The following is a 288,358-nucleotide window of genomic DNA, read 5'->3' as shown; positions in this document are numbered from 1 at the left end:
TATACCATAATTATTACTAAACTTTCTATTTTTATTAAATCACCAGCAAGTTTAGAATAGGCATAGCTCCTGTCTTTTTTTAATATTACAGGGGTAATGGGTTGAGTTGGCTATTAATTGGCATACACATACCTCTAATCTGTATATTCTTTTTAGGCAGGGATTGATTCTTCCCACTCTACTATGTAGTACTCTCCCAAGCACTTAGTATAGTGCTCTTCATACAACAACCATTCAGTAAATACTCTTGAGTGATACTTTCACTTTAAAAGAAAACAAAGTTCACAGTGTGTTGGAACTAACTGTAGTTCTATATTTTCATTCCCCATAGTCAAGAGAAGGCTTTGTGGAGGAAATGGGAATTGAACTGAACTCCCTCTGGCCTGGAATGCCCTCCCTCTTCATAAGTGACAGATCATTACCCTCCCTACCTTCAAAGCCTTATGGAAGGCATATCTCCAAGAGGCTTTCCCTGATTAAGCCCTCCCTTGTGTCACTCTGATTTACTCCCTTTATTCACGCCTCAGCCGCACAGTATTTATGTACAGATCTGTAATGTATATTAATGTCTGCCTTCCTCTCAAAACTGTAAGCTCATTGTGGGCATATGTCTACCAACTGCTATATTGTACTCTCCCAACTGATTTGCACCCAGCAAGTAAGTGCTTTGCACCCAGTATGTGCTCAGTAAATACAATAGACTGATTGATGAGTAGAGAGGGAGGATGGATAAAAGATAAGTGGGATGGTGGAGTGAAAGCTCAGGAAAGGAAGACAAATCTCTCAATCAAATTTCTGCCACTTATTTGCCATGGAACCTTATGAAAGTTGTTTCTAATTGAAAGAGTACAGAACTGGGAGACAGAAAACCTGGTTCTAATGCTGGTTCTGCCTTTTCCCTGCTATGTGATCTTAGGCGACTCATTTAACTTCTCTGTGCCTCACTTTCTTCAACTGTAAAATGGGGAATACCTTTTCTTCTTCCATTAGACTGTCAACGATTGTGGAACAAGATCTATCTACTTCAGCAGTTGGCACACAGTAAGCACTTGTTTCCTCTGCTCCCCCCTTCCATCACCCCAACTCACTCCTTTTGCTCTACCCCCTTTTGTCCCCCACAGTACTTGTGTATATATGTACATATTTATCATTCTATTTATATTAATGATGTGTACATATCTATAATGCTATTTATTTATATTGATGACTGTTTACTTGTTTTGATGCCTGTCTCCCCCTGTGATCCCATTGTGGACAGAAACTGTCTCTATTTGTTGCTGAATAGAACTTTCCAAGCACTAGTACAGTGCTCTGCACACAGTAAGTGCTCAGTAAATACAAATGAATGAACTACAATTAACCATCTTTCAGAACCTGTTCCTTAAACATGCAGAAAAGCAATGATCCCATGCTTTCCTTCCATATCTCATGGAGACGTTGGACAGATTATATATTGAATAAAATCTGAAATTATAAAAATACTGAGTAAGTTTTTATTATCATTCTTGTGTTTAAATATAAGTTTAAAAACAATGAAAAAACCATTCTCAAAACAAACTGGTATTTCCCAATGTCCAGTTATTAAGTTGCTTGTAAAAACTGCATCATTCTACCATGTTTTTCAATGGGTGATATTACAATTTATCTTGAGGTTGGCTAGTAAAACCAAATTTTGGAGTAATAGAAGCCAGTAAACTTCAGCTTTGCTACACTCAGCTACAGTATGATATTTCTTGAACAGTTCTATTAATTTTTTTTCCTACATTGTATTTTCCATAGTCTATGCCCTAAAGCTTCCTAATATTTTGAAACTGTTGCACAGCTGGGCGATTCTTCCTTTGTTCGAATTAGGGTAATCCCTAATGAATTTATGTAAATCTGGGAAAATCATCTTACAACATACACCCTCATTAAGAAATCAATTATATACATAAACAAATAAAAATCTTCATGTTGCACAATGAAACAACTTTTCAATCAGTGGCATCTGTTGACCATTGACCATTTGACAGTGCTCAAAAATACAATTGATTGTTTGCACAAGCCGGCATTAAAGGAGTGAAGTGTGTGGGTGGGGCTTTAGTTGGAAAATCAGGAAGGTAAGGAAGGAGGGGGAAAATGATTCAGTGCTTAAAGCCAATGGTTTATTTCCATCAAGGAAACAAAATTTTCAACTTTCACATTTGACACTTCTCTTAATTTCTCAAAAATAATTCTGCAAAAGCATTTTATAAAATCAAAGAAGAAGAGGAAAAAAGGTAGCTTGGCTCTGAACAGGACAATTTAGTACAGTTGCAAAAAGTCCTTTGTTTCCTTAAAAATGTAATATCTCCTTTCCTTCTTTGCAATTCCCTTGACAACTTTCAACAGGATCCGTGGTTGAATGTCTTGAAAGTACATAGCTCTCACCCAGGACTGGTTGTAATGCAGCAGAGTTTAAAAAATAGTAGAAAGGAAGCCACTGTTATCACATCTCCTGCCCCATCCATCCTCCCGTGCTCAGAACGCACTCCCTCTTCATTCATTAGGGAGGGTAGTCCTATTATTGGCCCATCAAGTTTAAGGCAAGTGGCACCAAGTAGGTAAGGCAGGAAGACATTTCCTTTCCAAGCCCCTACATACCCTTCCCCTCACTACCCCGCCCCACCATTACGATGGAGCATAAATATAGAGAAGTTTTCTTGGGCTTGAATGTGAGCTAAAACCCAGGAACTTACTCTTTTCAGTCGAAATTACTTCATTAGTATACTCAGAGAAAACCTTCAGTCAACTGAATGCTTTGATTAATATCTGGAAAAAGTTTAAATTGAAAGCACCCAATTCTAGATTCTAAACATCTGGCCCGAGCTTTAAGAAGGTTAAAGTATTTGGAAGGGGATTTCTGGGTTAGAAGGGCTACAAATTGGAGACTCATCAAAAGAAAGTCTCTGCCACATTGTTTAAATCCACCAGTAATGGAAGTTTATAATGATGCTGAGTTTATCAAAATCCCAAACCATGGGAAGGCACAGTTGGATGAATTTATCAAAGAGGTGGTAGTGAATGACAAACTCCTCAGATATCTTCTGCAAAATCTCTATCAAAAGTTTTCAGTATGAATTGGGAATAATTCCAAGAAAAGGAAACACTAAGGCAGAAGCCTTCTTGAAGTTAATTCTTCAATAATTCTTAACTAGAAAGAGCAGTAATAATAGTTGTGGTATTTCATTAATTCAATTCATTAAATCGTATTTATTGAGCACTTACTGTGTGCAGAGCACTGTACTAAGTGCTTGGAAAGTACAATTCGGCAACAATTTGTTAAGTGTTTACTATGTGCCAGGCACTATTCTAAATACTGGGGTAGATACAAGCAAATAGGGTTGGAAAAAGTCCCTGTCCCACATAGGACTTACAGTCAATCTCTATTTTGCAGATGAGGAAACTGAGGCACAGAGAAGTTAAATGACTTGCCCAAAGTCAATCAGCAGACAAGTGGTGAAGCAGGAACTATTAACAGTATTGCCAGGTGGGTAAAGCACAAGCCTGAGAATCAGAAGAACCTGGCTTCTAATCCAGGCTCTGCTACTTGTCTTCTGTGTTACCTTGGGCAAATCATTTAACTTCTCTGTGCCTCAGTTACCTCATTTGCAAAATGGACATTAAGACTAAGCACCCCATGTGGGACATGGACTGTATCTACAGCAGTGCTTAGTATAGACCCTAGCATATAGTAAGAACTTAAATACCAAAATAAAAAAAGACTTAAGAAAGGATTTAAGAATAGATGGAAACCTAAGGGAAATGGATATTCAGGATCCTAAGGATAGAAAAGAGAGTCTGTTCAGGATGTGATTGTATTGGATTCTCCCAAGTTCTTAGAACAGTGCTCTATACACAAGAAGCAGTGTGGTTTAGTGGAAAGAGCCCGGGCTTGGGAGTCAGAGGACAACGGGTTCTAATCCCGGCTCTGCCACTTGTCTGCTGTGTAACCTTGGCCAAGCCATTTAAGTTCTCTGTGCCTGTTACCTCATCTGTAAAATGGAAATTAAGACTATGAGCCCCATGTGGGACAACCTGATTACCTTGTATCCACTCCAGCTTTTAGAACAATGCTAGGCACATAGTAAGCACTTAAATACCATAATTATTACTAAATACCATTAATAATAAAAAAATACCTACATAGGCAGACCTCAAGTTTAAATCATGAACAGGAGCCCATGGAAAGAAAGTCTACAACTGACTGAATACTCAGCAGCCCAGAAATGTTTGGGAAAGAAAATAACTGGGGTCCAGGAACTGATATTACTTCCTTCATGTGAAAAACCAATTCTGCCCCACAAAAATCTCACTCATTGTAAAAATTATTACAGACCTCAGAGCCAGTTTTAGGTCATGTGAGACTGGAGGGGAAGGCAAAGGAATAGTGCAAGGTGAGAACTTACCTTGGCAAAAGGGCTACTAAACTCCTTTTGTCATGCTCATACTGGTGGTGACAGAAGGAGTGAGAGGAGAGAGAATGCCAAACTTAGGCCAATGAAGTTCAGCCTTTCTCCCCACTCCTCCCTGCCACATGTGGTTAGCCCCTATATGGTTCAGAGCCAACCAGGAATACCATACACTTAATAGCATGTCAGGAGGCCACTCACTATACCCACAGTTAACAGAGGGATCTGTCTGGGCCGAAGCGGCTTCTCTGAATTCAGGCCAGATTAAACTCCTGGAGTGCTGAGCCAGTTGCAGCCTGAAGGCTGAGCTCTGCTCACCCATAGGATAAAGAGAGGACTGCTGGAAAACAGGTGAGGCCCAAACTAGAATCCCAGGTTATATGTGAACTGCCTATTCCAACAGAGCCTTGCAGTCTTCGATCCTACAAGTGCAGAACCCATAGCTCATGTCAAGTGGGGTCAAAAGATGACAAAGTATGCCCTGCCTAGAACACTTAACCTGAGCCAAAAAGAAACAACAGTCTGGGGCCCTCACTGGAATCTTAATCAATCAATGGTGGAGTTGGAGAAAACTAGTCTTTCCAAATCTAAATTGCTGGAAAATGCTTACTCTACGCTGAGCCCTGGTGGAGATCAGAAGTAGGCTTCGTTCCATAGCCTAAGAGGGAGAGAAACCAGATATCTTTACAAATGAAGGAATGGAGGCCCAGAGAGACAATGGGCCTTAACCCATAGCAGGTCTGAACAGGGCTGGGCCTAGGACCTGTGTCTCCTGACTCCCAGGTCATTGCTCTAAGAGAAAAATCAATGGGAGGCTGCAGGCTAAGCCTCAGGAATTGTAGATCCAGACAGAATAGTCAGTGGCACTGACACTCTGCCTTTTTTCCAGCCATTTCATCATGAGTTCCTGGCCTTTCCCCGACATCCTCCACAAGAGGCCCTGTGATAGGGGATATCAGGACAACTTTGCTGATCCCATGAATGTGCTCAAACACACCAGCAGGACCCTGAATCCTGTACTTCAGCATGCTCACAACCACCAGGCCTCATCATTCAAGGTAGGTAATGATAATAATAATGATGGCATTTGTTAAGCACTTACTATGTGCCAAGCACTGCTCTAAGTGCTGAGGGAGATACAAGGTAATCAGGTTGTCCCAAGTGGGGCTCACATTCTTAACCCCCATTTTACAGATGAGGTAACTGAGGCACAGAGAAGTAAGCAGCTTGCCCAAAGTCACACTGCTGACAAGTGCTGGAGCCGGGATTAGAACCCACGACTTCTGACTCCCAAGCCCGTGCTCTTTCCACTAAGCCATGCTGCTTCTCTGTATCATATTCAGAAATTCATTCATTCAATAGTATTTATTGAGCGCTTACTATGTGCAGAGCACTGTACTAAGTGCTTGGGATGAACAAGTCGGCAACAGATAGAGACAGTCCCTGCCGTCTGACGGGCTTACAGTCTAATCGGGGGAGACGGACAGACAAGAACAATGACAATAAATAGAGTCAAGGGGAAGAACATCTCGAAAAAACATGGTTTACCATCCAGCAGAGGCCTGTGTCCCCTGTTATCTCATCCTGAACATGTGTAACTAGTGAAGATTCTCAGGATTAGGAATTATAAATCCTAGAATGTTTCATAGGGCTGTCAAATCCTCAATTTCGGCATTTGGGCTTAGTTGAGATGCCAGAAAACTAAGGAATTCTGGAGCTCAACTGAGGTTTTCTAGCTCAGTTTACTAGGTGGGATGATATACTAAAATCTTCCTTTAGGTGCTTCTCCCCCATCCCCCGCATCACCCCACATGAGCCAGAATCCAATAAGTCTCCTCTTCCCAGCCATCTCCCAAATCAACCAGCCAATGTTGAACCCCATCCTGTTCTCCTGTACCTCTTATCTCTACCTCTCCCAATGTTAGGACCTTTTCAACCACTTTCTCTCTAGTACTTCAGGCTGCTCCATTAACTTCCTCCCTCCTAGCATTCACATTTTGTCAGCCTGGTGTCTGAGAATTTGCAAACTCTGAATCCCCAACTTCTTAGTCTCAGGTACACAAAGATATATAGAAGGAGATGAAGAGTTGGGGCAAATGGAGAAAAAGATATAGGGACCACATCAAATAGGGAATCATGGAAGTGGGGTGGGGGGCAGGGCATCATGAGTCTGGTTGTAATAAGTCATTTGCCCTCTGCAACATATCTTTAGAGCAGAAAGATCTGGGTCAGCGGCAAAGCAAGACACTAATTTTCTCTTCTTCAAATTGGTCAGGTCAATCCAAAAAGCCATCAACCATTTGTCCAGATTTTTAACCCCCACCTACTCTCTGTACCTCAACCTCATCCTTCTCATCAACCCTCACCCACTTCCTACCTCTGGTCTGGAACTCCCCCCATCCCTTAATATCCAAAAGACTATCGATTCTCCCCGTTTCAAAGCCTTATTAAAATCACATCTCCTCAAAGAGACCTTCCCCAACTAAGCCTTCTGCTGATGAGTGGCATTTAAGCACTTACTTTGTGCCAAGCACTAAACACTGGTATAGATATAAGATAAGCTAATCAGGTCAGACCATCCCTTCCTATATGGGGCTTACAGTTTAAGGGGGAGAGAGAATAGGTATTGAATCACCATTTTAAAGATGAGGAAACAGACTCAGAGAAATTAAACGATTTGCCCAAGACCACACAGCAGGCAAGGGGTGGGTCCAAGATTAGAATCTTTCCATTAGGCCATGCTGTGGGCAGGGACTGTCTATACCTACTGTTTCATATTGTACTCTGCCAAGGTCTTAGTACAGTTTCCTGCCCACAGTAAGTACTCAAAACAAATTTTTAAAAAACCACTAATTGATATTTTGGGAGCCTTGATTTCAAGTCAGTTCTTCAAAATCAGGCACCACCTCAGCACTATCACAGTTCATATAATTATGGCATGCATTGGCTCCTAAGGATTGACAAAAAACTTCATACATTTCAGAGGATTATTTATCCTAGAACTGCATCATCATGGAGAATAGTAGTTACATTTCTCCTCTGTGAAGCGTTTTTTGATCATTTAAATTCTCCGTGGTAATTTCAAGTAGCCAAGGCTTAAGAATAGAAAACAAACAGAACTTAATTTCTGCCTACCAGAAGAATTAGACTTGTTTTCCCTTGAATATATAATACATTGGACAGCCATGGAATATTTTTTACTCTGGTGAATTTCAAGCAGGTAGTTGTAGCTAGTTGAGTGGAATATAAATAAGAATAATTTCAATAGGGTAATTTAATGTGCTAATGACATCTGAGTTACTAAAATTGGAAAACAATGACTCCTCTACCACAACAAGTGGAAGGCCTTTCTGGTTAAACTAGATTTGATAAATTTGGTAATGATTCCACTTCTCTTGGGTCACTTATTTTCTAACTTATCCTACACCTCCTTATATCCCTATCTGCAGTCTCGCATTTCAAGACATTTATGGAGAGTATTTTCCTTAAGGAATTTAATTACTATTTATAAAATGAGCAGATTTTCTGAAATTTAAAGCAGCTTCATTGCATTCTCTCCTGCCTCACAGTTTTCCTACCAAGCATTTCTACAAATTAGGTGCTCAATAAATACAATTAATTGGAGGTGGAGATTCTCAGGCAGGAGACTGTAAGCCCGTCAAAGGGCAGGAACTGTCTCTGTTACCGATTTTTATACTCCAAGCTCATAGTACAGTGCTCTGCACATAGTAAGCGCTTAATAAATACTATTGAATGAATCCTTGACTCCATCACTGAACCCACATATCAATTCATCACTAAATCCTTTCAATTCCACCTCCACAACATCACTAAAATCTGCCCTTTCCTCTCCAAACTGCTACCATGTTAATACAATTACTAATCCTATTTTACATTGATTACTATATCAGCCTCTTTGCTAACCTCCCAGCCTTCTGTCTCTCTCCACCCCATACATCACTCTGATGACTGGATCATTTTTCTACAGAAACATTCAGGACATGTTTTCCCACTCCTCAAGAAACTCCAATGGTTGTCCATCCACCTCCTCAAATACGAATTCCTCACCATTAGCTTTAAAGCACTGAGTCATCTTACCCCCACCTACATCACCTCACTACTGTCCTACTACATCCCAGCCCACACACAACTCCTCTAATGCTAACCTTCTCTGCTCCCCTTTCAACTCCTCTCAGCTAAGCCCCCTTCCCCTCTGCTCCTCCCCCTCTCCCTTCCCCTCCCCTCAGCACTGTGCTCATTTGTATATATTTTTATTACCCTATTTATTTTGTTAATGAGGTGTACATCCCCTTGATTCTATTTACTGTGATTAAGTTGTCTTGTTCTTTGTCCGTCTGTCTCTACCTATTAGACTGTAAGCCCGTCAATAGGCAGGGATTGTCTCTATCTGTTGCCGAATTGTACATTTCAAGTGCTTAGTACAGTGCTCTGCACATAGTAAGCACTCTACTAGTGGATGAATGAATAATACCTCACTATCTCACTGCCAACGCTTCATCCACATCCTGCCTCTGTCATTGAATGCCTTCCCTCCTCAAATCTGACAGACAATTACTCTCCCTCCATTCAAAGCCTTATTCAAGGCTCAACTACTCCTAGAGGCCTTCCCTGATTAAGGCCCCCTTTCCTCTTTGCCCACTCCCTTTTGCGTTGTCCTAACTTGCTCCCTTTATTCACCCCCCCATCCCAGCCCCATGGAATTTATGCACATATCTGTAATTTATTTATATTAATGTCCGTCTCCCCTCTAGACTTCAAGCTCACTGTGGGCAGGTAATGTGTCTGACTGTTATACTGTACTCTCCCAATTAGTATAGTTCTTTGCACACAATAAATGCTCAATAAATACTATTGAAATGAACTTCCAGATGAAGCTGGTAGTTAAAGTTTCATCAGTGGCCACCTTACCGGGAGGAACATCAGGAAAAGCCCTGCTTCAGGCCTCGTGTCCCCTCAAATGATCTCTCAATGTTGAGCTCCTTTACCTTACCGTGACCAAGTGTCCCTCACTGGAAAGAAAGCCACAAATTCTAGACTTTTGCTTTTCTCTCAGTGGTATCTATTGAACACTTATGTAGAATCCTGCATTAATCACTTGAAGAATGAAGAAGAGTAGATATAATCTCTGGTCACAGGAAGCTTACAGACTAAAGGGGGAGTCAGACATTAAAATAGTTTACAGATTGATATGTACATAAATGTCATGAGGCTGGAGAAGGGGTGAAGTCCTTAAAGGGAAACAGGCCCAAGTGAGACAGACAACATAGAAGGGACAGGCAAGTGAAGGTTTAATTGGTGAAGGCCTCTTGGAGATGTGATTCTAGGAGGGTTTAAAAGATGGGAGAAGAGATAGTACATCATATATGAAGGGGAAGAGAGTTCCAAGTCAGTGGGGGAATGTGGGCAAAGGGAGAAAGGTGAAGTCAAGGTACAGTGAAAAGTTTGGTGGTAGAGAACTGGAGTGTGCAAGTTGGGTGTTAGTATGAGGTCAGCGAGGTAAGGTAGGAGAGGGAGGAGATTATTGAATGCTTTTAGCTGGGGAGATGAGAGGAAGCCTGACAGTTAAGCTCCAATGGTCCTTCAGAGCTGCTTCCTGGAGGATTCCAGTCTGGCCACTAAGATAGTACTTGCACCAGTACCACAAGTCCCTGCTTGTAGAGCTCAGGTGGAAATGGCAAGTGATCCATCCTGAGCTCCAATCGGTGTAAGCCCTTGCAAAGGAGGCAAAGAGAAGTAGTGCCCACACCTGTGTGTACAGTCAGGTGTGTGTTGGTTCTCTCTCTCCCCATCCTTCCCAGAGAGGTCACTCACCTTGTCATACTTTGAACTCCCCAAAATACAGTCCTCTTAAATTATCTAACAGTCACTAGTCAATAAGAGTCAGATCCATAAGTTTTAAAATACTTCATGATTTCTAAATCCTTTATTCTTGCTCTGAAATCCTTTACCTTCCAAGTTGCTCTGGATTAGTCAGTCCATGAAAATAATTCCTCTCTTTCTGTTGTGATTTGGGTTTGCTTTCTGTTTGGGGATTATTGGCTAGTCCATTGAATAGAGAAACAGACAATTATGGCATTACACATCCTGAACCTTCCCTGCTTTGTTTACTCCTCAGAGCCCAAGCTCCTTGCTACAATTCTCATTTTACACATGATGACACAGACATAAAATTAAATGAAATTATTTAAGACTTTGTTACTATGGGTTCCATGAACCCTGACCATGTCCTTTTCTTTATTCTCTATTATAAATGGAGAGTCATTTGTTTTTTAAATGCTGAACTTTTCCACCACAGTCCAGTTGAGACTGCATTATGCAATGAAGTCAGAATCCTGAGGCTGTGACATCAGTACGGGTTTCCATAGTAACCATAGTCATGGGTATTACAGGTTTGCCAAAGGCTCAGAAAAGAATAGAGATGCAAAGAACAAGGCACCTAAGCATAAGTAACCACAAAAATTTGAAAATGTGAGAAGTGTAGATGTATTTTCATTTTCCATAATGGACATATTTTCCATATTCATAATTTTGACCTAATTAAAAGTTGGTTTTTCAGGTATACTGTCTAAGAAAATAAAAATGAAAAGTCACTAGATGAGATAGCATTTTTCCTACACTTCTATCATACCTGATGCCCATAACTCCAGAATTTTCATTCTGAATTTATTCACTGTATGTTCTAGTACAAGGGATTGAAATCCTTGAGCCAAGAGCCATTCCATATGTTATCCGCCATGGGATATATGACATCACTATGCAATACTGCACATGGCTAATGTAAGATGTCAGTTCACCATGTTGCTGTTTCACAGCTACAACTGTTTCTGCTAGTGGGGATAGGTAGGGGAAGGTGTTGGAAAAGGAAGGGAGGAGGAGGAGAAGGAGAGAAAGGGAAGGCAAGAGAAAGGGGAGAGAGTAGAGGGAGAGAAGGGTGCAGAGGATGACAGGAGAATAGTTAGCTAAAGCCAGCAATTGTTAGGCCCCATAGAATGCCTGTCTGCAAGAGGAAGCTTTTCAGGAGACCTCCTGGGTGGGTTGGCATTACTCGCCAAAAGGTCACAGACCTAGTTTCTCAGGAAGTTAGCAAGATACTGGGGACCATATTTAAGTGGCTCTAACTAGGACTCCTCTCTACAATGTGCCCAGGAGTGGGAGGTTTCTGCTCCTCACATCAGTTGGGGAGTGAGGGGGAGAGAAGAGAAGGGATTCCCCAACCACTGGGATAATCCAGCTGGTTTGGCAGGTCTGCAGCAGCTACAGACCCTCTCTCGTCTTCGGCCCACAGTCATCCTCCCTGGCTCTGTAAAGCTGCCACATAGGAAGGGAAGGATACAGTGGGATGGGGGAGGTGTAGTTCCCTACTTCTGGTCCCACCCCACCTCCCAGTCCTGCCTGGTGGGTAGTCCCCATTCAAGGGAAATCTTCCCCCAGCATTAGCACTAGCAGGAGAGGTTAGTTCAGGAGGGGGAAGGGAGATCTAGTAGCAAGGTTTTACACAGCAAACCAAGGGGTAAACAGGGAGAGAAAGACTGCAGAAAAGGTGAGAGAATGAATGAGCAAAGGAGTGAAGTTTCAATTTTGAGTGAGGGAATTTCAGTGGAAGGATGGGGACTGAAATAGGTTTCAGTAACTAAAAGGCCACAAAGCCCCTTTTGGGGGTCTTTTCAAATCTGAAAAAGGATCCCACAGTAAGAGTTCCCTGTGCTTAACACAGCAACTGAACACACTCCCTATCCCTGTGCTTTTCTGCCCCAGGTTTAGCCCATCTGCAGTTGCTATTAATTTTCTTGGTGATCAGTATCCAACATGGGTTTCCCCTTGGCCCCTGCACATGTCAAGAGTAATGGTTTCCTCCTCAGCCTAGCCTCACTGGTCCTCACTGGTCCCACTGCTGCTTGTTGAGAAGAGGCATGGGGCCACCATCTTGGTTTTTCTTCAGTTCTTGTCCAGCTTAAAAGGAAGGGGTAATGAGGCCTTGTTAACTCCTGCCCACCTTCCTGCATATCTAATGGGGATTCATTCAGTCCTATCTGAGTGCTTACTGTGGGCAGAGCACTGTACTAAGTGCTTGAGACGGTACAGTACAACAGTAAAATAGTCAGATTCACATTCCCTGAAAACAGAGAGCTTAGGGTCTATAGGGAGAGTGAGTTAGAGATAAAACTATAAGGCTGATAAAGCTTCGGCCTGTCCCTTATGATATGCTGCAAGGAGAGCCTATGCTCAAGAGCCACATTTGATTTCAAGAAGATTGATGGGCTCATGACCTCTGGTCTCATTTTACCTCCAACATTTTCTCTTCTTCATATTTATTGAGCACTTACTGCATACAAAGCACTTGGGAGAGTACAAAATAACAATAAAGATACACTTTTCAGGAAAATCTCATGAACTGCCTTTTACTACTGTGAGTACTCCCTCGCCTTTGCAAGTTTCCTGGCAAAACCACTTTCAAATTATTAAGTCTGGTCTCATTTCTAGGACAAACAGTGCTTAGGAAGATATTTTAATGTTACAGAATTATTTATGTTCAACTCATCTTGTACTGTGCTGCTTGTGCAGTGGCAAAGAAAGGTCAGATCAGAAATACTGGCAAGAATCATTATTTTTTAAAAGATTGTCAGTTTTTATTATTGACAAGTATTGTTCCAGCAAAAATTTCTAAGCACCTGAAACTGAGCTCAAAATCAGTCAATACCATTTATTCACTGCTACTCTGTGAAGAATACTGTACTAAGCTCTTGAGAGTACATTGGAATTTATTGTTTTTAATGTTAAACACTTAATCTGTGCCAAGCACTGTTCTAAACACTGGGGTTAATTAGGTTACTCAGGTTAACAAGTTAATCAGATCAGATGCCATCCCTGTCCCTAAGGGAATCAAAGTTTAAGTAGACATAATCCCTACCATCAAGGAGTTTGCAATCTACCAGTAGAGATAAATACTAAAATAAATGACACTTAGGGAGAAGGAACAGAATTTAATGGTATTGTACATAAGTGCTATAAGGGAAGTATTTCAAAATGCTTAGGTGATGATGCAAAGTGAAGTGACAGCAGTGGTTGGAAATTAGGGTGAGCATATGAGAGATTAATCAGGAAAGATCCCTTGGAGATGTGATTTCAGAAGGACTTTGAAGATAGGAAGAGCAATGGGCTGCTGGATGGCAAGGATGATGGAGATCTAGGCAGAAGGGAGGGCATTAGCCACAAGAAAAATAAGAATAAGGCAAAATGAGTGTATTAACTAAAGCGGAACGTAGCACATAAGCTGGGCTGCAGTGGGAGAGGAGTAAACTAAGAGTGTCTTAAAGTCAGTGGTTAGAAGTTTCTGCTTGTTACAGAGAGGAATGGGAAACCATTGTAGAGTAGAGAGATTTCATCAGGAAGAACTGATAGGATTTGGAGATTGCCTCCATGGAGTGGTGCAGGGGAAGGAGGGGGTGGTTGATAGAAAGGACTCCAGTTCAAAAGCATTAGAGCTAGAAGAAATGGAACACTATACAGGCATACTCCCAGGTTCAAGTCACCTTGTGAGAAGCAATGTTTCCTAGAGGAGAGAGTATGTCTATGAGTCAGAAGAACCTAGGTTCTAATCCTGGCTTTGACAGTTGTCTGCTGTGTGACCTTGGACAAGTTGCTTCACTTCTCTGTGCCTCAGTTTCCTCATCTGTAAAGTGGAGATTAAGACTGTGAGCCTCATGTGGAATAGGGACTGTGTCCAACCCAATTTGCTTCTATCCACCCCAGTGCTTCATATGATTCTTGGCATATAGTAAGCACTTATATGCCACAGTCATTGTCATCAGTATTATTATAAATACAGTTTTATCCCTAGGTTGTAACTGCTTATACCTCAAAAATTCAATGCATAATTTACAGAGAGCAAAACATATGAAGGGGTTATAGTTTCAATAGCTATAGTTTGGGGTTTAAAAAAACCAAAATCAATGGTACTTATTGAGCACTCACTGGATTCTGAGTACTGCAAGAGCATGGGAGAGTGCAGTTGACAGTTTTAAAGAAAGTACATTAATTTCTAAAAATGACTGAAGTCCCTGATGGAGAATTAAGCTAAAATGTGTGAAGAGGTTCTCAGAATGAGTTGGACTATAAACAGGTATTTTATGAAGACAAGAGAAGAAACCACTACCACAGTCAACAGAACAAGCTTCTAATTTTGTAAGCACCTGCCAAGATTCATATTCAGATGACAAGTCATTTAGCTGATGTTGTGCTCTCAATAATGTAACCATATGTAGCACATAAGGGAATTTTATGCTATTTTTTCCACAGGTTTTAGAACAGATCCAATTTATAACATGAATATCTATGGGAAAGGTGTACCTTGTACAGAGCCATTCATGATATTGCCACATTTTCAAGAACATAGCACTGCTTTATTTTAAGGCATGGCTGCTGGAGCATTAACATACAGGAGAGTAGGGCCTGAATTGGGGCGGGGCAGTGGAGGTGTCAAAGGAAGCAGGGAAAACAGAACAAGAGGAGGAATAAGTGAGAGGGGGAAGAGGGAGCAAAGAGATGTTCTTTCCAGGGCCAGTTCTAAAGTCTAACAACAAATTCCATACAAAATTTGGGAAAACATATCCCATAATGGCCAATCATAATATATCTGTGTATTGGAACACCTCACAGCTGAATTATGAATTATGACTGTTTTTCATTTCATGACTAACCAACAATGAGTACTAGAGCTCTTAGGATTCCCTTCAAAAGTCTATAATCTAAGTTTGCTTTATCTTTTCCCAGTATTTTCATCACAAATTCTATTTGAAATTAAATTAGACATTTCTGTACTTGTTTATGGGTGTTTTAGCAATAAACTCCCCCACAAAAACCTATATTAGCATCTTTTCCATTCCCTTCTCTGCCTCCAAGTATTTGCAGGTACATCAACATATGAGGCCAGGGTTAGTGTAAGCAAATGCCTATTGTATGAGTCCATAATTAGTCTGGGCAAGAAAACAGCTCTGCCTATTCAAATGAGAGCACAAGCCTGCTTATAGTCTTGTTACATCTTATGTAGCCAATCCCAGCAAGCAAGTAAGAGACAGCTGGTAAATTACAATTCATTTTCTCCTGTGGCCTTACTGAAAATCTGGTCTGCACTTAACTAGATTAGGCATCAATAATAAAAGTGGTGATTCTATCACTTTATAGTGAAATTTCATTCAAAATGAAAATTTGTGTATTTTCAATTTAACTTGGAAGGCAGTGCAGAAGATGATGAGATTTTTGATCAAATGATAAAGTATTACACATAAGTAAATGATTTATTCATTTGCTTTCCATAAAATTGGAATCTTAGGCTTTTTTTAGTGTATTTTGAAAATGTTGCTTGAGGGTTCTATCACAAACCTTTTACTAGATTTTTTTGCTGATATCCTCTATTATTTCAGCTTTCATGGAACACAAGTGAATTAGAACAAATGTAGAATAATTCCCTCATCTATTTAATATAGCTATAGCTTAGTCAAATCTGAAGAAATAATTTCCTCTCAAGAATCCATAATTCATTTAATGGCTAATTTACAGGATTTGCTAGAAAGAGAATTAGAAGTGTTATAGTTATCAAAAAAAAAAGTATGATTTTCAAACAAGCAATCACTGGCCTCTTAGCTGAAAACAGCTCAAAAATGTACCTTATATACAAACTTTATCCATCACTAGTTTTTACTGAGTACATACTCTGTTCAGAACACTGTATTAAGCAGTTGGGACATTCCGACAGAATTAGGATCTTAAAATCTAGCAGGAAAGACAGTAAATTACCATTCAATCATATTTGAGCACTGACTGTGTGCAGAGCACTGTACTAAGCACTTAGAATGTACAGTTCAGCAACAGAAGGGGGAAGTAATAGCATCGTTAAGATACGTCTGCAAATGTTACTGGAGGTTGTGCATACATAAGTGTTCAGGTAGTGCAATTGTGCTGACATGAAAATTGAAAAATATAAAGTAGAGTAATTCAAAAATCAAATCAGGGAAGCTCTCTTGGGAAGTGTAGAGATTTTTCTGGATAAAACCCACACAGGGAAGAAATCTTACCACCAGTTATGTTGTCTTTGAATATTTATATTGTATGAAATTATTCACTGGAAATGCATAAAAGCTTTTTCTGATTCCATATGTTCTTGAATTCGGAATATTACCAATATGATTTAGGATTCAGACATAAATCTGGCAAGGAAGTCAATTAACTACCCTGTGGATAAAGGTTAGCTGAAGATAAAGTGGACAGAATTATGTGGTTAGAAGTCAGAGATTTATTAAATCTCTGGATATTAGTTAAAATTTGACTATAGAGTATGCTTTTTGAAAGCATTTGATATTTTATCAGATGTAATTCTTTACTAGAAGTTTCAAAAATTGGTTAATAATAATAATGTTGGTATTTGTTAACTGCATACTATGTGACAAGCACTAAGTGCTGGGGTAGGTACAAGGTAATCAGGTTGTCCCACGTAGGGCTCACAATCTTCATCCTCATTTTACAGATGAGGTAACAGGCATAGAGAAGCTAAGTGACTTGCCCAAGGTCACACAGCTGACAAGCGGCAGAGTGGGATTAGAACCCATGACCTCTGACTCCTAAGCCTGTGCTCTTTGCACTAAGCCACCTTAACCCTTATCAATGTAAAATGTATATGCTGAAACTATTAAAAAATGAATTACAGATTGATAATCAAGTTTATACATAGCTCCAATTATTTAAATCACTGAACAGGAGAAGAATTGATATTTAATAATTTTGGTATTTGTTAAGCGCTTACAATGTGCAGAGCACTGTTCTAAGCACTGGGGTAGATACAGGGTAATCAGGTTGTCCCACGTGAGGTTCAAAGTTAATCCCCATTTTACAGATGAGGTAACTGAGGCACAGAGAAGTTAAGTGACTTGCCCAAAGTCACACAGCTGACAAGTGGCAGAGCCAGGAGTAGAACCCATGACCCCTAACTCCGAAGCCCAGGCTCTTTCCACTGGGCCGCGATATTTAGCATCAGTACTAATGACCAGGTCTGCTGAAAAGTGAGGTCACAACCAAAATGATGTGCTTTAAAACCTTTCAAATGGGGTTTTTCCAAAAGCCTGGTAGAAGAATTGCCAGGAAGAAAGAATAATTAAAATTACAGAGTCCATGGTACAAAGGGCCTGTTTTCACCTACCCTTCCCAGAAGATATGGGAACTTACTCACTGTACTTTGATCTCGTTTATCTCACTGTCAACCTGCCCCGGCCTAGAATGCGCTCCCTCTTCATATCTGACAAAACACTCTTCCTACCTTCAAAGCTTTATTAAAAGCATATATTTTCTAAGAGACCTTCACTGACTAGGCCTTCATTTCCACTTCTCTCATTCCCTTCTGTGTCACCCTTGCTCCTGCATTTACTCCTTTATTCACCCTGCCCTCACTACCACAGCACTTAAGGACCTATCCGTAATTTGTTTGTATTAATGTCTACCTCCCCCTCTAGACTATAAACTCACTGTGGGTAGGGAATGTCTACCAACTCAGTAGTACCATATTCTCCCAAGCGCTTAGTACAGTGCTCTGCATACAGTAAGCATTCAAATATATTGATTCAGGCTCCTCAACCAACAGTGTAATAGTGCCATCCACTTCTCAGTGGGACAGAACTTTCCTCAGAGAGATTTGGGGGGAAAAGTCTTCAGTTTTCATCTGGTGTGCTGGTTTGAATTCTTGTTCTTGACTTCTGCTCCCCTGGAACCCAGCTAGAAGAAGTATTCCATGTAGCTATATATTTCCCTCTCAAGCTTTTTCCTGGAGGAAAAAGAAATCTTGGGTGACCTAAGTGGGGTTTAGTTCAAGATTTTTTCTAGCCAATTCCTCCAAACAAAACCTTAGGTGGTGAGGGGCTTCTGGTTAACAGGCCATCAAGCTTGTCTGATCTTTAAAGCTTGCATTTCCAGCTTTTAAGATCATATAATAAACTTCAGGCTTGGTATCTACTGTCTCTATTTTCATTTTTTTAAATATTGATTCAATCAATTTTGGGTCATTACTCTGTTTGGGCATCCATTTTGGCCATTAACTGGGGCATTCACAGAGCTATCAATTGTAACCCAACTGGGATAATCTCTAATTTCCCTTAGATTTCTCTGAAAACACGACAGTTAACTTTAGTCCTGGCATGGTATTATACATCTCAATCTCACAAAGCAAAACTTCCAAGTGTAATAATACTCTTAACTAAGTTAAGAAACTCTATTCACTTGTACAGGAAATCTCTCCTTCAGTGAATGGCAAATCATTGACAAGATAATGGACTAATTTTAAAGTTGAATCCCAAAGCTAAAATATTACTTTGGTAAACTGCAGCCTGCAAGAAATGTTGATTTCTCTTATAGTTTCTCTAAGGCCTCAATAAGGGTTCTGAGCAGGGCTTAATTTGTACCACAGCTCATCCTAGAAAACTGGCTGGACTTCTAACACCTCTAAAATAACACCTACATAAAAAGGGAACAAAATAATCACAATCTATGGGAGTTTATCGCACTTTATTACTCAGCTTTACTCCAGCTGAGCAGAAACAAGGTCTGGGGTTCCAGCACCTGATCCCAGAAGTAGGGACTTTTCTGCTCCTCAGTCACCCTCTTCCCTCATCCATAGATTGCAGTTGAGAGAGTTCATTTGGAGGTGAAGAAAGAGAGAGGGGCAGATCTCCTTCTCTCTGGTCTCTCAGAGCTTAATCTGAACCATGGCTTTCCAGGCCTGGGCCCCAGCATCCCAGAATTCTGGCATTTCTAGGCTTTCTATTCATATTAAGTGCTAGACTGCAACTCCTCCATTAGGTTATAAACTTCTGTGGACTGGGGGGGCGGGGAGGGCTTCCTTCAGTTATAGCCTTTTTTATATCATTTGTTAATCCATCAGTGGTATTTCATTTAATCATATTTATTGAGCACTTACTGTGTGCAGAGCACTGTATTGAGCACTTGGAAAGTACAATTTGTATTTGAGTGCTTACTATAGTCAGAGAACCCTTTTAAGGTCTTGGAAGAGTACAATACAACAATTGGCAGACAAGTTCCCTGGCTATAATGAATTTACAGTGATTATTCCAGCATTTACAACAGTGCCTAGCACATAGTAGATTCAAGGTAAACCAAGTTGGACATAGTCATCCCTGTCCCACATGGGGTTCACAGTCTTAATCCCCATTTTTCACAGATGAGGTAACAGGCACAAAGAAGTAAAGTGACTTGCCCAAGGTCACACAGCAGACAAATGGCAGATCCAGGACTAGAACCCAAATTCTGACTCCCAGGCCCATGCTGTATCCACTTGGCCACTCTGCTTCCTAACAACAATAATAATAGTGATAATAATAATGTGATATTTAAGCACTTATTAAGAGCTAAGCACTGATTTAAGCACTGGGGTGGATACAAGCAAATCAGTTTAGAGACAGTCTCTGACCCACATGGGGCTGAGTCTTAATCCCCATTTTACAGTTACCTCATCTGTAAAATGGGGATTAAGACTGTGAGCCTTATGTGGGACAGGGACTTTGTCCAACCTGATGATCTAGTATACACCCCTGTGTTTATAACAGTGCTTGACACATAGTAAGTGCTTAATTACTATTATTATTATTATAGATGATAGCTGAAGCACAGAGAAGTTAAGTGACTTGCCCAAAGTCCTACAGCAGACAAGTGGTAAAGCCAGGAATAGAACCCAGGTTCTTCTGACTCCCAAGCCTGTGCTCTATCCACTAGGCAGTGAGATTTACAAAGAGCTTACTATGCTAAGCACAATACCTAAGTGCTGGGATAGATACAAAGTAGTCAGGTCCCACATGAGATAGTTTAAGTAAGTGGAAGAGCAGATGTTGAATCTCAATTTTGCAGATGAGAGAACTGAGGCACAGAGAAGTAAAGTGACTTGCTCAAGGCCACACAGCAGACAAGTGGCACAGCCAGAATTAGAACCTAGGTCCTCTGGCTCCCAGGCCTATGTGCTTTGCACTAAGCAATGTTACTTCCCCATGATTGCTTTGCCTAGACACTCCACTGATGAATGGATTGTTGGATGGATCACTTTCATTGTAAATTAACTACCACTCTCCCAGAAAAAAGTAAGGGCTGATTTCAACAATAGGTTGTCCATTTCAATAGAGTCAAGATTCCAAGTCCTATTCATTCATTCAATAGTATTTATTGAGCGCTTACTATGTGCAGAGCACTGTACTAAGCGCTTGGGATGAACAAGTCGGCAACAGATAGAGACAGTCCCTGCCGTTTGACGGGCTTACAGTCTAATCGGGGGAGACGGACAGACAAGAACAATGGCAATAAACAGAGTCAAGGGGAAGAACATCTCGTAAGAACAATGGCAACTAAATAGAATCAAGGCGATGTACAATTCATTAACAAAATAAATAGGGTAACGAAAATATATACAGTTGAGCCGACGAGTACAGTGCTGTGGGGATGGGAAGGGAGAGGTGGAGGAGCAGAGGGAAAAGGGGAAAATGAGAGTTTAGCTGCGGAGAGGTAAAGGGGGGATGGCAGAGGGAGTAGAGGGAGAAGAGGAGCTCAGTCTGGGAAGGCCTCTTGGAGGAGGTGAGTTTTAAGTAGGGTTTTGAAGAGGGAAAGAGAATCAGTTTGGCGGAGGTGAGGAGGGAGGGCGTTCCGGGACTGCGGGAGGACGTGACCCAGGGGTCGACGGTGGGATAGGCGAGACCAAGGGACGGTGAGGAGGTGGGCGGCAGAGGAGCGGAGCGTGCGGGGTGGGCGGTAGAAAGAGAGAAGAGAGGAGAGGTAGGAAGGGGCAAGGTGATGGAGAGCCTTGAAGCCTAGAGTGAGGAGTTTTGGTTTGGAGCGGAGGTTGATAGGCAACCACTGGAGTTGTTTAAGAAGGGGAGTGACATGCCCAGATCGTTTCTGCAGGAAGATGAGCCAGGCAGCAGAGTGAAGAATAGACCGGAGCGGGGCGAGAGAGGAGGAAGGGAGGTCAGAGAGAAGGCTGACACAGTAGTCTAGCCGGGATATAACGAGAGCCCCTAACAGTAAGGTAGCCGTTTGGGTGGAGAGGAAAGGGCGGATCTTGGCGATATTGTAGAGGTGAAACCGGCAGGTCTTGGTAACGGATAGGATGTGTGGGGTGAACGAGAGAGACGAGTCAAGGATGACACCGAGACTGCGGGCCTGAGAGACGGGAAGGATGGTCGTGCCATCAACGGTGATAGAGAAGTCTGGGAGAGGACCGGGTTTGGGAGGGAAGATGAGGAGCTCAGTCTTGCTCATGTTGAGTTTTAGGTGGCGGGCCGACATCCAGGTGGAGACGTCCTGGAGGCGGGAGGAGATGCGAGCCTGAAGGGAGGGGGAGAGGACAGGGGCGGAGATGTAGATCTGCGTGTCATCTGCGTAGAGATGGTAGTCAAAGCCATGAGAGCGAATGAGTTCAGCGAGGGAGTGAGTGTAAATGGAGAACAGAAGAGGGCCAAGAACTGACCCTTGAGGAACTCCAACAGTTAAAGGATGGGAGGGGGAGGAGGCTCCAGCGAAGGAGACCGAGAATGACCGGCCAGAGAGGTAAGAGGAGAACCAGGAGAGGACAGAGTCCATGAAGCCAAGGTGAGATAAGGTATGGAGGAGGAGGGGATGGTCGACAGTGTCAAAGGCAGCAGAGAGGTCAAGGAGGATTAGAATGGAGTAGGAGCCATTCTAAGAAAGTCTAAGCCATTCTAAGTCCTAAGAAATGATAGGAAAAAAAATCCATGAAAGCGCTCTTTTTGAACACTATCCCATTGTGGTTCTAATCAGTACAATGATAGGAAGGACTAGGAGGTGAAATATAGACTCAAGGAGTTAGAGTCAAATTTATAAAGGTAAGAATAAAGTGATGAGTTGATATTAGCACGGCTCAGTGGAAAGAGCCCGGGCTTGGGAGTCAGAGGTCATGGATTCTAATCCCTACTCTGCCACTTATCAGCTGTGTGACCTAGGGCAAGTCACAACTTCTCTGTGCCCCAGTTACCTCATCTGTAAAATGGGGATTAAAACTGAGCCCCACGTGGGACATCCTGATCACCTTGTATCCCCCCAGCACTTAGAACAGTGCTTTGAACATAGTAAGCGTTTAACAAATACCACCATCATCATTATATTAGGCCAGTTTCTCCCTTTGCTAGGCTCAGTGTGCCTCCCGAAGCCTGGGGCCAAAATGGAATTCAGGGAGGGAAACAGTTATTGTCCCTTCTCCATCCTGGAGCCTAGACTGGTCTCCCACCAGTTCCAACAATGCAGGGACAGCTTTGGGGAATGGGGAGGATGGGTTCAGCAGGAGAAAACTCTGATTGTGTGGGGAGGGGTCGTGGGGGGGTTGGGGCAGGGGGAGATGCAGGTTGGTGAAAGCAAGATTTCTTGGCAAGAACTGAGATTCCTGTGATTAGGACTAAGCCTCAGGTACAAAATACTTTTGTCCAGCTTTGGGTCCAAGCCAGAGCAGCTTCTGGGAGTGAGAGCTTGGCAGATGGGTCAGCAACTATTTGCCTAGCTGCACTACATTCTATGTTTGATTACCATGAAGTTGGAAACCAAAGAAAGATTAACAACAGTGCCTTCTTAGCACCAGTCTAACCAGCATAATTACCAGTTTACCAGAAGCACCCCACTGCAGTTTTACTTTAACTTGTTAATTATTCCACAGAGAAGTTGCATAACATGGTTGTGCACTGTTAAACAGCTGCTAAGTCTCACCCCACAGAATGCTGCATTTCTCCAATGGGTCATGCAATCCCACTATATTTTGTCAACTTGGATCTCGTGCTAGACAACTGGAACATGAGGATCCAGTGGAACAATTTGTATGCATTTTCCTTTAAATGCTCTGGACTTCAAATTTCAAAATTGCTTGGGATTTTTAAATGGTTTATTTTTGAGTGAGACAAACAGAAATTACCAGTTTATGCCTTGTCCCTATCCTAATATTATCCTTGTTCCATCCTGTTCGTACTCTTGCTCCCAATTGTAAGCTCACTCTGGATAGGGAATGTGTCTCCTATATTGTTGTGTTGTACTCTCCCAAACACTTAGTACAGTGTTCTGCACACAGTAAGCACTCAAATATGATTGATTGATTCCTGGATCCTCCCTTCTTGTCTCTGTAGAAAGATTCCCTCATTTATTCAATAATATTTATTGAGTAGTTATTGTGTGCAGAGTACTCTGTAAGCACTTGGGACAGTATCATACAACAATAAACAGACACATTCCCTGCGCAAAACAAGCTTACAATCTAGAGGGGGAGACAGACATTAACATAAATTACAGATATGTACATAAATGTTGTGGAGCTGTGAGTGGGGGATGAATAAAGGGAGCAAGTCAAGGTGACACAGAAGAGAATGGGAGAAGAGGAAAGGAGGGCTTAGTCAGGGAAGACCTCTTGGAGGAGTTGTGCCTTCAATAAGACTTTGAAGGAGGTGAAAGAAGTTGTTTGTTGGAATAGCCACTCACAGTGGCTAGTCCTGCTCAGCCATGCATTTCAATCGCTAGAAAATATTGAGCACTTCCTGAGTGCAGAGCCTTGAAACACTTGAGAGAATACAGTACAATGAAATTGGTTGAGACAGCCCCTACTGACAAAGAGTTTATGGTCTTGAGGAGGAGGCAAAGATTAAAATAAATTACAGATGGGGGAAGGAGTATAAGGATATGCATTATGGGGCTGAAAGTGGGTGAATATCAAATATTCAGTGGGTACAGATCCAAGTGCGTAGGTGACACAAAGGGGGGATAGTAGGGGAAATGGTGGTTTAGTCAGGGAAGGCCTCTTGGAGGAGATGTGATTTTAGCAGGGTTTTGAAGGGAGAAAATAGTGTCTGTCAGATATGGAATAGAGAGAATTTCAGACCAGAGAGGGGATTTGGACAAGGGATTGGCCATGAGATAGTTGTTTTTTTTTAAAAAAATGGCATATGCAAAGTGCTTACTATGTTTCAAATACTGTTCTAAGCACTGGGGTAGCTACATGTCAATCAGGTCAGACAGTCCCTGTCCCACATGGGGATCACAGTCTAAGTAGGAAAGAGAACAGGTATTCAATCCCCATTTTACAGTTATGGAAACTGAGGAATAGTTATTTGCCTAAGGTCACACAGTAAGCAATTGGCAGAGAAATTGGCAGAGTCTGGATTAGAACCCAGGTCCTCTAATTTCCAGGCCCGTGCACTTTCCACTGGGCCATTCTGCTTCTTAAGATTAAAGTACAGTGAGTAGGTTTGGGATTATGGTAGTGAAGTGTGCAGGCTGGATTTTAGAGGAGATCAGTAAGGTAAAATAGGAAGGGGAGAGCTGATTGAGTGCCTAAAAGCAGATGGTAGGAGTTTTTGATGCAGAGGTGGATGGGCAAGCAATGAAGGCTTCTGAAGAGTAGAGAGGAATGGACTGAATTTTTTCTTTTGAAAAATGGCAGTGGCAGCAGAGTTAAGCATGGACTGGAATGGGACAAGACAGGAGGCTGATACTGAAGTCAAGGTGGCAAATACTAAGGGCTTGGATCGTGGTAGCAGTTTGGATAGAGAAGAAAGGGCAGAATCTGGACACGTGACAGTAGAACTGACAGGATTTGGTGATGGACTGAGTATGTGAGTTGAATGAGAGGAGTTGAGGTAATGACATAATCACAAGCTTTGGGAAACAGAGAGAGAATAGTGGTGGTGCCCACAATAATGGGAAGGTAACTCCAAGCCCTCATGTTCTGACCCTACTATCTTTCCAGCTAGCTCTTGTTCTTCCTCACTGTTCCTTTATAATATTAACAGCAGGTCCATTATTATTATTAATAGCAACTTCTTTTTCCACTTTTCCTCTCTCCTTTCTCCCTTTTCTATTTCTATCTCCTGTTCATGCCTCTCGATGGTTCAGCCCTCCAATCTAATCACTTTCTAGAAGTCATCTCTGAGTCAGGAGTCACAGTGACCCAGAAAGAAACTATTTGATATACATAATCCTTACAAGTTAAAAAAGGACATTCCCAATAGTTTATTTTTTGTTTTCCTAGCAGTCTGAGTATAGCTAAGGTCAATTTGTATTGACAATTTCTACCCCAAAGTGTGTAGGAATAGATTTTTTTCCCTTGCTGTAAGTTTGCCTTTAACATCAGTGACTTGACCCCTCTTTCATTTCTCCCTCTTGTAGTTCCAGGCTTCCAAAAGCCTCTGCTTGAGGACAGTCACTTATTTCTGATTGCCACAACTCAGGCTAATCTGTGCACTACTGGCATGACTCCATGTTTTAGATTTTGCTTCACTGAGTTCAGAGTGCAGAGATGGGGCCAGAAAAGCCACAGATATTACAGGAACTGGGTCAGAGCATTAGTGGGACAAGGGAAGTGTTACTTCCCTGGAAAATTCAGAGTCCCAAACTGCAGTTGATTTAAGGGGAATTTATGTCTGACTACCACGAAACTGTTAGTAGAACTGTTCCAAAAAACCAACAACAACAACAAAACCCAGAAGGTTACACATGGTCTTAAAGATCTTCAGTTTGTGGTACAATTTCTTGGGAGTGGAAGTGTGTCAGGAATAATGTTCACCTGATTTATGTTCACCAGTGCCAACGGAAATGGCAGCCACAGTTGCTTCAATTAAAACTATAATTCATTCATTCAATTGTATTTATTGAGCACTTACTGTGTGCAGACCACTGTACTAATTGCTTGGAATGTACAATTCGATGACAAAAGCCTTCTCTCTGGGAATGAAGGGAGAAGATAGTTCTGTGGGCAAGATTCTTCCTGTGCTGGAATAAAGTTGCAGAAGGCTTAGTGGGGCCTGGATTTAGTGGTTCAAGGATTACAAATAACCAAGTGATATCTTCCACACCATAAAACTGTTGTACCAGAATCTGCGTCATTTTGGAGGAGACAAGAACGTGAAGCAGGGTAGCCTAGTGGAAGAAGTATGGGTCTAGGAGTTAGAGAACCTTGGTTTTAATCCTTCCTCCACTACTTGTCTGCTGTGTGACTTGGGGCAAATTGCTTAACTTCTCTGTTCTTCAGCTATGTGAAAAATGGGGATTAAATCCTCCTTTCTCCAATTTAGATTATGAGTCTCATGTGTGTTAGGGATTGTACCCAACTTCATCACAGTGCCTGGCACCTAAGTGCTTAACCATAAGTGTTTCCATATAACTATGGTTCTGTAAAATCTGAGCAGAATTCCATAACTCCTCTGGCATAATTCTTATCACTCCAGTAGCCCAGGGATCATAATATCATAGGAGAGCATTTAGAACAATATTTGACACAGTGTAAGCACTAAAATACCATTATAAAGAAGTCCACCTAGAGACATTAAGTTTGTGCACTCTATTCTTGTGTTAAAATGCCACTAGAGCATCCCAAATACTGTTTATCCCTAGGTACGGCTAAAGTTGAACTTTCATTATCTTAGTAACACTGCTTTAGCAGGGAAAATTAGATTAGCTCTTATTTGGTAGCACTAGGTTAGATTATAGCCACGACGATCTGACAGTCATATTTCAACATGGCTGGCCAATTTAACTCTCAAAAAAAAAAAAAAGGTAATCTCATGCCTTGCTAAATATTTCTTTTTAGAACCTGCCAAGGCTGAGTGCCAGGTTGGGAAAGGATTTGTACTACATAGTAGCAAATCTTTGCTTGTATTTATTTAGAGGCAACCATTTGTATTCAGTAGATTTTTATGTTATTTGGTTAAATTCTGAATATTATCCTGTGTTGGCTGTCATACTAGAGTTATTTTTTTTCAAGATGTGCATTCTTGCTAGTTACCATCTTTATGTAGCTCAGTTCAATGCTGCCAAAAATTAGTGCGTCTTACAAGCTCTTCTGCATGCATTTCCCCTTTCACTGTCCATTAGTTCTATCAAATAAGTGTTAAGCCAGAGGCAAAATTAAGGCAAAAGGTACATTTCTCTCATTATAGGCAGGGATCGTAGTTGCTAATTTTATCATACTGTATTTTCCCAAGAGCCTATTACAGTATTCTGTACTCAGTACAAACCACTGAATGATTGATTCTAAAACCAACAATTGCTAAAGGGATCATGCTGGTGAGGAGAACGTTTCTGAAGCCACATACCACTAATCCCATCCAGAGTCTATCTTGAGTATTTTGCCTCAGCATAGCCACCTCATTGAATTGTCTGCTGTGTAATCTTGGGCAAGTCACTTCATTTCCCTGGGCCTCAATTACCTCATCTGTAAAGTGGGAATTGAGACTGTGAGCCACACATAGGAAAGAGACCCAGTGCTTAGTACAGTGCCTGACACACAGTAAGTGCTTAACTCCCATAATTATTATTGAGTACCACACCTGCTAGACTGGTGACCACTTCCTTGCTCTTTATTGAATCTTACATTTATGCTTGATTTTTCTGAGTGATCATTTTATTCTTGACTATTCACTGTTACTGTGGCACAATCCAGAAAGCAGGGGTAGTGGGGGAGGGGAGGAGAGCAGAGACCGAACTCTAAGTGCTAAATCTCTTGGGGTGGGAGAATGTAAACAATTATATTGGGAAGGTTAATGCTTCTGAGGACATAATTAATCTTTAAAGTTAATAGCCCATTAAGAGGGCTATTATTTTGGTTCCTATGCTAAATCAGCTTGGTTCCTTTGATTGTCCACAGATCCCATTTGGAGAGCCATTGTCCTTTGAGTATAGAATGAACCACAGTCATTACCTTCTAAGTTTGGAAAAAAAATGAGTACCTTGAATTCTGCTATATTTTGTGATAGTTCCTTTTTCAAAGGAGGAAGTAAGACAGAGACAGAAGTGAAATGTTAGTGTTCTGAACAATCAGGAAGTACAAAAGAGAATACAGTGACATGATCAGACAGCTAATTTACAAGAAGAAAACCAATTAATTGTAGCTGTGCCAATACCAAATACTCTGGGTCATAACATTCAGTGAAATACTGCACCTCCTGGACCATTTAACCTATGACTCTTGAACCCATCAATCATTGGCATTTATTGAGTGCAGATCACTATTAGTAGTTGGAAGAGTACAATACAATAGAGTTGTTAGACTTATTACCTGCCCAGAATGAATTTACCAATCTAGAAAGGTGGTAGTTATAGAATGACTTAGAGGAAAACTGATACCAATATTTAATAAGTGGGATCGCTTCTTTCATTCACTAATGGGATCCTGTTTTTCTCTCCCTGTAGATTGTAATGTCCTTGTGGACAGGGATCCTGTCTATCAACTCTGTTGTACTGTGTTTTCCCACACAGTACAGTGCTCTGCATTCAAATACCATTGATTGATATGTAGCACCAGGAGAGATTTCTTCAATTCCCAGGGAGGAGTTCCTAATAGCTTGCTTTCCAACCCCCTATATTTGTTTTTGCTGAACTTCTAAGTCCTTAAACTGTCCAGCTCAAGAACAGATAGTATTCTAGTGAGAAATTTGGCATTTCCAAATGTGATTCCAGAATTACTCATGTGTCCTAGATGCCATGTATAGTCCCTTCATATGCCATGTAACAATGCTAACACTATATTTCAAGCAAGTTCAACTTGAGTTTCTTAACCTCAGAGCCTTTTGTTCTGGGTTTACCAAGTGCCCACATGTGTCAAGAAAATCAGTATTTATTAAATGCTTACTGTGTGCAGAGCACTAAGTGCTTGTGAGAGCATAATAATAATGGCATATGTTAAAGCACTTACTATATGCAAAGCACTGTTCTAAGCGCCGGGAGTATGATAAGAGTAGGTAGACAGTAGCTTATAGTCTAGAAGGGGAGAAATCTATGTATATGAAAGTATTACAGACTAATTTCAGGTTATAAAACATGATTCCCAGAAATGCTCACTACTTGATTACTGAGAATGATGTTCTGGAGTGTAGTCAGCTCAATAGCATAGAGAATATGCTCACAGTCTTAGAACTTTGCGGGGTGGTACAGGGAAAATAAAATGGACAACAGCTACTTGCTGCCTTAGAAATGTAATACTGCAAGGAACTGCTAAGAGACCACCAGTGTTGAAAAACTAGTCTGTGTGCCAGCAATTAGTAGTTTGCCTTAAGGAGAGGCTTTCTCAAGAGCAGAGAAACAAGAGGCACTGTAGCAAACAGCAGCAGATGCAGCGGGTGTCAAACCTCAAAACAGCAAGGGACTATCTTTGTGTGTACACAATGCAGAATCAGCTGTCAATAACATCAATCATTTCAGCTATGTTTGCATTAATATAGAGGATCTCACAATCCTTAATCATCTTGGAAAAAAGATTAGCTTTATAACTCTCCCCATCCATATGAATACCCTGAGAAATATCAGCAATCCCTCCTGTGAATTATGAAAACCTGCTTCATTCGCTCCATGCACAGCCCAGAGCCATAATTGCTTAGAATAGTTAGCCACCCATGTTTCAAGAGAAAGTTGCATTCCAACTTGCTTTAGGTGTTCATTAAGGATACAATCAAGTTTTTCTTAAGTATTTGTTAACAAATAAAGGAAAAACTGGAACACATTCATAAACAATTCTGTCTATAACCAGTAGTATTTACTGAGCCCTATCTGTTTGCAGGCACTGTATTAGGTGCTTGAGAGAGAGTATGATAGAGTAATATATACATTTACTATCTTCTTTTTCTGCTTAACTGTTTTACATCTGGACGTAAGTAAGGCTTTCATTTATTCAGGCTTCTGTTTATGACTTCTACCAACTACAGTCTCTTTGCAGATGGTTCCAAAATCTACATCTCCAGCCCTAAGCTTTCTCCTTCTATGCAGTCTCATACTTCCTCCTGCCTCAGGACAACTCCACTTGGATGTACCACCACCACCTCAAACTTAACATATCCAAAACAGAACTCATCTTCCCACCCAAAACCCTGTCCTTTGCACCACTATAGACAGCATCACCATCCTCCATTTCACAAGCCTTTGGCATTCAATGTCACTAACTCCTGTCAGTTTTTTCTTCACATCAATAAAAGCTGCCCTTTCCCTTCCAAACTATCATACTGATCCAAGCAGTTATGCTATCCCTCCTTAATTACTGCATCAGCCTTCTTGCAGACCTCCCTATTTCTATCCCCACTCCAGTCCATAGTTTCCTCTGCTAAGATATTTTTTCTACAAAAACATTCACTCCATATTTCCCCAGTCCTCAAGAACCTTCACTGGTTGCCCATCTACCTCTGCAAACAGAAACTCCTTACAATGGACTTTAAAGCACTTAATCACCTTGCCTCTTTCTATTTGCTCACTGATTTCCTACTACAATCCAAAATGACTTCTTCACTACTCTAAACAATGACCTATCCACAGAAACTCGACTAAATCTATCTTGCTACTGATCCCCTTGCCCACATCCTCCCTTTGCCTTAAATTCCCTTCCCCTTCATATATGACAGAGGATCACTCTCCCCTTCTTCAAAGGCTCATTAAAATAACATCTTTTCCAAAAGGCCTTCCCTAACTCTGCACGCATTTCCTCTATTCCCTCTCTTGTGTCACCCTTGCCGTTTAGACCTGTACCCTTTATTCACCTCACCCTCACATATAAATATCCATAATTTATTTTAATGTATTTCTCCCCCTCTAGAATGTAAGCTCACTGTGGACAAGGAACGTGTCCTGTACTCTCCCAAGCGATTACTAAATGCTCAGTAAGCGTTCACCTCCTGAGGAACAGAGAAGTTAAGTGACTTGCCCAAGGTTGCACCACAAACAAGGGGTGGAACTGGGATTAGATCCCAGGTTCCTTCTGACTTCCTGTACCAACAACCTCTTGACCTTGCAAGCTCCCTGATGCCTCAAAAGAAACTGCCATATTTCAGCAGCTGAAGAGTACTTAAGTGTTTCATCTGCTACCATGTAGTCTGGCTTTAGCTTCAGGGATCCTGACAATTCTTCCTATCTTGCTTGCCATCAACCAACTTTAGCCTCCATTGCAATCTACTCTGTCCAATAAGAATGACTTTAGCTTGCAATCTAAGCCTTGTCATACCTCTACTATTTAATTTAACCCACAGGGGATGAAACTATTCAAAGAGCTAGCTGCTGCTACTACAGGTAAAAATATCCCTTCAATCTTGGCACCCCAAAGGACATTAATTCTATACTTCCTCCAGCTCGGGTCCATAGATTAAATATGGGAAAAGGATAGAGATGAAGAATCAGTCTTTTCATCTACTTGCACATGAAAATCTTAGAAATTTAAAAAAAATCTATAAAAAAGGACAACACTATATCCTCACATGAATGTCTCTTGAGATAAACACTGTTTAGTAGTAGTTCTCCAGCCCTGAATAGATTGCAAAACACAAACCATCTAGAGTTCAGTTACCATAAAACAACCAACTAAGATTTAACTCCTCTTACAATAAGAGCCAGCCCAAAGGAGAACAAGCTTAATTCAAAGAGTAACCTTTATGGACATACTGGATAAGTATAGAAAGCTCATTTAGTACTTAAAACACTCATCAGGGATGATTGATATGAAGGCAAGGAACCTTGTGTGAAGGAGGCAATAGAGAAGAAGAAACCACACACTTGTGTTCTTGGGAATTATTACCAAATTTTCTCCTACAGGGAAAGAGGATTTTTTTTCTCCCCAAATGGAAAAGTACAGGAATGTCTGAAATTGAATTTATCCTGCATATAAAAGCAACAAAATAAAATATTAAGTGAAATGGATGCTACTTTACTGATCCATTATTTTACTTCCATTTTCTGACATATGCCTTGAGGGGTTTTTCCTGAACCCCACATAATAATGATAATATTTTTAAGCACTTGTCAAGCACTACACTGGAGTAGATACAAGGTCACCATCTCAGATTCAGTCTCTGGACTGTGAACCCCATGTAGGGCAAACAGGAGAACAGGGATTGAATCCCCATTTTCCAGGTGAGAAAACTGAAGCATAGAGAAGTTCAGTGACTTGTTCAAGGTCACACTAATGGACTCATTTTCAGTAGTTTATACGTTAGAGGAAGTTTGGGTACACATAGTATGAATGCCAACCAGTATAAAGCAAGGCATGCATCATTAAAAAAAAGTTAATGAAGGCTTGCCCATTAAATCAAAGGTCAGTTTAGTGCCTTGAAGTCACCTGTAACTTACTCTTTCCAATACCATTGATTCAGTGCATCAAATTGTATCTTTGTGAGTTAAGGGTTAATGCTCTACCCTTAATATTTAAACAAACAGGGAGTGCCTCAGATACAAGGCAGAATCCAGCTCAAGAATTTAGGTTCTGATGGTAGGCTCTTTAGACCTCCAGGGGAGAAGGAACATTAGAAATGATATTGAAATTAATATTTTGTGTTTACCTATAGAGGAAGTATATTAAGTGGCCTTTTCATTTCCAAAGCATGTTTACATAAGTTACTTTATGGTGCCCTTAAAGACTCCTGGTAGGTAGAGAGGAGAATGATAGTGTAATTCCTATTTTATAGATGAGAGAACTGAGGCAGAGACAGTACCTGAAGACAAGGACAGGGCAGAAGAGTCATTCCTCTGGCCCTGATTCCCAACTTCTTTTTTCTTTCACTGGCCTAGAAAGGCACCTTGCTTGAGAAACTAGATTTTCAAATGTCCTTTGGAAGAAGTTATGGAACAATTTAATCCTATTACATTTAATAGGATAAGATGACTCTACAGTCAAGAAGTCCTTACAAACTCTGAAAATGGATTTTTTTTTGTTAAAAGCAAAGGCTCCTGAAGGTTGGAAGTAGCAAAGAAGTAAATACTATTTATAAAATGGAGTGAGAGTCTAGTCCACAAATGGCCAGAGTACAACTTCTCTTTACCTGCTAAACAGCCCACAATGAAGAACTGGGCAATAAATGGTTTGTGGCTCACTTTGCACCTTGGTGGAGAATAGTAGTGACACACAATCCTAGCCCTCTGTATGTAGCACTGGGGACTCCCACCCAAAAGACACAGGTAAGGGAGAACAGTAGAATTCAGTCTCACCCCCAAGCCCAGTTACAATTTACTCAGCCCCACCGTTTGTTAACCTTATAATAATGAGGAGTAGAGCACCTCATCAAAATTTGTTCTATTGCTTCATTAATACCCCAATTCACTCTTGAGATAAAAACCCAAGTATCACACTATCCAAGTCTTGCAGTTAGGGAAATTAATGTCAAAAGCATACTTGTCACTTACCCAATAGGACACAGGAAAATCAGTTGCACAGCCAGGAAGGAACTCCAAATTAGTTGATACCTAACCTCAAGCATCATCCCCTAGTCCAGGCATTCTCCAGCACTTTCTTCACAGCAAGTAGCTGCACTCAGTTTTCTGGTGTAATCTACTCCCATGACTCACTGTAACCTCTTCCAACAGGTCCTTACTCTCCAAGAAGCAAATCACTAACACTGTTTTTGTTTGCTTGACCCCCTCAGCACATCTAATTGGTCATTTTTATAATAAATATTTAGCTCAATTGTATTCATTTTAGATTTTTGAGCTCTCATCTGGCTCATACCTGAAGTTAAATTATGTGGGGAAACAGTCACAAAAATAATAAAACAACCAAAGGGGGCTTTTCTCTTACAAGCTATTTTATTTCAGGTAGAACTATAGTCACTTCTTTACTCACTCCACACAATTTCCTCACTATTAATCAACAACATTTTTCAAGTACTTACTACACTTACCTACTACTGAACACTCAGGAGAGTACAATAAACTAGAATTAACAGGCATACATCCTACCTCTAACCCTCTTACACTCTAAAGAGGAAACCCTTTCTAGTGAGAATCTTTATAGTGTTCATGCCTGTGGTCTCATCAGCACAAACCTTAACACCTGGCCTTCAGAACCCACGCTCCTGACTGAATGACTCATTAGAGATCAGCTGATTGCAGTCACCTGATAGAGATCAGCTGCTGTGAGCTAGCAAATTGGTGGCTGAATTGAGGGATGATCATACCTTGGAAAAGCAGATTTGGTGGAAATAACATGGGCCTGGGAATTAGAAGATCTGGGTTCTAATGCCGGTTCTGCAATTTTGGGCAAGTCACAACTTTCTCAGTTTCTTCATCTGTGAAATCAATCAATGGTATTTAACAAGCACTACTATGTGCAGAGCCTCATACTAAGTGCATGAGAGTACAGTACACAGAATTAACAGACATAGTCCCCACCAGTAATGATTTTACAGTGAAATGGAGATTCAGTATCTGTTCTCCCACCCTCTTCGATGATGAACGCCATGTAGGATGTGGCTCAGTGGAAAGAGCACCAGTTTGGGAGTCAGAGGTCATGGGTTTGAATCCTGGCTCTGGCACTTGTCAGCTGTGTGACTGTGGGCAAGTCACTTAACTTCTCTGTGCCTTAGTTCCCTCATCTGGAAAATGGGGATTAAGACTGTGAGCCCCATGTGGGACAAACTGATTAGCCTGTATCTATCCCAGCACTTAGAACAGTGCTCTGTACATAGTAAGCTCTTAATACCAACATTATAGAGAAGCAGCGTGGCTCAGTAGAAAAAGCCCGGGCTTGGGAGTCGTAGGTCATGGGTTTGAATCCTGCATCTGCCACTTGGCAGCTGTGTGACTGTGGACAAGTCATTTCACTTCTCTGTGCCTCAGTTACCTCATCTGTAAAATGGGGATTAACTGTGAGCCTCACGTGGGACAACCTGATTACCCTCTATCTACCCCAGCACTTAGAACAGTGCTCTGCACCTAGTAAGTGCTTAACAAATACCAACATCATCATGTAGGACAGGGACTCTGTCTAATCTGATTATCCTTTAACCATGGGATTTGGCACATAGGAAGTGCTTAGCAAATACCACAATTCTTATCTTTTGAGTGAATTGCCCCTTTCCCCCTAACCTTCTTCTATTCTCCCATCATCCCTCCAAATTTCTTATTAACAAAAAAACACCTGTCATGTCATACTCTCTCTCATCCTCTCCCCGACGCCCTCCATTCTGGCTTCCATCCCATTCACTCCACAGAAACTGCCCTCTCAAAGGTCACCAATGATCTCCTTCTTACCGAATCCGAAGGTTTCTACTCCATCCTAATCCTCCTCTACCTCTCAGGTGCCTTTGACACTATCAACCACCCCTTTCTCTCCTGGAAAATTATCCAACCTTGGCTTCAGGGACACTGTCCTCTGTTTCCCTTTGGTTATTCATTCACAATCTCTTTCACATGCTCTTCCTCTGCCTCCTACTCCCCCACCTGGGGGAGTTCCTCAAGGCCCCCTTCTGTTCTCCATTTACACTAACTCCCTCAGAGAACTCCTTCACTCCCAAGGCTTCAACTACTGCTTTTATGCAGATGATTTCCAAATCTACATCTCCAGCCCTGATCACTCTCCTTTTATTTTAATGTCTGTCTCCACCTCTAGGCTGTGAGCTCCTTAGAGGCAGGGAACAAGCTCTGTTAACTTTGTAATCTGTACTTTCCCAGGCACTTAGTACAGTGCTCTGCACCCAGTAAAAATAAAAGTAAATGATGGTATTTGTTAAGCGCTTACTATGTGCCAGGCACTGTTCAGAGAGCTGAGGTAGAAACAAAGTAATCAGGTTGTCTCACATGGGACTCATAGTCATTCATTCAATAGTATTTATTGAGTGCTTACTATGTGCAGAGCACTGTACTAAGTGCTTGGAATGTACAAATCGGTAACAGTTAGAGACAGTCCCTGCCCTTTGACGAGCTTACAGTCTAGTTGAGGGAGACAGATAGACAAGAACAATGGCAATAAATAAAATCAAGGGTAAGAACATCTCATTAAAACAATAGCAAATAAATAGAATCAGGGTGATGTACATCTCATTAACAAAATAAATAGGGTAATGAAGATATATACAGTTGAGCGGATGAGTACAGTGCTGAGAGGATGGGGTGGGAGGTGGGGAGGAGCATAGGGAAAGGGGGGAGAATCCCCATTTCACAGATGAGGGAACTGAGGCACAGAGAATTTAAGTGACTTGCCCAAACTCACCCAGCTGACAAGTAGCACAGCTGGGATTAGAACCCATGACCTCTGACTCCCAAGCCTGTGCTCTCTCCATTAAGCCACACTGCTTCTAAGTAAGTGATCAGTATACACAATTGATTAATTTTAGTTTTCAATCTGTGTAAATAATCTTTGTCAGTTTTCCCCCAATAAATTGTAAGCTTCTTGAGGGCAGGGAAACTGTATCTTGCTACTGTTGAATTCTCTCAAGAATTAATCCAGTGCCTAACATTCAGTAAATACCATTGAGATTGTGTGACCAAATAAATATTCTGTCCTGTATATAACTCATAGGAATTCAAATGTCCAGAGAGTGAGGTAGTTTCTTCTGACACTCCTAATGCATCGATTATTAAGAAGCAGCATAGTTAACTGAAAAGAGTTCTAGTCTGGGGGTCAGAGGACCTGGGTTCTACTCCCAGTTTTCCCAATTCCTTGTTCCAAGTTCTTGGGCAAATCACCTTACTTCTCTTTGCCTACTTCCTCAACTGTAAAATGGGGATTCAAAATCTGTCCTCCCTCCTAATTAGACTATGAACCCCATGCTGGATAGGGACTGTGTCCAATATGATTAATTATATCTACCCCATGGTTCAGAACAATGCTTGACACAGTAAGGACTTAAATACCATAAAAAAAAATACCAGATACACAACCTGTAAATAGATTTTTGAAAAGAAAAATTGGTAAAAGAGTATGTCTTTTAGTTTACAAGCTAGAGTTTTATTAAGGATTAACCATCCACTCCCTAATTCCCAGTTAAACCCAGTTTAAAGCTGGGTTCAGTGGGTCTAGCAGCTCTGCCTTGAGCAAACCAGTCCAGCCCAGACTAGCTCAATTCAATCTTTACTCCAGTCTGCAGAAGCAGCGTGGCCCATGGAAAGAGCATGGGCTTGGGAGTCAGACAGACCTGTGTTTTAATCCCTGCTTTCACTTGCCTGCTGTGTAACCTTGGGTGAGTCACTTTATTACTTGATGCCTCAGTTTCCTCATCTGTAAAATGGAGATTAAATTACCTGATCTCCCTCTTACTTAGACTGTGAGTCTGATGTAGGACAAGGACTGCATCTGCCCTGATTATCTTGAATCTACTTAGTACAGGAAGCAGCGTGGCCTAATGGATAGAGCACAGGTCTGAGGGTCAGAAGGACCTGGGTTCTAATTCTGCTCCACCATTTGTCTGCTGTGTGACCTTGGACAAGTCACTCCACTTCTCTGTGTTTGAGTTACCTCATCTGTAAAATGGGGATTAAGACTGTGAACCACATGTGGGACATGAACTAGATCCAACCTGATTATCTTGTATTTATTCCAGTGCTCAGTACAGTATCTGGCACATAATAAGTGCTTAACAAACACCATAAAAAACCCAAAAAAACGAAAACCCCTGTGTGCTTCAGTCCCCTCATCTGAAAATTGTGGTTTCAATATCTGTTCTCCCTCCTACTTAACATGTAAACCCCAGATGGGACCTGACTATCTTGTAGTTACTCCAGTGTTTAGTACAGTGCCTGGAACATAGTAAGTGCTTAATAAATTCCATAAAAATAAAGAAGCAAATAAAATACTTATCTGGGCCTCAGTTCCTTCATCAGCAAAATGGAGATTCAATCAATCAATGATATTTATTGAGCACTTTCTATGTGCAGAACACTGTACTAACTACTTGGGAGATGATAATACAACAGTAAAATTAGTATACATCTGTTCTCCCTCCTACTTAGACTGTGAGCCCCAGCTGGGACCTGATTATCTTGTATCTACCCCAGCACTTAGTACAGTGTTTGGCAAATAGTAAGTCCTCAACAAATGCCACTGTTATTGTTATTATTAATAATAATATTGATCATTATTATTCTTTTTTTAATTGCAGTGCTTGGTACATAGTAAGCACTTACCAAATACCAAATACCAAATACCTCCAGTAGTCTGCTCCCTTTTTCCCCACTGACCCTCTAAGCTCACCAACCTAGGGGGGGAAAAGTAATATAAGGTCAAATGTGACCCATGTGGTACACTCGCTCTTTTTCAAGAAGGAAAGCGAGGTCCGTGTGGCAGGGCTGGAACAGGTCTCCAACAGAAGGGAGTGACCGTCTGGGTGAGCCAAACAACAAGAACCTTGGCGGCTGACATTTTTTTCCCAAACAGTCAGCAATGTGACAGTGTAATGAGTTTAATTATATTGGTGAAATCAAAATTTCCAGAGAAGAGAACATCCTGGATAATGTTTGAACTATTACTTAGATACTTTAATGTATGTCAAATGAGGTGAGTCAACCCTGTTTAGTCATGGCAATTATAAATAGGGCTGGTTTTTAAAGGTGTGCCCGTTTAAACATATTAACTACACACCCTCTGTATCAAGTCCCTGGCCAGGTTTGAAGTTCCGAGTTGTGCTTTCATGGTGTGTCCAGTGATACACTATCATATCTTCTAACGAATCTAATGGAAAAGAAATCTCATTTAAAATAATTTCTTCATAAATCTTTGAATGGGGCAATCAGTAATGGATCAGTTTGGAAATGTGGGTAAAAAAATAGAAGTGGGGACACAGAACCCGAAAAGGGAGAGTCAGGCTGTAACTGTAACTGCCATTCCCCATCTTCCACTTAAACTAATCTTATCCTGACACCTTTTTAAATTCAGCCTTGAAAATAGGTAAAGCATCTCCACTAGTTCTTAACAAATTTACTGATATCAGTTTTCCTGAAAATTCTCACTTTTCCACCACAACATTTATGGATTTAGGTTTACCCCAATTTATTTGGATCAAGTCTTTTGGCTAATTTAGTTTCCCAGGATAGCCTAATCAGATAGATCACCTACATATCCATCATGGGATAATTGTTATTTTTCAACATGGTGTACATTAAATGGGAAAAACAAGGTCAAATATTGCCTGCCTTCACTGAAATACTGTAAGAGGAATAAGTTATATAAGATTAGTTTTTGTGCGTGTGTACTGTCTTTGTAGTAGATCAAGAAAACATGAAAAGATGTCCATAAACAACATGACCTTGTTAATTGGAAGCTGAAGCAATATGAACCTTTAAAAAAAAAAAACTTATACCACAACAGACTCCTCAGATATAATACACAGTTCTGCCTTTGAAAGAATACTGGGTTGAAACAGAGGATAAATCGCCAGATTTGCCCCTGGCTCCAAGTGTCTACTTTGTTTTGGTTTTTTTTGCCTTAAGAACAAGAGATTAATAGTATGCTGTATTTAGTGAGACTGTAGCTATTTCACACCAGCTCTTTTCCCTCTGGCAAATTCATGGAAACCTCTAGGTCTTTATAATGTGGTATGAAGAATTCTATTGTTCACTGGGATTAGAAAGCATTCTGATGATATCAGCCACAATTTTTTGAAATGCATATGAAGTAACTCTAGCTCTCCACAACAGCTCTCTACAGCAGGAAAACCAATGTACATAACTTGCTCTTACACCATTAGCCTCAACGGTAACGGTACTCCGCAGCACACTTTTGACCAAAATAGATTAACTATGGCCACTATTTACTGATGTCTTTGCTACCTTTTCAATAAATGAAAGTTGGTGATAATTCCTAGAATCTTTGTCCACAACTTGAAAAACAAACTGTTACAAGTTACACGAAGTTCACAAACTCTAAAAGATAGTTAAAAATTCACAATACTATTTTGATGTTAATTTATCTAAAGGGTCTTTTCCGCTCTAATTTCTATGATTTTATTTTATGTGGAAAGGAAGGCATGGCATAAACTAAGACCAAACTGTCAGTTTGAATTTTGAGGATTTTATGAAAATTGCACTCATTGCCATTTAAATTTGTTCTAGAGAAGAAGAAAAGTCACCAATTCATTTACTTCCCACAGAGTATATGTCCCGGCACTGGGTATTGAGGGGACTTATTAATAGTAACAATAATAGTAATAATAATGGTATTTGTTCAGCACTTACTATGTGTCAGGCACTGTTTTCTAAGTGCTGGGGTAGATACAAGCTAATCAGGTTGGACACATTCCCTGACCCACATGAGGCTCACAGTCTTAATCCCCATTTTACAGATGAGGTAATTTAGGCACAGAGAAGTTAGGTGACTTGCCCAAGGTCACACAGTGAACAAGTGGCAAAGAGGGGATTAGAACCCAGGTAGATGGTATTAGAAAACAAAACCAAGGTTCTGTCCTACAAGAGTTTAAAATCGGGTGGAGAGACAGAATTATGCATAAAATGCAAATGACACAAAGGATACATCAATGCAAATAGCAAATAAATGTTGTGTGTATAATTAAGCTGAGGGGCCATCTGCATAAGGATTTTCAAGCGTTCAAATTTAGTAGCCACTGCCTTCCATTCTGGTATTCAGCTTGAAAACTTTTGCAGAATGGCTTTAGGTCAATAAACTATGGCCTTAGGGAGGAAGTGCTTGAAGCTGCCATTCTGTCCCCATCATACCACTACCCCAGCCCATTCCTAGGAATAATAATAATAGTAAGTGCTTGTTAAGCAATTTTTACTATGTGCCAAATACTGTACTAAGCGCTGGGGTAGATACAAGTTACTCAGATTGGACACAGTCCCTGTCCCATATGGGGCTCCCAGTCTGAATAGGAGGAAGTAGGATTTAATCCTTATTTTACACACGAAGTAACTGAGACACAGAGAAGTTAAGTGAATTGCCCAAGGACACACAGCAAGCACGTAGCAGAGTTGGGATTGAAACCCAGGTCCTCTGGTTCCCAGACCTGTGATCTTTCCACTAGACGATGCTGCTTCTCTTCTAGATGATCAGATAGATGATTGGATGATCCTACAGAAGATCACTGTCTCCACCTTCAAAGCCTTTTTATAAACACATCTCCTCCGAGAGATCTTCCCCAGCTAGGTCTTCATTTGTTTTTCTCCCACTCCCTTCTGTGTCACCCTTCCACTTGGATTTGCACCTTTTATTCACCCTTCCCTCAGCCCCACAACACTCGTGTACATATCCATAATTTATTTATATTAATATCTGTCAGCCCCTCTAGACTATAAGCTTGCTGTGGGCAGGGAATGTGTTTACCAACTCTGTTATAACGCACCCTCCCAAGTGCTTAATACAATGCTCTGCACACAGTAAATGTTCAATAAATATGATTGATTGAAATAAGATTGATTGATTCCAGCAGTCTCAGTCCAAAGGCTCCCCCTCCTGCTTCCTCACACTAAAGTGTACACAGGGCCACAGAAATCCAAGAGATGCTTTCATGTACACACATGCAAGAAAACACAGAGTAACAGGCAATCCCATCAGTGGTTAGACAGTCCCATTAAACCCAACCAAAACATTCAAGGACACACACACACACACACACACACTCTCACTCTGTCTCCCTCTCTCTCTCACAAGAAAGCAAACCCTTTTGGAAACATACATAAACATAGAGACACAAAGATATGGGACACAGAGCCAAAAATAGGATCAAAGAGAAATCTCAATTTATGGAATTAAGTGCTTGCTTAAAAATAATGGCATTTAATAAGCACTTACTAACAATAATAATAATAATGGTGGTATTTGTTAAAGCACTTACTATGTGCTGAGCACTGTTCTAAGTGCTGGGGTAGATACAGGATAGTCAGGTTGTCCCATGTGAGGCTTACAGTCTTAATCCCCATTTTACAGATGAGGTAACTGAGGCACTGAGAAGTTAACTCACTTGCCCAAAGTCACACAGCTAACAGGTGGCAGAGTCAGGATTAGAACCCATGACCTCTGACTCCTAAGCCAGTGCTCTTTCCACTGAGCCATGATGCTACTGTGTGCTAAATGTTGGGTTAGATGCAAGGCTATCAGTTTTGATACAGTCCTCAGTGCTTCTATCTCCACAGATTCAAGTGCACTCCTGGTAAGAGCAAACTGAATTTTTAGAAGCTGCATGGCTTAGTGGAAAGAGCACAGGTCTGGGAGTCAGGTGACCTAGATTCTTTAAGGCAAGTCTTTCAACTTCTCTATGGCTTACTTTCCTCATCTGTAAAATGGGGATTAAACACCTGCTCTTCCTCCCCTTAGGCTTTGAGGCCCATGTGAGGGCCAGAGAGGTTGTGACGTGTCCAATGTCACACAGGAGGCCAGTGGATGACTTGGGACTAGAACTTGGTTGCCTTGATTCCCAGGCCCATTTTTCTTCCTCCTGTCTCTTCTGCCTACAGTCAGCTTTCAAGTACTCAATCAGCTTTAGCCCTCCTACCTTACCTCCCTGATATCCTACTACAACTCAGCCCACAGACTTCACACGTTTAATGCCAATCTACTCACTGTACCTTGATCTCCCCTCCGAACTCTTACCCAAGTCCTGCCTCTGCCCTCCCTCTTCATATCTGCCAGACAATTACTCTCCCCATCTTCAAAGCCTTACTGAAGGCACATATCCTCCAAGAGGCCTCCCCATCTAAGCCCTCATTTCCTCCTCTCCTACTCTCTTTGCATCGCTCCCTTTATTCACCCCACCTCAGCCCAATAGTGCTATGTACATATCTATAATTTATTTATATTAATGTCTGTCTCCCTTTCTAGACTGTAAGCTCACTCTGGGCAGGGAATGTGTCTACCAACTCTGTTATATTGCTATATTGTATTTTCCCAAGTTCTCTGTACACAATAAGTGCTCAATAAATATGCTTGATTGATTGCTTCCATTGGGCAACATTCCCTCTCAGCTAAACAGTGAGGTATAAGGAAATGTCCTACATGGGAATCACATCTAAGAGGTGATATTCTAGCCCCATTTTATAGATGAAGAAAATAGATTCGTGCTGCCTTCCTGGAATGGCGTTTTCACGTTCTCTATGTTCCCCTTTCCCCATGTTCCCCTTTCCCCTAGTACAGTGATCTCTTCAAAGTAGACAATCAATATCATATGAATTGAATTCAATTATAGTACTTGTAAAGTGCTTACCATATGCCAAGCACTGTTCTAAGTGAGTGCTTTGGTAGATACAAGTTAATCAGGTTGGACACAGCGCCTTTCCCACATGAGGCTCACACTCTTAATCCCCATTTTACAGATGCGGTAACTGAAGTCTAGAGAAGTGAAGTGACTGGGTAAGGTCACAGAGCAGACATGTGGCAGAGTCAGCATTAGAACCCAGTTCCTTCTGATTCCCAGGCCCATACTCTATCCACTAAGCCACACTGCTTCTCACTGGTGCCTACTGAAGGAGGTCAGGGCTAACACTAGAGCTAGAGATACATTTAGGATTAGGTTTTGGGTGAAATATAGGGATAATTTTTTTTTTAATGTATGCCTTCAGACTTTTACATTCAATAATTGATATGATCAATCAATCAATCGTAATTACTGAGTGCTGTGTGCAAAGCACTATGCTAAGTGCATGGAAGAATACACTATAACCACAAATAGACACATTCTTGTCCACAATGAGCTCACAATCTAGAGGGTGAGACAGACATAATATAAATAAATAAATTAATTAAATATATACAGATACATTCATGTGTGCTGTGGATATAAATAAATAAATAAATGCATTACAGAATGAATAATTAAATAAGTTAGTAAATAAATAAATTACATATATACAGATATATAAAAGTGTGCTGTGGATATAAATAAATAAATAGGCAAATGAATTACAGAACAAACGAATAAATAAATTACAGAATAAATTACAGATCCTGCTAAGCATCACATCATAGATGGATAACATTAGAGCAGGAACTGAGTCTTTAGTTGAAGGATGACTGTAATCTTTTTTCAGAGTGATTATTAGCCAAAAGCAGTTAGCACCCAATGCAAAGCCTTCAGCAAACAATAGTATGTCTTGATGTGTGTGAACCACTAGCACATGATCATTCATAGAGAGTGGCTCAGAGATAAGAGGGCTTGTTATCTTTGTCTTTGCAACAAGTGACTGCAAATTGGAGAGTTTAGGAGAAAATGTATACACTCCATATTTGATGCCTCTGTGGATGCATCTGTCAGCCAGGTTGAGAACATCAGTGTAAAAATGAGAAGCAGCATAGCCCAGTGGATAGCACACAAGCCATGGGAGTCACAAGGACCTGGGTTCTAATTCTGATTCTGCCAGTTGTCAGCTGTTTGACCTTGAAAAGGTCACTTCACTTTGCTGTACGTCGGTTACCTCATCTGTAAAATGGGGATTAAGATTGTGAGCCCCATGAGGAACATGGACTCTGTCCAACTTGATTAGCCTGTATCTACCTCAGCGCTTAGTTCAGTGCCTGGTACATAGTAAGTGCTTAAATACCATTAAAAAAACAAAAAAACTTGATACAATTACTTTACTTTTCTTGACACTTTTTTCGATGATGAAGTTCATATTTGTGTTTTCTTAATCTACAGCTCTCCTATTTAAGACTCAGGCCTCAAAGTCTCAACCTACCCTGGCAGTAAAGTTACCAAGAATAAGGAACTTGTCCTTCCCTGGTACCACCATAATGGCACTTCCTAGACCCTTATAGAAGTGCTCCCTACTGTCATAGCTGAGACACTTGGATGTCCCCCTCCCAGCCCCACAGCACTTATGTGCTTATCTGTAATTTATTTATATTAATGTCTGTCTCCCCCTATAGACTATGTATTGGCTGTGGCTGTGGGTAGGAAATGTGTCTGTATATTGTTACATTGTAATAATGATTATAATAATGATAATAATGGTATTTGTTAAGTGGTTACTATGTGCCAACCACTGTTATAAGCACTGGAGGAGCTGCAAGTTAATCAGGTTGGACACAATCCCTGTCCCATAAGAGGCTCAGAGTCTTAACCCCCATTTTACAGATGAGGTTAGTGAAGCACAGAGAAGTAAATTGACTTGCCCAAGGTCACACAGCAGACAAGTAGAGGATCAGGATTAGGACCCAGGTCCTTCTGACTCCCAGGCGCATGTTCTATCTGCTAAGTCACATGCTTCATCGTACTCTCCCAAGCACTTAAAACAGGGCTTTGCACACAAGTACTCAATAAATATGATTAAAAGAATGAATGAATGAATGGTGTGCTGTGACTGCATTAGCATTAGAACCATTACTGATTCCTCTTGAGATTCAGCTGCATGTTTGGACCAAAGATGACTTTGTGACAAAGCCAACGCCAGCGTGAATTGGAACAAGGCGAGGCTGAAAGCTGAGAGACTGTCAAGAAAACTGGAATAGTAGTTGATTTTTGAGATGGTCAGTTCCATAAGCGTTAGTAACTGACAAAATGAAGGAAAAAAGGAAGGAACCCAGTATATTATTGAGCAAATGTCCATAAAACTTGGGGACAGGCTAATGATGGCTACAAAATTGCAACTGTTGGGGAATGAAGGGACTAATAAGGTCACTACTGGAGATGGGAACACTGGGAAAAGGTGAGAATGTGTGAGGGAAGTTAATGAGCTCTGTAATTCCTCCCTGGAAAATAAATTCCGGTTTATACTTTTAATTTCTAATAGTCTCATTACATAGTCTAAATTCATCTAGCTGTGTCCTGGTCCCAAGGAAGAGTTTCCTATTACCTGTACAATACAATTAGCAGAACGACAATAAAAATAAAATGTTGCTTCTATTTTTACCTTAAGAGCAGACCAAATCAAATTCATTTCTCATTTTGCTGGGACTAATAGCTGACATTTGTAGCTTCCAGTTTAAATTTTATGAAGCTGGATAAAAAAAATCACTAAAAATAATTGTAAACTTATAAATGATCAAGACATGTTTAGCAGAAAAAGGAAGACCTTCATAATATCAATGTTGAGATGTCTGCCTTTATATTAATTTCAAAAAAAGAATGAGCAAAATTTTCAACCCAGGATCATATCTAATATGTAGAGAGCTTATATTTGTTTGCTCTTAATACCCCTTGTATTGCGAGATGCCTCTGAATAAAGATTTATAGTAATGACCAAAGACCATTTAAAGGTATCACTTTTTCCCATGATGCCTCAACTAATTTTTTAAATGGTAAGAAAATCAGACAAACATTTCTAAGATGCTCTGTGCTAGAATTATCTTAAAGCAAGTCAAATTTGATATTCATTTTCAGTGTATGATCAATTATAAAAAATATGTGTATTTAATAAAAGAAAATATGAAATACTATTCTTTCTAAATCACCAATCACATCCACAGAAAAATGGAATCCTACAAGTGAACAGGACTTGAAAGTCACATAACCATTCTGTTGGTGTTTTAAGTCTTTACTACAAGATTTTAATCTCTACTATTACAACAAATGAGAGGAAAAAATCATACCAAAGGATAGGAGGAAGAGCAAACCATTTAAAGCTATCACTGGGACCTTCAACTATGGGGTTTGATGAGCCCAAAGGGTTACTCACCAATCAATCAATCAAACAAACATTTGTAGTTATTGAGCTCTTACTGTGTGCAAAGCCCTTACTAAGAGTTTGGAAGAGTACAATACAGCAGAATTCATGAGCCACATTTCAGCAGTGAGTGACTTTGATGGCTTTGCTGTATTCAAGGCCAGTTTGAATCAGACCATAGGTGTCCTCTAGGGCACAGATGAAACACGAAATAGCCAATGGACTTGTTTAGTGCTTCCAATGGATAAGGAAAGTTCTGGAGACCCAGACCAACTGAATTCTCCTGGAGCCTAGCAGAGTCTTGAGTGGTGCAGGACCTGCCCTAGCCACTGAGAGGTTTTCAGAACTGGGAAACCTCGAACTCTTGAATTGAGCCTCCTGGGATGTTTCATTGGTTTCTAGAACCGTCTGAATTTGATCTGCATCTCTGTATTGTTTTGGGGTAACTGAAGAGTTTTCATTCTCTTGAAAATCTGTGGCCCACAGCTTTTCTATAGTTTTGAATTTGAATATCTATAGCTTGTTTGTATTCCCATATCCGACTTCAGACTTATTTTTGCGAGCCAGTTTCACAAAACTCTTATTCTTGATTTTGACAGGCAACTAAAAGTGTTAATAATAATGATGATCATTCATTCATTCAATAGTATTTATTGAGTGCTTACTATGTGCAGAGCACTGTACTAAGCGCTTGGAATGAACAAGTCGGCAACAGATAGAGACAGTCCCTGCCGTTTGACGGGCTTACAGTCTAATTGGGGGAGACGGACAGACAAGAACAATGGCAATAAATAGAGTCAAGGGGAAGAACATCTCGTAAAAACAATGGCAACTAAATAGAATCGAGGCGATGTACATTTCATTAACAAAATAAATAGGGTAATGAAAATATATACAGTTGAGCAGACGAGTACAGTGCTGAGGGGATGGGAAGGGAGAGGGGGAGGAGCAGAGGGAAATGGGGGAAAAAGAGGGTTAAGCTGCGGAGAGGTGAAGGGGGGTGGTAGAGGGAGTAGAGGGAGAAGAGGAGCTCAGTCTGGGAAGGCCTCTTGGAGGAGGTGAGTTTTAAGTAGGGTTTTGAAGAGGGGAAGAGAATCAGTTTGGCGGAGGTGAGGAGGGAGGGCATTCCAGGACAGCGGGAAGACGTGGCCCAGGGGTCGACGGCGGGATAGGTGAGACCGAGGGACGGTGAGGAGGTGGGCGGCAGAGGAGCGGAGCGTGCGGGGTGGGCGGTAGAAAGAGAGAAGAGAGGAGAGGTAGGAAGGGGCAAGGTGATGTAGAGCCTTGACGCCTAGAGTGAGAAGTTTTTGTTTGGAGCAGAGGTTGATAGGCAACCACTGGAGGTGTTTAAGAAGGGGAGTGACATGCCCAGATCGTTTCTGCAGATAATGAATTGTGGTATCTTCTTAAGCGCTTACTAATTGTGAAGCTCTGTACTGAGCGCCGGCATAGATTCATTCATTCATTCAATAGTATTTATTGAGCGCTTACTATGTGTAGAGCACTGTACTAAGCGCTTGGAATGTACAATAATAATAATGTTGGTATTTAAGCTCTTACTATGTGCAGAGCACTGTTCAAAGCGCTGGGGTAATAATAATGTCGGTATTTGTTAAGCGCTTACTATGTGCAGAGCTCTGTTCTAAGCGCTGGAGTAGATACAGGGTAATCAGGTGGTCCCACGTGAGGCTCACAGTCTTCATCCCCATTTTACAGATGAGGTCACTGAGATACTGAGGAGTGAAGTGACTTGCCCACAGTCACACAGCAGACAAGCGGCAGAGCCAGGATTCAAACCCATGACCTCTGACTCTCCAGCCAGGGCTCTTTCCACTGAGCCAATAATAATTATGGTATTTGTTAAGCGCTTACTATATGCAGAGGACTGTTCTAAGCACTGGGGTAGATACAGGGTCATCAGGTTATCCCCCGTGAGGCTCACAGTCTTAATCCCCATTTGACAGATGAGGTCACTGAGGCCCAGAGAAGTGACTTGTCCCCAGTCACACAGCTGCCAAGTGGCGGAGCCGGGATTCGAACCCATGACCTCTGACTTCCAAGCCAGGGCTCTTTCCACTGAGCCACGATCAGTTTGTTCCACCTAATGCTCACAGTCTTCATCCCCATTTTACGGATGAGGTAACTGAGGCACAGAGAAGTTAAGTGACTTGCCCACAGTCACATAGCTGACAAGTGGCAGAGCAGGGATTCAAACCCATGTCTTCTGACTCCCAAGCCCGGGCTCTTTCCACTGAACCATGTTCAGCAACAGATAGAGACAATCCCTGCCCATTGTCCGGCTTACGGTCTAATTGGGGGAGACAGGCAGGCAAAAACAATAGCAATAAATAGAATCAAGGGGATATACATCTCATTAACAAAATAAATGGGGTAATAAAAATATATACAAATGAGCAGATGAGCACAGTACTGAGGGGAAGGGAGAGGGGGAGGAGCAGAGGGAAAGGGGGGGAAAAGGGACTTATATAACATAGTAAAGCATAGCATCATCTCTCTTCCTCCTGTGATCCACTTTCCTCTCCCACTATACTTCATCTCCTAATCTTTGCTCCTCTAAAGCCAATTTACTCACTGTGCCTCATTTTAGTCCCTTTGCCACTGTTTTCTTGCTCACATCCTCCCCCTGGGCCGTGACTCCCTTTCCCTTCACATCTAACAGATGACACAGCTCTCCCCATCTTCAAAGCCCTTCTGAGATCCCATTTCCTCCAGGAAGCCTTCCCCAAGTAATATCTAATCTCCCCAGTTTGTATCCCCACCATCTGCCTTCCACTTTAGCTCTTCTGTGCCTCCTCAGTGTGTAACCCTCATAGTACCTATGTTCATATCTGTAATTTCTTTGAGTGTCTGTCTCCCCTCCCAGACTGCAAGCTACTTTAGGGCAGAGATCATGTCTTCTGGCTTTTCATACTATCCCAGATGCTTAATACAGGGCTTGATACATAGTAGAGGCTTCATAAATGCTACTGATTGACTGATCAATTAGTTAATATGTGCTACACTGTCTTTCGTGCAGTATGGGGGTTAGGGTAACTGGTTCATTGCAGGGTCCTGCCAGGTGATTTGCAATAATGGTATATGAGAAACACCACTGTTACCAGTTCCCTAACACTACTTTCCTTTTTCTTCTAATGACAATAAGGAGAGTCCAGTGACTCTGGACATCATCAGGACAGCTGTCGCCGCAATCAGGAGGTGAGAATAGTTGTGCTCCAGAACCAAAGACACGGGTGCCCAATTCCTCTCCTTAACCCCACATTGCCTCAAAGTGACAGTTTTCTGGAGTCCTGTTTAGTGAGAAGACCAGAGATGGTCAGAAGATTTACTTTACATTTCCCCAGAGCCTCCCTTAAAATGATTTTCTAACCTCATCCTGATACCTTTGTTTTCCTCCCTTTTAATGGTTTTCTGAGGGTCAACTACAAAGGACCTTCTGCCTAATGAACCATAAATTAGAGGTCCTAGTTCACTAATGTTGTTGAATATGTTCCAGCCTTTGCAAGCCTAAAAGATGTTTCAGCTTTCTAGTTTCTGAGACACACATTATTGAGAATTTTATGAAACAATTGGAAGGAGTCAAAATTCTTCCATCTGTCATGGTAAATTCTCCAATGTCTTTCCTTTTTTTTTGGTACCACCAAATCTAATCATTGATAATTATTTATGTTAAAGATTTATCCAGAGGTTGTTTGTTTTTTCCCGACAAAACAAGGTCCTAGAGCAGTCACTTCTGTATAACATTCTAAAACTGATCTCCTTATCGTCCCTCCTAAACCCTGTTCTCTTCCTGACTTCCCTGTCACTGTGGACGGCACGACCATCCTTCCCGTCTCACAGGCCCGCAACCTTGGTGTCTTCCTTGACACAGCTCTCTCATTCACCCCACACATCCAATCTGTCACCAACACCTGCCGGTCTCCCCTTTACGATCTCGCCAAGATCCGCCCTTTCCTCTCCATCCAAACTGCTATCGTGCTGGTACAAACTCTCATAATATCCCGACTGGCTTATTGTGTCAGCCTCCTCTCTGATCTCCCTTCCTCCTGTCTCTCCCTGCTCCAGTCTATTCTTCATTCTGCTGCCCTGATTATCTTTCTACAGAAACGTCTGGGCATGTCATTCTCCTCCTCAAAAACTTCCAGTGGTTGCCTATCAACCTTCGCATGAAACAAAAACTCCTCACTCTTGGCTTCAAAGCTCTCCATCACCTTGCCCCCTCCTACCTCACCTCCCTTCTCTCTTTCTACTGCCCACCCTGTACATTCTGCTCCTCTGCCGTTCACCTCCTCACTGTCCTCTGTTCACACCTATCCCACCGTCAACCCCTGGCCCACATCCTACTGTGTCCTGGAATGCCCTCCCTCCTCACATCTGCCAAACTAATTCTCTTCCCCTCTTCAAAACCCTACTGAGAGCTCACCTCTTCCAAGAGGCCTTCCCAGACTGAGCCCCCTTTTCCCTCTACCCTCCCTCCCCTCCCCCCCACCCTTTGTTCCTCCCCCTTCCCCCTTTCCCTCCCCTCAGCACTGTGCTCATTTGTATATAATATCTATTACCCTACTCATTTTGTTAATGAGGTGTACATCCCCTTGATTCCATTTATCTTGATGATGTTATCTTGCTTTTGTTTTGTTCTGTTTTGCTTTGCTGTCTGTCTCCCCTATTTAGACTATGAGCCCATCATTGGGCAGGGATTGTCTTTATCAGTTGCCGAATTGTACATTCCAAGAGTTTAGTACAGTGCTCTGCACATAGTAAGCGCTCAATAAATACTATTGAATGAATGAATGAATGAATGAATGAATAACAGGCCTAAACCTGTTTTCAGAGATGTGAGTCTCCTTTAAGTCCTCACAGGGACTCTGATTCTTTTATTCATTCATTCATTCATTCAATCGTATTTATTAAGCACTTACTGTGTGCAAAGCACTGTACTAAGCACTTGGGATATATCAAGCAGCGTGGGATATAGAAGCAGCGTGGCTCAGTGGAAAGAGCACGGGCTTTGGAGTCAGGGCTCATGAGTTCGAATCCCAGCTCTGCCACTTGTCGGCTGTGTGACTGTGGGCAAGTCACTTAACTTCTCTGTGCCTCAGTTCCCTCATCTGTAAAATGGGGATTAAGACTGTGAGCCCCACGTGGGACAACCTAATAATAATGTTGGCATTTGTTAAGCGCTTATGTCTACCCCAGCGCTTAGAACAGTGCTCGGCACATAGTAAGCGCTTAACAAATACCAACATCATTATTATTATTATTATCAAGAAACAGACATGTTCCCTGCCCACAGTGAACTCACACTCTAGAGGGGAGGAAGACATTAATATACATAAATAAAAATGTAAATAAATAAATAAATTACAGATATATACATACGTGCCATGGGGCTGGGAAGGGAGATGACTGAAGGGAGCAAATCAGAGCAAAACATCAAGCCTTCCCTCCCTCTTCCTACCCTTTTTCAGAGTGGTCAGCTAGAATTCAGGCAGACTGGTGTCACTGGGGGAATGGGAGGGAATAAGATGAAATTAAAGGGTAAATGAGTAATCATATCAATCAATCAATTGTATTTATTGAGCACTTACTATGTGCAGGGCACTATAATGATGGCATTTGTTAAGCGCTTACTGTGTGTCAAGTAAGTACACAATATGCTAAGTGCTAGGGTGGATATAAGCAAATCCGGTTGCACAGTCCCTGTCTCATGTGGGCCTCATAGACCAAATCATGAGGTAACTGAGGGACAGAGAAGTGAAGTAAGTTGCCCAAGGTCACATAGCAGACAAGTTGTGGAGCCAGAATTAGAACTCATGACCTGACTCCCAAGGCCATCATGCTGCTGTGTACAGTATAATAGAGTTGGTAGACCTGTTCCCTACTCACTAGGAACTTACAGTCTAGAGGAGGAGATGGACTTAATATAAATAAATATTACTCTTAATATAAATAAATTGCAGATATGTACATGAGTGCAGTGGGGCTAAGGATACGGGGAATATCAAGTACTTAGAAGGATACAGATCCTCTGGAAGAGAGAAGAGGGATGGCAAAGCAAAACTTGTTCCCTTGAGGATTCTGTCCATTATGGAGCCCTAGAGAGTAAGTTATCTAAATCACAAATCATTTCACATCTTTAGCAGAGAGAAACAAAAGACTCTAACACTCTAGTTTTACCTATGCAAGGTTATCTACAGGTAAAAAAAGTCTTAGGATAACAAAATAGTTACATTCTGGATATGAAATAAAACATAGGCCATTTTTGCAATATATATATATATTTTTGCTAAAGATGGAATGGGAGGCCCAAAGACACCTGGTACAGCACCCCAGAGCAGTAGCTATTAATCCAGGACACAAAAGAACTGCAAAAGGTACAGAGAAGAGCAACAAGGAATGGAGATGTTTCTAAATGCAGATAAGCTAAAAAAGAAGTCTGTAAAGAATCGGGTTGAGAGACTGAAGTCTACAAAATCAGGAAAGATGTGCACATAGTGAACACAGAACTTTAGCTCATTAATCTTGTAAACCCAAATCTAGAGGTTATGTGTGGAAGTTTGAAGTTGGTAGGTTCAAAAGTAATGAAAAGGAAAACTCAGAAAGAGAGCAAATAAGCATGCATTACCTTAGGAAGCTGTGTGGGCTGAAAATATCATTAGCCGCAAGAGGGTTTGAATACATTCAAGGACTAGATTTTTTTAATGGTGTTCATCAAGTGCTTACTATGTGCCAGGCACTGTACTAAGAGCTGAGACAGATACAAGCTAATCAGGTTGGACACAATCCATATAATAACAACAATAATAATAATAATGATGGTATTTGTTAAGCACTTACTATATGCCAGGCACTGTTCTAAGCTCTGGGTAGATACAAGGGTATTAGGTTGTCCCACGTGGGGCTCACAGTCTTAATCCCCATTTTACGGATAAGGTAACTGAGGCACAGAGAAGTTAAGTGACTTGCCCAAAGTCACCTAGCTAACAAGTGGAGGAGCTGGAATTAGAACCCAGCGTGGCGCAGTGGAAAGAGCACGGGCTTTGGAGTCAGGGCTCATGAGTTCGAATCCCAGCTCTGCCACTTGTCAGCTGTGTGACTGTGGGCAAGTCACTTAACTTCTCTGTGCCTCAGTTCCCTCATCTGTAAAATGGGGATTAAGACTGTGAGCCCTACGTGGGACAACCTGATTCCCCTGTGTCTACCCCAGCGCTTAGAACAGTGCTCGGCACATAGTAAGCGCTTAACAAATACCAACATTATTAACCCTTGGCCTCTGACTCCCAAGCCCATGCTCTTTCCACTATGGCCACACTGCCATATCCCACATGGGGCTCACAATCTTAATCCCATTTTACAGATAAAGTCACTGAGGTACAGAGAAGTGAAGTGACTTTTCCAAAGTCGCACAGCAGAGTGGGCAAGCCAGCATTAAAACCCAGATCCTTCTGACTCTCAGGCCCATGCTCAATCCATAGACTACACTTTTTCTTACAGACTAGTTGTCTATATTGGTTTGTTAGAGGGAAAGTTAGAAATATTAAAGAAAAATCCTAGAGGTTTTATAAGGCTTAAGAGAAATTAAAGAGATAAACTAATGATGGGTCATTTCAGAAAGACGTTTGGGATATGATATGGTAAATCTTTAATCATGAAAATGGACATCAAGGAGGACAACTATCACCCAGCAACTCTGAACACCCTCTTCTGACACTATTGGGGTTCATAAATTGGGGCTTTAGTGGTCATTGATCTTATGTTCTATCTATTGCTGTCATGTAATCACATTCCCAGGCCCTTCATGGGCCATGCCCATGTTTGCCATCTCACTAAAACTAGGCAGCTCTAGATTGTAAGTTCACTGTGGGAAGGAAATGTGTCTGTTTATAGTTTTAGTGCACTCTTCCAAGTGCTTAGAACAGTGTTTTGCTTACAGTAAGTGCTCAATAAATACAACTGACTGACTGACCTCAACCTAATACACTGAGTCCTGCTTTGTGGAGGTGTGACAAGTTCCTGAAGCAAATTCCCCTTTTATTATATTTCTTCAGGTCTGTTTAGAAACCAGAGACTTCTGCATTTTCTTTCTAAACAGGCACTCATGTTTCCCCTTACAAGCTCAGTCACTGTGCATTTTTCAGTTCCTCTATTAACAGAGCTCCTGAGTGGCTTCCTATAGAAAAAAAGGTCTGGGATTCATTCAATTGTATTTACTGAGAGCTTGCTGTGTGCAGAGCACAGACTGGATATAGTCTGACAGCAAAATCTTTGAAAACAGAAATGCAAAAAAAAAAAAAACTCCCCAAATGACTAAGCTCTAGACGAAAAAGAAAATAAAACCCACAGATAGCTCCATCTAATTGCCTTCATTTTCAGCTAAGAGTCTAGGAAAGGGAATCAACTGCCACAGCCTTCACCTAATTCAATGAAGTACTCAGATGGCAGAGTTAACCTTTTCCTTCTCATTTCTTCATCATTACTTGGTTGACACAAATTTCTTCATCCTAACTTAGTTGACTCAAATTGCTTTCATTAGGATATTATCAGGCTCCTGGGCTCAAAGTCTTGAATGGAAGCTATTGCAGATACACACTGTTCCAAATACAAAAAAAACCTAGTATCAGAGAGGCATAATCAGGGAGGAAAACTCCAAGGAGGTAAATAATTTTCAACAGTCCAAATAAATGCACAATTGCCACCAGGCATTCAAGGACAACAAAGGCCCCAGATGGATTTAGAGTTGAAGACTCTTACAGACTCTTTTTTGTACGTCTGAGTATGAACCGTTACTAGTAAAGGTACTTACAAAGCTACCCCTGAGTGCATAGTACTATACTAAACACCCAGGAAAGTACAATAGAAACATGAGCCAATCTGTTATGGCTTGAGCTTCAGTCATCTTGCTCTCCTACAGCTTGTTATTTGAAGAGACTTCTGATCAAATGAAGAGAAAATTAAAAGTCAACCTCACCTCCGGTATTGGGATTCATTCATTTATTCTATTACATTTATTGAGAGCTTACAGTTTGCGGAGTACAGTATTAGAGAAGCAGCATGCTGCAGTAGATAGAGCACGGCCCTGGGAGTCAAAAGCTCATAGGTTCTAATCCTGTCTGCTGTGTGACCTTGGGTAAGTCACTTGACTGGGCCTCAGTTACCTCATGTGTAAAATGGAGATTGAGACTGTGAGCCCTAGGTGGGACAGGGACTCTATCCAATCCAACACATTTTCTTTCCTCTCGCTATCCTCTTCCCATGGCAGAACTCCTTGCCCTCCCTGGGGCTCTGGCCTATTTTCAGGGGTAGGTAGTGCATGGGAGCCACAGCCCCCTCCAACCAGAATCAGCTTTGGTAATTTGGAAAGGGGTGCAAGCCCCCAGACCTGAAGGGAGACAAGTGGGAGCACCTGTTTGCTCCTCTCTTTCTCCTGGCCCCCCAAAAAACATTGTCTGAAAGAGAAGTGATCCAGGCAGACATAGGCTGTGACTTCAAGAAAGTACCTGTCCCAGGGCTGAACCTGCTAATACCCCCATTAGTAATAGCTAAGCCACACTGATTAACAACTGCTAATGTTTAGACGATTGCCATTTGTTAATGAGAGTGAAGACTGGGGCTTGCTCTCAAGTGATCAGTCCCCACTGGGTTAGGAGAATGGCACAAGGGAGACAACATGGGATAGGAAAGGCTCCTCCACTAATCAGTTAACCTAAGAAGCTGGCTGCAATTCCATCCATCATACATTGGGAGATGTAAACTCATGTCATGTCACATGGCAGCCTCCACAAAATCCATTAGCCCTGGGTAAATGAGGGAGGTAACATGGCCAGGTTTATAAGCTCCCCAAAGCATTTTCCCTATTGTTTTGAATCTGAAGGCTGATAAACTGGAATTTGACTCCTCACAAGTAGCCAGAAAGTAGCTCTTTGGCTTGGCTTTAGATAGGAAGAGCCAGCAAACACCAACTCCCCCAATGAAGCTTGGTTAAAAGCTGATCAGAGGTGAGATCGGACAAGTACGGGCACTTTGTTTAAGGTCCAAGCACCCATCCTGTACAGTCTCGAGAAATTTCTTATGAAACTACACCAGTAGCCACTTTTACAGTGATTTGAAACTTTCCATAAAGTACATTACCTATGTAAGGTAAATAATTGATTGGACTGACTTGGATGAGATGCATTATCTAGAAAACAGAAAAGAATTAGGTTGCACTGGGTGTTAGCTCTCATTAATTTGAAATCAAGTACATAAAAAATGCCATTTCTAGGCCTTAGCATTGGTCCATCCAGGGCATTTCTGTCTCTGAGACTAGCAACAGAGCGGTCGGTAGAACTCTGGGTTGGGTGATACCCTTTCAAATGAGCCATCTAACGCCCATAACTTTTCCCATCTACATCCTGAACTTTCTCTCCTGTAGTCTATCAAGGACCATTCATCCATAAATATATCCAAAGTGCTCTTAAACCTCCACATGTTTTTGGCTTGCGCAACTTCCTATAATGTCATTTACTGATCACAAAATAAAGAAACATTTTCTTTCCTCTGCTTTGAATCTACCACCTTCAGTCTTCAATAGACATTTCCTTCTCCTGATGTTCTAGAATTTTGGTGAAGTACAAGTCAGTGTTTGCCCTGTCCAACTATTTCATGATTGAGTGTTAGTATGACCTAGTGGAAAGAATATAGCTTGGGACCTGGGTTCTCCATGTGGGACAGGGATAGTGCTCAACCTTATTATCTTGTAAACATCCCAGTGGCTACCTCAGTGTTTAACACATAGCCAGGGTCTAACAAGTACCAGAAGTATTATGGTTTTTGCTTCTCTTAGTGCCTGACCTTAGAGTGCTGAGTGTTTATAGGAATATAAATCTGCCTATTCATAGATATCTACAAAAATCAGAATGGCTCACTGATGCAAAAAGTCTGTAGATGCGGGCCAGATTTAATTGTGACATTAGTCAAAGTGAATTTTTAAAAGGCTATCAACTAAAGACTTCATGAGGCCTCTTGCAAAAAAAAATCTCTAAATTTTGGGGAAAGAAGCATAAGCATAATAATGATACTCATTTATGCATCTTTTGTCCTATGGATGCTACTAAATTGTTCTCAGTTCTGGGAGGTTGCCGTGGTTACTTTGTCTAATGGGTACTGCTGCTATGTCCCGAATGTAGACAGGAAGTAAATTTAAGATTAAGAAAATGCTTTCCTTTTTCCAGTGTTCTTTCCACTGTATTATTTTGAGAATCTCTGAAAATAATAAAACTGTATTTTATTGCATCCATTATATAATATTCATCATATCTAGACACTTGGAAATGTTTACCATTCTATTTTCTCCTTTTTTTCTTAAAATTGAGAAACTGATATTCTGACATTTTAAATGACAAGCTCAGGAACAACAGCAAATTCAGGAAAAATGAGGACTGTAACTTACAGATTTATAGATTTTACCGCACTAATCATTTCTGTATCTATTATTCTTGAGATGTTTCCCTCCCCATCTTGATTTTCTCCGGCTAGAAACCCAACAGCTACATCTGCTTTTCTAACCACAAATTCACTTACTACAGCTCCAGACAGTGCATTTCTGACAATTATCTCTTGAGAAAGCTACTGCAGTTAGATTGAGTAGTTATATTTATTTTACAAACTCCTTGCATTTTTCATGCTACATTTTAAAATATTGATTTAGGTACTCTTGGATTTTTAATCCTTAATTGACGGTACCTTGCTATATTAGCATTCAGCTCCATTAAGGCCACCACTTTAGGTGACTGTTTTTTAAGAAGGTGCAGTGGCCTAGTGGAAAGAGTACTGGGTTGAGAGAGAGGTGAATGGCGTTTCTAATCTCACTTTTTGGGCAAATCATGTAACTGCAATGTGCCTCAGTTTCCTCATCTGTAAAATGTTCTCCCTTTTCCTTAGACATTAAGTCCCATGAACTAATCTGATTATCTTGTATGTACCCCAATTTATGACATATAGTAAGTGCTTAACAGATTCTTGTTGTTGTCTTATGCTGTCAGGTCATGTCTGACTCATAGCGATGCCATGGACACACCTCTCCCAGAATGCCCCACCTCCACCTGCAATCGTTCTGGTAGTGTATCCAGAGTTTTCTTGGTAAAAATACAGAAGCGGTTTACAATTGCCTCCTTCTATGCAGTAAAACTGACTCTCCACCCTCGACTCTCTCCCATGCCGCTGCTTCCCAGCACAGGGGAGTTTTGACTTGTAGCATATTGCCATCCACTCACGAGCCCCTGCCTGTGCTAGGAATGGAATGGATATGCCTCTCCTTGACTCTCCCTCCCATAGTCAAGACTGGTGGAGTGCTGGAAACTGTCCAGATGCAATCTGGAGAGGTGGCTTAACAGATACCATACTTAAGATCATTATTACAGTACATGATTTCTTCACACTACATATGGGGTATGAACTGATTATCTTGTAGGCACTGTAAGGAAAATAGCAAAAGCTTAACAAATATCACACTTATGATTATTACAGTACATATTTTTTTCACACTACATATTCTCAATGCTCTTCCTGCAAACACTTTCCCCACTTCCTCTCCTCCAATTCTCTCTTTGACCTCCCTCAATCCAGCTTCCGACCCCTTCACTCCACAGAAACTGGCTTCTCAAAGAACAGTGATCTCCTTCTTGCCAAATCTGACAGACTCTACTTCATCCAAATTCTCCTCAACCTCTTGGTTACCTTCAGTGCTGTCGACCCATCCATTTCACCTGGAGAATTATCTAACCTTGGTTTTACTGACAGTGTCCTCTCCTGGTTCTCCTATTTCTCTGGCTGCTCATTCTCAGTATCTTTCACGGACTTCTCTTCAGCTCTTCAGCCTCCTACTCCCAAACTGTGTGAATCCTTCAAGGCTCAGTTCTGGGTCCTCTTCTATTCTCCATTTATACCCACTCCTTGGAGAACTCATTCACTCCTATGGCTTCAGCTATCATTTCTAAGCTGATGATTCTCAAATCTACATTTCCAGCTCTGATCTTTCTCCTTCTCTGAAGTCTCTTATTCTCTCCTGCCTTCATGGCATCTCTAGTGGGATGTCCCATTGGCACCTCAAACATTTCCAAAAGAGAACTCCACATATTCCCACTCAAACCCTGTCCTCCCTGTGACTTTCCCATCCCTGCAGACAACACCGTCATCCTCCTTGTCTCAAAAGCCCATAACCTTGGCATTATCCTGAACTCATTTCTCTCATTCAAGCCACATATTCAATCTGCCATCAAATCCTTTAGATTCTACCTTCACGACATTGCTAAAATCTGCCCTTACTTCTCCATACAAACTGCTACCGTATAGATCCAAGCACTAATCTTATTCTGTCTTGATTATTGCATCACCCTCTTGCTGACCTTCCCGTCTCCGTCTCTCCCCATTCCAGTCCATATATCACTCTGCTTCATGGATGATTTTTCTAAAAAAAATTCAGTCTGTTTCCCCAATCCTAAAGAACCTCCAGTCATTTCCCATGTGCCTCTGCATCAAACAGAAAACCCTTATCATTGTCTTTAAAACACTGAAATACCTTGCTTCCTCCTATCTTTCCTTGTTTATTTCCTACTACAACCTAGCATGCTCATTTTGCTCCTCCAACACCAACCTACTCACTGACCTCATCTATCTCACTGATGACTCCTTGGCCACATCCTGCCTCTGGCCTGGAACTCCCTCCCCTTTTATATAAAACTAACCACCACCTTCCCCACCTTCAAGGCCTTATTAAAATCACATCTCCAAGAGGTCTTGCCCAGCTAAGGCCTTATTTCCCCTACTCCCTCTCCTTTCTTTGTCACCCTTTGAACTTGTATTTGTATCCTTTATTTACCCCAACCTTAGCCCCACAGAACTTATATACATATCCATAATTTAATATCTGCCTCTCTTTGTAGGTTGTAATCTCTTTGTGGGCAGGGAGCATTCCTAACACTTTTGCTATATTGTACTCCCCCAAGATCTGCCCCTTGTAAGCACTCAATAAATATGATTGATTGAGTGAAACCAAGGAATGTTTTGGATTTGAATCAGAATGGGAACCCTTACTCATCCGCTCATTTAACACTACTAGTCTTCAAATTAACTGATCTATTTTATTTTTCCATCACCTCTTTTACTTTAAATGTTTTTTAGGTGCTGACATTTCTGCACTGCTTTTTTTTGCATGCATGCACACATGTGAGTAAAAGTCTTGCTTGGAGAAAACAGTGACAGGAAAGTGTGGCATGAAGTGATGAAAAGAGAGGTAACTCTTGAATAAAGGCTTGGGGACCTTCATAAGAAGAGAACTAAAAAAAAGATGCCAAGCATAACAAAGAACAAACAGTTCAACAAAATACAATCTTTACAGTTGCATGATCTGGACAGTTTTGAATATGCACTGGCCTTTTCAGCTGCATCCATACACCCAGATGATTTTGCCCATCATATCCATCATTTTCAAACTTTAGAGGTGTATATACATTTGTGTATGTTTTGGCTTCTTATTTTCAATGCATGCTTCATGCAGGTTGTACATTTTGAGCTGCCTTTCTTGATTTTTCATCTAAGTTTCACTTTATGTCAGAATATCTACTAAGACACTACTTTTTCAGCTACGAAGGTGAAACTATGAAGGTAAAAAGTAGTATGAAAGTAATATCTATGTGAATGTATGTGTGGGCTTATACACATATTGTGACAATTTAAAGGTTTTTTGTGTGTTTCATCATAGCAGAAATTAGCTACTCCAGCAGTGTCTAAGAGAGAACATCAGAGAAGCGGTAAAACCTAGCGGAAAAAGCACAGACCTGAGAGTCAGGAAACCTAAATTCTTATCCTGGCTCTTTAACTTGCCTGTTGTCTGCCCTTGGGCAAGTCACTTACCTTGTACATGTTTCAGTTTCCTCTGTAAAAATGGGGATGAGAAACCAGTTTTTTCTCATCCTTATACTATGAGTCCAATGTGGGACAGGGTCTTCATCTGATCTACTTATATTGTCTCTATCCAAATGCTTGGTACAATGCTTGGCACATAGTAAGTGTTTAAAAAATACTACAATTATTACTAACATCAGATAATTAGCATAGTTAGTGAACTAACTTACCACATCAGTCTCTTTGCTGACTTCCCAACCTCCTGTCTCTTCCCACTCCAGTCCACACTTCACTCTGCTGCCCAGATCATTTTTCTATAAAAATGTTCAGGACATGTCACCCTCCTCCTTAAAAAACTCCAGTGGTTGTCCATCCATCTCCTTAACAAATAAAAACTCCTCACCATTGGCTTTAAAGCACTCCATCACCTTGCCCCCTCCTATCTCAACTCACTTCTCTCCTTCCACAACCCTGTCCGCACACTCCACTTCTCTAGTGTTAACCTTCTCACTGTGCCTCAGTCTCACTGGCTGTCTCACCCCTGACCCCTAGTCCACGTTCTGTCTGGCCTGGAATGCCCTCCCTCCTCAACTCTGATAAGACAATTATTCTCCCCCCGCCCCCCAGCCCCAAAGCTTTATTGAAGGCACATCTACTCCAACAGGCCTTCCCAGACTAAGCCTCACTTTTTCTCATCTCCCACTCTCTTTTGCATTGTTCTGACTTGCTCCCTTTGTTCTTGCCCCACCTCCCGGCCCCACAGCATTTATGTACATATTTGTAATTTTATTTATTTTGTATTGATGTTTGCCTCCCCCTCTCTAGACTCATTGTGGGCAGGGAATGTCACCATTTATTGTTGTGTTGTACTTTTCCAAATGCTTAATACAGTACCCTATACAAAGAAAGTGCTCAATAAATACGATGGAATGAATGAACTAACGACAAGTCAAGCACTGTGATTTCTAATCCAGATTCCTTCAAGTTGCATTGTGACTATGCAACTCACTTAAAATCACTTTGGTTTCAGTTTCTGCATTCTATATCAACTCTTAAGATTATTGTGAGGTGAAATTAAATGCTATGATATGCTGTGCAAAAACATGATGTAAATAAAATTGTTATGATAATAGAAAGGGAAGCATATAATCTCATCTCTAGAATCCCATTTGTTTGATTCATTTAGCAGTTTTTGGCATGCATGAATTATTTTTATAGGAACACTGTGTTCATGGGAGATTTTTATCCTAGAACATAATCTTCTGCACATAACATAGAAATTTTTTTTCTATTGTTTCTGAAAGGATTATACTAATGAAGGAAGAATTCCATCATTTAGTAATTTACATAATTCCTCCTTTCTTCTGAACCTTTGACTATGCTAAAAGTTTCACAGATTTTTGTGTGTACTTAACATTATCTCTCAAAATAAACCAATAATACTTTTGAAAAAAATACTTTTGTTCCTTAGGTAAAAGTGGTAGATTGAGGTCCAGAGAGGTGAATGGTAATCTGAAGGTATAGAATAGACCAGAATGAAGTAAATGTATTCAATTTTTAATGGTATTTGTTAAGTGCTTACTATGTGCCAGGCACTGTATTAAACACTAGGGAAGATACAAGATAATCAGTATGGGCACAGTCCATGTCCACCATGGGGATCACAGTCCTATTCCCTATTTTACAGATGAGGTAACTGAGGCACAGACAAGTTAAGTGACTTGTTCAAGGTCACAAAGCAGAGAAGTGGCAGAGTTGTCATTAGAACTTAGGTTCTCTGATTCCTAGGCCTTTGTTCTTTCTACTAGGCTGCATGGCTTTTCAGGTCATGCTGCTTCACCTTTGATACTATTTCCCCTTTAAGCCCATGTTTATATCTTCCTAGAAGGAGAATTGCTAGACCATCTTGTGCCCTCCCAGATCCTCTTCCTCCTAGAAGAAGCACAAGGTGTTACAAATCAATCAGTCAATCAACGGTATTATTAAGCCCTTACTGTGTGCAGGAGAGTACAATATCCCAGAGTTGGTAGGCACATTTCCTGTCAACAAGGAGCTTACAGACTAGAGGAAATGGCAAATATTCAGAAAATCAGAATAATTTAAGCAATTAATAGTAATAATGATAACAGTAGTATGTTCAAGGATCTTTGCTTTGGGTATGGGACTCTTTTAAAAGTGTAATCACTTTTCATCATTGTAATCATTGTAATCATTGTAATCACTGTAATCATTTCAGAGTAAGGAGACAGAAAATCAAAGTTTTTCAATTTGTTCTTTTATGGAAAAAATAAACCTAAAACCTATTGTCAGATGTATCAGCCGAGATGCAGCCATCTTGCTGCATTTATATTCATTTCTCCATATTTCCATTTAATGATACGTGAGTTAAACTATAAGTATTATTAAATGGTTATATGAGGAAATGAACTTAAATGATATCTATCAATGTGACAAATTTTACAACTAAAGAATTAAATGGAGAAGCTGCCTGACATTTGAGGTGTTTGACTCATCATTCATTCAAATCCTCTTAGGGGCATAAATGCATGCAAAAATCGAATCACTAGGACTTTCAGGAATACTTGCACAACTTTCCTACTATTCAACTTACTCTACTGTGAATATTCCCACTGGTTTTTATACATATGAAAGGCTTGGTTCTTCCCTAAAACCCCTAGGAGCTTGGCCAGATTAATGCTGGGGATTTAGGGGCAGCAGTAAAGGGTCTTGGGCTAATGTGGGGGCCCATCACTCACTGTATAATTCCCCTCCCCACCCTTCCCCGGGTCCTGCTTCCTCTATAGAATGGGAGGGTGTGAAGAGGAGCTGCCAGGGACAAAGGTTGGGGAGAGCATTTGCAGTGTGAACAGTTTTAAGCAGCTCCGGGTGAGGAGTGGCTGCCCTATGTGTGATTTCCTTATGGGCAGAGAGCATGTCATTTTTTTGTTTGTTTTTTAGGGTGTCTGTTAAGCGCTTACTATGTTCCAGGCACTGGACTAAGCTTTGGGGTAAATACAAGTTCATCATGTTGTCCCTGTCATTAATTCAATCATATTTATTGAGCATTTACTATGTGCAGAGCACTGTACTAACCACTTGGGAAAGTACAGTTTAACAATAAACAGACACATTCCCTGCCCACAATGAGCTTACAGTCTAGAGGAATAATTGTGGTATTCGTCAAAGGCTTACTTTGTGCCAGGCACTGTACTAAACCCTCATGAGGCTCAGTCTTAATCCCTATTTTAATAATGACTGTATCTGTTAAGCACTTACTATGTCCCAAGCACTGTTCTAAGAGCAACTAACCTCATTTTACAGATGAGATTACTGAGGCACAGATGTGTCTACCTCTTTTTCCCTGGTTACATATCCCAGGGGATCAGTTTAATGCTGGAAGCATGTCTGCTTCAAGGAGGGGCCCCACAAAATCTCCTAGCCCTAATTTTACAGAAGAGTTAGGAGGTGACTAGAAGATGGTAAACAAATTGTAGGCCAAAGAAGAAAGGTAGTCTCCGACCTCATTATTTCTTATTCCTAGATCGGTGGTAAAGTGGCTTTTGTTTTGAAGCCTTCTATAATGTAAGCTCATTATGGGCAGGGAAGAGTCCACCCTCTTTCCCTAATCTAATCTGAATTATTGCATCTTGAAGTCACCTTTCGGTAGAATTACTGAAAGTTGGATGGTGAAGGCACTGGCCCTGACAGCTCGGTTAATTTTCAACCTCCAAGAGAAGCCTGGGTTAGTCAGACAGTCGTTGAACGATGAGGATTCTCCAATGCACTTGAAGCACACTTTGTAAAGAATCATTTTACAAAAAGCCACCATTTCCCTCTACGCTATACAGTGTATTACCATCAGACTGCATGATTCACACTGCTAAACATTGCAACTATCCCTGCCAAATGCATTCTGTAGTTGACAAAAAGGGATGATTGAAGGAGGTGGGAGTGAGTTTTAAAAGTGAAGTCAGACAAAAATCAAAAGAAAGATCTTGATGCTGACAGGTCTGCATTTGCATATGTCTTTTAAAATACCATATCTATTCTCACTGGGTTTCTCTAATCATAAGAACCTCCATAAAACCCCAAGATCTTTATTTTTCTTTCCCTTTGATAATAATGATATTAATGTCATTTACTAAGTGCTTCCTTTGTGATGAAGCACTCTGATCAGACACAGTCCCTGTCACATGTGGGACTCAAAATCTAAGAGATGTGGAGAGTAGGTATCTTATACTTTATCTGAGGCTCAGGGAAGTTAAGTTATTTTCCCAAGATCACACAGCAAATTGATATCAAAACTTGCCTTGACCCTCAGGTATCCTGACTCCAAGATCCATGCTCTTTCCACTTCCTGCCAGAACACCAAGTGCTAAGTCATAATAATCTTCACCACCATTACCTTAATCCCTTGCTAAATGCTCATCTAGATAGTGATTGCTCTGATTTTTCTTGAATTTCATGAAAATGAATGTAGATGAATATGGGGGCTGTATTACATGCCACACCCCTGGATTATACATACTATTGGCTAGTTGGATAAATTCCAATAAAATATTAGGTAAAATAAGTGAGGGAGATGTCTAGAAAACCTCAAGAATTAACTACAACTTTCCAGTAAGGAAGGAGGAAAATATGAGAACATAATCGCAAATGTATTTCTAATATCCTCCTGAATGCCACTGAACAGAGCAAATTGCTTTCTATTAGTTCAGAACATAAAAAGAACCTCCAAAATGTTTTTAATTTATCTCTCTACCTCCATATTTACTTTATCCCTTCAAGCTAAATAATTTCTACTTCTTTAAATTTTTCTCCTAAGTCTTTAATTTTCAAAACTTTAATTATCTTTGTGGCTTTCCTCTGACCCCCACCCAAATTGTTCCTGTCTCAGGAGTAGCTGCGGTACTACGTAAATGGGATAATTATATACCACTTTCTTCATGCCATATTCTTTTTGTGCACCCCACGCCATCATCTTTACTTTTTAAATGTGTCACTAGCACAACTATACTGTATTGAATTGAGGCTCTCAGTCATCAATCAGCAGTATTCCCACTGTGTACTGAGCACTTTACTGGGCAGAACCCCCCATTTTTCATTTTGGGGAAAGCTTGAGGGTGCAGTGTCAAGGGAGCAGATCACTGAGGGTGGGGCATTGAGTGAAGAGAGAAAGGAGAAGACAGGAAAAGACGCGAAAGAGGTAGAGCTGTGGAGAAAAGGGGAAAGAAGCAAAGGGAAGAAAGGGAGGGGAATAAAAAGGAAGGAAAAGGAAATCATGGGGCTTCACATCTTTCTCCACTACTGTTGTGGGAGTCGAGTGCGAGGACTGGGCGGAAGGGAAGATGGGCAGAGGACAGCCATCAAGGGCTGCCACATCAGAAGCAGACCCAGTTAAAAGGAAACAGTTACTATCACACCTCTCTGCCCCAAATTCCCGTGGAGAAGAAGCCTTCTCCTGCCTTGCCCTGCCTGTGAAATGAGTGCTTGGAGACTGTGCCCAGGATCTAGCCAGCCCTTTCCCTGCCCAGACCACACACAGCCTGTTCACCGTGGCTCCAGTTTTACTGGCTGCCTTCAGTGCAATGAATGTTCCTGATGGCAACAAATCCTGCAGCAAAAGTGAGAATGATAAGAAGGCCACCTAACTCCCCAGGCTGGGCTAAGGGTCACACCCACAAAAGAACAAGAATAGTACCACTTCTTGACTACACTTTCAACCCTTATTTCATAACAATAATAATAACCAACATTATTATTATTAAGTGCTTAGCATGTATAATAATAATAATGTTGGTATTTGTTAAGCGCTTACTCTGTGCAGAGCACTGTTCTAAGCGCTGGGGTAAATACAGGGTAATCAGATTGTCCCATGTGAGGCTCACAGTTAATCCCCATTTTACAGATGAGGTAACCGAGGCACAGAGAAGTTAAGTGACTTGCCCGCAGTCACACAGCTGACAAGTGTCAGAGCCGGGAGTCAAACTCATGACCTCTGACTCCAAAGCCCAGGCTCTTTTCCACTGAGCCACGCTGCTTACTATCTGCCAAGCCCTGTTCTAAGTGCTGGGGTATCTACAAGATAATCAGGTTGTCCCACAAGGGACTCACAGTCTTAATCCCCATTTTACAGATGAGGTAATTGAGGTACAGGGAAGTGAAGTGGCTTGCCCAAGGTCACACAGCTGGCAAGTGGCAGAGCTAGGCTTAGAACCTACATCCTCTGACTCCTGAGCCTGAGCCATTTCCAGTAAGCTATGCTGCTTCTTGTGTGGAAAGGGGCAGTGTGGGAAGATAGAATAGCTACAGTTATTCTTACTGAATGACCCCAGATCTCTGGGGAATCAATCAATCAATCAATAGTAATTATTCATTCATTCATTCAACCGTATTTACTGAGCACTTACTTGTGCAAAGCACAAGCACTTGGGAGAGTGCAATATAACAACAAACACAGTACCGCCCACAATGACCTCACAGTCTATTTATTGAACACCTACTGTGTTCAGAGCATTGTATTAGGTGCTACAGATGTTCTAATAGAATTATTATACATGGTCTATACTCTAATGAGGGAGACAGACACTAAAGTAAAGTACACATAGGAGGAAGTAAAAAATAATGTACATAAATACTACTGCAGCTTGTGAGTATTTAGGTGCTTAGGTTGCACAGATGTGCTGAAGTGGAAATTGGGAGGATATAAGGTAGAGATACTAGAAATTAATCAGGGAAGGCCTCCTAGAGGTGATGTGATTCTAAAGGGCTTTTGTGTCACCCTGACTTGCTCTCTTTATTCATTCCTACCACCTCCACCGCACAGCACTTATGTACATATCTGTAATATATTTATTTATAGTAATGCCCGTCTCCCCCACTAGACTGTAAGCTCATTGGGCAGGGAATGTGTCAGTTATTTGTTATATTGTACTCTCCCTCTCAAGTGGTTAATATAGTGCTCTGCACACAGTAAGCATTCAGTAAACACTGTTGACTAATTTTAAAGATAAGGAGAGCTGTAGCTGCCAGATCTGAAAAGAAACAGAGTTAGAGGGATGAGGAGGGCACTAGAATAAAGTAGATGGGAGGAGAGATGAGAAAAAGGCAATGAGTTGGTTAACTTGAGAGGAACAGAGGGTGCAAATTGAGAAGAGAGTGGATAAGTAGGCAGGAGAGAGTTGATTGTCTTCAAATCAGCTATCAGGAGTCTCTGCTTGATGTGGCGAGGGATAGGTGATCATTATAGGTTTTTGAAAAGAAGTAAGATATGTAGACTGGTATTTTAGAAAAATGAGCTGGGCAGCTTAGTGGAGTATGAACAAGAAAAGAGATAGAGGAGGCAGGGAGATCAGAAAGGAGAAGGTTGCAGTAGTCAAGCCAGGATATGACAAATGCCTTGACCAGCATGGTGGCCATTAGGATGTAAAGGAAGGAGTGGGCTCTGAAAACGTTTTGGAGGAAAAAATTCCAGGTATTATTATCCCCATTTTATAGATGGGAAAACAGATGCAGAGAAAAAATATGCAGAACAGGCTAGTGGCCAAGCTGGGACCAGCTCCCAAGTCCACTCCCAGAACCGGACTCTTCCCACTACACTAATTACTCCCACAGTGCTAAGTCGCACAGTTCTTTCACCTCCATCACCTCCATGGAGTAGACACCTATGGAACTAGGCCCTGAAACTGCGCTATCCACATAGCAAATGTTTAAAAGAAATACCAAAATAAGTTCTCAAGTGCAATGACATTTCAGAGAGGAGTCGGCGAGAGCAAATCTGCATGCCGCTAAACTTTTGTCTGCTATTTCCATAGAGGAAGAGAGTCATTATTTGATCAGGTAAAAACAATCTTGCTGAAAATAAAATTTTAAGAGGAATTATTATTTATAGATCTACTTTTCCTGTTTTAAAAAGTAGGTTCTGGAAAAATAATATAGTTTCTGTTACACTAGATCCACTGAAAACTATCATTTATAATTTAATAATAATAATGATGGTATTTGTTAAGTGCTTACTATGTTGCCAAGCACTGTTCTAAGCACTGGGGTAGATAAAAGGTACTCAGGTTGTCCCACATGGGGCTCACAGTTTTAACCCCATTTTACAGATGAGGGAACTGAGGCACAGAGAAGTGAAAGGACTTGCCCAAGGTCACACAGCAGACAAGTAGCAGAGCGGAATTAGAACCCACATCTTCTGATTCCCAAGCCCATGTTCTGTCCATTATGTGATAGGGCTGCAATAATGAAGTGTAGAGTTAAAGCCACAACAGCTCCCATCATAAACCTTTTCATTGACATATCATTTTCTCAGAATTCTCAACCTTAAAGTGAAATTTTAGTTTAATTCAGCTGGAGTTATGGAAAAAAATCCTTTGTGCATAAATAACTCACAAATGGATGCACTGTACTTTATAACTCCCAACTTGGATGATGAGACTTCCCTGAGGAATAGTTCCCTTCTAAGTAAACTTAAAATGATAGTTGCTCTGCTAAGTTAACTTAAGGTATAATGATGGCCCAAGTGATTAGAAATGCGCTCTCACACATGGAGAGTCAGTAATTTCCCGTAGAGCCAATTTCTCACCCTCCTTTGGGCCCCACTGAGCTGATCCAAATAAGGGACTCCTCAGCAGCCAGTAGCAGCCCCACACTTATATTAGCTCGACAGGGGTTTTGGAGCTAGATGAGAGATAGGCCTTCACGCTTATCTCCTCCAGAACTATGGACTGCAAACTAGCAGCCAATCCCAGAGTGTTTCGGGAAGTGTCCTGTCTTCATTTACGGTGATGGACTAAAACCTGGAGAGTTACAGTAACACAACTGAAGAACTGCACAGAATTCCCAGCGTGGCTCAGTGGAAAGAGTCCGGGCTTGGGAGTCAGAGGTCATGGGTTTGAATTCTGACTCTGCCACTTGTCAGCTGTGTGACTGTGGGCAAGTCACTTAACTTCTCTTTGCCTCAGTTACCTCACCTGTAAAATGGGGATTAAGACTGTGAGCCTCATGTGAGACAACCTGATTACCCTGTATCTACCCCAGCGCTTAGAACAGTGCTCTGCACATAGTAAGCGCTTAACAAATACCAAAATTATTATTATTATTATTACTTAGGTGGGCTGCAGCTGTTTAAAAATGGAGAACTATTCTTGGCAGTGAAAAGGCAACAAAATAATTACATTAAAAAGATATATTAATTTGAGTTATGTTAACAGAACAACTAACACAAAAGGTGAAATTCTCATAGCTTGACCAGAATAGAGAAGCGCTGTAGTCTAGGGGAAAGACCACAGGCTGGGAATCAGAAGTCCTGGAATCTAATCCCAACTCTGCACTTAATAGTAATTACAAGCACGGTATTTGCTAAGTGCTTACTACATGGCAGTCACTGTTCTAGGTACTGGGGTAGATGCCAGATAATTAGGTTAAAAACAGTCTCTCTCCCACAGTCTTTTTGTCTTTTTACAGATGAGGGAACGGAGGCCCAGAAGAGTGCAGTGACTTGCCCAAGGTCACACAGCAGACAAGTGGAGGAGCAGGGATTAGAACCCATGACCTTCTGACTCCCAGGATTGTACTCTATTCACTAGGCCATACTTGCCTGCTTTGTCACTTTGGGCAAGTCACTTAGCTTCTCAGTGCCTCAGTTTTCTCATCTGTAAAATGGGAATTCAGTACTGGTTCTCCCTTCTACTTAGACTGTGAACTCAGTGTGGGAGAGGGACTGTGTCTAACCTGGTTATTTTATATCTACCCCATTCCTAAATGCAGAGCTTGCCACAATTACTATTACTTATAGACTAGAAGCAAGTATCATTTTTAGAAATTAACCTGGGAAGAGCCATGTCAAACTAATTCCTATGGATAGGCCAGTTAGGCAATTATACATTTATACATGGGCTGTACTTCAAGGAAGCAGCATAATCTTAAAGGCTTTCTTCTGTAGCCTTCTCTTGGTTGGCTCATTAAGCATCTAATTCAGGAAGCTAGAAACTAAGGGCTCTCTGGTTGTAAATACAACACTCAAGTGAGGCCATTCTGAGGCAATTGTTCAAGAATTGCTCCATGCTGAAGACTGTGCACTTGAGGCAGATAAACAAAAAAGATATGAAAATGAGACACAGTGCTATGAATGGACAGTAAACAGAATTAAATTTTATACCATTCGACAGCCAGAAAATCCTATACAACATCAAAAATTTTAATCAGCAACACAGAACTAAATGCTACCATCAATTCTGCTACCTAGGTAGTACACTTTTCAACCACACAAGGACAGACAAAGAAATAGAAAATAGAATCAGCAGATCAGTGTGGGGTTATTTTGAAAAATTAGCAAAAGAATATGGCACCTCCAAACCAAACCTGAAGGTCTGCAAAGCAGTAGTGGTACCCAGTCTTCTAAATGTCTGGCAGAACTGGGTCTACAACAGTTCCCAATCTGTGGAAGCAGTAGCCCCTATTTATCCCTCTGGAATTGGCACTCTTGGCTAAATAAACATCTAATTTGACAACTCCAATCTGCAGTTTTAGGTAGTGAAAGTATTGTGAAAGGCAATCAGATTCTTTCTCAGAAATATCTGCAGATCGAGTCTAACTTCTTCCTCATTTATGGGGGTTTTCAAATAGTAAAATAATACTATTACTAATAATAATTGTGGTATTTGTTAAGCACTTATATGCCACACACTGGATTAGATACAAGATAATCAGGTCCCACATGGGGATTGCAGTCTAAGTAGTATGTGTTGATTCTCCATTTTGTAGATGAGGGAACTGAGGCACAGAGAAGCTAACTGACTGGCCCAAGGTCACAGAGTATGTAAATGGAAGATCAGGATTAGAACCCAGGTCCTTTGACTCCCAGGCCCTCGCTCTTTCCACTAGGCCACATTGCTCCTCATAAAATACATACTTCTTCCTGGAATGCCATAATCTTATTCTCCAGATGAAGTCACCATACAAGTGTTATTTCTTTGCAAGTCTTTGGTCATGTTCTCCCAGACTTCTCAACTTTATTCTCCCTGCTGAAACAGCAAAAGACAACAGGTGGCATATCTCTACTAAGGACTTATTTAGTTTGGAGTGGTTCTGCATTGTTCTGTCTGGTCCATTAATTTAAAAGCTGCTAATGGCTTTTCATTACAAGTTATCTTTGGAATTGAAAGATGGTAGGCTAAGTGGAACCTGCATACTTTAGGCTAGGCCTAGAGCTGATAATTTTCAGCTCCTTCAGTTATTCAGTCTTTTGTACTGTATGAAAAACAAAGAGTGAAAACAAAACAAAGTCAGTTACTAGATGTTTCATGCAGGCGTGTATTTGCTTCATGATCTGGGTCAAGTCTAATACTCAAGCCAACCAAAAGTGAGCAGAAATTTCATCACATAAGCAAGACTAATGTTTTCCAAAAACAAAGAGCCTTGAAACAGAGCGAAGTGCTTTTGTATCAAAGATCATCCACAGGATTAATCTGAATGGGATTTGCGGGGGTTCAACCCTGGCTTCCAGTAATGTCACGCTGACACTTCTGGCACATCCTCAGTACCAGGAGGCATAATCCTGGCACCCAAAGTCCTGGGGCAGAAACTAGATGTTACATAAGACTATGTCTCTGTTCTGGGACTACAGTCATTCATTCATTCATTCATTCATTCATTCATTCGTATTTATTGAGTGCTTACTATTCATTCAATAGTATTTATTGAGCACTTACTTTGTGCAGAGCACTGTACTAAGTACCTGGAAAGTACAATTTCGCAACAGATAGAGATAATCCCTACTCAACATCAGGCTCACAGTCTAGAAGGGGAGAGACAGACAACAAAACAAAACAAATAGATAGGCATCAATAACATACAAGTAGACAGGCATCAGTAGCTTCTGACAGCTCCTCTCAGGCTTCATACCTCTCTCCCACATTCCATCAAGCACTCCAGTGCAGACCTCTGTACACAGTAAACACTCAATAAATACCAATGATTCTACCATACACAAAGCAATGGCAATGGTAAATGGGATTGGTGATGGCAAATTATTGAGCTGCTTTCCTGAGAAGCTACTGAAAGCAAGGAATGGTGAGGTAGCTCAGTTTTGAGGAGGAATTCAATATGCTCCTTGTGGGCAGGGAGAGCATCTACCTAACTCTGCCGGGTTGTTCTCTTCCAAGAGCTTAGTACAATGTTCTGCATACAGTAAGCACTCAATAAATACCATAGATTGATTGATTGATTTTTAAAGCCCAAATACAAATTTAAGATATAAGATTTCAACTTGTCAGAATGCTAATTATACAAATTTAAGATATAAGATTTCAACTTGTCAGAATGTTAATTAAGAAAGATGCTTCAAAGATAAGCGGACAGTAGCACTGAACATGAAGTGATTACTTTTAATGTTTAGAAGAACATATTAAGAGAATTAAAGAACTCTTAATTTCCTCCTAAGCCTCAGGAAGCCACGAAACAGGAGGAACCTGAGAAGTCAGTTACTAGATGTTTCACGCAGGTGCATATTAACTTCATGATATGGGACAAGTCTCATACTCAAAGCAACCAAACGTGAGCAGAAATTTTACCACATAAGCAGGATGAATGTTTTCCAGTAAGCAACTCCCACTAAATTCCTCTTCAAGCCTGCCCCAGAAACGTGTCAGTAATAATAATAATAATAATGTTGGTATTTGTTAAGCACTTACTATGTGCCGAGCACTGTTCTGAGCGCTGGGGTAGACATAGGGGAATCAGGTTGTCCCACGTGGGGCTCACAGTCTTAATCCCCATTTTACAGATGAGGGAACTGAGGCACCGAGAAGTTAAGTGACTTGCCCACAGTCACACAGCCGACAAGTGGCAGAGTTGGGATTCGAACTCATGAGCCCTGAGTCCAAAGCCCGTGCTCTTTCCACTGAGCCATGCTGCTTCTCTAATCATATCAGCCCATATGCTTGAATCACTGTCAGAATTTCAGCATTCTAACTCTCCTCCCCTGCTCCCATTTTGTTCCTCCCCCCAGACTCCATCCTGGCTGACAATGGGTTGAGGGGGACAACAGACTAGGGTGAGATTAACCATATCAGCATATTCCCTCAGCTGCTTTTTCACACTGCCATCCATTAGCATTGATTCTAGTACATGGAGCCAGTAGTGCTTGCTCTTATGAGTGGCATCTTTAATCTCTACTCCCAATTCCTTCTTAGTGCAACTGGATGGAGGCACACTCAGTGTAGAGGAGGAGGGGATTACCAATGAGGGCAGGGACCTGTGACACCATTGCCTTGGATACACCTCTTTGCAACCTCAAATGCTTGATCTGTCCCTGGGGGCCACATGTTACACATCATACAATCGATAGGGCTGAAAATGTAAAGGGCCAAAGATCCCTGAGCTGTCAGCCAGCTTTCAGGCCAGCCAAAGGAGTGCACTTGGATTCAATCCAACACCAAAATTGCTAGGGTTTTTAGCTCAACCTTGCTGAACTTCAACAAAAAAATATGGTTTGAAAACTACGTATCATTGGTAGGCTCTGTCAGGTGCTTCCAGGCCCTGCGATCACCATCAAAATGCAGGTGAATTCCATGGAACTTTTTCAGCCTGCCATCAGGTTTGTCTGACGCATTCGAGAGTTATGGGTTATGAGTGTTTTATTTTCAGCCCACTAGGGTATTATCTAGGGCACCAGAGGCACTAGAGTAATGTCTTAAAAGATTTAATGCAGCTTCTGGAAGTGTATTATTTATGCACTGGAAGAATCTGGCTCAACACCTCTCTAATGACAACCTATTTTATGTTCAGTCCTTTCTGCACTGACTTATCTGATTCTCATGAACCACTGTCTTGAACAGTAGAGCTAATGCTAGGAAGAAAGAACTAGGGGGAATACAATCTCCTATAGTGCGATTTTTTTTACCAGATATCAATGAATCCCAGGCCCTAATTTAAGCTGCGGACAGACACCTTCAAGGATTTGGGCTGGATTGTGGCATTATAGGGTGGAGTACAGCCACCTTCAATAGGTGCTGAGGTGCACTTGTGTACCCAGATAGTTAAGGGTGAACATTGCAAGCTCCAGGGCCAGGAAATGGAGCAGTGGGTGGGAAGAAGCCGGCTGTGTGCAGTTTGGAACACCCCCACAATCAAGGTACCTGTGGTCTCCTTTAGGACAGGGCAGCCCATTTTTCTCCAGCCCTACGTCTAGGGCATAGCCCTCCCACTGAAGGAACTGAAGGCCTTGGTAGTGGTCCTTCCTAACATTTGTAAAGCTGGTAATTGTGGAAGGTTCAAGAAATGTTTGGCCAGACTCATGGGCAATTCAGAGGTCTAGCATGAAGTTTTAGGGAGAAAATTTAGAAGTTGAAATCCTAATCAAACTATTCGATGTCAGAGAGGGCAACTATCTAGACTGTGAGCTCATTGTGCTCAAGGAACGTGACTGCTAACTCTGTTGTATTGTACTCCTCCCAACAACCTAGTACAGGGCTCTACACATAGTCAGTGCTCATTAAAGACTGTTGATTGATTACTATCTTACTATTCTTCAAGCATCCTTTTGCCACTATCAGATACAGAATATGTGAATACTGGGCTAAGTCTAACCCCAAAATGTCTTTTCTTATATTTTCATGCCCTTAAGAAATGCTTATCACCATCCTTATAATGATAATCCAAATACTTTAAACAGAGAGGCATTCGTATTCATAACAGAATTGGCACGCCATTTAGAATGTCTGAAACCACCCAACCACTTGAAGTAGATTATTATGAGATGAGAAAAAGTTATTCTCAAGTACTAGTGTTTCAGTTTTATTTAACAAATGTTTAGTTGTTTGGCATACCTTATACTCGGTTTTGTCTGGAAAATATATTCATTTCTTTCAAACATAGCTTAGTACAGGAAGACGATGAAATACTCCTTTTATTTTGAAAAGGCACTTCATGATAACAGCAATTCTGTAATTGTTTCCTTAGAGGTATTTTAATAAATATAGAATTCACTTTATGGGTAACCACATTTGCCAAATGATATTACACTACTCTCCAAGAAACAAGTGTGAGGTCAGACCTGCACAGCCACATGTATTGACACAACATCCTCAGACATTGAGACAAAAGACCTTTCTTGTATGCTCACTTTGGTGGTAATCGTTCACCATGATAAAAATTAATAATAATCCCCTGAATCACCACAGCAATTGAAACAGTGAAGTTAAACAAATGTGTGGAATTAATAGTTTTTTAATAATAATAATGTTGGTATTTGTTAAGCGCTTACTATGTGCAGAGCATTGTTCTAAGGACTGGGTTAGATACAGGGTAATCAGGTTGTCCCATGCGAGGCTCACAGTTAATCCCCATTTTACAGATGAGGTAACTGAGGCACAGAGAAGTGACTTGCCCACAGTCACACAGCTAACAAGTGGCAGAACCGGGATTTGAACCCATGACCTCTGACTGCCAAGCCCGGGCTCTTTCCACTGAGCCACACTGCACTACCTCAGTGATGTTCTGTTAACCACACTCCATTTTCCATAAGTGATTAAGAAACATTCATTCATTCAATCGTATTTATTGAGCACTTACTGTGTGTAGAGCACTGCACTAAGCGCTTGGAAAGTACAATTCGGCAAACACATAGAGACAATCCCTACCCAACAATGGGCTCACAGTCTAGAAGCGGGGAGACAGACAACAAAACAAAACAAGTAGATGGGCATCGATTTGATACCTGTTCCCCTTTCTACTTGACTGTGAAACCCAAATGGGGCCTGATGATAATATTGTTATATATTCCAGCTCTAACTAAAGTGCTTGGCACTAGTGAGCATTTAACAAATGCCACATAGTTTACCACATAGTAACCAGAAAATGGGTAGTTCACATTTCATACCTAAGCAATAGATAGTCTGTGAATGAAGAGGCAAAGTAAATGCAAAATATGGATTCAGTCACCAACCAGGGAAAAGACTAAGCACACACCTAGTGTGTAAAGAACTGTGCTTCATACACCTTTAGCAGTTACACTTCATAACCTTAAGATTATCTTTGAATATGAAAGACAACAAGATGAACTCAATAGAAATGTAGCTATTTGTACTTCACAGATGACTGTTGCCAAAATATTCTAATTTAATACATCCTAATCATTTGTGCTGAGTATTATAAACTATCACATAACAAAACATAGGCAAAGCTAAAATTTGACTGACATGGCAAATTCATTAGGCGATCATGACAGGCCCAAGGTGCATGTTATCCCTCTAGATAGTAAACTCGTTGTGGGCAAGGAATGTGTTAATCATTAATGTTGTGCTATACTTTCCCAAGTGTTTAGCGCAGTGCTCTGCACACAATAAGCACTTAATAACTATCATAGACTGACTGGTTAAATGCCTAGTTTCAAAAGCAATCAATCAATAGTAGTTATTGAACAGTTACTGTGTGAAGAACATTGTACTAAGTACTTGGCAGAGTACATTAGATTATGGAGATTAAAATCTAACAGAAGAGACAGGCACTAAAATAAATTACAGCTAGGGAAGCAACCAATTAGAAAGATACGTCCATAAGTGCAGTGATGGAATTGTTCACCATGATAACAATTAATAATAATCCCCAGAATCACCAAAGTAACTGAAACAGTGAAGAAGTTAAACAAATGTGGGAAATTAATGGTTTTTAGATTTCACTACTTCAGTGAGGTTCTGTTCTCCACACTCCACTTTCCATCAATGATTAAGAAACATCGTAGCAGTCCATTTAGTTGAAGTTCCAGCAAGACAAAGAACTCGATTCCTGCTGTGGCTCCTGGAAGAGGGGAAAGGTTGGACGGCTACTTCTCCCAGAGAGGAGGAGGCACAGAAGTAAAGTTCTGGAAAAGGGGAAGAGGTGAGTAACTAAGTGTTCAGTGGGTATCAACTCAAGTTCACGGGTGAAGTAGGAAGGAAAATGGGACAGAGAAGATGAATTTTTAGTAGAGTTTGAAGATGTGGAAAGTAGTCATCTTTCAGATGTGAAGTAGGAAGGAGTTCCAGGCAGGAAGGAGAAAGTGAGAAAGGGGATGACGGCCGATAGATAAAAGCAGTGCACAGTGAGTAAGGTGATGGTCAGTTTTTTCCACACTGTGTGTTTTCACTACATGGTTTGGATAGATTACTACAGAAGAATTAGAATAATCACAGAAATCTGCCCTTTCTTCTCTATCTAAACTGCTACCACATTGATCCAAGCACTTATTCTCCTCTGCCTTGACTACTCTATCTGCCTTTTTGCTGATCTTCTTGCCTTCTGTTTCTCCCCTCTCCAGTCCATACTTTATTCTACCGCCTGGGTCTTTTTTCTAAAAACTCTTCAGTCCATGTTTCCCCACTCCTCAAAAACCTCCACTGGTTGCCCATCCACCTCCGAATCCAACAGAAACTCATGACCATTGGCTTTTAAGCACTCCATCACCTTGCCCTCTCCTACCTCCCCTCACTAACTCTCCTTCTACACCCAGCCTGCATGACTCGCTCCTCTAATTTCAATCTACTCACCCTTACCTCGATCTCATCTATCTCGCTGCTGATTCCTCACCCATGTCCTGACTCTGGCCTGGAATGCCCTCTCCTTTCGTATCTGACAGAACATCAGTCTCCCTACCTTCAAAACCTTATAAAAACCACATCCCCTCCAAAAGCTCTAACCATTTAAACTCTCATTTCCTCTACTCCCACTCCCTTCTGCATCCCTCTTGCACTTGGATTTGTACCCTTTATTTACCCCACCCTCAGCCCCACAGCACTTATGTATATATCCATAATTTATTTATTTATTTATATTAATGTCTGTCTCCCCCTCCAGACTATAAGCTTCTTGTGGGCATGGAATGGGTATTGTACTCTTCCGGGTGCTTAGAACAGTCCTCTGCACACAGTAAGTGCTCACTAATTCATTAAAACATATTTATTGAGTGTTTACTGTGTGCAGAGCACTGTATTAAGCACTTAAGTGATTAGTTAACTAGGACTATTAGTCCAGTAATGCCCATCTATCTGAATAGGATAGGATGTGGTGTTGGAAGCCATGATTGATCCCATGGCATTAAACACAGGGTGAATACTAAAACAAGAGCTTGTCTTCATCTGGGATTTTACAAGAATACAACCCCTCAGTTTCAGGAAAACTGACAGCATAATTCCATTTACCCATACATGCTTGGAATAAGAATTAGATTTTAAACTTCTTCCATTGGACTATAGACTCCAGGGTCATGTCTTCTACTTTTTATTGAATGTTCCCAAGCACCCAGTACAGTGCTCTGCACACAACAGGTGCCTAATAAATACTGATAATGATGATCACATATATAAATTTGTACTTTAGGTGAGAAATATCAAGAGTTAATGAATTGAAGGAACAGGAAAACTGTCTTCGGGCAGATATCCTTAGTCTCTGAAAAAGAGAGGCAAAAGTGCTGAGAACTATATTTGAATCTGTAATTTGAATCTTATATTTTAATCTGTAATTTTTCTACTAGGTAATGGTGGCTTTTTAATATTTATTCTGCTCCAGCTGCCACTGGCCCAAGAGCTATAATAGCAATTGCAAATAAAATACATTGATGTTCCAGGTTGTGATCTACCGGTTACCGCAGGGAGTCGGTGCAATATGGTATGTTACAATTCTTTTAGTCATTTCAGTGAGTATTAGAATCATTCATTTTCCAATGCACATGCCCAGAAGTCTAAATTTTAAACTTCAAAATTAAGAGGGAAATAAGGCCTTAAAGGTAAAACTGCAATGTATGCATATTCAGATCTTAAAGCCAAATGATTGCAAGTCATTTCCTTGACCTGGGTTGAGGTTGATTTATTTTCCATGTTTAGGTTTATACTATTCATGTAACCTCAAGAACTAGAAGAATTTCAGCATCTTGGGTTTCTGCTTTGTTAATACAGTTTTTATTAGTTGGCTTCTCTCGTGTGCCGGAATGCTATTCCCTGTTCAGAGAATGTAAGATTTGACATATTGCCTAAGTTCTAGTAGTGAGGGACTAAATTTTTCTTTTGTAAGACCTAGTTGAACTTTTTAAAATAAGGATTGAATTTATAAAGACCCAAGGTTTTGGTGTAGTTTCCTCAATCTTCCCTATCTCCCTCTTTGTTCCTTACTAGGTCTATGCACTTCTCAGTTTCCTTCACTCCCTGGCCTCCTTCCCTTGGTAAGAGAGAAAACCGAAGTTAGCAAATAGAGCTGAGCACATCTCCATCCTCAGAGAGCCTCCTAATAATAATAATGATAATAATAATAATTTTTGTTACACACTATGTGGCAGGCACTGCTCGAAGTGTTGCAGTAGATACAAGCAAATAGGATTGGACACAGGGCCTGTCCCACATGGGGCTCACAGTCTTCATCCCCATTTTACAGATGAGGTAACTAGTGGCATTGAGAAGTTAACTTACTAGCCCATGGTCACACAGCAGACAAGTTGAGAAGCAGCGTGGCTCAGTGGAAAGAGCCCAGGCTTGGCAGTCAGAGGTCATGGGTTCAAATCCCCACTCTGCCACTTGTCAGCTGTGTAACTGTGGGCAAGTCACTTAACTTCTCTGTGCCTCAGTTACCTCATCTGTAAAATGGGGATGAAGACTGTTAGCCTCACGTGGGACAATCTGATTACCCTGTATCTACCCCAGCACTTAGAACAGTGCTCTGCACATAGTAAGCGCTTAACAAATACCAACATTATTATTATTACAAGTGGCAGAGGCGGAATTAGAACCCAGGTTCTCCTGCCTTTCAGGCCCATGCTCTAACCACTAGGCAATGCTGTTTCAGGTGGACAGGGAATGTGTCTACCATCTCTGTTGTACTCTGCCAAGCTCTTAATACAGTGTTATGCACACAATAAGCGCTCAATGAATACCACTGTTAATTGATTGATTGATTTAGTTATAAGCAAGTAGTCAGGATATCTCTCCTTTCCACTGACTTAGCAATATCTGTAGAAGAGCAATCTAATGTCACTCACCCCCCACCTCTTGAGTCCTGCCACCAGTCCTCCGCAAACACCTATTCCTGTTGTGTTCCCCCTTTACATTCACCAAACCATGTCTCTTCAGTGCTTCAAAGCACTGAGCTCTTTTCACTGGAGACCTGTGCTCTTTCCACCAAGACCTGTGCTCTTTCCATTAGCCCATGGTCATGCTATCCTGTCAACCACATCAGCACTCCTTTTCTTAAAAAAAATTCATTTGTTATTTATTTGCTCACTTGTTTCTCTTATGTATCTTTTCTTTCACTCAACAGTACAGTATTAGTCAATTTATGTTTACCATCTCTTCCACTAGATTGAAAGCTATGCTGGAACAAGTATTGTATCTTTTATTTCTTTTGTGCCTATTCTGAGTGTCTTGTACAGTTCACTGTATAAATAAACATTTGATGAAAACTTTTGATACTGATAATAACTGAAAATCTCCCTTGACAACAAAAGAACATAGTGACTAAATAATACATTTCCCTGAAACCTCCTGCTAAGGCTCTCCTGCCTGTGTCTGACCTGATTATCTTGAATCTGGTGTTTAGTACACTGCTTGGCACATAGTAAGCACTTAACAAATACCACAATTATCATTATTATGGAACTCTCACCTATATTAAATCAACCCAGGCTGTTACTACACAAAATTAAGGATACCACCAATAGACACGATTTATAAGAAGCAATAAGGATATTGATATAAATCCATACAAAATAAAACAGCAGTAGGGAGTAACGGAGAAGTTAAGTAACTTGCCTAAGTTGACACAGCAAGAGAGTAATAGAGCTGAAGTTAGAACCCAGGTCTCCTGATTCACAATCCTGTGCTCTTTCCACTAGGTTTAACATTTCTAAAATTTGAAATGCAAATTGTGACTGATCCTTGGTATCAAGGGGTTGTTGAAGTTGGGAAATTAGGAGAAAGAATTGCATTGCATTTTCAAACATTAAAAAAATAGCTTTGTTCTAGAAACTGAAAATATAGTGTGAAAATTTTCAGAAGAAATGAATTCTTCTAAAACTTTCCATTTTTTCATAACTCATATCCCTCTATACACTGTGATGTGGAACACAGTATAGTCAGCTGCCTTTGAAATAAATTCAATTTCCCTAGAATCTGGGCTGGTGGAGGCAGGGTTCGAGAGGAGTGTAACTGTGGCACATGCCCAGGACTAAGCAGGATCCTATGCTGGTCACAGGGTTTCCTGAGGTTGTAAAACAGCAATGTCACCAGTACCCTCCATGGGGGTTACTCCAGTGGATCCCTCCAGCCTGGGTCTAGGGCCTCTTCAGGAGGCACTGCTAGGGCTGGGGGAAGTGGAAAATAATGTTGAAACCTCAGCTCAGTCTGAAATGGTTTTTGCGTGGTAGAAGCACAGAATTAGAAGCAGAGACGTGGCATCATGGGCTCTGCCCAGCTCCTGACCAGTGCTCTCCATAGTTCTGGGCTGCCACTGAATCCCCACAAACGTTTTGGGGATTGTTGGGGGGGGTCACCTGGGGTCTGACATTTTTAGTAGGAGGGCAGCCTTTGTGAAACTGCCATTCTAGGTGAGTTAGCATAGGTCCCTTCCTCCCATGCCTTCTTCAACAAGGCAGATGCTCAGCAGCCCCAGACAAGCCAGCATTTTACTGCCATAGGTAGGAAAAGAGCGTGGCCTAGTGAATAGAGCATGGGCCTGGGAGTCAGAAGGTCCTGGGTTCCCCTGCTCTGCCACTAGTCTGTTGTGTGACGTTGGGCAACTCACTTCTGTATTCCTCATTCACCTCACCTGTAAAATGGGGATAGAGATTGTGAAGCCCACAGGACAGGGACTGTCCCCAACCTGATTAGCTTGTATCCCACCCAGCAGATAATACTGTGCCTGGCATGTACTAATCATTTAACAACTATCATTAAAAAAAAAGGTGGGGAACTAGTTTCCACACCAATTGTTGGGTTCCTTAACCTATCCTCCCCTCCCAAATCCAGACTAGAACAGGGTTGAATTCTAATTCCTATGATCCTGGGCCCGATAGTTCCTGGGCTCAATAAAGTTGGGAAGCATTTATGGGGTTGACTACTGTGGCTTCAGGGAACAGTAGCCTTTGAATAGCCTCTCATCTCTGAAATGGGACAGCTGAAGTGTTAACTCTAGCCCTAGCATTTCTTCCAATCCCACCTCTTTCACTCTCAAAGCAGCACTGTTTCCCAGTAGAAATTCTCAACCAGAACACAGTGGTTTTCAGAGGCTTTAGCAGTGTAGATCCAGCAACAGATGGGGACTCTCATCTGTAAAATGGGGGTTAAGACTATGAGCCCCATGAGGGCCAGGGACGACTGTATCCAACTTCATTCGGTAGTATTTATTGAGCGTTTGCTGTGTGCAGAGCACTGTACTAAGCACTCGGAATGTAGAATTGAGCAACAGATAGAGACAATCCCTGCCCAATGATGAGCTCAGAGTCTAAACTTGATTAGCTTGTTTCTACCCCGGCAATTAGTACAGTGCCTGGCACATAATTCCAGGCTTAACAAACACCATTAAAAACAAAACAAAACACCAGAACCTGTCAGTGACTCTGCAATTCTGTTTTGTTGTAGTGTTGTGTTAACTTGATGTCACAAAACCACTCTTGCTTGCACACTGGAGTCCACCTAACCTTTAAATCTTTGTCATATTCATCCTAACCACTCTAAAAGGGGAAAAATGAAGGTGGTACTGGACAAAAAATCCAAATATTTAGAAAGCTTCTAATGAGCAATTAGTATTACATTTAGAATGTGAAGACCATATGACCCACTGTGAGGGGCAGGCATCATGGACTTTGAGACAACGGTATGGATGGGAATCATGAGGCAGGGAATGATATCTGTTATATGGTCATATTGTACTCTCCAAAGGGCTTAGTACAGTGCTCTGCATACAGTAAGCACTCAAAAGGATTGAATGATTGGCTGTAAAGATCTGCAGTGACTTATGCCAGTTCTTCTCTACTCACCCTTCTTGGAAATGTTTATACTGCATAATGGCCTATGCTACTACTTCCACTTGGTATATGCTTGAATGATTACACAAAATGAGCTGTCATGAGAAGCAGGTGGGGCAGGTGCCATATTGGCAGCAAACTAGTACTTACGTTCTAAGGATCAGCATTATTGAATTGTCTCCTTTCTAGGAAACCATCACGTTGGTGAGCCATGACCATGGAAGATATTATTCATTCATTCATTCATTCAATCGTATTTATTGAGCGCTTACTGTGGGCAGAGAACTGTACTAAGTGCTTGGAATGTACAATTCGGCAACACATAGAGACAATCCCTGCCCAACAATGGGCTCACAGTCTAAAAGGGGGAGGCAGACAACAAAACAAAACAAGTAGTCAGGCATCTATACCATCAAGATAAATAGAATCACAGATATATTCACCTCATTAATAAAATAGAGTAATAAATAATATACACAAATATACACAACTGCTGTGAGGAAGGTAAGGGAAAAGCTCAGAGGGAGGGAGTAGGGGGAATTGGGAAGGGTGGAGGGGCAGAGGGAAAGGGAGGGCTCAGTCTGGGAAGGCCTCCTGGAAGAAGTGAGCTCTCAGTAGGGCTCTGAAGAGGGGAAGAGAGTTAGTTGGGCAGATTTGAAGAGGGAGGCCATTCCAGGATAGTGGTAGGTCGTGGGCCAGGGTCGATGGCAGGACAGGCAAGAACAAGGGATCATGATGAGGTTAGAGGAGGAGGAGTGAGTGTACAGGGTGCACTGTGGAAGGAAAGAAGGGAGGTGAGGTAGGAGGGGGCCAGGTGATGGAGAGCTTTGAAGCCCAGAGTGAGGAATTTTTGTTTTGTGTGGAGGTTGATAGGCAAACCCTGGAGGTTTTTGAGGAGGGGAGTGACATGCCCAGAGCATTTCTGTAGAAAGATAATCCATGCAGCGGAATATAGACTGGAGCGGTGAGAGACAGGAGGATGGGAGATCAGAGAGGAGGCTGATGCGATAATCCAGTCGAGATATTATGAGAGCTTATTCCTTGAGTGAATGAATGCAGTCATCACGAACAATCACAGGATGCATGCAAAGCATGTAACGAATACTGTGGAGGTGGAAACGTAACTAATGAGTATTCAGTTAAGCAAATCAATCAATCGGTTGTATTTATTGAGTTCTTCCTGCGTGCAGAGCGCTATACTAAGTGGTTGGGAGAGTACAATGTAACAATATAACGGAGTTGGCAGACACATTAACTGCCTGTAATGAGCAAATTGCTAAATACATTTTCTATTCTTAGATACCTATTTGAAGGTCATCTTGCCAGACTATCTACCTGACAAGAGGGATGAACTGATGAGTAATTAAATATAGGTTCTTCAAGCACAGAATGCAACCGAAAGTACTACAGAAAAGAGGATATGACCACCAATGTACCTGCAAAGGCCCTGTAAGAGTATTCCTGCTTTTACAACTGCAATCTTCTTTGTGACTCCTTTGAGAGTTAGGTCTATCATTTCCTTCTACACCCAAAAAATCTTTGCTATCAGAGTTAGCAACAAATTAATGTAACATGAGTAGGTGGACCTGTTGAAATTCTGAGTGAAAGAAGGCATAGACGCCAGGTTTGGAGAGAGCTTCTTAGACAGTTCGGTCCCTGAGTTCATTAGGTTGCCTGAAGACAGATCTACTTTCAGTCTCCTACAGTTAGATAGTCACTACCTGTCACACCCCAACACCCATTGCTGCATCTCCAAATTTTCTCAATTAATCATCAGGGCTGACTAACTAATAATGGAATGCTGAAGCATGAAGACTCTAAACCTTTGTGATCTGACAGCTAGGGTGAAATTTTGAGAAGAAAGTTACAAGTAAAGGTAACAGAGAAATAAACCATACAGCTGAATTGTCTAGAAGCAGTAGACCTTGTACACAACCAACAGTGGAACCTCAGAGGAAAGATGATGCCACATGAGTCATCTCAGCTGACATTATCACTACACAATGCTAAGAAAACCAACAATCATCCTTTTTTGAGGGGAAAATTTTGATTTTATTTGTCTACTTGCTTCCTCTGTTTTCCAGTAAAGCACTATCTAGCAATTTATCTGAATCCTGCTTATGGTTCCTTAACTTCCAGCAGATGTAAGATAAGAAAAAGTTTTCCACTGGAAATTATGTAGCTGTTAGTGGTAGTGCGAAATGGATAATAGGAATCACTGTATGTTAAGCTGAAATGGGGTATTCAGGCATAAAGGGGGATGCGGCATAGCACTGAACAGCTGGGAGACAGCCCAAGCAGATAGACCAGCCTAGGGTGCAGCAATTAGAAGAAGGATGGCTCTCTTCAAGCAGAGGATTCAGGGAGATTCTGATGCAAGAGGTAGACTAGAAAAAAAAGCTAGGAATTGCCAAAAGCAAAGCCTGAAGAAAAGTGCAATTTCTATATTTTTCCAGTTTGAAATGACTGCCCAATGTACAGCAGTATTTTCAACCACATCCGCATAATAAAAGCTCACCACCAGCCTTCCAATGTTTGAATCCAAAGCCCAGCAATACTTAAGTGGTTGTTTATCTCAGTACCTATATAGAGAGGAAATGTCCAGAAACTATAAGATTCAGTAATGCTCTAAGAATCCACATTCCCTGAACTTAGGACTTATTCTTTGGAAATATTATAGCTAAATGATTTATTTGACTTTTTTATTTGAAATATTAGAGATTGTTAATAGTGTCCCTGTCTTTCTGTTTCTCCTTTCAAATTCAGCGCCTGATGCAACGCCTATCTTTGAGGAATAATTTCAAAGAAAAGCTGAAGGAGGCAGCTATTTTCATTGTCTTGCTATTGAATTATATTCACTATCACATTTGTCTTTCAAAATACATTTAAAAATTTTAGTAAGATTGTTTCAACATCATTTTATATTACTAGCCATCAAAATGCAAAATAAACAAAAGGAACAAATGCTTAAGCCAACTAGCTGGTAAAATTTCATCTAGCTTTCAAAATTAAAGGGGAAAGTTTTCCCTGCTTCAGTATGGCCAAATGTCTGAAATTGGTCATAGGCGTGTGTGTGTGTGTGTGTGTGTGTGTGTGTGTGTGTGTCCATTGCCCCCGCTCTCCTCTCTTTGTCTCTCTGTTCCCCTCCCCTGTTATCTTTTCTTTGCCTCTTATCATTCTCTCTATCTAACCCCTTTGGTCTCTTGTCTTATTTTTTCTTTTCATGGCTTTGCCTTTTTCTATTTCACTCATATTTTCATTCATATGCACTACTCTGTAACTTTCTTTCTGTCCCAGCCCTCTGAAGGCCCCATTCCATCCCACTTCCTAAAAATAGTCACCTCATACATTTAGCAGTGTTTTTCCCAGAGGTCATCTAGTTGATCACAATGAGCCTTCCACCAAAAGTACCAACTTTATTTTGAGTAGAGGAATAAATGGATATGGGGTTCCAAGAGTGAGATTTCCAGGGGTGAAAAAGGGCTGGAAAAAGAGGCGGCCAGAGACTCGGAGACAGAGCCACAACTACAGCCTGAGACCCAGAGACAGAGCCATAGCTATAGCCAGAGACCTGGAGATAGTTACCACCAAAGACCAAGAGACAGAACCACAGTTAAAACCAGAGACCAAGAGACAGAGGCACAAGTACAGCCTGAGATCTGAGACAGAGCCACAGCTGCAGCCAGAGACTTAGAGACAGAGTTACAGTTACAGCATGAGACTCAAAGGCAGAGCCACAGTTAAAGACAGCCAGAATCAGAGGAATGGTTACAGAGACCCAGATACAGAGGCACAGTTACAGTCAGAGATGTACAGACAGAGCCACAGACAGAGAGACAGCTACAGCCAGAGACTCAGAGATAGATAACAACAAAGAGCTGTAGTCAGACCAATCCAGGTAATCAGAAAAATCTAACCACTGAGCCTGAGACTCAGAGAAGAGAGCCACTTCCTCTGGGAGCCCAAACTGATTCCACGACTTTCTTGGTTCTGGTGAAGTCCTGGGGTATCCGGCTTCTCTCTGCCCTGAACTCCCTGGACGTGGGGAAAGGAGGTAAAACCAAGATGGTAGGTGAGGGGGGCGAAGGGAGGAAGAGAAAGGAAGCAGGCAGTGAGAGGCAAGGTTTAGGTTGCGCTGGTGGGGTGAGGCCAAATCTGGGCCAGGGCTACCTGGGTCAGGCCCACTGATGAGGAGAAGGCAGTGTGGCTATGTTTTGGGATAAGACCACTATAAGGAAACACTTGGCCTGTGTTGTGTATGGCTGTGATGCCCTGGGGATGCCTTGAGTTGCCGTTTTGACAAGATCTGGCTGTTTTCCATTAACATTTTAGAAAGGGTGGACAGCCCAGAAAGAGGTAAAGCTAGCAATGTTCCATTTGATACTTATCCATTTTGCTTTATGTTCCCTGGTAATCAGGACACCTGGGTCCAAGCCCCAGCTCTATCGGCCTGCTGTGTGACTTGGGCCAAGTCACTTAACCTCACTGGGCCTCCATTTCCACCTCTGTATAATGGGGGGGGGGTGTTGAGTGTGCTCTGCATACAGTAAGTGCTCATTATGTACGATTGAATGAATAGATGGTAAGACCCATGGGTAACAGGGAATGTGTCTGATCTGATAACTTTGAATCTCCCTCAGCAAGAGCTAAGTTGCTAACCTTAGTACATGAATACCATAATTATAATTTAACTGAGTGTACTACAAGTTTGGCCCATTTCTGACCTGCATCCACAGTTTGCCCATCTGTACCTATCTAGTATGAAAATCAGCATGGCCCAGTGGAAAGACCACAGGCCTAGAAGTCCAGAGTATCTGAATTCTAATTCAGGCTCTGTCCCTTGCTCTGTCAATTGCTCACTGTGTGACCTTGGGCAAGTCACTTCATTTCTTAGTGCCTCAATTTTCTCAACTGTAAAATGAGGATTAAATACCTGTTCTCCTTCCCACTTAGACTGTGAGCCCCATCAATCAATCACATTTATTCATTCAATCTTCCTTATTAAGCACTTACTAAGGGCTTGGGAAAGTACAATACAACAATAAACAGTGACATTCCCTGCACACAATGAGCTCACAGTCCACTCATTGAGTGCCTACTAGGTGCAGAGTACTGTACTGAGCACTTGGGAGAGTACAACAATATAACAAACACATTTAAAATAATGTAATTATTTAATAGGAGCACAAGGAAGTACAAGTCTAATAGGAATAGCATGACTGTATTAGATAGCTAAATAATTGAATATGTAAATATATAAATAAAATACACAGGCACCAAGGTTAGTATTGAATTGATTTAACTTGTATGTCAATAATTAATCAGAAAGTGCTTAGTACAGTATTCTGCACACAGTCAGTGCTCAACTACAATTGCTTGCTTGTGTGTTTGAAAGTCTTCCAGAAGGATTTGGGATTTTTGGAAAGCGTTGAAGACAGAGAGAAGTACAGGTTTGGCAAATTTTGTTTGGGGGAAGAACTGCCAGTCTGGGTAAACTGACTGAATGTGAAGTTGTAGGAAAGTTTGTTGAGAGCAGAGTATGGTTAGAAGATCAGCCTGGGGAGAGTGAAGGATGTGAGTCGAGGAGCGATGAGAGATGAGAATAAGTATTTGGCTGGTTTTTGGTTGCTAGCTTATTTTTCACTTTCTGAAATGGGTTCATCCGTGCCCTCTGTGAACCATGCCTAAAATTAGGTGGCAAAATGGGATTACAAATAAATGCATGGAACAAGAACTATTGCAGAGAAAAAGTGGCCCAGGAGTGGTACCTAAAGGCTGTCATTTTATATGCTTCTGCAGGGCTTGGAGGGGTCAGAAGTGTTGGAGGTGGTATGGGCTGGTGGTGGCTGCAGCAGCTGGTCTTCTCTGCTCCTTGCTGCTGCTAGGGTGCCCACTGGCCTGGTTTTCAGCTGGTTTGGACCCCATCCAGCAGTGTGATGAGGGGAGAGTTAGCAAAGGGCAGTCCATTATTCTCGAATGGCAGCTGTTAACAGCTGCTGCTGGGGGAGGGAAGCAATTTAGGAGCAGAATTTCTACTCTGAAATCTCCTCCACACCTGACCCTGACTGATGAATGCTCAAGGTAAGGCTTATCTGGGATGGTCCTCATCAGTGAAAGCCCTGATTGGAATACCTTCTCACTGTGCCTTGTTCTTGACTTTCCCTATCCTGGGCTTGCTTATGAGTTTACTTCTGCCTCCTGAAACCCGCCAGACCACAGCTGTTCCGGTTTTCATAGCCCTTATGAAATCACACGTCCTCCAGGAAGTTTTCCCTGATTATTTTTTGTTTTCCCGCAGGTCACGTACTCCTTGTTATCTCTGCACTAGCTCCTTGAGGTCTGGGATGGTGCCTAACAACTCTTTTGTACTGCACTCACCCACGCACTTAGTATAGTGTTCCCCACCCAGTAGAGCCTCAATAAATACCACGGATTGAATGACCACTTATCACTTTTGCTTTCACAACCTCCAGTTACACTTTTTCTGCAGTGTTTCGTCCTCTATTACCTCTTACATTATATTAAATATTATTATATTAAATACAGAGTAGGTATTTTTACAAAAATACTATTCATTCAATTGCACTTCTTGAACACTTACTGTATGCAGAACACTGTACTAAACGCTTGGAAAGTACAATGCAGCAATACAGAGAGACAATCCCTGCCCATAAACGAGTTTACAGTTTGGAAGGGGGGAGGCAACTACTAGTTTTGCATTGATCACCTAATTCATTCATTCATTCAATAGTATTTATTGCGCGCTTACTATGTGCAGAGCACTGTACTAAGTGCTTGGAATGTACAAATCGGCAACAGATAGAGACAGTTCCTGCCCTTTGACGGGCTTACAGTCTAATCGGGGTAAGAAGAAGAATGTTGGTATTTGTTAAGCCCTTAGTATGTGCAGAGCACTGTTTTAAGCGCTGGGGTAGATACAGGGTAATCAGGTTGTTCCACGTGAGGCTCACAGTAATCCCCATTTTACAGATGAGGTAACTGAGGCCCAGAGAATTTAAGTGACTTGCCCACAGTCACACAGCTGACAAGTGGCAGAGCCGGGATTCAACTACTACTTGAATACTTCACCTCATGTTTTAAAATTATTTAATGTCTGTTTCCCTCATTACACTGCAACCTTCTTGTGGTAAAGAATATCTACTAACTTCTGAGCCCTGTAGGACTCTGCACACAACAGGCGCTCAGTAAATAAGGCTGATCGACCTATTGATAACACACCTTGCTACAACACAGCTTTCTGGACCGAGGGCGTGTGGGGAAATGAATGAGTCCAAAATATCCAAGAACTAATTACTTGATGTCTTGAATGGGACAAGGGGAGTAGGCAGAAGAAATTTTGTAAGAACATCAAGGAGCACAACGTTAGATTGTGGTGTAGCAGGGGAAACGCAGCAGTGACAAACCAATCGAATGTGAAGCAATCGCAAAGAAGCTGACTCATTTTGGGAGCTCAGGCAGCCTGGAGGGGTAAGAGGGCAGAGCCTCAAGATTCAAAAGTACCTAAACAGAAACTGCAGTCACCAACCAAAAGTGTAGCCTTGCAAGGCTGCAGGGTTGGAAAGGGCTTTTCAGTCACCAGTAAGCAATAATGATTAAAAGCAAAGGTTGGGCCTGATTTTAAAGCACGGCAGCTGCATAATGAATATAACATAAGATTGACAGGCAGAGGTGGTGGGTTCCAATCCCGACTCCACCACCTGTCAGCTGTGTGACTTTGGGCAACTCACTTCACCAGCGTGGCTTAGTGGAAAGAGCCCAGGCTTGGGGGTCAGAGGTCATGGGTTCAACTCCCGGCTCTGAAACTTGTCAGCTGTGTGACTGTGGGCAATCCCTCTCTCTGACCATAACCTTCTCACCTGCCTCATCTCTCACACTCCCTCCCCCTGCAAATCTTCGCTACTGCCCCACAGAGACCTCCGCTCTCTCGATCCCATCCGTCTTTCCAATAGCATCTCTCCTCACTTTGCCGCCCTGTCCTCTCTTCCCACTCTCGACGATCAGGTCTCCGCTCTCAACTCCACCCTCTCTACTCATCTCGACTCTCTCGCCCCCCTTTCCCTCCGCCGCTCTCGCTCCACTAACCCACAGCCCTGGATCACCTCCTCCGTCCGCCTCCTACGCTCCTATGCTTGAGCTGCTGAGCGCTGCTGGCGAAAGTCCAAGCACCGAGCCGACCTCACACACTTCAAATTTATCCTTTCCTGCCTTAACTCTGCCCTCTCCTCCGCCAGGCAAAGCTTCTTCTCCTCCCTCATCGACACCCATGCCCGTCACCCCCGCCGATTGTTCCGGACCTTTAACTCTCTCCTTAGGCCCCCTGTTCCTCCCCCTCCCCCATCTCTCACCCCTAATGATCTGGCCACCTATTTCCTCACGAAAATCAACACGATCAGGTCTGAGCTCCCCAAAGTCACCCCTCCGCCTCTCCCCTCCCCCCCAACAACCCCCTCCCCTACTTTCCCATCCTTCCCTGCAGTATCCTCAGAGGAGATCTCCTCCCTCCTCGCAAGTGCCACCCCCTCCACCTGCGCCTCGGACCCCATTCCCTCTCACCTTCTTAAAACCATCGCCCCTGCCCTCCTCCCTTCCTTAACTTCTATTTTTAACCACTCAATCTCCAAGGGCTCCTTCCCCTCTGCCTTCAAACACGCCCACGTCTCCCCCATCCTAAAAAAACCCGCTCTTGACCCCACTTCCCCCTCCAGTTATCGCCCTATCTCCCTACTACCCTTCCTTTCCAAAATCTTAGAACGAGTCGTCTACAATCGATGCCTAGAATTCCTTAACTCCCATTCTCTCCTAGACCCCCTCCAATCTGGCTTCCGTCCCCTCCACTCTACCGAGACTGCTCTCTCTAAGGTCACCCATGACCTCCTTCTTGCCAAATCCAATGGCTCCTACTCCATTCTGATCCTCCTTGACCTCTCTGCTGCCTTTGACACTGTCGACCATCCCCTCCTCCTCCATACCTTATCTCACCTTGGCTTCACGGACTCTGTCCTCTCCCGGTTCTCCTCTTACCTCTCTGGCCGATCATTCTCGGTCTCCTACGCTGGAGCCTCCTCCCCCTCCCATCCTTTAACTGTTGGAGTTCCTCAAGGGTCAGTTCTTGGCCCTCTTCTGTTCTCCATTTACACTCACTCCCTCGGTGAACTCATCCGCTCTCACGGCTTTGACTACCATCTCTACGCAGATGACACGCAGATCTACATCTCCGCCCCTGTCCTCTCCCCCTCCCTTCAGGCTCGCATCTCCTCCTGCCTCCGGGACGTCTCCACCTGGATGTCTGCCCGCCACCTAAAACTCAACATGAGCAAGACTGAGCTCCTCATCTTCCCTCCCAAGCCCGGTCCGCTCCCAGACTTCTCCATCACCGTGGATGGCACGACCATCCTTCCCGTCCCGCAGGCCCGCAATCTCGGTGTCATCCTTGACTCGTCCCTCTCGTTCACCCCACACATCCTATCCGTTACCGAGAACTGCCGGTTTCACCTCTACAATATCGCCAAGATCCGCCCTTTCCTCTCCACCCAAACGGCTACCTTACTATTACGGGCTCTCGTTATATCCCGGCTAGACTACTGTGTCAGCCTTCTCTCTGACCTCCCTTCCTCCTCTCTCGCCCCGCTCCGGTCTATTCTTCACTCCGCTGCCCGGCTCATCTTCCTGCAGAAACGATCTGGGCATGTCACTCCCCCTCTTAAACAACTCCAGTGGTTGCCTATCGACCTCCGCTCCAAACAAAAACTCCTCACTCTAGGCTTCAAGGCTCTCCATCACCTTGCCCCTTCCTACCTCTCCTCCCTTCTCTCTTTCTACCGCCCACCCCGCACGCTCCGCTCCTCTGCCGCCCACCTCCTCGCCGTCCCTCGGTCTCGCCTATCCCGCCGTCGACCCCTGGGTCACGTCCTCCCGCGGTCCTGGAACGCCCTCCCTCCTCACCTCCGCCAAACTGACTCTCTTTCCCTCTTCAAAACCTTACTTAAAAATCACCTCCTCCAAGAGGCCTTCCCAGACTGAGCTCCTCTTCCCCCTCTACTCCCTCTGCCATCCCCCCTTTACCTCTCCGCAGCTAAAGCCTCATTTTCCCCTTTTCCCTCTGCTCCTCCACCTCTCCCTTCCCATCCCCACAGCACTGTACTCGTCCGCTCAACTGTATATATTTTCGTTACCCTATTTATTTTGTTAATGAATTGTACATCGCCTTGATTCTATTTAGTTGCCATTGTTTTTACGAGATGTTCTTCCCCTTGACGCTGTTTAGTGCCATTGTTCTTGTCTGTCCGTCTCCCCCGATTAGACTGTAAGCCCGTCAAACGGCAGGGACTGTCTCTATATGTTGCCGACTTGTTCATCCCAAGCGCTTAGTACAGTGCTCTGCACATAGTAAGCGCTCAATAAATACTATTGAATGAATGAATGAATGAACTTCACTGGGCCTCAGTGACCTCATCTGCAAAATGGGGATGAAGACTGTGAGCCTCACATAGGACAAACTGATGACCCTGGATCTCCCCCAGCGCTTAGAACAGTGCTCTGCACATAGTAAACGCTTAACACATACCAACATTATTATTATTATTCTCTGGGCCTCAGTGACCTCATCTGTAAAAATGGGGATTAAAAAATGTGAGCCCCACGTGGGACAATCTGATGACCCTGTATCTACCCCAGCGCTCAGAACAGTGCTGTGCACATAGTAAGCGCTTAACCAATACTATTGAATGAATTATTATTCTCTGGTCCTCAGTGACCTCATTTGTAAAAATGGGAATTAAAAAATGTGAGCCCCACGTGGGACAATCTGATGACCCTGTATCTCCCCCAGCGCTCAGAACAGTGCTCTGCACATAGTAAGCGCTTCACAAATACTATTGAATGAATTATTATTCTCTGGGCCTCAGTGACCTCATCTGTAAAAATGGGGATTAAAAAATGTGAGCCCCACGTGGGACAATCTGATGACCCTGTATCTCCCCCAGAGCTCAGAACAGTGCTGTGCACATAGTAAGCGCTTAGCAAATACTATTGAATGAATTATTATTCTCTGGGCCTCAGTGACCTCATCTGTAAAAATGGGGATTAAAAAATGTGAGCCCCACGTGGGACAATCTGATGACCCTGTATCTCCCCCAGAGCTCAGAACAGTGCTGTGCACATAGTAAGCGCTTCACCAATACTATTGAATGAATTATTATTCTTTGGGCCTCAGTGACCTCATCTGTAAAAATGGGGATTAAAAAATGTGAGCCCCACATGGGACAATCTGATGACCCTGTATCTCCCCCAGCGCTCAGAACAGTGCTGTGCACGTAATAAGCGCCTAACAGATAGGATAATTATTATTATTATTATTAATAGCCCAGGGGGCTCAATTCTTGGGGAGAACTACATTTCCCAGAAGCCCTCGGAGTAGAGGGCAAGGGCTGGGCCCTCATTTTAGAACCGATGACTCCATTGACCAATGAACTGCGCCGGTTTCCGTGACGTAGTTTCACGGGACCCAATCAGAAGGCAGACAGCGAGATACTTCCTAATGTTCTCTGCAGTCCAGCCAGGCTTTCTTTTTATTCATCTCTAGGGTTTTGAGGCCGTCGAAAAGGGTGTTAAAAAAGTGGGGCAACCCCCTCAAGAAGAGGAGATGCCCAATTGTTTTAATAATAATGATAATATTGGTCTGTGTTAACAGCTTACTATGTGCAGAGCACTGTTCTAAGCGCTGGGGGAGATCCAGGGTCATCAGGTTGTCCCACGTGAGGCTCACAGTTAATCCCCATTTTACAGATGAGGGAACTGAGGCCTAGAGAAGTTAATGTTGGTATTTGTGAAGCGCTTACTATGTGCAGAGCACTGTTCTAAGCGCTGGGGGAGACACAGGGTCATCAGGTTGTCCCACGTGAGGCTCACAGTTAATCCCCATTTTACAGATGAGGGAACTGAGGCCTAGAGAAGTTAATAATGTTGGTATTTGTGAAGCGCTTACTATGTGCAGAGCACTGTTCTAAGCGCTGGGGGAGATACAGGGTCATCAGGTTGTCCCACGTGAGGCTCACAGTTAATCCCCATTTTACAGATGAGGGAACTGAGGCCTAGAGAAGTTAACAATGTTGGTATTTGTGAAGCCCTTACTATGCGCAGAGCACTGTTCTAAGCGCTGGGGGAGATACAGGGTCATCAGGTTGTCCCACGTGAGGCTCACAGTTAATCCCCATTTTACAGATGAGGGAACTGAGGCCCAGAGAAGTGAAGTGACTTGCCCATAGTCACACAGCTGACAAGTGGCAGAGCTGGGATTCGAACTCATGACCTCTGACTCCCAAGCCCAGGCTCTTTCCACTAAGCCACGCTGCTTCTCTAATCTTCCTTAATCATCTCAAGGGTTTTGAGGCCATCGAAAAGGGTGTTAAAAAAGTGAGGCAACCCCCTCAAGAAGAGCAGATGCCCAATTATTTTAACAATAATAATAATGTTGGTATTTAAGCGCCTACTATGTGCAGAGCACTGTTCTAAGCGCTGGGGTAGTTACAGGATAATCAGGTTATCCCACCTGAGGCTCCCAGTCTTCATCCCCATTTTACAGAAGACTGAACTGAGGCACAGAGAAGGGAAGTGACTTGCCCACAGTCACACAGCTGACAAGTGGCAGAGCCGGGATTTGAACCCATGATCCCTGACTCCCAAGCCCAGGCTCTTCCCACAGCTAGGGTGATGACTTAGACTGTGAGAAGAAAGCAGGATATGCACTCTCTTTTCTCTCTAATAATACTAATGTTGGCATTTGTTAAGCGCTTACTATGTGCCAAACATTGTTCTAAGTGCTGGGGGAGATACAGGGTAATCAGGTTGTCCCACGTGAGGCAAACAGTCTTCATCCCCATTTTACAGATGAGAGAACTGAGGCACAAAGAAGTGAAGTGAGTTGCCCACAGTCACACAGCTGACAAGGGGCAGAGCCGGAATTCGAACCCATGACCTCTGACTCCCAAGCCCGGGCTCTTTCCACAGATAGGGTGATGTCTTAGACTGTCAGAAGAGAGCAGGATATGCACTCTCTTTTCTCTTCACCTCTCCGCAGCTTAATCCTCTTTTCCCCCCATTTCCCTCTGCTCCTCCCCCTCTCCCTTCCCATCCCCTCAGCACTGTACTCTTCCGCTCAACTGTATATATTTTCATTACCCTATTTATTTTGTTAATGAAATGTACATCGCCTTGATTCTATTTAGTGGCCATTGTTTTTACGAGATGTTCTTCCCCTCGACTCTATTTATTGCCATTGTTCTTGACTGTCTGTCTCCCCCGATTAGACCGTAAGACTGTCAAACGGCAGGGACTGTCTTTATCTGTTGCCGACTTGTTCATTCCAAGCGCTTAGTACAGTGCTCTGCACATAGTAAGCGCTCAATAAATACTATTGAATGAATGAATACTACTACTAATGTTGGTATTTAAGTACTTACTATGTGCCGAGCACTGTTCTAAGCGCTGGGGCAGATACAGGGTAACTGAGGCCCAGTGAAGTGACTTGCCCACAGTCACACAGCTGACAAGTGTCAGAGTCGGGATTCGAACCCATGACCTCTGACTCCCATGCTCTTTCCACTCAGCTATGCTGCTTCTGCTCTCTACCTTCCCCATTTCTGTTCTCCCCTGATCTTTCTAATCTCGTCCAAACCTTTGTGACCATTGTTGATCACGGGGGCATTTTATGTGGGACATGTACCTTAATCTGTCCCACGGTTCATGCATCGGTACCTCCCTAAATGTGTCAGACAATAGCACTTATGTACAGGGGACAACTTGATCACCTTGTATCCCCCCAGCGCTTAGAACAGTGCTTTGCACATAGTAAGCGCTTAATAATAATAATGATAATAATGTTGGTATTTCTTAAGTGCTTACTATGTGCAGAGCTCTGTTCTAAGCGCTGGGGTAGATACAGGGTCATCAGGTTGTCCCACGTGAGGCTCACAGTTAATCCCCATTTTACAGATGAGGTAACTGAGGCCCAGAGAAGTTAAGTGACTTGCCCACAGTCACACAGCTGAGAAGTGGCAGAGTTGGGATTCGAACCCATGTCCTCTGACTCCCAAGGCCAGGCTCACCATAATAATAATAATATCTGTAAGTTATTTGTATTGATGTCTATTTCTCCCCACCCCACCCTTCCCCCAGACTGTAAGCTCGTTGTGGCCAAGCCATGTGTCTGTTTATTGTACTCTCCCAAGCGCTTAGTACAGTGCTCTGCACACAGTAAGTGCACAATAAATACGACTGAATGAACGAATCCTCTTCCTATAAATGAATAATCCAGTATGTCAGGGAAAGGCACTGGTAGAATGACCCTGGTTCATAACTGCTCTTTGCCGGGGAGCCCCCAGGCCACCCATGTTCCTATCCAATCTCCCAGGACAACTCAACTAGGCCATAGACCCACTCCTACCTTAGCACCGCACCCAGGTCAGAAAAAAAATAATAATGATGGCATCTGTTAAGCGCTTACTATGTGCCAAGCATTGTTCTAAGAGCTGGGGAGGATATGAGGTCATCAAGTTGTCCTACATGGGGCTCACAGTCTTCATCCCCATTTTACAGTTGAGGGAACTGAGGCACAGGGAAGTTAAGTGACTTGCCCAAAGTCACACAGCTGATAAGCGGCGGAGCTGGGATTTGAACCCATGACCTCTGAGTCCCCAGCCCCTGCTCTTTCTACTGGCCAAGCTGCTTCTCTAAAGAGATCCAACATCTGGATATTCCCCCTGACACGGCTCCCAGGTGATTGTTTTAATTTCGAGCCAAAGGAGGGGAGCAGGGCACCTGGATGGGTGGGTGGATATTATTTGTCTTGCTCCTCCATTCCTAGTAGTCTGAATTCCTCATTCTATTCATTCAATGGTATTTATTGAGCGCTTACTATGTGCAGAGCACTGTATTAAGCGCTTGGAATGGACAAATCGGTAACAGATAGAGACAGTCCCTACCCTTTGACGGGCTTACAGTCTAATCGGGGGAGACGGACAGACCAGAACAATGGCAATAAACAGAATCAAGGGGAAGAACATCTCATTAAAACAATAGCAAATAAATAGAATCAAGGTGATGTTCATCTCATTAACAAAATAAATAGGGTAAGGAAGATATATACAGTTGAGCGGAGGAGTACAGTGCTGAGGGGATGGGACGGGAGGGGGGAAGAACAGAGGGAAAGGGGGGAGAAGAGGGTTTAGCTGCAGAGAGGTGGGGGGGGCAGAGAGGGAACAGAGGGAAAAGGGGGGAGCTCAGTCTGGGAAGGCCTCTTGGAGGAGGTGAGCTCTCAGTAGGGTTTTGAAGAGGGGAAGAGAATTAGCTTGGCGGAGGTGAGGAGCTCTATGAGGAGGTGAGGAGCTCTATGAGAAGCAGCGTGGCTCAGTGGAAAGAGCTCGGGCTTGGGAGTCAGAGGTCATGGGTTCTAATCCCCCCTCCACCGCTTGTCAGCTGGGTGACCTTGGGCAAGTCACTTCACTTTGCTGGGCCTCAGTTCTCTCATCTGTAAATGGGGATTAAGACTGTGAGCTCCACTTGGGACAACCAGATCGCCTTGTATCCCCCTTCCCACCAGCGCTTAGAACAGTGATTTGCACATAGTAAGCACTTAACAAATACCACTATTATTATTATTCTCATAAAGTGAGAAATTCAGACTACTAGGAATGGAGGAGAAAGTCAGATAATATCCATTCGGGGCGGCAAGGGGTCTCACCTTTCCTCCGGAGATGACCGCCTCCAATTTTGCTATTTTAAATGAAGTCTTCATTCCTTCATTCAATCGTATTTATTGAGCTTTTACTATGTGCAGAGCACTGTACTACACTCTTGGAATGAACAATTTCGCCACAGAGAGAGACCATCCCTGCCCAGTGACGGGCTCACAGTCTAACCAGGGGAGACAGTAAAGTAAAACAGAACAAAACAAAAAGAAGACAACATCAAGATAAATACAATCAAGGACATATACACCTCATTAACAAAGTAAATAGGGTAATAAATAATATATTCATTCAATGGTATTTACTGAGGGCTTACTCTAGAGCACTGTACTAAGCGCTTGGAATGTACAACTGGGCTACAGAGAGAGACCATCCCTGCTCCATGACGGGCTCACAGTCTAAACGGGGGAAGACAGACAGCAAAGTAAAACAGAACAAAACAAAAAGAAGACAACATCATCAAGATAAATAGAATCAGAGATATCTCGCAGGGAGGGGTGGAATTAAGTCAGTGAAAATAGGGAGGGGTGGAATAAAATCAAAATAGAGAGGGAGGGCTGGAGTAAAAAAAATCAATGAAAATAGAGGGGGAGGGGTGGTATAAAATCAGTGAAAATGGGGGGGGGAGAGGGGAAACAAAATCAATGAAAATAGAGAGGGGTGGAATAAAATCAATGAAAATAGAGGGGGAGGGATGGAATAGAATCAATGAAAATGGGGGGGAGAGGGGGAATAAAATCAATGAAAACAGAGAGGGAGGGGTGGAATAAAGTCAATGAAAATAGAGAGGGAGGGGTGGAATCAAATCAAATAAAATAGAGGGGGAGGGGTGGTATAAAATCAGTGAAAATGGGGGGGGAGGGGGGGAAGAAAATCAATGAAAATAGAGAGAGAGGGGTGTAATAAAATCAATGAAAATGGGGGGGAATAAAATCAATGAAAATAGAGAGGGAGGGGTGGAATCAAATCAATGAAAATGGGGAGAGGGAGGGGGGAATAAAATCAATGAAAATAGAGAGGGAGGGTTGGAATCAAATCGAATCAAATAGAGAGGGAGGGGTGGAACAAAATCAGTGAAAATAGAGAGGGAGGGGTGAAACAAAATCAATGAAAATGGGGGGGAGAGGGGGAATAAAATCAGTGAAAATAGAGGAGGAGGGGTGGAATAAAATGAACTAAAATGGGGAAGGAGAGAGAGGGAGAGAAAGAGAGGGAGAGAGAGAGAAAGGGGGGAGAGAGAGGGAGAGAGGGGGAGAGAAAGGGAGAGAAAGGGAGAGAGAGGGAGAGAAAATGAGAGAGAGAGAGAGAGAGGGAGAGAGAGAGGGAGAGAGAGACAGGGAGAGAGAGGGAGAAGGCGGGGGGGGGAGGGGGGTGTCGGGCGCGCATGCTCAGTAGGTTGGCTCCGCGGTGGCGGCGGCGGCGGTTCCCGCTCCTCCTTCGGGTGCGGGGGCCGAGCGGAGCCGAACGGGGCCGAGCGGAGCCGAGCGGGGGCCGAGCGGAGCCCAGCGGAGCCGAGCGGAGCCGAGCGGAGCCGAGCAGCCGGCGGGGCCATGGAAGCGGGGGCGCCGCGGGGGACGGTGGCAGGCCGTGCGGGCGCGGGGCGGGAGAAGGCCGGGCGGTAGGAGGAGGGGAGCCCCCGTCCCGCCCTCTCCCGCCTCCTCCCCAGGCCCCGCACCGCCGGGGACGCGCCCGGACCCGACCCGACCCGACCCGACCCGACCCGACCCGCGGGGGCCCCGCCGCTGCTCGTCCCCCGCCGCGGGGAGGGAGGGAGGGACTCGGGCCAGGAGCAGGAGCAGCCCCGGACCCAAAGCGGCCGGCGGTGCAGCAGCTCCCGGGCTGCGGGAACAGTCTACGGTGGTGCCAGACTAAGTCGCCGGTGGTGCCAAAGCAGCCTCGGTGGTGCGGGAGCAGCCTCCGGTGCTGCAACAGTAGCCTCGGTGGTGCAGCAGTAGCCGCCGGTGCTGCGGAACCAGCCTCCGGGGGTGCAAGAGTAGCCTCGGTGGTGCGGGAGCAGCCCCCGGGGGGGGCAACAGTAGCCGCCGGTGGTGCGGGAGCAGCCCCCCGGGGGTGCAACAGTAGCCTCGGTGGTGCGGGAGCAGCCCCCGGGGGTGCAACAGTAGCCTCGGTGGTGCGGGAGCAGCCCCCGGGGGTGCAACAGTAGCCTCGGTGGTGCGGGAGCAGCCTCTGGTGGTGCGGGAGCAGCCTCCGGTGGTGCAAGAGTAGCCTCGGTGGTGCAAGAGCCATCTCCGGTGGTGCGGGAACACTCTCCCGTGGTGCAGGAGCAGCCCCGGTGGTGCAAGTGCAGCCTCCGGTGGTGCAACAGTAACCGCCGGTGGTGCGGGAGCAGCTTACGGTGGTGCAACAGTAGCCACCGGGGGTGCGGGAGCAGCCTCCGGCGGTGCGGGAGCAGCCGCCGCCACCGACCATGAGGAAATTTAACATCAGGAAGGTGCTGGACGGTCTGACCGCCGCCTCGTCGTCGTCGTCGTCCTCCTCTTCCTCGCAGCAGCAGCAACAGCAGCAGCACCAGCCCGCCAGCCGGGAGAGCGAAGTCCCGGAGACGCTCCAGGCCGAGCACTTCCAGCTCTGCAAGGCGAGTACAGGATCCAGGGGTTCCCGGCCTGGTCAGGAAAATCCCCCCTTGCAACCCAACCTAACAGGGGACCTCGTCTGGGGGCAGGGGTCCGGGACCCTTCCAGGACTTTAGGTGGAAAATCAGGCCTGGATATCCAATCCTTCTGTTTATTGAGCCCTGACGCTGTGCAGAGCACTGTCCTGAGCGCTTGGGATGTGCAAGTCAACGTCCTTAGGGAGAAGCTATTTACTGAGCCCTGAGTGTGTGCAGAGCACTGTCCTGAGCGCTTAGGTTGTGCAATTCAGTGTCCTTAGGGAGAAGCTATTTATTGAGCCCTGACTGTGTGCAGAGCACTGTCCTGAGCGCTTAGGTTGTGCAATTCAGTGTCCTTAGGGAGAAGCTATTTATTGAGCCCTGACTGTGTGCAGAGCACTGTCCTGAGCGCTTAGGTTGTGCAATTCAGAGTCCTTAGGGAGAAGCTATTTATTGAGCCCTGACTGTGTGCAGAGCACTGTCCTGAGCTCTTGGGATGTGCAATTCAACGTCCTTAGGGAGAAGCTATTTATTGAGCCCTGACTGTGTGCAGAGCACTGTCCTGAGGGCTTGGGATGTGCAATTCAACGTCCTTAGGGAGAAGCTATTTATTGAGCCCTGACTGTGTGCAGAGCACTGTCCTGAGCGCTTGGGATGTGCAATTCAACGTCCTTGGGGAGAAGCTATTTATTGAGCCCTGACTGTGTGCAGAGCACTGTCCTGAGGGCTTGGGATGTGCAATTCAACGTCTTTAGGGAGAAGCTATTTATTGAGCCCTGACTGTGTGCAGAGTACTGTCCTGAGCGCTTGGGATGTGCAATTCAGCGTCCTTAGGGAGAAGCTATTTATTGAGCCCTGACTGTGGGCAGAGCACTGTCCTGAGCACTTGGGATGTGCAATTCAGCGTCCTTAGGGAGAAGCTATTTATTGAGCCCTGACTGTGTGCAGAGCACTGTCCTGAGCGCTTGGGATGTGCAATTCAACGTCCTTAGGGAGAAGCTATTTATTGAGCCCTGACTGTGTCCTGAGCGCTTGGGATGTGCAATTCAACGTCTTTAGGGAGAAGCTATTTATTGAGCCCTGACTGTGTGCAGAGTACTGTCCTGAGCGCTTGGGATGTGCAATTCAGCGTCCTTAGGGAGAAGCTATTTATTGAGCCCTGACTGTGGGCAGAGCACTGTCCTGAGCGCTTGGGATCTGCAGTTCAGCGTCCTTAGGGAGAAGTTATTTATTGAGCCCTGACTGTGACCTGAGCGCTTGGGATGTGCAATTCAGCGTCCTTAGGGAGAAGCTATTTATTGAGCCCTGACTGTGTGCGGAGCACTGGCCTGAGCGCTTAGGATGTGCAATTCAGCGTCCTTAGGGAGAAGCTATTTATTGAGCCCTGACTGTGCAGAGCACTGTACTGACCGTTTGGGATGTGCAATTCAACGTCCTTAGGGAGAAGCTATTTATTGAGCCCTGACTGTGTGCAGACCACTGTACTGAGCGCTTGGGATGTGCAATTCAACGGCCTTAGGGAGAAGCAACTCCCTCCTTTACCCCCTGTCTTGGACTTCCTTATTTTCCCCATCTTTATTTCCATTCAGCCTTTTTTTTCTCCCTTTGTTTCCATGCAAGGAATAGGTCGGTGTCTGTTTAGCTGGGTATATGTTGAGCCCTGACTGTGTGCAGAGCACTGTCCTGAGCGCTTGGAATGTGGAATTCTTTGTCCTTAGGGAGAAGCGTCTCCCACCTTTACCCCCTTGGCTTGGACGTCCTTATCCCCCTCCCCCCCCAATCTTTATTTCATGCAAGGAATAGCACAGTGTCAGTTTAGTTGGGTATCTATTGAGCCCTGACTGTGTGCAGAGCACTGTACAGAGTGCTAGGGATGTGCAGTTCAATGTCATTTACCCCTTGGTTTGGATGTCCCTATTCCCCCCTACCTTTATTTCCATGCAGCCTTTTTTTATTGTCCCCCTCTCCTCCCTTTATTTCCATGCAGGGAATAGCTCGATGTCTGTTTAGCTGGGTTTTTAATTCATTCAGCAGTATTTAATGAGCGCTTACTATGTGTAGAGCACTGTACTAAGCACTGTATTAAGAATGGACAATTTGGCCACAGAGAGAAACCATCCCTGCCCAATGATGGGCTCACAGTCCAAATGGGGGAGACAGACAGCAAAACAGAACAAAACAAAAACAAGACATCATCAAGATAAATAGAATCAAGGGGATGTATGCCTTATTAACAAAATAAAGAGGGTAATAATATATACAAATGAGCACAGTGCTGGGGGGAAGGGGAACACGGTGGACACGTTGCCCTGACTGAGAAGCTTTTTTCCTCCAGGAGAGGTAGTTGGGGTTTTTTTTCCCCCCCGAAGGACGGGCCATCCCCCTGGAAGCAACTTGGGAAGGTTTGCTTCCCAATGCTGAACCTACTCATCCGGAAAAAAGGATTTCACCCCACCTGAGGTTCTGTGCTTTCGGTGGGGCTGAAGATCCTTTCCCTGCCTTGCCTTGGCCTTATCCACATTGGGATGAAGTCAATATTGTGATTCCTTCTTTATCCACATTGGGATGAAGTCAATATTATGATTCCCTGCTTTATCCACATTGGGATGAAGTCAATATTATGATTCCCCCTCATTAGTGACAGGGTAATTGCAGCTGAGGTAGGGAGATTCAGAAAGGATGATGCGGCGGATTAATTCGCCTGTTGTGCCAGGAGAAATCCCGATTAAATTGCAATCGTAGGATCTAGTTTGGTGACTAAATATATCCGGGCTTTGTTAGGGTCAGGTTTCCTTGAAGGTGGAGGCTGCTTTCGTTTTATCTTGCTGCAGTCCTTGTTCACCGGACTGCATAGTTCAGAGTGATTTTTAAAAGTAGCGTTTTTAGAGAGGCCTCTTTGCAGCTCTCCTCTTGAAATGCAAAACGTTGAACCCAGGAATTTTGGATTTTTTTTCCCTTCCTTCAAGAAAGGGTGCAACCGACAAACTCCCCATTAGATAGCTCCTGCAGCTGGACAGCATCACCCTACAATAGCGGCAGAGTGTTACATTTGTAGGGGGGAATGAAGCTTTCCAAAAGTTGTTGACAATTTCGTGGTCAGAAAGTCATGTTTAAATATAAACTTTCTTCTTCATTTTGTTTATGTAAAGTCATTACACAACAGCCTGGTCCATTCAAGTACCATTGTTGTACCGAAGTGTTTATTTTGGTGAACTGATCATGCAGCTGTAGTAACTAAAATATGGTAAAAAGTAATAACACGACAGTTTGGGGGGAAGGTTGGTTAGAGAGTAAATGGCCGGGAGCCGGGGGTGAGAAATAAACATCTTTTTAATTGTGGAAGTGCACTGGGTTGTGATGGGCCTGATAGTTACCAAAGGTCCCTTTCGGTGATTTGTAATGGCTTAATTTACAGCATTTATGGGATTATCAAAATTTTCAATTAAGGAACACTCTGGAAGTTATCACACATTCTTTGTGATTTCAGAGGAGAGCCAAGGAATCTGAATCTGAGGGTTAAACTCACAGACCAATAGCCAAGATCTAAGTATTTTACAAAGGTGGCATTTTCATTTTCATGCCACCTGTGAATACATTAAGTAGTATTTTCAAGTCACATTATTTCCACTTGTTTTCTTTTTCATTTGAATGAGATTCACATTCTGATAAACCCTGTATCTTTCATTATTTTCCTCGGCCCACTGTTGCGGTGACATTAGACGGTTCGCCATGGATTCCCATATCAACCCTCAGCTCTGGCATTTGATCCTGTGCAGAAGATCCTGGCAGTGGGAACTCAGACGGGTGCTTTAAGGCTGTATCCTTTCATTTTGTTTTCAAACCATTGTTGTGTTTCTTCTGCCAAAATGCCACAATATAGAACTTGTCCTTTTATCTATCAATCAATCAGTTGTTGAGCATTTACTCCGTGCAGAACACTGTACGGAGCACTCAGGAGATCATGCTGCAGAGCACTGTACTGAGCACTCAGAAGGTGTGTTTTACTCTAGCGGTAACAATCTAGGCCTTTAGAGCTTTTGTCCCATTAGTTTGAGAGAAGTGGGGGACCAGCTCTGCCTTGGATGGGGGAAGAGAGAGTGGAGTAAGTGAAGAATATGTGATGGTGGTAGTTTTTCCCATTCACTTCTCTTGTTTTAAAATGTGCTAGTGCTGCGATGTTTGGAACACTCAGCTTCGCTGACTGGAATTGGCCTCGGAAATTGTAAGTCGGGTGAAGCCGTGCTGGCCTTTTGATTTTTTCTGTAGTGGTTTAACAGTAATCTCAACCATCAACCAAGGTTATATTACGGTTTTCTGTTTTCCTTTGAAAGATGCTTTCTGTTGAGGGCTGTATCCTTTTTATTCATATTCTATCTCAATGAAGAAAAATGAAGCCTGAGAAGCAGTGTGGCCCAGTGGTAAGGGCCTGGGCTTGGGAATCAGAGGTCATGGGTTCTAATCCTGGCCCCCGCCAATTGTCAGCTGTGTGACTTTGGGCAAGTCATTTCACTTCTATGTGCCTCAGTGACCTCATCTGTCAAATGGGGAGATGAAGACTGTGAGCCCCACGTGGGACAACGTGATCACCTTGTATCCCCCCAGCGCTTAGAACAGTGCTTTGCATATAGTAAGTGCTTAACAAGTACCATCATCATAAATTTGCATTTATTTCCATAAATATCCCTCTCCAGCCCAGACATTTGAAAACTGACCTCTTCTCTTTGTGTTATCAAAAAGCAGGACTAGTCCTCTGACTTGGGTTTGGATGAAGAGTCGTACCACCCATTCATTCATTCAGTAGTATTTATTGAGCGCTTACTATGTGCAGGGCACTGTACTAAGCGCTTGGAATGTACAATTCGGCAACAGAAAGAGACAATCCCTGCCCATTGACGGGTTTACAGTCTAATCGGGGTGTTACTCACTATGTATTCTCATTGACTGAAGGTCTGGCTGCCTTTTAGAAGCTCCAAAGTAATTGGATTGGAAAAATCTTTGAAGATACCTTTTTAGTTTGTACTTTTGTCTCAGTGAAACCTTTAGTTTAACTGAACTTTTTCATTGAGTTCCCAGATCAGAATGATTTCCCTCTTCAGCCTCCCATCCCTTTAAAGGGAAATGTTTCAGTAGCAGCATCTTTAAGGCTGCCTGTTCACATTAATTTCCTTCTTGTTTCCCTAGTTATATTTTCCAGGTGGTAGAACATTAAGGTTTTTTCCTGTTGGGGCTATCCAGGGAAAAGATATTTTCATTTTAAAATATTCTGTCTTATTGAATACAATAATGCTGTGAGCACTTATATCAGTTCTTGACTTTCATAATAAACACAAATATACTTGGTGTTTTAAATAAAACAAAATGCCCTCTGTTTATCTGTCAAAGGGGTTGAATTGCTTATCACTTCCTATCCTGGGTTTTAATCGAAGTAATGATGAGAGAGCATGGAAAAGCTCCTTGGGTAAAAGGTAATCTGGAAGGTTGTTATCCTTCTGAATATCTGCAGCATTAGGTCGTAAAAAGTATCTGATTTTAAAGAGTTATTTTGATGTTTTATAGCTCTTTTTTTCTTTTTTGGCTTAATCTTTGTGCAGTAGAACTTTAATGATTTAAATAATGTATTATACCAGTGAAACCTCAATAAAATGAGGGCAGGCTGTAACAAATGAAATCCAAGTCATCATCCAAATAACTGCCAAAGATAGGCAATAACCGCTGTTGCAGTGGAAATGGTTTCCAAGACGACTTTAACATAGCAGGGTAGTAAAAGTAAGGTTTTAAAAATTTAAAAATTTCATTCTTAACATTTGAAAAATGAGATTTCCCAGGAGTAATACCCTCCTAATTGGACCCCAAGGGTTTTTTTTTCTCTGATCTCATTAATTTGCCTTCCGCTTCTTCACCTTGCATCTTGGGGTGCTTGGCACTATGTTATCTGCTGATGTTTTTCTGAATTAGTCCCCACTTTTTAAGAGGAGTGATGATGGCGGAGCAACTGCTTTGGCCCAGACACTAGAGACCTGAGCTAACTGAGGAGAGCACAGTAGCCTGGTGGGGAGGGGTGGGAGAGGTGCCAATTCCAGAGCAGGGTGGGCCTTGCTTTGGAGATGCTCTTGCAGAGGGCTCTGGATTAGGCAAGGTTCGTCCTCGTGGCTGGGATGGAGCCTCACCTAGTCCTGGTTCAGCTCCGCCCTGGCCCAGGTTGGAGAGCCATTGGACTGGTCATTATGGGTGCCTTTGGCCTAAAGAAGGCCTCACTCAGCCCCCACCTATGGTCCAGGGCAGGGTTTTTACCTTGGCTGCCCAAGTCTTCCTGCTCCAGTCCAAGTCTCCCTTTTGACCATCTTCTGACTGATTCTGAAGTAGTCAGAGGTGGTGGCTCTCTCTCCTGCTACAACCCAGCCTGCTCACTTGGCTCCTCCGGTGCTCACCTTTTCACCGTCCCTTGATCGCGTCACTCTTGCCACCCACCCCTTACGCATGTCCTGCCCCTGGCCTGCAGCGCCCTCCCTCATCAAATCTCACAGACAATTATCTTCCCCGCTTCAAAGCCTTATTGAGGGCACATCACCTCCAAGAGGCCTTCCCTGACTAAACCCTCCTTTTCCTCTTCCTCCATTCCCTTCTGCTTTTCCCTAACTTGCTCCCCTTTTCATCACCCTCCCCCTCAACCCCGTAGCACTTATGTACATATTTGTAATTGATTCATGTGTCTTAATGTCAGTCTCCCCTTCTAGACTGTAAGCTTGTGTGGGCAGGGAAATTATATCGAGAAGCAGCGTGGCTCAGTGGAAAGAGCACGGGCTTTGGAGTCAGGGCTCATGAGTTCGAATCCCAGCTCTGCCACTTGTCAGCTGTGTGACTGTGGGCAAGTCACTTAACTTCTCTGTGCCTCAGTTCCCTCATCTGTAAAATGGGGATTAAGACTGTGAGCCCCACGTGGGACAACCTGATTCCCCTGTGTCTACCCCAGCGCTTAGAACAGTGCTCGGCACATAGTAAGCGCTTAATAAATACCAACATTATTATTACATGTTTTGTTATATTGTACTCTCCCAAGTGCTTAGTATAGTGTTCCTGCCACATTAAATGCTCAATAAATACGATTGAATGAATGAATAATACAGAACTGGGAGTTGGAGGCACTCCACTCTGGTGCATGAGGTGCTAGGTCCATTCTCAACCAATCAGTAATAATAATTATGGTATTCAGCACTTACTATGTGCGAGGCACTGTACTAAGCTCTGGAGTGGATACAAACAATTGGGGTTGGATACAGTCCGTGTCCCACGTGGGGCTCACAGTCTCAATCCCCATTTTACAGATGAGATTACTAAGGTACGGAGAAGTGAAGTGACTTGCCCAAGGTCACGCAATAGACAAGTGGCAGAGCCGGGATTAGAACCCATGACCCTCTGACTCCCAGGGGGCGTGCTCTATCCACTGTGTCATTCTGTTTCTCATAGTAGTTGCTGATTTACTCTACTGTCCTGCAGAACTCGGTCCTGAGAGTTTGGGGGACTAGAATGAGTGGACACCACCCCCATCCTTGAGGAACTTGGAGTTTAGTGGGGAAGGCAGACACTGGCACATGATTTACAGATAGGGAAAGGAAAAGGGGAGAGGTACATGAGTTAGTGCTTAAGAAGTAGGATGTGGAAGAAGTGTGTAAAACAAAAGTGCTATGAAAGTACTGTTAAAAGCCTAAGGACTTAAAGTAGAAATGGTGAAAAGGCAGTAGGGGAATATGAGTAGTGGGGATTAAAAAGTATTCGGGGATGCCTCCTGGCAGAAATGTGATTTCAGAAGGGCTTTGAAATTGTGGAGAGTGCACCAACTTGGAAAGGGAAAAGCTTTCAGGCAATGGTGGGGGAGGCAAGAATGCTGCCTGTTTCTAACTGATTCTAAGGACAAAGAAAGAGTGAAACATTCTCTTAGAAAACACTGTAGGGGCATTTGCATTTCTGGAATATTTTGAAGGAGACTGTAAGCTTGTTGTGGGCAGGGAATGTGCCACATTGTAATATTCTACTCTTCCAAGCACTTAGAGCAGTGATCTGCACATAACTGCTCAATAAATGATTCTCACACATCCATACTTGTGTGTGTGTGTGTGTGTGTGTGTGTATCTAGGGAAAGAGAGTGAGCATATGCGCTATGTGGTAGACTCCAGATGTACATACTTTGAGATCTTTTAAATGTCTTTTAAAGTGCTTTTTCCCTACATCCATGGCTGCTGCCATGGAAGGTGCGTACTGTGGTTAGGAAAGAGGCCTGAAGCAAGATCCTTGTACAGAGACTTATAAAAATGTTTCCCCTTTAGTGGCTTCAGAGTTATGCCCCAGACACAATAGCAGGTGAATAGCTGGTTGCAATCACAGTATTTTTATCAGCCCACTCAAAAATGCCCAGTGCGTGCAAATCCCATATACCAGCCATAGCCCTGCAGACCTTGCTGCCTTTCTTCTGGGTGCTCCAAAGGCACAGACACTTAGGAGGGGGTTGTGGGATGCTTCCTGCCTGCAGCTCCCGCCGTCATTCATTCATTCAATAGTATTTATTGAGCGCTTACTAAGTGCAGAGCACTGTACTAAGTGCTTGGAACGTACAGTTTGACAACAGATAGAGACAATCCCTGCTCAGTGACGGGCTCACAGTCTATTACTGCCCCATCAGTGTCCGACAGCAGTCATGACTGAGGCTGCAACCGTCCTTGAGGAACTGGCTCCTCCCATCCTCCCGGTTCCATCCTCGGCATTCCCACAGAAAGGAAGGGAGCATGTTTGGTAGCTAGGATTTAAGAGGGTGAGACTAATTGAGAGAGAGTCCCCAGTGAGAATTTTCTGCTCCAACAGCTGGGTGAGCTGTGAAACCAGAGAAGGGGCAGGACATGGCTACTACTGTAGCCTTTCCCCTGGGTGAGAAGGTGGCCCTGTCCTGGCTTCCTGTGTGGCTCTTTCTTGGGACTACAAAAGTAGCTAGCACTACACATCACATCCATATTGATACACACCGTATACTTTTTCCCCTCTCATTCCTTCTCCCTTACCAACACACACATTGCACCCAAAACTCTGACATGCAGCCGTATCCATAACTCCAAATACATTCTCCTCCAAATCCATCACATACCTAACCAAATTTGACCATGCAATTCTCTCCTTTCCAGTTTCCACTCAAAAACATAACCTTGTGCCCCCATAAACGCATCCCACATACACCCATTTATCTCCTTCTCTCTAGTGCACTTTCTCTCTCTTCCCTCTCTCTCTCCCTGTCTCTCTCTTTCTCTCTCTTCACACATACATATCCACTTGCAGAAGAAGGTATGAATATACACTAGAGCCATACTAATTTAGTGTGCAACAAAGGAATAGATACACTGAAAGGCAAAGAAGAAAACCACAATAGGAGAATGAGAAATTCATGGCCTATCAAATTTAAGTGAAATAATAATAATGTTGGTATTTGTTAAGCGCTTACTATGTGCCGAGCACTGTTCTAAGCGCTGGGGTAGACATAGGGGAATCAGGTTGTCCCACGTGAGGCTCACAGTCTTAATCCCCATTTAACAGATGAGGGAACTGAGGCCCAGAGAAGTTAAGTGACTCGCCCACAGTCACACAGCCGACAAGTGGCAGAGCTGGGATTTGAACTCATGAGCCCTGACTCCAAAGCCCGTGCTCTTTCCACTGAGCCACGCTGCTTCTCTTAGTTTTCCTAATAATCCAGAGATCGGTTGATTGATCGTCAGGCATAAAGAGGGATGGAGTACAAAGGACACCTTTGGAAATGCAACTATTATGTTTATTTAGGTTTAGCCTAGTAACTGGTGCTGATTCATACTGGATGCAGTGATATTCTTCCTTGAACCATAATTTATTTTCATTGAGGAAATTTATGCATACTGAGGTTAAATGAGTCAGTTTTTAGGACTGAACAAAAGTCAGTATCATGTTTTGAGAATTTTGCCAGTTAAAGTTTGAACGAAAACTTTATATTAAAGATGTTGACTGTTATTCTCATTTGGTCAGTTATATTCTCATTAGAATAAAATGCATTAGTGAACCATCTTTTTAAATTACCCAATGTTTTAGCATTTATGGTTTGCTTACTACTGGAATTGCTTGGTTTGCTCACTACTTGATACACTTTTGTAGGGATTTTTTTACTCTAAATACATAGTATTTGGAGAAAGGACTGTAGTGCATTATGTAGGTAGCATTGTTTATGACCAGTGAAAAGCAAAGTGAAGTTTATGCCCAGTACTTCTAGTGATAAACAATGGGAAGCAATGTAGCCTAGTGGATGAAGCACAGTCCTGGGAATCAGAGGACCTGGGTTCTAATCCCAGTTCTGCCACTTGTCTGCACAGTGAACCAGGACAATTCACTTTAACTTCTCTTTGCTTCTGTTACCTTATCTGTAAAATGGGACTAAGAACTGGAGCCATATGTGGGACATAAACTGTGTCCAACCTGATTAGCTTCTATCTACCCAGCCTTTATTAAAGAACCTGGCACATAGTAAGTGCTTAACAAATACCATTAAAAAAATTACCGAGTTTGCCATTTTGACTCTGGTATGTCAGAGAGAAGCAACTAAATAGGGAGAGGAAATAGTTTTCTTTAAAACAAGCACTTTTCCCCAATTGATTTTTCTTCTCCACTGATTATACCCCCTGAGAACTACCACCTTAGCACTTCTTCCCCAACTGTGCACTTGTGTATATTCACAACTACACCTAGCACTTATATACTTGCCTTGGAGAAGCAGCCTGGCTTAGTGGATAGAGCACAGGCCTGGGAGTTAAAAGAACCTGCGTTTTAATCCTAGCTCCGCCGCATGTCTGCTGTGTGATCTTGGCAAGTCACTTCACTTCTCTGTGCTTCAGTTACCTCATCTATAGATTGGGGATTAAGAATGCTAGCCCCATGTGGGACAGGGATGGGATCCAACCTGGTTAACTTGTATCTACCTCAGTGCTTAGAACAGTGCTTGGCCCATAGTAAGTACCATTATTATTATTATTATTACTCTGCTGCTTCAGCACAAAAAGCCAGGCAGACCCATTTTTCCTTTTATAAATTGTTATAGTGTTTGTCTCCCATTAAATGCAAGATCTTTGAGGACAGCCTATCTCTTGCTTCTGGTGTACGCCAAGTACTTTGTATAATGTTGTGCCCACAATAGGTGTGCTAGTTGTGTTCCTTCTGTCACATTAAGGGCAACAATCAATTGATCAGTGGCATTTATTAAGCGCTTACTATGTGTATAGCAGTGTACTAAGTGGTTCAGAGAGTACAGCAGAATTCAGGGACATGTTCCCTGCCCATAGCAGGCATACAGTCCAGAGGAGGAGACAGTCTAGACAAGCAAGTCATTGCTAGTTCTCCCCAAAATTTTACAGATAAAACCATTTATAGGCATTTTATTGCCACTTCTGTGCCTTAGCACCATAAACCAGCAAGCAGTCATCACAGTACGTGCCTTGGTAGCTGCTGTGGTTTTCACTGCTCATACTAGACAATTATTTTCAGGATTTTTGCCCGCCATGTAAGTTACCTGTATTAATTTTCTTGGACAGAAACCTCGACTCATCGCTTACTCTACAGGAGTTCCCCTTCTTCTGCCTGTTTCACAACCCCCACCCCAAACCTGGTGAGCTGTGCTTTGGACTTAGGAGAGGACAGTGCAGTACTGTAGTATTCTAATATGTGGCACTCCTTAAAAAGTTCACATCCTTTGTAAATGTGTCCAGCCAAGGAGAATGGATACTTAAGATGCCCCAGATTTGAGCAGTGGCATCTTACCAACTACCTAATCACTATCAGAGACCCATTTCTTCTGCTACTGGTGGCATTGATTTCTAGGCAGTGTTATATTACTCTTATCACTTGTGAACGTTGAGACCATAGGGGATATTCCATTGCATAAATATCAAAATCCTGGAGAAAAAAGACCTCTACAACAAACTTTTGTGACCACATCAGAGCAACCCCAAAGAGCAAGAATTACCATCTGCCTGTACCAGTGGGACAAGCAAGGGGATGCCTAGCAGACAGCCATTAAGACTGTGGACAATTGGCAGGCATTAGGACTGTTTTGATGTGAGTAATTCTGAGACCAAAGAGTTACTTGGCAGAGAAGCAAGCAGAGCATTGCCAACATGCTGCAGTTTTTCATATTCTGATTATTGGGAAGCTTGCTTAAGTCTCTGCCATGACATTCAGAAGAACGTTTTACAAATGTTGGAAAGAAGTTTTTGCAACTAAATAAACAATGCCCCATCAACACCAGATCTTCCCAGTCACAACTAAAGATGTGTTTATCAAAACCTACATCATGAAACACAACAAACTAAGAAGTATGTGTCCAAAGGCACGCAAGGTAACAAGACCTTACAAGTGAATGTCAAACTGAGGTTTTTTGCATATCCTTAAAGATTGTGGAATGATACACATCACTCTGTATCACCGAAGAGTAGAAATGGCTCAGTCCTCTTCAAAGACAGAGGGAATGGCAGAAAGATGTCAGGAAATGCTTCAACCACCTTCTTAACCCATCTTCCCTCATTGATGACTGTTCTCTATGGAGGATAGTTAACCCCTAACACCACCATAATTAGAAACATGAAATATGGCAAGCCTCCAGATCCAGTGGAATCTACAAGCAAATCTACATCTAAATCTACAAGCAAGAAGCACGTTTTGCTTAGCTGCCCACATAGATGCTCTGTTTGCACATTCTGGAATGCTGGAAACAGCTGGGAACTCCCAGCTGCTCCCTTTACCACTGGCCTGCCAAAGCCCGCTGTGAAGAAGAGCAGCTTTACAGCCCCCATGCCATCTGGGGCTCCCGTCAGCCTCCTTACCAGCCGGACAGGGTGAGGAAGCAGCTGCATTGTGAGGCCGTCTTAAGTTTGAAAATGTTTGGGTGACTTTTGGGCTCTCAATAGCCTTAACTGAACCACAAGGAGGCTATAACTCAGCGCTTTTAGCCACAATGCCATATTCATTCATTGAATCATATAGAGGGCTTACTGTGTGCAGAGCACTGTGCTAAGCGAATACAGTGCAGCAATAAACAGACACATTCCCTGCCCACAATGAGCTTACAGTCTAATAATAATGTTGGTATTTGAGAAGCAGCGTGGGTCAGTGGAAAGAGCACGGGCTTTGGAGTCAGAGGTCATGGGTTTGAATCCCCACTCGGCCACTTGTCAGCTGTGTGACTTTGGGCAAGTCACTTAACTTCTCGGTGCCTCAGTTACCTCATCTGTAAAATGGGGATTAAGATTGTGAGCCCCAAGTGGGACAACCTGATTCCCCTGTGTCTACCCCAGCGCTTAGAACAGTGCTCGGCACATAGTAAGCGCTTAACAAATACCAACATTATTATTTGTTAAGCGCTTACTATGTGCAGAACACTGTTCTAAGCGCTGGGGTAGGCACAGGGGAATCAGGTTGTCCCACATGGGGCTCACAGTCTCCATCCACATTTTACAGATGAGGTAACTGAGGCACAGAGAAGTGAAGTGACTTGCCCACGGTCACACAGCTGACAAGTGGCAGAGGAGTGGAGACAGACATTAATAAAAGTAAATTACAGATATGGACATAAGTGCTGTGGGGCTGAGGGGAAGCACGGAGAGAGCAAGTCAAGGTGACACCTATTGCATTTACCATTAACCTTGTCTTCTGCTATCCTTGTGCTTCATCTTTCCTTATGTGTCTGTCATTTAGCCCTTAAGTTTTTAATGGTCCAGCTTTGGTGTATAATACTTGTCAGTGTATTTTTTTACTTCAGAGTTTAGAATAATATTTTACATCAGTTAACTACTCAGTAAATGCAACGAATGATTATGAAAACGCCCCAGGATTTCATAGATGCCGCTTGGTTTTTATCATATCCAAGAAGGCAAAGAATGCTGACTCTGGAAGGTATCATGGAATTTTATTGCTGTCCATTTGCGGGCAAGATCCTAGCCAGAGCCTTGTTGGACTACTTACTGAAGAACGTGGTGAACCATGCATAGTTAGAATCAAGTTAGATATCTGTGGATAAGATTTATACCGTGTTACATACAATTTCAGGGAGCAGTATTGAGAGCTACATGGCATTGTTAGCAGACTTCATGAAAGCGTTCTAAATACTTTGTAGACTTGGGCCCTGGAAATCCCTGAAAAAGTTAGGCTGTCCCTGAGAAGTTTATCAAGATACTAAGAGTAAAATCACAATGGGAGGAGTCTTGTCAAATCCTTTTCCCATCACCCATAAATCAAATCTTTGTATTTGCTCAGCCTGTTATACACAAACACACCTTAGGCACTAGGAGAATTCTGCTCAATTTAACAACTTATTTACAAACACTAATCAGTCTTTTCAACACCCCTTTGAGATTGATAGGTATACCTGGCTCTATTTTTATAGGGAAAATACAGGCAGGATAGAAGTGTTTTGCCTGAGGTTATACAACAGTTTGCTGGGAAGCTGGATTTCAAGTTGTGATCCCAAGTTCCTTATGATTATGAAATAGGTTAATGTTACCTCCTGTGAGAGGCTACTAAGTTTAAAAAAAAAAGGGAGAGGTACAAGGAAACGGCTTGCTTTTCTCAAACATGCTTGGTGGTAAAAAGATTATATATGTTCAGTATTATTAAATGTAAATGATCCTAGTTCTCTTATTTGATGGTAAGATGACTTTTAACAAAAAAGTGCCTAAACTTGAGGTGGAAAAACCTATTTCATCTGGAAATAATTCTTTTCTATTTTTCAAGAAATGCACTGAAGTTTAGATGCCCTGTTGAGGGGCTCTGTGTTTCTAGAGCGATCTCTCCCTTTTTATGTAGTGAACATGATGTGCATTCCAAAGAACACAAGTAATGCCATTTCTTCTGGGTAGGTCAGTCACCTATCTACCTGTATCTGAAAGTGGGAGCATGTTGCTTGAAAAAACTGCATCAGAATTATCCTCTTTGATGTCAATCTAACATTTAGAGATTTATCCTGTAGCATGCCTAATTTTTTCTTCTTTGTCTAGGGAGTTCATAGTGGCTTCATTGTAGACCCCAAGAACTGAGTTATCTCACTTCCCCTTCAGCCTCTTGATATATTTAAAAACATATTTTGGTTGTCTCTAATTCACAAACCCAGCCTCCATCCTCAAGTACAAAAGCCATAATATTGGGAGTACATAATAAAAAAAAAAACCCCGAATGTATATTATTCTGAAGCTGATCTTAGCATCATGTCTAGGAATTGAGTAGTGTAGGCAATTGGAATAGCTGATGTCTAATAATAATTGTGATATTTATTAAGCACTTACTAAATGCCAACCACGAATGAAGCACTGGGGTAGATACAAGATAGGCCTCTAAGTGTAAGTAGGAGGGAGAACAGGTGCTTTGCAGATGAGAGAATTGAAGCAGAGATTAATTAAGTGACTTGCCCAGTGTCCCAGAGCAAGTAAGTGGCAGAACAGGGATTAGAACCCAGGTTCTCTGACTCCCAGGCCCAAACTCTTTCCAGTAGGCATTGCACTTTAATTAATTCATTACTTCAATTGTATTGATTGAGCACTTACTGTGTGCAGAGCACCGCATTAAGTGCTTGGAAGAATATAGTCCAATGTTAGAACAGTGCTTGGCACATAGTAAGCGCTTAACAAATACCATTGTTATTATTAGCCACACTCCCTTCCCACTCAATTGTAAGGGTTAATTAAACCATCAGTTGAAGGTTTCTGTTATGCAGAGAAGAATCCTGTTAAAACAGGGGATTCCTGGGGTGAACTAAGTGAAATATTTTTGTTTCTTTGACTACTAAAGCTAAGGATGGCTGCAGAAATGGATCAGAAATGTTAGGTCTGATCCGGATCAAGCACTGAACAGCGAAATGAGCATCTAATCCTCATAAGATCTGGATCAGACATCAATCCAGGGTGCTTCAGATGTGTCTTGGGCCTCACTTTGGTGGCGAGGAGATGGAAAAAGGGAAACTACCATACACACATGATTGGTTTTATGGGCTGCTGTGGTTTATAGTTCCAGAAGAATGAGAAGCAGTCAAGATTATTCCAAAACCCTGAAAGTTTTCCTAACCCAATCTCATATCTGGTTACCATTAATTGCAGGGCTGTGGGGCTCCATCTGGAATATCTTGATGGGGTCAGCAGAGGCAACACATTGGTATCCAAATCCAATTGGATTCACTGTTATGTGGCCCTGTGGACTCAGTATCCAAGACTAATGTGCTTGGGCCCAGCCAGATCTTAACTGGTTGATACAAGATAGACTGTATGTCATGCTCTGGATTCTGTGCAGGCAGGGTCTGTAAATAGACAAAGATGTAAATGAAACCAGGAAGTGGTTGGCACATTTTGTAATTTATGAATTTTAAAAATACATGTTCTATTAAATACTTAATATTTCAGGTTGATGGACATTAAAGCAGAAAATCAACTTCTATCTAATGATTATGTATGAGATTTAAGTATATTGTAGCTGCATCCTATACTTGTGTTTACAGTAGATCACACTTAATTTTTTTGTGTGTGCTTCTCTGTTAAAAGGATTATTGATTCCATTTCCTTTTGGGAGAAAATATAAGTGTTTAGTAACAATCAGCTCTCCCATAGTATCCCAATGGCAGTAGATTAATTTATTCAGTTGTATTTATTGAGTACTTAATGTGTGCAAAGCACTATACTAGAGGCTTGGGAGAGTACAATGTAACAATAGTTACATTCCCTCCCCACAACATGTGGATATTGTACTTAGACTTACTTTGACCTGAAGAAAAATAATCCTATTTTTTCTGTGAAGTACATCTCCTGCATGGCGGTATATTGACATGCTAGTGTACCATTAGTCTGGTTTTCAGCTGATTTAATAATTTAATATTTTTTACTATTTGTTTTTGTGGTGACTGTCAGCAATTTCCTGAATTGTGTTAGCAACACTGACTAAACTGGTTTGGCCACTCATTTTGAGAATATATCAAAGATTTAAATTTTTAAATGTTTTAATAACTTCTGTGATATTGGATCAATTTCTGAGTCATCGTATACATGGTATTTAACATAGTTTTCTCCCTTAGTTGCATTTTTCCAGAGGTTATATTATTAAGCACACATAAATTCATAATTGCTATTTTAATGTAATACCTACATTTTCAAGGTTGTATGTGGGTGTTGCAACTTGATTCAAATTAACATCAGTAGACAACAGAGCTATCCTGTTGCAGAGACAAAAATTATCAGGGTTTAATTTAAAGTAGTTCAGAGAAGTGAATTCTTACTGGGTTTTTATGTGGCTTTGCTGAAGGTATAAACATTTTTTTCATTGCCATAGTGTTATGGTTATACTTACAGCATTAAAAGAAAACACTTCTGAGTATACCTGGAGAAGAGTGCTAGAATGTCTTCTTTGCGGTGTGAAGGAGATGTGTGCTATCTTGCACTGCCAGCCTGTTCATTTTCTGTTGGTGAACTAGATTCAGCAATGGGGAAAAAGGTATTTTGTCTTCTTTACAGGGGAACAGATGAAGACAGAGAATTGCTCTATTTTGGCTATGACCAGTTTCTGTTCTCTCAAACCTGAATATGTTTCCTTTGAAGTCGGCAGTATCTCCTTCCTTTGGATGTTGAACCGGCATAGTGCAGCTATTCCTGGAAATGGAAATGAGTAAGGAGATTATAAAGGAGAACCAGCAGGGCAGTAACTTTTCCACACAGCATCCAGAGAGAATGTTGAGGACATCCTTTCATATTTCTCTAGTAGCTTGCTTTCCACTAGAAATCAACATCTTGTATGGAGGAGGGAGGAATTAAGCTATGGGTGAACCAGGTATTAATCAGTCGTATTTACTGAGCGCCTTACTGTATACAGAGCACTGTACTAACCCGTTGCAACAGTACAATAGAACAGACATGTTCCCTGCTCAGACGAAGCTTCCAGTCTAGACAGCTAAAAAGTAGTAGTAATAATAATAATAGTAGTATTTATGCACTTCTTATATAACAAGCACTGTACTAAGTGTTGGGTAGATGCAAGATAATAGGTCCCACATGGGTCTCACAGTCTAAGTAAGAGGGAGAACAGGTATTGAATCCCTGTTTGCAGATGAGGGAACTGAGGCACAGAGAGGCTAATGGATCACTCCAGGTCACATGGCAGGTGAATGGGGGAGCCGGATTTAGAACCGAAGTCCTCTGACTCGCAGGCCCATACTTTATCCACTAGGCCATGTTGCTTCCATAGACATTTAATGATTACTCACACATAATAATAATAATTGTGGTGTTTAAGTCCTTGTTTGTGCTGAGTGCTGGGGCAGATACATTACTGATATTTTACAGATGGGAAAACAGAGGCACAGAGAAGTTAAGTGACTTGCACAAGGTCACACAGTAGGCAAGTGTTGTAGCTGGGATTCGTATAAAGGTATGCAGACTCCTATTCCCAGATCCTTTCCAATCATATTAAAACATTTGCTTGGATTTAATTTATTTGTTTAAACTTGCCTGTAACATTATTTTGAGCGATTTTTCATGAGTTGCTGAATTTGTTCTCAAAAACTTAAGCATACTTTACCATTGATAAGCATTAGAAGAGTTTTATTGTACTGTGTAAAATTCCTTTGAATTTTCTTTTGAATAACAAAATGAACTCCTTTCAAGGAAAAAAAAAATAAATTGTACAAGCTTTTTTAAAAGGAGGACTTTCTAGTCTTATTTGGCACCTATTGTGTCATTAGATCATTCAGTGTCTTCATTAATACTAAAGATTAATACTACCCTGTTTTCTTTAAATCAAATCCTCCTTTGTAGTAGAATGATAAAAATAAAATGGCCTAAGTGAAAAGGGATTATTAGTCATAATATCTTTTCGTGAATGGACATTCGTTCCCCAAATTTAGCCTTTTAAAAATAACATGCTAGGATCTATATCAAGTATTATTACTTAATTTCTCATTGAACATTAAGACTTGAAAATGAATATACTTAGAATGCCTTGATAGGACAATTTTATGTGCGCATGAGACTGTGCTTGATAAGACCCATGCAAGTACAGCAACCCTTCTGTGTTTATATAAAGGTTTTCCCATATTGCAGTGATGCATTTGTGAAATGTTTGTGAAGCACTGTTTTTCATTCTGCAGTTTCTTTTAGTGCTTGTGATGACTCTGCCTTGAGTCACCTCAGTTCTATTTGCCATAAACCAAGGTTGCCTTGTTGCTGCTGACTGTCAGCTGTCTCAGCTATGCTTGAGTGTCTGATGTTTTGCTTTATGGTGGTCTTTGAAACATTTATTTTGTCTTCCAAGTTGATGGTCTTTGCTTCTTAAGTTCACAATCTACTAACTTCCTAAGTTGTCCCATTCTTTTCAATTACACTGTCCATCAAGAGTGTGGTGTTATAATCGCAAAAGCAGTGAGCTGGAAAGGATCACTAGAGCTCATTTTTTTCCAGGTAGTTTTCATTCAAACTAGGGGTGTTAAGATAAAATTTGACCTGTGAGCAGATTTAAGTTTTGGAATGCTAGTGAGGTTGAGGAAGGGACTGATGGAATAAAACACTTTTTGCTCTCTGTCCCCTTCACCAGGCCATCTCCAGTTTTGTTTTTTTTCTGTTTTTTAGAATGGAGTGGGTGGTGCACCAGAATGGGGAGGACATATGAAGCCCTGGGTTGTGTAAGCTGTGTATCTCAGTGAATGAAAATGTCTAGTTCTCTCACTTTGTCAGTACTCTTGCTAAGCTAAAGCTGTTTGAAACTGTGCCCCTGAGATAGCCTTCTGCCTGAGAGCTGACATGGCTGAATCTTCCTTAAAATCCAACATGCCTCTACTCCCCAGGAGGCATCCCAAGGAGCTGGGACAACCCACACTGCATCTACAACTCCCCCAGCTTTGTGTCTGCTGGTACCTGCCAGGGTTTAGGAAGAAAGGGCAAGTATCAGAAAGAAGTTTAGATAAAGGGGTGTGAGCCATATCCATCACCACACCCTGCTTGCTTTCCTGATTCCTCTCAAACCCAAAGTGGTCTCTGGTCAGCCCAGGTTTAATGAATCAACCCACATATGAAAGGCTATTCCCAAAGATGAGATTGCTATAGTTTTGTCAACACATCACATATGCTTTGGCGGAAAGAGAGCACATCAGTGTTGTTCACGAGGATCATTCGGTGGGTTAGCTCAGGAGGATAGGGGTTTTGTATCAAAGGAGAGTGATTCTTATGTGAGATTGGCACAGCCCTGCCTCCAAGTTCTCAGAATCAATATATGTGCAGCTTGGGCAGCAAATTATTTGAATTGCCTCTTGGTCTTGAAGCAGAGTTGGGTCTGAGAGGGCAGATGAGAGGGAGAGGAGTCTTAGCGTGGCCCTGATGTCTCCCACATAGGGTGGATGAAAAACTAATTGAGAGGAGAGAAAGATTCCAAGGTCTCTCTCTCTACTTGGTGTTCCTTCAGCCTAACTTGAAGGCTGAGTTTGTTTTCTAATTATCCCATGTAATGAAAAGAGTACAGGACTGTGAGCCAGGACCGATGGAGTCTCATCACAACTCCACAGCTTGCCTGCTGTGAGACATTGGGCCAGTCGTATAGCCTCTCTGCCTCAGTTTCCTCATCAGTAAAATGGTGATTCAACTGTTCTTCCTCCCCCTTAGACAGTGAGTCCCGTGTGAGATAGGGATATTGCCTAATCAAATTATCTTGTTTCTGTTCCAGAGCTAGACAAATAGTAAGCCCTTAACAAATATCACAATTATTATATTAAAGTTTGTCCTCCAGGAGGCCACCATCCTTGATAGTTTTTCAAATCTGGAAGTTAGGAATTGTCTCGATCAGCCTTATTCTTTTCAAGTTAAATAATTCAAATTGCTTTGAGGAAAAACAATTGGTAATATTCTGACCAATTTTATTTTGGACTTCGTGAGGTTTGTGTAGCTTGATACAGAGAGGAAACATGGAAAAGCATTGAGATGTTTTGTAAGACTTGTAGCATTTGTTTTACTAGAAAATAAAGATTGTGAAAACACAAAGGTATTGAAATTAATAAAATTAAGTAAGAAAAAAATAATTGTGGTATTTAAGTGCTTACTTTGTACCAGGCACTATACTAAGTGCTGGAGTGGTGGATTCAAGCTGATAGTGTTGGACACAGTCCCTATCCTGCATGGGGCTCACAGCCTCAATCCCCATTTTACAGATTAGGTTACTGAGGCACAGTGAAGTGACTTGCCCAAGGTCACACAATGAACAAATGGCAGAGCCAGGATTAAAACTCCTGACCTTCTGACTCCCAGCCCGTGCTTTATTCACTATGCCGTGCCACAGCAAATTGTTGTGGTAGGGATAGATTTTTGCAGGTCACACTACATTGAAGGGTAAAATTCATGGCCAATGGCATCATCTTTAACCGGAAGGGACAACTAACAAACTATAGGAACAGTCACGCTAACTTTCAAATGCTGAAAAATTGGCTTCCCATTAATCAGAAACTTGTTAAATTTTTTCCCAATAAATAGAGCTGATCATCTCAACCTTTATAACCCCTAGCATGGTCCCAAGCGATAAACACTTTTTCAGAATAAACCACTGCATTGTTTGCTGTATCCAAAGTCAAAGAGCCAGGCAGATTCCATCCTAAAAAGGATGAGATTAAATCAAGAAAGACATAATAAAGATTAAAATTTATTTTTATCTACTTTAAAAAGTATATAATTTATGTGATCATAATTTAATGTACAATTTATCATTAGAGCCTTATTTTATAGAAGAAATGGCTGAGGGGAGGGACATTGATGGCTTTTCTTAGGCTGCCAATGTAATTTTGCATTAAAAATTTTTATCACCTACCTCATAATGATTAACCATTTTAGGTATTAGAGAATGAATGAAGGAAAAAGAGAAAATGTAATGCTATAATTATGTTATGATTGTTGCTTTAGAAATTATTTCTGGCTTGGTTTGTGAAAGAGGCATCACCTCTCAATTACAGTCAGCAGATGGATAGAGGTGCTTAATTTGCTTTTGTCTTGTGTCCTACTGTAATTAGATATCATGAAGCATATGCATCAGCTTTGTGATTAGAATACATTTCATGGACGAGGTCATTTCTTTGCGACCTTGTGTTTCATCTCTTCATTGAGTAAATCTTCCCCTGACCCTTATATAGTCTAAATTGTGTGTTTGCAAAATCATTCTCATATAGATTATTTTTAACTACTGTATCTCTCTGCAGAGTGACTTTTTACATGTTAACGTTTGGTTCTATATATATATATACATATATATATGTATATATAACACCCCTGTGAAAAATCAATAAAAAGCAATGTCTTTCAAGTTTGATTTCAAGAACCTGCAACACTAGAGTGATTAGAAATATTTCTATGTAACTCCACATACAGTATTTCCTAAAAATAGTTTTGAAATCACAGCAAGCCCATACTTGTCATCTTCTGTATCATTGGCCCAAATGGTCCAGAATGATGCTCAGAGTTGGAAACGAGAGGTTTATTTGCTTATTGGAAAAATTAGCCTAACTGCTGACTTTATGCAGTTTTACTTCTTAGTTTAGCTAGTAAGTATCTGTGTTCATTTGCTTGGACTCTGATGTTTCCATCAAGTTTTCCAAATAGCAATTAACCCCACAAAAAAAGCTCTATATAGGAAAAACTAATAATATAATGGGGGTCCATTGTTTTATGAGCTATTAGTGGTTAGGAAATAGGTACTGTGGTGAAATTATTTTAGATCAGTTGAAAATATTTTTATTATGATGAAAGTACATAAGTTGAAAATGACACGGCCTTGTGGAAAGAGCAAGGACCCTGGGTGTCAGAGGACCTGGGTTCTAATGCTGGCTTTATTACCTCAATCACCTGCCTTCTATGTGACCTTGGACAAGTCACTTAACTTCTCTCTGCCTCAGATTCTTCATATGTAAAGTGGGAATTAAATACCTGTTCCCCTTCCTACTTCAAATCTGAGTCCAGTGAGGGATAGGACCTGTGTTCAATCTGATTATATTGTATCTACCCCAGTGGATTTGAATTCCTCCATGGTAAAGAACATATGTTTTTGGTATTTGAGGCTGGAACTCCCAAACATATTTGACAATCCTCTGAAAAGGATTGTTGGTAGTATAGTGGAAGGAAACTCAACTCAAGTTGTAAAAAAAAAAATGCTTCAGTGCATCAGAATCTCCATGATCTACCAGATACTTCTCCCAATGAACAAAAAAGTGATTTTATTCTAATTATTTATAACACTGCTTTTGTAAGTTTTCTAAGTGCCGAGAAGCAGCGTGGCGCAGTGGAAAGAGCACGGGCTTTGGAGTCAGGGCTCATGAGTTCGAATCCCAGCTCTGCCACTTGTCAGCTGTGTGACTGTGGGCAAGTCACTTAACTTCTCTGTGCCTCAGTTCCCTCATCTGTAAAATGGGGATTAAGACTGTGAGCCCAACGTGGGACAACCTGATTCCCTTGTGTTTACCCCAGCGCTTAGAACAGTGCTCTGCACATAGTAAGCGCTTAACAAATACCAACATAAATTGCCCTTTTTTTCAAATTCCACTATGCAAGTGAGTTAAAATGTTGCAATGAAACATTGTTTATATTAAAGAAATTTTACTCTGTCTTTTTTCACATGGATGATGAAATAGTAAGTTCAAGAGGATTTTCAGTGTCCCTATAAGTTAATTGAGAACCTGCTTCCACTGTATAGTGCTCTTTGAGTGTTTGGAGCACTGGTTCATGAGTCAGCAGTTAAAGTCTAAATAGACTCTGTCCCGAGAATTACAAACCTAAATCTCCTATGTTTTTCCATAAATAGTGTATCCTTTCTGGACTCTGCACACAGTGTACGGGAAGAGTGCCATTCTGGCAGCAGGGGAGCCATAGTTCCAGTCCGCGCTCTACCACAAGACTGCTCTGTGACTCTGGGCAAGTCACTTCACCTCTCTGGAACCTCAGTTTCCTCATTTGCAAAATGGGGATAATAGTGTGCACCTGTCTAGGTACCTCACAGGTTGCTGTGAGGACCAAAATGAGATAATTAATGTGAGAGCACTTTGGGAGTAAAAGCACTGTACAGAACCAAAACACTACTGATTGATTGCGTATCTCTGAGGAAATAAATGCTTTTTACTCTCACTTAACATCAAGAGAACTAGTACTTGGGTATTGCTTGTGGGGTTTTCTTGGAGAGTGAAGGTAAGTATTTACTAGGGTGCCAGGCACTGTACTAAGCACTAGGATAGATAAAAGATAATCAGGTTGGACACAGTCCCTGTCCCACATCAGGCTCACAGTCTTAATCCCCACTGTACAGATGAGGAAACTGAGGCACAGCCAAATTAAGCGACTTGCTGAAAATCACACAGCAGACAAATGGAGGAGCCTAGGATTAGAACCAAGGCCTGTACTCTTAACACTTGGTCACACATCTTCTTGTTGCTTGAAGATTGGTGGTTCCAAGAGGTACTATAAAAATATTCATAATTTAAGAACCAAATTTAATCAGTATTATTATAGACTTGAGTGTGCAGACCTATGTGTCCCTGTTATATATGTACACAATTGTTCTATAATGCCAGGGTGCAGTTCTCACAAAACCTCATCTGAAGGATAACTCCCACTATAGTGCTAACCTTTTCCGATGACACACATAAACAGTTACTCCGACAGTTTAGCATACAGAGCCCAAGCAGGCCTGTTTTGATTGAAAACCTATTTTTAACTGATTTCCAGCCAAAACTCCTTTTAAAAACACCTGTTTGAGCAGAACTGAATTTATATATTTATAGTTGATCAAAGTTAAGAAAGGCTTTATTGGAAGTAATGTATTTTAGATATATTTTTAGAAGCATAATGGGCAAGGTCAATTAAGTAATCCTTTTATTATATTTATTGTGGTGAGGTCTTCATTGGATTACTGTGTTCAGTTTTGAGTTTCAGATTCTTTGAGGGGTAAACTGGATAGTGTCCAGAGGAAAACAATGGGAATGATTTAAAGAAATGAAAATCATATTTAAAGGGAATGATTAAGGGAGTTTGGATTATTTTGGAGAAGATTGGGCAGTAATTTAATAGATGTGGTCTCACTGACCATCGCATTCTTCAACCAATGTGGAGTATCAAGTAGATTTGGGAATTGCATGTATAGATCATTATTTTTAATAATACTGATCCTCTACAGTCTTTGATTTACCTTGTGTGAATATAAATATGTATATGACTTCGATCAATGCAGATGTTACTGTTCAGCATAAACAATTTAATTCTCGTACCTCTGGATGTAGTTATTTGCTACAAGCAAATTTCATTCAGATTTACATACTTTTGGCTTCCAATCACTTAATCAGTGATACTTGAGCTCTTATTGTCAGAGCACTGTACTAAGTACATAGAGTACAGTACAACAGATTTGATAGACATGCTCCTTTCCCAAAAGCATCTTATAATCTAGAGGGAGAGGCAGATATTAATATAAGTAAATGACTCATATGTGCATAAGTAAAGTGGGGTGAATGCCACATGATTAAATGTCACAGATTCGAGCTCATAGGCAACACAGAAGGGAGAGGGAGTTGGGAGGAGGGCTTAAGTGGGGAAGGCCTCTTGGAGAAGTAGGGCTTCAGTAAAGTTTTTAAGGTGGGGAGAGTGGTGGTCTGGCATATATGGAGGTGGCTGGAGTTCCAGGTCTGAGGGAGGATGTGGGAATTGGGTCAGTAGAAGGATAAGTGAGATCAAAACACTGTGAGCAAGCTGATGCTAGAGGAGTAATGTGTTTGAGCTGGGCTGTAGTGAGAGAAGGTAGGGGCCAAGCTGACTGAGTGATTTCAAGCCATTGGTAAGAAGTCTGTGTTTTCAGAGGTGGATGGGTAACCACTGGATGTTCTTGAGTGGAATGATGTGAACTTAACCATATTTTAGAAAAATGATCTAGACAGCAGGGTGAAGTATGGACTGGAGTGGAAAAGGCAGGAGACAGGGAGAGTGATGCAGTTTGCCAAGGTGGCATCTGATAAGCAGTTGGATCAATGAAGGACCAGAGAAAAGAGCAGATTTTTAGCTATGTTGTGAAGGTAATAATGTTGGTATTTGTTAAGCGCTTACTATGTGCAGAGCACTGTTCTAGGCTCTGGGTTAGACACAAGGGAATCAGGTTGTCCGTGTGGGGCTCACAGTCTTAATCCCCATTTTACAGATGAGGTAACTGAGGCACCGAGAAGTTGAGTGACTTGCCCAAAGTCACACAGCTGACAAGTGGCAGAGCCGGGATTAGAACCCATGATCTCTGACTCCAAAGCCCATGCTCTTTCCACTGAGCCACGCTGCTTCTCAAACCAACAACATTCGGTGAAAGATTGCATTTGTGGGTTGAATAATAGAGATGAGTCGAGGATAATGCCAAGGTAATGGGCTTCTGAGTTAGGGAGGCTAGTGGTTATTGTCCTGGATAATGGGAAAGACAGAGGGCGGTCAGGGTTTAGGTGGGAAGATGAGGAGTTCTGTTCTGGATATGTTTAATTTGAAGTGTTGGCAGGACTTGCGGGTAGAGATGACCTGAAGGCAGGAGGAAATGTGAGACTGCAGCGAAGAAGAAGTAGTCAGGGCTGGAGAAGTAAATTTGGGAATCATTCCATAAAGGTAGTAATTGAAGCCATGGGAGTGAATGAGTTCTCCAAGGAAGGTGGTGTATATGGAAAAAAGAGGGGGTCCCAGAATTGAGCTGTGAGGGATCTCTCCTATCAGGGGGAGGGATCCAGAAGAGGAGCTTGCAAAAGAGACTGAGAAGGAGTGAGGAGTCAAGGAGGTAGGCAATAGGAAATGTTGGACAAAGACAATTGAGAGGTCTAGGAGTATTAGGATTAGGACATCTCGAAGGTAGGAGTAGAGGCTGTTGTATTTGGCAAGACGAAAATCATTAGTGACCTTAGAAGTTTCCATTGAGTGAAGAGGAGAAAACCAGATTGGAGGGAATCAAGGAGAGAATTGGAGAAGAGGAAGTGGAGACTGAATATAGACAATTCTCTCAAGGACTTAGGAAGGAATGCTAGGAAGGAGATAGGGCAATAACTGGAGGGAACAATGGCATCAAGGGAGGAGGGTTTCTTTAGGATCGGGGAGACATGAGCCTGTTTGAAAGCAGTGGGGAAGAAACCACTCAAAGGTGAATGATTGAATCAATCTATGATTTATTGAATGCTTTTTATTGGCAGAACACTGTACTAATCGGGAGAGTACAATACAACAGAGTTGGTTAACAAGTTCCCTGTCAACAACAAGCCTATAGTGTAGAGTAAGAGACAGACATTAATATAAATAATTTAAAATGTATTATCTGTGGTGGTCAGGGAAGGAAGAAGGTAGAAGGCAAATGTATTTATAAGGTATGAAGGGATGGGATCAGAGGCACAGGTGGATGGGTAGATGTTGAGAGGAGGGGAGAAATGTCCCCTTGAGATCTTCATGGGCAAGAACCCTTAGTTCCTACCTGCTCTATTAACCATTGTTTTTGTTGTCTTGAGGGGAGTATAGAGGAATGGACAGATTTGCTGCCCTTAATAAGCATTCCAGCTCATTCAAGTGGAGACCTCTTTTACCCCAGATGCTGTCAGTTTGGGGACAGGATTACCATTCCCCCAAACCCAATAATAAAGCAACCAACCTATTCACATGAAGAAAATTTGATAATCCCTTCTTTCATATGCCTGGAGAGACTTGAGCTGGAATTCCAAATTATTCTAGTGACCTTTTTCCACGTCTAGCTGTACAAATTTGGGAAGAGTCTGTAAACTCACGAGTAGAGAATGTGTCTGCTAATTCTCTTGTACTCTAAGTGCTTAGTTCAGTGCTTTGCACGTAGTAAGCACTCAAGAAATACCACTGATTTTTGTGCAAGTGAAAGGTTGAAAAGTCATGAACTACCAAGCTATTCAAAATTTATTCAGTGCCATTAGCATGATGTTTCTCAAATGTGGTCCCTGAAGGAATGCCTCTCTTCTTGGACATTTTTACCTTCAGGAGAAAGGCTGTGATGTGATGACCATTGTTTTGATGCTTATAGTTTGACTTGAGTTCCAGAATTCATTGTTTGGGATCCTGTCTTGCATTATGGAACTGCTTTAGAGGTCGAATGCAACTAAGTTCAGATTTCATAGTACTATATAAAAATCCCTGAAAGGGTCAGGCATTAAATCAGTTTGTGTTCACTTACTAAGGGAAGTAATAGAACTGCTTATATTGTAAGTCTTAGTTTTAACTGTGTATTTTATGTTAAAAATGGTGTGTAATATCCATTTTAAGAAGTACTTGTTAAAATTTAAATTATGAAAAATATGAGCTCTCAAGAACCCAAGGCCATATTCTCACTGCCTTGGTATAACCTGATTTTTATTTTCAACCGAACTATAGTTATTAGTTTTTTCAGTCTGTCCATTAACTCTTGTATAGATTTTCACAGCTGGTAGTAATTGCTTTGACTTGTTTCAGTCAATCTTTCATCTAAGGTTTTACTGATCATTATCAGACTGGCACTTTAATGCTGCTAGCTACCTGGCTCTACTTTATTACTTATGTATTCTATTAGTGCTGACCTATGTACTAAGTGCTGGGAGAGATACAAGACAATAGATCAAACAGAGGCCTTGTTCCTTATGAGGTTCATAATAACTTAAAGGTATTGTCTGATAGCTACATTTACAGAGTTTGTGTTGTCTTTTCACATTTTGGGTGTAGTTAGCTTATAATTCACCTTGATTTTAAGCTATGCAGTACAGTTTTGCCTGATTGACAGGAAACTGGTTGAGATTAGAGTTTAAGGCTGTTTATGGAACCTAGGTTATGGAGATCCTCTGACTAACATTTCTTTCAAGCAAGATGGCCAGTCATTCAATCCATTGCATTTATTCAGCATTTACTTTGTGCAGAGTACTTAACTAAGCATTTGGGAAAATACAGTATACACAGTTTGGTAGAAACCTTCCCTGCCCACAAGGGAGTTTACAGCCTAGATGGCTAGACATGCATGAAAATAAATTATGGATATGTACAAAAGTGCTGTGGGGTTGAGGGTGGGGTGAATGCTGTCTTGTGCTCTCTCCAATTTCAAAGAACTTTTGGGGTGATAGTCTAGATATATAGATAAGATAACTGGTTTAGAGGGTTGATTCTGATACCTTAGTTCCTTTTTTCTACTGTAGAAATGTGCTCTTTTTATATCTTTTGGTCCACATATCCAGCATACAAACCACACATTATACCACCGATACCTCCGTGTACTTTTATAGATAACCCATGTCTCTGCATTTAATAATATTTCAATACTGTGTGGTTTGTTTATTGCTCTACCCATACTTTTCTAAAAGTTTACTAATCCAGTCCATGAGAAGCAGCATGGTCTAGTGGATAGAGCATGGGCCGGAGTCCAAAGGACCTGAGTTCTATTTCTGGCTTCGCCACTTGTCTGCTGTGTGACCTTGGTCAAGTAACTTGACTCCTCTATGCTTCAGTTACCTTATCTGTAAAATGGGGATTAAGACTGTGAGCCCTATGTGGGTTGGGGACTGGGTCCAACCTGATTAGCTTGTTATCTACCCCAGCACTTAGAATAGTGCTTGACACATAGGAAGCGCTTAACAAATACCCTCATTATTATCATTATTAAGTGAACCTAAGAGGCTCAAGTTGTTCTGAGTCGTTCCATGTTTGCCCTGTGAAAATAGATTGGCTAGTTAATTAAACCATCAGACGAACTTTTAGAGCTATTAACTCCCAGGTTTAGAAGTTATCATCAATCACTCTCAACAGTTGTGTCTGCTTGCCACTGAACAAGTCTGGTGTAGTGGCTGATGGGATTTAACATGCAGGTATTTAGTGGTGTGGGTGGGTTCCCTGGGGGCATTGTGCCTTAGATTCAAAGTGCTTTAGATAGAAACGTTTGATTTAAAAGAAACATCAGAGAAAAAAATATATTTGCTTTTCCCAATCTCTCCAAAAGGTACTGTACTATATTAATGCACATGGACCATGGATGTTAAAGGATTTGAAAGTAGAGTTTTAACTCTTGCCTTTCTTGGAAACTTCTTAATTCTGAATGTACCCATTTTAATTAATCAGTGGTATTGATACCCACTAAATGAAGAACTCTCTGTATTAAACACTGAAACCAGTTTCTTAGGGATAATTAGGTACTTTGTTATTCTAAGTACATACATACATGCACACAGGGATATTTCATCAGTAGCAGGTCATCACTGAATTGTATCTGTGTGTATATATATGCATATATACATATATATTACACATTATTGTGTATATATACATAGTATTATGGAATATTTTAACCCAATTGAAGACTATTCAAATATGTAGGCAGTTAGTGAAGAACTTGAACATGCATACAAGTAATTAAAATTAAATTATCTGATTTAGAATAACACTGGGCAGGGAAAGGCAGTTTGGCTTGGAGAGTAAGGCCTCGAGAAGGAACTGGACAATCCAGTCCTGAAGAGAAAGCAGGGTCAGTTCCAATCCACTGTATCTGCATGATTTCAGGTCTGTGTTTTTCAGAGTGGAGGGACAGAATCTAACCTGAATTCACCAAGGGTGGAAAAAGTTGAATAAAGACAAAGATTGGTGAGAAGGAAAACATCTGCTGTGTTTTAAGCTTGAAGACCTGTATATATTTAAGAGGTTCTCTGCTAAAAAGGGATTCCTAATTGGGTTTTTGTCTTTGCAGACCTTTATACATTAACATAACATAGTACAAGATAACTTCTCTCCCAGGTTTTTCTGAATTTGGAGCTTTAGCATTTATCCTGAAATCAGCATCATCCTTGTATTAATTTTTGAAATTGGTTTGTCTTATTCTTAAATACATCCAAAAAGAAGAATCCATAAAATTCTTACAGAATTTATTTCAGAATCTAACTCCTTTTCAAGCATCACTGTTTTACACATGTAGAAATGTATAGAAAATGGTTGTCAGTTAAACAGAACCAAAATTAAAATGTAAAGCTCTTAAATTCCAATCCAGTATATTTCTGAATGCTAATTCCTCATTAATTTAGTTCAGATAACAGTCAAACTTTTAATAGTATGAACTCTTTTGAAAAGTAATTTCTCAAATATTTTGTTATGCATACCTTATGCATTTTTACTACTTTTTGTGCTATTTGCTTACTGAAGGTAGTTTTTGGCCTCAGCCCTTATAGTAAATATTAAGTCACCTGTCTGATTTTCCTAAATACATAATACACCCTGTTTTGTACAATCAGCTCTGCTATAGTATATGTTTTTATTACATGATTTGGTTACAGTGTAATGGAACAATTAAGGAATAGTCTCCTCAACACAAATCTGTTCCAGTAAAACACAGTCCACAAGTTGGAGGAAGTAAATTGGTATAGGAAGAAATTGTGTGAATATGCATAGCATGCAACAACATGTGAAGATGCAAAGCCTCCCACTTTTATTGTGCAATACTGGTATTTGTTTCTTTTTGCAACTGGAAAGTATTTAATCCAAAAATTAGAATCGAATGACAAGGCTGTGCATCATTCTGTTAGTGGTTGTTCATGTGGTGGACATAAAAATCTTGAACTAACAAGTCATGGCTATATCTTCAGATCATCTTCCCCTGACTCATAGTGTGACTTTCACATAACAAGAAGTTCTTAAATATAGCTTCCTGTGCATCCATTCTTGGCTGTTTGATCTAATATACAATTTGAGTAGACCCCACTGGAATAATAAACATATGTCTTAACATAGCTGTGAATTTGCCATAATTTGATCTCACAGCAACTTCTCAAGGCTGACTAGCTTGGTTGGTGTCATGTAGGGAACTTAATGTAATGGCTTAAAGTTTACTGTCTTCAGTAAACATATGGTGGAAGTGAACTTTAAACAGTTGCAGTTAGTTCCTTATACAGTGTCAGAAAAGCACAGTGCAATCTTCAAAGAGCAGACAGTTTGAAAAAGCCTTAGGGGTTTTTTTGTTGTTGTTTTTCAACACACCTTGAATTTTACCAGAAGCTGGGCAACTGCTATACTTGTAAATATTGTTTCAATTATTCTTGAACTGACTTTTCCACAATGCTGTTTTTCATGATGTAGGTATTTTAAAGAATAAAACTGTCATTTTGAACATGGTTACTTCCCCAGTAATGTGGAGATAACATTATTGAAAAATATCAAGGAAAAGCAGGTTATGAAAATTATACCTTGCCATCTATGTGTGCACTGCTGCTTCTTCCAGCATCTCATTTTGTTCTCACTGAACATTGCTGAAACAATGCACCGTATTCCTCTATAACATTTAGTCTGAAACAGTGAAAATATGAGTTCTGGGAAAAATAATAGTGCTCAAAGTGAGAAAGATGCTTCTGTTATTTCCTTTTTTTAACCTTATCAAGATAGCTCCTTTCTAAAGGAAGGTGTTATTAATGATATTGAATGTGAATACCAGAAGCAAAAGCCATGGTCCCTCCCTTCAGGAAGCTTAGCACTGCTAGAGTTTTCCATATTCTTCATCTTAGAATACCTTCCTAAAGGCAACTTCCCCCAATCCCTCCCATAAGTTTAAATTTATTCTTAACATGCTAGAATTATTGAATAAAGACAACAACTTGGTTTTAGCTAGAAGAACCGTGGGCTTTAAGCAAGAGCAGGCCTTGGGATGAATGAAGGTGAAATATGGATTTAGGAAGTTGAGCAAGATGATGAAGAGCAACAGGAGACATGAGGTGCATGTAGCGTGTTCAAGGAGTGAGCAGGAATGTTGGATAGATATCAGTAGTACAGACTTTTGATAATATAAATGAGAAAAGCCTATATATGAACAGTCACAAAGAGTGGATAATTGAGTATGCAAATTGTGCACTACGTAAGCAAATTAAGAAAAATGTTAGAGTTTTGCATTCTCACTACAGAAGTACAGTGCATATGGTATAACTCAAAAATAGGGTAGAACATTAAATTTGCAGTACCACAATTTTCTACTATAAATTTGAAAAACTTCAACCATCTACTGTTTTTTAACTGTTCCAAAATAGTTTTTTCATTTACACTCTCTTGTCTTTCTTTTAACTACCTAAATTATGGAAATGCATAAACACTGTTCATTTGTTTACTAGTTGAATGTTTGCCAAGAAATCTGTTATAGCAAATGATTACTGTAGTCAAACTGAAAATATATTTGAGCCTGGGAAAAATAAGTTAAAGGCATACTAATTTACCCTTATGTAATACAAGTTTTTAATGATTTTTTTGAAAGACTTGTGATTTCTAATAATTTTGACTATTAGAAGCAATCTTACTAATTAGTTTAATTTGTAATACTCTTGGCTCCAAATATCAGAGCTAATTTAACATAACATGCCCACATCAGATAATTAGAATATCTATCCTGTTTTGATGTCATCTGTCATTTTCACAACAGCAGTTCCTTAACAGGATTAATGCAGTTTTGGTCGTCCAGGAGTAGAATGTTATTGCCAACATGACAGTGGTGCTGCAGTAATCCAGCTCCAGTTCCTGATAAATGAGGTTAGTAAATAACTTTAATCTTTCCCAGCTGCTTTACAAAAATCAGGGACACATCTTATTTTCTTTCAGCTTTTCTATATTGCATTAATACTTGAATACCTCTTACTGTAAAAGCTTGGCTAGCTAGCATCTTATTAGCTCAAAAACCATAAAATCAGCATTTGTATGCTGCCTTATAGGCTAATTTGGTCATTTACCTGTTGGGGGAGAAGGAGTTGACCATGCTGAATCTTGTAGACCTATCTATAGTAGGCACCTCCTCTGGGGGCTTGCTAATTAGTAATACTTGGCTAATTAGTAAACTGCTGTAGCTCATCATTAACCTGTGGCTTAACCGACTGGCTCTCTTCTAATCTATATGGTAGAAAACCTTCTTCTGCCCTGGATGTCATTATGCACTGCCCTCTGTTAGGAAGCTCTGACTTTTAGCTTATCTGACTAACATGCTCTGCCCATTCCTCAAATATGGTAGATACAAAGCTTTTTCTTTAAACCCCACTTTTTTCTTGATCAAGGATAAAAAATAGTAGGTAGAATACATAAGCATAATTCATTCATAGAGGAAAACAGCATAAATGTAATATTTTAAAATGTATGCTTTCTTTAAACCTAAGAAAATGAAAAATATGGCAAATACTCTAAGAAGTGTGTCATACTTTAAATTCAAGAAAGGAGCACTATCTGATGCAAAAGTTAAAGATTTAGATTTTGAATGGAATCAGGGTCAGAATGCCTTGTACCCCTGGCTGAACTGGTTTCTAGCTATCAATTCATGAGGGGTAATTTCCAGAGAAAGAAGTTCTAAGAACTGAGGAGTTCTGTGTAACATAACTAGGAGCATTCATGGCTAAATATGGGAAGTTGGTGCTCATATTTTACTTGTGTGGAAAAATAGCTGGTTTGTCTATTTTTCTTTTGAAGGGAGCTCTTGTGAGTGCCTTGGCTGATGACACCTTACACCTATGGAATTTGCGTCAGAAGAGACCTGCCATTCTCCATTCTCTCAAGTTTACCAGAGAAAGGTAAAGTTTGCTTTGTTTTAGGTGATTGTTCATGAAACTGTATTGGTATAAAGTCAGAAAATAAATTTTGTGGAAGACCAGTATTTGGCCAACTATTGTATGTGAATAAAGAGAAGGAAGATAATATACATATTTTCACCCTGTGCTATTGACAAAATCACTGAGAACCTGTTCATGAATGTGTGAAGTTGGCTAGACTTCTCAAAGCAAATTGTAATTTTGGTTAAATGGCACTAGTTGATTTTTGTAAATGTTTAGCATTCCTTGCTATATTACTGTTTAAATCAGTTCTTTCTCCTTCTGCTTATCTACCCGCTTTTCCCATCACACCCCAGCTCACACTGTTTTTTTTAAGCTAACTTATTCTTTTATGACAGACTTCAGCTTTTCCCATATTCAAAGCACTTCTGAAATCACACCTCCCCAGGATTCCTTCCCCAATTAAATTTCTAATTTTCCCAGTTTATACTCAACTACCACAGCCCATCCATGACACCTAAACACTTGAATACTCACAACACCCCAGAATACTTATGAACATATAGTATATTCTCTACTCCTTCCTCCTATCTGTAAGTTATTTTAGTGTCTGTCTCCCCTGCTTGATTATAGATCTGTTGAACTCTCCCAGGTATGTAGTATAGTGCTTTGCACAAAACATCCACACAATAAATTCTACAGATTTATCTTTGGTAACTGGCCAAAGTAAAGTGGTGTGATATTTAAATACTATGTTCCAAGCATTGTACTAAGTGCTGGGGTGGATACAAGGTACCAGGTCTAACGCAGGCTTCTATTTTAGTGTGACTAATGGCTTTAGGCTGAAATTCACTGTTTTTTTTAAACATGTAGATAGAAGTCCACAGCTGTCCCTTCACTCTTCTGGCATTCAGTAAATGATTGCATACTAGAATATTTTGGTACCATTTCCACATTAGTCCTATGATTGCCACTCTTATTTTGAAAATATTAACAGTGTACTGTGTGAGTTATCTAATCACTTAACCTTTCATGGAAGGAAACAGTAGAGTGTGTTAAAAAGCTTGGGCTTGGGAATAAAGAACATTGGGTTCTACATCCCTGCTCTCAGACATTTAAGAGAATTGGCAAACCATTTAGACACAGGATTTCGGTTTCCTAGTCAAAGTTAGCACATATGCCACTATCAACAGGAATCATTTACAAAGAAGAGGATGACATTTAAGCTTATAAAATGTAAAAGGGGTTTGAAAATGTGTTGTATTATTCATTCAGTTGCATTGAGTGCTTACTGTGTGAAGAGCACTGTACTAAGTGCTTGGGAGAGAACAGTACAACAATGAACAGACACATTCCCTGCTCATAACGAGCTTAGTGTAGAGGAGGGGAGACATTCATTGATTCAGTATATTTACTGAGCACTTACTGTGTGCAGTGCACTGTACTAAGCCCTTGGAATGTACAATTCGGCAACAGGTAGAAACACAATCCCTGCCCAACAATGGGCTCACAGTGTAAATGGGGAAGACAGACAAAACAAATAGTCATCGGCACCATCAAGATAATAGAATCATAGATATATACACATCATTAATAAAATAGAGTAATAAATAATATATACAAATATACACAAATGCTGTGGGGAGGGGAAGGGGGAAGAGCAGAGGGAGAGAAGGGAAAAGGGGAGGGGAGGAGGGACAGAGGGAAAGGGAGGGCTCAGGCTGCGAAGGCTTCCTGGAGGTGAGCTGTCAGTAGGACTTTGAAGAGGAAAAGAGAGTTTGGCAGATGTGAGGAGGGAAGGCATTCCAGGTCAATGGTAGGATGTGGGCCAGGGGTCGTTGGCGGGACAGGCAAGAACGAGGCATTGTGAGGAGGTTAGCGGCATAGGAGTGGAGTGTACGGGTGGGCTGTAGAAGGAGAGAAGGGAGGTGAGATAGGAGGGGGCCAGGAGACAGCTTTGAAGCCAAGAGAGGAGTTTTGCTTGATGCGAAGGTTGATAGGCAACCATTGGAGGTTTTTGAAGAGGGGAATGACATGCCCAGAGCGTTTCTATAGAAAGATAATCCGGGCAGTGGAATGAAGTATAGACTGAAGCGGGGAGAAGGGGAGAGACAGGAGGATGGGAGGTTAGGGAGGAGGCTGATGCAATAATCCAGTTGGGATATTATGAGAGTATTGATGAGAGACATCAATACAAATAGACTACAGATATGTACAGAAGTGTTAATCGGTCAACAGTACTTAACCCGATATATTTGTATAAAGGGCTAAATAAAAGGCCCACATCCTTGACCCATCAATCCTGGTGCATAAGCTTTAAGCCTTGATATGCTGAATTATGATAATATATTGTTCTCTCCCAAGCACTTAGTACAGTGCCCTGTACACATTGTGCTCATTAAATACATTTGAACGGTGACAGAAACAAATGTTGGTTCCTTTGGCTAGCTGGCAAATGAGGTAGGCAATTTTATCATCTAACAGTGCTGTCAATCAATCAATTGCATTTAATTAGTTGCAGAGCACTATACTAAGCACTTAGAGTTGGTAGGCATATTCCCTGCCCTTCAACAAGTTTACAATCTAGAGGGACCTTATGAAATGTTTTCATTCAGTTTCAGTTCTTTCCAAGTTACAAGCACCAAGCTCATCTTTGCGTGATGCTGAGGCATTAGGAACGAGAAATTGTTGTCCCTGTCCTCGAAGATAACAATCCAAACCAGGCACTATTAATATAATCTCATCAGTAAATGCAAATCTTTGCCTGGAAACAGAATAGTTCTTACTTTTAGTTAGTGTTAAAAGTAACTTAGTTAAAAGTAACTTTTAGTTAATTTTAGTCCCATGATTTTATTAGTACTTACCCTGAAATACCTTCTGTAATGTTTCCTTATGTGGCTCTTCATAGATATCTGTAAAAAATAAGTTTAGCTAGAACTTGTCCAGATTATGATTCCTGCCACTTAAATTTGAACCCAAACCAATTCCAAGCCTTCTGAGTTGGAAAGAAAGGCTCTTGCAATTAGAATTTTTTTGGCACCTTGATTTCCAGTAGAAAGAAATTAAATTTGATTCCTTTATAATGTGTGGTTTCATTGTATGATTTGGATAGAATTAGGGAATATCCTTCGCACAGTGCACATCTGTTGTTCTCACCTAGACTGTGAGCCCCCTGTGTGGCAAGGACTGAGGCCAACCTGATTAATTTGTATTTACCCCATTGCTTAGAATAGCACTTACCACATAATAATGATAATACTAATAATATTATTATTGTAGTATTTATCACTTACTATGTGCCAAGCAGTATATTAAGCACCAGGGTAGATACAATATAATCAGGTCCCACATGGGGGGCTCAGCCTAAGTCGGAGGGATAACTGGTATTGAATCCCCATTTTGCAGATGAGGGAATTTAGGCACAGAGAAATTAAGTGCTTGTCCAAGGTCACACAGCACAAAGTAGTGGAGCTGGGATTAGGACTGGGATTAGGACCCGGGTTCTCAGACTCCTAGGTCCGTGCTCTTTCTACTAGGCCATGGTGCTTAACATATACTATAATAATAGAAATAATAATTAAAAAAGCATTAGCTGTAGAAACAAACCTGCACATCCTTGCCATCAGTCAAGGCATGAAAATTATAAGGAAAATTTTTGTGAACGCCAGGTCCTTTAGGAGCACAATCCCTGCACAACTGACTGAATTCATTTATTCATTCGTTCATTCGTATTTAGTGAGCGCTTACTATGTGCAGAGTACTGTACTAAGTGCTTGGAATGTACAGTTCGGCAGCAGAGACAATCCCTGCCCAACAATGGGACTGTACTTCAAATGCCAAGTACATTCCACTCAGACTAGGCAGGTGATCACCATAGAAACATCCATTGAGTTTTTGCTAATGCAATTAGTCTTTTTGCATAGATTTTTTTTTAGCTTCCACTTGCTCGTATATTCTCCAGACTTTCATTTGGTTTCTAATTTAATAAATTTATTTTACTTTGAAGCAGAGAGAGATTTGGATTAATACATGGCCGCAAAATAGTTTGCCCCATTTTTTTTAATGACAAAGCCCTTCTGCACTAATTGGAGGACAAAACCCTATACTATTTCACCAATTCATTAATTCATTCAGTCGTATTTATTGAGCACTTACTATGTGCACAGGACTGTACTGAGCACTTGGAAAGTACAATACAGCAATAAAGAAAGATGGTCTTGCCCACAGTGGGCTCACAGTCTAGAGGGGGGGTAGACAGACATCAATACTAGTAAAATTCAGAGGAGGGGTTCATTTTAATTATGATTGCCTTTATATTCTGCATAGAGCATTTTTCTTTTTCAAATTTTCACTTCACAAAAATTAACTTTGAACATCTTTTCCAGGGAAATATAAGTGTTTTGGTCAAATGAATTGATTGTGGCTTTTTATGTTCTCTGGGTCTAAATGTCATCTACCTTTTTAATGAACATATTTTGATAATCAAAGCTTCATATACTTAGCTTTGAATACTGGGCATCAAGATTCTGAATAGTAGTTGCGACTCAAAATCATAAGATTAAATTTCATTGGGTATTCTGGGATATAAATTGTTTTGACTTAGTCATTTCTCATATTTTTTATTCTTGACAATGAATGTCAAACCTCAGGTGACTCATGATAGCATACAAGTTGCATAATATATAACAACATTTAGTATAATCTATAATCTAGAAAGAATATTGGTAAATCTCCATTGTTAGTCCTTTTTAGAACAGTCATGGTACTGCTAGCATTTGTAGTAGAAATGCATATAATAATAATGGTGGTGTTTCTAAGCGCTTACTTTGTGACACACTGGGAAATACATGGTAGTCAGTTTTGACACAGCCCTTGTCCCTCATCAAGATCATAGTTTAAGTAGGAGGAAAAGCAAATATTGAATCCCCATTTTGCAGATGAGGAATTTGGCACAGAGAAGTTTGTGACTTTTTCTAGGTCATGTAGCTGAGCCTAGATTAGAATACAGGTCCTCTGACTTTCCAGCCCGAAGATGATAAACTGGGAAACAATGCGGGAAGGGGAAGGAGGCACAGTAAATAAGTTTCTGAGAGTGATGTGCCAAAGGTTTCAAAAAAAGATAAATCAGAAAACATAGTGTATTATAGACCCAAGAGGTTAGAACCTATGAAGAGTTTAAATAATATAATAATTAGGGTATTAAGCGCTTAATACGTACCAGGCACTGTTCTAATCACTGGGGTGGGTACGAGCAAATCGGGTTGGACACAGTACCTGTCCCATGTGGGGCTCACAGTCTCAATTCCCATTACTAATGAAGTAACTGAGGCACAGAGAAGTGAAGTGACTTGCCCAAGGTCACACAGCAGACAAGTGGTGGAGCTGGTATTAGAGCCAATGACCTTCTGACTCCCAGGCTCACTCTATCCACTATGCCATGCTGCTTCTGTTGACCCTGCTCACTGGGTCTGTTCCATTGTTTCCAGGTCTATATTATAGCACTTCACAGTTTTACATAGCATGGCTGTTTCGAAGTAATCAGGTGAGGACAGGAATAAGTAACAGAATAGGGGTCTAGTCCAAATAGTTTGTTGAGAACTTATTGTAGCCTAATATTTGCTGACCGATTTCCCATAACTAGAGAAAGCCTAGCTGCTTCTAACTGGCCACTAGTGAAAGGGAAGCCTGATGAACTTAGTCCATACCAGGGAGACATGGAAGCAAAGAGACAGAAAGAGAAGGTTGGGGAGAATTAAGTACAGGCAATTGTGATTTGGAGGATGAGAGAGAAAGGTTTGCTGGAATTTTGCTAAAAGCAGGTGGTGCTGGAGACGCTATTTGGAGGAAGTGGTACAAGGAGAGATTCATAGAAAAGTGTACAAGTGATGCATACCTTGTTGCATCCTTGGGTGCCTCACTATACTTTCAAGAAATCCCATTTAATTTTACATTCAGGGCAACTAAGAATCACCTTTCTGCTAATTAATGGAAAAAAGCCTTGGTATGATCTTCAGCAATCATATCAATCAGTCTAGTGCATTTTACTTTAGGCTGTCTAAACTTGTAATTGTATTTTTATGAGTTTGGATTACGTTTATTGCTGATCTTTAAAAAGACGAAGAAAATATTAGCCTTTTGATTGAAGTATGAAGTTAAATAAGCCATTAGCAAAAATCACTGTTTTAGTATAAGTAATTGGGTCACATTTCATTAGGGGAGGGATAGGATAGAAATAATAAACTGGTATATAGTTACCCCAAATTAAATTCAGTTGACTGTCACTTAAATCCACTATTTTCTCCCTGCAAAAATAACAATAGAATGCATTTCTTTCCCTAGCATATGGCATGACTTGAATTCTTAAGCACTCAGTTTTATATCTGGCAAAACATATAATGAACAAAATAGACCTAAATTGCTCTGTAGAGCTTTCTTCATGATGCAAGTGTTGGCCATATTTCAATCTTATTAGACTATGAATTATTTTAAATTGTGCTAATAGGGTGTCAAGCATATTGTTCTCAAGTTTTTCCACTATGGTAACATCATGCAGAGAACATTCCCTTTTTGCAATGGAAATGGCAAAGTAATCTCCAAAAAGGGAGAGGCAGTGTTTTCTTTATTTTTGGTGTAGTACTTAAGACATTGTGAATATGTAGTCAACCTTAACTGGAATTGCTAATAAACGAAAGCATCAGAAGTAGTTACTTCAAGTGTTTGATTTTACTGATAGCTATCAGGCATATTTATATTGAAATAATATTTTTAGGTATGACTCTGCTGACTTCAAATCTTTTGCAATGCATTAAATCAACCATTTTCACTAAAAAAGCTTTAAATTCTAACATCCCTTTGAATAGTTGACCTAAGGTCTTACTTTACTGCAAGAAAATCCACTGAAATTTTCTCCATATCTACATTTTGGTTTCTGAAAAAAGGATAGAAATGTATTTGCATGTGATTATATGCCCCCCCAAAATCTTTCCTCAGGTAAACCGTGGAGTTTTTCAGTTAGATTTTAGTATTAATCAATAAATGGAATTTATTTAGCTCTTGATGATGATGATCATATTTAAGTGCTTACTATGTGCTAAGCACAGTTCTAAGCATTAGGGTGGATACAAGGTAATCAGGTTGTCCCACATGGGGCTCATAGTCTTAATCCCCATTTTAGAGATGAGAAAACTGAGGCACAGAGAAGTTGTGACTTGCCCAAAGTCACACAGCTGACAAGTGGTGGAGCTAGATTTAGAACCCATGACCTTCAACTCCCAAGCCCATGCTGTATCCACTAAGCCACACTGCTTCTATATGCTTCTCTTACTATGTGCAGTCAGCAGCATAAGACAAGACAAAATGTGCAGAGTATTGTACTGAGTATTTGGATGAGTATAATACAACAGAATTAATGGAAATGTTCCCTGCCCATAAGACTTTCAAAAGTCTTAGAATTCTAGAAAGTTTTTGTCATCATATCCAATCTGGTGAATGTTTTCCTTTCAGCCATCAATTGCCACTGCTTATATGTAACTTCTTCAGGCTTTCTTCCTATGGATTTCTAGTATTCCCACAAGATATGCCCAACTGAAAATATCATGGGCTTCCCATGTACAATCAATATATCTCTTCCTCTAGTCCTGGTCCAACCCTCCCTTCTGCCGTCACATATGCACTTAGGTCTCTTCTCCTTAAACACTTTGATATTTACCCTTTCCCCAGTCTGATGGTACTTATGTACCTAGCCATCTGTAATTTATTTTAATATCTCGCTTTCTGCTCTAGTCTGTAAGCTCCTTTTAGGCAGAGATTTTCTATAATGCTCTGAACATAGTAATTGCTCAATAGTAATAGTAATGTTGGTATTTGTTAAGTGCTTACTACGTGCAGAGCACTGTTCTAAGCGCTGGGGGTAGATACAGGGGAATGAGGTTGTCCCACGTGACGCTGCCAGTCTTCATCCCCATTTTACAGATGAGGGAGCTGAGGCACAGAGAAGTTAAGTGACTTGCCCAGTCACCCAGCTGACAAGGGGCAGAGTCGGAATTCGAACCCATGATCTCTGACTCCCAAGCCCGTGCTCTTTCCACTGAGCCAAAATACAATAGTATGTGCGGAGCATTTTACTAAGGACTTGGACGAGTACAATACCACAGAGTTGGTAGACACAGTCTTTGCCCACAAGAAACTTAAAGCATAGAGGGGGAGAAGACATTAAATATACTGCAGGCATTTACATAAATCCAGAGTGGGGTGAATATCAAGTTCTTAAAGGGTATGGAAGATAGAGGGAGTAGAGGAAGGAGAACTTAATTGGCAAAGGCCTCTTGGAGGCAATATGCTTTTAATAAGACTTCGAAGGTGGGGGATTGGTGGTCTAAAGGTATGGAAGGGGAGTTATAGGTCAGAGGGAGGATTTGAGCAAATTGTTAACGGTGAGGTAGATGAGATCGAGGTACAGTGAGTAGTGTGTGAAGCTCTGCTGTAACCACTGGGGTAGGTACAAGTTAATCAGGTTGAGTACAGTCCCTGTCCCACATGAGGCTCACATTCCAAGTAGGAGGGAAAACAGGTAGTGAATCTCCATTTCAAAGATGAGGAAATTGAGGCACAGAGAAGCGAAGTGACTTGCCTACGGTCACATAGCAGCAAGTCCCAGACTGAGCTTCCCCTTTTCCCTCTACTCCCCCTGCTCCTCCTCTACCCCCACTTCACCTCCCCTCAGCTAAGCCCTCTTTTCCCCCCCTTTCCCTCTGCTCCTCCCCCTCTCCCTTCACCTCCCCTCAGCTAAGCCCTCTTTTCCCCCCCCTTTCCCTCTGCTCCTCCCCCTCTCCTTTCCCCTCCCCTCAGCACTGTGCTCCTTAGTTCAATTGTATATATTTTCATTACGCTATTTATTTTGTTAATGAGTTGTACATCACCTTGATTTTATTTATTGCTATTGTTTTAATGAGATGTTCATCCTCTTGATTCTATTTATTGTTATTGTTTTTGTCTGTCTCCCCTGATTAGACTGTAAGCCCGTCAAAGGGCAGGACTGTGTCTATCTGTTGCCGATTTGTACATTCCAAGCGCTTAGTACAGTGCTGTGCACATAGTAAGCACTTAATAAATACTATTGAATGAATGAATGAAAGTGGTAAGACCGGAATTAGAACCCAGGTCTACGACCACCCCAAGCCCACACTTTTTCCACTAGGATGCGCTTTTCCTTTATACACGCTCTTTTGTACTCCCCCCAGGTGCTTAGTATAGTGCTGTGCATACAGTAAACCCTCAGTAAGTACCAGTAATTGATTAGAAAAGCAACCCCTGCTGAATCGATATTATACACCTGTGTGCTCTTTTTTCTCTAAGTGGACAAGTATTTTAAGTGAAGTGGAAGCTAATCCCTCTAGCATCCTCCATCATACCAATCCCCATTTAATCCTTCAATTCCAAGAAGATGCTTTATCCCCAGGATAAAGAGATTACTGGACAAGGTTTGAGAAGGTCTGGAGGGAAGCTTTGGGTAGCTCCAAAGATAGCTGGAAAGAGTGAGGAAAAGTAGGAACAAGGATTGACAGAGAGAGAGAAGAAAATGAATGTGAAATCCTGAAGACTAGATGTGGGTGGAGATAGAAAATATAGTCATCTTTCTCTTCTCTCAAAACCTTTTTTTTGGTTCCTGTTGCCAGTCCCTAGACCTATTTTTAAAATCAGCTTGATCAATATACCTTTGGCCTATGTAAATTGTCCTAAGCCCAGACACTAAAAAAAGTCAGCATGTCTGAAGCTAAACATGCAGTAGTTATAGGCCTGAGCAAATGAATGTGCTTCTGAAAAGTCCATCTTCTCTATAGGGTCCATTGTAATCACTTGTCAGATCATGACTTATTTATAGTTAGTTTAACTCTGAAATATATAGCTAGTTATTGAGTCTTTATCAACCTTTATCATCAGTCCTGTTAACCTTTGACCAAGTCACAAATCTTTTGTAAGACTGCCTGTTTCTTTGTTAATTATATGTAAAATTTGAATTATTGCACAAAACTGGGCCCCTACCACTACTGAAACAGAATTTCAGATAAATTTGGTTTCGGTAGAACAGGAATGAAATAGAAGAATGCTAGGTGATAACTTCTCAGGCTTTCTGCTTAGTTGTATGTCTTCCCGAGTAATTGCTGACCCACAAGCTTGGGGAAATGAATTACATTGGTGCGTTTTAAGAAAAGGATTCCTCAAGAGCATAAAAAATAGCGTGTCCTTAATAATATTTGGGTAGATTTATTCTTTTTAGTTGAAATTCATTGGGAATTTATGCAGATTTTTTTTTTCCTCCCCACATGGACCAGGGACTAGGGGAAAAAAATTTCATTTTCCTTATTGAAAAGGATTTTTTGGCCTTGTACACATTTACTACTTTAAACTCAGTGGTGTCAGAAATTATGCCTTTTAACAAATTTTATGTAGGTTGAGAAATAGAAAGGTATTCCGGGAAGCATTTTGTGTGTTCAGGATTAGTGCCTTATTTTCCTGAGAACTACATTTTTTTGAGAGTTCTCTAGGGCTTTCTGAGAGGAAGTAGGGTGCTAGCCAATACAGGACTTTGAAAATGTCCAACCTGTCAGTGATACAAAGCTCCTTGAAAATAGTCTTTGGATTTTATAGCTTCACTTACATATGAAAACTTTGCCTAAGCCCATCATCCTAAATCCAGTGGAATTTGATATTTACTACTTGGAATTTTTTATTTTCAATAAAGCTGGCCTTATCTTTTGACTCTGTGATTGAAAATTATGGACTTGTAGTTGAGTCTCATTACAGTGAAGTAATTTAATAGTCCCTGCTGATGGATGTTGTTTATTGGTGGTTTTTGGGTGGTTTTTTGTGTAATCAATTTGTCTTCCTTAATAAGCAACTCTAAAATTCCCTTTGTTTAAGCTTACTTCTTTTTTGTAATTGATCCCAGTACCCTGTGCCTAGTTTATTCCATGGTATTGTGTTAAATTCTTAGTGAAGAGCACTAATTTACAGAATAGGCAATAATTCTCTAAGTAAGCTCCTTGGGACCAAAAAGAATGTTCTCTCTCTGTCTCTCTGTCTCTCTCTCACACACACACACCTTGATTGAGTGCTTTTAAGCTGATGGTAAAAAGTTTCTATTTGTTATGGAGGTAGATGGGCAACCACTGGAGATTCTTGAGGAGTGGGTAAACATGGACTGAGTGTTCTTGTACAAAAATGATCCAGGCAGCAGAATGAAGTACAGACTAAGGTGGGGAGAGACAGAAGTCATGGAGATCAGCCAGGAAGCTGATTCAGCAATCCAGTCTAGATGGAATAAGTGCTTGGATCAGCGTGGTAGCCGTTTGAATAGAGAGCAAAAGCCAGATTTTAGTGATGTTGTTAAGGTTGAACCAACAGGATTTAGTGATAGATTGAATACGTGGGATGAAAAAGAAAGGAGTCAAGGATAACATCAAGGTTATAGACTTGTGAGACCAGAAGGATGATAATGCTTTCTTCAGTGATGGGAGTGTCATGGGGAGGACAGGGTTTGGATGGGAAGATATGGAGTTCTGCTTTTGACATGTTAACTTCGAGGTGTTGGCGTGATGTCTAAGCAGAGATCTCCTGAAGTCAGGAAGAAATATAAGACTGCAGAGAAGAAAGCAAGAACAGCTCTGGAGCTGTAGATTTGGGAATCATCTGCATCAAGATGGTAGTTGAAGCTGTGGGAGTTAATGAGTTCTCCCAAGGAGTGGGTATAGCTGGAGAAGAGAAGGGGACCCAGAATTGAACCTTGAAGGGCACCCACTGTAGGAAGCAGAGGAGGAACCTGTGAAAGAGACTGAGAATGAGCAGCCAGAAAGTGAGAAGAGAAACAGGAGAGGATAGTGTCAGTGAAGCCAAGGTTGGATAATGTTTCCAGGAGAAGGAGGTAATCTACAGTGTCGAAGGGAGCTGAGAGGTTGAGGAAGATTAGGATAGAGAAGAAGCCGCTGTATTTGGCAAGAAGGAGATTTGAGAGAGCAGTTTCTGTGGAGTGAATGGAAAGAAGTTAGATTGGTGGAGGTCAAGGACAGAACTTGAGGCAGAGGGTAAAGGCAGCTCACTCAAGGAGTTTGGAAAGGAATGGTAGGAGGGAGATGGGTGATAACTGGATGGAGCCGTGGGGTCAAGGTTGGGTGTTTTTAGGATAGGGGAGACATGAGCATGTTTAAAAGCAATGGGAAAGAAACCATTGGAGAGCAAACGGTTGAAGGTAACAGGTCAGGGAAGGAAGAAGGAAGGGGGCAAGTGTTTTGATAAGGTGCCAGGGAATGGGTCAGATGCTCAGGTGGAGGGAGGGGATCTCCCTCTGAGATACTGCTGGCAAGGGTAGGATATTTGAAGAAGGGACAGAAAAAGGGAGGGACTGGAGAGGAGCAAGGGAGGAAGAAGCAGTAAAGGAAGAAATCCAAATAGAGCAGCCATAGGAGGAAAAGGGACGAAAGTGCTGAACTACATTTTCCATATTTCTGTTTTACCCAGGAGGTTGAGAGCCTTCTACTCATCTGCCAGACCATGAATGAATCAATTTATGAATATGTACTTTATTCATAAGTTGTAAAAGATCTGCTGCATTTATGCTTTTTTCTTTCTAAGCTCCATTTCCCCTCTCCATATTGGGCAGTAGTAAAACAATAATTTATTAAGCCTTTTGTATGTGCAAAACACTGAGTTAAGTACTGGGAATAAATACACAGAAGGCTTACAGACACATTCCCTGACGCTGAAGGTGTTTACTTTCTTAAGAATGAGGAGGTTGTCAGCAGATGTGGAAGGAAAGGCAAACAAAAATACAAAAAACAAAGGTGATGACAAACACACAAGGAGCATCAGGTTCCTCAGAGCTCAGATTGACCATCACAGCTGTTGTCACAGTGGTGACCATCTCAAAATTATAGAAGTCGAGAAAGTCCTGAGCTGGAGCAGGGGTTTATGGGAGCCCCAGTGGCTTTGAGATAGGGCAGCAGCTCTCCACACAACTGGGCCACAGATGTCAGGTGCAAGGGAAGAAGTGGCTGGCTTCCATACTGCCTCTGGTTGAGTCTTTCTCTGGGTTGTAGCCGAGGCCAATGGGCGTCCTGATGCTGTAGGGGTGAGGCAATGACTCTTCCAAAAAGGCTGGATCCTGGGGATCAGGTGGAAGGGAGACAGTGGATACGTAACGTCCCTACTTCTGTAGGCCCCCCTTGTTTGGGACAGAAGGGCCCAGAGAAGTAGCTTGGCATAGTGGAAAGAGCTTGGACCAGGGAGGTAAGAGATCCGGGTTCTAACTCTGGCTCTGCCACTTGCCTGCTGTGTGACCTTGGGCAAGTCATTCATCTTTTCTGTATCAGTTTTCTCATCTGTAAAATGGGGATGGAATGCCTGTTCTCCCTCCTTCTTAGACTCTGAGAAAATGTGGGACAGTGACTGTGTCCTACCTGGTTGTCATACATCACCCAATCTGTCCCCCTGCAGGACTCTAGAAATGCAGCCTGCCAAAGCTTGTTTGCAAGACTGGGGCAGAATCTCTTCTAACGAACCATGGAAGGTCACATTCTTTTATATTCTTGAACTTGGCAAATTCTGTAGCAGCTAATAATCCAAGATAAGTAGGACATGAACCAAAGTATAAAATAATGTAATTGAGATAGCTGGAATGGTATCCAAAATAATTAGCTCACAAAACATTTAGATTGCTTGGCAACTGCTGTAAAAGAGAAGTTGGAGTGGTGAATTCAAAATATTTTCTTGGCATTTCTCCACCATTTCAGGATTGAAGACTCATATCATATGCAAAACTGGGAGAATACACCAATTGTGCTTTCATTAGTATGTATGACACAATTGGAAAGTCTCAATATATCCAGTTGCCCATCAATTTATGACTCAAAAATCAGGGCTGACACACGCATATATCCACAATTGAGCCTGGAGATAGAGTGAAATTTCCTTATAGTTGCTTGTGAGGTTGAAAAGGACTGCCGTCTGAGGCACACCTTGTCCTTTTTAGTGTTGTCATGTTGGTTTTCTTGACCTGGCACCTGACACTATTTTCACTTTTGCCTTCTTGGCTCATGATCTTTGTGAAGTTTCGGGTCACAAAGAGCTGCTGTTTTCTTGATTAACATTGGCCATACAAGTCTGTCTGTGGTAGTTGACTCCCAGCTATCAGCTGAGATGCCCTTGAGGCTTTGTTTTACTGGTATACCTGAATCATTTCATCTATCTTCCTTGCTTTGTTTCCCAGTACTAGCAGCATTTTGGCTTTCCTACTGTTATCCATTCTCTTCATATGTCTCAAACAGGGTGGCTATGTTAGTTAACACAGTCTATACGTTAGGAAAATGACAGAAAATATCAAGCCCATAAGTAATATTGATGGGACTGCTTAAAAGTTCTTACAGCTGCAGGGGAGAGTGGATATAACAATACAGCTCCACAGACTTTTAATTTGGTCTGGAGCTCACTTGTTCTGTGCCGAGACACTCTGCTTGATAGTCCAATAAAGGCTGTGCTGGTTATCTTGATTCAATTTTTGTATTTCCTTGTATTTCGTTGCTAAGCTACAGAATTTATGTGATAGCAGTTAGCTCTCTGTAGCCAATATAGATTTTTGATTAAGCATACGACATTGTGGCTTAGTGGAAAGAGCCTGGGCCTGGGAGTCAGAGGTCGTGGGTTTTAATCCCGGCTCCGCCACTTGTCTGCTTTGACCTTGGGCAAGTCACTTAACTTCTCTGTGCCTCAGTTACCTCATCTGCAAAAATGGGGAATAAAAAATGTGAGCCCCACGTTGGACAATCTGATTATCCTGTATCTATCCCAGTGCTTAGAACAGTGCTCTGCATATAGTAAGCGCTTAACAAATACCATAATTATTCCCCCCCTTCACCTCTCCTCACCTAAGCCCCCTTCGCCCCCCCCTTTCCCTCTGCTCCTCCCCCCTCCCGTCCCTTCCCCTCAGCACTGTGCTCATCCGCTCATTTGTATATATTTTTATTACCCTATTTATTTTGTTAATGAGATGTACATCATCCTGATTCTATTTATTGTTGTTGTTTTAATGAGATGTACATCCCCTTGATTCTATTTATTGCTATTGTTTTTGTCTGTCTGTCTCCCCCAATTAGACTGTAAGCCCGTCAGGGGGCAGGGACTGTATCCATTGCCGATATGTACATTCCAAGAGCTTAGTACAGTGTTCTGCACATAGTAAGCGCTCAATAAATACTATTGAATGAATGAATAATCAGTGCAGGGAATGCAAGCTGATGCATTACCACTGTTTTCTACAGAGTAATCATCAATTCACAAAGCTTGACTGATTTGGCAAAGTGGTTTACATCATTTAAAGTTTTCTAGGGTTTGTGTGTCTAAGGTGCAGACATCTGTATTTAGTAATTCCTGACTATGGGTGATGCTTGAATTCTGTTGAGTTAAAGCAGGTTTCTGAAGAAGCTGAAATGTATTGTTATCTTTATCTGGGTCTCCTGTTGGGTCCTGTAACAGAGCCAGCTAGAGAGAAAGCTTGGGTCTGGGAGTCAGAAGGTCATGGGTTCTAATCCCTACTCTGACACTTGTCTTGTGTGTGACCTTGGGCAAGTCACTTCACTTCTCTGTGCCTCAGTTACCTCATCTCTAAAATGGGGATTAAGGCTGTGAGCCCCACGTGGGACAGTAACTGTGTCCAACCCAATTACCTTGTATCACTTAATACCACAATTATAATTATTATTATTAATAATAAATTGAACAGAACTGAGTCTGCTGTGCAACCATGCTTTACACCATTGGTGATGGGAATGATTTGGACAAGGACATTCCCAATCATTCAGTGATATAGTTAAATGCGTACTATGTGCAGAGCATTGTACTAAGCACTTGGGAGGTACAATAGAGTTGGAAGATACAATCCACCGTATCAAGAAGCTTACAATATAGTGAGGGAGAATATTAAAATAAACTCCAGCTAAGGAAAGCAACAGAGTATAAGTGCTGAGAGGATGGAGTGCTTATCAAAGTACTTGGGTAGGTGTGGGTTTATGTACTTAGATGATGTAGATGGGAAGGAGAATAGCATGAGACAGTGGGAGGTTAATCAGGGAAGACTTCCTGGAGAACAAATTGTTTTGATAAGGCTTGTAAGATGGGGAGAGTGGTGGTTTGGATTTGGAGTTCTAGGCAGGACATGAACAAAGGGTTCACAGTGAGATATTTGAAATTGAGGCACACTAAATAAGTTGGCATTAAAGGAGTAAAATATGCAGTATGGGCTGCAGTGGAAGAGGAGCAAGGATAAGTAGGGGAGAGCTATTTGAGTGGCTTAAAGTAGATGGTTAGTAGTTACTATGTGAAGTGGAGATGGATAGGCAATCACGTGAGACTTCTGAAGAGTTGGGAGTCACATGAAGAAAGACTTTAAAGAAAAATAATATGGGCAGCAGAATGAGTATGTACTGGAGAGGGGAGAGCCTGGAGGCAGGGAGTTCAATGAGGAAAATGATGGAGTAGTAGAGATGGGATGTGATAAGTGTTTAGATTAGCCTGGTGGCAGTTTGAATGAATAGGAAGGGCATATTCTAGAAAGATGAAGAAAGAACTGAATTTGATCACTGAATATGAGGGTTGAATGAGGTGCATCAAGGATAATACCAAGATTGTGGAAGGGTGAGACAGAAAAGTAGTATTGTAAAGTCACGGGAGGACAGAGTTTGGGTGGGAAAAGGAGGAATTTTGTTTTGAACATGTTCAAGATGTTGTTGGGACACCCAAATAGAGATATCCTGAAGGTAGGGAAAGTGTTGAGAAGGGGAGTGGTCAGGGGTGGAGAGGTAGATTTGTGTGTCACCTGTGTAGCGATGGTAATTGAAACTCTGAGACAGAATGAGTTTTCCATCTGAGTGGGTGTAGGTGGAGAATAGAAGAGGGGACCCAGAAGTGAATCTTGAGACCACTCCAATGCACCATTTAAGAAATGAGGCAGAGGAGGAGCTGGATAAAGAGACCAAAGGGGTAAGGGCAGGAGGAGAAACAGGAGAGGACAATGTCAGTGAAACCAAGGTTAGCTAATGTTTTGAAGAGAAGCAGAGTGGCCCACAGTGTCGAAGGCTGTTGTTGAGAGGTCTAGGAAGATTAGAATGGAATAGTGTTAATTGGATTTGGCAAAGAGTAGGTCATTGGTGGACTTGGAGATTGCAGTTTCAGTGTAACAGAGTGGGGAGAAGCCAAATTGCAGGGAATCAAGAAAAGAGTTGGAGGAGAGGAAGTTAAGGCAGTGAAAGGAAGCAACTCATTTTTGAAGGGTTTGGAAAGAAATGCTAGGAGGGAGATTGGTGTAACAAATTGGAAGATGCAGTGGGGTCAAGGGAGGATTATGTGGTCTAGAAGATTACAAGGGCGTGTTGGAAGGAGCCGTTTGAGATTGATCATTAATGTTAGCTATCAGAGAGGGACTCAAGAATTTTAATAAGGTGTGAAGCAGTTGGATCAGAAACACAGGTAGAAGGAATAGATTTTGAAAGGAGGTGGCAACTCTTAAAACCCAGGTGGGTAGGATGATTGTCGATGGTCATGAAGTAGTATCAGAATACTAATTACCACTGTAGTGAAACCAAATATGCTTTTAGATTTTCAGTGTTGAGATCTAGTTAGTGGTGGTGTTAAATGCTTTCATAAGGTTTGTGAAAACAGCATAAAGGCCTTAGTGCTACTGCCTCCACTTTTCTTGTGTCCAATGTGCTGCGAAGACCATGTTTGCTAAGATCTGAAGCCACATTTTGAGCATTTGGTTGACAATTTTCTTTAGTAGTTGATACAGGGGTATTCTGGCTAAGATCTTGCCCCAGTGGAGAGTAATAAAATCTTCTTAATTGTTGTAACGTGATATTTCACCTTTTGCCTTGAGGATGGTGGCATCTTAGAGATTCTGTTGCATTTCCTCAGTGCTCCATCTGTTGAGGAAGAGCTGTGTAAGTGCTAAAGCACGATGTCCCACGCATACTTGTAGAGTTCAGCAGGTCTGCCGTTAGCTCCGTATGCTTTGCCATTTTACTTGGCTCCCACTGCTGCGAAGACTTCAGTAGTTGGAAGAATGCCATGTCTTTGCATATTTAGAGGTTTTCTCTGTTTTGAAGGCCCTCATGTTCTTAGTAGAATACATGTTGGGAAGAATATTGAAATGCTTACTAGCAGCTATTGTATAACATTTAATTCCTTATTGCAAAGTCTACCGTGCATCTTAGAATCTTGAATAACTTTCCTTGTGCCTTAGAAATTTAGACTATATGAGTGGTGGGTGATGTCTTTCACCTTGCCTTCAGTAGTGTGAAGAAAACAGGTGTAACAAATATTGATCTGAAATATCTTTCCTATTAGTGATCTTCAAATATATTCCTGTTGGAATATCAATCAATCAGTGATATTTGAATAGTTACTGTGTGCAGAGTACTGTACTAAGGGCTTGGAATAGGGGTAGTACTCCTTCTATAGAACTTTTTCTTGCCCCATCTAGCTCCCACCATTACTCTCCAGACTTCTGGAGTAAGTTGTCTATACCCTCTGTCTCCTCTTCCTTTCCTCCAATTCTACCCTTGAATCCCTCCAATCTGGTTTCTGCTTCATTCTCTCCACAGAAACTGCCCTCTTGAAGGTCACCAACGATCTCCTTCCCTTAAGAATATTAATTGTGGTATTTAAGTATTCACTTTGTGCCAGCAACTGACCTAGGTGCCAAGGTAGATGCAGTAGCTTCAGATCAGACACAGTCCCCATCCCATAGTCTAAGAGGGAGGGAGAACAAGCTTTTAATCCCCATTATACAGATGGGCCTTTCCTATAACTCAGCTACTTGTGGTACTCAACAAATTCTTTTGTTTTTAGGTTGTTAGATTGAGATTTTTATTGACTATCAAACATGTTTGGGGAAAACTTTAACCGTACTTCTTTGGCCCATAAATAAAGGAGATCACAACTGTTAATTCCTTAGTTAATTCCTTCAAGATGCCTTCCCCGATTAAACCCTCTCTTCCCTGCCTTTCTCTACCCTCTGCATCATCTATTCACTTGAATCTGTGATCTTTGGGCATTTGCCCGCGCTAAGCCTCAAAGCACTTATATACATATCTATGAATTATATATTATAAATTATTTCTATGTCTGCCTCCCCCTCTAGACCATAAGTTCTCTGTGGGCAGTGAATGTGTCTACCAACTCTATTGTATTGTACTTTCCCAAGCACCATAGTACATTGCTCTACATACAATAATCTCAATAAATGCCATTGATGGATCAGATTGATACGTTTGCACAGTACTAACAGAAGACTCCCCTTGTGTGCTTTCTCAGGATTTTTGAAAAAAAATTCAAAATAATTTCCTGTTCTCTATCTTTCTCAGCTACTTCCTTAGTCTTTAGTAGTGCAGTATTACTCTTTCCTCTGCATATTGTTCAAATTATACTCCATGCTCCCTGCTAGTCACTTCAGAAATACTGTTGAGTTGATATGCCTCTTCATCAGTCTCTTACTCCTTCGGTTAGACCCATAGGGGCAGAGTGGTAAATCCTTGCTTAAATATTCAGCTTATGTCCATTGACAGCATACATTGTCATTGTGGTTGTTGCATGAAAAAAGAAACGTAACTAAGAAAATATATATCGTAATGGGGAACTCTTAGGGAAAGAGAGGACTTGGAGTGTGTTTAAACCCAGGATGATTACCTCACCAGATTCAGATATTTTAATTTGCCATCCTAGGTAAATTTAAAGAGAAATGGCTTCTTTTAAGAGTTTGTGAACATTTAGATGTACTGCACATGTGCAGCTGTATCAACCGAACATCTGATAAGTGATATTTTTGGTTAGTAGAAAACAAATCCAACAATGATTGGATTTAAATGGAAATTTGGGTCCAGAAAGCCAAATGATTTTTATTAGGTTGAGTCTTTTAAATGAGTTCAGTGCTTGGAAAATATAAATGTCAATAAATAAATGAGAAGCAGCATGACCTAGTTGAAAGAACACAGGCCTAGAAATCAGAGGACCTGGGTTCTAATCCCTGCTCTGCCGCCTGTATGCTGTGTGACCATGGGTAAGTCACTTCTCTGTGCCTCAGTTGCTCATTTGTAAAATGGGGATTAAGATTGTTTAACTCAAGTGATACAAGGACTGTGTCCAACTTGATATCCTATATCTATGCAGTTAGTATAGTGCCTGTCATATAGTAAGTGTTTAACAAATGCCATAAAACAACTAATTTCATAAATGAGGACTTAATAATGAAATTCTTCACCAAATATTTCAGACCAAAAATTTTACCCACATTATGAAATGTAAAATATTAACCTTTTAGATTCTGGAACAAGGATTGCCTTAAATGTACATTCATTTTACTGGAAAGTTGATTTTTATTTGAATAATTTTTAGATTTCCTGCTTCAGAAAACATTACATGAATTCTATCACACTAAAGTAAAATCCACTTACTAAATTAATGCCATGGTAATAGCCAAACAAAAATCCTCATAATACCAATTCAGAATGGCAAGATTTCAAGTTTAAATGTGTACCATACCTGATTGCTATTTTACTACTACTATAGTTTAAACGTTCCTTCTCTTTTAGCTTTTTTTTTGTACATGTGTGGAAACATTATGCTAGACTAGGTCTAGATTTGTACCAAGGGAAAACTAGGGTGAAATATGTTATGAGCGCTGCTACTTTACTCCTCCTCCAGTAGCCCGTTGGGCAGAAACTGCTAATACCTTAGAATCTGTTTCATGGTCAAAGGGCAAAAAGGTAGCAGTGAGAGCCTTTTCAATTAAGAGATTAGCACGTAAGCTTGCTATTAGTGCAGGATAATTCTTCAGAGGCTCAGTTAAGTGAATTACATATTCAATATTTTTTGACCCATTCCATACTTACTGTTTGAATAATGCTCCAATCCTTTTTCCCCTAAATGTTACCTGATATTTTATAGTTGGATTAGACCCAGTTTAGGACTAAATTTTATTCTCAGGTTCACTATAGTTCATACAGTTTACACAGGCTATTTTATCTTCTGATAGTGGTAGGGTAACATAGACAACAAGTTGGGAATAAGACATCAGAGGGATAAATTAAAATATATTAGGAACATTACTGAACTGATACCAAACCCAGAATAAAATTGACACCTGGATTCCATAGTATTTTCTCCTGATCTTATTCAGCGCCAATTCAGAAGTATAGCTTCAATCTTTGTAGGGTAACCCAGTCTATCAATCAATCAGTGAAATGTATTGAGCACTTACTATGTGCAGACCGTTGTTCTAAGAGCTCAATAAATACCATTGATTAGGTAAATACTATCCCTGCCATCAAGCAATTTGTACTTTAATGGGAATTACTTTTCACTGTAACCCTGCTTAATGAGGCCCCAGTTTAAACATCAATAAAATTGAAATATTATTACATGTATGCAGTGTTATTGGCACTCATTTCTTGAAATGTTAGAGTATATAAGCTACATCGTTTTCAGGTATTTATATATATTTGGTAAACAGATTGAATTCATTAAAGAAAATAGTTCAGGCTGCAGATGTTAACTGTCGGAAGGGCAAATTCTGGAAACCTCGTAAGTTAAGTACATGACCTCTTTCCTATCGAGCTGCGTAAAGCCAAACCTGTCTTCCCTAAGGTAATTAACTCAACCCTTTCCCTCCCTACTAGGAATCCGGTTTTTTTGTGGCTCTCCTGTCCTCTTTTTGGTAGTTACTCTTGAGAAGCAACATGTTTTAGTGAGAAGCAGCATGGCATAGTGTGTAGAACATGGGCCTGGGAGTCAGAAGGTCATGGGTTCTAATTCCGACTCCATCACTCGTCTGCAGTGTGGCCTTGAGCAAATCACTTCACTTCTCTAGGCCTCAGCTACCTCATCTGGAAAATGAGGATTAAAGCGGTGAGTCCCATATGGGACAGAGATTGTGTTCACCCGATTTGCTTGTATTCATCCTAGCACTTACCATGCCTGGCATATAGTAAGCATTTAACAAATACCACAATTTTTATTAACTTTCATTTTTCTACAGCTCCAAAGCTAGATGTCATTGCAGACCTCACTGTTGCTGCCATTTTTTGCCAACCCAGCCCGCTTCAGCTCCTGATGTCTGCCAAATCTATTGTACTTTTCCAAGTGCAGTGAGCTGTACATATTAATCAGTTAATTGTATTGAGTGCTTATTGTATGTAGAGAACTGTACTAAACATTTAGTCGAGTATACTATAATAGTATAAAATAGTTGGTAGGCATATTCCCTTCCCACAACTAGTTTACAGTCAGTCTGGAGGGGTGTTCAGTAAGTACCATTCATGGTGGTGATGATGATGATGGTCCTCCTCTTTCCAGAACTGCTAAATTGGGTGTCCTGGACTGGACCAAGGCAGTATTGAAGGAGAGCAAATGTGGTGGTGGAAAGGTAAAGGGAGCTACAGATATTCTCTCCCAGGCTCCCCTCCCCTCTTCCACTACCACCTGCCTTTTCCCATCCTGCCTCAGTTTGGCACTGAACCTCGCCAAATTTATCATCCAGGAAGGTAGAGAGGGCACCACAGGCCACTGAAGAGGGTGAGCAGCAGAAGCCAAGTCCCTGTTGGGACTGACAGTGTTGGAACTGAAGATGAAACAAAAATAGAGAGAGGGAAGCAGAAGGGGCAGATTGGGGTATAGGGATGGTGGTCAGAAAAACTATATGGGAGCCACTGTGGGGGATCTGTCTAAGAAGGAGAGTACAAGGGTAGTGAATTCCCCAAAGGGAAGACAGAAGATTTAGTCATTTCAAGAGGAAAAAATTATTCAGGCTAATATGAAACCTCAGGAAGCTCAAGAGGATATTGAATAAATTCCTTAGACAGAGTTACACATGGGAGAGAAAGTTAAAGATGTTAAATGGTATGTCTCAGAAAGGATATTGCAGTGGACATCTAGAAGAAAAGCATCATTTCTTCCACTCATTCTGTTGCTATTGTTGAAGATCAGATTGAAAGCTCCTTGTTGGCCAAGAACTATATTTTTTGGTCAATTTGTTTTTTCTCAAGCACTTAGAACAGTGTTCTGCACATAGATTCTCAAAAAATATCTATAATTGATTTAACCAGCATTCATGTCCTTTCACCCTGTAAAGCAAGTAACACTTTGAATCTTCTAAATGTATTTGAGATGATGTCGTTTGTTGAGCTTCAGTACCAAAATAGATTATCTAGAGGAATTAGGAAAAATATCTTTTAGGGTTTTATTATAATTTTAAATATCAAAAGCATTGTAAAAATTTACCTTTGACATTGAAATGCAGAGCTATTAAGATTTTGTTCAAATACTGAATTTGTGATGTCAACAAAATTTGCTCCAATATTTTGCTTTAGTTATTTTTTTGTACTGATTTTTTTATGGTATTTAAGACACTGAACTAAGTGCTAAGGTTGATACAAACTAATCAGGTTATCCACAGTCTCAGTCCCACATGGGGAGCTCAGTCTTAATCCCCATTTTACAGATGAGGTAACTGAGGTACAGAGAAGTTAAGTAACTTGCCCAAGGTCACACAGCAAACAAGGGTTGGAGTCAGAATTAGAGCCCAGGTCCTCTGACTCTCAGGCCTGTGCTCTTTCCAATAAGCCATGCTGCTTCCCCGTCATGTTATGTTTTGTTATAAATTAATCCAGAATAAGTGAATGGCAGAATTTTTCTGTGATCAATTTTGCTAGTTGATCAAATCCTGGTGCTGCTTCGAATATGCATTACATTTATGCCAAGTGGCAAGTCATTATCATTTCCTTACTGCGCAAGGCAATGGTTAAATAGTCACCTAGCCCAACATTTTTAATGGAAAGTAATTTCTGAACAGGAAAGATTACAAGAAAATCCCTCTTTTATAGAATTATGATGGACAAATTCCTTCTCTTGCATTCAAGTGCAAATTCTTTTTTGTTTTGTTTTGTTCAGTCTTCCCACCTCTAGACTGTGAGCCCATTGTTAGATAGGGATTGTCTCTGCTGCTGAATTATACTTTCCAAGTGCTTAATTCAGTGCTTTGCACTCAGTAAGCGCTCAGTTAATATGATTGAATGAGTGAATGAATGAATACTGGGCCCAATTTGAATCTGCAAAAAAATCCAGATATTTTGAAGATGGCTGATATGCAATATGTGGGGATCATCACAACAACTGCTTCTGGCAGTTCTAGTTGCCAATCCTGGCTTATAGACAAATTCAGAGATAATTATGGAGCACTCTCAAAACTGGCTCTCTTTTGTAGAAAGCAGCGGGAGTGTATTCACCCTCCCTGGTACCAATTTTTAATCATTCTGCATCTCAGACACGGGAGCCAAGGTTGGAAGCTGGGTTCTGGGGATGGAATGTAAACATCAGGCCAAAAATGAACCAAATAAACCTGAACTCAAGGGAAGGAGACCAGGTAAACAAGGCTTATTATATCTGGATTGATATAGATATGATGATTATGTAAAAGGTGGCATTAGGTGTTTCCAGTGGTAGAAATATAATTTATTTACTTTTTGTATTACCGTCAAAATATTTGTGCACTCTAAGTCTTTGCACACTGGGCTCCAGTACATCCTGGAACTGTGTCCTACTATTTCAGTTCCATTGCTCTTTGATGTCATGTATTTAACAAGGCAGAAATCTACCTTTTAATATTACAAGTCTTTCGTTTCAGAGAAGCACTTTAGCCTTAAGCTAACATTTTCCAGAATAAGCCCTAGATAGAGCAGAATTTTTATCAGTTTTTCTGAGTGGACTTGGAGAAACTCCGTATTTATGCTTGGAGGTAACAGAATAGTGGGAGAAACAGTGAACTAAATTAGGAGATATGGAATTTAATCCTATCCTTTTGACAGTCTCATATTTTAGACAAGTAAGCTGATATTTGTGTCTACTTCCCAGGTGTAAAACAAAGGTAATAATACCAATCCTGATCTGACTCACATTCAGGTAATGAGAATAAATGAGGGGCTGTGGCCAGAAAGAGTTTTGTAGAGTTCCTTGCAAGGTTTATCAAAGCTAACAAGAACTTATAAATCTATAGACAACAAGAAGCTAACTAGCTAATAGAATCATTGGATCATTCAGCCCCATACCACATATATACCTATCTATAATTTATATTAATGCCTCTCTCCCTATATACTCTTTGAGCTAGCTGTGGGCAGGGAATGTGCCTAGCCTACTTTATTGTATTGTACTCTCCCAAGCAGTTAATACAGTGCTCTGCATACAGTAAGCTCTCAGTAAATACAATTGATTGAGATTGCCAGTAGATAAGCTTGTTGTGGGAAAGGATTATGTCTATTTTAATAGTATACTCTACCAAGTGCTTAGTTCAATGCTTTGCACATAGTAAGGGCTTAATGAATACAGTTGAATGAAGTTACAATGAATTTTTTACTTTGGTATTGCTGAAAAAGGATTTTTTTAAAAAGAAAAGTCAGAAAAACTGACAATAAAGACATTTATAGACAGTGCTTTCAAAGAGGATCTCTGTACTGGAGAACTTACAAGTTGCCAGTGGGATATCTTTGAGCAGGATTTTAAAGGTCATTCTAGAATATCTCAGTATTCTATATGCATAATATAGAATAGTATTATTCTATATTAATAATATTTTATATTATACTGTGATATAAAATACCTTAATATTTAATTCCTGGGAATTTAATAAAAATTTATATTTAGTTTGGTATCAGAAATCATTTAGACATGCACATAAACTGTTTGGGAAAAGACAGTTTGGTTTCTGATGTCAAGCCTCGATCTATCAGAACTTTTGAATATAAAATAAACATGTAAGAGCTGGAAGTCAGTAAATACATAGTAAACAGTGTCTAGACTTCAAAAGACCTTTGACACAAACTCCCACCTGAAATTGCAATTTAAAGAAAAACTAAGAAATTATGGAATTGGAGATGATATTCCATGATGAACAAAAAATTGGTTTTGAGTTGAGGAAACAAGGGTAGAGATAGCTACGTTTGACAAAGTATAAATAGTAGGAAATTCCAGGTGTCAGGTATATCCTCATAAAAAAATAGTTTTACTAAAATATTGTTTCCTGTTTTCTACTATACATTTTCCAAATTGGCCGTTAAAATATTTAATACGCTAATACAAGTTTAAAATGTTTATCTTAGACAGTCATAATAGACTTTTCAGGAACAGTTGTGTATTTTGTTATCTAGTCATATGTCATGACTAAGGTTTTTTTTTAAGTAGCTCTGACAAGAACTACAGAGAAAAAAGAAATCATTTGAATGTATCTGAAAATTGCCTATGAAGTGACCCTGCTGCCACTGTTAATATAGTCCATTAAGCAATGCTATATTGCAAATTAAATTAATTGACATTATTATGTAGTATTATAATATGTGAATTATATGAATCATATAAATTGGAAATAAGTCCATAAATATAATTTATAAAGTCCTCTTCAGTCTCATTATTTTTAGTGTTTTCTGATTTTGATTGTTTTGATGCTCAAAGCAATTCAAAAGATTGAGTGCACTTTCAGTATATATAAGAGCATATGGTTTTCTAGGTCCTTTTAACATGCTGTTCTTGGAGATACCTCTTTGAATAAAAACTTAAAACTCTCAAAGCAATGCATTTTAAACTAATTCTGAAGCCAGGATGGGTGTTAGGCTCTAATCCTAGCTCCAAGCGCTTAGTACAGTGCTCTGCGCATAGTAAGCGCTCAATAAATACTATTGAATGAATAATTGCTTGTGTGATTATTTCCAGTAATTTCAACAATTCTTCATTTACAATCTGTATGTTTTATAAAATATTGAAAATATTTCAGTGCAAGGTTTGTGATCTTAACCAGGTAGAAGAAAATCTTCATTTTTCACCAAAAATTAAGAAGCGTGACCTAGTGGAAATATCATGGGCCTTGGAGTTAAGAGTACCTGAATTCTAATTCTAAACTCTTCCAATTGCATGCTTTGTGACCTTGGGCAAGTAACTTAATTTCTCTGTGCTTCAGATTCCTCATCTGCATGACAGAGGTTCCATACCTGTTTTCCCTTCTATTTAGAATGTGAGCCCCATGTGTGACAGGGACTGTCTCAAACTGCTTAGGATATATCTATCTACACAGTAGACTCTTTACTAACACTACAATTATTAAATATTAAAGTTCCATTGATTTAAATTTAACACTTGAGGAGAAGGTAATATGAATCAGTTAAACTGTTCATAGCATCCAAAAAATGAAAAGTAGTTTCAGAGCCAGCACGGTGTATAAAATTTAAGCAAATGCAACTTAAAAAGGAATCCTGAATGTAACATGCAATTAATTTTTTAAATTGTGACTTTTAAAAAAAAAAAAAAACCAAAACCCTGATAATACCAATCCTCATATTCCCTGTTGATTTAATATTTCAGAAAACAATTGAAACATAGCAGTTTTCAAGTATGCAACTATTATTTGTTGGGATTTTATAAAACATAAAGAGATTTATTTAAATGTATTATGTTTGCATGCATATTAACCCATTTGGGGAATTTTAAAAATGTCTTTCCTTTTACAATTGCATTCCAAGTTTTGGCATTGCTTTTTATTTTAAAGATTTTTCTTTTATAAAAATTATATATTTGTCCAAATATATAATCTGAGCTGTTCACCAGTATTCTATGCTTACCACTGGATCCGTTTTTGCTCAGGTTATCCAAAACTTTCTTACTGGCTGACTTTTCTTTGCACAGATTAGATGTTTCATCTTGTATCGCGTTCTAAATATGTTTTTTTAAATTCATTTTTCAGGTCTGATATATAATTTTCCTCTATAAACTAAATTTCACATTTATTTGTTTATTTTAAAATGAGTGAATGAATTTTGGATGATTTAGTAGCTTGTGTCTTTATAATAATAATATTGTAGTACTCGAAAATCTGTTAGGTAAAAATTATTTCCACTGAGGTTATGAGATGATTTTTATATTTTGTATAAAATAACACAAGAAATTATAATTGGGGTTGATATCAATTGTTGAAATGATTTTTGAAAAACAATATAAAACACTAAAATACTGATTTATTTTGAAGACTTCATTCTGAGTGCTAGAATGCTACTTGTAGGGTGGTTTTTTTTTTAAGTGCATGTGAAAATAGTGTTACATTATTTGATGGAAATATTCATGTTGCCTAGCTTATTTAGGGTTAGGTAAAATTCTCAAGGTGATGAAAGCAAGCAGTTTAATTGAAATGTGGCATATCTAAATTATACCTATGCTCCTGTGCTCATGGTGTTCAGTCACTTCAAATTCAGCCTTATTTACTCTTAACTGCCCTCACATCTGCTCAGCAATACTGCTCCTTCCTCATAGACCCCCATGCCCACTGCTTCCACCAGCTAGTTATGTAACTCCCTCCTGAGCCCTCCTTCTGTTTCTTCTAGTACCTTTGCCTCCCCCTTCACTTGCTGACCTTACTGACTATTCTGATGACAAAATCAAAGCCATCACACTCTAGGATCCCCACAAAATACCATTTATTCAGGCCCATCCCATACATATACGCTCTACCTTCTCAGCCAGCTTCAAAATGAAATCTCTTGTGTGCTTTCAAAATCTATCCTCTCTATCTGTGCAATAATTCCTCCCTTAGCACTTTCTGAAAACACTTGTGCCTAACTCTTCTTTCATCCTGTTCACAGTCATCAACCTCTCACTCCTAAGACTTCTTCCCATCTGACTTCAAAAATGCTAACTTTGACCTCCCCCCCCCCCCCCCATTCCTGTTTAAACTCCTGTTAAAACCCACAGCTTCCATTTCCTTCTATTTCCCCAACCCCTTTCTTGAACTTCTAAAGTTCAGTTTTTACTGAGACTGCACTCGCCAAGGTCACTGCCTTCATGTAAAATCTGGATTTATACTCCTCTAGACTGAAAGATTGTTGTGGTCAGGAAACATGTCTACCAACTGTGTTATGATGTACTCTCCCAAGTGCCCAGTTCAGTGCTCTGCACATAAGCACTCAATAAATAGCAGTGACTGAAAAAGTTTAATCAGTTCAACTCTATTCCAATTATACTTGATCTCTCAGCTGCTTTTGACACTTTGGACCACTCCCTATTCTTGGGAAACCATCTAAACTTTACTTTTTTTTTGTACAGTTTTCCTCTTTGCCTCTCTGACCAATCCTTCTTGGTCTCCTTTGCCAGCTCTTCTTCTGCCTCCCAACCCCTTACTGGTTGTCTCCCAAGACTCTGTTTTGTGTCCCCTTCTCTTCTCAATTTATAATCAGTCATATTTATTGAGTGCTTAATATCTGCAGAGCCCCAAACTAAGTGCTTGGGAGAGTACAATGCAACTGAATTAGCAGGCATGTTCCCTGCCCATAATGAAGCAACTTGGCATTCATCCAGTCCCGCACCTTCGGTGATCACTTCTGTGTGATTGATTACCAAATCTACCTTGTTAGTCCAGATCTGCATCCTCTGCCCTCTTGAATTTCCTCTTGCCTCCAGGTTATCACTACAAGGATATTCTGCCAAAATTCTAGCTCAGTATATCTAAAACTGAATTCCTCATTTTCAGAATGAATAAAACTGTCTTAATTTGGGGATGGAAAAAATTTTCCCCTCTACTCCCAAAGTCTCACATTTTGCTTGTTATGGAATTGAGGCCTGGGACAGCTTCCAGTTGTATTGAGCTGGGCCATATCCCACTAAAAATATTTGCTTTATGTAGATATGGATTGTTATATCACATACCAATGAGCATTTTCTGCAGGTGTCTAACTATCAATAATTGTTTTGGCGTTGACTTAAACAAGAAATTAGAGTTTTGAATTTTTTTCAACTCACGTATTGGTATCAAGTCTGGTTATTTTGTGAAACTTTTCGTGCAGTTGTTATTTTTCCTATACATAAGGAGCAGGTATCAAGCAACAGAATGCACTTTTTAAAAAGAACAAATTGGTCCTTTTAAATCCAAAACACAAATCAGAGGCTATTCTTTGCAGTGAGCATAACTTAGAAAGTATGGAAATTACTTTTATTGTTTTCATGCTTTCTGAGTTATGCTTTCTAAGTATTGATGATGGCAAATCAAAAATCACTCATGTGCAATGATTCTGTACATTAGCTTTGTACAAAGAATATCTTGTACAATTTAATTTGTAAAGTTCAAACTGGTTTATTTGATAATTACATTAGGCTGTAAAATGTAGATAAAATGTTACCTGTGTTTTTCAAACATTAATTTATATGACCTTTACAAAGTGTATTAATAGGAGTACATTGGAAAATCTCATTGGAATTTGAATGACAGCTATCAGTTGAAGAGACTATTCTTTTACTTCAGATCCCTCTACTGTTTATTTGAATTCAATTTAATTAGACACATTTTACTAGCGTGTCAGTCGGGGAATATGTCATAGTGGAGTGGAGGTTATGCATCCTAGAATCCTCCTTGAGGGGAGGAATCATCTTTACCTACTCTTTTATATTGTAGCTTATTGCTTAGCTTATTTAATGAGTGCTTATTGTGTGCAGAGCATAAGTGCTTGGAAGAGTGCAATATAACGGAAGGTATTCCCTTCCCACAATAAGCTTATAGTCTAGAGGGGGAAACAGACATTAATATAAATTACAGATATGTACTTAAGTACTGTGGACCTGGGAGGGAGGGAAGAATAAAGGGAGCAAATCAAAGTGATGCAGAAGGGAGTTGAAGGAAAGGACAAGAGGGTTTAGTCAGGGAAGGCCTCTTGGAGATGTGCCTTCACTTTACACACAGTACTTCTCAGTAATTACCACTGGGTAATTAGTCTCCTTCCAGCTAAATACTTAGTGTGTTATTATTATTCTACTAATTTAAAGGTACTAACAAATAGAGTTAACAGAAGAGAGCAGGGACAGAGGGAAAAAGGGAAGAGCTGCTATAGAGCAGGTCAACTGCAGATGAAGGAAGCAAAATGAGTGACCAGAGAGAGCTGGCTCAGACAACTTGGAGGAGGAGAAGAAGAAAGGTCAGTGAGAGACCTGCCCAGAAGGATCCTTTTTATTCTGGCCTCTTTCCTGCTTCCTAGCCATGCCGCGGACAACCAGGTCATGGGAATCATGATAATTCTTCCCATGGAGAAGCAGCATGGCCTGTGAATAGAGCACCAGCCTGGGAGTCGCAAGGACCTAGGTTCTAATCCTGGCTCTGCCACTTGTGACCTTGGCGAGTAACTAACTTCTCTGGGCCTCAATTACCTAATGTTTAAAATGAGGATTAAGACTTTGAGTCCCATGTGGGCTTCCCCATGAGAAGCAGTGTGGCTCCATGGAAAGAGCCCAGGATTGGGAGTCAGATATCATAAATTCTAATCTCTACTTAGCCACCTGTCAGCTTTGTGACTTTGGGCAAGTCACTTAACTTCTCTGGACCTCAGTTACCTTATCTGTAAAATGGGGATTCAGACTGTGAGCCCCACTTGGGACAACCTGATAACCCTGTATCTACCCCAGCGCTTAGAACAGTGCTCGGCCAATAGTAAGCACTTAACGAATACCAACATTATTATTATTATGTGGGACGTGGACTTTATCCAACCTAATTAGCTTGTATCTACCCCAGCGCTTAGTACAGTGTCTGGCACATAATAAGAGTTTAACAAATACCACTTGGGGTGGAAGGGGAGAAAGACTGACAGCCTCACTTAGGTTCCTCTGTGGCACTCCTTGCTACTTCTTTAAACTGTCAAGTGGCTTTCTGGCACTTTTTGATCAGCTGAGAATCTTTTAATTTATATAGTGTACTATTTAACATATTTACAAGACATTCATACTAACAAAAAATTATTACTTTTCCAAATTTCTATTTTGACACCTATATATGGTCAGAAAGTTGAAATATGTTATATGTTTTGTCTAGTTGAGCAAATAACCTCTGGTATTCATTTTTTTAGATTGCTTGTATTTTCTTTTTTAAAACATCCAATCTAAGATAGATGTTGATGAATCAAACTCTTCACACACAGTCTAGAGTTTGTTGCCCATTGAATGTTAGTAGCAATAGATAGGATTTAATTCTAAGCATATTTTTACTCTCTATTAAACTTTGGTACTTGGAAAACAAAGGCATGTCAGTGTGGCTCAGTGGAAAGAGCCCGGGCTTGGGAGTCAGAGGTCATGGGTTCAAATTCCGGCTCTGCCACTTGTCAGCTGTGTGACTGTGGGCAAGTCACTTAATGTCTCTGTGCCTCAGTTACCTCACCTGTAAAATGGGGATTAAGACTGTGAGCCTAACGTGGGACAACCTGATTACCCTGTATCTACCCCAGCGGTTAGAACAGTGCTCTGTATATAGTAAGCGCTTAACAAATAGCAACAGTATTATTATTATTATTGTTATTACAATATATTGGTCTTTAAATTACGTTAAAATATTTCCATATTTAACTTTTTATATATGCATATAATGTCAGTATCACATGGAGTAGAGAGTCTGGGTTTATCTGATATAAATTATTTCTTGAACTATTATCAGCTGAGTTGACCAGAGCCATCTTTGTCATCACTGCATGCTCAACTTGTTGCTAAAAAGGAAGTTCTGCAAAAGTAAAATAGTCAAAACTTAAAATCAGATCTTAAAACCACTGCCTGAATTTTTCAAATACTACTACTTTAAAATTTAGGGTATTGTTCATACTGTATGTTTATTCAGGAGGATGGGTAAGGGAAGAGTTTTGGAGTTGGTCAGATATGGTTATGGAAGATGTTGAAATATATGTACAGGGTGCGGAGGTACTTGAATTCATCAGTAGTTCTGGGTTTTGACAAATACTAGTTATAGTTGGCTACTCTGTCATGTTCATCAAAACCCTCATTGTGACGGGCTTGTGTCGAAGTTGGTGGAACCTCTGTCGAGTCTTGTTAAATGTACTCTTCAGAGATGGGCAGGAGACCACAAAAGGGACCTAGTTGTTGACATTCAAATATGTATCTGATCCTTTGAGGAACCCTTTGAATCCACTGCCCTTTCCTCTCCATCTAAACCACTACTTTGTTGGTACAATCTCTCATCATATCCCTACTGGATTACTGCATCAGCATCCTTTCTGATCTCCCAACCTCCTGTCTCTCCCCACTTCAGTCTATACTTCACTCTGCTGCCCGGATTATCTTTCTACCGAAACGCTCTGGGCATGTCACTCCCCTCCTCAAAAATCTCCAGTGGTTGCTTGTCAACCTTCACGTGAAGCAAAAACTCCTCACTGTTGGCTTCAGAGCGCTCTATTTGGCCCCCTCCTGGTCCCCTCCTACCTCACCTCCCTTCCTTCCTTCTACAGCCCACCCCGTACACTCTGCTCGTCTGCCGCTAGCCTCCTCATGGTGCCTCATTCTTGCCTGTCCCGCTGTCGACCCCTGGCCCATGTCCTACCTCTGGCCTGGAATGCCCTCCCTCCTCACATCTGCCAGACTCACTCTCTTTCCCCCTTCAAAGCCCTACTGAGAACTCACCTCCTCCAGAAAGCCTTTCCAGACCGAGCCCCCCTTTTCCTCTGCTCCTTCTCCCCCCCCATCACCCCTATTCTTTCTCTCTGCTCTACCCTCTTCCCCGCTCCACAGCACTTGTGTATATTTATACATATTTATTATTCTATTCATTTTATTAATGTGTATATGTCTATAATTACATTTATTTTGATGCTATTGATGCCTGTCTACTTGTTTTGTTTTGTTGTCTGTCTCCCCCTTCTAGACTGTGAGCATGTTGTTGGGTGGAGATTGTCTCTGTTATCAAATTGTAGTTTCCAATCGCTTAGTACAGTGCTATGCACACAGTAAGTGCTCAATAAATAAATACATTGAATGAATGAATTCACAGGCTTCAAACATTATGAAAATCCTAGAGGCGATTATTTTGAGTTCCATGCGGATGAAGGCACTGAGAGTCAAGGACCTCAGTGTAAATGGCTGTGAGGAGTAATCCTACTGTTCTGCGCTGTCCAAAAGCCAGAAGTTAAGTAAGGTGTTGGTAGTGTGAAACCTCCAACTAAAGATTTTCATTGGTAACCAGGAATTATGATGGAGAGCCCCATGTGGGATATGGACTGTGTTCAATCTCGTTAACTTGTATCTACCAGTACTTAGTAAAGTGTCTGGCACATAGTAAATGCTTAAGACACCATAAAAAATGCCATCAGGGAATTCTTGTGTCTAGGCAGCATATGGTACAACAGTACATTATAAGAAAGCCAATGTATCCTTCAGAAAATTGCCAAAGTGAAGCAGGGAGGCAGGAAGATTCAGGACCGTACACTGATAGAGCTGTTTGGCAGATTATTGTGAGATCTGCACAGTCTACAAAATCCAAATCCAATGTCTTACCTTATCTGGATCTCTTATCTGCATCATCTATGTGTCATTCAACTTTACTTGGAAAAATAATATTCCTAACGTTGACATTATCTTCCCTTCATCCATTTCCTTCATTGCTGGGATATATGAAGAGACTAGCTGACAATGGGCTATGTAAACCCCTATCTGGGTAGAGAAGCAGTATGGTCTAGTGAGTAGAGCATAGATTTGGATGTCAGAATGACCTGGGTTCTAATCCCTTCCCTACCAGTTATCTGCTCTGTAACCTTGGGCCACTCACTTAACTTTTCTCTGCCTGTTACCTCATCTGTAAAATGGGGGTTAACTGTGAGCCCCATGTGGGACTGTGTCTGGCCTAGTTAGCTTTGTATCTACCTCAGTGCTTAGTACAGTGCCTGGCACATAGTAAGTGCTTAACAAATGCCATTGGAAAAAAAACCCAAAACAATTGGATGGTGAACAAAAAGGAAGTTAAAAAATAGGGGGATGGATGAAACATTGTTAGCATGCTGAAATATCAGCATCAGACAGGGTAACATAACAAACAGATATTGAGAGGTGGACAGCTTTGGCATGCTGCAATCAAGAAAAAATAGCTGTCGTTGAACAGAAGCTTTTAGAAAATCATTCCTTTGAAGCAAAACTGAAATCATCAGTCATTCACTAACAAAACATTCACTAACCAAACAGTTTTTGTGCAAGGTGTGCTTGAGATTCTTATTCCTCCATCTTTTTGAGTCACATCTATATTTTTGAATAAACAATATGTCGGTTTGTATGTGCAAATGTCTTAGTATTCTTTCAAAATCTTCACTAGTGTTTACACTTCGTTTCTCTAATGCTAAGCTTCTCACTCTACCTCGATCTCATCTATCTCAGTGCCGACCTCTTGCCCACATCCTGCCTCTGGCCTGGAGCACCCTTCCCTTCATATCAGACAGATAATTCCTCTCCCCTCATTTCAAAGCCTTTTGAAGGCACATCTTTTCTAAGAAGCGTCCCTGATTAAACCCTCCTCTCCTCTTCTTCCACTCCCTTCTGTGTCTCCCTGACTTGCTCCCTTCATTCATACTCCCTCCCAGCCCCACAGCATATATGTGTATATGTATGTAATTTATTTATGTATATTAATGCCTCTCTTCTAGCCTGTGAGCTCATTGTGGGCAGCGAATGTGTCTATTTGTTGTTATAGTGTACTCTCCCAAGCACTTAGTACGTTGCTTTGCACACAGTAAGTAGAGAAGCAGCATAGCTTAGTGGAAAGAACCCAGCTTGGGAGTCAGAGAATGTGGGTTCTAATCCCGGCTCCCCCACTTGTCTGATGTGTGACCTTGGGCAAGCCACTTAACTTCTCTGTGCCTCACTTACCTCATTTGTAAAATGAGGATTGAGACTGTGAACCCCACATGGGACAACCTGATTACTTTGTATCTAGCCCAGCTCTTAGAACAATGCTTGGCACGTAGTAAGAGCTTAACAAATACCATTATCATCATTATTATAAATACGATTGAATGAATGAATAAAGTATTATTAAGGTCACATCTTTTCCAAGAGGCCTTCCCTAGTTAAGCCTTCTCTTCCCCAGCTTGTTCTCCCTTCTGCCTAGTCTATGCATGTGGATCTGTGACATCTGGACATTTTAGAATCACCCCACTGTCAACTGCACAGCATTTAAGTACCTATCTTTAAAATATATTTTATAAATTATTCATATTAAAGTCTGTCTCTCCCTCTAGTCTATAAGCTTGTTATGGACAGGGAATGTATCTGCTAATTCTTCTGGGCTCACCCAAAAGTTACTACAGTGGTCTGCACATAGCAAGTGCTTAATAAATACCGTTTATTGATGGATTTTTTTTATGCTAGACTGACCTTCATTTGATATATATGTTTGTGTATTGCATATACATATATAAATATGTATACTAATACCTAGATCATTTTTATATATAGCATTATTATCATAGGTATAATATACATACTATATAATAGATATTACCATTATCAGTAATAACAATTTAGGAATTTACTATGTATGAAAGAACCAGTGACTCAATTTCTGAATTTTTCCATGACAGTTTAGTGTTGCAGATAAAATTTTATATTACAATAGGTTTTTCATGACTTACCAATAACTGGGTATTACTCTGCAGTTTTTCATATGGAATTTACATTTCAATATATAGTTATGTAGTATGTGATTTATATATTCAATTTTACTTAAACCTTCAGAAAATAAAGAATAGAGGATGGTAAGAATTATTTGTTTCAGTTCTTATGCAGACCTATATAGCATTTTGATAGCTTATCAATTTTACATTGTCATTGGAAATTTATTATAAAATGAGAAACTGCTTCATTGACCTGAAAGTTTTATTTCAACACTAAGTATTTTTAAATTCATCTATTCTTTGGTTCACTTATCCTGCAGTTCTCATACATTTTAAGAGAAAATGCGCTCTGAGATTATTACTGATCCTGAAATTTTCTCATTTTCAATGCTACCATATGAAGAAGAAATTTTCAGGTATTATAAAGAGGAAATGAGCATCAATTTAGAAACTTTTTTACTTTTCCTGATTTGCTTACATCATTGTTGAATTAATGAAGCAATTATAGGATTTAGAAAAAAAATCCTAATTCTGTTAATAAATTATCTCTTGCAGAATAACATTTTGCCATCTGCCTTTCCAGAGTAAGTGGCTGTATGTGGGTACCGAAAGAGGTAACATACATATTGTCAATGTGGAGTCCTTCACTCTATCAGGCTACGTCATTATGTGGAATAAAGCCATTGAACTGTGAGTTTGATCAAATATTCAATATTTGAAAATGTTAGTGCCATATATAAAGATATCAAATAAAATTAAGTATCAAATACAGTTTTTGCTTTTAATGTTAAAATTAAGAAATGCAATTTTGTTTGCAGGAGTGATCTACTAGTAATCTGTGCAGAAGCAACTTCAAATGCTTTACGTTCTCTCAATGGTTACTAAAGCATCCCTAACTTAGAAATCTATATGAAGCTATTGTGTTTTGAAAACTGAATATTATGGGTTGTCCAAAGAATGATACATTATATGGAACAACCACTGATGGAAACACTGGGCTCATTCATTTGCTTTTGACATATGGAATGTATTGCTTTATGTGTGTGATTTAAAAACATTCCTTGGAGCCTTGGAGGCTTCCTCAAAGTAGAACTGGTCTTTATATAAAATTTTGTTGGAACAATTTTGTGTGTCTTTTCTCCAGTAGGGAAATCTGTTGAGTTGTATATTCAAATCCACATATGGGATACTTGTAGCATCTTTTATTACTATTTCTTGATCATAAATGCTCCAGTCTTTATACCTATATTCTTTAACCTACTCATGCTTTTTATAGAAGCCTAATTTCAAGAATTGCTTCTTAAATATGTGGATATTTGTCATTAATGTGAATTTTTTTCTTTTTGTGCAATATATCATATAATTCCCTAGTAGTATGGGTTCCCATTATCTTTAGTTTCAGTAAGATTACAGTGAAATGAAGGTGATCTCAATGGCAAGTGTCCATGTAATCTGAGAGAGCTCTTTAAGTGGACTTTGAAACTATATAGAGGTTTTAAGGATTGAGGCATGCTTCTTCTTTTGTAATGAACCTTAACCTATCATAATGTTTTTTTGTAGAGGCCCTAACTTCTCAGAGCAAGATGGGGTGGCATTTCTTTTGTGGATTTGTATTAACCCATTGTATTAACCAGGTGGGGTTGCTTTGCAGGACAGTATTACAGAAAAAGATATGGGGTTCTAAGGTGGTTTTTCATTTCATCTGTAGTCCTTAATAGGACAGCAGCCCTGAGTTTCATTTGCCAAGTTCCTTTTTCAGTAAAATTGCTGCTGTCTTATAGACAACCCACCTCTATGTAAAAGCCCAATAATGAAAAATGAAATAACTATTTTAATATTCATTTGTTCACATCCTTAATTTAAAACACTTTATGACATGTATCGAGCTCTAATAAACTTAATCAATATCTTTGAATGTTCTGGATATTTGTCCTCTAAGCCTATTGAAATTTTCAATTTAGAGTAACCTTATTGTATGCTTCTTAAAGTAAACTTTTTCTTCTCCAGGTCATCCAAATCTCACCCAGGACCTATTGTCCATATAAGTGACAATCCAATGGATGAGGGAAAGGTATGTCAAATATGCACATTTTATGAATAAAATTTAGACAAATTATTGTAATAATTCAGTATCTATAAAAGGATTGGAGGAATTAGAACACATTTTGACATAAAATTTGCTTCATATCTTAGAGAGAGCTATTTCTCATGTATCCACCCTCAAATTTGAATGAGAAAATTTGAATGATTTGCAATATAAGTATTTCTTCACCTACATCTTCACCTACAGTGCTCCAGATTTATTAAATAGATATTATTCAATCAATGGTAGTGGTTGAGCACTTACTGTGTTCAAAGCACTGTACCAAGAACAGGAGAAAATACAATGCAGTCAGGTTGGTCACAGTCCTTGTGTCACATGGAGCTTGCAGTTTGAGGGAGGAAGACCATGTAATTTATCCCTATTTTACAAACAGGGTAGCTGAGGCCCAGAGAAGTTCAGCAACTTAAAAATAATAATTGTCATTAGTTGCTTACTATGTGCCAAACACTGTACTAAGAGCCGGGACAGATACAAGATAATCAGGTTCCACATTGGGCTCACAGTGTAAGTAGGAATAAGAGCATGTATTGAATCTCCATTTTGCAGATGAGGGAACCGAGGCACAGAGAAGTTGAGTGACTTGCCCAAGGTCACACAGCAGGGAAGGGGACTTAGTGCGGTGCTCTGCACATAGTCAGCGCTCAGTAAATACGATTGAATGAATACTTGTTTTACTTTCTGGTCTGTCTCCCCCGTTTAGATTGTGAGCCCCTTGTTGGGCAGAGATGATCTTTATCTGTTGCCTAATTGTACATTCCAAGTGCTTAGTACAGTGCACTGCACATAGTACGTGCTCAATAAATACGATTGAATGAATGAATGAATGAATGGAGGAGCTAGGATTAGAACCTAAATCCTCCCATTCCCAAGCCTGTGCTTTTTCCACTAGGTCACGCTACTTTCCTAAAGTCACCTATCAGATGAGTGACAGAGCCAGAATTTGAACCCAGGTCCTTTAACTCCCAGGCCTGTGCTTTTCCCTGTAGGCCATGACGCTGTTCAGCATGGTATAATACAACAATAATAAAAAATATAATAGATGAATGTAATATAAATAGTATAAATAATAAGCAATCTTCTTTGTAAAGACTGTTATGGTCTTAGGAATGGGTCTTGCTGACAGTTTTTAAAATATTAATTACTCTGTATTCCTAGGCATGTATATGAAAGATTTAAAAATCAATAAACTCTTTCCAAAACAGAATCAAAAAATGAAAACTATTTCTAATATCTGTTATCCTGGTTTTAACACTTATAGCTCCGCAGCGTGGCTCAGTGGAAAGAGCCCGGGCTTGGGAATCAGAGGTTATGGGTTTGAATCCTGGCTCTGCCGCTTGTCAGCTGTGTGACCGTGGGCAAGTCACTTCACTTCTCTGTGCCTCAGTTACCTCATCTGTAAAATAGGGATTAACTGTGAGCCTCACGTGGGACAACCTGATTACCCTGTATCTCGCCCAGCGCTTAGAACAGTGCTTTGCACATAGTAAGCGCTTAACAAATACCAACATTACTTGGTCCAATAGGAAATGCATGGCTGTAGGAATCAGAGCCCATCAGTTGTATTTATCGCCTGGAACACTACTCAGCACTTGCAAGAGTACAGTGCAGTAGAAGTTGGTAAACAAATCCTTTTTGCTGTCTGGATGAGAAGATGAGTTCTAGCCTCAGCTCTTCAGGATAGGGAGGTGCCTGCTGGGAGAAAGCCATTAATGATGAAGAGGAAACAAGAATGACCCAGTGGATAGAGCAGGTCCCTGGGAGTCAGAATGTCATGGGTTCTCATCTGAGCTCTGCCCTTGTCTGCTATGTGGCCTTGAGCAAGTCACTGCACTTCTCTGTGCCTCAGTTAGCTCATCTGTAAAATGGGGACTAAGACTGTGAACCTCATGTGGGACGGAGACTGTGTCCAACCCAATTTGCTTCTGTTCATTCAATTGTATTTATTGAGCACTTGCTATGTGCAGAGCACTGTACCCACCCCAGTGCTTAGTAGATTGCTTGGCACATAATAAGTTCTTAATAAATACCACAATCATTTCTTTAGGGTGTTTCACAAGGCAGGCAAGCCCACCAGAATCCTGAAAACTAGCTGTGTAACATGGGCAGCCAAGACCACAGACACTACCAAAGCAACCGTCAGCTGGTTTGTTGAGTGTCTTAAAATCAATGACAGGAGATTCTGCTTGATGTGGAGAGGAATAGCCATCATTAGAGGGTTTTAAGGAGTTGGGAGGACATGAGCAGAATGGTGTTGTAGAAAAATAATATGGGGAACAGAGTGAAATATGGACTGGAGTGGGAAGATGTTAGAGGAAGATGAATCTGGAGACTGAAGCAGTCATCAAGCCAGGAAATGACGAGCAATTGGAAAATGATGGCTGCCATTTGCATAAGATGAGAAGCAGCGTGGCTTAGTGGAAAGAACATGGCCTTAGGAGTCAGAGGTCGTGGGTTCTAATCCCGCCTCTGCCATTTATCCCCTGCGTGACTTTACATAAGTTGCTTAACTTCTCTGTGCTTCAGTTATCTCATCTGTAAAATGGGGATTAAGACGGTGAGCCCCACATGGGACAACCTGATTACCTTGTGTCTAACCCAGTACTTAGAACAGTGCTTGGTACATAGTAAGCGCTTAACAGAAACCATCATCATCATCATAAGAAACAGGGAAGATGATATTGTCTACTGTGATGAGGAAAGTCAGGTGAAGAAGAGGATTTGTGAGAGAAGATGAAGAATTCAGCTTTAGACACATGAACTGTAAGATACTGGTAGGATTTCATGTGACTCTTTTGGAGGAAAGAGGAAATGCAGTACTGCAGAGGATATCTCTCATCTATATCTCTATCTTTGTTTCTCTGGCCATTCCTTCTCAATCTTTCATACACTCCTACTCTGCCTCCCACTCCTAACTGTGAAAGTTCCTCAAGACTCAGTTCTGCATCTCCTTCTATTCTCCTTTGAGAACTCCTTTGCTCCCTTGGTTTTAACTACTGTCTCTGTGCGAGTGATTCCAAATCTATATCTCCAGCCTTGATCTCTCTCCTCCTCTGCAATCTTGTATTCCCTTCTGCCTTTAGGGGATCTCTGCTTGGATGTCCCAACAACACCTCATACGGAATATGTCCCAAAACAGCTCTTTTTCTCCCCACTCAAACTCTGTTCTCCCCCTGATTTTCCCATTGTTGTAGACAGTACTATAATCTTCCCAGTCTCACAAGCCCGTGACCTTGGTGTCAGCCTCGATTCATCTCTCATTTAACCCACATATTCAATCTTTCACCAGATCCTTTCAGTTCAAACTACATAACAAAAGTAAAATCCTCCCTTTCCTCTATCTATACTGCTACCACTCTAATCCAGGCATTTTTCTTATCCCGCCTTGATTACTGAATCAGCCTCGTTGCTGACCTCCCTACCTCTGTCTCCAGGCCCTATTTCACTCTGCTGCCCGGATCACTGTTTCCCCACTCCTCAGCAACCTCCGGTGGTTGACCATCCACTTTTGTATCAAACAGAAATTTCTTACCATTGACTTAAAAGCACTCAATCAGCTCTCATCCTCCTGTCTTATCTCCTGATTTCCAATCACGACACAGCCCGCACACTTGGCTCCTCTAATGCCAACCTACTCACTTTACCTCGGTCTCATCTATCTCTCTGCCGTCACCTCTTCCATGTCCTGCCTCTGGCCTGGAACACCCTTCCTCTTTGTACCTGACAGACAACCACTCTTCCCACTTTCAAAACCTTATTTAAACACATCTCCTCCAAAAGACCTTCCCCATCACCCTTCATTTCCTCTTCTCCCACTGCCTTTTATGTTGCCTTTGCATGTAATTTTGCATATTTTTTTTCACTCCTCCCTTAGCGCCACAGCACTTACTTTATTGCCATTGTTCTTTTTATTGCCATTGTTCTTGTCTGTCCGTCTCCCCCGATTAGACTGTAAGCCCGTCAAACGGCAGGGACTGTCTCTATCTGTTGCCGACTTGTTCATTCCAAGCGCTTAGTCCAGTGCTCTGCACATAGTAAGCGCTCAATAAATACTATTGAATGAATGTACATCTCCGTAATCTAGTTATATTAATATCTGTCCTTCTTGAATGTAAGCTATTGTGGGCAGGGGAACTTGTGTGCAAACTCTGTTACACTGAACTCTCCCAAGTGCTTAGTCCTCTAGATTATGAGCTCACTGTGGGCAGGGAATGACACTGTTGTTGTATTGTACTTTCCCAAGCACGTAGCACACAGTAAGTGCTTAATAAATATGATTGAATGAATGAATACAATGCACTTCACACAGTGAGCGCTCAATGAGTACGATTAAACTGAGATGTTGGACCTAATGAAATAGACTTGGGAGTCATCTGCATAAAGATGATAGCTAAAAACCATAATTTACTTTCCTAAGCACTTAGTACCGTGCTCTGCATGCAGCAAGCACTCAATAAATTAAGCACAGTTTGACGATGGGATTGGGGTGAGCGAAGAGTTAAAGGTTGCAAGTCTTAAAGTATATGGTAAGGAGTCTGTGCTCTACTGGTTGTCCTTTTATGTCTCTGGTGGTTCTTTCTCAGGCTCCTTCGTGGGCTCCTCCTCCCCCTCCCGTCCTCTAACTGTAGGGGTCCCTCGAGGTTCAGTTTTTGGTCGCCATTTATTCTCCATCTACCCTCGTTCCCTTGGAGAATTCATTTACTCTCATGTCTTCAACTATCGTCTCTATGTGGATGACACCCAAATCTATATCTTCTCCCCTGTTCTCTCTCCTGCCTCAAATCTCCTGCCTTCAGGACATCTCTCCTTGGATGTCATCCTGCCACATAAAACTCAGTATGTCCAAGACAGAGCTCCTTATCTTCCCTCCCAAACCCTGTCCTCTCCTGAACATTCCCATCACTGTGGATGACACTACCATCGTCCCCATCTCACAAGCCCTCAACTGTGGTGTCACCCTTGACTTCCTTCTCTTATTCAACCCACTTATCCAATCCGTCACCACATCCTGCCGGTCTCACCTTCACAGCCTTGCCAACATTCCTCTCCATCCAAACCACTACCACATTAGTACAATAACTTATCTTTTTCTGACTGGATTACTGCATTGGCATCCTTTCTGACCTCCCAACCTCCTGCTTCTCCCCACTTCAGTCCAAACTTTACTCTGCTGCCTGTATTATTCTTCTACAGAAATGTTCAGGGCATGTGAATGGGAAGTTCAGTTTTGTACATATTTGAGGTGCTGACAAGTCATCTCAGTAGAGATATCCGGAAAGTAAGAGGAGTTATGGGATTGAATAATTGGAGAGAGGGCAAAGTAAGGGAGTTAGATATTAATAGCCTAGTTGAGGTTTGTCCATAACTTATGAAGTGAAAGAAACTCCCTGTGTTTTATTTTGGTATTTTTTTGATGGTATTAATTGAATACTTATTATGTTCCAAGCACTGTCCTAAGCACTGGAGTAGATATAAGTGGGACACAGTCCCTGTCCCTCAGCTCAAAGTCTAGGTAGGAGAGAACGAGTATTGAAACCCCATTTTTCAGTTGAGAGAACTGAGTCACAGAGAAGTGCCCAAGGTCTTGCCAAGGAGTTGCCCAAGGTCACATAGCAGATAAGTGGCATAGCTGGGGTTAGAAACCAGGCCACACTGATTCTGATTCTATTCCATTCTGTTTCCAGTGAAGATCAAGCTGTTCATGTGCTTCCTGAAATGTTCTGTGCTTCAATATATGCATAGCTGAGGAGTTGTGAATCCTTCCTTAGGGAAATAGTGTAAATTCTGCCACTTGTTATTTTGTAATATTTTGTTTTGAAAAGTTAATAAATTCATACATTATTTAAAATTATTCTTTTTCTTTATATTTTATTTGACACTATTCATTCTTTTTTCATAATGAATATTAACTTTTCCCACACAATGCATTGTAAAAGCAAGGATGAAAATGAAAATTCCTTTTACTGGCAGTTGAGCAGGCATTCCCATGACAGGTGGGAGTACCCGTGAGAACTAGTGACAAGTCAGCCAGAGCAGGGCTGGGGCAAAATCATTTTCTTAATGGAACGAACATTCTGCACAAGTTTTCTGCGACCAAATCTGAGTTCCCGTTTGTTTTAGTTTATTTTGAGTCCTATTTAAAAGACATCAATCAGTGGTATATATTGAGCACTTGCTCTGTGCAAAACACTGAACTAAGTACTTGGGAAAGTATTACAAAAGTAATCTTATGTTTAGGAACCAGCTCCTTAATTGACTATCTTTTTTATCATGTAATTTCATCTGTTTGCTTTTTGTTTGGCCATAAATTGGTAGTGACAACGCAATATGTATCTAACACTCAGGAAGTTTGTGTGGATTAGAATGGTATATTGTTAACTGAAGGTGGTGAAAATGATTATGAATGTATCCACAATTTGGGAAAATCTGTTCTGTTATAAATGGTAGAGGAGTTGAAAGTCTACTCTTTCGACTGAACAGAAATACCATTAAAAATTTTGAAGGTAGTGGCAGTTTAGGAATAAAAAAAGTACCCAAGCGTGGCGGAAGTCTAATTGGCAAAGGCAAATATACCAAGAAAAATAGACCCACATTATGTGTTCCTCATTGTGAAGAAAAATTTAATAATTTCTGAAATTTAATCACTGTAAAAGAACATTGTTCGTATCACTAAAATGTTCATTCTAAACATGTTTTATGTATGTAACTTTTCCTTTGCATTGGTAGAATGTAGTAGTAATCCTTTTCTTTCCCTCTTGCCCTTATAGCTTTTGATTGGCTTTGAGTCTGGAACAGTGGCATTATGGGACCTCAAGTCTAAGAAAGCTGACTATAGGTACACTCATGATGAGGTAATTGGAACATATCTTCTGATTTCATTATTTGAAAAAAATGAATATTGATTTTTTTTTCAAGCAATAATGTTTATATTTTTTGTATCATCTAATAAATTGGTTACTATTCCTTTCTTTATACTCAGTCCTTTATAGCCCTCTATAGCTGCGTAGTCATATTCACTGAGTTCTTTCTGGGGGCAGAGCACTGTACTAAGCATCTGGTAGAGTACAATATAACAGAATGGGTAAACACATTTCCCGCATGGGCAGGGAACATGTCTATCGATTCTGTTGCATTGTATTCTCCTAACTGCTTAGTACAGTGCTCTGCATGCAGTAATGGCACAATTAATGCCATTGATTGAATCTCTGTAAAGAGTTTAGCTTTTTAGGAGCTAAAGTTGAGCAGGGTGTTACCTCAGGATGAGCTGTGAATGTCCAGGTCCGTGGAAGGTGCATATGTTAATTTATATGTAAATGCAAATTTTTCAAATTATATTTTTCTCCCTCTCATTCTGTACTTATTTTATTGAACTTCTATGTAAACAAAGAAAAAAATTCATATAAAAAATTCCTTCAGTTCTTAAGATGGGCTTTCTAGTTTCCCAAATAATGTTTTCAAAAGATGGAGCAGCAAATAACTCTTCCATTTGTGCTAGGCTAGGTTAGCATTTTTATGAAGGTTTACTCTATAGTAGAAGATGAGTTTTCAAAACTTCTTGGTGCTGAGCATAAGTAAAAAATTTGGGTAATCCCAGTAAAGTAATGAGTTCATGTGAAAATGCAAATCATAATCACTCAGAAATTATTGTGTGTCTACTTTGTATAGAATAGTATACTGAACATTTTGTAGAGTACAGTAGAACTAGGAGATACCCTCCCTTCAAAAAGCTTGCAAATCTAATAAGAGAATCAGACATTAAAGTAAGTTCCATATAGGATGAAGTAATATTAGTAATACTAGGCACTTTGTGGAGAGTACTATACTAAGTACTTAGGGGAGTAAGTTCTGAAGGACTTTGAAGAGGGATGGAGTTGTGGTCTGTTCGATATAAAAGGGGAGGGAGTTCCAGGCATGAAAGAGGCACCGTGGCCTAGTGGATAGAGCACGGGCCTGGGAGTCAGAGGAACCTGGGTTCTAAACCTGGTTCTGCCACTTGTCTATTGTGTGACCTTGGAAAAGTCACTTAAATTCTCTGTGCCTCAGTTACTGCTTCTGGAAAACAGGGATTTACGATTGTAAGCCTCATGTGGGAGAGGGACTGTGTCCAATCCGATCACCCCAGTGCTTAGAACGGTGCCTGGCACATAGTAAGCAATAAATACCACAATTATTTTTATCATTAAGGAAGACAGGTGAGTAGTTGAGGTTGAGAAGAATGAAGAGTGTGAACTGGGGTATAGTGGAGGAAGGTAGCTTTAATTTCAGTGTTTTTTGAGGGCTCCTCCTCTGCTTCCCACCTCTTAATACTGGGAATTCCTCAGGGTTCAGTTCTGGGTCCCCTTCCATGCACTTGCCCAACTGGCTGTGACATTTTGGCTAAGTCATGGAAGGAGGTAACTGGGCAGTGCAGGAGCAGCAGGCAGGAGTAGCGAGATCTTCATGGGTAGCTAGCCAGAGGCAGCGGCATCAACTTGTAAGTAATTAAACCCATTAAAATACTAGAAGGAGATGTGGGAGATCCAGGAGACCAGGAACCTATCCAGGTGAAAGATGGGAAAGCAGGAAAGGGAGGGATTGAGGCTAGGGTTGCACTGGGTTGGTATACCTTGACAGAAAAGAGGTAATATTCGTATGTATTTCCCCCGACAACATTTTCTGAATGTCACCTAAAATTTACTGAGTTGCCAGGTAACTCTGTTCATTGCCCACAGACCTTTCTGGGATCGCTAATCATTCAATCAAGGAGCTTACAATCTAGGGGAGAGGAAGAAAGAATTGATAATAGAGGTAGGAGTAAGTCACTGAGGGTAAAGCTACATAAATAAATTCAGAAGGAGGTATTAAATTGGGGGAATGGCTCCTGGAAGGCATATAATTGTGGAAGGTCTTTGAAGATAGGGAGAGCTGTAGTCTCTCAAATATAGAGAAGGGACTTGTAGGCAGGTGGGAGGACATGAGTTAAAGCTTGTCAGCAACAACGACATGGTGAGTAGATTTGCTTGAAAGGAATGGAAAATGTGAGCTGGGGTGTAGTAGAAAAAGAGCAAATGAATAAAAGGGGCAGAGCTGATTGAGTGCTTTAGATCAATGTGCAGGAGTTTCTCTTTGTGGAGAAGAATAGGCAATTGTTGGAGGTTCATGAGAAAAATGATATGAGCAGCAGAGTGATGGTAGCTTTTAGATGGGGGAGATTGAAGGCAGGAAAATAAGCAGAGACTCATATGGCAGTAAGTCAGGATATAGCAAGTTCCTTGACCAGTGTAATGACAATTTGGGTGGAGAGGGTGGGAGGCATCCTGGAAAGTTGTTCACAAAGAACTGACATGATTTGGTAATGGACTGAATATAGGGTTTGAATGAAAAAGAGTAATCAAGGATAAGACTGTGGCTACATGGCAGTGTTGGGGACAGTGGTAACTATAATGGAAAAGTTAAGTGGATGAGAGTATTTTGGAGGGAAATGAGTTCAGTTTGGGACATATTGAGCTTGAAGTGTCAGCAGTGAATCTGTTTAGAAATATGCTGGAGGCAAGAAGAAATGCAAGATTGCAGAGTAGGTAAGAGGTTGGATATAATGAAAAAGATTTTAGAATCATTCATAGGTGGTAATTGAAGCTGTGGAAGTGGATAACCTCTCCAACAAAGTGAGTATAAACTGAAATGAGAAGGGGACTCAGATCAGAGTCTGGAGGCACACCCAGTTTGCGGTTGGGGATGCAGGGGTTGAGGTATTGAAAGATACTGAGAAGAATGTTCAGAAAGCCCAGAAGAGAACAATGTCAGGAAATCCAGGGTTTAGTTAGTGTTTCTAGGAGAGGTTGGAGGCCCACAGGTCAAAGGCAGTTAGGAGGAGGAAGATTAGGAAGGAATAGATTAAGTGTGTTTGAAGTCAGAGGAAAAGGAGCCAACAGAAAGTGAGTAATTGGATATAGCACTCAGGAAAGGGAAAAGAGTGGGTGCAACCTTTTAGGAGGTAAGCAGGAATAGGGTCAGAGGAGCAGGTGGAGTGGGCCAATTTTAAACATCTGAACTCCTCCTGAAAGATGTTAAAGAATGAAGAGTGGATATGGGTATAGAAGAGAAGTGGGGGTTGATTTGAGGGATCTGATGGCTGAACGTTTCTATTTTGTCAACAAAGTCCTTGGCAAGAGCATGGAGTCAAGGAGGAGGGACTTTACTGAAACTCTGTGTGTGAATATTCTAAGCCCCCTGCCGGGCCACTGCAACTTGAGATACACCCACATTTTTTTACTAATCAGCGTTTCCTATTTCCTCAGCTTGCTAGATAACAAAGTTCGTACAATATTGGAGGATTTTAGTTAATGTTTCCTTGAATGTCTGCATTGAAGCTGCTGTAACTAAAGATCCTGCTGTTTGTGCCTTGACCTTCACTTTAGAGTACGAATCCATCAGTAGTCATTCTTCACTACACACTCTTTGCCTGAGCTTCTGCGTAGTAGTAATTCTTTCCCAGTTATATCAGTTAAATGCATTTTAATTAGTTGAGTGTTTGGCCTGGTGAGTGCTTACCTGTCATTAGCAATCCCCTTAAAAACTGGATTTTAGCAGTCGGTTTTTCTGCTTTCATTCATTTTTTGGCCCAGTTGAACTGCAATTGGAAATTACAGAATTAGATCACAGACTTATCACATTTCAAACGTTTCAATATATACAAATTTATTTTGCTATTTAATTTGGCAATGTCATGTAAATGTCACATGATTGATAACGTGAATGGAATAGTTTTATTTCCTCCATCTTAAATTGAAGCAGCAGGCCTTAGTTGGAAACAACACAGGCTTGGGAGTCAGAGGACGTGGATTCTAATCCTGGCTCCGTAACTTGTCTGCTATGTGATCTTGGGCAAGCCACTTAACTTTCCTGTGCCTCAGTTACCTCTTCTGTAAAGTGGGGATTAAGACTGTGAGCCCCACATGGGACAACCTGATTACTTTGTACCTACACCAGCACTGAATATAGTGCGTGGCTCATAGTATGTGATTAATAAATACCATTATTATTATGATTATTATTATTTCATTGTCCTTTTTATTCTAAGGCCAATATTTAATTCAAATCAAGTACTTTCACTAACTTCTGCAGTCTTCTGTGAAGACTTTTTGGAGAATCAAAATATTCATTCATTGAATAATTTTTATTGAGCGTTTACTGTGTGCAGAGAGAGCACTGTTCTAAGTTCTTGGAATGTACAATTCAGCAACAGATAGAGACAATCCCTGCCCAGCAATGGGCTCACAGTCTAAAAGGGGGAGACAGAAAACAAAACAAAACAAGTAGTCAGGCATCAATACCATCAAGATAAATAGAATCATAGATATATACACATCATTAATAAAATAGAGTAATAAATAATATACACAAATATACACAAGAACTGTGGGGAGGGGAAGGGGGTAGAGCAGAGGGAGGGAGTCGGGGCAGAGGGAAAGGGAGGGCTCAATCTGGGAAGGCTTCCTGTAGGACATGAGCTCTCAGGAGGGCTTTGAAGAGGGAAAGAGAGTTAGTTTGGCAGATATCAGGAGGGAGGGCATTCCAGGAGAGTGGTAGGACATGGGCCAGGGGTCAACGGTGGGAGGTGAGAACATGGGACCGTGATCAGGTTAGTGGTGGAGGAGTGAGTGTACAGGGTCGGCTGTAGAAGGAGAGAAGGGAGGTGAGGTAGGAGGGGTCCAGGTAATGGAGAGCTTTGAAGCCAAGAGTGAGGACTTTTTGTTTCATGCGAAGGTTGATAGGCAACAATTGGAGGTTTTTGAGAAGGTGAGTGGCATGCCCAGAGCCTTTCTGTCGAAAAATAATCTGGGCAATGGAATGAAGTATAGATTGGAGACAAGAGGATGGGAGACAGAGAGGAGGCTGATGTAATAATCCAGTCGGGATTTGTTGAGAGCTTGTACTAGCAAGGTAGCAGTTTGGATGGAGTGGAAAAGGCGGATCTTGGTGATGTTGTGAAGGTGAGACTGGCGGGTTTGGGTGATGGATTGGATGTGTGGGGTGAATGAGAGAGGAGAGTCAAGGATAGTACCAAAGTTGCGGGCCTGTGAGATGGGAAGGATGGTCGTGCTGTCCACAGTGACGGGGAAGTCAGGGAGAGGATGGTGTGGGAAGGAAGAAAAGGAGCTCAGTCTTGGACATGTTGAGTTTTAGGTGGTGGGCCGACATCCAGATGGAGACATCCTGGAGACAGGAGGAGATATGAGTCTGGAGGGAGGAGGAGAGAACAAGGGAAGAGATGTAGATTTGGATGTCATCTACGTAGAGATGATAGTTGAAGCCGAGGGAGCGAATGAGTTCACCAAGGGAGTGAGTACAGATGGAAAACAGAAAAGGGCCAAGAACTGAACCTTGAGGAAACCCTACAATTAGAGGATGGGAGGGGGAGGAGGAGCCCGTGAAGGAGACCAAGAATGAAAATACCCTGAGGGTGAACATATGTCATATCCACATATTTGAGAGGAGTATCTGCAAGTAGTGCATGAACTGAATGCTAAACTGTGAGATTTAATTGCCAGATAATTGTTTACTTTCTGGGAGTGGAAAAACTGAAATGTGTTCCTCAGACCAGCATTAAAGCTGGTGAGCAGTTTACATGCTGTCATTATCCTATAGCAGATAAGGTGCAAGAATGTTATCAACCTTTTTTTTTTTTTTTTTGCAAAGTCACAGGAAATTGAAAATGCTAGTGTATGTACCATATTGAATATGAATGCTTTGTTTTTACATAAATCTCCCATCACTGCACAAAACACACATTTAATAATAGGAAAACAAAGGTTTATTTTGCATTAATGACCAAGATACATGTTTCTGACACTTTCCCAAATCAGCACCTCTTTAAGCATGCCATTTTCAGATGACTGGATAGACTTTCTTCATTTAGACAACCAAATTTATTTAAAGTTCCAACAGGATATAATTATAAACCAGTTCGTGAATCATCATAAAGTAAACAAATGTGAAGTGGAGGCCCTGATTTCACTCCCAGTATTTTTCTTGGAATTATCTGGCTGTGAATATTGTGTTCCACAGTTGTTTTCAAAAAGACCTTTTGAATAATTTCACTAATGAATCATTTTGCTAAAATATATGATGGCCCACAGCCATTTTAGTTTGGGAGTAGAAATCCAGGATTCTACATTGATTCTTACAAATTTTGTAGTCACTTCTGTGCTTATACTGGTGAACAATTTTGGAATATTGGAATACTCTGAAGTAATTTTTAAAACTGATGTTGTTGGACAGACTTTATATGTACAGGTGGTTTATCTACCTGAGTCCTCCCCACACCACTGCAGCCTTTCTTGGAAAAGCAGGAAGAAAGGATAATATCTTTCAAGCAATTGCATCCCCTTTGGCTTCACAGTGCTTAAACTGTGGCCAGTCCTTGCCCCATGTGCTGAAGCTGACCTCAGGTCACAGCAGCATGGCTTAGTGGAAAGAGCTCGGACTTGGGAATCAGAGGACATGGGTTCTAATTCTGACTCCACCACTTGTCTGCTGTGTGACCTTGGGCATGTCACTTAACTTCTCTGTGCCTCAGTTACCTCATCTTTAAAATTGGGGATTAAGAAATGTGAGCCCCACGTGGGACAATCTGATTACCTGTATCTACCACAGTGCTTAGAACAATGCTCTGCACATAGTAAGCGCTTAACAAATTCCATAATAATTATTATTATTATTATTGTCCATATGGTGTGGCCAGTTCTCCCATCTCTGTGCCGTGTCCTGTAGCACAAGCTACAGATAATCTGTTTTCAGTGCTTCATTCTCTGGGCAGGGGGCAGCTACCTTTTTGACAAGCTGGCACCATCATAGGACCAGTTAAAAGGGTGAGTGAATATTAGTCTTGATTTGGCCTGATTTGGGGGACAATGACCAGTTATTCTTTAGCCTTAGCCTCACATCACTCAACAGCCTACCCAAATGCTAAAATTGCAAGGTTTGTCAGCACAAATCCAGTTTGTCAAGAAACTACAACCCATTTATATGTCTGATCTGTGATTCTGGGTGACTGATAGCATTGTCCTTCTGCCTTTCTCTGCCCAAGACTGTTTAGTGAGAAATCAAATTGAAATAAGGCCAATACATATTTAGTCCTCTTCCTCCTTTATTCCCCACTATTTCCAAGATCTTAACAGTGGGCATGTAGGTCATTAAAAGGAGTTTGAGTTGAGGTTTGACTTTGCCAGTCAGATGTAACTCACCAACTGGGATTCCACAGGCTCCCAGACTGGAATCCTCCCTTAGGGGATGGTATCACCTGTTGTGTCCTTCTTGGAAAATACAGCTCACACCAGAAACACATAAGCTCATGTTTCACATTTTCACTCTCCAACCTCCCCCTCCCCCCCCACTATTCAAAAACCTCCTTTGCCACAGTGATGAAGACCCGAAAGTTCTTGTTTTTTTACAGAAGGAGACTGAATTAGAGTAGGGAGCTGGGAGAATAATAGATGTTGCTGTAAGACAGGAGCCAGAGTGGAGGGTCCCATCTTCCCCTTCCCGTGTGTCTTAAACCACGTACTCAGTTGTAATTTTGCAGCTGAAATTGTGGTTTGTGTTTCATTAACCCCATTCTCATTTGGATGGCTTTTGTCATTCATCATCCTCCACTATGCAACAGAGAGTGGTAGAGCAGTCACTGTAGAAACTTCTAGTCAGGACACCCCCTGGATGTGGACTCCTTAAGGAATTGTGGTTAGTCTTGAGGAAAGGGGAAATGATACTCAGGAGGCAAGAAGCAGCATAGCCTAGAGGTTAAAGCACAGGCCTGGGTTCTAATCCATCCTCTGGCACTTGTCTGCTTATGTGACCTTGGGCAAATCACTTCTTTGTGCCTCAGTTGCCTCATCTTTAAAATGGGGAATAAGACTGTGAGCCCTAGTGAGACATGGTCTGTCTTTCCAACCTGACTACCTTGTTGCTACCCTAATGCTTAGAAAAGTTCCTGGCACATAGTAAGCACTTAACAAATACCGTTATTAAAAAAAAAAATCCCAACAGCTGTTAAGTTGCCCAAGGTCACACTGCGTATAAGGGACGTAATTGGCAATAGAACCCATATCCTTCTTACTCCCAAGCCTGTGCTCTAAACACTAGAGCATGCTGTTTCCCAAATGGGGTTTTCTATACCCAGGGAGACAGCCCACTTCACATCCTTAAAGCCATAATCTCTGTTGAGTCAAGTACTGCAGTCACTTTGTCTCTTGGAGACCCTAATTGGACATTGGACACCGAATAGAACTGTTTTTTTTTACCTTTGTCAATTCGTGATATTCACCACTAATGTCATAATGAAGTAATGCAGTGCCTTTTTATGATATTGTTAAATGCTTACTATGTGTCAAGTACTGTTCTAAGCATTGGGGTAGGTTAAGTTTATCATGTTTGACACAATCCCTGCCCTAAATTGGGCTCACACTGTAAGCATTACTCATCCTCAAAATCAGTGCCATTGACTGATATTGCATCAGGCATTGGTGCCAATGACTGTGCATTGTCTCTATGCCAAAAATAACTGATGGTGAATCGCTGGCAGTCCCCTAAAATCTAGCCTTCACCTTGAGTTACATCGGCAAGCACGTCTCTCCAAATGCAGTAATGTTAGTATATATTAACCAAGCTCAGGATCTGTAAATGAAGAGTAATGCATTGGACTGTCGATGCCATTCTCAGGCAGGGTGGAAATTTTCAGTGATGCAATTACCAGTTTCATTATAGTTGCTAACCTTTTTTAAACAAACTGTAAGCCCATTGTGGTCAGGGATTGTCTTTTTATTGCTGTATTGTACTTTACAAGCGCTTAGTATAGTGTTCTACACAGAGTAAACTCAGTACATTTGATCTAATAAATGATTGAATGAATAAACCTAGTTATCCAGTCAGCCATGGCAAGAAGACCCCTTTATCGGGGCGAACAATTTTTAAAGATTCTTTGCTCACCCTTCCAAATGGGAAAATCAGTGCTGTTCTTAAATTATATTGCTCTGTCACTTGGAAAAGATATGAACACTGCTCTTGTGCCAGGTCAGTGATGAGCATCTGTGACTTGGAAAATACTGCCTGACAAATTTATAATGAAAGACCTCCAGTGGCAGCTTTTGCCTTTCCTCTTTGCCATTCCTTCATCACCCAAGGACTGTGCAAAAGTCAGAGATGTAAAAGAAGACTAAAAGGCCACTGTGACACACCATTGCTGCAAGTTTGATTATGGAAACCCTTGTGTAACTTGTAGACCATGTGCTCAATCATTTATATACTTATGAACTCTTTTCAGTAGTGCAATAATTTTAATAATATTGGTACTTAAGTGCTTTCTATGTTACAGCACTCTTCTAAGCACTGGAGTAGATACAAGGTAATCAGTTGGTCCCACGTGGGGTTCATAGTCTTAATCCCCATTTTACAGATGAGGTAACTGAGGTGCAGAGAAGTTAAGTGACTTGGCCAGGGTTACCTAGCAGGCATGTAATGAGCTGGGATTAGAACCTAGGACCTTCTTGCAGGCCTATGCCACATCCACCAAGGTACTCTCTGTTATGTTAAACTCTCAACATCTATATTCCTCTAAGAGTATGGCAGAAAGATATACAGAATTCACACCCACAGAAATTTATTATGGCAAATTTCTCCTAGGAAAAAATAACAATAAGGGCTCCAAGTAATTATTGTTGTTATTGTATTTAAGTGCTTATTTGTCCAACACTGTTCTAAGCACTGGGGCAGATACAAGTTTACCAGGTTGGTCAGAGTCCTCTTCCCACAGTCTAAGGAGAGAGAGCATACATTGAATCCCCTTTTGCATTTGAGGGAACTGAAGCACAGAAAAGTTAAGTGACTTGTCCAAAGTCATGCAGCAGGTAGTAGTGAAGCCAGAATTGGAACCTTGGTCCCATAACTCTCAGGGCCATGCTCCTTCTACTAGGCGCATTGCTTCTCAATAGACAAGTTATTAGAGGTACTTCCTACTTCCATATGTTGTTTGTTGTCACTTCAGGAGGTAGAATGTTGTTTGGTGGGAGGGACGAGGAGCCTTCAAAGGCAGATTAAGGGCTGGTGCAACTGCAGGAAGTCTTCCAGCCTCTGTGTCCTGGAGCCCACGCTGGGAAGATGCTCGATTGGGACACATCAAGCCAAGTGGTTCACTATAGGACATTTATTTCCCTTGTATCACTGCTCTCTAATATAGATCTGAGGCAGAGTCACAGTCCAAGCTAAATAGAATGGATCTATTAGCGATTCGGGCTCAGAATTGGGGAGGAATGTGGCACTTGGTACAAGTGAAAGAGCTTCCACTTGCAAACCTCCTCCTTCCTTCCTACCACTAGTCCGGCCCTCATCTGAGGCCCAGTACCCTTAATTCCAGCCCTATAAACCGCTGATCTGGTCCAGTATGGAATTTCTTCCATGTGCTCTGTTCTCTCCAAATACCTGGGTTCTTGATAAGGACATTCCTAGGGAATTAGGATTCCCTATTAATTATTTGTCTGATAGTTTATAGTATTCTTTGTGCGTTGCATAGCATCAGTTAATAAAATAGTTTGAATTGGAGAGTAGTTAATTGTCCGATGAAGTATGTTTTCACTCAGCATTTTTGATGGAAAGCTATTACACAGTTAGGGGAACATTCTGACAACATACTCTTGTCTGCATGGAATGAAATGTTAAGAGATGAATGTAATGTGTCTATGCATGCACTGCAAGTCAAGCCATGAGTACTATATGAGATTGCCTTCCATTTGTGACCCCTATGTGATTGTATAGACTATAAAATTTTACTAATGGTAAGGTCTATTAGACAAGACTTCTTCTTCAACTGCTCACTCTTCAATGGCTCCTTCACCACTGCTTTCAAATATACTCATGTATCTTCTATCCTAAAAGACCCTCCCTTAACTCCATGGCATCTTCCAGTTATTGTCCCATCTCCCTCCTACCATTGCTCTCCAAACTTTTCAAGCAAGTGTTTACATTCACTGCTTCCAGTTCTCTCCTTGACACTTTTGTTGTTGTTGTTGTTATTGTATTTAAGTGCTTATGTGTCAAACACTGTTCTAACAACAGTTCCCTCCAGTCTGTCTTCTGCCCCTCCACTCCAGTAAAACTGCCTCTTTAATGTTTTCAGTGATCTCCTTCTTGTAAAATCAAATGGCCTCTACTCCATTCTAATCCTACTCGACTCTAATCCTACTCGACATTTTAGCTGTCTTTGACAATATGGGCCACCCCCTTCTCCTGGAGAAACTATCTGATCTTAGTTTCTCTAACACTGTCTTCTCTTGGTTCTTATTTTATATTTCTGACTTCTCCTTATCAGTCTGTTTTTGCCAGCTCTTCTGCCTCCCACTCCCAACTGAAGAAGTCCCTTAAGACTCAGTTCTGGGCCCCTTTCTATTCTCCATCTATAGCCACACCTTTGGAGAAGTCATTCACTCCTACAGCTTCACCTAACGTCTGTAGGTGGATGATTCCCAAATCCAAGTTTCCAGCTCTGACCCCTCTCCTTCTATGCAGTTTTGCATTTCCTCTTGCCTTCATGACATCTCTATTTAGATGTTTCGCCAACATCTCAAACATGTCCCAAACTGGGCTCCTCTTCTTCTTACCCAAAACCTGTCCTCCCTCCATTTGCCCATAACTTTGTGCCCCATCCATCACCCCTGTCTCACAACCCCTTAACCTTATCACTGTCCTTGACCCCTCCACTCACATCTCTCATTCAACTCACATATTGGTCATCAATACCAAATCCTGTTGCGTATACCTTCACATAATCTCTACAATCCATTTCTTCTTTGTTTTAATAGCTGCCATGCTGATCCAGGCAGTTATTCCTAGCCTTGACTATTGCATCAGTGTCCTAGCTGATTTCCCTGCCTCCTGTCTCTCCCCTCTCTAGGCTATATTTCGATATGCTGCCCAACATTTTTCTAAAAAAAAAAAATAAAAATTCAAACCTCACTTCTTCTCAAAAACCTCCAATGGTTACCCATTCATCTCTGCATCTAAAACAAACTCTTTATGATTGGATTTAAGGCACTCTATTAACTCTCTCCCTCCTACTTTAAATCACTTATCTACCTCAACCAATACACACACTTTGCTTCTCTAGCACCAGGCTTCTCAATGTATTTTGATTTTTTCTTTCTCGCCACCAACCTCTTGCATATGCCCCTGGTTTGTGCCAGAACTCCCTCCCCCTTCAAATCTGCCAGACCACCACTCTCCCCATCTTCAAAGCTCCACTAAAGTTTTACCTCTGTCAAAAGGCATTCACATTCTCTAAGCCTTCACTTGCCTTATTCATCCTCCCTTTTGGGTTGTCTATGCACTTGAGTGTGTACCACTTTAGCACTTTGATATTCACCCTAGCCCAACAGTACTTAGGTACATATCCATATGTAATTTGTTTTAATGTCTGTCTGCCCCTTGAGTATGTATGTTCCTTGAGGACAAGGATCATGTCTACCTATTATAAATATATAGTATTCTCCCAAGCACTTAGTACAGTGGTTTGCACACAGTAAGTGCTCAGTAAATACCATTGATTCATCAATGCTAATTTCATTCAATAGTGTTTATTGAGTGCTTACTATGTGCAGAGCATTGTATGAAGCGCTTGGAATGTACAAATCGGTAACAGAGACAGTCCCTGCCCTTTGACGGGCTTACAGTCTAATCGGGGGAGACGGACAGACAAGAAGAATAGCAATAAATAGAATCAAGGGGATGAACATTTCATTAAAGCAATAGCAAATAAATGGAATCAAGGCGATGTTCATTTCATTAACAAAATAAATAGGGTAATGAAAATATATGCAGTTGAGCGGACGAGTACAGTGCTGAGGGGATGGGACGGGAGGGTGGAGGAGCAGAGGGAAATGGGGGAAAAGAGGGTTTAGCTGTGGAGAGGTGGAGGGGGTATAGAGGGAGTAGAGGGAAAAGGGGAGCACAGTCTGGGAAGACCTCTTGGAGGAGGTGAGCTTTAAGTAGGGTTTTGAAGAGGGGAAGAGAATTAGTTTGGCGGAGGTGAGGAGGGAGGCCATTCCAGGACAGCGGGAGGACATGGGCCAGGGGTCAATGGCGGGATAAGCGTGAATGGGGGACAGTGAGGAGGTGAGCGGCAGAGGAGCGGAGCCTGCGGGGTGGGCAATAGAAAGAGAGAAGGGAGGAGAGGTAGAAGGGGGCAAGGTGATGGAGACCCTTGCCTTATGGACCCTGTCTAAAATTTGTCAAGTGAAAATCATAAAGGAAAACCCATTTGAACTGCAAGTGGCATAAAACTTAGCCCAATTACTAAATAATTTTGAAGTGTGTGACCAACCTATTGTTTGGAGTGCAGTCTTATGAGAAAACATTTCTAAATTATGCTAAATGAAATTTAATATGACTTCATATTCTTCTGAGGCATAAAATAATCTAACACATTTATTGAGCAGTTTTTGTAAGCAGAGCACTATACTAAGCTGTCAGAGTTGTTTGACCTGTTCCCTGCTCACAGTGAGCAGTACAGTCTATATGGGGAGCAGTTGTTAAATAATTATTCAGTAGAAAGAAGGCATAGTAGAAATAGATTTTTCAGAATAATGACTCATTGTTGGGAAATTTACTTAAATTTTAGAGATTAATAGGTTAGGGGAAAAAAACAAATTACATGATCTTGATTTGGCTATAGATCAGGATCTATGTGATAGATATCCTTACATAGATGAAATGTAATGGAAGAGATTAGATTATAAAGTCTAAGCAGGGTCTTCTGACACCTCACTGTCCAGCTCCTCTTAAAAATAAAATCCTGAAGCATTTCAATAGCTTTGTTTGCAGAACTAACTTTTCTAAAATTGGCAAATATGACTTTGCAAAAATATTTTTTTCCAAAAAGTCTACTGAAAGATTTTAAAGTTTTGACGGATGATGGGACCAACTTTAATTGAGTTTATTGCTGAATTCATAATATAGGTTTCTTTAACAGCGAAGAAATAGAATTTGATATTTTTATGCTCTTTTTATGGCAGCACCTCATTCTGTTCTTAAATGCCATTTTTCATTTTATCATTCAAAATAATGTTTAGTTTGCAATGGACAAATTAGATTCAAACTGCTTCGGCAGCCCAAAGGAAGGGCCAATAAATGTTGGATTTGTAAATTGGGTAATTCCCGGGTTTCTGCTAAGTAGGTTTCTGCTGCATTTTGCTGCTTCAGTAAGGTTATTTATGATGATTATTGACCACTAAGTTCTAAAAGAGCAATCATATTTTACAGTTCTAATTGAGCTGTCAACATCAGATAAAATAAACAATACCTAGGGGATTTTAGATTATTGGATGTTTAAATCTGTACAAATTTAGACTTTGTTTCAGAAATTTTAGAAAATATTTTTTTATTACTAAAGCAGCAAAATTTTTATCCTTGAAGATGACTTTGCCGAAAAAGATATTGGAAGCATTTTATCTTGGCCAGAAGCAAGAAGCCTGGCGTAGTGGAAAGAGCTCAGGCCTGGGAGTCAGAAAGTCATGGGTTCTAATCCTAGTTCTGCCCACTTAACTGCTGTGTGACCGTGGACATATCACTTCTTCATGCCTCAATTACCTCATCTGTAAAATGGGGATCGACACTATGAACCCCACTTGGGACAGGGACTCCGTCCAACCTGCTTTTCTTGTATCCGCCCCAGAGCTTAGTACAGTGCCTGGCATATAGTAAGCACTTAACAAATACCATAATCATTATTAATATTAAGTCAAAGATTTAGAAGCTTCAAAGAGCCCCATCTTAGTGGGTGTTGCTAACAGTTACCCTCTCCTAGTATTCTGCTGAAATTCTGGAACAAGAACAAAACCATAGGAGTATATGCTTCCAACCCAGTCGTAAAGCTTGATGGGAGCCCGACAGACTTGGGGCAGCTCTCAGGAGCAAGCATACAGTTGGACTAAAATCCCGGGGCTTGTTCCACCCAAATCCATCGTATTTATTTGAACACGTGTACAGAGCACTATACTAAGCACTTGGGAGAGTATATTACATAATATCCCGCTTATAATCTAGAGGCTTCATTGAAAAGGGAATTGTTAGAACACGGGCCTGGGAGTCACAGCCTAGACCTAGGAGTCAGAAAGACCCCTAGGTTTTAATCCCGGCGCCTCCATTTGCCTGCTGTGTGACCTTGGGCAAATCACTTCTCTGGGCCTCAATTTTCCTCGTCTGTAAAATGGGGATTAAGACTTGTGAGGCCCATGCGGGACAGAGACTGTATCCAGACTGGTTAGTTTGTATCTACCCCAGTTCTTAGTTCAATGCCTGGCACATAGTAAGCACTTAAAAAATGCCATTTAAGTTGTTTTGTTCTGTTGTCTTTCTCTCCCCCTTTTAGACTGTGAGCCCGTTGTTGGGCAGGGATTGTCCCTATCTGTTGCCAAATTGTACATTCCAGTTGCTTAGTACAGGTCTTTGCACACAGTAAGTGCTCAGTAAATTCAATTGAATGACTGAAGATAGACATTAATATAAATAAATCACGGATATGTGCATACATGCTGTGGGGCTGGGAAAGGTGATGAATAAAGGGAGCAAGTCAGGGTGATGCAGAAGGGAGTTGAAGAAAAGTCAATCAATCATATTTCATTCATTCATTTGATCATATTTATTGAGCGTTACCTTGTGCAGAGCATTGTACTAAGTGCTTGGGAGAGTACAATATAATAGACACATTCCCTGCCTATATGATCAAAGAGGATTTAGGGAAGACCTCCTGCAGGAGATGTGCCTTCAGTAAGGTTTTGAAAGGGGAGAGGGTGATTTTGTAGGATATGAAGAGGGAGGGCATTCCAGGACATGGGTTAGAGGTTGGTGGCAAAACAGACAAGATCAAGGTACGATAAGTAGGTTGGCATTAGAGGAGTAAAGTGTGCAAGCTGGGTTATAGTAAAAGAGTCAAGTTCTGGGCAAGCCCATTGTGGCTCCATTTCATTCTCAGTTTAGGTAGATCCCGTATTGTGGGGGTGTTCTGGAGTGTGAAGTTCAGAAAATTCAGGGCTTTTGCACACTCTCCTTCCTGTGTGGTTCTGCCTGGGTTCCTGCATGTGCTGTCGGGGAAAGCCTTGGTCTCCAGGCCTCCAGGAGACTTGAAACAAGAGCGTGGGCTGCAAGCACCCTTAATGAAGCAGCATGACATAGTGAATAGAACAGGGGCCTAGGAGTCAGAAGGTCATGGGTTCTAGTGTGGGCTCTGCCTCTTGTCTGCTGGGTGACTTCGGGAAAGTCACATCACTTCTCTGTGCCTACGTTACCTCAACTGTAAATGGGGATTGAGACTATGAGCCCCACTTGGGACAGGGATGGTGTCCACTTCAATTTGATTGAATTCCCCCAGCACTTAGTATAGTGCCTGGCACATAGTAAGTGCTTAACAAATACCATCATTATTATAAAGCACATGTACAATGGCACCATGTTGTTTTTATGACTCCTTGTTACCTTACCTTTTGGGACCCACCTCTTTTCTAACTGAAGAGAGCATAAAATTGGGTAATGTGAACCAAAATCTAGGCCAAAATCCAAGATTGGTCCCAGAGAGATCTGTCATTTCCTGCTTTGCAGGTACACATTTTCTTACAAACCTCTCTTTGGATCCCTTTTGGCTGTCTTATTGAGTCTAGTTCTTCCTGTTTTTTCCTCAAGATTTTTCTTCTATCTTTAGAATCATAATAAATGGAAAAAGCTTTCTCTTCAATGAACAAATGGGGAAAGGAACAGAAATTAAAAGATTAAAAGGGAACAAAATGTTCCTTAAATAATAGAAAAGGTAGAAATTCTCTTCTTTGGTCATTGAAACTGTGTGCTCAACTTTTTTTTCTGTTCTTATTACTTCCTTTAAGTATCAAAGTTCATTATATCCATCAGAAGAGTAAATTACCACTTAGATTTTCAATATTAACATATATATTACTATGCTATGTTTTCTTCCTCATATTTCCCGACGTTTAAAAAAGCAAAAGGTATAGAACATTGTTCATTAGTTTTGAATTGTAGTCTAGTCATTGTATTATCATTTACCACTGCTATAAGGGCTTTAAAGGATATAAATATAATTATTTCTAAGGAATACTGTACTATGAAATAAATTACTATGCATAGGTCTAGTCTGGTGCCTTGTTTAAATTTTTAACCCTTTTTCTCCCATTTATTTTTCTCCTCTAAATAGGCTATCCACTCTGTTGCCTGGCACCATGAAGGAAAACAATTCATTTGCAGCCATTCAGATGGCACTTTGACTATATGGAATGTAAGATCCCCTACTAAGCCTATACAGACAATCACTCCTCATGGTAAGAATGGGTACATGTAATTTTCCATTCCTAATAGTAAGAAGATTTAATACTAGCACCACTTAAGTTACTTTTAAAATAGTCTCTTTAACATCGAATTATTATATTATAAATTAGCCAATTAAAATTACAACTAAACATATTTGAGAATCCAGAGTGTATTATTTAGTGTGTTTGGGAAATGGCTGTTTGGAAATGTAATCAATCGAGTAGGTAAAATGTTTTCAGTGAAAGATCCATCCCATGGTACTTTGAATCAAAATAGGTCCTTGAAGAAAATTTATTTTGTAAATGTAATGCATTATTTCTAAACACAGCATTTGATAGTAGCTGTTTTTGTAGATATTGTATTTTCAAAGCTTTGAAAGAATAACTGAAAATATTTTGGAAACAGAAGATTTGAAATTTATTCCTTTTACCTCTGTTGATTTTTTCTGAATAATGGTGGTAATTTTTTTAAAAGGAAAATCAATCAATCAGTGGTATTTGTTGACTGCTCACTGTGTGAAGAGCACTGTATTAAGTGCTTGGAGAGTACAACAAAATAGGTAGACACAGCCCACAGAAACAGACATTAATATGAATAAATAATTTATAATATATAATTTATAGATATGTACATAAATACTGTGAGACTGAGGGTGGAGCAAATACCAAATGTCCAAAGGTCACAGATTTAAGTAAATAGATGATGCAAAAGGTAGAGGAAGCCAGAGAAAAGAGGGCTTAATCAGGGAAAGCCTCTTAGAAGAGTTGTGACCTTAATAAGACTTTGAAGGTGGGGAGAATGGTAATCTGGAATATATGGAGTGAGAGGGAGTTCCAGGCCAGAAGCAAGAAGTGGGAAAGGGGTTGATGGCCAGTCAGATGAGTTAAGGACACAATGAGGAAGCTGACACTAGGAGTGCGAAGTGTATGGGCTGGGTTACAGTAAGAGGTCAGTGAGGTAAGGTAGGAGGGTGTGAGCTGATTCACTTGTTTTAAAGCCAGTGGTAATGGACTCCAATGGAGGTGGATAAGCAACCACTGGAGGTTCTGGAGGAATGGGGAGACATGGACTGAATGTTTTTTTAGAAAAATGATCTGTACAGAATAGTGAACTATGGACTGGAGTGGGGAAAGACAGGAGGCCGGAATGAAAGTGAGGAGGCAGATGCAGTTATCAAGGTGGGATAGGAGAAGTGTGTGTACAAGGTAGAAATAGTTTGGATGGAGAGCACAAGTTGAATTTTAGTGTAGTTATGAAGATAGAACCTACAGTGCTTGGAAACATTGAATAATAACAATAGTGGTATTTGTTAAGCGCTTACTATGGGCCAAGCACTGTACTAAACACTGGGGTGGATATAAGCAAATCAGGTTGGACACTGTTCCTGTCCCACGTGGGGCTCACAGTCTCAATCCCCATTTTCCAGATGAGGTAACTGAGGCCCAGAGAAGTGAAGTAACTTTTTTAACATCACCCAGCAGATAATGTTGATATTTGTTAAGCACTTACTTTGTGCAGAGCACTGTTCTGAGCGTTGGGATAGATACAGGGGAATGAGGTTGTCCCACGTGAGGCTCACAGTCTTCATCCCCATTTTACAGATGAGGTAATTGAGGCGCAGAGAAGTGAAGTAACTTGCCCACAGTCACAGAGCTGACAAGGGGTGGAGCTGGGATTAGAACTCATGACATTCTGACTCCTTGGCCCGTGCTCGATCCACTATGCCAATAATAATTATGGTATTTGTGGTATGAGAGAGATGTTATGGGCAATGCCAAGGATATGGGCTTGTGAGGATAGGAAGGATGTTGGGTATTAAGTACAAATATGGGAAAGTGAGAGGGAGGGCATGGTTTGGTTGGAAAGATAAAGAGTTATGCATAACAAGGAAGATATTGCATTATAATAGTATCTTTGTAGTAGAGGAATAAATTTATAAAATAGGTGTATTTGAAAAGCTGAAATCTTATTCCTATATTCCTTTAAGCCAATTTCAAAGTATTGAAAAAATTAGCACACTGAAAAGTCTAACCAGATACATATTTGTGACATCAAAACTGACATACTAGCAAGGAGTTGATTTAGTTATGTCGTGCTTGCTGCATCAAAATCTGGCAATTATCCTAAATGATGTTCCCTTTGTGTAATAGTCAGGGTTCCCTCCAGATAATTTGACTGCCCTAACTTCAGTCAATTCTTCATTCCGCTGCCTGGGTCATCTTCCTGCAGAAACGCTTTGGGCATGTCACTCTGCTCCCTAAAATCCTCCAGTGGTTGCATATCAACCTCCACACGTAACAGAAACTTCTCACTCTGGGCTTCAAGGTTCTCCATCACCTTGCCCCCTTCTACCTCTCCTCCCTTCTCTCTTTCTACTGCCCACCCCGCATGCTCCGCTCCTCTGCTACTCACCTCCTCACTGTCCCCCGTTCATGCCTATCCCGCCATTGACCCCTGGCCCACATCCTCCCACTGTCCTGGAATGGCCTCCCTCCTCACCTCCGCCAAACTAACTCTCTTCCCCTCTTCAAAGCCCTACTGAGTGCTCACCTCCTCCAAGAGGCCTTCCCAGACTGAGCTTCCCCTTTTCCCTCTACTCCCTCTGCTGCCTCTCTGCCCCCTCCACCTCCCCTCAGCTAAGCCCCCTTTCCCCCTTTTCCCTCTGCACCTCCCCCTCTCCCTTCCCCTCCCCTCAGCACTGTGCTCATGTGTATATATTATTTATTACCCTATTTATTTTGTTAATGAGGTGTACATCCCCTTGATTCTATTTATTGCGATTAAGTTGTCTTGTTTTTGTCCGTCTGTCTCCCCCAATTAGACTGTAAGCTCATCAGTGGGCAGGGATTGTCTCTATCTGTTGCCGAATTGTATATTCCAAGCGCTTAGTACAGTGCTCTGCACAAAGTAAGCGCTCAAATACTATTGAATTAAGCGCTGGGGTGGATACCAGCAAATCGGACTGGACACAGTCCTTGTGCCATGTGAGGCTCACAATCTTAATTCCCATTTTATAGATGAGGTAACTGAGGCACAGAGAAGTGAAGTGATTTACAGCAGACAAGTGGCAGAGCTGGGATTTGAACCCACGACCTCCTGGTTCCCAGACCCATGTTGTATGCATTATGCCTTGCTGCTTCTCATCAATAAGCAGAAATGATAAGTCAGCACATTGATTTGGAAATAAGAATCCTCTGATAAGAATCCTCTGAAACATCTCTCCTTTTCCAACTAGAGATGACAAGGAAATAGGGGCAGGTACTAGAGGTTCCAGAATTGAAATTAATTATTGGTTTTGCTACATAGAAATCTTTTTGGTCTAAATCCCAGGCTATATAGGACTTGAATTGATTTAACTGAAACTTTAGAACTAAAACAAAAACTTCAGTTTCACTTGCCTGTGAGTATTAATATTTATTGAGAGTTTACTAGGCAGAACACTGAACTAAGCACAATATGACAATAAAAGGACTCATTCCCTGCCCACAACGAGTTTAGTACATGTCTGTAATTTATATTAATGTCTGTCTCCCCCTACAGACTGTAAGCTCACTGAGGGTAAGGAATAGGTCTCCCCCTACAGACTGTAAGCTCACTGAGGGTAAGGAATAGGTCTTTTGTTGTATTGCACATTCCCAACAGTTTAGTATAATGCTCTGCACATAGTCAGTGCTCAATAAATGCCATTGACTTAACTACACAATGATGTAGCTGAGCGCATCAGCACTAAAATATCCTGTTGGATCCCTTTCCTGTTAATAATGGAGTAAGTCAGGGCTGAATGTTCAGCCCTACTAAAAGGATGCACCAAGGAATCTGGGTACTGGTGTCAGAATAATCGTAATTCTCTGTGAAACAACCTTAGCCCGACAGGCTGATAGCATTATCAGAAATCTTTGAATCAACCATACAGTAACATTTATATGGTAATGACTGAGTTGATTATTACTTTGAAAAACAGCAGTTGCTTCTATTTTACATTAGTTTGTGCCTCTGCTGCTAAATGGTAAGCTCTTTGAAAGCAGGGATAACTGAACATGGAAGGCACTCAATAAGTGTTCTGATTAATTGATTGCTATGGATTGACAGTTAGTCCATAGGCCACCAAGGTTTTATACCAGGTTTTATAGCTGGCAAACCCTTTACAAGCCCAAAGAGGATCTCTGCCAGGAACAGAGGTGAATGTTGTTTTCAAATTCTGTTATCTCAATAGTACATCATCCAATTCTTTCTCTTCTCTTTAATAACTCTTCTACCCCATCATCAGTAGGACAATTCCAGGGAACAGGCAAAATCTGTGCCTCTCATGAAGATGCCTCTTTTTATCAAATTAACCTGAGGTGACCTATATTACATTTGGTCCCATTCTAAAGATATGGGACCAGAAACCTCATCTGGACTTGAGAACTCAGCATAGAATATGTGTAGGAGTAGCCATATAAAATGTGAATGACATGTTACCACTATGCTGCTTACCATCCTCCCAAGCAGTAAGCAACTCAGCGTCATCCTAAACACGTATGTCCATGCAGAACACTGGGCCCATGGAAGGTAAGCAGAATAAGCAATAGCAGCAAGATAGTGTCCTGAACCTCCATCAGGACAGACAACTTGTTCAGCTCAGAAACTGCTCATTCCTTCTAACTTTTTCTAGAGGGGTCATACATATCATCATCAAAACACAAGATCTTTCAAACAGATCCCCACAAACCTTCATCAAAATGAGGAGAAAGGAGAACTTATTTGTATCATCAAAAGAGGACATCTCTCTGAAAAGATACCCGGTATACCATCAGCCAAAGAAAGGAGGAACTGGCTCATTATGAGTGGCTTTTGTTAAAATGGGAATTAAGGAGAGGAGTTTGGGAATCTCGGGATTACGGGGGTAGAAAAGGCACAAACCTTCAGTCTAATCAATCAGTGATATTTATTGAGTGCTTAATGTAGAGGTGTTTTACCTTGGACTGGGATTCCCTGGCATGTGGGCTCAATGGAAGGCTTTAATAAGGAAGTGTCCTGTCACAAACTGGTTCTGGGAAGTAAGAGACTCCCAATACTTTGGAGCGTCACGGGTATGTGATCCTCTTCTTAGTAGTTCCTTTATATTTCTTTTTTCACATTTTTGCCCACACAGCTTATTACTGGACTTAGCTTTTATACGCCCCAAGGACTAAGAGCCCCACCTTTCTCTGGATTGCCAAAATTTTGGGGAAAAAATGGAGTCGTCTTTGTGCCAGCAAATGTGTTAGATTCATTCATTTAATCATATTTATTGAGTGCTTATGCTTACTGTGTGCATAGCACTGTACTAAGTGCTCGGAAATTACAATTCGGCAACAGAGACCGTCCCTATCCAATGGGCTCACAGTCTAGAATAGGTGCTATAAGATGTCATAAGTACTTAAGTATTAGACACTTTAGGTGGTAAGAAAATGCTGAAATGTCATTAGAGGGATATAAAGTGTAGAGATGAGAAGTCAATCAGGGAAGACCACCTGGAGGAGATGGGATTTCAGATGGGCCTTGAAGATAAGATGAATACGGGTCTGCTGGATGCGAAGAGGAAAGGAATTACCAGAAGGACAAAAGGAATGGAAAAGTGGTAGTCCCCTCCTTTATCCTGTGGAGCCTTCTCCTTCTGCACATTGCATGAATAGGCTAAGAGAATCCCTGCAGCATATTTTTGACAGGTTCTCTCAAAAATACACACTGACATTGAAACCGCAATTGAAAGATGAGATAGAGTTATTAAATTTTATTTTTGGCCTACTGATTGGTGTCCTTTATGAGTTTCCCTATTTCTTTTGAATCTAGCCCTGTTCCTATTTTGATGAATAGGTATTTTAAGAAGTTGAACATGGATGGAAAATACAGCACAGTTTGTTGTTTTGTTTGAATAAAATTAAAAATATTTGCAGGTTTAAATCTTAGGGTACTAAGTGATTACATCCTTTTTATAGTGAACATTTGGAATAAATTCAAAGAAGGATAGAGATAATCTAAAATATAGCATCCATCTCAGAATACAGGATAGCTGTAATTATTTCTCCAGGAATTTTTATTTTGAGATATGTGCCCATATGTTGGTGAACATGAAACCCACAAATAAGGATAAATGAAGCTACAGCTTCTCTAAAACAAAATTACAGGGACTCTTTGTTATAATCTAAACTAAAGATGTTTTTCAGATGATTCAATTGGTGTGAAATCTTTTCTGTTCTTGCTTTTGACTTTTTTTAAAGCTATTAACGGTTTAAATGTAAAAATTAGAATTTATGTCATTAGGGATACTAAGAACTCTTACCCATTTTTTTCCCTCCAATTTTCAATACTTGCTTGCACTGGTCTTATGTTTGGAGCTTTACCTAATTGAATGCTTGTATTTTAACTATTAGGGAATGTTTATATACTGCTTTGCTAACTAGATAAAAGCTCATTGTGGGCAGGAAGCTTGTCTTGTTCTTGGCTGATGCTGTCGAGTTATCTCCGATCCTTAGCGACTCATTGGACACATCTCTGCCAGAACACCCTACCTCCATCCACAATCGTTCTGGTAGTGTATCCATAAGAGTTTTCTTGGTAAAAATACGGAAGTGGTTTACCATTGCCACCTTCAGCACAGTAAACTTGAGTCTCAGCCTTTGACTCTCTCCCATGCCACTGCCACTTGGCATAAGTGAGTTTTGACTTGTAGCCGATTCCCTTCCGTTTGCTAGCCACTGTCCAAGCTAGGAATGGAATGAGTATGTCTTTGCTTGACTCTCCCTCCTGTAGGCAAGACTGGTAGAGTATTGGAAACTCTCCAGGTATAATCCCAAGAGGGGGAGGGAAAGTGTCTACCAACTCTGTTATATTATACTCTCCCAAGTGCTTATAATAGTGATCTGCACACAGTAAGTGGTTAGTAAATATGATTGATTGACAGTACTCTATATTAAAAATATAATTGTGAGATATAAGTGGAGGGAAAATGCTATCATAAAAACTTATAGGTTCAGTTTGATTTGATTGCCTTTGGCGTGCACAAAATCCTTGCTTTACTTATAACTTATATTTATCTTAGAAATCTAATTTCTACGTTGTCCAAAGAAAAGTATTTACTACAGCTGCCTTTGCTCACAATATGTACAAAAAAGGAGTCAAGGGACACCTAGTGGTAAATTTGGAGAAAATTCTGAATCCCTCTTTCTTTTGTTTTCATAATTTTCTAGAGGAAGTCATTACTGACCTGAAAAAACAATTCTGGGGAAACTACATTACGTTATTAAATGTTTTACATAGTTTTGGGTCCCTCAGAAAGTCTTAAAATAATACTACATACCTAGTTGTTTATCATCTTATTCAAAATGTATACCTTTCTGAATATGTAACTCCAAAGAGTGAGGTAGGATTACTGACGAACAGGCCGGTTTTTGTTTTTTGGGTTTAAGATATTTAAGTGCTTACTAACTCTCATGAACTTTACTTAGTAGCGTGGCTCAGTGGAAAGAGCCTGGGCTTTGGAGTCAGAGCTCATGAGTTCGAATCCCAGCTCTGCCTCCTGTCAGCTGTGTGATTATGGGCAAGTCACTTAACTTCTCTGTGCCTCAGTTACCTCATCTGTAAAATGAGCATGAAGACTGTGAGCCCCACGTGGGACAACCTGATTCCCCTATGTCTACCCCAGCGCTTAGAACAGTGCTCTGCACGTAGTAAGCGCTTAACAAATACCAACATCATCATCATCATCATCATCATTAGTACTACTGGAGGTAGATACAAGCTAATCAACGTTGGACACAGTCCCTCTTCCACATGTGGCTCACAGTCTCAATCCCCATATTACTGATGAGATAGCTGAGGCACAGAGAAGTGAAGTGACTTGCTCAAGGTCACACAGCAGAAAGTGGGAGAGTGAGATTAGAACCCAGGTCCTTCTCACTCTCAGGCACATGCTGTATCCATAGGTTAAGCTGCTTTTTAATTTTTGCTCTTTATGCATTCCAACTCATCCATTTTGACTGTACAATACCAGCGTCCTTTATGGCACAAGCTTCCAAGTGCAAAAGTGGGGATGGAAGAGGCACAGGACCCATGCGGACACAATTGAAAAAATGAGGATTGTATGGTGGAATGAATAAGAAAATTTTAAAGAGGGCAAGGAAGGATTATCTGAATTATGAATGATATCACATCTATTTAACTTCCAAAGATGTAAAACTCAAATATCCTATTGTGGAACCTTTTTGACAATCCAGATATACTAATGTAACTGTACTACCCACCTGTAATTGACTTCCATACCCAATTCTGCTTACACAGTGGTTCAAAAATCAATCCTCCATTTATTACATAGTTCTTATGAGAAAATTAGTTCCAGTGTACACTGTTTCAAAGTAAGGTTTAGCTTTTAGGGACCAGTTATGTTGTTATACTTTGAGATGCCTGTATATTAGATTGGTTGCTGTTTTCAATGTGATTATTGTAGATATGAGAGAAATAGGGATGAAAGAATACTTTGTTACTATTTAAACTTGCTTCAAATATAAAACAAAATTTGAAGGTATGGATAAAGATTTATTTGATCCAGATTCCTTTGTCATGAGTACTTTTTAGAAAGACTTTTTTCTTTTCCCCAAGGGCTCCTGCTTATGTCTTCTTTAATTTTACTATTGTTAATAAATTAATCCTTAGAATAATTGGTAATGAATCAACAAATGGTATGTGTTTTCTTTGGAATATATTTGGTTTCATAACCTGAAAGAACATGTTGGCAAAACCCTTCTTTTTAAATGCTACATACTTGAAGGCCTCTTTGGATTTTTGTGCAATGTTTTCTGCTGAATTCACCTAAATTTAAGACATATATGAAGAGCAGATGTCAAGTAAAAGAAATGAATGCAGTGTTGTTTTTCAACTGAATGTTTAACTCGGTAACTTTGGTAAAGTCCTGCTAAATATCTTACCTTGGGTTATGGACTTCCAAAGTCATTTAAAAAAGTAAATTTCAACACAATTTAAATTCATTTCTAAAATAATGTAAAGGTTCATGATAATTTGAAATTTGCTTTTGTAAAATATGTTTCAGGAAAGCAACTAAAAGATGGAAAGAAGCCGGAACCATGCAAACCAATTCTCAAGGTGGAATTTAAAACAACTAGATCTGGGTAAGATGTTTGTTTTTAAAATTCATATTTAAATTTAAATAATTTAGAAAAATACATGGTCTCTATTTTCTTAATTTGAAAAATATGTTAACTATAATTATCAAAGCCTTTAAACCTGATAGAATCTTGTAATGGATCGCTCGATCAGTGCTTTTATTGAGTGCTTCCTGTATTAAGCACTTGCCAGTACAATAAACAGAGATGGTAACATGTTCCTGCCTACAAGAAGCTTATAGTCTAGAGAGGGGGACACATTAAAGAAAAGACACGTGCATTAGTGCTTTGGGGCTGAGGTTGGAGTGAATATCAAGTTTGTAGAGTGTACAGATCCAGTGCAAGGGCAGCGCAGAAGGGAGACAGTAGGGGAAAGGAGAACTTAGTTGGGGAAGGCTTCTTGGAGGAAATGTGATTTTAATAAAGCTTTGAAGGTGGGGACAGTAGTAGTCTGTCAGATATTAAGGGGGGGAGAGTCCAGATTAGAAGGAGGATGTGAGCAAGGGGTTGTTGCCGAGGTAGATGAGATCAAGGTACAATGAGTAGGTTGGCATTGGAGGAGCTAAGTGTGTGGTCTGGGTTCTAGTAGGAAATCAGTGAGGTAAAATAGGAGGGGTCAAGCTTAGTGCTTTAAAGCTGATGTTAAAGAGTTTCTGTTGGAAGTGCAGGTAAATGGGTAACTACTAGAGGTTCTTGGAGAGCGGCAAGAAATAGACTGAACTTTTTATAGAAAAATCCTCTAGACTCTAAGCTTCTTGTGGGCAGGAAATATGTCTACTAACTGTATTTTGTACTCTCTCAAGTGTGCAGTTACAGTACTCTGAACACAGTAGGCTCTCAGTAAATACCATTGATTAAAAAAAAAATGCCATTGTTTAAAAATTATCTGAATAACAGAGCAATATATGGACTGGAATGGGGAGAAACAGGAGGCAGAGAGATAAATAAGGCAACTGATATAGTACTCAAGGTGTGATAAAAGTGCTTGGATCAGCATAGTAACAATTTGGATAAGGGTGGATTTTAGCAATGTTGTGAGGGTAGAACTGAGATGATTTGGTAGCAGGTTAAATATATGGGTTGAAAGAGATGGGTCGGAGTTAATGCCAGGTTATTGGCTTGCGAGATGGAGGATTTTTAAAATCGAACCTCAGAACTATAGGAAGACATTTTATTAGAAGAAGCTATAGTTTCTATAAAGAGGACATTTAAATATGTCCTTCGTATTTGCAGAAGACATCACTAATAGTGAAATCTCCCCTAAGAGTACCAGTGGGCTGAAAGGCTAATAATAATAATAATTATGGTATTTGTTAAGCACTTACTATGTTCCAGGCACTGTACTAAGTGCTGTGGTGATATACAAGCAAATTGGGTTGGAAACAGTTCTTATCACACATAGGGCTCACAGTCTCAATCCCCATTTTGCAGATGAGTTAACTGAGGCCCAGAGAAGTGAAGCGACTTCCCCAAAATCACACAGCAGACAACTGGCAGAGCTGGAATGAGGACCCATTGCCTTCTGACTCCCAGGCCTGTGCTTTACTCATTATGCCATGCTGCTTCTCAATATGGGTCACACATTGTGGCTTAGTGGATAGAGTATGGGCCTGGGAGTCCGAAGGACCTGGCTTCTAATTCCAGCTCCGCTTCCTGTCTGCTGTGTGACTCTGAGCAAGTCACTGAACTTCTTTGGGCTTCAGTTATCTCAGCTGTAAAATGGGGATTAAGAATGTGATCCTCAAGTGGGACAGGGACCTTGTCTAACCTGATTAACTTGTATCTAGCCTAGTGTTTAGAACTGTGTTTAACACATAGTAAGCACTTCACAAGAACCGTATTTATTGTGCATAGAAAGTCTATCCCTTTGGAAATCTCTTGACCATTTGCTTTAAGGCTCCCATTAGCTATCTTTTTCACATCCATTTCCTTCATCTATTATTCTCTAACCCTTACTCTTTGCTCCTATCAAGATCAGCACCTCAGTATGCTTCGTTCTTGACTGACATCTTTCTTCTTGTCTTGGACTCCTTCCTGATAGTAGTTCTTCCCCATCCTCAGAGCTTTCCTGAGAGCCCAACTCCTCCAAGAGACAGTCCCTGACTAAATCTCACCTTTCCAGGTTACGTCCATCCAACCAACAGCTGCCCGTAGCACATACTTTTATAGACCTCATTCATAATACACCTTAGATTCATTTACACACCTTTATTTATCCTTCCATCATTTCTCTCTCAACAGCCACAGCATTTGCAAATGGCATAGGCACCCCGCCCTCTTAGAAGCAAGCCCTTTCAGGCAGGATTTCCTCATCTATTACCATCAGATTCAGGGGCAGTCATCAAACATATCATTGACTTAATTTGGTGTATTATTTTACACTGTGTTACTATAACCACAGAACATAATTAAGTTTACATGTAGTATACATGTGAAATAGCTAACAATGTTTTAAAATTTTTATGCCCTATAAAGCTGGCATATAAATTTCTTAATTGAATATTTTTAACCTGAAATTTAAATATTGGGTGTGGCCAAATGACACATCAAGTGCCACAGAATGATTTGCAAAATTATTTGAGTTTCATTGTCTTCATAATTTATAATTATTTTCTGTTGGTCATATAAGAACTCTAGAAGCCTCACTGGTCTTCAACACTCACCTTCAGTTTGCTGCTAAATCCTTCTGATTCCTCTTCTTCATTTCCCTCTTCTTCAATATACACTTCAAGTTGCTGCCAGGAACATCTTCATTCAGCCCAAATCCCTCCACTCTTCAAAACCCTGTTATAGCTCCCATTTCTTATCACATTATTCAAATGACTTAAAGATTCCCCACTAGCTCTTTCCATCAATCACTGATATGTATTGAGCACTGCTCCCAAAATCACCTTCTAACTGTTCCCCTCTGTTGTCTCTTCCTCATCTGACCTCTTGCCCATCAATCAGTCGATTGGAAGATTGGAGAGTCATTGGGAGAGTGCTATATTCATTCATTCAGTAGTATTTATTGAGCACTTGCTGTGTACAGAGCACTGTACTAAGCAACTGAGAAGTACAATTCAGCAACAAATAGAGATAATCCGTGCCCACAACAGGCTTACATTCTAGAAGAGGGGAGACAGACATCAAAACAAATAACAGGCATCAGTAGCATTGTTATAAATAAATAGAATTATGTATATATATATTTACATCATTAATAAAAGTAAATAGAATTATAATTATAAATATGTACATATATACATAAGTGCTGTGGGGCAGGGAGGGAATAGAGCAAAGGGAGCAAGTTGGGGCGATGGGGAGGGGAGGAGGAGCAGAGGAAGAGGGGGGCTTAGTCTAAAAAGGCCTCCTGGAGATGTGGTAGACACAGTCTCTGCCTTCAAGAAGTGTGGAACTTTTTCCCCACCACAGATGTTCAGCCCAGCTCTCCCTATCTTAAAAGTCCTCCTAAAATCCCATGTCCTCCAAAAAGACTTCCCTAATAAATCCCCAACACCTCACAGTATGTCAACCCAGCAGGATTTATGTTTTTTTCTAATTCAACTATTGTGTCCCATCACACTCAGGCTACTGTTACAACTCTATTCATCTTCCTCCTGCCATTGTTATAACCATTTTATATCTGCTTGACTTCTCCATTGGTTGTAAGTCCTCCTGAGAATAGGGATAAGTTTTTTGCTTCTGTCATATGTAGCACTTAGAATGCTCAGTAAATATCATTGATTTACAAAGAACAAAAATATTTTCAAGTCCCTAAAGGATTTTAGGGCACCTTCTCTACTTTTTTCAAACACTGTTGCATTACAGTAAATGGCCTCCAGTGTATTAAGTTAATGTTCTTACTAACTTATATAGCATTCCACAAGGAGTAACTGTAGACACCAGGTCCAGGTCTTAATAGAGGATCGATTTCCTCAAAATGGGTATTTGGTTAGTATTTCAAAGATGGAGAAGGGAAAAACAGAGAAGAAAGCACTAGTTGTTTGTGCCGAACAGCTTCTGGGGCAGCTTGTGAACTGCCATCCCACCTACTCTATTAAGATTCAGCTAAGAGATCAAACCATTTGTTGCTCTTACAAAGTATGAATCCCATCAGTGCCAAGGATTGTGCTTCACAAACAGTAAGTGCTCAGGAAATTACCATTGATTGTTGTGTCTGGCTAAGTCATATCTAATGTTATACTTTCAGTTGTGGCCCATGTCAAATATTTCCAGACTTAGAAGAGAAAGAATATTTGGTGTTCACGCAATTATCAGTGAACTATGGGAGTAAATAAGGAAAATACCTTCTAAGCCTTTAGTGTACTTTAAACCATTTCATTTTCTAAAGCCTAAAGTCCATTCATTCTTGCCTGCACTCCCAGAGATCCATAGTAACAAAAACCTTGAGCAGCAGCCACTCCAGATCAAGTTTGCCTTCATTCCCACTCTCTCCACAGAGTCTCAACACGTATCCCACCCTAGGTCTGGCTCCGAATCCATGTGCCTGCCGACTTGGGCTTCTTCTGTTTGACCATATACATATTTCCATTCCATACCTCCCCTAGCTCAAAGGGCCAGAGGCACAGGCCCTGCCTATAGGAAAGAAGAAAAGCGGCTCTGTGATGGAGGCAGCTGAGGTTATTGTCTGTGTTGCGGAGCTTATCCCTGAGCCGGTGAGAGTGGAATGGAAGACAGAAGAGAAAAAAGGAACTGCCTCTGAAGCCATTCTTGGATGCAGTGGGCCAGAGTCTGCCTGCAAAGATAACAATTCTTATACTATGTTAACTCCATTCAGTTGGATCCAAGCTTAATATGGCAATATATTCCTCATGATGAATTTTATAGTAAATGAAAATGGTGTAAAATAATGATTGGGGTATTCATTATGCACTTACTATGTATCAAGCACTGTTCTAAGCACTTGGGGAAGATTCAGATTATGCAGGGGCACCTTGAGACATTCATCCCAGAAGAGACTGAGAGAGGAGAGATGGAACAGTGAGAGACATGGTGATAGGAAATGTGTCCTGCCAGTCACCCTTCTGCTTCTTCTCAGTAAGGTCTAGTCACTTCCTTCTCACTCCTCTCCATAGCCTTTTTAAACCAGTACTCTCTGCTCCTCCTACATATTGATTAGTTGGGAATATCTGGTGCCTGCACATCCTTGCTGTCTTACATAGTTTATGAATTTCTTTGTTGCTTTCCTTAAATGACACTGATCCAATAATAATAATAATAATGGTATTTAAGTGCTTACTATGTGCTAAGCACTCTTCTAAGCACTGGGGTAGATACGAGGTAATCAGGTTGTCGCACCTGGGGCTCATAGTCTTAATTCCCATTTTACAGATGAGGGAACTGAGGCACAGAGGAAATTGACTTGCCCAAAGTCAAACAGCTGTTAAGCGGCAGAGCTGGGATTAGAACCCACAACCTCTGGCTTCTAAATCCTTGCTCTTTCCACTAAGCCAAAAATAGCTTTTTTTAATAAATTCTACATAACTCCCAAAATCTGTTTATTTCCAGGGAACCTTTCATTATTCTCTCAGGAGGTTTGTCGTATGACACTGTAGGAAGAAGACCCTGTCTAACAGTTATGCATGGCAAGAGCACTGCTGTTCTGGAAATGGACTATTCAATTGTTGACTTTCTAACACTCTGTGAAACACCATATCCAAATGGTAAGCTACTTAGTGTACTTTCTTTTTCTGGCACAGTTTCAATAGTTTCAATAATATGGTCAAGATCTTCACATTATCTAAGTACCCTTTATTTGGATGATTTTTTTGACATTTCTGAGACAAACTGAAATCACAATCACTTTTATATGATAAACTTCTAATATCATGGGATATGGAAACTGACTTTTTAAAAGTTAAATAATTTTCTGAATAAGCCCCATTCATGTTACAGTACTACTACTGCTAATTTTCCTATAGGTCCCAGCCTAAAGATCCTAATTTAGAAGAAGGTGGACATTTTTCAAAAGAAAACTAATAATTTTACTATTAATGTGAGTTGAACATGTAGCAGCAAAAAAGCAGTGTGGTTAAAATTCTTAAACACCTGCAGACACCAGGAGTAAAATGGTCCAATTTGCAAGATAGAACTTTCCTTTGTTGTTGTTTTTTGGGTTGTTTTTTTTAAATAGTGAAGGAACATAACGATTGAGAGGAGGGCAGTATGAGAAGCAGATGAAGTAAAATGATAGAATTATTATTTGTGTCTATCATTTCCTTTGCTGAAAAGAAAGTGTGGCATTTTGCTGTGTCAATTTCAAAGTAAATTTGTAATAAACATGTGGTAATGAATAACAATTTTAAGATCACTTGCATTTTACAAATAAGAGATTATGATAACTCTAATGCCAATGGGCACTATCTGATAATCCTTACTCTGAGTATTACTGCAAAGTAATGGGATGAATTATAAAGGAAACACACAGCAATCAGCATTTTTAAAATTCTAGTATTTCAATGATTTTCTAGAGTGGTTAGAGGAATAATTTCCACTATGATGCTTTTTGTTTCTGGTGGTCCTCATTAAATTACCAAAGCAAGTCATAATTGATATTATATATTAAAAGTGCAGTGTGACTGTTTTAATGGATTTCCATGTGTGTTTTTTTTAGCATGGGTGGTGTTGATTGTGCAATAGTTACTGGATGTTTGACCTTAGGTTTTATTGGTAAAGTGCTGTTCATGAGCACCACTAAATTGAGTGGTGTGTTCCATTCAAGTAATTAGAAGTTTCTTTTTCAGAACAGACTATTAGCTAATTAAAAAGGCAAATAGCAAAATGTAGGTGACTGAAAATGTAACATTTGATCAAATTCAGCAACAGAATTTAAGTAGTGCAAAAAAGTGATAAGAAAAAATTATGGATTTAAGTTTATCTTTTATATATTAGAGTTATTTTGTACATAACCAGATTGCTTTCTTATTTTAGATTTTCAAGAGCCATATGCTGTGGTGGTTCTTCTAGAAAAGGATTTAGTCCTTATTGACCTTGCACAAAATGGGTAAGAATTGGAATTTTATTGGAGAGATATTGAGGAAAATGTGTTTACATGTGGCAAAGAAAAGGTTCAGTTTTTGGCAGCAAGTATTTATTTCTGTACAGAACTTTTGGGAGTATACTTTGGCTGAGCTGTTGCAGTTTCCTTGCTCATATTTTTCTTTGCGTGATGTTTACAGGAGCATGACCTAATGGATAGAGCATGGACCCGGTAGTCCAAAAGACCTGGGTTCTAATCCCGGGTCTGTCACTTGTCTGTTGTTTGACCTAGGGCATATCACTTTTCTGTGCCTCAGCTACCTCATCCGTAAAAATGGGGATTAAGACTGAACCACATGTGCGACATGGACCGTATCCAACCTGATTTTGATTACAATCTGAAATACGATTGAACGAATGATTACTTTGTATCTTCCCCAGTGTTTAGAACAGTGCCTAGCACATAGTAAACACTTAACAAATGAGGAACATCATTGTCTAGTGGATAGTGCATGGGCCTAGTAGGAGAAGGACCTGGGTTCTAATCTAATATCTGCCACTCGTCTGCTGTGTGACGTAGGGCAAGTCACTTCACTTCTCTGTGGCTCAGTGGAAAGAGCACGGGCTTTGGAGTCAGAGGTCATGGGTTCGAATCCCGGCTCGTCCACTTGTCAGCTCTGTGACTTTGGACAAGTCACTTCACTTCTCGGTACCTCAGTGACCTCATCTGTAAAATGGGGATTAAGACTGTGAGCCCCACGTGGGACAACCTGATTCCCCTGTGTCTACCCCAGCGCTTAGAACAGTGCTCGGCACATAGTAAGCGCTTAACAAATACCAACATTATTATTATTATTATTATTCTCTGTTCCTCACCTCATCTGTAAATTGAGGATTAAATCTATGAGCCTGATATGGCACTGGGATTGTGTCTAATCTGGTTAATTTGTATCTGCCCCACTGCCTAGCAAATAGGAAGCACTTAACAAATACCAAAAAACCCTCCAAACCCAAAAAGTCATATATTTTGCACTAAATCCAGGATTTAGGACCATTACCTTCAAGAATAATAAATTCTCTGGCAAATGCAGACTTACGAAAAATGAAAATACTGTAATATTGCTCTAGACATCTTACAGTACTGTAACTTGTCTTCATTAGCTCTCTTTGAGTAAGTGTTTTTTCCACAAAATAAATAAGAACTTGCTAATATCCAACTTGAATGTTGGATTTGGGATTTGTTGACTGAGCCAGAGGAAAGTGAGGCGGAGTGATAGGGAACCTGGGATGTAGTGATTCATCTGTACAGCTGCATTATTAAGTCTTTATAAATAATTATGGTATTTGTTAAGCACTTACTATGTGCCAAGCATTTTTCTAAGCATTGGAGTAGGTATAAATTAATTTGGTTGGACACCCTTGAATATGTGAATCTTTCTCTATTTGAACCATCGGTCTCTTCCTCCAAGATATTTTCATCTGTTTCTGTTGGGATACTAATTAGCTAATCAAAATAATTGAGAAACTTTAAAACTTGGTCTCAATAATAAGTATAATTGTATCAGTTAAGCACTTCCTATATGCCAAGCAGTTAAATTGATTGGACACAGTCTCTGTTGCACGTTATACAAAGTCCTAAGGAGAAGGAGAACTGGTATCTGTCCCTAGTTTACAGATGAAGAAATTGAGACACACTAGTGAGGAAATTGAGAGGTGAAATAACTTGTCCAGGGTCACACAGGAGGAATGTGGTAGAGCGAGGATTAGAACCCAGTTCTGACTTGCAGTTCTTTGCTCTTCCACTAAACCATGTTGCTTCTCTGAGCCTATTTAGAAAGGTGCAAATAATTATAAACTAATTATTCAGCATTTTAAAATCTAGTAATCCTTGTAAATTTATGCACACCTAGAACTTGAAATTAGTAATTTTACTTGGATATATATTTACTTTTGTAAATATGCAATAAGGAGTGTTTGCCTGAAAAAGAAGATAGCTATACTGCTGTCATTAGACCTAAAATCTCCCAAGATTTAGTTAACATAGTTTGGATTGTTTTGTCAACAATTAACATGGAAAAAATGGAACTGACCGTTTCTGATTGTTACAGTTTTTGTGTTCAAAATGATGCAAACCAGAATTTGAATGGATAATCTGTTGGTTATTAATTCTGGATACTACTGATCCCAGATGATAATATTTTTACTATCCAATTGTTAATAAAATGTTGAATTATGAGAAATGAAATAATTGATTGTAACTTAGGAGAGGATTTCATAGAATTTTGAGTTTGGTACTGTTTTTCAGAGTTTGAGGGAAGAAAGTTGTGAAAAATGACACTAAGATAATACAGAAGGAGAGATGTACCTTTCTTAAAAAATATCATTAGACTTTAATTTCTTAGATAACTGACCTTTTAATAGTACAGCATGATGCTCATCAATAACATTGCTATTGCTGTTTCTAAGAGGGTGTCTTGAGCGTGGCGAGTAGGAGTGAAGGAATTGGGCAAAGTCTTCAGAAGAAATTGGCTTAGAAAAGTGTGGTATTGGAGGGAGAAAACAAAAGGAGAGGATTTTTAGGTTTTTGCCTGTTGGACTGAATAAACCCATTCTGTGTGATATTTTTCTAACGAATAGTTTAGTGCCTAAGGTGAAAATGACTACAGTTAACCTTTTGCTCTGATTAATATTTGGCAGCACCAAAACAAAATGATATTTGATGGCTCTGTTATCTCTTGTTTTCATTGTTTTCTAACAGAAACAGAGGCGCCTTGCCAACATCCCACCCGTTTTTAGTTTTTGTTTTATAGGTACACAGCTGCCCTAGAGTAACTTGATAAGAGCTGGGAAGGAGAAGGGGAGAGGGATTCAATAGTTCCAGGCCAAACATCTTCCTCATGGTGCTGCCCGTCCTCTAAATTTCCAGTTTTCATTGACCTTGAACAGCAGGATATACTGACTGGTCAGGAATTCTGCAAAGAAATATATCATAATCAGAATCCATGATGTGTTAATATAGCAGCTTCTCATATAAAGCCCTGAGTTTGAAACTAAGGAAGCTCCTCGTTGGAAGAGAATCCTAATTGGCAAATGTTTTATGATTGTACATAGTCAGCTTATGGATCCAATAGGGGAAATTTGAGAAGTAACTCTAGAGTTTATAGGAGTATTGAGTTCCTTGATTTTATCTTTGTTCCTAATTTAAATATGAGAAAACTGGAACAGTTTCCAAGTTTATTATGCCACAAAACTATAGATGATTTTGGTTATTGATATGATTTTTTTTCTTTTGAAGGTATCCTATATTTGAAAATCCCTACCCCTTGACAATACATGAATCACCTGTTACTTGTTGTGAATATTTCGCTGATTGTCCTGCGGAGCTCATTCCTGCACTCTATTCTGTTGGAGTAAGGCAAAAACGCCAAGGTTACAGTAAAAAGGTATGGTACAGTTACATATTATCTCAGTATGCTTATTATGGGAGAAGGGAGGTAGACATTATGACCTTTAGAATATTTTATTTCCCTTACAACTCAGAGATTTAATGAAATATTTTTCTTCTACTAGGAATGGCCTATCAGTGGAGGTAACTGGGGCTTGGGCACACAGAGTTATCCAGAAATAATTATTACAGGGTAAGCATAATATACTCACCTCTAGCCACTAAACACTCAGCATATAACTCACCCTCTTCCTGAGAGCCCCTCTTGAAAAAAAGTGCTGCCAAATCTTGGCATTGGCTTTCATTTGACATCAGGCGAAGGCATACACTAAGATCCTCTCTTGATATTCCAAATTTACCTAGGATTTTGGTTATAAAGGCTTAAGAAGCTCAATGACCCCTCTGCCCTGGTGAATATTCACTATCACTAAAAGAGAATTTATAGGAGATGATTTTGTCATTGTTCTCTCAATTGGGTACCTTGTTGAGAGAAAAAGATAAATAGATTCCTCTTTATTTATATATTTGATTTATGCTTGCTTTCCTAGGCATGCAGATGGGTCACTCAAGTTCTGGGATGCTTCAGCAAGTAAGTATTTGGAATTGTTAAGCTCATTTATATTTGTCTCCACATTGCCCCTCCTAGGGACTCAAAGAAAACCCAAAATTGCAAAGAGAATATGATGTCTCTGCGCACCCCCATTTTCTCAGGTTGAATATGCCTTCTGCTAATAGTGGAAAAATCAATTCTCAAGACAAATGCTTTACCACTCATCCGGAATACAACTCCTCACCTGTCCCAGTGTAGAGGGTAGAAGAAATGTCAGGAGAGGAACAGAGCAGCTCTGTTTAGGCAGTTGGCAGAAGTTCCAAACATGTTTGCCCTCCACTCACAGTTCCCAAATGTACTTGCATGGCTGAGGAATTATGGTATACAACATTCACTGGGTTTCGGGAGACATCTGTATTATACAAGACTTGGAAGAGTTACACTGGTGGTATTTGAATATCCAACTCTCCAATGCACAAGTTATTCCAAGGAAATGCTAATAGCAGAAAAGTTCACATACCTTAGTTTAGAAAAGAACATAGTTTGTACTGAGACTGAGGAACCAGTGCCTTTATTTCTCACAAAATGAGAGCTTTGATTAGGCAGATATTCCTGTAGATGCTTTTGTTCTTTAAAGTTGGACAGTTTCTCAGATACTTATTTTAAATGTAGATCAATAGCAGCTATGGGAGACTGAATGGTTTGACAACAAAAATGTCATTCAAGCTGTTAGGTACAAGACAGAGTAAGGAAAACCAGTAAGCTCTACAGGTAAATGGGAAAAAAGATAAGGAGAAGAAAGTGAAACCTTTGCTACAGACTTTTTCATTGTGAGCTTCTCTTTTTTCTCATGAACATCTGCTCCTTTTTCATACTCTTCTGCTCCTCTCCCTACCATCTATCTTTTTCTCCTCCTCCATCCGTCTCATCTTCTTTACCTCTAAGCTTCTCTTTCCCATGTTCCTATCTCTTCCCCTTTGAAGAGAGAACAGAGTTTGGCAAATGGTTCTCTTGTTCTTGTACTCACAGCTCATGGTAGAGTACATAACTGTTTCATACCATTCCTTCTAGCTGGAATATAGAGCATTTTCAATCAGTCAATGAAAGCATTTATTGAGCCCTTATTCTCACTGCTGACCTCTCGCCCATATCCAACCTTTGGCCTGGAATGCCTTCCCTCCTCATGAGTCAGATGATTGTTCTCCCCCACTTCAAAGTCTTATTGAAGGTACATCTTCTCCAAAAAACCTTCCATGACTAAGTCCTCCTCTCCTCTTCTCCCACTTCCTTCTGTGTCACCCTGATTTGCTCCCTTCATTCTCTGTCCCTTCCCCTCAGCACATATGTAAATATCCATTATTTATTTATATTCATATCTCTCTCCCCCTTGGAGCATAGGAGACCCTAAACTGAACCTTGAGGGACACCCACCTTTAGGGAGTGGGAAGCAGAGGAGGAGCCTGCTAAAGAAACTGAGAATAAATGTATAGAGATAGTAGGAGAACCAGGAGATGACAGTGTCAGTGAAGCTGAGGTTGGATAATGTTTCCAGGAGAAGGGGGTGGTCGACAGTATTGACAGCTGCGAGGTCAAGGAGGGTTAGGATGGAGTAGAGGCCATTGGATTTGGCAAGAAGGAGATCATTGGTGACCTTTGATAAGGCAGTTTCTGTGGAGTGAAGGGGTTGGAAGCTGGATTGGAGGGTGTCAATGAGAAAAATGGAGGAGAGGAACTTTAGGCAGTGGGTATATACAACTCACTCAAGGAGTTTAGAGAGGAATGATAGGAGGGAGATGGAATGATAACTGGAGGTAACCATGGGGTCAAGGGAGAATTGTTTTATATGAGCATGTTTGAAAACAGTGGGGAAAAAGCTATTGGAGAGCGAACCGTTGAAGATGGTGATCAGGGAGGGAAAAAGGAAGCAAATATTTTGATAAGGTGCCAAGGGATGGACTTGGATACGCAGGTGGAGAGGGCTGGATTTTGAGAGAAGGCAGGAGATCTGCTCTTGAGAATACCACAGTTATTAATATTTTACTGCTGGGAAGGATGGGAGATTTGAAGACGGGGCAGGAAGAGGGAGAGACTGGAGAGGAGTAGGAGAGATTTTAGGGAGATCACAACTGATAGTTTCAATTTTTTCAATAGTCAGGTCACTAGGGGCAAGGGATGGGGGAGGTAGAGGGGCAGGGTATTTGAGGAGGGAGTTAAACATCAGGAACAACTGGCAAGGGTAATTAGGGCATGGGTGTCAATAAGGATGAAGAAATAATTTTGCTGGGCAGAGATAAAGCATGCAAGGATGCTTGTTGCCTTCAAGGAGTTACTGTCTGTTTAGGGATTACCAACATTAAATTACAGATAAGGAAAGCAGCACAATATAAGGATATGTACATTATCTTGTGGGAGTTGAATGAGTATCAAAGTACTCTGTGGGTGTAGACCCAAGTGCAAACAGAAGAGAGGGAGATTAGGGTAGGGAGCTAAGAACTCTTAGGGAAGCCTTCTTGGAGGAGATGTGATTTCAATAGGGTTTTCAAGATGGGGGAGAGTAGTGATCTGTCAAGATATGGGAAGGAGTTCCAAGCAACAGAGAGGACTTTGGCAAGGGTTCTGCAGTGAAAGAGACAAGATCTAAGGACAGTAAGGATATTGGTTTTAGAGGAGCAAAGTGAGCAGAATGAGTTGGTCTGAAAAAGGAGCCTAGGGTAGGTATTTACATTCTTTTTCTGATAGCTGCTGTTGTTTCCTAGCTTCTGTAATTTAATTTTAAATCCTAATAAATCATTATAAGTTTATTATGTTAAAATATAAAAAACAAAAGATTGTACTTAGCAAATTCCTTCACACCCTCTATTTTTCACAACTCCTTGCTTAAGCTCTTGGGGACTCACCTCCCACGCATAGATTTGGGAATCATCAGTGTGAGATGGTAGTTGAAACTGTGGGAAGAAATGGGCTCTCCAAGGGAGTTGGTATAAATAAAGAATAGAAGGCGATCCAGAATTGAGCCTTGAGGGACTCCCACAGTTATGGAATGGGAGGCAGAGGAGGAACCTGTGGGGAAACAAATTGAGAAGGAGCAGCCAAAGAGAGAGGAGAAGCAGAAGACAGTGTCATTGAAACTAGGGCTAGATAGTGTATCCAGGAGAAGGAGTTGTCCATGATGCCAGAAGCAGCTGAGAGGTCAGGGAACATCAGGGGTAGTAGAGGCCATTGGATTTAGCAAGAAGATCATTAGTGACCTTAGGGCAGTTACCACAGAGAAGAGGGGACAGAAGCCAGATTGCATGGGGTCAAGGAGAAAATTGAAGGAAAGAAATTAAAGGCTCCAGGTATCAGCACCTTTCTTGAGAAATCAACTTGCTTGAGGAATTTGGAAAGGAATTGTAAAAGTGTAGAGGTAAACCTGAATATATAATACTTGTATCTTAGTTTGGGAAAATGTGTATTCAATTGGATAACAAATCAGCTGTATTTCTTGAGAAGCTATTCTATGCAGAGAATTGATGTTGGTAAAACTTTCCCTCAGAAGGAACAAGAAGGCAAAGCAGGAAGTCCTCAATGTTTTTAGCTGTTAAATTTGCACACTTTTCTAATTCAGAAAGGATTGTTTTTAGCTTGTCTTGCGTAAGAAAATTTCATGCAACAATGGAAGCATTAGGAAACTTTTGTCAGTGGATAGAGCATAGACCTGGGAGTAAGAAGGTTGTGAGTTCTAATCCCAGCTCCACCACTTGTCAGCTGTATGACCTTGGGCAAGTCACTTCACCCCTCTGTGCTGCAGTTACCTCATCTTTAAAATGGAGATTGACTGTGAACCCGATGCAGGACAGAGACTGTATCCAACCTGATTTGCTTGTATTTCCCACTCCTCCCAGCGCTTAAGTAGAGTACCTGGCACATAGTAAACAGCTAATATAATTATTATCATTATTCTTAGTATAATTATCATTATTATTAGTAATAAGTGCTTAATGAATATCATTAAAAAAAGGTATTGGGCAGATTATCCAAATGTGAAAGCCAGAAAAAACAGTAAATTTTCCTCCTTAAATTCATTCTGCCTAATCTGGTTCTGATTTGTACTTATTCTAATGGCATGGATATTATTGTTGACACTTCCTTCAACATAATAAGTCTTTAAAGTTGTTGGAATCAGCTCTTGGGAACAGTGGACAAACCTCAGTCCTGAAACTTCTCTGAAAGAGCTGATTATTAGTAACATTGCTTTTCACAAAGCCTCTCACTCCTTTCACTCATTTTCACATTTACATGAATGTCAAGATTTATACATTTGTAATACATTATTTAGATTCTAAATCTGCTTAAAAATTGCAGTAGAGACTCCCGGATTGAGAAATACTGGTCTTGGAAATCGGGTGTAGGGAACTAGTTATACAGTGCAGAAAGAACGAAAGAAATCTATTTTACATGTGCAGTATTTGTTTTTCTGTAGAGAGGTAAAGGGTGGAGCAGAAAGGGCTATATTAAAAGGGACAGATATGAAACATCACTAGGCACCTCTCTAGGACAAATAGAAGAAATTCATCTGAAGTGTGATGAATGACTTAGCAATGTTCTATTACGTTGTAAATCTAACTAAATAAATTTAGCTACATTAAAGTATCTTTGTAATATATTTTCATTTTCTAGTAACATTGCAAGTGCTCTATAAGCTAAAAACATCTAAAGTATTTGAAAAATCAAGAAGTAAGGAAGAGAGACCAAGCACCGACATAGTAGATGAAGATCCTTATGCTATTCAGATCATCTCATGGTGCCCAGAAAGTAGAATGCTGTGTATAGCCGGAGTTTCCGCCCATGTAATTATTTATCGGTTCAGCAAACAGGAAGTGACTACAGATGTAATTCCGGTAATGGCATTTGTTATATTTTAGCTTTCTGATATATGTTTTCTTTTTCTTGAAATTTGGGAACTTTTGAGAAGACATTATGTACTGATTGTTTTGTCCATAGTGTTTGCTGGCAGATAAGACTTAAAAGTTGCTCCTGTATGAAATAAATATGTATATTTTTTTCTTTCACATGATTTGTATAGAAGTCATTAGATCTGCTGCATCATGACTCTGCAGGGTGTCACTAATATGCATATCAGTTTTTGTTGAATGTAAAGATTAGGACCATCCCAAGCGTAGAGTGATTTAAGAAACCTTATCCCATCCCTTTTGAGTATCAGAACTGCCCATTTGGGCAAGTCACACAATGGAACCATATTTGTCCGTGGAACCAGGGTCATGTCAGTTCAGTCTGGCTGAATAATCCTGGGCCCCTTCACGCTTCATAGGAACAGCCTTCATTAAGGTCAGAACTAGTCATTACTGGAGAAGATCCATTATGTTCTAAAAGCCACTTAGCCATCTAAATCTTTTATAAAGAAAGACTGGCATTTTTTTCTTATTCCTTCTGCATGCAGCATTTGGTCTCCAAACTCCCTTTGCCTTTCAACGTGGCCTAGTGGAAAGAGCCCAGGCCTGGGAGTCAGAGGACCTGGATTCTAATCCCATCTCTGCTAATTGCCTGCTGTGTGACCTCGGCAAGTCACCTAACTTCCATGTGCCTCAGTTTCCTCATCTGTAGAATGAGGATTAAATTCTTCTCCTTCCTACTTAGACTGTGAGTCCTATGCGAGACAGGGACTATGTCTAATCTGAGAGTTTTGTATCTGTCCCAGTGCTTAAAGCAGTGCTTGACACACATTAAGCACTTAACAAATGCCATAATTTATTTTTTAATTTGCTGGTACTATTAAGTGAAGAATGGTATAAAGAATATTTGATTGTCTTTTTGTTTATCACTTCAGATGCTTGAAATCCGATTGCTGTATGAGATAAATGATGTGGACTCTCCAGAGAGTGAGCAAGTGCCCCCTTTACCAACACCGGGGGGAGGTTCCAATCCACAACCTCCCGCTCCACAGTCACGTCCATCAACAAGTAGCAGCTCATCAGAAGGACTTCGGGATAATGTCCCATGTTTAAAGTAAGTTTAAATTTCTGGAAGTATTCTTGGGCTTCCATACATCTCTATTCATGGATCCTGTTAAACATAGCTCAGCAGGAATATCAACCATTTGGGTATTTCAACATTTTGGGGTGTTTGTGCAGCAAGAAAATGATAAAGGTTTTCACTGGCATGTCCCTCTAGTCAAATTGCTTTAGATTATCTGGTTAAGTGTAACTCATTCCTTGGATTTAATTAAGGAATATAGATGTATGATAATGCAGTTCTGCTTTCTGTGTGCTTGCTATAGATGAACTAGAGAAATACCAAAGTATTATCCCTGACATTCTGTACACTCTTCTGGAGTGACTCACTTCACTATGACTAAATTTCACATTAGAAATGAAATCCATAGCATTTTTTGGCTTTTGATAAGTTAAATATATGACGGTGTTCAAGAAGTTTCATCTCTCTACCACATGCCCCAAAATGGTTTGAGTCAAGTAATTTACAGTGAAGGTTCATGGTGCTCAGTTTGAAGAAGATATCTTGCTACTTGTCATCGTCTTCAAATGCCATCGAGTCATTTCCGACCCATAGCAACTCCACGGACACACCCTCTTCAGAATGTCCCATCTTCTTTAGTAAGGTCATTCTAGTGTGGGTATCCGTAGAGTCTTTTTTGGAAGTGGTTTATCGTTGCCTTCTTCCATGTAGTAAAAACTTGAGTCTCTGTCATTGTCTTCGATCAACATTTTGATCACTTGATCATCTGTTTTTAACTCTTTCCCATGCTGCTGCTGTCTAGCTCAGGTGCTACCTGACCACCTAATAAATTATTCCTCGTTCTTTACTGCTTATTAAATTATGTTCACCTGAACTCATTCCTAAAGCTATGAAATGCAAATTATTTGTCGAAAGGTTCTATATGCACACATCTAGTATATGGATTGATTGGATACTCCATGTACTTATTAATATACTCCTTCTTGCATTTCAATCGATCCATTGGGGTATTTGAGTACCTGCTGTGTGCAAAGCTCTGCACTATTTAGGAAGACCTGAACTAAGTGCTTAGGACGCTATAACAGACAGAAATGGCATGGTCCCTGTCCTCAGAGGGTTGGAGACATGTAAATGGTCCCAGAGAGAACAACAGGAACAACAGGAATAGAACAGGTAGTAATACAGATAGGTCAAGATAAAATAGCTGAGAATAATTGCCTGTAAAATTGCATATACATAAAGGCTTTTACATACATAGAAAAGTGTTGAGGCTGGCTGTTGGACTAACAGAGTTTGGAGGAGGTGGTATTGTAGGAGAGCTTGAAGATGGGGAAAACTATGGTATGTTGTATTATAGGAAATGGAATTCTAAGATGGAAAAAGCAATACAAACAAGGTGAATACTCTGGGACAGTCAAAAGATTAAAGCACAATTAGAAGGTGAGTTTGAGTTAGTGTTGAGGGCAAGCTAGTGAGGGAAGTGGGTGAAAAGAGTTGATTTCATGCTGTATATTTCCTGATATGAGGTATTTCATGTAATAGTTTACAAAATCTCAAACTGTTGACTCTCATCCCTTTTTCTGTAGCATTTTAAGAGTCTTTAAATTCACCAATCGCATCTTTCTTGGATAGTATACCTCATGCAGTAATGAATAACATTTGGCTAGAAATAAAATATTGATTTAAAAATGAAAAAACACTTTCATGTTCCCTGTCTTGGAGAAGTTGCCTTGTAGACTAAATGACTTTTATTCTTCTATGTGTGGATTAAGGAGATATGAGAAAGTGTACCACAACATCATTATTAATGGCATTATTGTGAGTTGCTTGACTGATGGGTTATCTCTGAATTATCATGAATTCTGGCAGTTCAACAAACCCGTTATGATGCCAGAAAACTCAGTTCACCAGAGAAATATAGATGAGCAGGGCTTGGAAAATGCTGAGTTAATCTCGACAGCTAGAGGAGCATGAAGGGCAGGCAAAATGAGCCAAAAGGAAGAAGACAAACAGCGTGGCCTAGTGGAAAGAGCAAGGTCCTGGGGCAGAGGACTTGTGTTCTAATCCCTACTCTCACTTGTCTGCTGTGTCACCTTGGGAAAATCATTTAACTTCCTTGTGCCTCAGCTTTCTCATTTGTAAAATGGGGATTAAGACTGCAAACCCCATGAGGGCCATGAAATGTTTCCAACCTGATTATTTGTATGTACCTTAGCACTTACTACCATGTCTGGCCTATAGCAAGCTCTTAACAAGTGCCATTAAAAAAAAAAAGTACTAGCTTGACTTTCTGACAGAAACCTTTATGCAGAGAACTCCCAACATTATTTTCATGTAATTTAATGGAAAAGTTGGGTATTACAGGATACTAACCCTTTCAGAGGCTGTCATTTGGGTATAACTGTTAAATACTACCTTTGGTTCTAGAGAGATGTTTCTTTCTGACCTTTCTTTTCTATCCTAGAAATCAAAATTATGATAATTGGACTCAATTATATGTCTGTATTGTTTATGATTTTCACACCCAACACTAAATTTAATCATGATGAATCATTTGTCACAATTTCTGAGATTTCTGGTTGGAGTACTAATTTTCTATTTTCCGCTCTATGGTTAAGTAATTATAATCTCCTGTTACAATATAGTCATTCCCTGCCTTTGTGCATGTTGGTCCATGTTTTATTTCTAAGCAGGATGATAATAAGATTTAAATCTCTGGAAAAGATGGGGATGCAGTTGAGAGGATTAGGGAAATCATATCATTAAATTGGGGGGGCTATTCTTTCAGCGTCGAAATACAAAGTGAGAAGCAGCATGGCCTACTGGAAAGATCACGGGCTGTATTGTAAGCCCAACTCCATCACTTGCGTGTTGTGTGACTGAGGGCAAATCAATTAATGACTCTGTGACTCAGTTTCCTTCCTTGTAAAATTTCCCTTCCCTTCAGATTGTGAGGCCCATGTGGGTCAGGAGCTGTGTTCAGTATGATTGCCTTATATCTTCCCCAGCACCTTAACATAGTGCTTGGCACCTAGTCAAGACTTAACAAGTAGCAGAGTTGTTGAGATTATTTCAGTTATTTAGTGTCCAAGTTAATTCATTAATAATGGAATTTAAGTGCTTACTATGTGCCAAGCACTGCTGTAAGCACTGGGGTCGATTCAAGGTAATGGAGTTGTCCTCCATGGTGCTCACAGTGTTAATCCTCATTTTACAGATGAAGTAATTGAGGCACAAAGAAGTTTAGAGGCTTGGCTAAGGTCACACAGCAGATAAGTGGCAGAGTCCTCTTAACTCCCAAATTTGTGCTCTTTCCACTAAGCCACACTGCTTAGCTAAAAGTTGCACCTGTAGAGCGTTGTAGAGGAACTCCCTCAGCTCTTCCTACTTAATTGAAGATCAGTAACAGTTGAAGTTTTCTATAGTCAGGTCTTCCATATCACATTTTCACTAGTTGTTAAGGATAGAATAATGTTCAGAAACATTTCTAGCAGTGTGGGGTCAAAGGAGACAGGTGTTCACATGAGGATGGTGAAGGTCAAGGCCTGAAAATCATAACACGAGTTCTTATCAAGAGCTACATCAAGACCTGTAACCCTCTGCCCTAGGAGTACTGATTGTATTTACAATTTTTTCCCTGAGTCACCTTATAAGAGAAATTTAACATTTTATTTTTAATGAAATATAAGAAATTGGTGTGGGGAGAATAAATTTACTGTAGCTCACTGTCACCATTTCCCAGTCTCTAAGTAAAAACCTCTTCTGGACTTTAAAAAAAAAAAATTCTTCCAGATAGTATCCAAGCACTGTAGTATTCTAAATGAGAAATAAGAATGAACAAAAGGCACAGTGAAATGTCATATGTTTTTGCCTTTGTTGAAAGTACTGTGTAATATAAAATGGCCTTATAAGAATTGTAAAAAATCAAGACCCATATGTTGATATCTTAATCTCATATACCCATATCTTAATCTCAGGTTTTTCATGTTTTAAAATTATAATTCACAATTACAGTAAAAAATTATATAATTGTCTGCCGTGGGAGTTGTGTACAAGACTTCTTGTATAGATGTTCATATTTTCTTGGGTGTTACATGTGTCTGAATATGTGTGTGTGCTGTGGGATGCCGTGCCAGGCCCAGAACTAAGCTCTGGGTTGGATGCAAGCAAACCAAGTTGGACACAGTCCTTGTCCCATGTGGGACTCATAGTCTCAATCCCCATTTTACAGATGAGGTAAGTGAGGCACAGATATGTGAAGCGACTTGCCCAGGGTCACATGGCAGACAAGTGGTTAGAAGCAGATGGCTTAGTGGAAAGAGCACGGGCTTGGGAGTCAGAGGTCATGGTTTCTAATCCCGCCTCTTGCCACTTGTCAGCTGTGTGACTCTGGGCAAGTCACTTAACTTCTCTGTGCCTCAGTTACTTCATCTGCAAAATAGGGATTAAAACTGTGAGCCCTACGCAGGACAACCTGTTTACCTTGTATCTACCCCAGCTCTTAGAACAGTGCTTGGGACATAGTAAGTGCTTAACAAGTACCATAATTGTTATTATTATTATAGTCCTGATATATTTGCTATTCTTCATCTTCTTCTGCTTTAAATCGAAACGGGAGGTTAGTTTTTCTATCTCTTTTTTATGATATTTGCTAAGTGCTATGGGCCAGGCACTGTTCTAAGTACTGGGATAGAAAATAATCAGGGGGCCCACAGTCAGTATCCCACATGGGGCTCACAGTCATAGTCCTCATATTTCAGATGAGATAACTGAGACACAGAAAAGTTAAGTGACTTACCCAAGGTCACAAAGCAGACAAGTGGCAGAGCAGGGACTAGAACACAGGTCCTTCAGGCCATGCTGCTTCTCTAGAACCTAGGTTACTCATTCTGAACCGAATATCAAGACTCTGACATCTGCATCCACACTAGATTCTCCCCTCTCTTTTCGTCACTGTAGGTAATTCCATTAATCCTCCCTGTCTCCCAAGCCTGTAACTTCACATTATCCTCAACTCATCTTTCTCATTTAGCCCAAGAATTCAGTCACCCAATCTTGTTGGTTCTGCCTTCACAACATTGCTAAAATCCACCCTTTCCTCAATATCCCAACTGCTACGTTACTGATCTAAGCACTTATAATAATAATAATAATAATAATAATGTTAGTATTTGTTAAGCGCTTACTTTGTGCCAAGGACTGTTCTAAGCACTGGGGAAGATACAAGGTAATTAGGTTGTCCCACGTGAGGCTCATAGTCTTCATCCCCATTTTACAGATGAGGTAATTGAGGCCCAGAGAAGTGAAGTGACTTGCTCATGGTCACACAGCTAACAAGCAGCAGAGCTGGGATTAGAACCCGTGACCTCTGACTCCCAAACCTGGGCTGTTTCCACTAAGCCACGCTGCTTCTGGGTCTCAGCACCTCACAAATCCTTGCCCCAACTTTCTTTGCTCTTTGACTGCCAACTTCAACTGTTCATTTTCCAATGGCTTCTTCCCCACTGCTTTCAAACATACTCGTATATCTCCCATAGCCTGACTTGACCTCTTGGCTATCCAGTTTTTGCCCCATCACCCTCCTACCATTCCTCCCCAGATTCTTTGAGTGCGTTGTTTACACCTGTCTCCACTTTTCCAATTCTCTCCTTGATCGCCTCCAATCTGGCTTCTGCCTCCTTTACTCTACAAAAACAGTCCCCTCTACAGTAACCGGTAACCTCTTCTTGCCAAGTTCAACAGCCTCTATGCCATCCTGATCCTCCTAGACTTCTCAGCTGCCTTCAACACTATGGACCTCTCCCTTCTGCTGGAAACATTGTCTGACCTTGGCTTCACTGACACTGTTCTCTCCTGGATCTGCTCCTATCTCTTGGGCCGCTCATTCTCAGTATCTTTCATATGCTACTCCTTTGCCTCCCACCCTCCAAATGAAGTCCCTCAAGGCTCAACTGTGGGACTCTTCTTTTCTCTATATAATAATAATGATGGTATTTGTTAACCACTTACTGTGTGCCAAGCACTGTTCTAAGGGCTGAGCACTGTTCTAGGCCTAGACCTACCTCCTCAGAGAACAAATTTGCTCCCACAGCTTTTAACAGTCATCTCTGGGAAGAGATCTACATCTACATCTCCAGCCCTGACTCCTCTGCAGTCTTACATTTCCTCCTACCTTCAAGACATCTCTACTAGGGTTACCCACTGACACCTCAAACTTAAGACCAAAGCAGACTCCTAATCTTCTCCCCAAACCCTGCCCCCAACCTACAACTTCCCCATCACTATAGATGACAGCAACATCTTCCCTGTGTCATAAGCCCATATTCCTGGCATTATCCTTTGTTATCAGTGGTATTTATTCAGAGCTCTGTGCAGAGCATGGTACTAAGCACTTGAGAGGACAATATAACGGAGATGATAAAAAATTGCTTGCCTACAATAAACTTACAGTCTACCTTTGACAAATGTTTCTCATTCAACCCACATTTGGTCTTTCACCAAATCCTGACAGTTCTACCTTTACAACATTACTAAAATCCATCCTTTTCATCCAAACTGCTACTAACACTGATCCAAGCACTTACCATATTTTACTTTGACTACTACATCAGTATTCTTGCTGACCTTTCTGCCTCCTGTCTCTACCCACTCCACCCTATGTTTAACTTTATTGTGCAAGTGGTGCTTCTAAAAAAATGTTCAGTCCATGTATCCCCTCAAGAACCTCCAATGGTTGCTCATCCACTTCTTCATCAAACAAACTCTTTACCATTGGTTTTTAAGGACTCAATCACCTTGCTCCTCTTACCATGTGATTTTCTACTATAACCCAGCCCACTCACTTCACTCCTTTAACACCACCCTATTTTCGTGATACCACACTACTCTTTGTTCTGCCGCTGAAGCCTTTCCCACATTGTCCTTCTGACTTGCAACTCCCTCTCTCTTGATATCTGGTAGACCACCAACCTCCCCACCTTTAAAGCCATATTACAATCACATCGCATCCAAAAAGCCTTCCCATACTAGGCCTTTGTTTCCCCTACTTCCTCTTCATTCTGTGTCGCCCTGGAACTTGGATTTCTACCCTTTAAGGAGTTGATATTCACCCCACCCACAGCACTTAATGTACATATCCATTTTTTTTTAAATCTGTCTCACAATCAGTCCGTCACATTTAATGAGCAATACTGTGTGCAGAGAACTGTACTAAGCACATGGGAAAACAGTATAACAGAGTTGATAGACATGTTCCCTGTCCACAACGAGTTTACGCTCCAGGGATGAGATCAAAGTCTCCCCCTCTAAATTACAAGCTCCTTGTGGGCAGGGAGTATGTATACCAATTCTGTTATATTGAACTCTCCCAAATGCTTGGTCTAGCGTGGCTCAGTGGAAAGAGCACGGGCTTAGGAGTCAGAGGTCATGGGTTCTCATCCTGGCTCTGCCACTTGTCAGCTGTGTGACTTTGGGCAAGTCACTTAACTTCTCGGTGCCTCAGTTCCCTCATCTGTAAAATGGGGATTAAGACTGTGAGCCTCATGTGGGACAACCTAATTACCATGTATCTACCCCAGTGCTTAGAACAGTGCTTGGCACATAGTAAGCGCTTAACAAATACCAACATTATTATTAATGCTCTGCATACAGTAAGTGTCCAGTAAATATTGTTGTTGGATTGCTTTAAGAGGAACAAGGGAGCATAGGCCTGAATCTTATTATAAGTCATAGAAACCAATGGAAAATCCCTCGAAAGTATGAAACTAATGGAACATGTGTGAGTGTGGCCAGCCCCAATATAAGAGTCTTGCCTGGACTGAAAAATAGAAATCCGCCAGGCCTGGGCTAATACCAAACTATGCCCAACCCAACTGTTTCTGCCAGTGCTAAGCAAGCGAGGTCCTGGCAGCAGTCCAGCTACCAATGAGTTTTCAGCATTAAACCAAAGAAAATAGGTATGGCCCCTTCTGGACTTTGAGCCCGTTATTGGGTAGGGATTGTTTCTATCGGTTGCCGAATTATACTTTCTAAGAGCTTAATAGTGCTGTGCACATAGTAAGTGCTCAATAAATGCGATTGAATCAGTGAATGAATGAGTGAATGTTTGGGCACTATGTACTTCTACCTAATTGGTGCTCTGACCCCTTACCTGAACTGGGGAGCTACAGAAGACTGAACTCCATCCTAACTCAATCTGAGCCTGAGCAAGGATGTACTTTGCCAACCCTATCTAGCGTTTTGGACTATGTGGAACATGTGGAATTTGCCAATCCCATAAAAGTGCTCCACCGTGAAACAGCATGGCCTGGTGGAAAGAGCTCGGGCTGGGAGTCAGAGGACCTGGCTTTTTTTTTTTTTTAATTTACTCAGTCATATTTATTGAGCACTTAACTATATAGAGAGCACTGTACTAGGCTAACAATAAATAGATACATTCCCTGGCCACAATGAGCTTTCATTCTAGAGCGTGACTAATCGAGCTTTGTCACGTGTCTGCTGTGTGACCTTGGGAAAATCACTTAACTTCTCTGTACCTCAGTTACCTCATCTGTAAAATGGGGATTGATTAAGGCTGTGAAACCCACATAGGATATGGACTGTGTCCAACCTGATTATCTTGTATCTATCCCAGCAGTTAGTCCATATCCCAGCACATAGTAAGCGTTTAATAAATACCATTTTTTTTTTAGAGCCCTCAACTCATCTCAGCCTAAAATAGTAAGTAGGGAAGTAACCTTTCCAAGGGCAATGGGATTGAACCCAGAATGCTTTTTCTGAGAAGCAGGGAGGCCTAGTGAAAAGAGCATGACCTAGGAGTCAGAGGACCTGCTTTCTAATGTTAACTTTGCCACTGGTATCCTGTGTGACATTGGGCAAGACACCTGACTTCTCTGTATCTGTTACCTCTTCTGTAAAATGAGGATTAAGACTTCGAGTCCTGTGTGGAACAGAGAATGTGTCTAACCTGATTAGCTTGTATTTACCCCAGCTCTTAGTACAATGCCTGGCACATAGTAAGCACTTAACAAATGCCATTTTTTTTTTAAAAAAAAAAGTACCATTCTTGACTTGGAAATTTTTACTCCCATTATAGCAGGATTCCCTCCTACTGTTCTCTGAAATAATTCAGAATTAACTGAACTTTTTGTTAGCAACAATATAAAAGAAAAAATTCCTCCTTGAGAACAAGCTATGTGTTCCATTATAAGTCTGTTGGCAAATGAAAGCTATCAGTGATCTTTATTGAGTACTTAACTATGTGTAGAGCATAATCATCAATGGTGTTTGAGTGCTTATTGTGCACAAAGCATTATTCTAAGTGCTTGACAGAGTATAATACAAAATAATGGTACTTGTAAAGCGCTTACTATTTGCCAAGCACTGTTCTAAGCATTGAATACAAGTTAATCAGGTTGGACACAGTCCCTGTCCCACATGGGGCTCACACTCTTATCCCCATTTTACAGTTTAGGTAACTGAGGCACAGAAAAGTTGTGACTTGCCCAAGGTCACACAGCAGACATGGCAGAGCAGGGATTAGAACCCAGGTCCTTCTGACTCCCCCACCTTTACTCTGTCCATTAGGCCACACTGCTTCTCAAGTTGGTAAATATGTTCCCTGCCCACAATGTGATTACAGTCAGGTTGGTGAAAGTGTCTTGTAAGGGTGACCTTGGGCCCCTTAAAAGATGGATGGAGAATAAGTGTTAATTGTGACTTCCTGATGCATGCTGTGTTCATTTTATGGATTTGCAACAATTCAGCACCCGGAAAGCAGTAACCCATACTCCCCACATAAGTGAAGCAATATGTGGAGGGAGGAGGAGAAAGCACTTCCTGTGAGTTTTTTTGTAAAGGTAAACTTGCTTCCCAAGCGTGTTCTCTTCCTTTAGTTTCCCAGAGAAAAGCCATAAAAATAATTTTAACTTTTCGCAAAAAAATAGAAGCCGAGGACCTCCTTTCCTGCCACTCAAGAATGATGAAGTGCAACAAATTTTTGTCTCCCTTTTGCAACCCACAAAATTCTAGGGTCAGTAGCATAGAAAACCATGTTAAGCCCCAAAATCCTGGATTATCTGAGTAATTTGGAATGAGAATCTATGATGCTATACAGAGGTGGTTTTTTTAGTGGAATTTTAGAGTTGAGTTTTTTGCATTTAACAAATAAGAAAAACAGAAAGGTTTAGGGATAAATAACATCATTTTTTTTCTTTATTTCAGAGTTAAAAGCTCTCCACTCAAACAGTCTGCAGGCTATCAGATAGAAGTAGTCATTCAGTTGGTTTGGGTAGGTGGAGAACCACCACAACAGATAACTAGTCTGGCAGTTAATTCTTCCTATGGACTGTAAGTATAACGTGTTTACTATCACCTTTTAATAGTGTACCGTAATTATTTTGTTTCTGGAAATTAAAACAATGCATTTCCTTATTCTTGCACTCAAAGTATTTTTAAAACACTTTAAATGTCAAAATAAATACATTTTTATAACCCAGTCATATATTGAATAAACTTGTTTGGTAAATCACAATTCACTGATGCAAAGTCTGTTAACTTGAGCACAAGTATAACATTTAGAATAAAATGAGTAAATTCATTTAACTCATATACGTCTTCTTTGTGCTCCCAGAGAGACTAATTTGCTAGCAATAGTCCTGTGTTCTGCAAATTTCATAAACGATTCCAAATGATATTATTAGATTACATAACCTGCTAATCACATGCAAAGTATGCCAGTTATTTACAGGGTTCCTCTCGTCACCTCAGGCTTAACATGTCCCAAACTGAACTCCTATCTTCCCGTCCCCCCACAACTTTCACATCACTGTAGACAGCACCATCATTCTTCCTGTCTCACAAGCCCGTATCCTTAGCATCATTCTTGACACCTTTCTCACCTTTAACCCACTTTTTCAGTCCATCAGTAAATCCCGTCGGTCCCACCTTCACAATATTGCTAAAATCCACCCTTTCCTCTCCATCCAAACTGCTACCAGGTTAATACAATCACTCTCACTGCTGACCTCCCAGCCTCCTGTTTCGTCCCACTCAAGTCCATACTTCACTCTTCTGCCAGATCATTTTTCTACTAAAACGTTCAGTTGCCCATCCACCCCCGCATCAAACTAGAACTCCTGACCATTTGCTTTAAAGCACTCCACCACCTTGCCCCCTCCTACCTCGTTTGTATCACCACCGACCCTTGGCCCATGTCCTGCTTCTGGTCTGGAATGCCCTCCCTCCTCAAATCCAACAGGCAATTACTCTTCCCCCGTTCAAAGCCGTATTGAAGGCACATCTTCAAAGAGACTTTCCCAGATTTAGGACCACCCTCTTTACTCTTCTCCCACTCCCATCTGAGTTCCCCTGACTTCCTCCCTTTGTTCTCCCCTCCCCCTTCCAGCCCCACAACACTTAGGTACATATTTACAATGTATTTATTTGTACTGATGTCTTTCCTCTCTCGACTGTAACCTCGTTGTGAGCAGGGAATGTATATATTGTTGTACTTTCCCAAGCACTTAGTATAGTGCTCTGCACACAGTAAGTGCTCCATAAATACCATCGAATGAATGAATGAATACGACCAATATCCAGTAGGAGCAGTCAGTAGCCACCCTAAATACATGTGATAATATCTTAGAGAAGAAGCAAAAATCTCCCTCTACTGAGGCAGTCCCCCTAGACTTAGAAGCATTCCTGGATGGTTTAGAGATTCTGAAATTGAGTTTTGAAAATACTGAGATCCCTAGTATGCATTTTAAAAGAGGAGTCATACAATCGGGAATTTAATTCCTAAAACATCAAAAATTAACAAAGTAAAAATCTAAAAGAAAGTCTTACTGCTTCTAAAAAAATGGTATAGTAATAAAGAAAAAAAGAGATTCACCTTTGTGGGAGTACCATTTCTCAAAGACAAAGCCTGAGTGGCTTCACAGTAGACACCCATAGACCTAAGGTATAGAGAAAAGCCAGAGAAGAAAAGATTGAAATGGTACACTTTTCACTATTTTGACAAGTTTTCCCTCTGAGTAGATAGGAAGCACATTCTGGCAAGGGTCTCTGAAGAAGGCTTTACCATTTCTGTTTCCTGTTTAGGAGCAGGAATTGTGTTTTGGAGACTTTCTTTAAAGGAGCACTCGCTTCATAAGAAGGGTCCTCTTCTCAACCCCTTGGCTCCTCCTTTAAAACAGATTAAGTGTTGAAGACATTAGCCCAACAAAGCAAGCTACAAACCTTTGAAAGCAAATGTTTATTTTACACAAAAGCTCCTTGTAGAGGAACCTGCCAGCTGTTCTATTCAGGAAGAAAATACTTAGAATAATTTAGCAATTCTTGCAAACTGTGTTATGTCATAAATTAGCCTTTTCCATCCCACCTACCCATGTGGAGAATATTTACCCTATGTAATGTCATTTTTGATCACAGAGGACAGTTGTATATGAAGATAAATTATATTACAATGACTTCACAAATTCTTTGCAGCAGGAAAAGTTGCTGTGCTGTAGCAGTAATGAGGGAAATTGCATTTCAGCTATACTTTAAATAAAGAAAAATATGAAAGAAAATGAAAATCATTTCAAAATATGGAAGATCAAACTTAATGTACTTATGCACCTTTTTATTGGATTTGACAGAGTAATATTTCTGATGTAGTAGATTTTGTACAGCTGTGTATTGAACATAATGACAGTAAAAGTTCTGTTTGCTCAGTCACTGCTGTTGAAGCATATTTACTAAATAGTGGAAGTTTTGAACTGAGATGAACAGTCTTGCATGAGCCTCATCCTCATCAGTTGGGCAAAAAACTGCTGTCCTGTTTTGGCTTAGCTCAGCTCTCTAATATATGTCTAAGGAACCGAAGCCCAATTGTTCTCCACGTAAGGCAGAAAGCAGTTGTTTCCAGCTCTCTGAGCAAGTATTTTGGATGCAGAGGACAGTGGACAGATAAGGAAACCGAGGCATAGGGAAGTTGTGAATTACCCATGATCACAGAGCAAACAAGTGGCAGAGCTTGATTGAGAATGCAGATCCTCTGACTACCAGGTCCATGTTCTTTCCACTAGGCCAAACTGCTTCTCTAAAGATGAATTTATGACTTGGAATTAGTAGTGCCACCTCCCCAAAAATATATATCTAGGGGAGAATAGTTGCTGGTGCATGCTTCCAGTGCTAGAAAACTAATGGAAATTTCTAATCTCAGAATGTATTAACAGATCTACAGTTCATTTTAGTTTTCAAAATTAGTTTTATATAAATAATATTTTTTATGTTAATCTCTAATGTAACTCTAAACTCTAATCATTACCATTTTTCTACTTCCAGGGTAGTTTTTGGAAACTGTAATGGCATTGCAATGGTTGATTACCTCCAGAAATCAGTGCTTCTCAACCTTGGTACCATTGAACTCTATGGTTCTAATGATCCTTATCGGAGAGAACCACGGTCTCCACGTAAATCTCGGCAACCATCAGGAGGTAAGAAAATTAATGCACTTGATTGAAAGCATATGTACCTTCTTCTTTCAAAGTCTGTGCATCTACTAACAGTGCTTTATATGAACAGAACCACCAAGTATTTTAAAAATGTTGCATTACTTGATATATATGTTTACATATATATATATATATATATATATATATATGCATAAAATGTTAGACCATAAAAGTTCTGATTAGATGATTCTCTATAAAATTTCAATAGCACTGACATCAAATACCAGTATTACAAATTTTAAAAAATGTTTTAAACTTATACCCAAGCCCCTTAACCTGTTATTAATTATAGAAAACTACTGGCAGGATTTTATCTTAGTGCATATGAAACTGCAAAGACCTACTGACAATTTTTTCCTTAATGTGTTCACATAAAGGCAGTAATTTGCCACGTAGTTAGTTAGGTTTGCCTCTTGGACTGCCTGTCACTGTTACCAAATCCACCTGATAGTCTAATGATCTTTTGAAAGGCCATGCAGTGAAGAGTGACCCTCTCCTTATTCCCAAGTGCCAGTGGCTCTTAGTCTGCTGATGACCCAAACTGCTTATAGTTTGTCACATTAAGACTTAAAATTTTAAAATTTTGTTCCACCCTCCTTTTATATATATCCCACTTCAGTTCATCATTTCCACAACTGCTTGTGGGTTTGGATAGCATACATTCTCCTTCCTTGTCATTTGCAGCACAGTTATTTCTTGAATTATTTTGAGATGGCCAAAGTGAAATAGTGGTACCCAAAGGGAAAGGGGAAAAAGTAGAGCCTTATAATTCATTCAGTCGTATTTATTGATAGCTTACTATGTGCAGAGCACTGTACTAAGCACTTGGAATGTACAGTTGGGCAAGAGATGAGACAATTCAATTAATAATTGTGGATTTTTTAAAGCACATACTATGTGTCAAGCACTGTTCTAAGCACTGAGTATATACAAGGTTATCACTTGGGACACAGACCCTGTCCCACATGGAGATCACAGTCTAAGTAGGAGGGAGTAGGATTTAATTCTCGTTTTACAGATGAGGAAATTGCAGCACAGAGAAGTGAAGTGACTAGCCTAAATTCACACAGCAGACAAGTGGCAAAACCAGGTTTAGAGTCCAGGTTCTCTGACTCCCAGGCCACTATTCCCCCTGTCTGGCCACACTGCTTCTTAGAGTACAAAAATATTTGCTTTAAGTATTGGGGGTTGGGGTGAGTATCAGAGTTGCTTAGCAAGCTTGAAAATTATTCAGAAATTTTATTTTTCTCAAGTTGGAAGTTAAGGTTTCAGCTTCCAAAGTTAAAATATTTTTGGAATATTTAACAGCATTTAAAATTTGTTTCACACTTGTCATTCCTGAAATGTAGAATGTTTAGGATTGTAGGATTCCTGCAGTGTTTGAGCAGTTATAGAATTAGTTGAAATCCTTCATTTCTTCTTTCTTAAAAAGTTTGAGTGTATTGCAGAAAATTAATGGAAGTAAAATGAATTTAAATGAACTTTTTTTCCATTTGCTTTACAGTGTTTCTTTTTGTTTGGGGATTAGCTGTTGTGTCCAAGCCCATAACAATTTGTATATTGGAATTTATTTCACTCAGAGCCAAGTTCAAAAGGTTTCCCACATTTACAATGGGCATTTTCATTGGTTAAATTAAAATTGCACTGAAGCACCGAGTTCTTATATTTAAAGGAAAAATTCAAAGAAAAATTTGATCTGTTGATAAAACCTAAATTTTTAATTTTAAAAAATTATTCCCTTACCCAATTACAAAATAATAATGCTTATGTGCATTTTTAGAAAGGGTAACCAATTCATTCATTCATTTATTGAGTGCTTACTATGTGCAGAGCACTATACTAAGCACTTGGAATATACAGTTCGGCAACATATAGAGACAATCCTGCCCAATACCGGGCTCACAGTCTAAACGATGTTGCAACCTGCTTAAAGTGACAGCTAATGGAATGTGTTTTGTTAATGATGTTTCAAATTTTCTGTACATTACCTGATTGTCAATTAATAGATTTTTCAGACTATTTTCCTACTATCTAAAATTCCTTGTCTGTCTCATTCTACCCTTCATTCTCCTCAAATGATTACTCTTAGTGATGACATCTAGATAATTACTAGAAAAAGACTGAAATGTAGTTACCCTAATCTCCCACTTTGTGGAGAATAACCGATCTTCAATAAGAGCATGGAACTAGAAGAATATAAAGTTTTGTTATTAAAAGTATTAAAGGAAAGGTAAAATTCTTGACATTTTTGATAAATACTGACAGGTATAATTTTGATTTGGAGCCATTGGGTTGGGGTTGGGGAAGGCAACTTTATCACTTTATCACTTTAAATAAAATTCTAGCTCTGAGAGTTTACAGAATTTTACAAAATATTTTATTAGATAAAAGATAAATAGTATTATGGTACAGCATGCTTTAAGACTGAAGTAATCATATAGTATTGATCTTTTATCAGTTATAGAACAAAAGTAGAGGGAATGAAACAGCTCAGAAGGTAGTACAAGAGGACTGTCATCCCTTCTAACCCTGCAGTCTCTTGTGCTCCAAGCTACTTCCCCCTTGCTGGGCTAAAGCAAAAGTGGAGTTCAGGTAAGGGAGCCCTCTAGGCCTGAAGAAGGCTCTTGGAGGCAACTCCTGGACCTCCCTGACCTCTGCTATCACAGAATAGTTCAGAAGTTGCTGCACCGAAGTAGCCCTGGATCAATCGGTCAATCAATCAGTGTTATTGAGCCCTTCCTATGTGCAGAGAACAGTACTGAGTGCTTGGGAGAGTTCAATGTAACAAAGTTACTAAGCTCAAGGCGATTACGGCCTAGAGAATGCCAGAAGGCTCAGCATGAGGTCAGAGACCAGGCCATAAAATAAGATTCATGTGCCTGCTTTTCTCCTCTATCCCCTACCAAAGGTAGACCTAATATTTGATTTCTCAACAATATTTAATGATTTCTTAATTGGTAACAATAAAATCATCCAGTTAAAATTGCCTCTTCCTAGATCATCATCAGCAGCAGCAGTGGTGTCCAGTGCTTAGAACAGTGTCTGGTACATAGTAAGCCCTTAACAATCACCATTATTATTATATTACAGTGCAGTACAGTGCAACAGAGTTGGTAGAAACATCCCCTGCCCCTAACAAGCTTACTGTCTAGAGGACGAGTCAGACAGTAATATAAGTAATTCATAATATGTAATTTATAGATAAATACATAAGTGCTGTGGGGCTGACAGTGTGACAGATATCAAATGCCCAAAGATCATAGATCCAAGGTCACAGATCTGATCCTTCCCCCTCTCATTCTCCATGGCCCTCTGTACTTACAGGCCTCATGTTTCTCTGTTCCTTTCCCCTCTTCTCTTAGAGAGTCTCAGATTTCAGTCTCCCCGTCTCTGAGTCCGTCAGTTGCAGTATGTTTTGGCATCCTTGCTACACCAGAGTCCAAACTCTGGACTTGAACATCTAGGATATGCTGCTCCTAGTCTGGAAACTTATCCGATCCTTCCAAGTCCTCTGGATCCATTCAGGGTCCACAGCAAAAGCTCTCCTATGCTGCTCTCCCAAGCTCACAGCTTGTCACCCTATGCCTCGTGATGACCAAGGGGCATCTTCTGCAACCAATCATTTTTATTTATTGAGCACTTACTGTGTACAAAGCACTGTACTATGAGCTTGGGAGAGTACAATAATGTTGGTATTTGTTAAGCGCTTACTATGTGCCGAGCACTGTTCTAAGCGCTGGGGTAGACATAGGGGAATCAGGTTGTCCCACGTGGGGCTCACAGTCTTAATCCCCATTTTACAGATGAGGGAACTGAGGCACAGAGAAGTTAAGTGACTTGCCCACAGTCACACAGCCGACAAGTGGCAGAGCTGGGATTCGAACTCATGAGCCCTGACTCCAAAGCCCGTGCGCTTTCCACTGAGCCACGCTACAATACATCTACCCCCTTCCCCCCAACCTGTTTCTTCACCAATCTCTCCTGGCTTTCTCCACTTCCTAGGTATAGGGGCCAGTGAAATGGCTGTCTCACCATCACCAAAAAATATTTTGATTTTTTTTAAGGCATGAGTAAATTTTAATTTTACAAACAGCAGCATGTCTCAAAATATACAGAATTGAATCCTTTATAATACTGTATTTGTTGTTTCTATCATAAATTCTTCCAAAATGGGATCTCTTTTACTTCTTTCTTCTGTCCAGACTGTTACCATGCTTATCCAAGCACTTATCCTATCCCACCTTTACTACATCTGCCTCCTTACTGACCACCTGGCCTTCTGTCTCTTCCCACTCCAATCCATACTCCGCTGCACAAATCATGGATCAACAAAAATATTCAGGTCATATCTCCCCACTTCTTAAGAATCCTCCAAGGCTCATAATTCAGCTCCTCATCAGACAGAAACTCCTTACCATTGATTTTAAAGCACTCAGTTGGTCCCATCCTACTTCACCTCACTAATCTCCTACTACAACCTATCCCGCACATTCTGCTCCTTTAGCACTGTGCCCTGATCTCATCTATCTCTTTGCCGACCCCTTTCCAATGTCACCCTCTAGCCTGGAACTCCTTCCCCGTCCTTATACGCCAGACCACCACTCTCTCCACCTTCGAGGCATTACTAAGGTCACATCTCCTCCAAGAGGACTTCCCTGATTAAGCCCTCTTTTTCCCAACTTGCTCTCCTTTCTATGTCATCTGTGCAGTCTGTGTCAGTCTGTGACCTCTGGACACTTGATATTTGCCCCAGTCCCAGCCCACCAGCACTTAGGAGCACATCTTCAAATTTTATATTATTCATATTAATGTCTGTCTCCCTCTCTAGACTATAAGCTTGTTACAGGTAGGGAACGTATCCACTAATTCTGTTGTGTTCTGTTCTCCCAAGCACTTAATAAGAGTGCTCTGCACGTAGTAAGTGCTCCATAAATACAATTGATTGATTGATTGTACACAGTGAGCACTTAATAAGTACCTTTTCTACTATTACTATTCCATGCTCTCATTTTCTTAAAATTGTTTTTTCAGTACAAAATGTGTCCCGAATGACTAGAAGCTAAAAATGAGAGTTTATTTCCAGCTAGGGACAAGTTCTAAGCAGAACATATTTTTAAATGCCTTTTTTTATTTTTCAGCAGGCCTATGTGATATTAATGAAGGTACTGTTGTGCCAGAGGATCGCTGCAAGTCTCCTACTTCTGGTAATTATAGTTTTCCAGTCCTGAACATTTGCAGCCATATTAAGCTTACTACATATTTTCAATATTCTATATGAGCAGTTACCAACCAATTTAAAATGCATGTTTACAGGATAATTTTTACTGTTGCCATCTCCTTACCCTTTAAAGGATAGATTAGCCCATTGTGATTAAGTGTAAAGACATAATTTATTAGAGTGTGCAGTTGTGGCTTTTATCCCTTAAGCTGGTCAAAGAATGGTATCTGCACCTTTTGGGTGTTGGATTTCTTTAGGGATACGCAGGCATTTCTGACCAATTCGCCTAGACTTTTGATGAATACGAAATCATTTTTTCTGACTTGAACATGTCTTCATTGTTAGGGTAGGAATTACAGGTTGGCAGAGTGTGGTACACATGACTTTCCCTGCTATTGTCTCTTGTGTTTCTGAATATTTCTTGAATTATAGTGTACAGCAATTAGTAGTCATGTCCACCCGATGACAAATAAGGATACCCCTTCTGAACTGTAGGGTCTTCTAAGATGACAAGCATTCTTGGAGTCTGTAAATATTCAACTGACTCCTCACTATTTTCAGTTAGATGTTATGTATGCTATCTCTGTTCTGAAGAGTTTTCAAAAATATTTTGTGGAATAATTCATGAAGCTATTGAAAATAAGAAACTCCTGGATTAATATAGTTTTAATCACAAGCAAATTATCTTTAAAGAATTTTGTATTATTATTTTAACAAAGTGACAATTTCATTCAAAACAAAAACCTATTTAATCACCTTAAATGTACTTATTCTTTCCATAGCAGGCACCAGGGTTCCAGAAACTGTAAATAAAATTTTGAAACTTTCATAGGCATTATGAACATTTGATCAATCTCAGCGATTGCTTTAATGTTCCCTTGAACAATATGTGGACAATCTATTCCAACCACAGATCATCAAGTTTAGTTACAATTTGAGTTTTCAAATTGAAATAAGCACCCGTAAATTGAGTTTGTGCTGCATCTGAGCACCCTATTAAATACAAGCTTTGATTAGTGTTACTACTCACAATTTGAGATACTGTTCTACTCAAAGGCAGGAAACCAATAAATTAACCTCAAAATGAGAACTAATGTTAGTTGTAGCATAATTATTCCACTGCCAAGGAAACCTTTGTATGTCCATGAATAAAAATAGAGCCACTTGAACCATGTGAAACCAGAAATTATTGTTTTGACCCCAAGTATAGTTAGTCTCTTCTGCTAAACATTTGCTTCTAAAAGAACAAAGTATTTAAGAGTATATAAAGGTGGTCCTTTAAAATGATATATTAGTTTCCTGTTACCTCTCTTTAGTTACTCCTTTGAAGCACTGTTACATAAATGGCACTTACTTTTTTTTTTACACTATATTAACTAAACCTTCTTTCTTAAGACCACAAAGCCTATTAAAGAAAGATTGTGTGAATTGTGGATATGAAATTATCTGTAATGATATGTACCGCTCTGGAAGTTGAGTCCAAAGTAGGGAATACAATAATTCTCTAAATTAAGGGGAAAAAATATATTCTAAACAACAAAGCTAAGCTATAATTATATTACAAAAATTGAGGTGAAAATACAACAATCATACAATAAAATAATTTTCATAAAATAATTTATACAAAGGAAAAATATTGTATTAGTGATCATTGTCACTACTAATGTAGTACTATTTTCTTCCAGAGTCACATGGGGAAACCCAAATTGTAGGTTTAATTTAGAAGTTTAAGAAATAACCTCAATGAGAGAATTAAGAGGAGTAGCCTGTCTTAATGGATAGAGCATGGACCTGGGAGTCAGAAGGGACCTGGGTTCTAATCCCAACCCCAACACTTGTCTGCTATTTGACCTTCGGCAAGTCACTTAACTTCTCTGTGCATCAGTTACCTCATCTGAAAAATGGAGATTGACTCCCTTAATTGACAGTCTTAACTGAGGGCTCTATGTGGGACAGGGACTATGTCCGACTTGAATAGGCTTATGTATCCCCGCACTTAATACAGTGCCTGGCACATAATAAGTAGTTAACAAATACCATAAAAATAAAAAAAGCTAATCTACCACTCTGAATATGGCATCGTTTTGTATTTACCATTTCTTGTTCTTTGTTGTGATCTCTGGAATCACCTTTGGATTTCCCAAGCCACTTTACCAAGCTATCTCACAAATTCTAGTCATAATTGAGTTGTCTCATGCTAACTTTAATGAGAACAAATTAAATAATGCATAGTCAGCATAAAGAAAAGACTCTGCACATATAGTTTCTCTCATTCCTGAGAATTATAGATTATTTCAAATTGTTGAAATGATAAAAGCATTTCAAAACTCTTACAAAAGATGCAACTGAAATTAACTGATAAGATATCTTTTGATGTAGAAAATCTACTGCAATTTTTATATAGGTCTATACAGGTTCTCATATTAAACAGGCAATATTTTTGTTGTTAAAAGTGCATAATTTATAAAATTGCATATGGTAATAATGATGGTATTGGTTAAGCATTTACTATGTGCCAAGCACTGTTCTAAGCACTGATAATAATAATGACACTTGTTAAGCGCTTACTGTGTATTAAACTAAGCGCTGGGGTGGATACAAATAAATCGGGTGTGGACTCAGTCCCTGTCACACATGGGGCTCACAGTCTTAATCCCCATTTTATAGATGAAGTAACTGAGGCACAGAGAAGTTACAATGACTTATCCAAGGCTACACAGGAGACAAGTGACAGAGCTGGGATTTGAACTCCTGGCCTTCTGACTCCAAGACCCTTGTTCTAACCACTGTGTCATGCTGCATGTCTCTATGCAGACTCAAGGAATCTGATGCTCCCAGAGCATAAATTTATGTGAGAGGAATATGGGCTACATAGTGAATTCCAAAAATTATATTAAAGATTTTGAATCGGTTTGTGGACCACAACAGGTAAGTAAAAAGAGAGTTGGAGCTGAAGAGAAGAAAATTAAGGGTATGAGTTGGGCTGTTCCTAACCATTAGAACAGCTATCAAGAAGGGTGACAACCCAGGGGTCCTTGGTGCCACTGAACTAGATGGACAATTGATCTGACAGTATTATTTCTTTCTGTATTAAGCTCATTAACTCTGTCACATTACTGGAAGACTGTTTACTGCATTGTTGAATATATCATCCATCTGCCGCTGCAGCATGTTAATTGTTCCTTCATGTTCTTCCCAAGGGATCAGTCTGACTGCTGAGAGAACTGAGTTCATTCTTATTAGAATTTGAAGTAGATATACGTATATGGATATTTCATTATCTTTGTGATTAGAGTTGACAGTGGTGAATCATATATTCCGATAAAAATCTGAGTACTGTGGCTGTGGTTTAATTCAGAAGTTTACGTAAGAAGGCTAATGTATTTACCCAGCCCTCCCCCTATATAAAACATTTGTAAAAATGTTGCTGAATCTACAGTTAAATGGATCCGTGCTTGGTCAAGGTTCACCACTTCCTAGCAATCAGAAAATAAAGTGCTGTTTTAAGGGGTAAACCTTCTGTTCCACTGCAAAGCTTATTACGTTCAGCAGAAACACTTGGTTGGGAGTGTTATTCATTGAGAAGGAAATGAGCATAGAAGGGAGTTTTAAGAAAAAGTATACCAAAAACATTTAGTGAACTTAATGTTAAGAAATCAGTCGCCATTTTTGCAACTAAATGAGAATAAAAGAAACTATGCTTTCTTTAGTAACATGCCCATTCTTGCTGTTTGCATGTAGTTGTGCAATAGGTATGTTTTAGAAAGAAGTGATTGCTAAGGATCAGATATGCAACGGATGTAAAAGAAGACTCAGTGAAGATGGGGAGGAGGAACAAATAAGGAAAAGTCAAATGGTGAAAGAGAAAGCAAGATAAAAAATTACAAAAGGCAGAGATGCCTATCTCACAGTATTTTCACTTCATATAGATCACATTAATTGATTTCCTAGCAACCAACACCAAAATGATCTCTACAGAAAGTGCAAATGGCCATTACAAAAGTCAAAGGCCATACATCATCTTAGAGAAAAATGTAAAATTAAAGGGCAAAGGAATGCTGAGAATCCTCACAATAAAATTACTCCAGCAGTTTTTTTCCTTTATATTTTTTTATGATTATAACCATGTTTTTGTTAACAGGCATTTACATTTTTAAAAACCTGTCTTCAGTTTTGGTTGTAATCATTTGGTTTATTCACTTTACAATTGATTTTTATGGCTAAATCTTAATTCATTGCTGCCCAACTAGAGGTGCAATGTCTTAAAGGTTTTAAAATGCCTCTGAATAGTGCTTGGCACATAGTAAGCGCTTAACAAATACCATAATTATTATTATAATTATATTTAGTTCCATGGAGTTTTGTCCTCAAATTTTCAGTAAAATACTACTGATTTATATGTCTTTTGGAGTGTTATGTTAATTTTTAGCCATAAAGTTAATTGATATAATAATAATAATAATAATTTTGGTATTTGTTAAGCGCTTACTATGTGCCGAGCACTGTTCTAAGCGCTGGGGTAGACAAAGGGGAATCAGGTTGCCCCACGTGGGGCTCACAGTCTTAATCCCCATTTTACAGATGAGGTAACTGAGGCACCGAGAAGTGAAGTGACTTTGCCCACAGTCACACAGCTGACAAGTGGCAGAGCTGGGGTTCGAACCCACGACCTCTGACTCCAAAGCAAATGGTAGAATTTTATATATTTTCACCATCTAGTAAAAAGTGGAGAGTTGCTTTTAGTTTGAAATTGTCAGAGGAAATTGGGCAGCACACTTGATGTTCACTGAGGAACAGCACAGTTCTCCAGATTGTAGCAAATAACTAGTATTTCAGGAAAAGCAACACTTGGTTTTTTTCCATAATTCAATGCGAGTTGACTTTTAGGGATGGTTTGGAGGGCTTTTTGAATTTGAATTTGAGGCGGGAGGAGGTGAACATTAAGGGGCTGTTATTTGTGGGTGATCACTTTGCACGCCCATTTCACTGTCTTCATGTCGCATGTCCATTTCATTGTGTTCACTTGTGTAGGTTCTACAACTCCAAACACTTCAGATGATGAGCAAAAAATGAATAATTTTATAGAAATGGGTACAGTATTTTATTTACCAGTTTATCATTTCTTTTGTCAATAATTCATCCATTTAGTTTCCTTTTAATATATTTTGACATTTTATATTAAAATGTTATTTTCAGTGAAGACCAAAAGCAGAAACTTTTCCAAGAGGTTAACCAATGATATAGGTAGGAAATAGAAAATCATTTTGTTCCTAATCCAGTCTTGCTATCTGCAATGCTAACTTAACACTGAAATATGATCAAGTTGCATTGCACTTTTTTTTAATCCCTGTGCTAAACAGTAATTCTTTGGGCTGTGTCTGTTCTAAACTCACTGGGGTAATAATGATTTTTAAAAAATCACTAAATTGGGATTTAATCATTTCCTAGCCTGTGGTTTGACAACTTTTCTATTAATTCTCATTAACATTTTATTTTAAAATCTAGCAGGGTTCAATCTACGCAATTCACCTGTGGTTGCTGCATTTTTTTGTAATTTTTAGACTCATTTCATATTCTTCTAGTGTCCCCCACTCATTTTCTTAAGGGCACATTTACTTTGCCTTCTAGAGCAGTGCTTTTCAACCTGAATTCTGTGGAACCCCTCACATTTGGTATGCCCGAGGTGCTATAAAAACTTTTTGGATGGGGGTTACTTTACTCATTCAGTAGTCACCATTATCTTTTGTTGTTTTAAAACAAAATTGTCATGAAGATTTCAAAGGGGGGTGCTATGTAAGTACTTAATACTTTCAGATTCAGGGTATATATTTTAGTACAAGTATTAAATTCATTGTTCCATGGAGTGACAGAAATATTGAAAGATTTCTGAAAAGGTTGAAAACCACTCTGTTTTATAAAGAATCCATTTTAGCTTTCAAAATTTGGTAATCTGGGGTAGTTATTTGATATAATTGATTTTATCTTATTTTTCAAAATTGTCAAATAGGTTTACTTTTTTTTCCTGTACAACCGAAGTATTTCCATAGATTTTTTTAAAATTAATTAACTTATAGTAATTAATAGAATTTTCAGAAGTGTTGGTAAATATAACACATGTTGAATGCGAGTTACGAATTGAACCCTGTTATGTTAAAAAATAAAAAACATGGTGAAAGAATGGCAGCTCCTATGGTCTTTTGAGAAATAAGGGAAAAAGGTTTGTGTGATCTGTATTTTTTCTGAGAAGGGTCTATTTATCAAGTTGTGGGTTTTCCAGTAATGTGAAAAGCATGCATCAATTCCTTTTTTACAGCTGTCATATTAAATGTGTATGGAATAGTACTTTAAAAGCCATAAACTTGAGAATATCAAGTGCAAAATGTCTTACTATTTTATGTTAACTTTTAGAAATAAGCACATTGCTAACAATCAAAATAATGCATTTCTTTCTTTCTTTTTGACTCACTGAAAGTTCATATGCTCTTCTTTAAAGTTTCTACCTTGGAGCACTGTGCTTGAATTTTGCCAAATAATAATGTCCTTTTCATGACAAAGTTCTTAAATTCGGTTCCAGAAGGGAAAAGAAAATGTGTGTATTTCCATGAAGTATTCTCTGCCAAAAGGAGATTCTTTCCTAGTACAGTAGTTGTCTGTGGTTGATGTCCTTGGCCATGTGAGGGTCTTGTTCCCATGTGTTTTGATAAAAGCAAAATTGGTCTTGCCTTGTTGCAATTTCCGTGTTCTAAATCATTCCCTTCCCCATCCAATCAGTAGTACCCTATATCTCCTATAACAGTTGAGTCTCTCCCATTGAATGCTCCAGCCTGTTCTGCCCATTCAGGAGAGTTTATGCTGAGGTCTGCATATCAGAATTCTTGAGATATACATAAAATTAACTGGTGCATGCAGTTGAAAGCCCAGTTTTGAGCCCTGTTTAACTTTGGATCACATCTCAAATTTCATATCCAACATGTCTTGAAGGTGGCACTGATCTAGGGTAGTATTTTTCACAAATTCTATGATGTATATTGATTTCTAAATATATACCTAACACATTTATTTTAACATTCATTGTTTTCTTTTTTGCTACTGTATTCTAAATTTTTTCTTGTTGAAAGGCTTCAAATTTGACATTCTTCATGTAGCTTTCCATTTTATTTCTCATAAATTCTATCTTGCCTATGCTCTTTCCCCATCACTGTCACTCACAGATTCAGGAAAGCTAATATAATAGAAATTCATGCAGGATTCTTCACTTTGTGAAGGTATGTAGAAGTTTTATTGGTAACTATTAAATAGAGAAAAAATTGCTACTTTTTAAGTCTTAAATGCACTGTTGCTTTAACACTTTGTTTTTGCATTCCATGAAGGTCCTCGTGGTCAAGAAGTGCCTTTTGGATGTGTAGAGTCACAGCATCAGGGAGATGGATTTACAACCTCAAATTGCTGCAACTGTCTTACTATCTTTGCTACCACATCTACTTAACCCAAAAGATAGTATTTAAATAAAAAGGGCTGAAATACCCAATTGTTATTAGGATTTTAATTTAGGTAAATATCTTGAGCAAGTATTTTTTTTTGATGGGGGTTATTTAAGGCTATGGAACTATAATGAGTATTCTTTTTCTTTTGGGAGATAATCTACAAATTTGAAGACTTATTGGCAAATTATGATTGTATTTTTCATTGTGTTATTCTCTCATTTTATAATAAAATCTGCTTAGTAAAACCTGTGCTTGTGTGCTTTTTCCCCAGCATTGCTGTGTGCTTTCGTGTCTCCAAAGAAACACCCATTTCTTTTTCCAGTCCGATGCAGTGATTCTCCATGTACTAACTTGACATTTATCCTTCCTTATAATCCAAACAAGAAAAAATAAACTGGAAGAGATATCGACAAAGCAATCAGCAAATGAATTTTCATGGTACATTTGTAGCCAGCCTTCAATTATGTGGACAAGCACTCTCCAAAGAGCTTGGAGCTTGGTGGAATATTTTAGACATGACCCATAAGTATTGTATGTGCAGTATAGGGTTGAAAGTACGGGACACATAGGTGAGAAAAAGTAGAAGACTATTAATGAGAAGACTGAGTGGGCTAATAAAATCAAACTCTGGACACATTTTGAAAGGCACTGTCCCATCCTAAGAATGTCACTGACAGAGTTTTAGGGTACCATGGGACATTTCCATTTATCAGTGTGTTCTCTACTAGACCTCACTATCTTTGCTTTGTCATTTAATTTAATTCCATTCAAGGCATGTGATGTCTGTTACATTGTTGTGGTGAACTTTCCCAAGTGCTTAGTACAGTGCCCAGCTCATGGCGCTCAGTAAATAATGACTGTGGGATATACGGATACCAGCCGTGAGCAGATCCATGTCGTTAAAGACTATGGAGGAGTTGGGACAACTGAAACCTCACCTACAGAAAGCTAACCAATAACTCTGGACTGACACTAGAAAAAATGGTCTGAATAAAATAAAAATAATTTTCAAAGTTTAAATATGAATAATTCCAACAAAATAATTTGAAAATTAAAGTTATGACTGTAAAATGTCATCCAAGGAACTTGTGATGAAACAAACTTTTACTAAATTAAAAAATCTAATACTGTTACAAAATGTGTAATATTAATATAGTTTTAGTTTTTGAATGGCTACTAAGCCTACCTGCTCAGTAAATACTGCCACTACCATTGCTATTACTGAATGCTACCATCAAGTGACAATGATATGTTTAGTACAGGTCCATGAACCTTTTTGAAGTCGAGTAAATCATTCTTGAGGATGAGGATAAAATTGTCTTCAGTGGCTCTCATGATAAAATAATGGTTTTTATACAGGCTATTCAAATTTCACATGAAAGGGAATTAAAATATGATGTTTTTCATTAGTTTAGAGCTAGGTCACTATTCTCTTCTATTCCTCCAGAAGGCACTAACTCTACTTTCTTTTATTAACATTTGCTTAATTCAGGGGTTATCTTGTTAAAACAAAAATATTTTTTTCTAGGGAAAAAAAAAAGAACTCTAATAAAAATGTTATCTTAATTTTACTTTCAATGCTTTTCCCTCTCCAAAGCATCATCCAGCTTAAAAAAAAAAGAGCATATCTATATATTATACAGTTCCAATTTTATAAAAAGTTAAATTTGTCATAAGTTATATTTAGCTTTTCACTTGATGGATGTTTACCAACCAATTTACTTTTCTTCAAAAGAGATATACTGTAATATTATCCATAGTTGTTTTCAGTGTCGATATGCCCAAAGGTAAGTCTGGAAGGGAAAAAAAGATGTGCAGATAGGAAACATTAATGAAGTCTGTGTTTATGTGAAGGTGGTATCTTTTAGGAGAGCTGATTAGAAAGTTTACTTTTTAATTTTGTGTTTGCCAATTCAAAAATTAGAATATCTGTGCAGGATTTTTAGTAATTTTGGAAAGGCTTTATAATGAAAGTAGTGACAATTTTAGATTGGGAGCCCTGTCTGAGAAAGGGACATTGTCTGACCTGGTCATCCTTTGTCTTCCCCAGTTCTTAGAACAGTGCTTCACACATAGTAAGTGCTTAACAAATGCCGCAACTATCTTTCAAGATAAATTCAAGAAATGGGGAAATATCTCATTTCAAAAGTATTGACTATAATAAAAAAAAAAATACACTAAAGATCCATTTACACATGGCAAAAGTGAATGATCAGTATATTTAATAGTTTACTTAACTTTCTCCTAGAGATCTGGAAGAATTAATCATCCTCTCAAAATGTCCAGTTTACAGCAAGTAATGTAGGTCTTAAGAAAATTCATCTTCATTGATTTTCCTGGTATATATACATTAAGTTCTGACAGAATGGGTGTTTCACTACATTGTTGGGATAAAATGCAGTGACAGAATCAGGGAACATTCTTTGGAAAATGTGTGCCATACTGGATGTAGCGCAGTGTGGTTTTTGAAGAGGTTTTTGTGTACTTGCTTGTGGTCAGATATAAGTTCCATAGCATAGATTTTCTTTAATGTGGAAATCTGCAGAAATGGAGTAATTCTTTAAAGTAAGCTTTTGTTAATTGAAAGAAAAAAGTAATAAATAAAAATTAGAGTAATTAATACATTAAAATAATTTTGCTATAATCATCATCATTATCAATCATAATGATCCAGTATCTATTTAAGCAGGTGTTAAAATGTTTGATTAGACATGCCATGCCCCTGTTATTAATGACCTCTGTGTATATAGTTATGGACAGGATCTGAAAATTACTAGAAAAACTGGTAATCTTTCTTTTATAGCTTAACATGCACATTCTAACCATTTTATTTTTACTACAAAGGAAAATTTAAAGTTTCATTTTTTAAAGGAGGGATTAACTTTTGAAGTGTTTGAAAGTGTTTTCAGAGACAAGTTGATTCCTTTAGAAAAAATTGAGACTAATTTTTCAAAACTTGGAAAGAAATTTGTATTGCTTTTTGTAATAACCGATATCAGACTATTGCTTCAAACTAGCATTGTACCTTTGTGTAGTAAAGGAATTTTTTAAGGTTTTAAGCTTAATGTAAACTTTTCAGTTACACTTTGGCAAAGTGTGATTTACTATTTTTTATCTTATATTGATTAATTTCCCATTCTGAAGTTGATCTAATGGTCTAATTATACTCTCCTGGTATTTGTAAGAATCAGTCTCTTTCAAGTTACTTTCATAAGCTGCTACTTTATTCCTCAACTTTCCTAGAATTATTAAAGCTGCTGTGCAAAGTATTTTTTTAAAATAAAAATCACACCAGATTTCTACATAATTGTGTGGGCAGAACTGTCAGGAAAGAAGAGAGTTCCCGAGTCCAAAGATTGCCATTTGGGCCCAGAGATGTGTTGCTATGGCTCCATGCAGCATTTTCTTTCATTTAGCAAAAATCAAAAATAGGAAGAGTATGAGTTCTACAACTCATTGGTACGCTGCTGATCGCCAACATTATGTAGTTCATATCCTTTCCCTTCAAAAACCACATTTGGTGTTTCATTTTAAAGTTATATAGATAATTCTGGAATATTCTAAGTTATACTAGAGTAGTTTTGATAAGTTAATATTGGTGGAAAATGACTATCTTAGTGAAAAGAACGTGGGATTGGCAATCAGGAGATCTGAGTTGTAATCCCACCTTGTTAGGTGGCCTTGGGCAAGTTACTTATCCTTTCTAAACCTGTTTCCAAATCTGTAAAAGGGTGATAACTCTAACCCTATTTTGTAGATTTTGAGCTTCTTGGATAGGGATTGTGCCTAATATCTCATTTACCTACCCCAATGCTTCGCACATTGATGACAGGATCATACATAGAATCTATTATTTATATACATATTTAGATTTTTCTGTTTGAGATTGAACAAAAAGGGAGCAGGTTGAAGAAAGATAATAGTGATAGTAATAATTGTGTTTTTGGTGCAAACTATGTCCCAAGCATTGTACTAGGCACTGGGGTAGATACACGACAGTCAGGTCCCACATGGGGCTCACAGTCTGAATAAGAGGGAAAACAGGTTTTGAATCTCTATTTTGTGGATCAGGGCAACAAGGCATAGAGAAGTTGCGACTTGCCCGGTGTCATACAGTAGACAAGTGGTGGAGCCAGAACTAGAACCCAAGTCCTCTGATTCCCAGGCCTGTGCGCTTTCCACTAGGCCTCAATCTTGTGTAACTTCATCTAAGGGATTTGAAAAAAACAACTGATTGTCTTACTCTTTCTTAAATGTGACATCTATAATCTTTTCAATAGTATTTATTTACTGTTCTATCATTGGATTTATTTGTTATTTCTTTAGATGTGGAAGTTATACCGCATGACCGGATTTTACTTTGCATACATGAAGTGCTTATCGAATAGCAGGGTCCGTGTTTTGACTATATCATAAGAGTTTCAAACTTAACTATGATAGATGCCCTATCGGGATAACAAGCTTTAGTGCTTTTCCCAAAATATGGATGAAAAAGCACTATGTGTTGCATGTGACTAATTTTATATTCGATATCTTTATCTCCACTTGCCCTAAATTAAAGCCTGTTATTTTTGTGGCAAGAGTAGCTGTTATTTCTTTTAGAGTATGCCCAAATTTATCCACTATTAAGCATAACTGTAGGAATCCCTAGCCCTTGAAATTAAATAGCATTATTAAATTGTGTGTATTCCTGAGCAGAATCATCTGTTGTATTAACACTCACTAGCTATTTTTTATAATACTGCTTATTGGAGCTGACACTCTTTAGGAATTGGGGCGCTCTTAAAATCTTACCTTTTCCTTTAGTGGGTAATAAGGAATGTATCTCACACATGCATGCCTACTAACGCATAAGAAATATCCCAGAGTAGGATGGAAGGATTTCTTACTAGAGTCCAAATACGTAAATACAAGTAAATGCATTTAAACAAAAATTACACCAATAAATATGCACATCCGAGTTTTAAAGATTTATTTTACCTTTCAGCCAAGATGTCAAGGAAGTTAAGCTTGCCTACTGAACTAAAGCCTGATTTAGGTAAGTAAGAATCAAGGAAATTTCATGAAGCACCAAGATAATTTCAAATGATACAAAATCATTTATGTAATTCAAGAAATGAGATTAATATTTCATAGCAAGTAATTTTAAGCTCTAAAGCAGCAAGTTTTTAAGAATACAAGTGAAATACAGTGCAATTGCTTTTTTGGTATTTCTCCAAACTGAATCAACTTTAACCTGAGTCAGTGGTTTCCTGAAATCACAGGCTTCACTTCAAATGTAATGTGAAGCAAGTATAGGTTTTAGACCAAAGTATGGTATTTAAATTCATAGTCATCCTCCTTTTAAACCAATTTTTAAATTATTGAATTTTGACCACCGAATCCACCATAGTTCAGAAAAATATTCCAAAAATCTTTGTTGGCCATTTGACCAAATGGTCAATGCCCTAGGTTGAAGCCAAACTCAGTCACCCTTCTCAGGTTTTCTGGTATACTGATGGAGAACAAATGTGTATTCAGATGCACATTTGACAGTAGTCTTCTAGTACTGAAGCATCTTCCTTTCTTAGTGTCCCTTCTGTATCAGTCGTTTATTGAGCACTGTACACAGTAAGTGGTTGGGAGAGTGTAGTGTAGTTAGTGGACATGTTCCCTGCCACAAGGAGTTTACATCCAGGGGTTGAAGTGTTTTAGGGCTCATTCCTAGTATATTTTTCCAGGTCACTTCATCTTTCTTTATCAATCTCTTGACCATCCATAGTTTTAAGTTGGTTCCTCTTAAATGCAGGAAAAGTAATGTTGCATGCTATAGACTGGAATGGGTCTGCCAACTCTGTTGTATTGTACTCTCCCAAGCTCTTGCTATAGTGTTTGGCACATATTAAATACTCAATGAATGCCATTGATTGATTGATGTACTCCCCAATTTTGATGTGAACTTCTTTAGCCAAGGGTTGTCTCCCTTATAATGATAAAAAATAATTATTCCTGAGTCAAAAGAGAATTGAGAATAGAATTGAAATAAATGATTAGTTTTTTTAGTAAACACAACAGTGGTTGTAAATTCATTCTTAGTTAATTTCCTTTTAAATGATGTGTTGCATTAGTAGAGATTATTATACTAAATACTTGGGGACTATTTGAGAAATATTCCTCAAACATGACCCTGTATTCAAGAAGCTCATAGATGATTAATTTGGTAGTTAGTTGGCTCTTTTTGTAATAAGAATGATTTTCAGCCCCAAATAGATTCAGGCATGCTAGAAAATGAGGCTGTAGAACTGTCATAATAACCTAAGCAAAGATTAATGCAATACAAAAGCAAAGAAGGTCAAAGCTAGCTACACAAGAAATGTATATTAAAACAAAATTATCTTTAGAATCAAATTTAATGAGTATCGTATTAATTTTTTATAGCTTCATCTGTTCATAGATGGTTAGTGATTCTTGATAATGTTTATTATCCTGAAAGTATTTTTAGTGATCAAATTATTGGAATTACATTCAATATTTTCTTTAGTAAAAATTAGTATGGACATTAGCTCAACATGGCTGAACAAAAGTGTTTATAATTATAATGCCATCTTTATTTTTCTAAGGTATATGAAAGGAGATAGTATGAAATGGCTAGTAGCCTTGTTTGAATATCCGTAGTTGTAAACTGTATGTAGGTAGTTACTGATAAATAATATAAATTAATTCAGAGTTCTAGGCAAAGCTTGAATCATTTACCAAGGAGAAAAACGTTAGCTAGTAAAATATTACAATAATGAAAAAATCATTGATTAAGCCTTTATTACCCCTTTGGTTATGTAAATGAGAAATTTTTTAATGGTATATGTTAAGCGCTTACTGTGTGCCAGTTACTGCAATAGAAACAAGCTAACCAGGTTGGGCATAGTCCATGTCCCACATGGTGATCACAGTCTTAATCCCCATTTTACATATGAGGTAACTGAGGCACAGAGAAGTTAAATGACTTGCTCAAGGTCGAAAAGCATACAAGGAGTGGAGCTGGGATTAGAACCCAGGTCCTTCTGATTTCCAGGTTTATGCTGTCTCCACTAGGCGACACTGCTTCTCAAGTTTAGAGTTAAAATAGTTTGCATGTGTTGTGTATTAGAAGGTCCATCAATGAAATCTGTGTGTTTACAATACTTACCTCGCCAATAATTAAAATTATGCTCATATTCCTGATTTTCAGTAATGATTTGGCTAAAAAATATTGATTAATACTTCAGATTTATGATTTTAACTTAATCCCAGTCAACCATAAATGCCTATCTGTTGGTTTTTCTCTTCCCTTCTTAACCTCCTCTTCAGGTGTCCCTTAATTTCCACAGTTCCTCTATTTTTGTTTAATTTAAAGATTCTGTAGGTACACGAAGTCACCTCAGTTTGTGAAGAAATAACTCATTTGTCGTATTCCTTCAGGCAAACAACTCCAGTGGTTGCCTATCAACCTCCGCTCCAAACAAAAACTCCTCACTCTAGGCTTCAAGGCTCTCCATCACCTTGCCCCTTCCTACCTCTCCTCCCTTCTCTCTTTCTACCACCCACCCCGCACGCTCCGCTCCTCTGCCGCCCACCTCCTCACCGTCCCTTGGTCTCGCCTATCCCGCCGTCGACCCCTGGGTCACGTCCTCCCGCGGTCCTGGAACGCCCTCCCTCCTCACCTCCGCCAAACTGATTCTCTTTCCCTCTTCAAAACCCTACTTAAAACTCACCTCCTCCAAGAGGCGTTCCCAGACTGAGCTCCTCTTCTCCCTCTACTCCCTCTGCCATCCCCCCTTTACCTCTCCGCAGCTTAACCCTCTTTTTCCCCTTTTCCCTCTGCTCCTCCACCTCTCCCTTCCCATCCCCACAGCACTGTACTCGTCTGCTCAACTGTATATATTTTCGTTACCCTATTTATTTTGTTAATGAATTGTACATCGCCTCGATTCTATTTAGTTGCCATTGTTTTTACAAGATGTTCTTCCCCTTGACTCTATTTATTGCCATTGTTCTTGTCTGTCTGTCTCCCCCGATTAGACTATAAGCCCGTCAAACGACAGGGACTGTCTCTATCTGTTGCCGACTTGTTCATCCCAAGCGCTTAGTACAGTGCTCTGCACATAGTAAGCGCTCAATAAATACTATTGAATGAATGAATGAGTATTCCTTCTCATATGGTTTACAGTACTTTCCCCATTCTGTAGATTCTGTATTGCATTAATTATCTTTTAGCTAAAGACTGAACTTGGGCTGAAGTTGCTTTTCGGTTCTCATTGTTAGTCCTACATGAATCAGAGTAATTAGTGATTATCAGTGGTTAATTTACTTCTGTAACTTCTGATTTAATTTATGCAAATATATCATACTAGGAGTTGGAATTTCAATATTCTTGTCTACCAAGCCAAATAATACCATTTCAGCCTATGAATCAAAATTTTGAACGTAAATTTTGAATTGCGTATTAGGGTCACTTTTAAAAGGTCACTTTTAAATGTCATTTATAAATCATTTTTGTAAATGTGCCATACTTGTCTGCTTTATCATTAAAGTTGACTGAATTGTTCAGTTTTAGAGCATTTACATATCTGGGTAAAAATAATGTATCTCAGTTTAGCTAGTAAATTTATACATAATCAGAATCATATGATGTGGTAGAAAAATGAACTACATTCTCTCTACAAATAAAGACACTTCCAAAGCCATTAAATATTTAAAGTATAGAATCAATATCATATCATTTTGTTCTTTAATAATCCCAGAATGTAGAACTGGTATAATAAGTCACTGGCAAGAGAAATAATGTTTCATTTATTGAACAATCTTATATAGCAGACTTCAGTATTTGGGAGAAAATGAATAGGTAATAATTGTGATATTTGTTAAGTGTTCACTAAGTGCCAGACACTCATATAAGCTCTGGAGTAGATATAAAATAATTGATTTGGAAACAGTCCCTGTCCCACATAGGGTGTCACATTCTAAATTCCCATTTGTCAGATGAGGGAACTGAGGCCTAGAGAAGGTGACTTGCCCAAGGTCACACAGCAGACAAGCGGCAAAGCAGGGATTAGAACTCATGTCCTTCTGACTCCCAGGCCAATGGTCTATCCCCTGCTTCTCAATCACAGGCACAGTTATGTCCTTAGTAAGAAAACTGGTTTAAAAAAAAAAAAGATAGATGGTTTTACTTCCCAGAGCTCCCGTGGCACAACTTGACATTTTCTAAGGTAACTTATAAACTCCTCATAAGCAGGAATCGTGCCTGCCGATTCTATTGTATTGTACTTTCCCAACTGCTTAGTGCAATCCTCTGTGCGTAGTAAGCACTCAGTAAATACTCAGTAAATACCACTGATTTGATTGGCTCCCCAGAGACCTTCATTATGGGAGATCAGTAGTAAGCGTGCTACTTTGTGGGTGATCCTGCCACACAAAAAGGCTCATGGGCAAGAGAGGCGTATATGCTTGACTCCTATGACAAAATTCTCCAGAAACCCAGAGCCCACACGACTCCATGGACTCAGAAGTAAGCAGAAAGTAGTGTCATCATCAACATCCTCAAAAGGTAATATGTGGAGCTGAATGTAGGTAATGGGCTGTGACTTTTTTATGAACAAATACTCTGTCTTCTGGAGGCAGAGGTGAAGCAGTCAAAGCTAGGGAGAGAATCTTTAGGGAAACTCCATTTTTTTGGTGACAGTATTCATTATTAAGAACTTACTAAGTGTCAGTCACTGTACTAAGCACTTGGAAGAATACAAGATAATCAGGATGGACACAGTCCATGCTTTATCTACTAGGACACACTGCTTCCCAAGAACCACATCTCCAACAGAAGCAGTGTAGTCTAGTAGATAGAGCACAAGCCTGGGAGTCAGAAGGACTTGGGTTCTGGGCCTGGTTCATAGTAAGCAGTTAAGAAATATAACAAAAAAAGGAATTCCTGCTTACCTCGGAGCCTAGGTGGACCTTTAAAAGCAGCTCAGTTATTACGTTGGCTTTTGTTTCCATGCCCGTCCGTGGTTTGTCCCTACTTTCCCATTTCCTGCGTGAAAAGGTTTTCCACGAGTGAGTAAATCCCTAACAACTTGTTAAATTGATGTGATTACCATTTATCTACCCCAGCATCACTTTTTACAATGCTTAACACATAGTAAATGCCTAACAAATATCACAATTATTATTATAACGCTTTGAGATGGGCCTTTAAGTGTATAGGACATAGTCTGTGTTTGAAGTTTTCCCTTGGTATACGCATTTTCTATCACTTCCTCTTTTTTCTGAATTAGACCCCTGTCTGTGGAGTGTGATTCTGATTGTTTTTTAAAGGTGCATGTTGGAACTTTTCAGTGATCTTTAAACTCATAAATCTATTTCACAAGATTGAGAGGAGAAGGGAAGAAACTGGAGACCAGAAGACAAATGAAACTAGTAGTTTGTCCAGGAAGTGACCCAGTGAACTAGTAATTTACACAGGAGTTTGTGTTGGAGATTGTAAAATGTGGACCGATGAAATAGAGCAAGAGCAGGCTTCATTTAGACACAGGATTCAAAGCTGGTGAGAAGTCATGACAGTTATAGATTTAGGAGTCATATGCTTACTGTAGGTGGTAGTTGAAATCATGTTTAGAGATTAATTCTGCAGGAAACTAAAAATAAGATTAGAAGACTCAAAACTACAGCTAAGTAGTGATGTTTGCTAGAAGTATGAGAAGCAGCATGGCCTAGTGGATAGAAAACGGATCACTGGCTTGAGAGTTAGAAAGACCGTGTTCTAATCCTCACCTTACCACTTGTCTTCTGTGAGACCCTGGGCAAGTCACTTCTCTGAGCCTCAGTTACCTCATCTGTACAATGAAATTGACTGTGAGCCCCTTGTGGGATGTGGACATTGTCCAACCTGACAAGTTTGTACCTACCCCAGCACTTAGTATAAGTCTGGCATATAATGCCTAAGAATTCCCTCCCCCGCCCCACATACAAAAAGTCTAAACTCTGTGGCTAAATAGTGTGGTAGATGTCACTTGGAGCTTTATTCTTCAAATAGCCCAGGATGATTTAGTACCTGATGGAACACCAGTAGTCAATGATAGGATGAATATAAAAGTATAGTGATTAAATATCAATTTCCCAGAGTAACTGACCAAATTAACATTTTGGAGGGAGTATTGTGGGTTCACATTAAATTGAGATTACATATACTTTCAAGTGACTGGCTAGGGAACCAGGAAAATTATGTTGGTAAAGTTCCTTCAAAATTGGCCGTATATGATTTTATGTCTTGACACTTTCAAGTTATCATTTGATTCAATTTTAAATTGTTTCAGATGTAAGAGACAATTCCTTCAGTCGATCAAGGAGTTCTAGTGTAACGAGCATCGACAAAGAATCCAGAGAAGCGATTTCAGCTCTTCATTTCTGCGAAACATTTACTCGAAAAGCTGATTCATCACCTTCCCCGTGCTTGTGGGTTGGCACTACCCTAGGTACAGTGCTTGTCATTGCACTGAATCTTCCCCCAGGAGGAGAACAGAGACTTCTTCAGCCAGTAATTGTCTCCCCAAGTGGTATGTATGAACAAGGTTTTTCATTCTAGTTGATCGCTTTTAAGAATTCTCTGTAATGCAGATTGCCTTTTAAATTTAGGTATGAATGATAGTCACAGTTAGTGTGCTATGTGCATAATGGTAATGAAACTTTGGAGTTTTAGATTATTTCCAAAAAATATTATTCATTGTGAGGGAAAATGAGAAAATTAGTACTCTGCCTAGGACCCTAAACTTAGCTCATTGTGAAATGTTCTACAGTCCAAATGGAGGCACAAATAAAGGCAAGAAAACAACAGAAAAGTCTCTATTGCTAAATGGTTTCTGCTGTTAAAGCCTCCAGTGAATGCATTTGAAGTCTCAAGAAAAAGTATTCATTTTTCTTCCTTAGGACATGAGGAAAATGTAACTCAAAACAACAAACGAAAAGGCATGTATAAGTCATTATCTTCATATACTGAGAAACAGTGAACTACAAGACTAAACAGATTAACTTAATATTTTAATGTCGTCTTCCATTTCAAGAATTCTCAAATCTTAACCTCCCAAGATCTTTCCTATGCCTCATTTCACCCTTCCACGTACAAAAAAAAAAAATAGACTATCAGGCTGATCTTCGTAAGCTCCTCCATTAAACTAGAGTATTCTTGACGGCAGGAATCATGTCTGACAATTCTATGGTATTATACTCTCCTAAGTGCTGCCTATGCTGCTCTGCTCAGATTAAACACCCAATAAATATCATTGATTTAGATGCTACTACTGACTCTGGCATTCTGAAACAATCAGTCAATGAGAAGCAGCATGGCCTCGTGGATAGAGCACAGGCGAGGGAGTTAGAAGGACCTGGCTTCTACTTTGGGCTCTGCCACTTGTCTGCTCTGTGACCTTGGGCAAGTCACTTAATTTCTCTGTGCCTCAGGTTCTTCCCCTATAAAATGGGGATTAAGACTGAGCCCCATGTGGGACAGGAACTGTGTTCAACCTGATTGGTTTGTATCTACCCCAGTGCTTAGTTCAATGTCTGATACATAGTAAGTGATTAGGTAAGTCAGTCATTAAAATTAAAAAAAATCAATGGAATTGAATGTTTGATGTGTGCAGAGCACTGTATTAAATGCTTGGGAGAGTAGAGTGCAGTAGAGTTGATAGATCCCCATTTGTGTTTGCTGTTGAGGCAGAAAGGATTTGTGTGTTATCTATTCTCTGTTATGTATATGTAATTAGTTCCTTGCTACTCTGATGCTTTCCAATCCCAGGACCTATCTTTGCTTTCTAATTTGCCTTGGGATATTCCAATCTTCCTAAACTATCCATTTAAGCACTCACCTGATTACTTCATTCCAGACTATTTATTTTTCCGCCGTTGCCTCCCGTCAGTCTGTCATTATTGCACATTTTTTTCATTTTGCCCTAAGAGCATTTTACTCCTCAGTCATAACTCCATCTGTTCCTGGAAGGTGGTCCCATCATTTGCCACTATCCCTCATTGAATAACCCCATTGCAGTCATAACAGCTGTAGTACTTTTTTTCCTTCCCTTATTGTGCCTGGCTCCAATCATCTTTTCTTCTCCCTTCCTGATTGCAGTTGGCTTATGACTTTGTTGGAAGGAAAGGTAGGTGGGTTCAGAATAGTCTGAGCTGATAACACCTCGTGCCGCTGGAGTAGGGTGGGTGTGAGAGCAGTTAAATGGTTAAAGCCAGAGAATGTAGCATTACTAGACTAACCGTTCTTGTAGCAGAAGCAGCAGCGTAGTCTATGCTTTGAGAAACAGAAATATTATGAGAGATTTGTCATTTTAATATTGATAATATATTTCATTGGAGTTAAGTACCTGTGGCTCATCATTCAACTTTTTAAAAATGATTTTTCATTAATGTTAATATTACCTTGTGACCCTGATTTGGCCTTCCATTAAAGTATTAAGTTTTATTTTAAAATTATACAAGTTAATATTCGGTTTTATTTTAAAATTATACAAATTACAATAGGATTATAGAAATCTATTCAAGAATTCAGTGTTAAAGATGGTAATCCCTGCTCACGTGAAACCTTTAACAGTGACTTGAACCTCATCCTCGAGTCATATAAAATCCATAAATTTTGTCATCATTAACCCCATCATAAAGTAAGACAAAATCCATAAATTTTAACATCATTAGCCCCATACCTCAACTCTAATCATAGCAGAGATCTAGATGATCTAACCCAAATCAGGACACTTTGGAATGATGTATGGTCAGGGAATGAACTACTGAGAAAAGGCCCAAGTCTAAGAGTAAAGATCACATTAGAATAATTGTGGCAAAAACACTCGATTAAATCAGTTTAGTAAATCAGATATAGAAACCTCTATTAGTTTACAGGGGGAAGAATGCTTTGAATGCTAATACCATTCTATGCACACCTTCACTGTTATGGTGTGAATTGTCAAGATCTTAACATTAACCTTAAAATGCAAAATGAAGCAAAAATGAAGCAAAATGAAAATGGCCCAATGTATTCATTTCTTAGAGGAAATTCCAAGAGTTCCAGAAAGTGTAGCAACTTTGGCAACTCAGAGCTTACTAAAGTAATAATTTAATTCTATGTGTGCATATCAGCAGTAGTATTTTTTGAATACCTCCTTTGCAGAGAGCCCAATTCTAGGATCAAGCCTTGTCCTCCCCCCGTCACCCCACATCCTTTATGTCTCACAAGCCCATAACCTTGGCATTATCCTTGTCTCCTGTCTTTCATTAAATCCACATATTCAGTCCATTAATAAATCCTGTTGGATAGACATTCAAACATTGTAAAATGTACCCTTTCCTCTCCATCCGAACTGTTGCTACATTAATCCAGTCACTTTTCCTATTCTGCCTTGATTACTGTATCAGTTTCCTTGCTGACCTACCAGCCTCCTGTCTCTCTCCACTCTAATCCATACTTCACTTCTTCTGCCCCGGTCATTTTTCTATAAAAATGTTCAGGCCATGTTTCCCCTCTTCTCAGTACCTCCAGTTGTTGCCCATCTACTTCTGCATTAAACAGAAACTCCTCACCATTGGCTTTGAAACACTCAACCACCTTGGCCCCCTCCTACCTCACCTCACTACACTCCTACTGCAATCCAGCCAGTGCACTTCACTCTCCTAATGCTGACCTTCTCACTGTACCTTGATCTCATCTGTCTCGCCACTGACCTCTCACCCACATCTTGCCTCTGGCCTGATAGTGTCCTCCCTTCTCATATCTAACAGGCAATTACTCTCCCCTCCTTCAAAGCCTTACTGAAGACACATCTCTTCCAAGAGGCCTTCCCTGACTAAGCCCTCCTTTCCTCTTCACTCCCTTCTGCATTGCCCTGACTTGCTCCCTTTATTCATCTCCCATCCCAGCCTCACAGCACTTCTGTATATTTCTCTCCCTCTAGACTGTAAGCTTGTTGTGGGCAAAGAATGTGTTGTATTTTACTCTCCCAAAAGCAAACTTAGTAAAATGTTCTGCACACAGTAAGCACTCAATAAATACAATTGACTTACTAAGAGAGATAGGTAATTAGGAAATATATTCTAAATATAGAAAATAATATATTGTTTCCTGGCTCCAGATTTATAATAAAATGACTAGTAGTATGACCCTCAATGTCAAGTAGCTCAGTAGTTACGCTACCACATTTCTTGTTTCTTACTATATCATCTCCTGAAATACTGAAGTAACCTAGGAAATTAGTCGTGGTTGAAATGGAAGGAAATAGTGGGGCACAGCAAAAAGCAGTTCTGCAGTTTTCCAGTTGAACCACTAATTTATTATTTTACAGTAGCATTTAGCAGTAACACGGGAATGACACTGGGGGTTTTGAACTTTTGAATCAGTTGTTTTTATCATCTAAAATTTCTAGTGTTTTGGCATCTAGGACTTCTCAGAGTTTGGCTTTCTAGAGCTCTTTAGTAATTGGAGGCAAAAATTTAATACTGAAGTAGGGATTGGAAAGATATTGTGTACTGGAGAAGAGAGCTGATTCTGAAGATTTATTTCAGGTGTTTGTTCACGTTCTATTTTTAGGTACAATATTGAGACTAAAGGGAGCAATTCTGAGAATGGCATTTCTAGACACCATCGGATGTTTAGTTCCACCAGCATATGAGCCTTGGAGGGAACACAATGTTCCTGAAGAAAAAGATGAAAAGGACAAATTGAAAAAGCGGCGACCTGTCTCTGTTTCTCCCTCCTCCTCTCAGGAAATCAGTGAAAACCAGTACGCAGTGATATGCTCTGAAAAGCAAGCAAAAGTCATCTCACTGCCAACCCAGAACTGTGCTTATAAACAGAATATAACAGAGACCTCATTTGTTCTTCGGGGTGATATAGTGGCATTGAGCAATAGTGTCTGCCTTGCATGTTACTGTGCCAATGGACATATCATGACTTTCAGGTAAGAATTAGGATTTTTAATTTTTAGAAAAAGATTACACCTTCATGCCATCAAAAGATTGATTCAAAAAGAGAAAAAACGATCCTTTTAATGGATCGTGGTTCATTTTGTACATTTTTGTCCTTTTTTCTCTTCTTTCTGGTAATAGTTGTTCAACCTTCACAACATCGCTAAAATATCACTCTTATATTCTCCCAAGCACTTTGCATAGCATTCTGCACAGAATAAGTGCTCAGTAAATATGATTGATTGGAGAGGTAGATTTGGAATTCATCCACGTAAGTTGGCAGTAGAAGCTGTGGGAGTGAATTAGTTTTCCAAGTGAGCAGGATTAAATAGACCTCAGAAGCAGACCTAGAACTGAGCCTTAAGGGATTCGCAAAATTACTAGGTGGAAGCAGAGAAGGAGCTGGAAAGAGAGACTGAGAAGGAATGGCCAGATCAATCAATTGTATATTTTAAGTGCTTACTTTGTTCAGGACACTTTACTAAGAGCTTGAGAGAGAACACAACAATCTAACAGGCACATTCCTTGCCCACAGCGAGTGTACACTCAAAAGGGAGAGACAGACAGGAATATAAATAGAAAAATTATGAATATGTACTTAGGTGCTGTGGGGCTGAGGGTGGGGACAGTGAATAAATGGAGTAAGTCAGGGTGATGCAGAACAGTGCTGGGTACATAGTAAGTGCTTAACAAATACCATCATTATATTAAAAGAGGAAATGAGGGCTTAGTCAGAAAAGACCTCCTGGAGGAGATGTACCTTCAGTACGACTTTGAAGATAGGGAGAGTATCTGTAGAGAATCTATAGGATATGACAAGGGAGGGCATTCCAGGCCAAAGGCTGGAAGTGGGCAATAGGTCGGCGGGAGATTGACGAGATCGAGTTACAGTGAATAGGTTGGCATTAAAGCAGCACAGTGTGCCGAAGGACAACCAGGACAGTGTCAGTAAAGATACCGTTAGATAGTGTTTCCAGGAGAAGGAGGTGATCCACATTGTTGAAGACTGCTGAAAAATTGTGGAGGATTAGCACGGAGTAGAGACTTTGGATTTTGCAAGAAGGAGATCATTGGTGACCTTAGACAGGGTGGTTGCCATGGACTTAAGGAGATAGACCCAGATTGCAGGGAGTTAAGGAGAAAATTGGAGGAAAGGAAACAGAGGCAGTGGGTAAAGACAATTTGTTCTAGGAGTTTGGATAGAAATGTTAGGAGGGAGAGGAGGTAATAACTGGAGGGAGCCATGGAATCAAGGAAGGGTATTTTTGTTTTTGAGAAGCAGCTTGGCTTAATGGAAAAAGCATGGGTTTGGGAGTCAGAGGTTGTGGGTTCTAATCCCAGCTCTGCCACTTCTCAGCTGGGTGACTTTGGGCAAGTCACTTAACTTCTCTGTGCCTTAGTTACCTCATCTGTAAAATGGGGATGAAGACTGTGAGCCCCATGTGGGACAATCTGATTACATTGAATGATCAGCACCCCAGTGTTTAGAACAGTGCTCGGCTCATAGTAAGCGCTTAACAAATACGAGCATTATTATTATTATTATGCTAGAGAATGCATGGACATGTTTGAAAACAGTGGCGAAAGAGCCATTGGAGAATGAGCAATTGAAGATGGTGATCAGTGAAGGAAGAAGAGAGCGGGCAGCTGTTTTAATACGATACAAAAAAGGTAGAAGTTGCGGGCACAAGTCGAACGGGTATATTCTAAGAGGAGGCAAGAGATCGTCTCTCGTGATACTTCTAGGAAGGGTGGGAATGTTGAAGATGGGGCAGGAGGGTGGTGGGACTGGGAAGGAACAGGTAGAATTTAGGGAGATTATGCCTGGTGTATTCAATGTTATCAGTGAAATTGGTAGCATTTATTAGGGGTTAAAAATGGGGAGACTGTGGTGATGAGATATAAGGAGTTAGTCACCAACTTTGTCATACTCTTCCCAAAGTTTAGGACAGTGCTCTGAACACAGTAAGCACTCAAATTGAAGCAGCAGGTGTGGGCAATGAACATTGGAATAATAGAGGATGGAGAAATATTGCTGGGTGAAGGAGAGGGCATCATTACAGCAGTTGAGGAGGGGTGTTAAATGATTGAATTCAGCTTGATGTCTGGATTTCCATCAGCCATTCAAGTATAAGAGCAGAGCAGACATACTTTGGAGGTGATTTAGGATTGCGGGTTGGTGGTACAAGATTGGAGGGGCCAGAGAGAAAGGGAGTTCAGTGGAGAGGGTGGAGTTGGCTTTGATTTTTGTATCAATATCTTCAGTGGTATTTATTGAGCACTTACAACTGGCAGAACACTGTACTAAGCGTGGTTGGGAGTGGAGACTAAATGAGGCATGATGACTTTGGAAAATTGGAGGAAGTCAGAAGATGGAGTTCTCAGTAGGGAAACAGGACAACTGTGAGGGAAAAGGGTGTATGAGAGAGAAGGCAGGGGAGGTGGATGTGGTTGGAGGGTGGAATTTTAGAGTTAGTGATATTAGAGATGGGACAGTGACTAGAGATGGTAATATAACGTTTATGTCCAAGTTGGTGAGTGGGTGAGGTTGAGGTGGTGGGGTGGAAGAGTGAGGAAAAAATGGGTAGTGGGAAGGCCATCAGAAATGGCCACATGCCTATTGAAGTCCCTTTGGATCGGTGTAAGAGATGGAGATAGAAGGAATATAAGAAAAGGATCAAAATGGCCTTGGGGGCAGTAGATGATGGCACTTAGCAATTGGAATGGGTGGTAGAGGGGGATGATGTGGACCTCAAAGGAAAGGAAAGAGACCGATTTGGGTTGGGGGAGGGGAGAATTGTAAGGAAGCAGCTTTGGAAAACCAGAAGCAAACCAACTCCTTCCCCTTTCCCAGTGAGTCTTGGGAAATTAGAGAGGATGAGGCCCCTTCAAGAGTCACTGTCATCTAGGGGGAGCCAGGATTCAGTGATGGTGAAAAGGAGTGGTGATCGGATCAGGAACGGGTAAAGAATGAAGAAAAGACTTCCCATGATGGGGAGTGGGAGGCGCCACAGGCCACACTTGATTGAGGCAGTAGTGTGCAGTGCGAGAGGAGGGGAAGAGTTGGATGATAAGACCTGGTGGGGGCCAAGCCGGGGGCTGGGGATGTAGAGCAGCAAAGGGAAAGAAGGTCAGGGATGGAGTGATTAGGGGATACAAATTGAGAGAATCATTTTGCTTTAGCATAAAGTGTTTCCATTAAAAATTAATTTTAAACTTATAATTGATTCATTTTGAAATATTAATTTAACTACTGATAACAGCTTTGCTTTATTCTCTTTTTTTCCTTGATGGGAGCTTTAGGAAGTATTCTAAACATCTACATCACATAACTAATTCACAGTCCCATTATGACAATAATAATAACTATATTTGTTAAGCACTCTGTGCTACGTACTGCACTATGTGCTGGAGTAGGTACAAGTTAATCACGTTGAACTCAGGCCCTGTCCCACATGGGGCTTGTAGTTTAGAGGAGACAGAACGCATATTGAATCCCCATTTTACAAGTGAGGAAACAGAGGCACAGAAAAATTAAGTGACTTGCCCAAGCTTACACAGCAGGAAAGTAGCAGAACTGGATTAAAACCCAGATCCTCTGTCTCCCAGACACATTCTCTATTTCATTAGGTCACACAGCTTCTATATGGTAGCGACTATTTCAGTGTATGTTATCCAAATCATTCCCTAAAATGGTGCATTCTGCAGGAATCACTCTACATAAGATATATTCTTGGTCATCATTCTGCATTTATATTTTCACTACAACTCCAGAGCATATTTCAAACTTTGACAAGTAGGTAGACCCAGTGCATAGTACAGTGCCTGGTACAGAGTACAAAGGCTTGGGAGTCAGGACGTCATGGGTTCTAACCCTGGCTTTGCCACTTGTCTGCTGTATGGCCTTGGGCAAGTCACTTAACTTCTCTGTGCCTCATTTACCTAATCTGTAAAATGGGGATTAAGACCGTGAGCCCCACATGGGACAACCTGATTACCTTGTATGATCAGCACCCCGGTGCTTAGAACAGTGTTTGGCACATAGTAAGTGCTTAACAAATACCTTTATTATTATTATATCCCCCAAACCTCTCTAGATCAACCCTCACTTCAGTGGTGCAATTTAAAACTCTACTACTTCAAATAATTGGTCAACGGTGGTGGCTTACTTCCCTTTCATGATATCATAGTATTGGAAGAGAGATTTTTAAGTCTCTGGAATTTACACAACCATTCAGGGAGAGAGGAAAGGGATATAGTATATTAGCAGTATACATCATTCTCTCGTGAATCAGTCATATTTATTGAATGCTTACTATGTGCTAAGAGCTGTGTGTGCTGCACTAAGAGCGTAAGAAGATGTATGACTTTGGGCAAGTCACTTCACTTCTCGGTGCCTCAGTTACCTCATCTGTAAAATGGGGATTAAGACTGTGAGCCCCACGTGGGACAACCTGATTCCCCTGTGTCTACCCCAGTGCTTAGAACAGTGCTTGGCACATAGTAAGCGCTTAACAAATACCAACATTACTATTATTATTATGTATCTCTAATAACTGGCAAAGCCAATTAAGGTCTTTTATGGTATTTGTACTAAGCGCTGGGGTAGATACAAGCTAATTAAATTAGACACAGTCCATGTCCCACTTGGGGCCCATGGTTGTAATTCTCATTTTCCAGATGATGTAACTGAGGCACAGAGAAGTTTAGTGACTGGCCCAAGGTCACACAGCAAACATTTGGTAGAGCCGCAGTTAGAATCCGGGCCCTCTGACTCCCAGGCCCTTTTCTCTTTTCACTAGGCCAGCCTGCTTCTCATTCCAATTTGGAAGTTTCAAATTATAGTGGGAGACAGAGCAGTTTCTCTCTAACTGCACCATTTGAAAAAAAAAAAAATCTAAAATGTACTTGTGTACAACAAAACCAAATGACCTTTTAGACCATGTTGGAAATTCAATTCCTTTTGGACAGAGAATATGTCTACCAACTCTCTTATAATGTACTCTCCCACACGTTTAGTATAAGTGCTCTGCACATAGTAAATGGTCAGTAAATATGGTTGATATATAAATAAGATGACTCAGGCAAAAACTCAGCTCTGAAAAAGGAGAATTCACAGAATGGGGTTTTGGAGGTGACAGAACCCCCTCTCTCATGAGCTTGGATTGGGGAGGGCCTGCACCAGCAGCTACAGCCCTACCTCTCCTATTTTACTCTGCCCCAAGGCCCTGGGCTGTGATACTCAGGGGCACTCCATGTCCTTTCCCTGGTGGAGGCTGAACCCAGAGCTGCTTTCTCATTCCCTTGCCAGTGGCAGCTTCCCAGGCAAAATGTATTTTTATCAATGACTTTTATAGAGTACACTGTACCGGCTACTGGCAAAGAACTTTTAATGCTGCTTTTAGGATATATTCCTGTAATTCCTATATAACAAATTATAATGTCAGAAAATGCGGCACTAATGCTGAGGAACCTAAGCACAGTAAATTTAAGCAACTGACCTCAAAGGCATTCCAAAAGAAATGATGTCACTTTTCTCACTATCGGACTGTCATTTCTCTTTTTCCAAGATTGTAACCCTAATTCTGTTTTCTAACAATCTAGTTGTCCACTACAGTGATGGTGGTTTTAATTATGAGTAATGACACCAAATCTTACACAAACGTAGTTTGAACATTGGTAAGTGGTCCTTGTTTCCGTAGAACTTTATATGTCAGTAGAAGACTGATCTTCATACTCCCTAACAATTCTGAATTCATTCTGGATAGAGCATTATTCAAGAATTTTTCCACAATGCCTGTCTTTGTGGGTATGCCATGAAAAAAGAAGCTACTTTGTCCGTGCATGTAGCATGAGACAAGGCATGAGTACTTTAATGAGAGCTTGAAACACAATCACTGATTTTAATACTTGTGATTTGGACTGCCTAGTGAAAGGTTTTCATGGTTTTAATGTTCAGAATTGGTGCTATAAATTAATTCTTCAGAAATAGTTGTCTTCCAAAGAATCATGTTTAGGAACTTTATTTGGATTTCTGAATATTGTTTAAGAGCCTCTTAACACCAGGTTGCTCTTAAAGACACTGATATTGGGGGGAAAGAATTTGAGGCTAAAAAACTATGGATTTTATATATCAAAACTGCAAACTACATCGAGAAAAAAATTCCATCTTTTTTAACTTTTAACTATCTTCTCATTCCCTTTTCAAGTTTGCCAAGTTTAAGGCCGCTGTTGGATGTGTATTATCTGCCACTTACCAACATGCGGATAGCCAGAACATTCTGCTTCACCAACAATGGACAGGCATTGTACCTGGTATCACCCACAGAAATTCAGAGACTCACCTACAGTCAAGAAACATGTGAAAATCTTCAGGTAAAGAGCAAGAATCATGCTGTCATCTTTTCAAACATACATATCCCCAAGAGTCATTTATGCCCACAGACTCTGACAGTCCTGTGGGAGCTTTCTGTGAAAAGCTTAAATAGGGAAGTAAAAAATATTGTTTGAATCATTCCATGCACATGCTATGAGGGAGGGACAATAATAGCTAATCTGCTGTGGACTTGAAATATGACTCATTTGTACAGTACAGCAGCAAATTTTACATTGTAAACAATTCTTGGTAGAAAAATTTCTTTTTCACTTAGTGGAGATGGTTATATTTGACTCTGTTCACGGGTGAATTCTTTGTGAAATGAAATTAGTTAAAAGGTCACTCTTTTTCTCTGAACATTTTTGAACCCCATTGTTGAAATTTAGCTATCAAAAATACTAGTTTGGAAAATTCTGTGGTGGGGCTTAGCTGCAGGTATGGGAAAGAGAGAAAAGTCTAAATAGCTTGAACATTCAGCCATTGTTCACTTAGTTTTCCTGAACCATATGTTGGTGGATAAAGTTTTTTTAAGCCAAATTTTGTATTTTGGGAGCTAATGCACATTTCTAAAGTATTTCACTGAGTAAGAACTGTGTCCATAATGACAGAAAAAATTTATTATCCACTCTTCACTCTTGTAAGGTGCTCCTGGGTGCAAGCTTACATTCTGAATTTAGGCTAGTCTCACTTATTGCCTCTGCTTAACCAAAATGGAGATCTGCTTTTTCATGCATTTCCTGTTGAGCTATGGCTCCCCCCCCCTTCAGCAGTGGAAGCTATAGTACTAGTGTAGAGGTTATCAATTATCCCCAGATTTCTAAAGCAATAGGACATGCTTGGTACATTTAACTCTTTGACTGTAAAATCAAGTAAAATAACCTTGCGCAGCCACCTTAAATACTCTGTGTGCAGTTATTCTTTAGCAATAAAAAAATCTCAGATATTCTTGATTTCTAGTTTATTTTTGTAAACTGTTTCAAAAAGGAAATCTGTATCCAGGAAAAGTGTATCTAATGATGCTTTAAAAAAAAACAACTGCACATATGTGATTCTATCAAGTGAGTCATATTAGTTTATGATCCAGTCCATTTCCCTTGTATACACTAGATTATCAGAGGAATCATATGTTTGTTTTGACAGCTTTGCACTCAAACTCTTTGTGGGTAGCATTTTAATTTCTCTTGTCATTTATGCTTGATCACAGATGTGTGTACTGAATCTTAATTTGTTTTAAAAACACTGTGAAATAAACTGAAAAAAGCAAATTATTCTGTCACCAGTATTTTGTAGGATTTTGTTTATGAGATAATTTTATTATTTGTGATTTCATTTAATCTTGTTGAAATTCTCAGTGCTTTTTAACTTTTATGATATGCTTCTGACTTCGTGTTACTTATCAAGCAGTTTTTTTTAAAATTCTCTTTGGAAAATACCAAATTACTGTGTTGTCGAATGTCAACGGTATCATTTGGTCTGTACTTTCAAGCATTATGAAAATGGTTCATGGCAACCACTCGGATTGAGATGGTTAACTAGTTTCTTTTCTAAACTCTTTAGAGGTGAATTCCACAACTTTTCCCATATAGTTGAATTTTTTTGGAAGAAGCATATTTCATAGTCCCATACACATTTTGTCAAGAATTAGAATTTAGTTTAATCTTCAGTGTGAAATTTCTCCATCTAAGGATTTATTAAATGCAGTCACTAGGATTAGCTTTCAGACAACAACCAATGAGTGCTGTATAAAACAGAACACCGTATAAATATGAGTTCACACTAAAATAGCAAAATGCAAGAGTTTATAAGGAATATGATTATTAAGGAGCTACAATGAAAATCACTTACAGTTGTCACTAAAAGTGAAGTGCCAATTCTTTACTAGGTTCAAAATCACACACTTCCTTTAGATTATCTGATATCGTGCGATTAAGCAGGTTTAATTAGCTGTTATATATGCATATATAAAAATTTGAGACTTCACTAATACTTGCGTTAACATTGGCCATACTCTTGGTATTCTTAATCCTTAGCTAAAATATTTGCTTAAATGTAAATAAAAAGGCACACCATTTACTAATCCTACCAGCATATAAATATAACCCTCCCTATTTAAAGTGTGTCTCAGAATCGTGAAGTAAAGCAATAAATTATTTTGTTCTTTTGGTGACTGGCTATTTCAGGGTTTTTTAAGTAAGGATTCTTTTTCACTGCTGTAAAAGCAGGGTATTGAAAAAGTTTCCCTTTTCTCTTCAGTGTCTACAAGAATTGTCATTCAACTTTGTAAATAATGTCTTGTACTTAGTCAAAAAGCATTAGCAACCTAAAAGTATATTTCCATTTTTATATATTTGGCAGTAGTTATACAGATTATGTATCTTCTTTAATCTATTTAAAATTGAGCCTAATTTGATGTTTTTGAAGAACAAAGAATAAGAATTTTGAATCATTCCTCTATAACCTGACTGTTCCATTGTAACATTGAATCAGAAATGTTAACTCTGTCACTCCTGCCCACATCCTCCTTTTTTTTTTCTTTTTGGCTTGGCCTATAGGCAAGATATTGTGGTACTAGGGACAGCAAATATTTGATTAAAGTATTTTCTGACTTTAATCCAATGAGATACAAGAGAAAAAGTTGGGTGAAATGAAACAATAAATCCTAATATATTTCTGATCCAATCTGATAGTTAAAATTGTAGCATACTATTGAGAAGTATTTTTGCTGAGTACCTCTTTTTTAATGCTATTTGTTAAGCACTTACTAAGTGTCAAGCATTGTTATAAGCGTTGGGGTAGATAGAAGTTTATCAGGTTGGACACCGTTCCCATCCCATCTGGGACTCACAGACTGTCAGAGGAAGGAGGATTTAATAATCATTTTACAGATGAGGAAACTGAGGCACAGAGAAGCTTGCCCACAGTCATGCAGCAGAAAAGTAGCAAAGCAGAGTTCCAGCAGGCCATGCTGCTTCTCTCTTCCCTGCCCTCCTCATGACCTCATTTGTTACTTTGTAATTCATTTATTAAATATATTTGGGGTTTATCAAAACCAATATTAAAAGAGTAAAATGAAAGTATATCTTATGGTTTTATTCATTTTTTTCCATTATTTTTGGAATAGTTCTCAGTTTTTAAAATGGCTAATTTATTTTTATTTCAAAGGAAATGTTGGGTGAACTCTTCACACCAGTTGAAACACCTGAAGCACCAAATAGGGGATTTTTTAAAGGCTTATTTGGAGGTGGTGCACAATCCCTTGACAGAGAAGAACTCTGTAAGTTCCTTTGTTATTAATTATATTCATAAAATAGGGCTATTCATTTGCATTCATTGCTTTTTCACACAAGTATTGAGAAATGTCAGAATTTATATATAAATAACCTTTTTATAGTTCCAAATATGATCTGATATTTTGAATAACAGATTTGGGCTGAGATAAATTGAGACTTAATTAAAAATGAAAAATTTGTTACCTGCAATTTCTTCTATTTCTTGAGGTGATGTGAATTTACTGCTGTCTCTATTTGACAGTTTCAACTAAAAAAAAGAAAAATCTCTCAATTCACTAGAAACTTAGGAAACTGAAAAGTGAAAGGATCTCTCAAAACACCAGCTTCTACCAGGAATTTACTTAATAGCAGAATTTGTGTAAAGGCATAAAACATGCAGGCCCTTTCCATTTAGTCATCACTGCAACTCTTCACATGATTTCTAAAAAGATTTTTAGGATGTATAGCATAGTATTTACCAATATGAAAAATCCAAATTAAAAAAAATGTAAGAAGCATAATCATTTTAAAAGATAATGCAGTGTGGCACTTCAGAATATATAATGAAATTCAATAACCTTCAGTGGGGCAAAGCAGCTATTAAAAAACATACCAACAGCTCCTACTGTGTAATTGAGGGGAGCTACTTTCAAAGAAATTTTTAAAATTTGAAGCAGGGTAAATTTGTAAAATGATTACTGATAAACCTATTTGAAAATCAAGATTATCAAAATCATTGCTTTTTAAGGGGGTTTTCATGTCCCAAACAATGGAAGCATATCCAGGCACTGTACTATGCTAATTATATGGAAAAAAAAAATTGGGGCTAGAGGAAGTAGAAGCTCTAAAAACACTGTGAATTTGTGGTAGTTGGGTTCACTGAATATCATAGTTGGAGTAGTTGTATCTACTTGTTGCATTTGTCTAAATTTGACACAGTACAAAATGTTTGCTGATGGAATTGGAACTTTTTATCACTATGTAGTTCTGAGTTGTTTTTAGAGGATTATTTATCTCTGTGATGTTTTTGTAAGGGTAGGATGACAGAAACACTTGAAATGCTATTATTTCATTTTATACATTTCAGTTTTCATAAAAAAGCTTTTTATATTTCTCATTTTTATTTTGTCAAGTGTTTCAAAGAGTCTTCACTGTTTTGTACAAGACATTTTTAATTTTCTTAAGTTGTTGACATCTTAAATTTATTTAGTTGGAGAATCAGCATCTGGAAAGGCTTCAAGGAGTCTTGCCCAGCACATTCCTGGCCCTGGTGGAATTGAAGGTGTTAAAGGAGCAGCTTCTGGGGTAGTTGGTGAGCTCGCACGAGCCCGGTTGGCATTAGATGAAAGAGGGCAGAAACTTGGGGACCTGGAAGAAAGGACAGGTGCTATGTTGTCAAGTGCTGATTCCTTCTCTAAACATGCTCATGAGGTGAGTAATGTTTTAGAAAGTAATATAGCAACTAAAAGCTACTTGAAATAGAAACTTTGGGGCAACGGAATACAGTAATAAGATGGATTTTTGCCAAATTAAATGATTAGAATGATTATATTGTATCTACCTTCAAATGTCTCCAAGGGAAGAAAAAAATCTAAGAAACCAATTCTCATCACCAAACTTCCTGACTCTCATTTTGTTCTGAAAATTCAGCCACTGAAAAATCTTCAGTAAATTACATAAAGGACGATTTCATGAAGAAGAATCTGGTTGCCTGGTAGAGCAAGCTGTCAAAAGTTGAGTCCTGGGGCCACTATCGGGGTGCCCCCTGTGAGTGTGGTGGAGTGTGTGCTCCAAGGTGGCCCAAAGCAAAAATGGCACAACTCATATGGCTCATATTCCTTCTGGTCAAGGAAGGTCAACTCTAGGAGGAGAGAAGGGAGGAGTAAAGGGAGCCTTCTAACCAGGCCTAGTCTTCTATCTATGGCTGCCTACTCAGTCGCTGGACCCGATGGCCTGCCTACCTCTTCTTCTTCTGTCCAGCCAAGCACCTCCACCTCCCATTATGAATCAAGCAAACGTATTTATTGAGCGCTTACTGTCTGCAGAGCACTGTACTAACCGCTTGGGAAAGTACAACAGAGCAGACATATTCCATTCCCACAACAAGTTTATGTTATTGCTACTGGGTGATCACTGATTACAGGGAGTGGGTAGTTGTCCTGCTATCTTCCCCAACAGAGTGACCCACACACCCCCTGCTCTTGTGTTTTGGACTGCCTAAAAATCAGATGTTGGCTTTACAAATTATTGTGGGTGTGGAGAGGGATGCAAGGCTGAGCTAGTTGGACTGGAAGGGAGAGAATAAAGGGTGCTGCTGTTCCTCTGCTTTCCCAAGTCCTTGATAAAGCCAGGCAATTCAGTTTGGCATTGATTTCTGAGTTCTGAAATATTTTAAACTATAAAAGTTATTTAAAAAGTAATATCTTTTGAGCAGATATAACAGTTGTGGTATTTGTCAAGTACTTGATTATGTCAAACACTGCACTATGCACTGGGGTAGATAGAGGATAATCAAGTAGGACACAGTCCCAGTGTTCTACAGAGTTCACAGTCAAAGAGATGTAAATTTGTTTTGAGAGCATATTTGTGAATTAAGATTAATTTTGGCTTTGCTCTTATATTTTAGATGATGTTGAAGTACAAAGATAAGAAGTGGTACCAGTTCTGACAACTATATTCAACTTGATCGGAAGGAAAAAATAATATTTTTTCTTTATGTTGATTTCTTTAGGACCATTAGAATTAATGGGGTATTCATCGTTGGATACTATTCTTTCCTAGCACAATCATGCACTGTTTTCCTCAGTCATGTGGCATTAACTGAGGAGCATTATATTTAAACACACATATGAACTAGAGTGTGTGCATCTCGGCTGTGTGTTGTTCACAGCTTAGAAACTGAGCAGGCAACACAAAGCACAGGAAGAGAGAAAACAGGGAGCACTGGTGAGAAATGGCAAGAAGGCAATCCTAGATCATTCCTGGGTTAGAATTCCCTTTCCAAGGGGTCCTGTGCCACTGTTTTTGCTGCCAGCATATCAGTCTCACACAGGGAGAGGCAAAGACAGCAGAGGTCCTCAAAGCTGGGAAAAATAATTGTTTGGACTGGACAGTGATCAACTGGCTGGACCTCCTCTCCCATAAACTGGCTGACCATCAGTATCATGATTGAAGAAATGTTAAATAATTTGTTACCACCCATTTAGGCAGGCAAGTGGAACTATGAGGTATTGATCATGAAAATTTGAATGCAGTTGATCTGTGTATGGACTATTTTTGGATTTCTGATATTGTATTCCTGTATGCAGTCCACATTCTGCCAAGTGCAAAACAAGGTGATAAATCACTTTTCATTGAAAAGAAATGTGTAGAGCATGACTGAACTGCTCATCATCCTGGTAGTTTTCATGTATAACGGCTATGCAGTGTGAAAAGTGGGGAAAAAGCCTCCATTGTGGTGAGGAGAATACTTCAATATCTCTTATTTGTTCTCATAAATTCAATTAGAGGTGATTTTGACCAAAATAGTTATTGGGTAAATTTGTTTTAAAAATGTTGAAATGGGCTATGGTTTTCATTTGTGCTTGGATTTTTATAAAATGTTTGTTTAAATGTATGTTGGCGTCTGTGTAATTAAAACTGTTAAAGAATGGTCTAAGATTTTCCAGTAAAATGAGCACCTCCTTTACTTAAAAAGAAAAACAACAAAAAAACCAACAATCTTTTCTTTCTTCGATCTCTGCCCCAGGACACTCAGGTGATGATCCAGTGAAAACTTAGTGCACGTTTTGTTTGCGTGGAATATGCTAAGCATTTAGTGTCAATAAATATATATCAGTCTCCAGTAGGAGGACCTGCAAAATATATTCATAGGACTACCTACATACATACATACATCTGTCCCTGTCCTTTCCTAGTTTTAAAAGTTCCAATTAAAAAAAAATGATCGCAGAAATGTAAAATTAAGTACCGGTTCTCAATATTGCATTGAGAGGGAAAGAACTACTTGTTAAATTTGAAAATGAGTTACTCTGACAATTTAGACTACTCTCCAAAACCATTTGCCACTATAAAAAACTGTAAAAAGAAACTGCATAAAATGACCATTAAAATTAATGTTCTCAAAATCAAAGTATTTTTGATTTCTAAAATAAAAAAGTTGACTTTCATGAAGAAATAATTAGAGCACAAATGGATAGCAGAGTACTTTTTTCTACTTTGTGGCCATTAAGTTGTATATTTCTAAGACTTCAACTTCATGTGCTTTGTTCATTGTTTTAATGAGTTCATGTAAAACCTTTATGTTTACAATTCATGAAGTGCACTATGGGTATGAAAGTTTACAGCAAAATTGCTTTAGAGTCTCAGTTGATCAAGTGACCTAGAAAGTGGATTCAAACCAAATATCCCTTTTATTTACAAATTCTAGGAATTGCATATGCACTGGTAAGTAAATTGTTTTGTGTGTAGCTAATGTCATCTCTCCAAGAAAGATTCAGAAATTAAAAGATGTTGTAGCCTGTCTTAATACATCCTATAATCTGTGCTGCACTGCAAATGAATTGAACTCTTGTTTAGCATATATAGTTCAATATATGTCGTGAACAAGGTTACAGATGTGGACATTAAAGTTGAGCAAAGACCCTAGAAATACTTGATTTATCCCACATACATAGTTCCAGTTTCCTAACTCTGCCTGCCACAAAATTGTTTTGCAGATATATTTTAATCTATTATTTCATCTGTTTTCTATAAAATTAAGTAATCTCATTTGATTAATGAATACAGAAAATTAGATTTACATAAGTTTCATTTGAGAAGAAATCCTCATGAGGATATTTGTTTGCTTTTCCTTAAATTTGAGTCCATAGTTGTAAGACAAAGTAGAAAATACAAAAAACACATTTCTCTCAGATCTACTTTATTTGGTCACTGGAAAAGGCCATTTCCAAGTATTTTCCCAATTCCTGATTGAAATTGAATGAATGTAAGAAAGATGATATTCACCACAAGTAGTGATGGATGAGTACCAGCAAGGGAAAGAGGGTGAAACAAGAGTGAATAAAGTATTTATGAGAAGAGTATTTAAGTGTACTTTTATACTTTCTTTAACATTTCTCTATTTCTTTAATATTTTCCCCTCTTTGGTAAATCATTGAAGTGTGAATTGATTTAGCAAGCTATAAAAATCAGCAAACTGTTTTCCTATGTACCACATCTAACTTAACCACTTTTCAAACTAAAATTCTCATTTTTGTCTCATATATTCTAAGAAATAATTTGTGAAATAAGGGCTCTGTTGTATTTGCTAGCATTGGGCAAATCATTCTTCACAGTATCTATAAAGGAAGTCTAGCAAAGGGGAATCAACTTCAGCCCTGCCCAAATTGCATTTCAGTTGTATACAAACTCTTTTTAAAGTGTTTGGAAAGAATAACTTGAGATACAACTGAACTATTTCTGATTTGTCAATTTATTTTCTGATGAAAATGCAAAAAACAGCTATCTGTGTTATGTGTAATTTTACATCTTAGTACTCTTAAAGAATAAAGATTTTCTTTTGGTTAGGAATTTTGCCAAATTGTAAGTTCTTCTGAATGTTACTTCATGTAAATGTGTGTGTATTTCAAACAAGTCTGAAAGTGTTAACATGGTCAGTATCATGGGGGAGGGATGGGGGTGGAAAGATTGTTATTTGGATTTCATCATCAGTTTCAAAGTTTTATTCTGATTTGTAATTGCATCCCTTGTCTGGTTGATCCATCTATGTTTTGCTTGAGACATTTTCACATGACAAATTAGAAAGCTACATCCAAAGGTAATTTTTGTGGCAGAAACTTATTTTACTTTTTTTGCTTAATAAAGAGCACTGATATTACCTGACTTTAAACTTGAATCTTTTCTGCACTTTTTTAAGTAATGAAAGTTTTGTAGTATTTAATTTCATCCTAGTTTTTCCATGTTTCTTAAATTGCAAATCATCAGTGTTAAATTAAAAAGAAAAAAAGGGAGAAAAATCAGGCACACTAGGGGTGGCACATTTGGAAATTGTGAAGAACTTTCAAACTCTGATAGAATAATATTTTTAAAATATGAAAAAAGTCACTCTGAATTCCAAAATCATTTCCTTTGTGTCAGTGTTCTTTAGTCTCTTCAGCTACTGCAACACTTTCAGATTTGTTTCAAGATCATACAGTAATCTGTTATATTTATACATACTGCTATAGAATATACTTTTAGTTTTCAAATGAAGTTTTTATATATGTACACTTTAATTTTAAAATATAAGAACTTGTTAAGTTTAAGTCGGAGTACTTAAAAAGTATGTATATTATCCATACAAAAAGTTTGTTTTACGCTTATAATAAGAAATATAATCGTATCTCATATCGAGATACAGTTAATTTAAGAAATTACTGTATTTTATTAGGAAATCTTCACTTACCTGGCAGGACAAATCATAGATTTTGGTAACCCCACTTTTGAACATCGTCAAATATTTCTTTAGTTTCAGGAGGTGGGGAGGAGAATTCCACAAAGGCACTTAGTTGCAAAATCTTTATCAATAGCTACAGCTTGCTGTTGAATGGTTGCCGTAACTTTTGTTTTAAGATAAAATAGTTTTTCAGGTATTTTCTTCAGCTTTTTTAAAATAAATTTCCAAAAACTTAAACAGAGGTTATGTATTTTTGTCGATTTTTTTTTTCTTTTGTAGTTAAAAGAATGCAGTCCACATCAGTTTGATACCTGTTAAATCACTTTTTTCAGAATTTTTGTTCAGTTTTTAAAAGCATAAGTTCTGGTGAAGTGCCCTATTTTTGTTTGTCATGTTTGTTTACACATGTGGATTGAAATTTATATCATTCGGTGAAAATGTGTTAGATGTTAAAACTTTAGCAAGGAATGTGAAAATTGTGTATTTGTAGTTTATGTTAATTGCTCTTTTCCTCATTTGGACCAATTTCTTGTGAAATTTTATGTGCATTGTCTTTCCTGTGGTTTTTGGTGTATTTTCTGCTGGCAGTAGAGATTTTGTAGGATAAAATTAGTTGTTTGGAGTAGGGGAAAAGATAATTTTTTTAGAGCACCTCAATTTAACTAATTCATTGTAATTTCCCAAATTGCCATAGTTAGAATTTCTTTTCCATAAGTAGACAGTACCTTCTTGTCAAAAATATTCTTAAGTTAATTGACGGTGGCTCTTTGGATGTGCATCTTATTAAGTGTAGAATATTCCACACTTTCAAGTAAATGCAACTCCTGATTTCACATTCCACCTCAAAGTAATGAATTGTTTTTGAATAATGGTATACAAAATATGAACAAATCAGTATTAATTTAGTATTTTTAAGTTCAAGCTCTTAAAATAAGTTAGTTTCATAATGGAATGGTAGTAGTATATAAAATGTGAACAAATCAGTATTAATTTAGTGTTTTTAAGTTCAAGCAGTTAACAAAAAAGTTAATTTCATAATGGAATTGTAGGATGCTTTAATTTTTTAATTGTTTTTGTTACATTATCTCAGTGAAAGATTTACGCCTAGTTTTATCTGGACTTGGAAGGATTTATAAATTGAGAATATATATATTGAAGCAAAAGGCAATGCAAGGGGTTAACCATATTTTAGTTATTTTAATTTATTCTTTGTAAATAACCAGTGCTCTATGTTACCGTAGACTTGACTTCTGCTGATTATAGTGGCTAGCATTAAGAAACATTCTGCTTTCTAGGTATGCTCTGCTATGTAAAAGCACCACAAAAAAGACAACAAGATAAAGAACAGTGAATTTTTTTTAACGTTGCCCATTTATTGGGTAAGCATGCTTGAGTAGAGTTGTAGCTTATGTGTATATCTTATGTAAATGTATACATGCAAAAAAAATTCAGTTCAAGCAATTTATTTTTTAGTCTTGCTGAGTCCCATTGGTATCTTTGAGGGTAATTGCTGGAATATGCATTTTAAATAGGTAGGGTTGCAAATCCATATGTCTGTATAGTTTCATATGAACTGCAAAAACCATAGTGTTGCAAACACGGAAATGTGTTGGACTTTGTAGTCATTTTCCAAAATGTACTTGAACTATGTCATCGCAGCAAAAAGATTAAAATTAGGTAATGGAATATTTTTGTAAATGAATACCTGTCCAGCTGGTATTTTAAGGAAAGAAAATGTATTATACATTAATGTTTCTGAAAAATGTTCATATATATGTATATGAAAGTGTCATTATGCTGAAGGGCTCTGACTGGGCAAAATAAACTACTCAAATCTCTCCTGAAACCAAACCAACCCCTTTCTTACTGAACAAGTAGTGTTTTAATTATTCTTTACTAAATGAAACCTATTTGCTGTTAATTTTATATTGCTAAATCCTAGTCTATTGGGAAATGTTTTAAGTCAGGACTAAACTAGCCAAGTGGAGAATTGAGGCAGGTATCCCCATTTTTTATTCAGTTATCCGTCTCTAGCATGAGAAATCCACTTTCAATCATTAGATCGGATAAATGCCTCAGTTCTCAACTTCACTTTCCAAGTGGAGACCTGGTCTTAGTGATCTCAGTAGCCATTCGGTATTTGATTTCTCAGACATGCTCGCTCATGAGCCGAAAGAATCATTCAGTAAAAATTAATGAAATACTGAGAAATTTTTAATTGATGAAACCAAAGGCGAAACTCTCACTTTGATTTTGTATTTAAAAAGCCAAGCAGTATGAGTTCTGTAAGATTCAGTTGATAGCTAATGATGCTAGTGCAGTGTTATTCTTCAAAATCAACCCTGTGGTTCGTCCGTGTGCCTCACGGTGGCAGTCCTATCCAGCACTTCAGTCATAACATTAGTCAGGAATTATTAAGTGGTTAGAAAACCTGATCTTTTAGAAAAACACTCCTTTCTCCTATAATGTGCATTTTGGCAGTCCCATTCGGAAATCCCACTCTTAAGGTATTAGGGTGTATTATTCTGGCAACGGGTGCCCCATCAGACAAGGTGTGTGTACTGTAACGCGAGCTTTCCTTAATGTGGAGTGTGTCAAGAATCTAACCCCTGTGTTTTCAGAGAGCTAAGTGTGTCAGAGTCCCAGGGGAGATTCATTGAACTGTTTTTGAAAAAAATATGGCTAAGTTTTAAACCGAACAGGCACAGTGCTTTCTACAAATTTAATCATATCCATATTAAAAGTGAGATCATTATTAGACTGCTATTGCCATCTGGTTGTTTGTAAACTAAGATCTATTTCATTGTCTTTCCAAAAATATTTTGCTCTTTTCCAAGCACACATTGGTGATCTTCCTGGATGTTGCCTTTCTTAGGCTTTTAAAATGTTACTGTTAACATCCCATTATTCAAATGGTCCAGTACTAATTCAAGTAGTAAAGTCCCAAAGTCTCACAGAACAACCCAATGTACTAATTCAGTTTTAAGAAATACCTTTTTGAATAAGTTTGATTAAAGATATTCCTATTACTAGGATCCACAACTCTCCCATTTTAAGTATGCTGTTTGGCCACTAACTACTATCAAGATGTATAGATTTTATGAGAAACTTTTGAAAAAAGGCACCCAATTTACTGGTACACCAAGTAAATTTTCTCTTGGTCCCTCCTTATCCACCCCCTACAGCAGGGGCCAGGAGGCCAAACATACGCTGTAATGAGAGGATGGAGGGGAGAAAATGGTAGGGAAGAAACCCAGAGAAATGCAGAGACTTAATTGTGGTATTTATTAAGCACTTACTATGTGCCAGGCACTGTGCTAAGCATTGGGCTGGACACAAGCAAAATGGGTTGGCCACAGTTCCTGTCCCAAGTGGGTTCATAGTCTCAATCCCTGTTTTACAGATGAGATAACTGAGGCGCAGAGAACTTAAGTGACTTGCCTGTGGTCACACAGCAGAAAAGGCCAGAACCAGGATTAGAACACATGGCCATCTGACTCACAGTCTCATGCTCTATC

The 288,358-nt window shown here is 40.2% G+C and overlaps 1 protein-coding gene across 3 annotated transcripts; it reads left to right on the top strand.

The window, feature by feature from the left end:
- Positions 1-102,167: 102,167 nt before the first annotated feature.
- STXBP5 (syntaxin binding protein 5) lies at positions 102,168-286,691 on the top strand. 3 transcript variants are annotated; one of them, XM_029049688.2, is made up of 28 exons: positions 102,168-103,008; positions 106,743-106,840; positions 136,502-136,583; positions 137,505-137,605; positions 174,625-174,759; positions 176,077-176,140; positions 182,938-183,021; positions 200,391-200,514; positions 209,571-209,649; positions 215,155-215,309; positions 216,577-216,649; positions 219,920-220,067; positions 220,195-220,262; positions 220,618-220,658; positions 225,279-225,499; positions 226,447-226,625; positions 236,814-236,939; positions 239,919-240,070; positions 245,227-245,292; positions 250,338-250,397; positions 250,503-250,550; positions 257,778-257,828; positions 264,115-264,354; positions 268,383-268,752; positions 274,969-275,134; positions 278,298-278,409; positions 279,615-279,835; positions 281,031-286,691. In XM_029049688.2, the coding sequence occupies exons 1-28, from the start codon at positions 102,841-102,843 to the stop codon at positions 281,070-281,072; spliced, it is 3,474 nt and encodes a 1,157-aa protein (XP_028905521.1). In that variant the 5' UTR covers positions 102,168-102,840; the 3' UTR covers positions 281,073-286,691. The 3 variants fall into 3 exon arrangements, with proteins under 3 accessions (XP_028905521.1, XP_028905527.1, XP_028905532.1); XM_029049694.2 differs by lacking the exons at positions 250,338-250,397; positions 250,503-250,550; XM_029049699.2 differs by lacking the exons at positions 250,338-250,397; positions 250,503-250,550; positions 257,778-257,828.
- The last annotated feature ends 1,667 nt before the right edge of the window (positions 286,692-288,358 follow it).

This window comes from Ornithorhynchus anatinus, chromosome 2 (genome assembly GCF_004115215.2).
Source record: "Ornithorhynchus anatinus isolate Pmale09 chromosome 2, mOrnAna1.pri.v4, whole genome shotgun sequence".
NCBI lineage: Eukaryota > Metazoa > Chordata > Mammalia > Monotremata > Ornithorhynchidae > Ornithorhynchus > Ornithorhynchus anatinus.
This window is presented reverse-complemented; position numbering and strand designations above follow the sequence as displayed.

Excerpts from the sequence above, each read along its gene's own strand:
- STXBP5 (XM_029049688.2), top strand. The coding sequence starts at position 102,841 with ATGAGGAAATTTAACATCAGGAAGGTGCTGGACGGTCTGACCGCCGCC. Across the intron at positions 176,141-182,937 it reads ATCCAATGGATGAGGGAAAG|CTTTTGATTGGCTTTGAGTC; the intron begins GTATGTCAAATA and ends TTGCCCTTATAG. Across the intron at positions 216,650-219,919 it reads ATTGACCTTGCACAAAATGG|GTATCCTATATTTGAAAATC; the intron begins GTAAGAATTGGA and ends TTTCTTTTGAAG.